The sequence below is a fragment of the Ammospiza caudacuta genome, chromosome 9 (genome assembly GCF_027887145.1).
Source record: "Ammospiza caudacuta isolate bAmmCau1 chromosome 9, bAmmCau1.pri, whole genome shotgun sequence".
Lineage (NCBI taxonomy): Eukaryota > Metazoa > Chordata > Aves > Passeriformes > Passerellidae > Ammospiza > Ammospiza caudacuta.
Window position 1 is genome coordinate 34,395,011 of NC_080601.1, and position 254,435 is coordinate 34,649,445.

Genomic DNA, 254,435 nt, shown 5'->3' on the forward strand with positions numbered 1-254,435 from the left:
CAGGGAAGGGGGAGCTTTCAGAGCCCTCCCCACGAGCCTTGCGTAAGGCAAACAGAAACAGGTCTTTCTACACACCTAAAAATCTTGCTTTTCAGACTTTCTGCTATTCTTTCTTGCCCTTGATTCATTTCACGCTCCAAGTGACGCTGGCAGGCAGAAATGTTAGTTTAGCTGTCATACCCTGCAGGAAAAAATAAAAAGAAAGAGGCAGAGTGGTTCGTTTTCTCTACTCAAGACGCAGAAAGCTCGCCACAGACAAAGCTTTAAAAATAAAGGAGTGGACAAAGCTTTATTCATGGATTCATATTTATTCACTGCCATTAACTGAATTCAGTGAGAAGCAGAGAAGTTCATTTTCTAGAGCAAACCCTTGAAAGCCTGGGCAAAATCTGACAGGACAAAACAATCTCAGATTTCAGTAGCTTTGTAAGGGACACTCATTGCATCTTCATTTGTTGATCCTACTCCTTTTGTGCACCTTCACACACACATTCTGTGCTCCTCCTTGGCTACTTGGCTTTAGAGGTTCTCGATCTACTGAAACCTCAAATAAAACAAACAGAATTTAGGTGTAGTCTAAGATAAGCATAAATCTCTCAGAGAAGGTGGGGTTTGCATGCTGAGAAACAAAACATGCTGTGTCTCATCCTTCTTGGCTCCCTTTAATAGGATGCTAATAAAATATAAAGAAATGGGAGACAGAGAATTGAAGGTATTTCTGGTGAGCCAGAGAGAGAGCAGAAGACATCTCTTACTGCATCTCAAACCTCATGATCATGACCATTCCTGGAAGAAGATTTGGCACTGCAGTTCCTTGTACTGCCTTCCCATGCCCTCATAAGGTTCATGAATCTTCCTTGATGAAAAACCATCATGAATTCACTTTATAATTGATACTAATATAGGTCCTGTGTAAAGATTTTCCTTTGATGTGTGTTTTTTTCTGGGTGACTGGTCTTTGTGAATAACTCTTGAGCAACGTTGCCCTCCAAATGCGGATTTTGGTTTTCAAGCTACAGTACATTGCAAATCAACCCAGTGGAATTCACAAGGGGCTTACAGGAGGTGTCAGAAGCAGAGCTATTGTATCTGGGCTGATTTATGACCATCTTTAAGGCTCCACCTTGGCTGCACTTAGCTCAGGGAAACCTGCTGTAGCAGGGAATCAGACAAAGATGGGAACAGAAACCAAAAAAACAAGAGTTGAGACCTAACCTTGTTTGATACATTTTACTCCCCACAAAATCAAATAACAAAATGTGCATATGTGGAGGATCCTTTTACTTGTAATTGCTTTGCAGGGTCAGCAGCACCATCTGGGACTGATAGTGAGTAAAAGCTTTTGAGGATAACAAATTTTGCACTAAGCAGACACTGCCAAAAGATACAAGAATTGGTATTTCAACCCCTCCAAGTGTTCAGTGGGATGGACAAATTATCTGTATGAAAATAGCACCTGAACCATAAGTCACTTTTTCCATCAATATCCACAAGACGTTTCCAAGAGAAATCAAAACAAGCATCCACCTGTGACCTGCATGAAGGACCACTTGGCAAAGCAGAGGGTGGAGGACTCAGTAAAGGGATCCTAATTCCCTGTGAAGGCCAACACCACCTCTCCCCTCCTATATTTAATTGAATCAGCTTTGTTTTCCATGAGAGGTTTCACACTGACTCCTCATGGAAGGCTCCATGTTCCTGAGCCCGCACTCCAGGGCATGGTAGAGCTGTGCCAGGAGAGAGCAACAGAGAGAGGGGGAGATGAATAATGCCTTCCTGGGACAAAGGCCAAGATTGATTCCTTACCGTGGCCAAAAGGCAGGAAGAAACCTCACTGGTACCCCAGTGGGCATGGGCACCCCTGGGGACGTGGCACTTCTGCCTCTGAGGGGACCAACCCAGGATGCCACAGTGTGCCACACAAATTCCAGCTCACTTGCTCAGGGATGCATGTAAGTGCTGGTCAATTCACAGAGTTTTCTCCTAAACAAAATACAGTAATGTTCATCTAAACCCTGATTTAATTTTCAAATCCAATCAATGTAGCGGGAGAACAAAGGGCACCTTCATGGTCCAAGTACTGGGCAAACTCTCCCAGAACAATGGTTCAAGGAAGAATTAATTCCCTTTCTCTATCTATAGCCCCACAGAAGACACCTATGGGAGCTCAAATTGGAGGGAAGTGTTGCATTATCTGTGTATTTTCAAGGGACATTTGTTTGCTGCCACGCTGCTCCTTTAAGGCACCATGGATGAAAGAAATACAAAGAAAGCTTTAGTCCAAATGGACTTTTGAGTTCACAGAATGTGTCATATGTACATTACTATTTTAAGGCTTATTTTTTTCCTTAAATAAATTGCCCTGTGGGAAAAGCTGGCTGCAAGTCAACACCACACAAACCTAATTTTAGCTCCAATGAATACAACTATTTACAAGGCCCCCTTTCTGCAAAGGAAAAGCCCTGCCACTGCTGGCAGTTTTGATGTGATATGAACACATATTTCTAAGACATTCAAATGGACTGGGCTTAACAAAATACAGTGTTTTTACTCATGCATCTTTAATGTTCAAACTGTTCTTGGCAGCTCCCTGTCAGAAGCACTGTCATTCAGAAGAAGAGAATGACAGACATTAATATGGAAACATTCAAGCTCTTAACTGAGCCGGAACAGTAATTATGCCATCCAATTTTATTTTTGAAGAGTATTGACCTTGGTCTGCATGAGCAGAAAAAGATCCAAAAGACAAAGATATAAAGAAGTGTTTAGAGGAAGAGAAATAGAGGTTTTCTGGGCCTTGCAGAGCATCAGAACCCTTGTTTGAAACTAAAAATATCATTTCAGGGGCTACCAGGGGATTCATGGCATGACACAACAGTGAATCAAGTCTTTACTACAAGAAACACCAAAGCTCTGCAAACACTGTGCTGACACATCAAGGAAACAGGCATCCAGAGGGGAATTCAGCACTGCACAACCTACACCAGGCTTCCCCTAAATATAAATAAATTATGGCAACATGTGCTGCCTACACTGCTCCCAGATGCTGGAAGTGCAGAGACCAAGAATGAGGAGCAAGGCTGGCAGGGAAAATCTGTTCTGAAATTCCACATTCAGTGAGTGTGAAAGGGGAACAGCTTTTAGTGAAACAGCTCACAGCACTCTGAGAGATGGGGAACAGCAACAGGGAATGCTGGAGCTGAAAATCCAAATTTTCACAGCCACAGGTAGAAGGAAGGGCCATAACCCCTTGCAGACAATGAAACTGTGCTTTATTACAGCTATAAAAGAGTGCAAGTCTTTTTTCTGAGACAATAAACAGATGGTCGTCTTATGCTCAGAGGCAAATGGGATCAGGTTCTTTAGTGCAGGCATTGGATGCTGATGATATGATAAATTATGATGCATTTGCAGGAGGGTTTGGCCAGCCAGGGCTGAATCCCAGTGAAGCAGAACCTTCTGCAGCATCAGTGTCCATCACACTCTCCTTAACAAGAGGAGGGGGGACAAGGGGCAGGGGCATCCAACATGCAGAAGTAGCAAGGAAAAAAAAAATCAAAAATCACCCAAAAGATTATTGAAATTAGACTTTGATCACCTTTATGATCTCCACTACACTTGCCTGTTCACAGTCCAGTGAACTGTCTCAGCTCACCCCTGCAACCCAGCTCTGAATGACAGCTGGTGGGGTTTTCAGCTAGTGCCAAGAGGGGAGAAAATGCTTTCCACTAGCCAGAATTGGGCATTTGCAAACATTCTGCTCTGTCTGTGGCCCTAGTGACTGACACTCACTTATAAGCCGTGAGGATAAACCCACAAGGTAAAACAAATGGAATTTTCCCTCTGTGGGTGCATCTGCTACTGCATATGTGTGTGTGCTCACAGTGATGCAGCAGAAATCTCCGTCAGGGTCTGAATTATGTTTCCAAGTTGCAGCACACATTAATTTGTCAGGATTTGGAAGCAGGCACTCTTCTTGTCTAGACTAGACTATCGTAACTCCCTGACAAATGGCATTTTTTCCAGCTGCTTAAACAGCCTCCACAAAAGTCCTGTCTCCTTGTGCTGAGAGAAACTTGAAAACACTTCTGTCTCTCCCCATTTTCTTCACCTTTAATCTTGCAGTTTACAGACAGCCACTTGAAATTGCGTATGTGTACAAGAGAATCACCAGGAGCCCTAAAACTGGATATCTTTGTGCCTGCAGCACAGAAACAGCAGCATTTCCCTGGAGGACACCATTCATGCATTTAACATGATTAAGGATTTCCAGGATTGCAGCCTGAAGATGCAACTTGTTCACAGACTTGTTTTTAAACCCACACACCTAAAAGAAACTCAGGAACTGTTGCTCAGAGAGACTGTTGTGGCACAGCAAGGCTAAGAATCATAAAATCAAAGAAGAGACAGAGTCAAAACTGAGGCTTACTGACCTAAAATTTTTGGGAGCCCCAGCCATAGCATGGTGCAAGTTATCACTTTTTGGATCTACTCAGCTATCTCTGCTCTTTGCCAGCTCCCTGGGGAGTTGGTGGCATCCTTCAGGCAAAGCATTTCCAAGGCATCCTGGGCAGGGTTTGGATGCAGGATGTGAGCAGAAGTCAATTTTCATGTCTGGAAGTCTCTCTGGAAAGGTTTCAAGTCACTGCCATTTTTTTTCTCCAGACTGTCCTATCTAGGCAACCTCCAGGGAGTTTGAATAATTTCCTCATCATTTACTAATTCAAATGCATTCTTCACCTTGATGTGCAGCCCCAGTGAAGGCTTCTCTGAATTCCTAACTTCCTTTGAAGACATATCTCTATAATCAGCCTAAAAAGTTTCCTGACTCCTCCATGAGATGACAAACTTTTTAAATCAGCATTTCTGTCTGAGATCTCCATTGCAGCAAAGCTGGAAGGGAAAAGTCTTTGCAAACAGCTTGGGAGCTTCCCATGCTATAGGAATGCAATCATCCTTTTTTTTCTTTAATAGAAAAACCATACCAGAAACAAACAAAACAGAGCTTCATGTTCTATTAGGTGTGCAAAACAAGTACAAAAGAAATACAGACAGAGAAGGGGGTGAAGAGGAAGAAACAACATAGAATTTTGAGAGTTTGAATTTTCAGGGTGGCGAGCATTTCTGCCTTTTGATGAAACAAAACAAGTTTATTTATTTGTCTGTAAGATTGTATTCAACAATGCTACAGCAGGTTTTCACAAAAGTTTTTTTCCCCCAAAAATCCCAGTTTTTAACATGGTTTTGATTTGCTTTGATCATCAAGTAATTCTTTATTGCTGGCAAAGAGCAGATTCTGCAGGAGCTGGAGGGAAGCAGTGTTTTTAGGGAATGGGCATCTAGCACCTTGCAAAAAGCACCACTAAAGTTGCAGTGCTGTGCAGAGCATCATAAAAATGTTTGTGTGGAAAGGACCTTAAACATTACCCATTTTTCTAGAGATGGAAGGGCACAAACTCTGTGTCAGAGACAGTGTATCTGCCTTTCCTGCTCCTGAAAAACACTGTGCTCCAGGACAGGAAAGATTCTGCAGACAGGTGCAGAGGAAAGGAAAGGGGAAAAAAAGGAGAAAAAAAGGGGGGAAAAAAAAGGGTGAAAAAAAGGGGAAAAAAAAAAGGGGGAAAAAAAGGGGGGGAAAAAAAGGGGGGAAAAAAAGGGGGGAAAAAAAGGGGGGAAAAAAAAAGGGGGGGAAAAAAAAGGGGGGGAAAAAAAAGGGGGGAAAAAAAAGGGGGGAAAAAAAAGGGGGGAAAAAAAAGGGGGGAAAAAAAAGGGGGGGGAAAAAAAAGGGGGGGAAAAAAAGGGGGGAAAAAAAAGGGGGGAAAAAAAGGGGGGAAAAAAAAGGGGGGAAAAAAAAGGGGGGAAAAAAAAGGGGGGAAAAAAAAGGGGGGAAAAAAAAGGGGGGAAAAAAAAGGGGGGAGAAAAAAGGGGGGAGAAAAAAGGGGGGGGAAAAAAGGGGGGGGAAAAAAGGGGGGGGAAAAAAGGGGGGGGAAAAAAGGGGGGGGAAAAAAGGGGGGGAAAAAAAGGGGGGGAAAAAAGGGGGGGAAAAAAAGGGGGGGAAAAAAGGGGGGGAAAAAAGGGGGGGAAAAAAGGGGAGGAAAAAAGGGGGGGAAAAAAGGGGGGGAAAAAAGGGGGGGAAAAAAGGGGGGGAAAAAAGGGGGGGAAAAAAGGGGGGGAAAAAAGGGGGGAAAAAGGGGAAAAAAAGGGGAAAAAAAGGGGAAAAAAGGGGGAAAAAGGGGGAAAAAGGGGGAAAAAGGGGGAAAAAGGGGGAAAAAGGGGGGAAAAAGGGGGGAAAAAGGGGGGAAAAAGGGGGGAAAAAGGGGGGAAAAGGGGGGAAAAAGGGGGGAAAATAGGGGGAAAAAAGGGAAAACCCAATGGAAAACAAAGTTAAAAAAAAGTAAAAAAATAGGAAAAAAAAGTAAAAAAGGAAACACAAGAAAAGGAAAAAAGGAAAAGGGGAAAAGAAGGAAAAGGGGAAAAAAAGGAAAGATTTTTAAGAAAGGAGCTTTAACATCTGCTTGTCTGTGCCAGTTTCCTTTTTCCCCGTCTCCCCTGGCCTGCATTTGGACACTTCCATTCTCCTCCCTTGGCACGCATCCCGAGACAGGCAGGATGGGGACGGTAATTGGGGATATCCCTCTTTTGATGTGCTGGCAATGAAACCCCCATGAATAGCGGAGAGAAGGAGGCACGGGTGTCCCTTGCAGGGGGCGCGGTGCCATTGCCATTGTGTGAAACGCAGAGGGCACAGCCCCAGCCCTTTGCGCGGCTCAGGAGTCCATGGCGGGAGGATGCACAACAGGTCATGAGGAAAACCTCAGTGTGCTGCTGCTGCTGCACATTGCAAATGCTGGGTCTGAGGGGACTCGGGACGGGGCTGCACCAGGGCAGAATGTCACAGCTGGCCACTGGACTCGGTGCAGGGAAGGCTCAGACCCTCAACATGAGTGTTCAGCAAGTTCCGTTTATTGAAGAGACCATCAGACACTTATACAGCAAGTAATAAACCCACTAATATTCTGTAATTTACACCGTCCATTGGCCACACTACAACATCAGCTCTTCCCCATTCCTTAGGGGTCACATCTCTCTTTTCTCATGTCTCTTTCACTATTTGTTATCATACTACAGCTAAGCCCAAAGACACGCCATCTTGCAGGTGCAAGACTTAGAATTAGCTGCAGCCTTGTACTTTTCCAATTCTTAGCTACTCTCCCAACAGGAGAAGCCCCAGCTGGAATTTGGGGCAGAACAGCTCTGCCTTGCCATCAGGGCTGATTAAACTGTTATTTCTATCCAGCAGCTCCCTGATTCCTTTGCACTCATTATTCAATCACCATTCTGACAGGTTTTGGCTTACTTTTAAAGCTGCAGTTAAGAACATACCCTGAAACAATGTGCTCAATTAACTGAAAGAACACGTTCGCTCTAAAATTCACTTTTTTTTTTACATCCAGTCTTATTAACACGTCCAAGAAGAAAACAAACTACCTGGGATTCTTCCCACCTTCAAAAGCTGTAATACAAAGGATTAGGGGAGTGTTAGCAAATCCTGATGCTTTCTTAAATACCACAGAGGTTTACAGAATTAAGGAAGATGTAAGGCCAACTTCCACATTAAAGGAATGGGAGGGAAATAGGGGAGAAATAGAGCAAGGAATATGGGTAGGGAAATGCAGAGGATTGTTAGCCAGTCTCCACAAGGTGGTCTCTAAGTGTCCATCAGAGCCCAGGGCTGCTCTCTGAACGTCCATCCAAACCCAGAGCTGCTCTTTGGGTGTTCATCAGAGCCCAGAGCTGCTCCAAGGGGACAGTCACAGCTGCCAAACCCCTGAGGTGGCTTTAAGTCAACACCAAGCAAAGCTGCTTGTATAGAAAGAGCCAATTCACTTAGCAAGGAAAAGGAAAAAAAAAAAAGTATTTGTTCAATTCTATAAGGATTGCAGCATTTGGGCCTTTAAAGGTACATTAGCACTCTTATAGGAACAAGTGTTTACTTTTGCTGTCCACTTCATTTTCTCCATTACTGAAGATCCCCAGAGTCTTATCTAGATCCCAGTGGGTTTATACATTAACTCTCAACATTCCATTTTAAGGCAGCGTTTTAAGAAGCCTCTCCACTCCTTATATACCAAACCCAGGGCCATGAAGGAATGTGTGAAAAAACTTTGCTTCACAAAGACAACATATTCCTGCTTCCTGACCTATGAATTTGAACAAAATCCCATGTTGCATTTTGCTACAGTAAATTCTTTAAACTGTTGGGAAAAGGACCACTTTCTTTGAAGCATTGCTTTTCCAATGCTACCCAGGTTTTTTAAGTCAAAAGCACAGTACCAAGTGCTACTTTCCAAAGCAAAATTTATGTTAGGACTGTCATTCAGGATCAGCACAACCTAAATTAAAATCAATGCAATCAGACTACTTGATTCATATGCTATTGCACACCCAGAAATGTAACATTCAATAATTTCATGTATGTACCATGACATTCAAATAAAGCACATTGTCCATGAGAACAGTGTCTAGAAAAATCACTGCAATTCCAGTATTTGGTAACCTATTATTCCCATTTCATATTTCCTTCCTTCCCTTAAATCATTTACAAGTAGTCCAATGGTCAACAAACAGGAAATTTACAGATTACAAAACCAACCTGCTATTCTGCATAACATGTTATCCATCAACCTGTTTAAAAACAGCAGGAAAATAATTCCTTATGACCTCATTTTCTATATCCAAAGTGACAGGCTTGTTGGCCTATGCCCTACAACCTACCTAAATTTTTCCTCTCAAGTATTGCCAAGGAGGCGTTCATACTTTTCCAAAAGTGAACATCTCAAGCCTCTGACTGCAAAGCTTCATGCTCTGGTTCAATAAAATTAGAAATCCAGCCTAAAAGAAATCAAACATGTCACAGACATCTAGACATGATATTCCATTACCGAAATTACTTGGAAATGCTGCAGTTTGATGCTGTGGTTTCCTTCATTTGATTTAAAATTACCTCAAGGATGTTAATCATCTCACGGCAGTAAATCCAAAGGGTTTTCAGAAAAGCTGGAACTCTTTGTCCACGCTGATTTGGAACTCCAGGGGATTAGGAGGAAAATAGGAAGGAAAATGAAGGAGAATCATTTAAACCAGTCTTTGAAGGTCACAATGCTTCAGAATCTGTCATTGACACCTCCAGTGGGAATCAGCAGTGAGGATTCCCCTGGGCATGGTTCAGGCTGCTTTACCTGGATACAGGTGTGGTATTTATTGACTCACAGCATCACCTGAGGGCTACAGCTGAGCCTGCCCCCCCAGAGGGGCTCACAAGCCTCAGGTGAAGCAGAGTGCCTGCCCTTGAGGGGGGTGAAGCATTTCCCATGGCTGAGTTGGCCACAGTGGTCACAGAGTGGGCAAAATCCTCAGGTGCTGCTCCTGGTCACACTGGATGGAGCAGGACATCCCTGTGGAATGATGGAACAGGAGATCCCCCTGGAATGATGGAGCAGGAGATCCCCCTGGACTGATGGAGCAGGACATCCCATGGGGCTGATGGAGCAGGAGATCTCTCTGGATTGATGGAGCAGGAGATCCCACTGGATTGATGGAGCAGGAGATCCCACTGGGTTGATGGAGCAGGACATCCCTGTGGATTCATGGAGCAAGACATCCTACAGCGCTGATGGAGGAGGACACCTCACAGAACTGATGGAGCAGGACATTCCTATAGATTGATGGAGCAGGAGATCTCTCTGGATTGATGGAAGAGGACATCCCACTGGATTGATGGAGCAGGACATCCCCCTGGAAAGATGGAGCAGGACATACCATAGTGCTGATGGAGGAAGACATCTCTGTGGACTGATGGAGCAGGACATCCCTCTGGAATGATGGAGCAGGAGATCTCTGTGGAATGATGGAGCAGGATATCACATGGGGCTGATGGAGCAGGACATCCCACAGGGCTGATGAAGCAGGAGATCCCTGTGGATTGATGGAGCAGGACATCCCTCTGGAATGATGGAGCAGGACATCCCTTTGGAATGATGGAGCAGGAGATCCCTGTGGATTGATGGAGCAGGACATCCCTCTGGAATGATGGAGCAGGACATCCCTCTGGAATGATGGAGCAGGACATCCCTGTGGATTGATGGAGCAGGACATCCCTCTGGACCCCAGTGCACCATAACCCCCTCCCCAGCAGCTGAGGTGCTGCAGCTCATTCCTCACACACTTCTATCCCACACCAAAGGCAAACAATAAGATTTGCTGAAACACCTCAGTGCAGACCAGGCTGGGATGAATTGCACCGTTCCAGCAGCAGAGGTGAGCTTGTTCCCAAATCCCTGCTGACCCAGGGGAATTGGATTGTGTGCTGGAGCCCTGGCTCCCTGTGAGCCAGCCTGCATGGTCTGTGAGTGTGGGACTTCCCTGTCACATCTGTCCCACATCTGGGGCATCACAGACACACAGGGATGGCAAAGGCTCCCACTATTGCATCTCCTGAAGAAAACAAGTTTGGACTCAGCCACGTGGACTCAGACTGCCAAGGAACTGGAGTTTCCTGAGTAAAAACACTTGTGCAAGCAGTGGGAGCAAGAACTGAGTCTGACTTCACGGCTCACCAGGAGAGAAATAAAGAGGAGAAAAGGAAAGTAAAATTTCTTTCTATCTCACAAGGGCAAAGGGAAAAGAAGTGGATGATGTGCTACTGCCAGGGTTAATGAGCTCTAGCTCATGGCATGAGGGGCAGGAGAGAAAAACCCAGAGTTAGAAGACACAGAGTGAGCTGTGGCTCCACAGGGAGTGGAGCTGCCCCATGGGAGAAAGGCCCACTGAGAAAACTGCCCAGCACAGCCAGCTCTCCAGGAGAGAATAAATAACTAAAAAAATTAAAAATAGTCACTTTCAATCCACTTCCAAGAATTGGATTGAAAGAAGTCCCTTTAAAATTCAGTTAAAGAAGTCCCTTTAAAACTCAGTTAAATCAAGTGCATCTCCTCCTTGGCTCATAAGTTCTGGGCAATGAAAACAGCGTTGTCATGTAAAATGGACTGTGTTTACATCTACATAACAGTGGTGTTTTACATACAAAATGTCAAGAAAAACACAAGAAGTGAGAAAAACATATTGTCCACACTCTACCAATAGCAGGTGGCCACCTGACATTTCTGGAAATACCTCTAATTGCACCTAATGCATTAAAAAGGCCTCGAGCTTGTTGTGTTTGTGGCTGGGCCTCCCCTAAGAGGCATAAACCTCCCCAGTTTGCAGCCATTCAGCAGAAAAGAGCCACAGCACAGCTAAACTGGCTTGTGCTCATTCCTGCCGACCTCACAGGGAGAATAAATACACTGAACATCAAGAGGAGTCCAGGTATTACTCCAAGCAGTCTCTATATAATTACTAAAAATAGATGCTATGGAAAATCCCTGTGCTTGAAGGCCCTGCAGCTTTGGGCCACATTCCAGAGGCTGTCACAGCTGACAATGTGCACGTTTGTTCAGCAGCACAGGCCACACCGAGCTGATTGGGGACATTGTAATGTATGTTTTACTAATGAATTTACTGCTGGCCCTGCCAAATCAGCGAGTTTATTTGGGCACATTCCTGCAGATTGCACATCCACTTGGAGCAGAAAGGGAATTCTTCACTTCTGCAGCGCTGTGGAATAAAGGGGATGTGTTCTCCCCATCAAGGAGCACGTTTGGCACGCTGAACAAGGCTCTTGAAGGCTTTGAGGAGGGCCCACTGCAGCATGATCAGAGGCTCTTGCATTTTGGAATGGACTCCTTGGGGGAGAAATTTTATACAACAGAATTTTTTCTGTTGTATATCCTAGATAATCTCTGGGGGGAATAATAGAAAAAATCTTTTTTGCTCACAAGAAAATGTGTTTGGAGCCCAGTGTTGTGTTGCGTCCATTAAGGAGGCAGGAAAGAGGGTTCTTCTCATGCTCCTGCCCATCACTGCCCTCCTCTTCCAGCTGTGGATAAAAGGTGATTGTGTCACTGAGGCTGCATTGGGAGCTTGAACTGGGGCTCTCCCACCTTCATCCCTTTCCAAACACCTCTCCATCTCCTCTGATGGCTGCAGCCTGGCATTGAACAAACCAGGGAAGCTCCCATTGCTCCTCTCATCTGTGCTACAGACAGGAAAATCCAGAAGTATCTGTGTGAGCAGGGATGAGCAGAGGAGGGATCTGCATTTACAGCTCTGCTGCATTCCCTCTCAGGGCTCCCAGAGCCCAGCCAAGAGAGAAAACACAAATATGATCAGGCTGGGAGAGAAGTCAGAATTTCCAAGTGAAAACTTGTCCTGTTTTGCAGGCACAGTGCAAGCAGGGGAGAAAATCTCATTTCATACAATTTATCACTCTCCTTTGATTAAGTCTTAAGTTTTCCACATTTTCCACCCTCTGTGCTTCTCCATCCCCATCTCCCCTTCCACAATCCCCAGATTGTGCTTTTAAACAACAATACCCCATCTGAAAGGCTATTATGCAGATCCATGAATACATAATTCAAAAATCCAGCTACCACAACAGCCTCCCTTAACTTTTTTAACCCCATTGTGGGCCGGGTGGCGACGCTCAGCTGCGGCAGCCCGACGGGGAAACGCGACACACGCAGGTTTTCCCACAGCCTTTCACCCCTTCCCCAGGCTAATCCCATTGAGAGCACAATCCAGCCCCAGCACAATGCAGGGATCCCCACTGAGGGCTGGGGACTGGCCACAGCTCAGCCAGCCCGTGCCAGGGGGATGCCCTGCCATGGTTTGGGGTTTGGGGGGGCAGGAAGAGACCCTGAGCAGGGATCCGAGTCTGGCTGAGGATGGCGGAGACTCTGAGTGAGTTTGGATGGAAGAAATGTTCACTTGTGACTGCAGAAATGTCTGCTGTGAAACGAAACACCAGAAAAAAAACCTACTGAGTAAATATCCCAGTGCTCACAGGGGTTTGTTTCTGCCTGTTGTCTTCCTTCTGCCTTTTTAGAGAACACTGAAAAGCAAGGGTTTATAATCAGCACCCTCACACCTCCAAACCAAAAGCAGTTCCCCATGCCAGGGGGATGCCCTGCCATGGTTTGGGGTTTTTGGGGGCAGGAAGAGACCCTGAGCAGGGATCCAAGTCTGGCTGAGGATGGCAGAGCCTCTGAGCGACTTGGGGTGAGAGAAATGTTCACTTGTGACTGCAGAAATGTCTGCTGTGAAATGAAACACCAGAAAAAAAACCTACTGAGTAAATATCCCAGTGCTCACAGTGGTTTGTTTCTGCCTGTTGTCTTCCTTCTGCCTTTTTAGAGAACACTGAAAAGCAAGGGTTTATAATCAGCACCCTCACACCTCCAAACCAAAAGCAGTTCCCCATGCCAGGGGGATGCCCCGATGTGGTTTGGGGTTTGGGGTTTGGGGTTTGGGGGGGCAGGAAGAGCCCCTGAGCAGGGATCCAAGTCTGGCTGAGGATGGCGGAGTTGCTGCATGAGTTTGGATGGGAGAAATGTTCATTTGTGACTGCAGAAATGTCTGCTGTGAAATGAAACACCAGAAAAAAAACCTACTGAGTAAATATCCCAGTGCTCACAGGGGTTTGTTTTTGCCCGTTGTCTTCCGTCTTTTTAGAGAATTCTGAAAAGCAAGGGTTTATAATCAGCATCCACATACCTTCAAACCAGAAGCAGTTCATGCAGGGTAGCTGAGTGTATTTTGTATTTTAGCTGAGTGTATTTTATATTTTGTCACTCAGGTAGACTGGCCCAGGGTGCCAATTGAGATCAGGTTCTGCACAAATCTGCCCCCCTGTTAACTCACCCAACAGCCCAAACACATCCTCAGTGTCTGTGGAACAGCCCCTCTCATTTAGCCCCTAAATGACAATTTCTGATGAATGCCAGCCCAGTTTAGTGTGCTCAGTACTTTGCAGGGGTTTCCCAGGCAGCTCCATTCTCTGGAGAGCAAACAGTCACCCCCAAGGTAATTCTGGCATTTAAATTAAACCACACAGTAGCTGTGAACCTTTTTTGCCCATTTCCAGACAACTGCAGTCAAAGCCAGCACAGCCACTCTGTGCCCTGTAAAGATCCCACACAAGAGAATGGGATAACCAACTCTTCAGCCAGTGGATTAACAGATTGTGAAAAGCCCGTCTCTAAAATTCACCACAAGCATTTCTAATGATCCATGGACTGATTTTTATTAAGTTTCCCACAAAGGTGAATTAGTGTCTTTCACTATGGCAACAGCAATAAAAGGATGTAGAATGAATCCCAAAAGTCCTGGCTGCTGGGGAAATTGGTTGACATTCTGCAAAGCTATTCAAGCAGGAAAGGGTTTCAGTGCCTGCTCTTCCCCCAGGTTGGTGGTTCCCATCACGTGCCAGCCGTGGGATGGGGCAGGATGAGTCCATCTTGGAATCTCAGAACTGCAGAATAATTGAGGTGGGAAGGGAAGACTTTCAGAGATGAGCAGGTCCAGCTCCCTGTTATCCAAACATTCCCACTCAACTGTGTTTTTCATTCATAAAAATTCTCTTGCAATTTCTCCTCAAGCTTCACCTTATCTGTCATTTTCTTGGTAGAGCAAAAAAAGCTTGGGCTTTACCCCACCCTGCAGCACCCACAGTAGTTCTTTGCACTTACAATGCCTTCATGGAATCACAGAATCACTAAGGCTGGAAAAGCTCTCTGAGATCATCAAGTCCACCCATCAACCCAGCACTGCCAACTCCACCAGTGTCTATGTCCCCAGGTGCTGCATCCACATGGTTTTTAAATCCCTCCAGGGATGGGGACTCCACCACCACCCTGGGCAGCTGTGCCAGGGCTGAACAGCCCTTTCTGTGAAGAGTTTTTTCCAAATATCCAATTGAAACCTCCCCAGCACAGCCTGAGGCCTCAGTTCCCTCAGTTCCCTCTGCTCCTGTCCCTGTTCTCCTCCTGGCAGGAGCTGTGCAGAGCCACAAGGGCCCCTGATCCCCCTTTTCCCCAGGCTGAGCCCCTGCCCAGCTCCTCAGGGATTCTCCAGCCCCTGCCCAGCTCCCTCAGGGATTTTCCAGCCCCTTCCCAGCTCCTCAGGGATTCTCCAGCCCCTTCCCAGCTCCTCAGGGATTCACCAGCTCCTTCCCAGCTCCCTCAGGGATTCTCCAGCTCCTGCCCAGCTCCTCAGGGATTCTCCATGCCCTTCCCAGCTCCCTCAGGGATTCTCCAGCCCCTTCCCAGCTCCTCAGGGATTCTCCAGCTCCTTCCCAGCTCCCTCAGGGATTCTCCATGCCCTTCCCAGCTCCCTCAGGGATTCTCCATGCCCTTCCCAGCTCCCTCAGGGATTCTCCATGCCCTTCCCAGCTCCTCAGGGATTCTCCAGCCCCTTCCCAGCTCCTCAGGGATTCTCCAGGCCCTTCCCAGCTCCCTCAGGGATTCTCCATGCCCTTCCCAGCTCCTCAGGGATTCTCCAGCCCCTTCCCAGCTCCTCAGGGATTCTCCAGGCCCTTCCCAGCTCCCTCAGGGATTCTCCAGGCCCTTCCCAGCTCCCTCAGGGATTCTCCATGCCCTTCCCAGCTCCCTCAGGGATTCTCCAGCCCCTTCCCAGCTCCTCAGGGATTCTCCAGCTCCTTCCCAGCTCCCTCAGGGATTCTCCATGCCCTTCCCAGCTCCCTCAGGGATTCTCCATGCCCTTCCCAGCTCCCTCAGGGATTCTCCAGGCCCTTCCCAGCTCCCTCAGGGATTCTCCAGGCCCTTCCCAGCTCCATTCCCTTCCCTGGACACCCTCCAGCCCCTCCATGTCCTTGCCTGAGGATGTCAGATTTCCTGGCGGGGCTGATTGAATATCATCCCCTGTTTTTCAGGAGGAGGAATGGTGCATCCAAGGGATGAAGTGGCTCAGCACATTCCTGGTGTCAGGCTTGGCCTGAACACAGCAAAATGGAGAATCACAGCAGCTCTGGGGAGCCCTCACTGGCAAAGGGGAACACAAGCTGCTCCATCAGAGCAAGCACCAGCAGTGGGGAGGGACCAAAGGGAGAAGGAACTGCAAGGAGTGCTGGAGGTCACAGCCTGAGAGCCCTAATCAATAAAAATAAATGGTAATCCTCCCCCAAGGAAATGTTCTGTACCTTTCAATCTTGTTTTGTCCGGAGTTGATCTAAGCAGAGGGGAAAGGCATTGATTCCTGTTATTTTATTTACTGAAATGCTCTGTGCACTGACTGTCTTAGCCCCAGCTTCATCTTACCTTCCTTGAAATTCCTCCAGTTTGATAAATGATTTGTGAAGTGAGCCGGCATCACTTCTTCCTTCTAGAGCACTACCAACAGAATTTGCTCTTAAAGCACAGATCCCCCCAACAGGGGGAAGGAAACCTTCCAGGATAGCAGCTGCACACTGCATATGTGCCGTGTTTATGGAAAGAGTAAACATGGAAAACAGACGCGTTTGGTTTTAATTCACTTTGACTGACCCAAGGAGTCCTCCCCAGAGATAATACTCAGGTCAGCACATAAATTTTCAAGTAAGTGTGCATGATTTTCGCTGCATGTTCAAAAAGCCAGGAAGATGTGTGGGAAAGGATTTCTGAGTACAGACACTGACACCCAAAACTGGTTTTATTTGTGGGCTAATTCACTGTCAGGACCCAGGACACCCTGCCAGGGGTCTCAGATACCCTGGCACAGAGCTCAGAATTGCCTGTGGTTTTGATTATGACCCATGGAGCAAGTTACCAACCTTACATGAAGATCTGCAAGCCATGACAAATTAAGTAGAATGATACTGAATTTATCACAAGGTGAAAAAGTAGATTTTGGGGTTTTTAGAATGGGGATTTAGGGAACAAGATGGAGGAATCTGGGCACATCCAGCCTTTCTCCTTCTTCTTCTTGGCCTCCATCTTCTGCTGTGATGTTGGCACTTTTAGATTGGTTTAGAGTAGAAGCTCACTGTCTAACATAGGTGATAGGTATTGGAAAGTTATTGTAAATATTGTACAGGTAGTTTTTAGTATAAAGACATAACACTGCCCTGGGGGCAGGCAGAGTGCCTGGAACTGTCCTGCTGAGTGGACCTCAGCTGGACAGGAGAAAAAATTTTATAGATAAGGAACCATAAACAACCTTGAGACTGAGAAATGAAGAGCTCTGACTCTTTTTTTCAAAGTGCCAGGCTGGGAAAAGAGACTTTCCAACTTTTCTCGGGGTCACTCTGACCAGCTGGAGATCCCAACAATTCACCAGCCATGGCAGCAGCTCTGGCCATGGCACAGCTCATGTGTGTGGAACCTGCTCCTGCAGGCAGAAGCACCTCGTGCCACCAGAGGCAAGAGCCAGGGGCTCAGACACAACACCTGGAATAATCTCCTGCCCTGCACAGAGCCCCAGTGCAGCCAAGAGATGAAATCACAGGCTCAGGTATCATTCAACGCCGCTATCGCAACCTGAGCCGCGATTGCAGCTTCTGGGAAAGCGCTCCCACTTCTCCCACCCAGCCAACTTCCAGGCACTTGGAGGCACTCTGTCACAGAAGAGAAAATTTTATATTATTTTTATTTTATATTAGTCCTTTGTAGAAACAAAAATCTGGAAGCAGGTGCCAGAACACAGTCCTTTTAATTATAACCAAATTGTTGAGATGTTTTACGTCCTCTGCTGCAAGGCTGGACCTCACTGTGGTGTCCTGGCTCTCCTGGAGTCCACCTCATCAAAACATTCCTTGTGGGCTTTGCCTTAAGCATCTGTTTATGTGTTCTGCTGAGCCCAAGCCCTGCAAGGCAACTGCTCCTTTTCTTGATGATGGTGGCAGTTTCAGTGCTTTTAAAAAGACACTTAAGTGGCCCCATAATTGTTTGAAATTTGAAAATCCCAAATTCACTTCTAACAGAGATGTAGCTGGAAGCACAGGAGGACAGCCCTGATGGCCACCAATTTATCTTAATTCTCCAAATTCAAGCCAACTGCTTTCAGGATTATTCCACTGAGGAGGTGATATTGATGAAACTCAGCCAAATATAAGGGCAAAATCCCTTTTTTCAATTAGATTTTTTTTAACATCTCCAAAGCAGAGTTCCACCATGTGACAGCATCTTGAATTAATTGAGCCATGGGCAATCCTGCCTCTTCTTTGTGTACTATGAAATGTAGGAAACACAGATGCTGCCTGTTTAAACTGTCAAACAAGTTTCCTGATGGTAGCTCTCGTGTCTGCTGCAGACTTGTTCCTTTAAGAAATGTTGTGGATGCAAAGTCGGAACATGTGTGCAAAATATTCCAAGCTACAAACATCAGAATCATCAGAAACTTGGTGAAGGTTTGTAACCCTAACAGCTTCAGATTTTACCATTTTCTGTTTCAAGCACAACCACACTTAACTGTGAAAAACCTCCTCACCCAAAACTTGCACAGAACTGCAGAGAGCTAAACAAATGGTTGGCACATAAAAAGCTCTCCATTTTTCTTAGCTCAATTCAACAAAAACAATACTGCAGGTAATTTATGGCCCTCCTTACCTCTACAATCCTTGAAAAACAGGAGGATTAACTCGGTGAGAGCGTTGTGAAATCTCAGGTAATGTATCTAAAGGCCAGATATCATCTCTCCACACACATTTCCATAGGTGGAATTGCTGAGCAGCGTGCCAAGCATGGATCCTGACACACCAAAGGGAGCAGGGCAGGTGTGCAGCAGGAAAAGGGACAAAGCCACAGGTGAAAACCCTCAGAAAAGGGTGAAATCATGAGAGATGTGGTTATTTTACCAAGCCTGTGATGTCAGAGGTAACACAATTAAGACAAACTTATATTGAGCTTATAAATTTATGTTCCACTCTATTTCAACTTTTTTTTGGAGGACAAGTGTTTACAGCTTGGCTATAGGATGTGGCTGTGTCTCGATCCAGAGGATTTTTATTTCCAGTAAAAACAAGATGTATAGACAATTATTAGCTGTATTTTTAGTACCACCAGAAGGTTCAGGAGATTGTAAACCTGATTTTACTTACTATAAAATACAATAATGAACATTGGTACAGAGAGGTTTGGGAAGAATCCCAGATGTTGGCTGGAAGAGGAACTGGGGAACCGCTTTCGTCTTATGTCAAACTTCTTATTAAATATCCAACTATTAATGTCAGAATTGAACTTTTTATTAAATATCCAGCTATTTCTACACATCACCAGTGACTGCAGGGCTTCCAATGAGGATGAACTGCTGGCTTTTAAAGCCACAATGTCACTTCTGCTTGATGCAGAGTAATAAAAAATGAACATGCTCAGTGGAGCCCATTCATGAGGAGCATGGTGAAGGCCAGATCTGGGTGAATTTGGCTTCCCTGACCTCACTTTTGGGAAAAGTGGAGTCACTTCTAAAGGCCTCAACAAATACAGAAGGGGAGGAAACCACTCCCACTCAGCAGCCTGGATTTTAATCTCTTACCTGGCACAGGGTGACACTCAGGGAGAGGGGCTCAGTGATGTTGGAAAGTTCAAAACACTTTGAAGAACCAGCAAATTACAAACCAAGGCACCCATGGGGAGAGCCATGACATTGAGAAGCTGCAGCTCCGAGGCATTTTTGGATCCATGTACAGAGCGCTGCTCGTGGGGCTCAATCAAACAATCACAGCCCTCCTGCTGCTTGCCCGTGTTTTGTCCCACAATCAATAGATTATCCCCTGTAAATGTCACCGTGCTCCTGCTCTGCCAGGTCACTCTGCAAGGCAAGGAGCAGCACACAGCACCGGGCTGAACGTGCTCCTGAGCTCCTGGCACTGAGCAGTGTCTGCCTTCCTAAGGGCTCTGAAGAACCGGGAGATGTGCACAAGAAAAACTGAGGGCACAACAGCAAAGAGGAAACACAAAGGGAGTGTGGATGGAGAAGCAGCTGCTTAAAAGCATCAGAATCTTCAGGCACACAAAGTGCATTCCTCTCTGCATCTGGGAGGTGTATTTTGACAACTCCTTTGGACTGATTTGGTTTTCTAAAGAGAGTTCTGTCTTTTCAGGAATGTCCATTTTTAATTTTAGCAAATCTCATCTTTCTATTTAATTGTTCTATTGTTCTAATTTTTCTATTTAATTGTTCTGCTTTTCCTCCACAGTGTAAACACTAACTATTTTTATTTTACAATACAAGGCAACCAAAGAAAAATATAGATTTAATGTATTAAAATCTGACCAAAAGAAGATGCAGAAGCCCCAATACTGCACTGGATTCCTGGAATATCTCCATCCCATTAAGCTGGATGAACACAGGATGAAAACTTCCTGGACACAGGAGGTTTGAGGGGATCACCTGGGCTGATTTGAGGTGAGGGGTCTCAGGAATGATCCAAGGCCAGGCTGGATTGAGCAGCCTGGTCTCATGGCAGATGTCCCTGCCCAGGAAAAGCAGTTTTACATTCCCTTTAGCACAGCCAGCTCAGGAAGGAGAATGCTCAGCACATCTGGGATTTTATGGACTGCAAAATTGTCAGGGATGAGGACAATCTCAATTTGAGGACACACAGAGCAGCTGCTGCAGCCAGGCCTCCTCCAGGTTTCTGGGTGCTACAATAATGTATTTGGATGAAAAATAATAATTAATTTAAAATTGGGAACCTTGCTTTTTCAGCTGATGTGTCTTTGCTTTCACCTTGAGCAACAGACAAATTTAGTCACAAAACAAATGGATTGCAGTGCCCTTCATGCAATCAGGTGTTGCAGTCTCCTGAGCTCTGATTTCACTATTAGAAACCTTATTTTGACATCATTGAACTCCCTGCAGAGGTGAGAAGGAAATCCTGCTATCAAAATAAGGTTAAGAATGAAAGAGGAACATGGATGGAGCACAAAAATAATGCACATTAGACATTGTGAGTGCTCCAGCTGCACGTGGTTTGGGTGGAACATGGAAATAAACAGCACCAAAAGCATTTGGGGACAGGTAAATCTGCAACTGACCCCTCTGTAATTGTCCTATGGATCTTGCTTTCAGTAATTTACTGGTAGTAGAACATATCTAACAAATTCAGCATTAAAAAATAGAGATTAGTTGTCTTGAAACAGATTTTAATCCCAATTTTTAATATTTTTATGCTTCATTTAACTAAAACAGCGCTGAACTTCATAAACCCCACCTGACAATTTTTTATTTTTTTCCTGATAGACCCCAATTAAAAGCAGAGTAAAAAACTGAACTCAGAGTGAGATGTTAATAGGAGAGACTCAGAAAATTTGGATACTCAGACAAGAAGTAACTTTCATGCTGCAATGACCTGCACAGGCTGGAAATGCCATCTGGTGGTTGCAGGTTCAGAGCAGCTAAGGAGAGAAAAATTCTGTTTGCTGGGACAGTGAGGGCTGTATCTCCACCATATTTTACTGAAGTGTGGTAAATAAACAGCAAAGAGGGATCTGTGTTAAACAGAAAAAATCAGTCAGAATAGTGATTGTAATTTTGAAAAACTTCAACATTTATTTGCCAATGTAAAACACTGAAGTAATTATTGTTTCAATTACTGGAGCAGCTGGCACTAGACAAAAAAGTGGATCAGTGGGACAATATTTAAGAAAGGTCAATAAATTATCTTGAAACCACAAATTTTGGAAAGGCAATTGGGATTTGTTAGCTTAGAGAAAACACAGCAGGGTGAGCTGGCACCGTCACCAGGAAGGTTTGGTGCTGCTGCAAAGAGGAACCTCAGGGGTGGCTCTGCAAGGACAGCACCAACCAGAGCAGGGTCACTGCAACCTAAGGATGAAAATTAGACAGAGGATGTTAAAACCTGCAATATTTCAGTATGTGCTGCACAGAATCAGTCCCAGGAGCTGTGTGAGAGATGAATGCTCACAGTGAGGGATCCTCTCGGGGTGGTGGATGTGTCCTTGCCGAGCTCCAGCCTGCAGCAGACAGGGGAGAAGCAACAAACATTTCCTGCAAGTCCCATCCACCCCCATTCCCTGCTCCTGTGCAGACATGGAATGAGAACTCCAACAAAATTCATGAGATTTCATCCCTTAACTCAAGCAACAAACACTTCTAAGCCCCATCCAGCCCCCATTCCTTGCTCCTCCATGTGCAGACATGGAGTGATAACGCAAAAAAAATTCATGTGATTTCATCCCTTAACTCAAGCAACAAACACTTCTTGAAAGCCCCATCCAGCCCCCATTCCCTGCTCCTGTGCAGACATGGAGTGAGAACTCCAACCAAATTCATGTGATTTCATCCCTTAACTCAAGCTTGCTGCCACAAATGCAGTGCATTTATTCATTTATTTTCCTGTTCCACAATGCACCATTGATTCTTCCTGGACAATGACAATCAGATGTCACAGACAAAGGGAAATGAATGAAATCTGACACATTTATTTAAGCCTGCAGCGGACTAAATTATAAATAAATCCTGCTTTTTCTGCAGCACAAAGGTTGCAGACTGACTGTCCCTGTGGACCCTGCTCTCTTCTCACTGCTTAACAGACTTTCCAACACTTTCTTTTGTCCTGATAGCAATCTCTCAGCAGGGCTTTTGGCAGACACATGTATTATGTGTCAAAAGTGAAGTGGAAATAACTGATGGGAAGTACAGAAATCTGATGGGAATAGTTCTAATAAGGAAATGAATAAACATCAAAACAGTAAAACATAACCAGAAAGAATCCAGCCAGAAAGCTTCTGAGCTGCTACTTGTCTGAGATCAGCAGCAAGGGCATTTTCAGAGTTCAGATTGTTCTGTATTAGTACAGAGAGCATTAATATATGCTGAACTCAGGCTTACATGTTAATTTAATTAATTTCCATTCTTATTTTAATGCTGTTAGAAAACAAAGCTCTCACTTTGAGATGAACTTTACCTGTACTACAAAATGTATATAGTAGATTAATTTCTAGAAGACTTTTAGAAATCCACTGACCACAATTAGCTACATTTAGGATGAGTTACTATTGTACATCTGCTCTTGCCATCCATCACTGTGACTAACTTAAAAAAACTGAAATAATTTGGAAAATGCAAAGGTAATTCAGCATTTTACACTCACTGTGACTGAAGGTGCAGCTCTATAAATATATTGGTAGAAGATGTGGCTACAAAATGCTTTGGGAAATGTTGGTGATTCCCTGAAAAGTGAAGATTTCTGCCCTGAAAATTGCCTCCATCCACCCTTCCATATGCAGAGAGACATTAAGGCTTGGGTGGAGAGTCTGATCAGGACAGCACAAAATCATGTCTGGGGGATTATCTGGGAGAACCAGGATGAGAAGGAACTCAAAAACATTGGCTGATCAGGCTGGAGCTTCAGAGTGATCCCCTGGCAAAGAAATCCACAGAATCTGGAAAAGATTGATGGATGTGGAGCCCACAGGAGCGACGGAACAGAAAAAGTCCCACCAACATTTCAAGCCAGGCTGGTGCTGGGCTGTGAGAAAAGCCTCCTTCAGGAATCCAGAATTAGCTGGAATTCTGCCTCATGCAGTCACAAATGATGCAATGTTTGTAATATTAATGTTAATGTTTAGTTATCTTTATGCACACAACCCAAATTTCTGTGTTGCTGGTTTGACTCCATAATTCAGGGACAGGTTTTTGTTCAACCAAGCTGAACTCAAATAAATAGCTGGTCCTCTCTAGCCTCCATTTGTGAAAAGTCTATTTTATTTTATTTTATTCTACTCAGAAAAGAAGCATCAATTATATTTCATGCAATCCCTTCATTAATCTGGCTGGCTGGAACTGAAACTTCATTCCAAAACAGGTCATGTGTTTTGGACATGATTTTAAACTTGCAAGTTCCCTCTTCTAAAGGCTGCAACCCTTTGATGGATTCTTTGATTTTGCTGTTCACTGGACACTTGGTCAATCTCCAGGATAATGAAATTCCTACAAACTAATGCAGAAATCACATTCAGAGCTATTATTTCTTATAATAATTCACAGAGACTGGAAATAACTTTATTTTCTACACTTGCAAGTCAAACAGGCCTGCTAAAAAGCAATTACAAACTCAACATGCAGGTTTTGAATTTACTGACAAGTGTTGATACTGGACATGTGTAAGCTTCCCATTTCTTTCCAACTAAAACAAAAAATGCCATTTTTTAGCACTGGTCACAATTCTGCATTTTCTTATCACCATTTTATGCTTGTTTATCAACAGATGACAGAACAAGGCAACCTTACATTGGAGATGGACTCTCACAAACCAGCTACAGACAAAAAAAAACTTTTATAAAATATTCTGTGCTAAGTTAAATATCTCTAAATTCAGTAATTGTCAATTACAATATATTAAATAATATTGTAATAGTGGTGAATTTTCAGCTCCACTGAAGTCACAGGCAAAATTTACAGAATTTCATCCTCAGCCTCTGTCTCCCTTCCAAAAACAGGGATAGAGGCATCAGTCCTCAAAAATACTGCCCCAGCTTCCTTCTAAAATAGCACTAAAGTGAGTCAGATCTCAGCAAACCACAGGAGATGAACTCAGTTTGGAGTTAATCTCGGCGCTGCCTGGTTTTGCTTTTTAATATAAATCCATATTTGAGTAGAGCAGGAGCCCAGTGTGCCGTGGGGCTGCAGTGCCAGGGGGGTCAGAAGGTGAAAGCACCATTTCAGACTCACAGGAAATGCTCATTTACCCCCAGTGCCCACACCAAGGACAACCTCAAGCTGTGCTCGGGTTTTAGGTTGATACTTCTCTCCCTTTCCTTTAACTCCAGTCCTTACAAGCTCCCCGAGAGAAACAGCATCAGATAAAAGTCTAATCCAAGGCATATCAGTGACAAATATGGGCACAAAGAGATGGAACCCTCAGTGGGGACACTAAGTCTGCTCCCTTGAAACTGAACAGAAACTTTAACTTCTCCAGGAGCCCATCATTAAATGGCTTTGATAACCTTTAAGATTTTGCAATTCATAGTGAAACTCCTCAGTGCCTGTTAACTGGTTTTGTATCACATAAAAAGGTTTCCTCATTTATTTTGGTTGCAAGCCATATGGGCATCACCGCTTTCCAGCACACTGTGTAGGCAGAAAGTGTTACACTGTTTAACAGAGTGGTAAAAGCATTTTCTCCACAGAAAGGAATTATTCATAATGATCTTCATGAGGATTATTCAGTGCTTCTCCCCATGGCAGGAGGCTGAGGTAAGGCATGGACAAAGCAGAAGAAACAGTGCAAAGAAACCTCTCAGTACCAGGCCACAGATAAACACACACCAGATTTGATGCTGACGTGAATGACCATTCTGGAAGCAGATCAATACTGCACAGCCCAATTAATAAAACAGAAAATGACTTTTTAAAGTTGCTATTGAAGCTGGACTATCAATAATATTGCAATATACACTAATTTCATATCAAACAGATATGAAAAACAAAGTTAAACCTGCATTGCACTTGATTCCCCAGTTCTTACATCTGCTCCACATAAAAATTAATGATTAATAATAGTGGCCAAGTGTTTAAAATTAAATCAATGAATCCATGAATGACAGGAGATGTAACCCTCACAGGGTAAAACTGAATTTGTTTCCTTTCTGGGAGAAAACCACCCATACATCCTTGAATAAGAATCTTTGTTCAAAGGCTAACAGGAAACTCCAAGTGGATTCAAGGTAAATACCAGCCCCTGTTATCCAAGAAGATAAGAAGCACAAATGCATTGGTAATGTTACAATGTTGTAATACATTACTGAATTATACAACAGTGTTATTTCCCCAAATTCCTCCAACTTATATGACTTAATGGGGACACAGACAACGCTCATATATGAGATAATAAAGTGCTTTCATAAAGGATCACAACTTCCTGTGTTTCCAACAGAAGTATTTACTAAAATGTTATTAAAAGTGTTAACCCATGAGCTGCTGCACCAGAAACAAAACAGTCAGTAAAAAAGCTGGAATATGGTATTTAATTCCTGTACAATTCTACAGAAAAAAAAAAGCACCTGCAACAAAACCCAGCAGTGGTACCTTATGTCTTGTTTTTGTTAGCATAGTTCTGAAATGTGCACTGAGAGCTGCAGGATAACCCTCCCAAGCTCTATTTCACATCAGCCACGTGCATTGAAATACCCACTCTTGTTAGACAAAGGATAAGGCTTATACCAAAAACCACTGTGCCACTTGGCTGCATATCTTTGGTATATTTATAGTGCAACTGTTCTGCTTCTTCTCTGAAGGGAAAAGTTTTCCAAAGCACTGCATCCCCTGCCACGAACTCCTACACTCACTGGGACCTCTGACACTGACTTACTGCTTTAAACAAATGAAGAATGTGCAGTGAAAATAATTCCTTCCTGTTTTTTAAACATACTGCTGAAATAAAATGGCATCATGCTGGGAAGTAATAGCACATTTCAGTCCTCTTGCAAGATTTTAGGAGCATACAAATGTGAGCACAAATTTCACAGCAATTTTTAACAACAGATACCCAAGGTGCTATTTGAAAACATCTGTAACTTAATGATTCTTGATCTAGATTTAGTCAACCTTCATCTCTACAAAAAAACAAAAAAAAGACACCTGTTTTTCATTTTGCTTAGATACTTAGAATTATTCATAATGCATAGAAAGGCTAGAACTACTTAATTAAAATATACTGCAAGCGTGTTTTTCTAAACTTCTATTGCTAAAGCCTTGCTGTAAGATTTACTGGAGCTGGCCTTTACACACAGCACCATGTATTGACACAAGCCTGGCTATATACCTGTGTTTCAGCCTGTCTGAGTGGGCACACCAGCACACGACTATGGTACACATCACCCAGGGGCAGTGCAATGAAATGTGGAGCCATTGAAATGCCATCTCGTGGGGCTTCAGCTCCTGAACAGCAGCATTCTCTCTGAGCAGGTCTGTCCCACCAGGCTGGCATATTGCTGGACACTGGCCTCATCACTGGGCCCCTTCCTCCTCTTCTTGTACACGCTGTAAGGCATCACGGTTCTCTTGTGCAGCACCCTCACCCTGCCCAGCTCCTTCAGGCGACCTTCATCGACTGCAGAGGCAACCAGAACACAAAAAATGTTATTTACAGCACCTTAATTTATGCCCCTAACTTCAATATGCCTAATGAGAGCTGCATGAAGGAAGAGAAGTCATCTGCAGATAGATGGAAGCTGAGCTGAGCTGCAGAGAGTTCTTGGATCGTGGCTGGCACCAGACCCAGCCTGCAAAGGAACTGTGGCTGCAGGGTGTGGAGAGGCAAATCCTGCATCACACATTTCTCATGGTGATGGATGGCACTTCTGAAAACACCTCTACTGCTGTATTTAAAAATTCACATTCATTTAGTGCTCCTGGAGCCAAAGTCAAACTCCATCTGGGAAAATCTCAAACAGAACTGACCAGGGGAGACTCGTCATTACAGAACGCCCTGCAAAACCCACCACACCAGCTGGGACAAAGGTACTGTAACCAGCAGGAAACCTCAGGCTGCTTCCTTGGGTAAGCATCAGGCAATAAACCACATTCCCAGGTGAAGCTCCCTGCCCTCCAGCCCCAGTCTGCTTTTCCCTCAGTTATACTGGTTGTGAGTTACATTTTAGGGGTTACATGTCCTCACCTAAGTCTGATCCCTGAGCTCTGTGGATCAACAGGGTAAGCAGTGCAAGAACTCCCTGGGTGGGTACAACACAATTCCTCTTCAAAGATACACACACCAAAGTTAAATATTTTTATTTCCTTCACATACAGACCCCTTGTGCCTTAATTTATGCAGAATCATACACATAAGAGTGTCACTGGACAAGTTAGGCTTCCTTATTTTCATGAATCCCATTGATACTCCTACTGCTGAACAATACTATATAGCTGCTGTGTGTCAGAAAATTTTGCACTACAGTGCTAGAAAACTCTTTAAAGAAACTCAGAGAACATGCCACACACCTAAAGGCCACTGCAGGATAAATTAGTAAAATTATTACAAAATAATAGGAAAAGAAATCTTGGACTTTTCTGAACTTTAGGTTCAAAAAGTCACCAAGAAGAGTCAACCTAGAATTAAAACATCAGTTTGAGAATCAGTTTAAGCATCTCCAGTAATAACAGAGATGCTTACTGGAATGTCAGTATTTTGCAACATGAACTATGCAAAGACTTCCTTTTGGACCTTCTTTCTGCTTTTATGTTTTAAAGGAGGCCATGAAACTCTTTTCTGTGCAAGACACTCTGAAGAACCTGCCCCTGTTCATCCACAGAAATGGTCTGTAAACTCTTTTCCTGCTGATTGCCTGAATTTAGTATGTGAAACTTAATGAAGGCTGCTTTACCAAGTTTGGAATGACTTCATTACTTTTATCTGTGTTTTGATTCCTGACATGAAAGCACAATGTGTTTCTTAAGACTTAACTGGGAAAACATGGTTTGAAGGAAGAAAATCTGAGTAGCACTTGCTAAGATTGTGCTCCCCACTAATTATTGTTGGCAATTGCTTTAGATAAACACCAAGTCAAAAACACTTTATGGCTTTCTCTCCCTCTTTGAAATCCATCAGGTTTTTGATGTGTGGCCAACACCTCCCTGATATCCCAATGGGTTGGCTGGTTTTACCACCAGCCCTTCTGCCTCTTCTGTTACATCCTCCTTGCTGAGAGTTCACCAAGGAAAAAATCTGCAAGTTTAGCTTCTGGAGGTGACACAAGTGTAAAGGTATTTTAACTTCTTCAATTGGAAAGTTTCTATTTACTGCAGCTCTAGACTGACTCCCAGTTTGTGCCCTGGGATGGACTGAGGCCAAGCTGAGCCCTCACAGCTCTGTGCCAAAAGCACTTTAGAGCTGGTCCATACTCACTGATACGCACTGATTTCAAACGCTCCCAAAGCCTGATACTGTGGGTGAGTTCATCTCCTGGCTTGCAGTGCTGCTGGCCCCACATCTGATTTCTTTGAGAGACTAAAGCTACTGTACCTTGGTTTCACTTCCTGCCTCAGCTAAACTCTGTTCTTGTTCAGCATTTGTGCCCTTCCTCCACTTTTACTCCTTGCAATGAAAAATAACATTCCAAATTTCTACAATGATTACCTGTTCTTCCACTGACTCCCCTCAAAATCAAAGCTTTAATAACAAAAATAACCTTCTGTAAAAGTACTTAATGTATGTAACTTAAACTCCATCTGTAAAAGAAACCTTTTACTGAGATGTTAAGTAAAATAATCTCAAGTACACAGTTAAGCTTTTAGAGATGGCAAATAGGAACTTGTGTCACCATTATAACAAATCTGAAAGTCAGAACTCAGCCACCTTTCAGTTGCTGCTGGTCTGGAGGCAACATCATGGGAATTCAGGAAACTATTCCCTTTAAACACAATTTAAATATAAGCAGAATAAATTTAAAGTAATTTAATGGAAAATAAAAGCAGATTGGGCTCTGGCACACTTTAACAAAGAAATTACTCTCCCAATAAGAAAAATTAAGTATCTGCTCCTGCTGAGTGGCACATGGTAAAATCTGCTTTCTATTCAAAATTATGCCAATTGAACTCAAGCAGGCCTTCCCTGTGTGGCTGATGCTGGGATACAGCAGCAATCACAATTCAAAATGAGACCAAATGCTTTATTGTAAAAAGCTCCTTGCTGAAAATAAGAAAAAAATCCCATCCCTTTAAACTTTAGTGAAGAAATTTTATTTAGTGACTTACATTTCCCTGACTGATCAGATAGTGGAACAGTATATTAGAGCAATTTTAGTCATTTCTGTAATTACTGAATACAGTACTGTTACCACTAAAAAGTTTTTTAAAAGTGCTTATTTTTCCTCCTCACACTTTCTCATTTTTCACTCTCTGAGCTGTTGATTTATTATAGTCTACGAAAGAGACACTGTCATTTGACACAAAAAATACACAAGGTTTCATCCCTTAATTCAGTTACATCTATCAGTATGGTCTGGATGCTAGATAAACAAAATACAGAGCAATCAATTATGCAGATTGAAAGTTCCTGTAAATTTAGGGAACTGGGCAACTGCAGCTGCCAACTGAAAATAGAAATATTATCCTGTAAGTCTCAGAGTTAAAAACACAGGTGAATTCTTAGTGAATAAATTACCTGTCACTTCTTTCTTTTCTCCTCTATACTCCTAAAGCAGCAAATTACTTATGCTGCAGTTGCCTGTTGAAATTTGAATATAGGAGAGATTTCACTTCTAATTCAACCTTGCCTCTGTGACCCCATAAAGACTGCAGAGAGGTGTTAAAATGTTCTGTTCCCAGCCCCAAACCACTGCTAAATGGAATCCACACAGGGAGGATTTCCTCTCTGAGGACACAAAGGGTATCTGTAAGTTTTCTCGGCTGTTTAGGTGGCCTGGAAAGGCCCAGGGATGGCCTTGAAGAGCCGACGCTTCAAAGGACGAGGAGAGACTTCTGATCTTGTCTCGGTCTTGGTGTTTATTAATTGTTTATCTAAAAGATTTTCTTTCAGCCCGACAGAGGTCTGCACAGCAAGTCAGCCATGGGCACACTCCCGAAGCCCCCGGGCAGTCACTTATCTTTATACCCGAAGTTACGTGTACAATATTTATCATTTTTCCCCAATACCTTCTACCCTTATTAACCGGTGCACTTTTAGTAATGACCAATCCCAAAGTGCCACCATCACCACAGAAGATGGAGGCCAAGAAGAAGAAGAAGAAGAGGGCACGCCCCAATTCCTCCATCTTACTTCTTTAGACCCCCCTGTACAAAAATCCTAAACCCTGTGTTTTACACTCTAATTAACTTATCCCTTCACCATTCACCCAGTGAATTCCTCCCAGTCCTCATACAGGCATCATCTCCTGTGTAGGATCAAAGTCCAGCCACCAGACACTTCTGGCAACATTCCAGGACTCCCGAGCCCCCCAAGGGTGGTCTCGGCCTCTCTGCACCTCCGTCCTGAGGTGCTGAGATCCCACAGGTATCAGGCACTAATGCCAGCAGAGAGCAAAGCAGGGAGCAGGAGTGACCCAGAGCCTCCCATGCCATGGGGTGTCTGGGCAGGCTCTGGGCTGAGCTCCTGACCCAGCTCGCACATCCACCCTCACCTAAAGGTAAAATGGTAAAAATTTGCTTTCTATTCAAGAAGGGAATTTGCTTTCTATTCTAAAGGGCAGCCTCAGCCTGCACTCACCCAAAAAGGCTCCCACACTCCAGGGATGAGGAGGAACATGAGCAGCAGGAAGCCAAACAAACTCCTGTACAGCCCAGTCCTTATTTCTCTGCACAACACAAATCAACTTACCCTTAAAACTACAAGCTCCCTCCCAAGCCAAAACACCATTTGCAAATGCTGATAAGCATTCCTGCTGAAACACCAGCATGAAATAAGGAGGAATGATTTCACCTTTTTTATTCACAGCAATAGAAAGCTGGACAGCAGTGTACTCTTTAAAGAAATCCAGAATTCCATGGTCTTTTCCTTACAGCTCAGGGGTGGATTAGCATTTTTCTAATGTTATTTGGGGAAGCCCACATCCAAATATTTTTATTCTTCACATGCATTAAGCTTTATTATCACTCCCTAATAGAAGCTGAAGTGAAAACCAGCTCCATCTGCTCAGAAATCTGGGTAAGCACGTGCAAAGCTGGACAAGGGAGACTCGGAGTGCAGAGTGAGCTCTGCAGGAGCCTGAGAGCCAACACCACGCTGAAATAAGGGTGATGGCTCAAAGTTTCTGCAGAAATTATTACTAAAACAGCTTTTTGGTGGTGGCTGAGCTGAGCCAAGCTGGTTTTGATCAACAGTGATGTGGAAGGGCAGCCTGAGCTGCAGCATCCTGTGCTGCTCCTCTTTAGAGCCTTCCTCCCCTTGGACAGACTCCTCACAAAAATGACATTGTTTAATTTCTCTGGGGTATCATCTAGAGATGGAAGCAATCTAACTTTCCCTTAAAGTGCTTTTTTTCCACTTACAAGAAACCAAATGAAGAAATAATTAAAAGTAAAGTGACAAATGTATTGACTTTCCCATTTTCTAAATAGGAGAAAGGACAACTGCCAATTTCCAAGCAACCCACATTAGTCAGAGGAAAATATTTCCTATATCTTCTGTACAGAATGGACTCAGAATTAGCAAGAAGCCTAACTGAAGACTGGTAACACAAGAAATGTGGTACTCCTGCTAAACTCTGAAATTATTCTAAGTTTAATTTTCTTTAAATGCTCCTTCAACTCCCTAGAATCATGAAAGTATTTGGCCATCATCATTTTGTAATTCTGCATCCATACTACACAGAGAACCTGGATTTTTTTTCCTCCACCACAGCAGGATAAAATAGTTAAAGACAGAAAGGAAAAGGCAAAAAACCAACCTAATTAAAAAATTAAAATATTTAAATCTGTGTCATTAACTGAAACCGGTGATTCACTTTAAAAGTAGACAATGAAGGCAACTCACACTGTAAATTAAATTTCCATTTTGCTTAAAAATGGAATCTCAAAAGAATTATTTTACCTCTAAGCATGAAATCCACAGAACAAAAAGTCTGAAGATGAACACTTGACGACTGCTGCATTTTCAGCCCATGGATGTGCTGGGGTTTTGATTTTGTTTCATGTTGCTTGTGGTTTTTAATTTTCAATTTTGAAGCACTTAGGATTTGCATAGCTTTTAAAGATGAACAGAATGTTCCCGTTTTTACAATCAAAGAAAAAAAATTAAATTTACAGGGAGATTAAAAGTTCCATGATACTCAAGCTTTCAAACTAGGTGTAAAAATGGCAAAAAGAAGCACCATCCCTTGCTGGTTACACTATGGTGATGTTAATTTATATGAGGAACACTAAAGCCTTGTTGAATTTTTTTTGAAAGAAAAGCTACATCTGGTTTACATGACCTTGTCACAGTTAATGATCAATGATTTTAAAACAAAGAAACTGCAAAAGGAAGAAACACATTAACTTTTCAAATTTTATGACTGAAACATAGGAGATATTAATTACTGGAAATCAAAAATTATTCTACCACAATCAGAAGCCAAATCTTTCTGACCTTTGAATTTAAGCTCATTTCAATTTAAAGCATAATTTCTTTTGTTCAACAGCAAAGTATAGGATGTCATCCTCAAAACCAAAAAGGCCAATCAGCAATACACATTAATAGTCATATTTATATAAAACAGTGAGCTGAAATGTGCTTTTTCTCATATTGCTTGTTTCAAGCTATACTCATACATTAAGGAATATTAAAGACCCCTATGCCTTGGGGTACAAAAATACTAACTCAAACCAAAATAAGAGTACAGTTAAAATGAAGCATAAACAACACACAAAAAAATCCACTGAAAAGAATTCTTAATTAAAACCAGAAAGCACAAGTCACAAAGGAAGTACAGTAAAATGCTCAGGATATTCTCAATCAGCCAAATCTTTGCAGTTATTCTAACAAAAAATAGGAACTTTTGAGAGCACTGATCAAAAAGAACATGTTTGTAAAGTGTGGCAGGCCCTGGCACAGGTGCCCAGAGCAGCTGTGGCTGCCCTGGATCCCTGGCAGTGCCCAAGGCCAGGCTGGACATTGGGGTTTGGAGCACCTGGGACAGTGGGAGGTGTCCCTGCCATGGCAGGGGTGGCACTGGGTGGGATTTAATGTCCCTTCCAACCCAGACCATTCCATGACACCATTCTTCTATGAAAAGCCAGTACAAAAGACAAAAGTTAGAGATAATGCTTTAAGGAGTTACAGCTCCAAAAGAATGGGAAGAAAACAGGGAAAAAATCTGAAGGAGCAAGAGACTTAAATACTATTTATTAAAAGATCTGAACTGCATAGAAGTGAACGTGGCAGAAAGCAGCCAGAGGATTTTTCAAAAAGAAGGGCGGAGTCCTCATTAAGACTGACATGTGAGGAGGAAAAAAACAGAGACAAGAGTCAAGCTGAGAATTACAAACGCAAACATTGCCATGAAATAGGAAAAATTGAAGCAATTGGCAGTAGCTTATCAGCTAAATAAATCAAATTACAGCAATCAATTTGCTGGCTAAATTAATTAAAACACAGAATCAATTAGGTTCCACGTGAGGAGCTGGGATGATGTCACCAGAGCAGGGAGTGAACGAGGATCCTTCCAGAAGGTCTGACCCTGGCACAGGTTTCCCTGTGGATGCTGGAGTGTGGCTCAGCACATGCCTGTGGTGTCCCTTCCATTGCTGCTCTGTGCCTGAGCCTAATTACAGCTGCTAACTTTTATCACATTTGGAAACCAGTCCCACACGCTCATTGTCCTCAGCACGAAATAAATCTGCACGACTGCTCTGCTCGTCCCACGTTATTGAACTTTTAATTTCTGCTCTTGTGCTCCTAACACCTTCTGCATATGGAAAATGATTCCTACAGGATTTGGCAGTCCTTGCCCTTCCCCGCATTCTCCTGAATCGTCACCAAAAAAAAAAAGTTAAAGCAGAATTATTCTGCTGGAAAATCAAATACCACAATGTTCAAAAGGTCTAAGAGTATCTTGAGCATAAATCCATCTAAGAATCATCTCTTCAACACAAAGAGAAGTTAAGTATGCCAAGATATCTTTATTTTTCAAGGAAAGCCCTCCAAAAAAAAAAAAAAAATCCAAAATACATCCATTTGTTTCACAATCTCTGTGATGGTCATCGTGGATTAACACATTTTTGAGAATTTCGCAGTCCAAGCCAAAGGTTTCATGCACCACACCAGAAGTCAGACAATTGTGCTGCTCAAAGGGCACTGGTTTAGTCTGTACATATATGTTAAAAGCAGATATATTCAAAATATCAATCAATCCAAACTTTTAAATCACAAATATTTATTAAAGTTTGCATTTTCTAACCCACACACCAATTCACGTCATGGCAGCTGCTTAGGACCCACAAATTAAGAGAATAACATTTCCTTTGTATTACAGAAGCACTGCATATGAGGCTAAAACCCCATGCCAGTCACTTCAATTTAATCCAAACACAGTAAAAAGTGAGGGGAAAATGTGTCTGGCTACACCTTATTGGCATTATCTTCATTCTTTAAACATCCAGTACACTCAAGGATCACACTGGATTTAGAAAGATGCATTCTGATGGCTCAAAGTGCTCATGAACTTAATTAGAAACAGAGAGAACCTTTTAGATGTCTGTTCTAGGGAAGCTGCTAGAAAGAACTGTCTTTTTTCCTGCAGAATGCAATTTCTTTTTCTTACAGAATTCAAATTTATTACCTATAGCTCTGATAATAGTGGAAAGTTACTTCTTTAGAAGACTTTAGTTCGTGATCCATCAGAGTTTATTTAAACTGTTTCCCAACTCTCTGAAGTACACAACACTATCTTAAAAAAATATAAATTATAAGCAGCAGTTGCTGAAGAGCAAAGCAGCAATTTCTCCCAAATCAGATGATTGCAGAGCTCTGAACAATTGGTTTAATGTTTTCCATCTGTGACAGTTTTTGCGACCACATTTTCATCATGTCGAGAAGTTCAGTGCATTTATCCTTGTAAACATTAATCTGCATCACACCACCCTTATAAACATTAACACATCCTGGCCTCTGCATTAATCCCTCTGCCTACATCCATCCTACAGAGATTCAGCCCTTTGCCAGGGGCCTGAACTCTGAGACGTGACCAAATGGCAACCACAGGACACAAATATGTGATCGTGGCTTTTCTGTTCAAAGCAGGAGGGGAACAACACCACTATCACACTAACATACTAGATTTTTAACATATATTGTCAAATTAAACAGTCTCTGTACTGGACGGGAAAAAAAAGTCAATAAAATACTTGTGTTCAATTACACAATAAGTATAAAACCTGTTTGAAATACTCTTTGGTCACAAAGTGCACTAAAAATTGTACAGTAAATGTTTTAAAAACACAACACTAGAAATTATAGTTATTGAAACACTTGTGACAAATTATTTTTCTAGTGGAAGCTTTATGCACAAAAACATACATTTAAAATAAACAGTTTTGTATAACGGCACATGCCTGTAGATTTCTGGTTTTATTTAAGTTTTATTTACTAGAACTAATAACACTCAGTTGCTTGAAAGAAGCACTAAAATACATAATGCAATCACTACTAAGAGGATCCAGAAGTTCTTAAGTACTGGGATTTTTATTTGCATTTTACTACTGTACTATTTTACTTTTTGCATTTTACTTCGCATTTCACTATTTTGCATTTTACTATAAGCAGGATAGATAAATATACATATAAAGATGTATTTCTAAAAAAACAGTTTTTTTCAGCTAAAAGCTTTAAAAATCTGGTACAAACATGTAATAAATGTTACAAGATTAATACAGAGAAAGACTGGAAATCTGAAGTAATTTTCTTAGTTCAATAACTCAGAAACAAATGATCTGCTATGAACTCAGGAGGTATTACATGGAATGGGCTTTTTACAGTGACCCTTGTGAGTGTGAAGTGAGGATTTTCTGACCTCTCCACAGCCTCGTGTGGTGTTCCAGGACGTAGTGTTGGCTTGGGTTTAAGTTTTGTTTTATTCTCATGGTTAAGGGTGGCATGTGGACACAAGGCAATTTCAAAGGCTTTTGGGATGTCAACATCTGTCCTTTGTGCAGCCCCAGCCTGAGCACTGGAAAGCACAGAACAGACAAATCCTCTCCTCTGGATCCCACTGCCCATCATTCCCTTTGGCTCACACCAGCTGGGCACAGCCTAAAGCCTGAGCTCTGCTAAGGATTTCCACTCTGCTGGAAGGAAAAACGTCCTCAGTGCTGTGAGGAGGTGGCAGATGCAAAGCCTGGTCTGCAGCAAGGAGTGGGAGGTGATTGCTGAATCTTTTGGCTTTGTAATCTCTTTAAACCTCTTTAGATGGTGTATCCAAATAACAGCCTCCCTTCACACCTCTACAAGTATCTAGTAACATGCTCAAGTTTGAACCCTACCGCCACTTATTTCCTGCTCTTGTCAAGCCCTTCTCACTGTTCTACCTGCATGAACCACTGCAAAATTCCTCCCATCCTCTATCCATGTCTCTGCCAGCTCCCACACCCTGATCAACACCAGAGATCCTAATTTTCAAAGCTTCCCCCACTCTGCTTCACTCCATCTTCATCCCCAGCACCTGCAGGCAGTAATCCGCCTGCAGTTCCACCTCTGACTACAGGATCCAATTCCAGACAAATTTATGTTTTCAAGGAAACTGCTATGTGTCTCTTAATTTCTTCTACTGCAAAAGATTTCTCCATAAACTCTCACACTGCAAAAGATTTCTCCATAAGCTCTGAAAGACAACAAAGACACTTCCTTAGATCCCTCTCTTAGAAACTTTCCTTCACTGTGATGTTCACAAAAATTCAGTTCAGTCTAATACTATTTAGTCTATTAATAGACTATAATTAAGTCTACTATATAACTGACCAGGAAACCCAGAAGTGCCTCTCTCTGCCTTTATCCCACCCTTCTGCATCCATCGTGGTTTGTGTTAACCATACCCTCTGCAGCAAAGAGTGTCTTGTCTCCAAGAACACACAAAGGCAGAGGAGCCTGTGTTATGCATTTGTTATGTGCAATGTTTTTTTTCTAATGTGCTGAAGAAAATACTTTCATTTTAATTAATGTATTCCATTCGGTGCCATTTTGATTTCACTCTATTATTAGACCTGCAGGAAGTTGAACAGATGTGTATTAGCTTAGCCAATTTATCAACTTCAGCAAACAAAATGGTTAAGACAGAACAAGCACTGAAGTCCTTTTGAAGTGCAGCTCTCAAAGCTCTGCTCACAGTGTTTCTGCAGACACAGGAAGGTGGGAAGCAGCTTCCACCACTGGGATTGCTGTGGGCCATGCCTAAAAATTTGGATAAAGTTTTTTCACCTGGGTAACAGCCCCATGTTCACCCTGGCTTCACCAAGTACACCCCACATTATGTGACACAGTCATGTCACTATGAAGGCTTCAAGACACCACTCTCAGAGTGAGATTGTATCTGCCCTCATCTGAAGTTGCTTTTTAAACATCTTGACAGTCCAGCACTGATGGGAAAAAAGATTTGAAGTTTCCCACTAATTTAATTACTATCCCAAAAGTAGATATTTTACTCCATGGAGATATTTTTTGCTCCCAGGAGCAACAAACTGAAAATCTCAACAGATATTAGAGAGAGAACATGACACTGAGTTAGTCTAGAAAATGGAAAGTGAAAGGACAAAAATATTGCCGGGATACCAAATAAATGATTTCTAGATCTTTCCACAGAGCTCTTATTTCAGCTGGTAGGGAAGACACCAATGAGGTAAAACCCTGAGGAGCAGTTTTGGGAGGAACTCAATGGGTGTGGCAGGCAGACCATGGCCAGGAATATTTCAGCAAATGCTATCATGTGAATGACTTCTGCTCATCAGTTTGATTTGTTATCAAAGTCACTGACAGCAGAGCAATCTTTTAATTAATTCTTCTTTCTTTAGCCTATCTCCATCTGCACTTTGGCCATTAAATGAAGTTCAGCACTATCTCAATTTCCAGATTGCATCAGTATCCAAACCCTCCATTAGTGCACCACCTTACCAACTACTCACTTAGTCCTAAATAAATGCCTGGCTACTGGTTATTAATATCAGAATCTTCATTAATCTCTCTCATTTATAAGATATTGCCAGGTCTTCTAAATTTTTCAAAGTGAATAGAACAAAAATGAAGAATCTGTTCCAAGGCATGAATTATACAAATTGATACTTTCTTATGCTTTAAAATAAAAAGCCACTTTTCATGAGTATCTTTTTATTTTTATTCCAGAAAAGTAAAAGTAGATCTTATTTAGGAAGGAGCTCTGCAATGTGTATGGATACTCAAAAATCCTTTTTATATTACAGAAGCTTGAAAGATCAAAACACGTAAGACACTCTACTGCATGTGCAATTGGTAAATTTATGATGTAAATTGTAATGATTTTTTTTAAAGGAGAGAAAACATATTCAAAAACTCATGAAAATGATTAACACATTAATTATGTCTCATACAAATTATTGTGAGACAATAGTTCCCAAATTTTCTGCCATTACAGACAGCAAGAGAAGATGGCCATTGCCAGTGACACCTTCACTGCCCCAGACAGCAATGAAAGTCACACCATTTCTCCCAGTTGTTTACTGGCTCTGGTTATTGCACTGGGTTTCAGGGCTGGAAGTCCCACTCCTGATAATTAACAAACACAATTACAGCCAGTGCCACAGAAAGCTGATTCAAGGGGAATAAAGCACACGACCATTTGTATTGCCCTTTCTAAAATTCACTGTAACTTCATTAAACTGGTATTAGTGACTGCTGGAGAGAGTAAAGAATGAGGATTTCACTGGTGAGAAATGGCTTCCTCTGAGCAGCAACCCAAACCCCCAAAGCCCACGAGCTCCCAGCAGGCCCAGAGCATCTCAACGTGCTGCTATGTTTTAATTTCCTTAAACCACAGGACACAAGTCCCAGCTCCAGCAGTGTCTGCAGTGAGATATTCTGGGCTGATAATGATGCAGAGCTTTGTTTCCTGTGGTTTCCAAACGCCTGCTATGCCACAGGGATTTCACACCATGCACAAGATGCTGCCCCTCTGCTAGCACAGGGTTATAAACACTTTCACAGGCACCAGTTCAGCACTCTCTCCTTTCTGAACACCAAAAGTGTCCCAAACACCACTGGCCTCCAAAATCATTCCCTTCTTCCTCCTAATTTTGTAATTTTTTTTTTCCAATTTCCCCTCACCAATCTAACAATGATGGATTTATTAGAACCCAGCTATTGCAGTTATTATCATTATTATTATTACTATTATTATTATTATTAATGTTTCCATTGAGCAACCAAGTAACAGGCAGAGGTTGAGGAAAAGCAAGGAACTCAACAGCAATTCCAGAACTTCACAGTCCTGCTTAAGCATTCATTTCAAATTCCTTTAATTTATCTACATTCTGTCTTTTGAGCAGTTAACTGCCATGGGAATCCTACTAAACTACAGTAAAAAGTAAAAGGATCACACTGTAAAAAGAGTAAAAACATGTAAAAAGAAAGAAGTAGCTGCTGAAGAATGCTGAGACTCAGGTAAATCTGTGTTTGGCGTCTAGAAACAAACCACAGTGCTTTTAACCTGAATAATGCCACACATCTCTGAAAAATATCACAGCCACACTCAATTGTTACTCATAGGAGAAAGAAAACTTCAAAAAGAGGACATTCAACAAGTTGCAATTAATAACAAAAGTTAAGTTATTCTCTTTCCCCCAAGCACCACAGCAAGCATGGTCTAACACAGCTCCCTTGGGGCCTGCCATTGGCCCAGAGATCAGTAACTAAAACAAATTAATGTATTTTTTTCATTCGATTGCCTTGTTTTCCAGTAGCATCACTGTACTGTGCTCTGGTCAGCAACAATTTCAACCAGTCAGGGCTGGTAAATAATTAAGTACCTGTTTTACACAATGTGTAAAAACTATATCACATTACATCATGATGTTTAAGGTACTTCTGCTGTTTATTGTGTTCTTCATATCCACATCAATTGAACTGAATGTTTAATTGATTGTGAAACTAAATCTGCCACTCTGTTTCTTTACAAAAGCACCTTTAAACCTCTCCAGTCTTTCTACTTCCCTGTATTGATCCCAATTTAATTCCTTTATGCATTCATGCAACAGGAATGCAAGTGAGGAACAATTATTTTATTGGTTTGTTCATGCCCAGAATAACAAATACAATTTGAAAATAATCTGAAAGGCAGCAATATGTGTTAATTTTGAACTACGTATAGCCTACAGGACAAAATATACTTAAAATGTGCATTGCTTAAAAGATAAATGTTTGCTGCAGGAGCTGTGAATTGCACACTTTTTATCCTTTACAGGTGAGATTCCCATGTTGTTTCAGCAGCACATGATTCTGACTTATGAGAAGCAGACAGAAAAATCAGAGTTATTTCATTTTTGCAGCCTCACCTGCTTTTCCATCCTGGTTGAAGCGGGAGTACTTGGAGCGCTCGAGCAGGGGCAGGCATTGCTCAATGGGTGTCCACACGTAGGTCTCAGGGCACAGCAGGTCAGAGGGCCTGTACTGACCCTGCCAAGGGGAGAAAATGGAAAAAAAGAAACCAAAAAGAGAGCAGTCATATCAGCTGCACGAGAACTTTGGCTACAACCCGATTTTCCAAAGAGCAAGAATAGTTTTTAATCTAATCTGCACCAAATGAGTGTTCAGTGAAATCGCAGGATTTAGTCATTTCAGCACCATCTCAGGAGCACAAACTCAACCTTGGCACGTGATGAAAATGTAAAATTAACAAAACACACTTCCATGATATCCAAGATGAACTAGGAAAGTTTTGGCTTTGCTTACTGGAACTCTGTGTTTAAGTTATTCTCTGGAGCTCTGCTGAGCTGGGGCCAGCACTAAAAAACTCAGCACCTCCAAAAGCAGCTCATCTCAAGTGTTGGTAATTCTAGCAAATAATGGAGACCAAAAAGAAAAAAAATCTAATAGAAAAACCCCACTGAAGAGTAAGCAGGACTCTGTTTTTATTACATTAGTGATGGAGCATTTATTTCATTGCTGATTAAACAGTAACACTTTAATTCACAGAGCTTTTCCTGGATTAGTTTACAGGTAATGATTAGTGAAATTTGACTATTTTTTAGTTGATTTATTAAGAAGATATTCTTTACAGACATTCCCAGAAACTAAACAGCCTTAATTATTTTCCCTCCAGCTACACAGAAAATCACCACCTCAGCAATAATAACCTCCCCTAATCAGATCTTCATTTGATTTAAAATAAGATTATTCAGTGGCCTATAACTTAAGTCAAAATTCTATCTTTGAGGCATTACTCATGCAATCCAAACACTCTCAACATTTACAGCCATATGGTGGCAACAGAAAATTAATTTTTCACTTGCAAACTCATTACACATCTCAGCTTGAAAAACAGCCATACAGTAAAGAGAATGAAAAGGTTTAAATATATACATTAAAAATTATAAGACTGGGCATTATCTGAAGTCATTCTGCAGTTGATGCTATTAAGAGTTCTTCATATCAATTACATTAAATGGATAATTAAGATTATAATCTTGAGATGATGTTGATTTAAAAGAAAGCCTTCCATGAAGCTGAGCAAGGTTTGGGAAGGGACAACACAAAGTTCCTGTGGCTGCAGCCTGCGGGTGAAGACATTGCTTTAGGGACACTCCTAGGCAGTAACACCCAATTCTGGGGAATCAGAACCACCAGAAATCCCCAGACCTTTTTATACTCTTACTGCTCAACTCTTCATGATACTTAAATAAAAATTAACTTTTTAAAAATATTTCCCACCAACAGTAAACCGTTAAGTAGGAAATACAAGAATTATCTGTGATAAAGTCTTGCCCTGTCTGTGCAAAAAAAGATAAAAATAACCAAGCTTCATGCAGAGCCTTATCAAATACCTGAGGTAGATTTCTGAAAAGGTCTGTCTGACTGATTATCTCATTTGCAAAACATCCAGGACTGACTTGTAACTACTACTGTTGGTTTTGTTGGGGTAATTTTTAATTAAAGGCAAATTTTTTATATTAAATTAAAACAATATTCCTCCAGTTCTATTCAGAAACTTAAACCTCAAGGCCCAGAAAATCCTCTAAAGCCAGAGAATGGAAGTGACATTTTTAAATAAACCACTTTGAAATGTTATGCTCTCTAAACAGAAATAGTTGAAAGCTGTGTGAAGGTAGTGCTTAAAGAACTTTTAATCATCATTACCCAGATGAAACAGTTTAAGGACTTGGGGAAAAAATATGCCTTTTCAGTCATATTTTTTAAAAATTAGAACATAATTACTTGTTGATTTAAAGACATTTTCTCAACTGGCCAAGAAGGCAGAAATAGCCAAGGAACTGTCTTTCAGAGCTGTTGCTTGAACACAGAAAACACAAGTGGCAAATTAATCTTTCCCAGTAGCATGAATTTAACTCACGGCTCTAAGAAAAGACAGCCCAGGCACTCAGTTTCCCTTGAAGATCCTGCTCCCACATCTTCAAATTTATCACATTTGTGAATCCCACACATGAAAGTCACTGTGCAGCCCTGTTCCAAATTTCCCACTTCCTTCTGTAGTATTACAGAATTCTAAAATTAACTGCATTGCAGCATTACTGGTTTGGTTATAATTTTAAAAAACCCTTCTTTAGCACTGAGCAGCACAGTAACAGGAAAAATTGATTATCCAACCTATCATTGTAGATTCAATATTTATTTTGGGCATCAAAACACCATAATTTGCAAAGGGAAAAATAGTTCCCAGGTGACTTCCTTTAGATGTTTTCTTACCCCAAAATTTAGGAGCTTGTTAATGACTTGCCTGGATGCACAGGAGGCTGTGGGGATGACACATCAGTGATCCAGGACACGTAGTGGAACCAGAGGCAAAAATGAAAGAAGCCCTTGGTTCTCTTTGATATCCTCCCTCCCCAGAAGTGTTTCCAAACACACCAGAAGAAGAGAGTTCTCCTGTAAAGGTGTTTTATTTCCTCTGCTGCTCAAACCCACATCCCATGAGTCACCCCCAGAGGAAGGAGAACCCTGGACATGCCCAGGTGAGTTCCCAATGAAGTGTTTGCTCTGTGTCTGTATTGAGGGAATTAAAAAGGGAACCCACAGGACTTCGTTACATCAAATAAAATTATTTCTAAGGGCTTTTGCCTCCCCCCACCCTTTCCATAAGGGCTTACTCTCAATTTACTCTTTTACTAGGAGTATAAGGACTTACTCTCAATTTACTTACTTTCTTCAGAATACTTAAAACCTTGTATTTACTTATATTTAAAACCAATATATTTATTTATTTGAAAATAAACCACTTCACACAAATCCACTTCCTACCTTTTCCTCTCTCCCTTTATTCCTGGACTGCAAAACCACCCAAACCTGAGAACCCCCACAGATTCTGCCTCATGTACATGAGCATCTGTACTTCAAGAAAAATGTTCCAATTTCATTACTCATTCTAAAATGATTACATCATCTAAATAAATTGCCTCTGAGCATACTATTCATATTCCTTCTTATTCTTAATATTGATTTGCAGCATACACCCAACATAAATCCAAAATAGAAAGGGGATCTCCTGAAAGGAAGTGCTGCAAAGGGATTTATCACACTAGAACTTAATCACATTTGCAAAACTGATTTTGAAAATCATTTCTCTTTGGCTTCAGATTAAATCAGCATCAATTTCAGAAGTGATTCTCTCTATGGTAAGAGTTCACAACTGAAAACATTTTGCTTTCTTTTATCTCATTACATACAAGCTCTTTCACAGCAGAACTGTTTAAGTTGTCCAGACCATCTTGGGAATATTTAACTACAAGACTTTCAACAAGAAGTATCCTCTTACAGACCATCCCCAAGCACTTGTCTCAGGTTTCAGTTTCTCCAACCCAACACTACCTGCAGATGAAATGAACTCTGTCAATACAAAACAACTGCACATATTTCTCTCTCTGCTTCTACATTTTGCCAAGAAATATCCAAGACACAAAATTTGCTTTTTTGAAATATTTTTGGAATTTAAAAACCCCTGGTCTAGAGGAAGGTGATGGGAGTGGATGATCTCCAAGGTCCTTTTCAATCCAAACCATTCTGGGCTATCTCCATCAGACTGAAGGGAATTAAATTCTTTACAGCACTATGAGGTGAGGTATTCCATACCTTTAACCATCCTTGTTAACCCGTCCTTTCCCCAATTTTGCTTTTTTTTTCCTTTGAAAAAGGGCAAAGAGCCACAGGGGAAAACCTTTTAAATTTAATTGCTCAAGGAGCATAACAACCCAATGTATAACAAAGGTATAAATTAGATTAAAGGTACAAATTAGATTAAAGCCACAAAAAGATTAGGTAAATATACAAAAAGATAAATATCTAACTAATGTATCAAATGGTTTGGCTAAAAAGCAATTCTGAAAATTAGTATGGCTAAGAAATTCCTGAGCACACAGTTCCTTCAAGTTAACTCATTCCACCATAAATGAGACTGGTTTTTAGTAAAAAATACCTGCAAGATGTTTTACTGTCACTAGTATTTGTCACTAGTATTTTTCTTCCAATATAATATAAAAGAGAGAACCTTCAAGGTGCTTTCCCTTATACAATTAGCCATGCTGCATTTTAATTGGAAGCTTCTGGAAATAAATTTTACAGAGAGACTGCCAAGCCTAAATTAATACTTCACACCATGATGGTTTTTGTTTTACAGTTTTCAAATTACAATCAGCCAGAACTTCTCTGAACTTTTGTTCCACAGGAAGGGCAAAGGTTTTAATGAGCCTTTAGTCTGGAGATTACTTCTTAAATATTTTGCAAAATCTGAGGGATTTGGTAAGCACTTGAGATGAAAAACACCAGCAGAGTTTGTTTTTGTAGTCTAAGTAAAACTTAAAATGTAAAACTACCAAGAAAGACAACAGTCTCAAAAATGAAGGTCAAGCACCAGTAGCACTGAGAAAACAAAACAGGAAGGTTAAACTCACATTTAATTCTTTTACCAGGTACAGTTTACAGCTGTATTCTATTTTTTCACAATAAAGCTATTGATCTTTTATTAAAAGTGAATTAAGACTCCATTTCCAGCCAGCTGCCTAAGAAGAACTGCTCTGGCTACACAAACAAAGCAACCCCAAATGATCAACAGCGACCCCTTAGTGCTGCCCACCATGGGTTATGGAATTCAGCTTTTCCCTGAAAACCAAACCCCATAGCAGAGTGCTGCACAGCCCCCTGCTCCCTGATTTCATTCCACAACCAGAAATGGAGTTTCTGGATGCCCAGGAGAGCCCTTGGCTGGTAACCTGACCTGCTGTGCTCTCCCAGCCTGGACAAAAGCTGCACATCCCAACCCCTCTGTGCTTCCAGCCTCTCTCACATGGCATCCAGCTGGGTGAGCCCTAAAAGACTTCAGAAAAACAACAAAATCCTCCCCCTTGCCCCAGAACTACCCCCACAAATTCACTCCTCATAATCACCGTTTTAAACATCTTTTTAAACAAACAAAAACCCCATAAGCAATAGGCACAGAATGAGGCAAGCAGCTCTGTTTATCCAGGAGAGATGGCTGGAGACTTCACCTTTATCATCAAAAAGTATTCAGCCTACAAGAAAATCTACCCCAAAAAGGAGTTACATCATTGGGTAACTGAATTAACAAGTTGGATCTCACCAGGCTGCCTGAAACTGCAGGGCCAGCATCAAACAAGCAGATTTTGTCCAAGCTGCAAACTTTGAAATAATTATGGACTGCACATTTTTAGGATCCCAGAGCTGCATTCCTGAGAGCTTAGCCACCTTTCTGTTTCATTAAAGAATAATGTGTTGTAATCCCTAAAAGATGTTACGAATAATAGCCAGAATTTATTTTGCAGCTCACAGAACTCAAGTGCCAGTCCTTGCTCTTCAGAAAGATGTGTTCGTTCTCATTTAGTTACATCATCACAAAATCTGTGTAATGGGAATTTTACAGGCAGCCAGGGAGCTGTAAGGTGCTTCCCAAAGCACCTCAAACATGGAAACTCCATGTTTGAGCAAACACCCAACCTTCTCATATATTCTTTGGAATATAAAATTCCAATGTAAACCTCCAAATTCCTGTAAGTGAGATGCAAATAAAATTTGATGTTGTATTTCCAAAAGAAATATGGAATCACAGAATGGTTTGGGCTGGAAAGGACCTTTAAAGCCATCTACTTCAAATATTTATCTAGATCCATTAATTACATCATTATTACTTTTAATTGTCTTTCTAAATGTTCCTTAGTGATGTTTAAACTGTCCAAAGCAAATTTGTAAATAATTTGCCAACTTGCACCTCTTTTTTATTTATTTCCCAAGTCCATGTAATGCATTAAGAGTAATAACTGATGATAAACCCAAAGTGAAAATAGTTCTGACATTTGTTTCTACATGTCAAACAAAATAACTTCCTACAGATATTGACTATATATTCATACTTGGCTGTACTTCACTAAACATTTAAAAAATCAGCTTTTCAGAAGGTTTTCATAGTGTCCCCCAGGTAAACAGAATATTTCAGGTAAGTGTAAAACAGATTAAGATAATGAGTGAAAGTCAAAAAGGCAGGAAGCCAAGTTTCACATTCAGTATCCTACAATTACCATGTAATTATTTGGCTATTAACTACTTACATGTTCTTAACCCACCACAAAAGTGGAATTAAATTAGCTTTATCTTAAATTTCATTGAGATTGAAGGTAAATCTCAGCACTCTATTTGCCTAAGGTGCTCTGCAAAGAAGTACTTTTAAAGAAATGCTCCCCTTTCCCTCAAAACACCTTCAGAAACTTTGTTTCTTTCTTTTCCCAACACATGTTACTCCTGAGTTGTTTGGATTTTGCTATCTTCACAGCTTAGTGTACACTCCAAATAGCTGCTTTCTCCTTGTCCTTTCCTAGAAATTATCTGAAATATTGAACATTTAAAGCTTGTTTTTTATAGTGGGAAACAGCCAACAGGTGTCTGAAAAGGCTCATGGGCTGCCAGAGAAAAAACTGCTTTCCGCTGAGGCAAAAAGGGAACACTTGGGACAGATTTTGATGTTTTTTTTCCTTTTCCCCTTTAGTCTCCAAGTCTGTGAAGCTCTTCTTCCTCCTTTTTTATGCCACTATTATCTTTCCCTGTGCTCACTGAGGAGAACAGGTCAAGGGAGCTCCCAGCTACAACTGCAGCACACCAATATTCAAACACTCCATCCACAGCATCCAAGGAGCCAACAAAGTGCTGCCTGAGATGAACCACAGCCATGCCCACACTCCAGCAGCTCTCCTCTCTAACACCAGTGAATTAATCAATGAGATCATTCTGGTTTCAAGCTGTAAAGTGAGCAGTAATTAGCGTGGTTGAGAGCTTTAGAGAGGGCTGCTGCATCATCTCTGCCTTATCAGCTGGGATGCAACTGGCCAGAGCTGGAGATAAGACACAGCTCTGGGCATCCTCTCACAGCCACTTTCCAGCCCTGCTCTCTCCTCCAAGACTTCTTGCTAAGAGTTTGTCCTTTGTCATTGATAAAGAGCAGTAAAGTGAGAGTTTTGTCTTTGTTCTAAGCAACTAAAGCCACTCTCTTAAAAGTCACAGCATCAAAGCCACTGGGTCTGGAATAAATCTAGTGATAAGGCTTGCACAAAAGAGGAAAAAAAAATCTTTATGTTCAGGAATTACAACATAAAAATGTGATGACTGTATATATTTACATGAATACTTATGAAAATTTAATTTAAAGACTTGTAGTTGTCAATCTTTTATATTCCTGTTCTTTGCACTTAGGGATTTACTCAAACCTGTGGGTGTCCAGAGACAGTGACATTCCTTAACTCAGACACAGGACATTAAATATCTGTGCCTCCTCCCACTCCATTGCTCTTGCTCTCAGTAAGAAAGATGGATAGACATATTCACACAAATTTTACATTTGTGATTCTTAAGACTTCACTAGCAGTCACAATTCAGATTAAACCCATCAGGCTGAATTTGCTCTGGAGATGGTGTTTCACGCTGCAGAGCCAACAGTACAAACATCACAAAATGGTCCCTTCAAGACCAATAAAGTGCATTATTTACCAAGGGTTCCTGACCTTTGATGGCAGCAACAGCAAATTTGTGGATTCTGGGTTGCCCTAGGATTACTGTTTATGCAAAGCTGAAATAATAATACCCAAATCACAGATAAGTTTGAAGACAACTCTTGAAAATGAGAAACAAAGATAAATACTACAAGTATGGAGCTTACATAAAGTTAGGGCCACTTTAAAAGCATATTTTCTAAATTATTGTACATCACCAAACTATGATAAGTCTATTTTGCACTATTTACATTTCCCAAAGATCCTTTCTTTTTTCCCCGTTTTTATCTCCTAATCTGTGCTGTACACAATGCAATGGCATTTTATTAAAACAGACTACTGAAACAAAGTTGAGTTTTCAATGTTGTTGCATAAGCTTTTCTTTTTTGTGTACATCAAACACAAAAAAAGTTGCATACTTCTGGTACTTAATTAGAAAAATTCTACTGGATGGAATTCCAGAGACTGCCACCAGAATATTAAGAACATTAGAATATTAAGAATATTACTAAGAATGTGAAAATTTTCCATAGCTTTAAATATTGCCATGTTATCTCTCTCATGCATTAATATTTAGTACCAGTGACACTAAACTGGCAGAACAGTAACATCCACATGAGACTGAGATTCCAAGGAATGTTTCTAATTCAAGGTGGATTTGTGCACATTTAGAGATTGAGATTCCCTACGAACTCCAAAGGTTCAAAACATTTTACAGGAAAAAATGTGTGCTCAAAACATTTTACAGGAAAAATGACTTTGTGACTGTAAATAAAAGTCATAAATAAAATATATAAAAGCAGTTAACATTTACTGGAAATTGCAATCTAAGATTCACTTGGGAATAAGATAATTAACGACAGTACCACACAGATTGTTCTGGAGCTGGAAGTCAGAATCTGTCTTATCTGTAGAGAGGCTACTCAAGAATGCTAAAAAAAGCAGCACAGTTTGAGAAACTTCAGTGGAAAACAGTAATAAAGAAGAATTAAGCTTGTACATTTGAAGGCTATTAGCTTCCTTGAATTTTAGCCAACTTTTTCAACAACTTGATATTCTTAAAGTATATTACAGAAAAAAAATGTAATATTAATTGCCTTTTTACTACAAAAAAAAAATCAAAGTGTTTGAGGGAATAAAAATCCTATGATTACTGAAATGGACCTTGTTTACTTTGAATCTGTAGCAGACATTCTTAAGGAGACCCTAGCATTAAACTTGGAAAGGGAGATTAAAAAGAACTATGACAAAAAGATAAAATCCAAGTGGGGGCCTCAAGAAGAATGCTTCATTAGAGACACACCAACTCTGTTGACTCAGGTCTACCTCAAAAGGAGTTTATTTTGGCAGCTGGAAGAAGCAAAAGAATAAAAACACCCCAAAAAAAACCAGAAAAAGCAAAGAGTGCTTCAATCATGTGGATCCCATATCCTTCTCTTGAAGGGCTGCCATAAACTGACAATATTCCTTGAGTTCATTAAATTAAATGTATGAAATTAAGTGTTAAAGTTTGTTTTCTTATATTTAATATAAGGTGAAATAACCACAGGAAAAATATGCACAACCTAATGTGTCATACCCATGCTTTACCCTTAGAGGCACAGAATTGTCACACTGATATCAAATAGCTTTAAACATTCATTAATTCATTAAACATTCATCATTAATACCTCACTAGCTGGAGTCACATCTGCAAGAACAGCTTTCATCTGTAGTTTATGGACATTTGCCACAGGAAAACTAAATTAATTCCCTGTCAAAGTGGCTTCTGCTATGTAGTTATCAAAGTAAAAACAACACACACCACATTTACTTAATACAAAACATAAACAAAATTAAATTTAGATAATTTAAATGAAAGTGAGCATGTTTTAATTTTTTTTTCTGTACAACTATGCAGCAGGAAGCAGAAAATGAAAATTCAACAGAATTAGAATACCAGCATGATAGAAATGGGTGTGAGGGGTGCACAATCTTTTATTTTTGTTTGTAGAAACACTGGCTATGGTTATGAGGTGCCAAACAGCGAACCAAGGTAAATTAGTTTCTTATTCTTCTTCGAAAATGACAAGAAATTATTTTGTGATATAAAACTCACTTCAACCCCAACCTGACTTTCCTCACCCTTTTAAGCAACAATTCTAAAGGACAATACAAGAGGAAAGCAGGTATATTCTATCTATTATAGAATATAGCTATATTATATCTGTTGTTATTATTATCAGCTCTATTATATCTACAACATCTATCTATTATTTTTCAGGTATCTATGAAGTCTCCATTTACTCAATTTACTCATGCACAACTCCTGCATTGCTTCTGCAATTTCATTCCCAGCTCCTGGATAAAACTGTCCAGGACTATGCACCAACAGGGCACATGGAAACCTGCTCTTCCTACCCAGTTTCTCTGCATTTTTGACCTTTTTGACTCTTCTCTGCCTTCATGTCTGCCTCCAGAGATGTTGTGTTCTGTGCTTACTTCCCAGCTCTTTTTCCCCAGTGTCCATCAGTGTGTCCAAGCTTTCCCCATCTTCCCCAGCGTCTCTCCAATGACTCTGCAGGGAGTTTTGCCTGGAGCCCCAAACCTTCCAAAACTCAACCCTTTATCCCCCTCAGAGCCCCTTTTCCAGCTCAGCCCTAGGGATCAGCTCTCCCACACCACCGGGACACCACTCCCGTCCTGGACTTCCCCAAAGTCCTGCTTCAGCCTCCAACAGGGGTTTAAAAGAACCCAGCCAAAAGAGAACTTGCCAAAAATCCATCCAGACTCTGAGGGCAAGCAAATAAGACCTTCCCAAGGAAGTCTGGGTGAGGGTAGCTTTATACTGGATAAATAATTTCATGCTTCTCAAATGCCCAGCTACCGGCTCAGCCTGTGGGATATTTCAAGACATAATAAATAACAGACTAATTGACAGCTTTGCAAATTGTGAAACACTGATATTCACAAGTTGAAATATACTCCTAATTAAGAATTCAGATGCATGATGTTGGCTTTAGATTAAGATTTGCTATGTGGGGTTTTAAAACTTTACACAATTAGATCATGTTGAAAAACAAGGTCACTTTAAAATTTGTCAGTCCAGTTTTTTTCATTTCTAGCTGTTTTCATACATCTAAGAACAAAAAAATAATATTCTGAAGCCAGTAATTCAGAACAGTATGAGATTTTTAACTTCAAGGTTTTCTACCAATACATGGTACACTAGACAAGTCTTTTTAAGCCCAGCAATGAAAAATTGAGTAAAAGCCAAGTAATTTATCTTTAGTCATTCAACACTGAAATGCACACAGCCTGTCTCTGAAGAAACAACCTCAAAATCAGTGGCATATACAGGCAAATACATACTAACAGTAACTTTAGGATAGGAGAAAAAGAGCAAAATTGTAGGACAAAGGGAGACAACAGCACAGAAAAGTTCATTAGTGAACTTTTAATTTCTGCAGGATCCTGACTAAATAATATTGTGAAATTCATGGTAATATATCCCCAATGCACATACAAACATGTTATTCAGACTAAAAAGCTGAAGGAGGAAAATGGGCAATGATAAATCTCAGTCTTTCAGTGTCTACAATTTGTATTACAAGGATAGAGTAATGCATCTCTGCCAAAAAATCTAAACCCACTTGTCTCCCTTACATCTGCAGATTAAAAACTGAATAAATAAATACAGAGGCTCACTTTACCAGTGTTCCAAGCATGTGTTAGAACTTAAACCTTAACAGCAACCAAAGCAACAGCTATCTGCACAAAAGATCAATGAGTATCTGCAGAAAAATTCCAGACCATCAAAACACGTGTGTTTTAAAAGAAGTTTCTCCTATTGTCCCTAAAAATGTTTATTTTCATAGTAGGTTTTCATTCATGAAACAAGCACTCTAATTTTAGGTCCGTGTTGTTTGTGGAGGGTTTGTTAAACAAGCCTGCTTTGTTTGCTGGGAGAGGGGAATTTGTAACCAGAGCCTCTGTGTTCTCCCAGAGCCCCTCCTCAGCAGGAGAGCATCCCACCACCTTGGGACCATCCTGGCACGTGCAGCTCCAGCCACAGGGCTCAGCTGAAGCCATCCCTGCACCAGGTCAGAGCAAAACCCTGGGGTGCCACACCATGACAGTTCTGGCACCCCAGAAGGGATGGCTGGTGGTGTCCCAGCCTGGAAAATAGGGAGTGAAGTGGGGCCACATCCACCTCGAGCCCAAGCAGTTGTGAGAGGCAACAGCCTCCAAAATCCACACTGCCACCACAGCCCCTACCAGCTGCCATCATCCTGCAGTCACAGAGCCAAGGAATGGCCTGGCTTGGAAGGGACCTCAGAGCTCAGCTCATGCCATCCCACTGCCATGGGCAGGAACACCTTCCACTATCCCAAAACCTTGTCCAACCTGGCCTGGAACACCCAGGGATGGGGCAGCCACAGCTTCTCTGGGCAATCCCACAGTAAAGAATTTCTTCCCAATATCCCATCTCTCCCTGCCATCTGTCAGTGGGAAGCCTTTCCCCCTGGTGCTGTCACTCCAGCATCCCTGTCCCAAGTCCCACTTCAGCTCTCCTGGAGCCCCTTCAGGCACTGGAAGAGGCTCTGAGGTGTCCCCAGAGCCCTGGACATATTTGCCTCTCCTCTTCTCCTTCTCCTTCTCCTTCTCCTCCTTCTCCTTCTCCTTCTCCTTCTCCTTCTCCTTCTCTTCTCTCTTCTTCTCTTCTCTTCTCTTCTCTCCTCCAAACTGAAAACCAGGCTGTAGCTACATTAATTGTCAGAAAAAATACTGAACTGAGAGAGCTCCAGGGCTTCAATGCATTCATTCCCTCTGAGATCATGCTAGATATAAGAAACTGATGAAAGAATCCAAGAATAGGGACACTAAACAAATGGAGGGATAAGACACAAAACATGGCTAGATGGAGATGTACTGAATTTTTGTTAAGCTGTTTTGCAGGAAGTAAAAACTGCCTGAGGACATAATACAGTAAAAATAATTGTATCCTTTCAACATGTTCTTTTTGACATGGACTTGTTTTCAAACCCCTCCTTTTGTTATTAAACTCTGTCTCCATAATTATAAACAAAACATAAAACTTGTAATCCTAGAATTCTTGTCAAGTAAGTTCATTTTTATCACACAAGCTGAACAAAATGAAATTATATGGGAGGTTTTGCAGCAGTCACTCCTTGTGCAGCTTTGCATCCATTAAGGTTGTGGCCCTGTAAAAGTGCCCAACACTTCTCTCAGCTGGGCAGAACACGTTCCCCATTATGCCTCCATCTGAATTATTGCCATTTAAGGTACACAAATGTCTCCTTGCATGTTTAGGAAAACAGACTGTTTAACATTATGTATCCCCCAAAGTCTTTGAGCTGAAACATCAACACTTCAGTTTTCTCTTAATGCCAGATGTTTGAAACCTTTGCTTTATAAACACCTGAAAACTTTGCTTTATAAACACCTTCACGTTAAAAAAAAAAGTTTGGAGGCAAATGGGCTGGAATTAGCAACTATAGTATAGGCTGTGTAAGTCCTGATCATTCCAAAACTTGGTAATTCAAGGGTGTATTGAACATCCACCAATACAGGATTAGGGGAGTATTAAGTTAGAACTGTACTTACAGAGGTCAAGCACTTTTTTGCCATTCTACAGTTTACAATCCCTGCTTTTCAGAGTTAAAAATAACTCAAAATTGCCCAGGCAATCACCCTGCTTTATTTTAAAATCAATAAGCTGCACCCTGTACTCACGTGCATGCATATCTGGAAAGAAGAAAGCAGCTTCATGCACTTCCCTGCACTTTTAACACACTTCTAAAATAGACAGCAAAGTGGTATAAACACTTGTATGCTTAGCATACACTAGGCCAATATTTGTTGGCATAATATAAGTTTAAATGATTAAAACTTTAATCAATTTGAGTCAAGTAAGTTGAATGGAGATCTGCACATCTAAAGGACAGCAGCCAAAAATGGTCCTAAATATTTCTGCCTCAAAACATACTGTAACATCTCTCCACCTTCCTCCCTTTTCCCTGAATGGAAGATAATTAAAAGCAATGAACAAGCCACACAATGCCAACTGGTAAAGACTAAAATGGAAAGAACATAAGAAAAAAATCAGTGAATAAATCATGGATACACCGCCCATACTATCACTAAGCACCCCTTGAGAACACTAGCCCTAATAACTTAAATAAATAAATAAATAAAATCAATAACCAGGGGAACAAAAAGCTCATCTCGTCTTCTGTCCATTCACAGAACAACAGTGCATTTGTGTTGGGACAAAGATGGATTTTGGGTGCTATGTACTTTTGCTCCACAGACCCATTCTTCTTCAATTAATGAACAATGGAGTCATTTTCACAGCCTTTTTTGTCATCCCATCTCAGTGTTATTTGTGAAAACGCTTTCATTCTGAACAAGGCAAGGGGAGGAAGCAAACAGTATCTGTTAAAAAGGATGATCTACTCCCCTGAAACCTTTCTAGTAAGAATCCCCAAATTATCCAACACATCTAACACAGCAAATAACTGCTCTGAACAGCTTCAGCCATTCCTTTCAGAACAGTTCCACTCTTCAGTTGAGAATAACTAGTAATAAATAAAGATTTTGGCAGTGGTTAATTCCCATAGGACAAGCAGAAACCTCGGGGCAGTGTCTGAAAACACCAAGGAGGACTTTGAGGTTGTTGATTTTTGTTTATTTGTTGGGTTTCTTTTTAATTTGCACTGGAAAAGGCAACAACTCATCAAGCTCCCAGGTCTCCACAATAAGGCAACCTTTGAAAGCCTCTGGGAACTGATTTTATTAGAATGAGAAAAAACTTTAAAGAAGCTGTAACAAAAATATTTCACTTCTCCACTGACCCTCCTGCTTGGGCCCTGCTCTGTGCAGCCTCTTGGAGCCCTCACGGAACTTTGGGAAACTCAGAACCACCCAAGAGCCTGCTAAACCAACTCCACAAACTTCACAAACTTCAACTACTGTCTCTAATATCAATTAAAGAAAATACAAGTTTGTTTTTAAATTATTTGCATCTAAGTAACAGTGGTGGCTACCACAGGATGACATGAAATAATCTGCTCCCCTACCAGGGATATGCTGGTGGTGTGAAAACACAATTAATTACCATCATCTGCAACCCAGTACTATCATAGCCTTTCTCTAGGTTTTAGTCTTCATTTTTTACTTTGAGCTGTCACTTCAGGTATTTACTGTAATACTATAAATAATAATTTACTACTATAAGGGAGATACAATTCATCCAACAGATCTCCATAAGCAGTGGAAGGAAAAACCATAAAACCCTATATGCCCTGTCAACTCATTTAGTGCAATATTCTCTCCTGAAAGAAACAGTCAAGTTTTAACACAGACTTAGCTAAAGCACAATGGACAGCAGAGAAATTAACAGCACAAACAGATTTTCTTTCACAGTCACGCAGTCACGAACCCTGACACTAAAAATAACTCAGCCCATATCCCAATTTAGTCCATTCTGAAAACTTTGTATTTGCACAATTCCCTTTTCTTCTCCTCCTTTCCACCCTTTCTCCTTGCCTCCAGAGGTTGCTATCATCTTCAGCACAATGAAGGCAGTAACTCATATTATATAAACAAATGCTACAAGCTGACCTCAACAGCTGAGGGACTAATTTTAGCCACCATTCTCTAGGACAAAATCTTGATGAAAATCTTCTAGGCTGCGTAAAAAAATTACAAACAGCTTAAAAAATGAGAGCTGGAGAAGAAATTGAGGGGTATTTTTGATGGAGGGTTGATTGGGATTTTTAGAGAAGACCAGGAAGAGACATGTTCGTAGCCATCAGGTTTAAAAGTAAGGGTGTTGCAAAAAACTCTATAAAATTAACTACAACAACAACAAATAAATAATAATCTTGTTCTTTAGGAAAAAAAGCTTAGGTGAGACATTAAGAAAAAGAATTTCAGTGTGATAACCACTAAAGAACAAGAATAGATTAGAACATGTTATATGTTATATATTATTATGTATGTTTTACATATTATATATGTTATATATTGTTATATACTCACAGCAAGGCAGAGATGTGCAGGAGTGTATCAAGGGAAGCCCTTGGCTCACATCCTACAGGTTTTAAAAGTTAACACAAATATAACTGAACCTGTATTGCAGTAAGGGATGGACTACACAATCCATGATTCCACTTTTCCCTCCTGGCTCCACATCATTCACCTCTATAGAATTCTGGGACTTAAATTCCCATCCAAGTCCTGATGTTGTGCTTTTTACAAACTAGGCTGTGTTTAACATCAGGGTTGAGGATAAATAATAGAACCTCATTGATATACCCTGTTCATTAATTATACTCTTACTTGTAGACTCCATGCAGTCAGCAGCTAAACAAACTCAGAGAAAGAAAATAATCATTCATAATAATGAATTGTCATCTAGATTACATGCAACACTTCAGAGGAGTGTACTGTGATACCTCTGTAAAATTAATAAGGTCTTAGTTAAACCAGGCCTCATTAAAGTATCTCCCATTAAACCTTTCCTGGAAAATTGGAGAGAAAGCATCTCTTGTGTAGATTAACTGGCTTGTCAGCCAGCTCCTACTGTAAAGGCCACAAGTGAAATATGGCAGAGCCAGGAAAAGCAGGAGCTCCAGGCTTTCAAACCAAATAAATTCCACTTGACAATATTGCCTAATTAGAGCTAAGATAATCAGCAAAACAGCAAAAATCAGAGCAGCTGGATTTGGAGTTAAATGAGAGATCCAACACTCTGAGTGCTGCCATCTTCAATAAATGTGGTGCACAGATAAAATGAACCAGTTTCAAGGACTCATACTTTGGTGACAGATTGACTTTTCTGTAGGGCACAAGAACTTAAATATTTTGTCCAACATCTGAGCTGGCCTGGCTGTGAACAGCTTTACACAGGGACTGTGTCAGGAAAGTGAAGAGAATTATCTCCATAAATATGTTTTCACCTTTTTCATCACAGCACTGCACAGTGTCCATCACTGAATATTGAAATTACCTCGCTTTTGGGAATTCTCACAAAGAGACAAATTACAAAGACAAAATTCAGAATACAGGGTGTTAAATAGTGTTTGAGGACCATCCAAAATTATTAAGTCAACAAAACTGAAGCTGATGAAGCAGCACTACATCAATTCATTTGCTTGATAGAAACCTTAAAAATACTCTTAATTCCATGCATTCTTACAGTTACTAGCAAGGACTAATGGGTTTGTAGAATTATAATTGGCAAATTCTGAAATGGGAATGTTGACCTCATTTCTCACATGAAGGAAAAAACTGAAGACATATAAATTGTAAAATACATTATTCTCCCTTAAAAAAATAAAGACCAAAAAACAGAAAACCAAAAGCACAAGAAAGCCACCCAAACAAAGTCCCCAGCTCTTTTGTCTCAGCCTTTCACAATTTACAGTTCTCACTTTAACTGCCAGTGGTTGCTATGGAGTCCCCAAATGAGCCTTCAACTAAGATTTAGTGTAAGTCAGAAATGAGCAGGGAATTTATGACTGTGCTGAGTCATGAATTAGACATGATGAATTTCCACCAGCTACCATCATTCAGAGGATGGTTTGTCTCAGGTTTATTAACATGATCCTGAATAAATCTTCTTAGCAGCTCCCTTTGACAGAGACAGGGAAGTTACCACTAGTAAATCTGAAAACATCCACAAGCACAGAACTGACCAACAATTTAGCTGTGCCTCTTACTCCTGGGTTTTTAAGGCAGGATTTTAGCTCACTTAAATTTTACACAAATCAGCAAAATCACATTTACTAAGAAAAAAATTATAGTGAAGTTGTCCCAAATGAACAAAATTCCTGTAACAAGTAAAAGGTGTAGAGCACATCCCTGCTGTGCAAATGCAGGTAGTTAATGCCACATTAATCACATTTCTATGTTTATTCTTCACAACATTTGAACTGGGAATCCTGAACATACAGAATACGGTTGGGTTTTTTATGGACCACATGAAAATAACTTGATCCAAACCAAGTTTATTTTCTCAAGGTGCAATAACGAGAAAGAGACTTGTTGATGTCAGAGGTCAGCTGAGACCTACAGAACAACCATCATCTGCCCTGATAAAGCCTAGAAATAATAGTAAAACATAAATATCCATATTCCTTTCACTTCATGTCTGCTACAAACTTCATCGTAAGCTCCAGAAACAAATAAAAAGAAACATGGATTTCTAACACAAGGAATATAAACATTTCTAAGATTAGAAAAATAAATCCCCAGGGACATGGTCAATTCTCTCCCAAGGGAGTTCAGACTGACAAAAAAAGTAAAGAAATAAAGTTAAGACAAAAGACAAGCTGGGGTCTGTGTCTGTTTCTAGAAGAAAAATGGAATTGCAGAAAAATGCCATGTAAAATTCAGCACAGCCTCAACACCTGGACTGAGGAACAACTGTAATAATTTACCAATTATACACAGTAAAAAACAACAGCTTAGGAGAAAAAATAAAGAAGCAATTGAGTAATTGCATTCATTATCTTTACCTGCTATGAAAACATGGAAATATACACAGAGACTGATATTCTGCTTTACATAATTACATTTTCAGTAGAAATCCCCTGTCAGCATTCACTTATGGCTGTTGCTATCCAGAATGGAGAATCTCTTTATTCCTGCTTGCTGATGCTAATAATAATGTGGTTTTCACAACCTCTCTACAAGTGTCTTGAAGAAGAAAACAAACCTCAAACACTTTGTAAGAAGCTGTTAAAAGTAAAGGAGAAAAGATTTTAAATATTCATCACTAGCATGACATCAATAACTAAAGAACTAATAATTTTTCACCCATGGTGTTTTTATTCTGTCCCACATTCTCACAGTTGTTTCTTTCAACATGTTAAGTTCCATTTATTTGGTGCAGGCTTTCAGATAAGGAAAGGTGAAAGGAAAATGCTTTTATGGAAGGAAGAAATAAAAAGAAAAAAGATTTTAAGGGACTCTGCAATCCTGAAAAGAGCACCTGCTTTCTGACATCCAAAAACCAGACATTCCTCCTAATCAAACATATGTGATAAAATACAAGTAGAGAGATAAGGACTTTTTGCAGCAGATAAACCTTGAATGAACATTAAAGCAGCTTGATTTTCACATTTAACACATGAACATCAAGTCAATCATGCAAAATCCTTCTGGAAGTTCTGGTCACTCTAAAAGACTTTTCTCAAAATCCCTTTGGGTTTTAACGCCCAAACTGCAGCAGAATTCAGGAGTCTCTCTTCAGGCACTGACCCAGCCCCTCAGAAGGAGCAGCTGGGTAAGGCCAGAGCTCTGAAGAAATCAATGTTCAATTTTAGCTGCTGATGCAGAGGAGGATCCCAGGCAAGTCCAGGGAGAAAACAGAAGGAAGGCAGGAGGAGGATAAAAATGATGTTAATAAGACACAAAAGCAGGAATTACCTCCTCACTTGTGCAGCTTATCATTCTCAGCACTTTACTACTGTATCTTTTTGTCTTTATTATTTGCTGTTTGTTTTTAATGATCCTGCCAAAAAAAGCCCAAAACCACTGTGTTGCCAAAACTTTTATTGCTTTCTTAAATAATGGTTTTACAATGCAGGTACTTCACTTCTTTATTATCAAATGGTGCTGCAAGCAACAACCTGGCACTCTATAACAAGCACTGACTCTTCAGGATATTTAGTTGACTCTTTATGACCTGTTTACATAAAAAGTTGTTTTGTGCTAATTGCAATGTAGATTTATTCCTACAAACTTACAAAATAAATCCTGGAAAAGTCACTAGTTTCAGGGCAACTCCAGTCCTCCAAACTACTCCAAGCTAATAATATTTTTCCTATTTTAAAGTAAATAGTAAGACCAATGAGAAAAGATATTCTTTTTATATCTAAAAAGAATAAAATAATAAAGAATAAAAAAGAACAATAAAGATGATAATAAGAATAAAAAGATGACACATGAAGGTATGAAAGGACCAACTCTTTTTATGTGGAACTAATGACACATTTAGCAAAGCTTTTTGCTGGTCAGTGGCAGAACCATAACAAGCATGTGCTTACACCCCCCAAAATCCCAGAGGATCACATTAAATCTCCTTCCCTCACAATTTCACTTCACACAGCAAATCTGAGCTTACTGAAAACATTAACTAAATTCCACAGTGGGACATGGTGAAAGAGTCTGGGCAGGGGAAGATGAGCCAGGCTCCTGTGGATCTCGTGGATGTGGACATGCAGGACACCCCTGGATGCATTTCACTGCTGCACGAGGAGTGATGCTGAAATTCCTGAAAGCAGCCAAAGAAATTGGCTCTCAAGTGCCATAAAATTCCAGGGGCACCACTCACAACCACAATCAGTCTGAGGTATTTAGTTTAAGAATGATTAATCACAGTTGAATCAGCCTTTTGTTTCTTTTCTGACATTTCAGAGCCCTTTCTAGTATTCCATCTATCTGAAGTCTGGCCATGACTTGATACCAAAGGAGACTGTTTGAAATAATTCCATTTACTTTGGCCTCCATACAAGTCTGGATAAAGGTTTCAGTCAAAACACCTCTTCACATCATAGAATGGCCTTAAAATGGCACACAGAAATAAGAGAGCACAAAGACATTAAATCTGCTGTGCACTTCCAAGTGCTCTGAGAGTTATTTACCAGCACCAGTGGGGTGGCCTCCAGGGGAAGCACATCCTTGACCCAAACAAGGCATGATCCATGCTCCAACTTTCTATCTTTATATTTTTCCACATTATTAACAGATAGAAATGGTCAGGTGTAAGTGTTCAGCAAATTGCTATCAATGTTCACTACTCTGAAATTGTATCATCCAAAAGTAATGATATCTTTAAAGAGAAAAGGCACTACATTCACAAGATCTATGCATATCCCAACACGGAGAAAGCCTCACAAAACCCAGAACTAAGGAAACTCACATAGAAAAATGCCACCAAATCCTTCCCAGCACAAGAACTTAGAGGAGAAAGGGATTTAAGGTCAACTGAGGCCAAATGGCTAATGCAAGGCAGCAAACACACTGATTATTTATACCAGAAACCTCAAAATCTATCCAATGTCACTCACCATGAGACTCAAAATCAGTGCGAAAGGACTGCAATGGAAAGAACAGAAAGGACCTTAAAGAGTTCAGAAGTGATTGGAAAATGTGAATTTAGTAACATAGAGCCACAGAGTGGCATTTTTTACTTGAAGGATGCAGCATAAAACAGACAGAATATTAATCCAGGAAGAAAAATCCCAGGTCCTCTCAAGCATTTCTCTGACATGGCTGTTTGCTAAAGGTGCTTCTTTTATTTGTGTAATTCCATAAATATGCTTGCAAATTATTGCATTTAACTGAAAACATTAACAACCACACAGACAGGACTTAAACACATGAGAAGCAACCCTGAGACCAACCTCATTTTCAAGTAAAATACTTTATGCTTAAAACTTCATCACACACTCCAAAATGCATTAGGAAAAAGACTTTGCATCTTATGACTCTTGGAAAATTTTCCAGGAGCCTATTTTCCAATGTGAGAACCACCACATCTAACAGAGCCTGAGAAGGTTTCCCACAAGGTTGTGAATTTCTTCAGAGAACCATTTAAATCTTGTATTACCCTAACCTACACAGAAAAAATGGAACAAAGCCATTGCTTAAGGTTTTTCACTGGATTTTTCCATATTAACATAATAGGACTACAGGAATCTTTTTGTCTCAATTTAATGTAGATTTTATTTTACTAGTTTGTAAATATTAACCTATACATGGGAACAAATCAGAGAGGGGCTGGGAACTAAAAGATATTCTAATTTTGCAATGGAATCCCTTCCCCTATCTTAAAAGAAATTTCACAGGGAATCCACTGTTCCAAAATCACATTGCAATCAATGTTGGCTGCTGGGGAACAAAAGGAATGGGAACAGTGAGTCAAAAGGGAGCTTTATTTTAAAACCCTCTGTAATTATGTCTGATCCATGGGTTAGCTGATACTCTAACCATTCATCTTCCTGCCTGAGAATCCAGAATTCTCCAACTCTGTCTCTGTGCCAGAGGAACCCCAGCTCTGGGATCTGCTTCCAGGACTTTCAGGCCTCATATCTTCCACTGGATTACCCCATATTCATACACCAAATTGTACCAGTTGTGGGAAGAGAACCCTGCAGAGGAAATGGTCACACACTGACCCCAATAATATCCCCCAAATCTTTGCCTTCACTGTAAGTAAATTCTGTGTTCACATAAGACACTTCTCATACAGAGAATTGTTCCTGTGGTCAGCCTCCCTTTCTGAAGGTCCCAAAACAAAGAATTTGCAAATAAAATTACAAGAAAAAGGCTAGAAACCCAGTGGATGGCTTTCCAGCTCCTTCTCTTTCTTTACCTGACACCAGTTTCACATCAGTCACCCACAGCCTGTCACTCCTCTACAGCAGCATCATTAAGGGAAGGGAGCCTCTAACTTCTCTATTAAACTGCAATAAAGCCAAGTCTTTAATGTTAAATGCCTCCAAGTCAGCCAAGCACTACTGAAATTACTTAATCTGCAAAGTCAGAACTTCCCCACCCTACCTCACCACTCCCAATCACTTACAGGAGCAGCAGCATTATCCAGATGCATTTCAGAGCTTAGCCTGATAATTTGGTTCTGGTGTTCTGTTTCAGTGAGGGAAAAGTGGAACTACAGAATTAATGTCAACCTGATTTTCAATTTCATTCCTTTTGTCTACTTCTCAAACAAATGCATCCAGGAAAGGAAATATAAACTAGAACAAAGGCCCTTGCAATTCATTTATTGGATTACTGCTGTCCCAGCAGAGAGCATTTTGCGAGTTCTAATCACACAGGTACAGGCTTTTCTTCTTATCCTCCCCAGTCCCTGCTCCAGCTTTAATTACCCAACACATTGACTTGTCTAGGTTTCTGGAAGACTAAAATGTATATTCTACCAAATCACAGTCATATCAAATAGTCATTAATTCTAAGCAAGGGAAGAAAAGGAGCTTTTGTGAAGGAAACAAAAAGTAAAATACTCCCACTACAATTTAATCAATTTCCATTATTTAAGAATGAAATCTAGAAGCATTGTGGGAGTGTTGTATTCTTGATGCAATCATTTTCAAATTGCAGCACAGGCTCAACAAAACATTGCAATAAATAATACAAATGTAGAGTGGTTCCTTTAATGCAGTGCCTGATGTATGAGCTTCATTTAATCCACATACACAAAGTTCATTTTTTTAGCACAGCACTATAAGCAGCTGAACCCAAAAGTTTCTTAACCATGATATCTTTCAGAAATGGGATTTTTGGGGTTTTTTTTGCTATTATTGCCACATTTGTTTTTTAAGTGCCCTGGTAAATAACATCCACTCATTTTACAAGTCTTGTACCATGCAGGTTGTAAAAGAGACAAGGGATGTTAAATTGCAGTCTCAACATAAACAAATCACCCCAAACTTCTAAATATCCCCAAAGAGCAGATAAAGTAATCAAAACCTTTGTTTCAAGCTGTGTGACAGCCTTTAAGATTATTCAGATGAGAGAGGGCAGATTTTTCCAACTCACCCATCTTCTTCCATCAAACTTAATATTCTTTTTGTTTGGCCAGCAGATGGACATAAAAATTCAAATTGGCCAAGGGGACACACACACACACACAAACACATAATCTACCAAAACCAGAGGGATTTCTTATTTTCAGAAAACAATTCTCAAGGTCACCAGTAGTGCAGGCCATAATCAAGCTGAAATTCCTTCAAAACCATCACTTTAATGAGCCTCATAGTTTTTGGCCATTTGAAAACGCTGCAGATTTTTAGCACATTTTGAGAGGGGAAAAAAAGGAAATGAAAACACTTTGCCTCTTTTTCTAGATTTTGTGAATTTTTTATCTTTCCAGATTATTAACAGATAAAAATGGTTATGTATAAGTGTTCAGCAATTGCTATCAATGTTCATTACTCTGAAATTAATATCCAAAAGCAATGATGCATTTAAAGAGAAAAGCTACCACATTCACAAGATCTAAAACCACAAAAGAGACATTCTTAGGCACTGAGGTCTGAACAAAGGTGAAGCCACCAGGGGTTACAAGGCATCCAGAGTGGTTTCTGTAAATGTTCTTGGGTTTTCCTGATCCCCTCCTCAAAATCTGCTCTGCCTCAGAATCTCTGCTCACCAAACTTCTCACTGGTTTCATGGGGAGAGCCTCTAACAAAAAATAAAAAGCAAAACCCAGCCAAGCCCAAGAAAACATCTTATCACTGCCTGGAGTCACTAAGCAACAGGTACAAATATGCCAGCCTCAAAAAGGGAGAATTTTAGTGTATGAAGGAGACACTGTAAACATGAGATAGCCAGGTAACCAAATGACAAACATTATCTGACAGCCTTGAAAACCTCTCTTAAGCCAAGATGTAATAAACAGCACATGCAACTAAATTGGGAAAAAAAATCCCTAAGCCAAGTTAAATAATAACCAGCATTCAAATTTAACCATATAAAGTCTACATTAAAATGCAAAGTGACAATTACAAAATATTATATTACTATGAACACTGTCGAAAGCTTTGAATAACAGCACACAAAGGAAATAAGTGAAAACACACTTTACCTTGTATCTCATTTTGGGGCATGAATGAATGTAGAAACCCATATAATAAAAACAGAGATCAGGAGCTTTTACACAAAGCTGTCTGGTAAAAGCAATTTCCCTGGGAGGGGAAAGAAAAGACTAATTACATTTGAATACAATTCTTAAAGGCATTTTACCTCTTCATATTGAAATATTTTACAGCTGTCTCTTAATCTAGGACTTATAAAAGTACTAGACTTCTATAAAATTAGCAGCATAAACTCCAAACTAATGTTTTTAAAAATCCCAAACATAATAAACTGAAAATTATTACTTGAAAACCTAACAAACAAATCATCAAAATGCACCACACCATGTCAGGCTTAAAAATACTTTCATTTTTGTGTTTTAGTCTGCCAACTGTCTGATTTGATATCTAAATAGAAATTACTATTAAGACCCTCTGTTTAATGTTTCTTATCAATATTTGTGTACATTGGAATTCTACAGAAACCTACTGGTATTCTGGAATTCTACTGGTTAACAAGGCTCAGGAAAACATCAGGGTATTTTTGAAAAATAAGCTTCAATAAGTCTCTTGTTTGTTCTATCATTTATGCTCCAGCAATTTGCATGTAAAAACATCCATCTTTATGCAAAAAGGTATTTTTACCCATCCCATGTTTGTTAGTATGATTTTCTCATTTATCCTGAGAGAAAAATATCAATTTATTCCAAAAAAAGTTTGCTTTTTATTTTACTGGCACAAGGAAAGCACTGTTACCACAAAGACTCAGCCAGTGCTTCCTCTATAAATGATCATTTTTGCAGCATTTCTATCTGTGTAGATCACTCCTGTAACAAACTGGATAAAAAAAGGATGCTGGTTTTACTTTGTGTCAAAGGGATAAGAAGATGTCCCTGCTCACTGCAGGGGAGGTGGAATAGATGATCTTTAAAAGCTCTCTTCCAACACAAACTATTCTCTGATCCAAGACATGAGTACATTCATGTAGGAAGCATCTACAAACACTGGAGGCAATTTATCCCTTAAAATTAAATTACTGTTACTCAGTATTTCGTGATTTTTTTTCCTGTGGCAAGACTGGCATTTCCAAGCAGTTTCTTCTCCCCTTGCTCTCTACTTACATGCCTACATATTTCCAATGATGCTCAAATCCCATCCTTTCTACAACTCAGCAGCAACAATTCTCAGAGTGCCACGAAGTGGAAGTGACAGCAATGCAGTCCAACCTCCTTGGAGTAAAATTGGCAACAGCTTTGAAGGTATCAGATTCCTTTGCAGCTTCCTAAGTCCTCCCTAACTCAACATTTTTCTTCCCCTTTTTGAAAGAAGAACGAGGTTGGCTCCCTCCAAGACTGTTGGGAACTCATTTTTATTGCCTTAAATGCTGCAGAATTTACAAGCTGCTTTTTCACAAGCTGAGCCATGCACTCATGGTGCAGCTACAAACCTTTAAATTTATGATGTAAAAAATTTAAAATCATTTAAAGAATTCATAAGCATGGATTATGTCAGTTTATTATTACATAAAGTAATGTGATATTACAAATACTAGAAAATAATTCTTAGGAGGACTTAGTATTTTATATGTTCATCTTGCAAGGAAAATATTATTCTAATTTCAAGTATCTGATATTTGTAATGGAATAGTTCTAAAAATCTAAACCATTAAGAGAAAAAAAGATCAATTCTAAGTTATAGGAGTTCCAATGTTTTTCCACATTTGTTAATTCTGATTAATTCTATAAAATTATCAGATCCTAATCCAAATCTAATCAAATTCAGATTAGACCTTTGAGATATTAAATTGCATGTGGTTTATTAATTATAGAAAAGGTTTATGAACTAATTGTGGTAAGAAGTTTCCTAAAAGTGCTGTTTGTGCTTCACGCAGCTCAAGGTATGCAATTTACCCACCCTGGAGAGTGACCCTGAGCAAGAGAGAGAAGGAGCCCTTGGAGAAAGGGGAAAGCTGGATCTCCCAATTCCAGGGCTCCTTTTGCACCTGACATTGTGCAGTGCAAATCCCCACAGGTGAAAAGATTCATGTACAGCTTCTCACACTCAGACTTGTACACAGACGTGTCTGGCACGAGGCTCAAACCCAGCTGCTCATGAGAACACCACATTTGTCTGTGGCCAACTTCTTTCATATAAACACAGAAGCAAAAAAGGTAAGGAAAAAATAGAGTTACACAAGTATTTCCACTAATTTAGGGTGGATATTTTTCACTTATAGTAACAATGGAATCATAAAATTGCCCGTGGAAGAAAAGCGGTAACTTGCAATTTCACATACAAGTTTTGTTCACAGTGAAAAGCAATACCCACAATTCCTACTGTTTTACAAGACCATGCTGGATAGTTAATTTAAAGCTTTAAAATTCATAGGATTACTCTCTCCATCAGGCTTTCTGAAGAGAAAGATAATGAGATTAACATACCTGAAAAATATACATAGTGCTAGTACAGCAGGAGAGCACTAATTCAGTAGACAATACTTTTTGGGTACTCTGTTATTTATGATCTCAATGTGCATAAAACTATAAAAGTGATTAATTTCATTTGGTAACTGGGCTTAGAAAAAGGTCAAAGGAAAAATTATTTCTGTTCAGACAAAAAAAAAAAAAAAAGGGCTTTTCCTGCTGAAACCAAGCAATATTAAATTATTTTCAGTGGCAATAAAAACGAGGCATTTCGTTTCTGTGTGTTTTCTTAACCTGTAAAAGTATTTAGCTAACTAGAAGGATACATCCCTAGTCAAGGATGACAATTAAAAATTTACCTGGAAGGCAACCAACCCCACAACTATTTTGCTAAAACTAGTGTTACTAGTATATATTCATACTAAAAATAAAACTCCAAGTTTAGAAACAAGTATTAATTCCATCCAGATAAGGAAAACGTTCTCTTACCGTAACGCAGAGTAGACTCCCAAAGATAAGAAAGAGAAGTCTGGGTCGTAGTACAGATAGACTGAGGACACACAGTAGGGCAGGATATCAATGACACCAACAGCAATGATCTTCCCATCCAGCCAGTACTGCTGGTGGAAGGAGCCATAGCCACACTCTGGTCCGTTTGGGGCATGCTCTGCCTAAGAACAAGAGAGGAATTAACTTAGTATGAAAACAATCCTAAAGAGAATTTCAACACCTAAGTAAATACTGTAAAAACTTTTGCTGGCCACCTGTATTTAGAAAAAAAAGGAAAAAAGGCATTTGAAAAGCAGGGAAAACAATGTTATTACTGGAACTTTTGTGCCCTTTGCTGTTGTCACAGTGGGTATAACCCATATATAACACATCCCAACGTGAATCTGAAATAGCCTCTGCCATCCTGCACTTATAGTACTGACAGGACAAACCAACATGATTTTTCAAGTGATTAATGAATGATTACATGCAAACCTGGTGCTTCCAACAGTCCCTGTCACAGCAAGGACCTCCAGGTTCTCTCCTCCACGTCCCCAAGCACTGGAAACACTTTCAGCATAGAAATTTATTTCCTCAGAGTGGCAATTGAATTTATTTCAGATGACCATTTATAAAAAAAACTGAGCAGCCCACTCTTTATGAGATGTTTACTCTCTATAACAAAACACCTTTTATCCAAGAACCTGAAACTGTGTGGCAACAAAATCTGTGGAACCTCTTCTTTGTCAGCCCACATGAGCACAAATCCTGCAGGAGCACCAAGGGATTGCTATTGTTGTGTGCTGTGGTTTTGGATGTGCACTGAAGTTTGACTCTGGATGGGGTAAAGCACCTCGAGCCAGAAACTGATGCTTGAAGTTAAGAAGAAAATGATCTCCCTAATTTAAACTGTATTACACAAGCAACTCTGGCATGCCATTTTCTCCCACGTCAAGTTTACTTTAATCCTGAATTCCACTGTGCTCAACTTAATTATCCATCTAGTCATGTTTTTCACTGCATTGCCAGGTCTTCAGAAAGCTGCTTCTCACTCAATAAATCTGACAATATTGCCTGCTATTTCCAACTGTTTTGCATTACATCAGCAGAAGGTGGGTTTAATCAAGTATTTTGATACAGTAGCCCTGATTGAAGAGATGATAGGCAGGAGAAGTTACTCTAATTGGTACCACATGTGTCAAAAGAAATCAATCACGTGAGCAAAAATCATTTCAACTGTTTTACCCAACCAGCAAGCCCCAAAATAAAGGTCATATAACAGTATGTTTGAATTTTTATATAGTTATATACCATCAAACTAAGTGTGGAGCTACAACTACTCTAAAAGTGAAATGATGAAAACATTTGAGAGCTCCATCTGCAGTGTGTGAGAACATTAAATCCAGATATAGCACATTAAACTCAGCTTTTCTTGTTCAGGTAAAGCCCACTTATCCAGCAGTTATGGTTTCATTCAGTAGCATCAGCTTTTCAGCAGAGCCAAAGGAAATCACATGGTCAGTGGTAACATTTTCAGGCAAAAGATGTTCTCTAAGGGTTTCTCAGCACAGGTTAAGTTCCCTTCTCAGAGCGCAGTCAGTGACAGAAAAATGAAACATCTCAAAGCCACAGGGAGATGTAGCTGGTAATAGAACACAGACTTGCTTAAGTAAGCTTCAGTTAAAACAGATTTTCTTTCTTAGTCAAAAATTCATCATATAGGATTTAATGAATGCTAAAGAAGATAGTCTAAGCCACCATGGAAAAGATTTTCACTAAAGCAAGCTCTTCTGAACTTAAATAAATGTCTGTGTATGACCCCAAAGCTCCAAAGAGCAGCACATGGATTTGGTCACTGGACCTCTGCAAACTGAGCATTAACATCAGTTAAAACTTTTGCTAAAGCACAATCTGCAGTTATTTCACTAATGCAATTACAGTGAAATGTCAGGAACATAAGAGAGTCTATGTTCTGGAACAAACATAATGAGCACAGCACTGATTTCAGGCAAAACAGACAGGGATCTCTGTTACATTAAGCAAATAACATTTTTAAAAGAGTAAGGTTTCCCTCCACCTTCAAAAATTCTCATACAATGTAATCCTTTGTAATGCTTGTCGGTATTCCATTTGCTCCCATTCCTCAATGAATACTTGGCTCCTTTAACTCGATTTCCTGTGCACTATCCAGGCAATTTGACCTGAACCAGGTCTAGAATAGGAAACATTTTCCTGCAGCAGGCTTCAGGATTTCACACCACTGACATCTCCACTGGGACTGTGTCTGTCGAGGGTGATGGAAAATACACCAGTGACATCAGGGGAGCATGCCCCACCAGAAAGGGCTTATCTTATCTACCCAAAATTATACACTAGCCCTGGAATCAATCCAGAAGGACCAAAGTATTTAAAATTAACAGTTTATAGTCCTACTTCAATATAATGAATTATTAGAATCTGATGATATTGAAAAAATCCAGGACAAAATGGAAGCCACAATTTTCTCTCCAATGTTCACACTGTCATGCAGAAAAAAATACAACTTATTCCATGTTCATTCTACCTGTCTTCATATCCTGCTAGCTAATGATCCCATGAACACATTTCATTGCTCACATTTTATAACCCATTATTAAAATTTAAATATTTAACAGAACTGTCATTATATATTGCCCAATTAGTACTTCAGTGTAGTAACTGCTCATAATTGAACTTCAATGATGGTGAGAGCACTAGAATTTCCTCAAAGCACATTGGTAATTCTTTTACTTTAATATTAACTGGTATTTTGCTTATTATAATAATTACAAAAATTTCTATATTATAATTACCAAAAATGTGTCCTGCCTGTACAATGCATGATTATTTTTCTCTGGGAGGTTCATGAAATTTCTCAAGAAACTAATGAAATTTCTTGTTTTCTACTTTTCCATTTTACCTTCTGCTGTGGGAAGAGGAAGATATTAAATTTATGCTATCAAAGAAAAAAAAAAAAAAAAAGCCAGGAAACCCTTGAGTTCTCTGCTCCAGTGGAAATTATTTGCCAAATAAGCAAAGTGATTAATTCCAGCAGTTCCTTTCCCAATGGCACACACAGAAACCTGCCTGGATTTCTATGTCTTGGTTAGCAACACATTTCTTTTCCAGAGCTCTGTCCTACTCCCATTAGGGATTGGTAGGACACTCCTTACAGAGCCACATTCTGCGCCTGACTAGAAAAGTCTAGAATTTGAGCTACACTGCATCAAATTTGAGTCAAAAATCATTTTATAACAAGATGATCCTGGGAATTACAGGCTTGTAATGCTCCCACTTATTAGTTCTCCTGAAAATTAAAACATATCAATAAACAAAACAATGCAAATCAGAGGCTGATGTGCTTTTTGAAGAGGAAAGACTGAGATTCACAAACATCTTTCAGTTCTTCAGAATCCAAAAGCATCTCAGCATGGTTAATGAGAACAAATGATCATTTGCATAACAGAAACCAGATCACTTTCCATCCTGCTGGATCTATCACATTCTCCAGTGAGGACTGAATGATGCTGCAGCAAACCAAGATGAGGATTTTGAAGTATTCAGGAGGGTTAAGAAAGAACTGAATGTAAATAGCTCCAGAAAGATCCTGTAATACTGAGTGATCAAAAAGGCAGAGGAGATACCAAATGTTCATAAACCCATCCATATGCTGGAAAACATATTGCTATAGGCACACCCAAAACAATGGGCATAAATCAGCAGCTCTCTCAAAGAGAAGATTTTGACAACAGTTTTAGAAAATTGTCAGTTTAATGCTTAACATCAGTAAAGATGAAAACTAAAAAATCCAAGCAGCAATTAGAGAATAAAACAAAATTATCCCTGAACTGCCTAACACCATGGTCCATCCAAGGGCTGAGGCTCCTTCCAGCTGCTATTTCAGGACAAGATGGAGCAATTGGGCAGGACAAACACTGAGATGACACAACTGGTCCCTGACATCCCCCTCGCTCACTGAGCACCAAAACCAAGGTGAATCACCCTGAACAGTCTGGATTTCCCCTGGAACTTTCTCCAGGAATCCCCCACCTTGGCAATAGCAGAGTCCCAGCCCACAGAGTCCTGCAGGCTGCTCCCCTGTGCTGAACCATGACCACCATTCCACATCTGCCTGTGGGAACTGCTAAAATGCAGTTAAAATGGTTAAATGCAGCCTCTAAAATCAAAGGATAAAGTAAAAAACACCTCAAACAATTCACTTTACATTATGCTGTTTACTGCTAGAAAACTGCCTCGTTTTCTGCTACTTCATACTGTATCTTTTCTTTAAAGCATTCATTTTTTCTGCCAGAGCCCGTAGCCAAAACAGAAACTAAACTGGATAATAAAATGAGGAAATAAAAAAGACAGGAAGAGTTTGGGTGTTCATACTATTTGCAGCTAACGATAACATTAAAAACTCCAAAAATTACAAATTGAAAACATGTAAGGTTTAAATTTTATTTTAAATTATTTTTGTTGAAAAGAGTAAACAGACTACACACTGCTAGATTTGCTTGTGGCAACTGTTTCAGAATAAAGAATTTCAAGAATCCCTTGGCCTCTGATACATAACCCCTTTTATTTAACTTCATCTAATTGAAGACATCTGTAGTGGTGCCACACAAAATTTAATTCAAGCTTGGAAATGTCAATAAAAAGTGTCTGTAAGAAACAATACGGGTATAAAGCTGGCAGGGTAGTGTGCATCAACATGTACGTAGCCATACAAAATTAAGAATATAATGGCAGTCTGGTGCACGAGTTGATGAGGTGATAAAAGCCCTTTTCCTATAAAGTCTAATGAGCTCTATTACTCTTCAGCTTTCAGGAATGCAAAGGCCAGTGGGCTCAGCAGAGAAAAGCAACAAACTCTGCACACATGGATTCACTCAAAGTGCGACAGATCAAATTACCAGTGTAATTACTAGAACCTGACAATTTCATTGCAGGCACGCTGTCCTGAGCTCTTTGAGACTAACAAGAGAGACACTGCAAGGATTCCATGGCAGTTTGCTCACTTGAAATGAAGGAACAGCATCTCTCCTCAACTTCTACCTCAGATTATAGTCAAATACAAGTTTAGCAAGTTATTTAGTAATTCATTCTTTTCTTCTATAGAAATAAATCAAAAACCATGAAAGACACGGCCTTTTGTGCTTCAATTTTTAAATGCAGTGCTGTGAAATTCAGAGGGAGCTTTTTACCCAGCAAAGGAGTCTTCAGGCTCCTTCGGAAACACAGCAGAACCTTCCTTACCAGACAGGAATTCTGTGCCAGCCACCTCCACCACCTCTAACCATGGCAGGCTGTCTACAGACAACATAGAGGACACTAATACATTCATTAATCAAAATAAATGAAATACATTCATTTCCAAACTCCCATCCTGAGTGAACACATACCTCCAGAGGGGAATCACAGAGGAATCGTGTGAACTGCACCCAGGTGGGTTCAGCAGTGCCCAAGAACATGCAAAGCACAGAAAGAAAGAAAACCATCAGCAATGCATTAGGATACATTAATATTTAAATATACTCTTTCAAATACATATATTTGAAAAGCATCATCAGACTTTGTTTATGGAAATTTCATTAAAACCCTTCAACTCTCACATTCTGTTTAGAAGTACAAATAGACATAATAATTAACTATGCAAAGTACTTTATTTTCTATAAAACAGGAGATGGTTTTTTAAAATGTGATGTGAGAGAATTGTCCCCCAGTAATACAGGTCTGTTTCTGTGTCCTTTATTTTAAATTACACATTAATCTCCTCTGGGACTCATTGCAACAGGGAGTCTTTTCCCACTGTTCCACTGATACCTCCCCTATCACCAAAGCATGGGGCCCTCATACCTCTCAACAAAAATTGATTAATTTACATTCAAAATTAAAAGCAAGCTCATTTTAATTTTAAAGAAGAGGAAGGGCAAAGAAAAGAAAGAAAATCAACCTCCTGAAAGTGCAAGCATTTCAAACCTGGATTTTTGCCTCAATACAAAATGATGTGCTGCTGATAATTACCCAAAAAGGCAATGTTTTAATGATTTGGAGCTTGTCCAAGATTCTTAGAGAAATAAAATACAATAGTTATTCACTTACTATCATTTACTTATTTGATACAAACACTTCCTTATTGGTGGAGTCCACATTAAAGAGGTTACAGAGTTCTGGTATGTGTTTAACTCCAAACATTCCCTTGTTAAATAACTGCTTTAAGATACAGTTTAATCCCCCCTCTTGTAATGGCTGGGTCATTTAATAAATCAGCAGTTCCCACACTGCAAATAATAGTAAATAGGAATTTTTAATTAAAATTTAGATAAAAAGAATACATATGGACACCTTCAAAAACCTGACTGTTGTCAAGATTTTGTTGTCAAGAATTCCATTAAGTTCTGAGATTATTGCTGCCTCATCTTGCTGATCTATGGATTGATGGGAAACCTCTGGACACAAAAATTATGGAAGAACGCTGAATTTCCATATTGTGATGGTGAAGGCAGGGGATTGTACATTTCCTATTTCAGATCTAGTCACTATCACTCTAAATTACTCACAGTTTGGAAGAACAAATTACTGTGGTATCTTAATTAAATTGTAGAATTATTTTGGTTTGGTGGATAAGGGGAAAAAACACCAATAATATTTAAAGAAAAAAAATATAATTAAATTTTTGAATAATTGAGTTATTTTCCTGAAGTAAAAATACAATTACAAATTCCTACACTATGAGTGTATCCATCCCTACAGCCAGTGGTTTTAGAAAGTGCAGGTTTCAAAAAAAATAAACCATGTGTAATTAATTTTCATGTCAGAAGACCCCCAATAGTTCTGAATCTGTAACTTTAGCTGTACAGTGCAAACTAAACCCTGTGGTGGGAAATCTGAGCCCACAACACTTTTCAAATGGTTTTATCAATTCTCCAGGCCCTGCTGCCCAGTCCCTTGGCTCTGAGGGTGAAGGGGAACTTTTGAAGTTTAATGACTTCTGCTGTTACAGCTGCTGGAAAAAAACCTCTGAACTGCACCTGAATTTGTATCACAACGTTAAGGGAAAAAAAACCCCAAGTCTTGTTATAAATTATTTCACCTGATGATACCTGGTGAAGTTCAGAGGTTAGATAATTTTAATTTTCTTAAACTAATCTATACATCTATGTAAAAAAGAAAGTATTAGATTCAGCTTCTAAATTAACAAACTCATCTAACACTGCAAGATTACTATGAACACAATTAAAATTTATTCAATAAAGCATGAAGGAAATACAGCCAAAAGCTGATGTTGTATGTAAAATAACTCAATGTGTCACACAAACACAATTCAAATTCCTTTCACAAAGCCACCCTTTTCTAATTTTAATTTCCAACTGATTTACATAACTTTTAAAAGCTTTGTAATATATAAGAAGTCCACATCATTTTTACTTTGGTGCAAGCTAATTACAGCTGCCAGAAGGAATCAACTCAACAACAGGGAGTAAGTTTCAACATAATTATTAAAACTAAGAAGAAACACATCAGTGAGAATGAAATCAAAGGGAGGAAAAAAAGGCAGAAAAATAAAAAGCAGGTTGGGTTCAGCCCAAAGTTTCTTGCTGGAGTAGAGCAGGAGCTTTAAAAAGAGGCAATAAAGCAGAGTGTTAACACCTGCTCCCTTTGCACAGGGGGAAGAGATTCAGGAGCTAAACCGGAATGGGTTTCACCTGGCAGCTCAGGATTTCTGCAGGGAAATGCTCCTGATGTCACAGGAGGACACCACGTCCTCCTCAGGAACCTTCCAGGTGCCAGCAGCAGGAGCTGCACAATTATCTGAGATATTCCACAAAAAGCATTCATTTATCATCCCCCCTTTGACAGTATTAAGGGTTTGCTCATATCTGCAATTCATTGCCAAGGAAAGTTGAGTACTTGCCCTTTTTTTGGGATACAGAAGGATAAGCAATGAATACGGGATGTGGGCCTTCCTTCTTTATGTTTTTAAAATCCAATTTCTGAATAGGATTAAAATAAACCAATTTTATTTTTTGGTCACTTTTTTTTTTGCTTTGTTTTTCACAGAGGTCCAAGGCTCATAAGAAACTAAAAAAATAAAGATGGCAAGTCATAAAACCTGCAAATCCAGTGCATCTTCTTCTTGCTTCTGTGCTGCCATATTTTAATTGAAATAATCTTCCTTACCCAAAACAGATCAGAATCAGTCTTAACCATAAAGTTGCACAGTAAAAAAGTAAAAATAAATCAGTGTTTCAGTAAGGCAAGGAGCAGCTGCTAACAACCCTCTCCCACAGAAAAGAAAACAACAAACCAAACAATAAAAACAAAGTCACTAGGAAAATACAATGAAATTGAGATGAAAAATGAAGTAAATTCTTTAACTTTCTGTAGAAATCAGGAAAATAGGACAAAATGTAGCATTTTTACTGGAAAAGATGATGCAAACCACCTTGGAACCAGACAATAAATTAGAGTTCAGCAGAGGAATCAAAGACTTATCCCAGGGCTGGCTCTATTTAGCATTTACAGCAACTGCTTACAAAAATACAGACATGCAGAAACAACCGAGTTTCAGAGATGTTCACAGACCTAAAGGTGAAGAAAGAGCCTTCAAAAGTAGCAAGAAGGATTTAAAGTTTACAATGGAATGAGGGATTTAAAATTTAAATGCATGTCTCAAAAGTAGCTTTCAATGCAAGGATGGGACTAATGAAATATTGTACATTTATTTCAGTTCCAATTCCTTTATGGAGTGATAAAAGTCACTATGGCTTTCTTGCTCAGAAAAAAATCTCCTCTCATATACTGAAGGTTTATCAGAATTATAGTAAATATTATTTAATTATATATGGATTTACTGAGAAAACTCATTGGCAAAATGAAGAATATAAACTGAGATGCAGAAAGAATCTGAACTGAAACGATATGACTGTGGACAAGTTATTTAATTGTCTGGATGTCTGAATCATTTTGCTTTTATAGATATTTCATGACAAAATCCATGAATCCACAGCACTGCAGTCACAAGGGCCACACAAATAAAAAGAAGAAATTGGGCTGATATAGAAATACTCATTCAAAGTCCTGAAGTCAGAGCTACCAGGATGTGAAATCCAAGTTCACTGCAGTGAGGTGTTCTGCCATGGCTTCCAGGAGCTGAATAAAAATGTACAGAAAGCTAAAAATAACCACAAAGGCTATTGATTTTTCAGCATTCTCTCACTGGAATATAAGAGAGGAAAGTAGGTTAGGGAGACCTAAAAGTTTCCAACTGGCTGCTGATACCAGGTTGGAGCTGATCAGAACGTGCTCCTTGGCATTTCTCAGTTTTTTCTATTGGTTCAAGTGGATTCCTGGGAAGCAATTTAGAAAAAAAAAATAAAGGGGGAGGGTGAAAGAAAAACCCCACTCCACGTATTTCAGTAATTTTTTGCACCTTTTCAAACAGTGTATCTTTTGTGTGTTCTGAAATTCTTTTCTTCCAAGACAAATATTTAGCTAAGCACAAAGCAAAGAGAGAGTCCAGCTACTTTCACAGAGGGAACAGACAGATACTGTTTTTCTACAAGTTTGTCATTATGAAACCCTTGTGAAAAGTTAAATAAAACGTTTCCTTCAGGAGCAATAGCAATAAACTGTTCACTCCTGCTCTCTCTGGAAACTACTGTAGAATTTTTATGATCTTTTATGGAAATGTTTTCTAGCTTGTGTAGCTGCCACATAAGCTTGTTTCAGTTACACTTCAGCTGGGTTTCCTAAAGACAAAGACTCTAAAAAGACTTGAGGTCAGAAATGTGATGCCTCTGATGAGATGATACTTCATTAAGAATTGCTAAAGACACCTCTGTTCTATCCAAATTAGCCATTGATTATTGCATTGGGATCAAAAATTTCCTCCTTGGCATGAAAAGACTAAAAAATGTTTTGGCTGTATTTGTTTCATGTAAAATCTTTGATCCAGATCTCCACAGTTCCACACCTATAATTTCATTTATCACATCTCTTCATTTAAAACACAAGAGATTCAGGTGGCAAAATGTTCTGAAATATCTATCTGAAATGATCTAAATGTTCTGAAATACCAATCTGAAATGATCTAAATGTTCTGAAATATCTATCTGAAATGATCTAAATGTTCTGAAATACCTATCTCCGGGTATTTTATAAATCATCCTGAAGCTGGATCACAGCATCTTCCAGGTGATTTGTATTCTGCACAGCCCTCCCTGCATTTCTTACCCAGAAACAGGATTTTTGGTGCTGAGCAAAGTTACAACATTTGCAGGTAAGGACTGCTCTTAGCAAAGCACAGACAAGCCATTACACAGCTTCCATAAATCCAGTGGAATTGGATCACCCAAAGAGCCAAATCTTGGGATTATACAAGACACAAGTCCATTTTTCTTATTCTCAGATCATCCTTCCATATATTAATCTACACATTTTCTCACAGAAATATAACCAAAGGCTATTAAAAGTTTCTCAATTTTAAAAACAGACCCTAAATCCATATTTACCTATTTCTCTGTGCATGAATTATTACAACAAAGTTGTATTAGCATTTACTATTTTTCTTATGAAAAATGAAAAAAAAAAGGTGGACAAACCCTCACCCACATAATTTTCCTCCATAATTATTTTACTCTTGATATGCTGATCAGCTCTATAATTTATGCTCCAGCTTATCTTTCACTGATGCCACAGGGTCCCAAGGTTATTTCAATATAAGGATGCTCAGCCTACTCTCATCTCTCTGCTCATTAGAGGTCTCCATTTCTCAGTTTTTCTAAGTTTTCATGATTTTAATTTCTTTTCCTTACAGCTTGACCCATTTCACAAAATAAATATAACCAGCCAGGAAATAACCCAAACAAATAAATCCTTGCAATTGATTACATCTGTGGGGGGTTTGTATGTTACAGACACAGCTCCTCATGCTAAGCATGATTATATCTTCCACTGCTTTAAAAACAACCCAACAAACAAGAAAACAACAAAACAAAACAAAATAAAACAAAACAACAACAAAACAAAGCCATTGAAAATAAAAAAGAAAAAGACAGCTCTGTTATACTGGGAATGGGACCATCATTTTGAACCCGAGATAAAGAGCCACATCAAACATTTTCATAAAGGGACAGAAGAAATGCAAAGAATGGGGCAAACACTAATCCAGATTGTTTCAACAGCTTCCAAAAATGAGCAGCTCAGAAACTGGCTAATTCAAGAGCAGCCTTAGATAAAGTTCTCCAATAGGCAGGGATTCCTAATTTCCATTTTTTTATCTGAACTCCTTCATTGCTATTTATACTTTAACTTCACAATCTGTTCAGGCTCCCCCTAATTCATCTCATTTTCTCCAACAACTATAATAAAAATACATATATTCCTCAAACAGTGGATGCTCATGCATTTACACAGTAGCTGAATAAAGTTTTGTGCTCCCACAGAGGAAAAGTGAAAAATCAATTTTTCCTCAGGCCTTTTTAAGAGCAAGGACTATAAAGAAACCTCCAGTATGAAAATTGCCTGCTATGTTTTTCCTCAGGACACCAATTCCATACAATACAAACATGCTGACAGAAACATTCTTCAGTGCCAACAAGTTTGTGTAACATCAGGAATTGACTCCACTCCAAAGCACAGACACAGCCAGGTCAGTTTTGAAGCTGAATTCCTGCAGCAAGTGATCAAAAGTTCTTGAGAGGGGTGAGAGGATTTCCAGGGTAAATTCAACTTGTACCAGACCAACTAAGAAGAAAATGCCATAATGAATATTTTAAAAGACTATGCAGAAAATAGTTGTGGCTTCTATGCCAAGATAAAAACCAATTTGATTTTTTTTTTCTCTTGCAAGCTAAATTGGTTTTAATTCCAGGAGCAAGGGAATACTTTAAACTGCTCCTAGAATATTAACCTACTTGGCAGAGAGACACTCTATTTCTACCTTACCCAATCCTCTCCTTGCCAGAGAAAGAGGAACAGATTTTGGTGATGCTTCCATGAAAGCAAAGTTTCATCACAAGTCTGGAACTTGGGAAAAGTTGATTTCACAACTTTCCACCTTGCTTTTTATTAGAACAAACAGAAGTCACTGCCTCACTCAGGAATCAGTACTGCATCACCACAGTGTGCTGCAGGATTCTCCCCAGCAAAATCCCCATATTTTAATGAACACACTGTAATTAGTGCTGTGCAGTCTTCAGCAGGGAAGCAGAAGAAGGAAAGGAGGAAAAGGCAAAATGTAAAGAGATTCAGCATCATGAAGGGCACCAAAACACCAATTATCACTGGCTCAAACTGGCATTAACCAGAGTGCCCACAAGTTCAATTCCACAATTCCCTGCCCTGACAATCCTCTACTCTCCCTTCTGACTTAAACTCCTGATGGAAAGCTGAATTTACATTACTGAGGTACAAAAAGGCCTTCTCCACACTCACTGTGCAATAACCACCTTCCCTGTTCAAATATTTTTTGTTACTATTTGTGAACATTTTTACAGTTTTTCCCATTAGTGTTATTCTCAAATAACCACCAAAACTCTAAATTGCTTCTCAGAATTGCTTTGTAATATAATAAGGTTAATATTAAACTAGCCTAGCAACAGATAGTGTATTGTAATGCCAACAATCTAAGAATATATTCCCAAAAGAAGTTGTTAATAGTCCCATAACAATCTTTGTATGATTCTGCATTTAAATATAGGCAGGTTTCTAAATATGAAGTGTTAATATAAAACTAAAGACTCTTTCTAAACTAGAAACTTTCCAAATACAAAAGTGTGCAGCACTCTCCCTAACAAAAAACCCCAACAACCTCACAGAGTATTTTGCACAAATTAAAAGTGAAAAAATCCTGGATATTTGCCAGTTTAAAGCACAAAGCAGACTTCTTACTATCCTGATAAAAGGTCCTGTGTATAGGAGAGAATTTTATTCCCTTTGCTTAAAAAACTCCTTGGTCCCATAATGTCTGTAGGATATATTAAAAAGTCTGAAAAAGAGGAAGCAGAAAAAGTTTTGAGGTCTTACAAGTAGCATTTTCTACCCTTCCTCTCAGTAATCTGGATCAGTTTTACCCTACTTGGTACCTTAGAAGTGACTCAGATAACTCTTCCCACACAAATTTAATATTAAAAAAGGATTCTAAACTACATGAAAACACATTTTTGTGTAAAACATTCTTCAGTTTACTTCCTGCAGAGATCAAATACAAAATGTTGACTGAAGGGAGAGTGTTAATTCCTAACTGTGAATAAAAAAACCTTCTTGGCCAGGCAGTCTCATGGACACAAAATATGATTTACCAAGGCTGAAAAAGAACCTAAATTCAAACCCATCAGCATCAGACCAAGTTTTTACATTCAGTAGATGCTTCAGAGAAGGTTTTTATGTTTCCCTTGAAATTTTCTAAGCCTGCACAAACATGAGGCCAAAGAGAGGAGATTAAAGCAAAGCAGGGAAACCCCTATGGCAAGTAATAAGGAAAAAGAGGATAAAAATCTGTTAAACTATTAGCAGTGAACAGAAATCCATCTCCTTCCAACAGCAATTCCCAGGACAGCCTTTACACCTTCAGGAGGTGGAAACCTGACAGTCCCTAACACATCTTTCCATGCTGAAATGCTTCCACCATAGCAGAACATTCAAGTCTCTAATCTGCCCAGGTAATGCTGGGTACAAATCCAGTAAATAGCTCTGTCTCTCTTGGCATGCCTCCAACTTTTACATTTTTATAATTAAACCCACTTAGGCCAGCAATTATAAAAAGGGTAGAGACTACTACTTACTGTTATGAGAGCTATTATTTTACTAAACAAAGTGAAATGGATTTTATGGCTTTTCAGAGCAGCATTACAGACATCTCACAAAAAAATAAAACCCAGCTCTCCTTACACTCTTGAACTAAAGCCAAAAATTGTGATGTGGTTTTACAATTCTACCTGGAAAGCAGCCCCAGTTTACAAGGTTTCACTTCTGCAGATAGTTCACTCTCAGGAACAGAAAATCCTGACTAGCTGACCAATAATAAAGCTGCACATCTGCAGTAGATAGAAGAGAGAGATCTGAGGTAGCATTTTCATTAATTCTGCCAATGAGGAGGTTGTGCCACCTGGCAGAGAAATGGAGAACTGCTGCTTGTTCAGAACCCCACGAGTATTTTTAATTATTTTTCAATTATTAGATTAGGATTATCCTCTGTAAACACCCTTTTAGGAGCAGGGCTTATCCATATGCAACATATTCTCATCAAACCTCAAATGATCAACTGGTGAGACATTTCTGCACTATTCCTACTGTAAAGGTGAGTTCCAGCTGAGCAGTGTGCTTAGCAATGGAATGGGAATAAAACTGAGATTTTTAAAACCTTCACTTGCTAAATTAAGCGAGAACACAAAAAAATTAGGAAGAAACATAAAAAAGGTACCAAAGAACTTTAAAGCAGGAGATGATTTTGCCATCAAAAAACCCTCAGGAATGGCAATTTCAATGATTTCATATTTAGACCAGCATTTCCCAGCATCTAGGTGTGCATCTGAAGAAGCTGTTGGCAGAAAGGTGCATGCAGTGAACTGTACCTCGTTCTCCCCACAGTCAGAAGGTGTGTCCTTGTGTACAGACATCTGATACTTGGCAAATAAAGTGGCAGATTGGTTGAAGGATGATTTGAACTGGGGGTCCTCAAAGGAGACAGGTACTAACCTCACCTTCAGAGCAAGGGAAATAGAAGCATTCTGTTTTGAGTGCATGGCATCACATAATCTGCTTCTGAAGGTCAGGCTAGTGAAAGATCTCCTCCTATGCACTTCAAAGCCTCTGAAGTCAGTTTTCTACCTTAAAAATAATAAGACAACTCCCTTATTTTTACTGATATCTAACAATCAACGACAAATTTTCATTTTATTGTACAGTCTCAAGGACTTCTTAAAATGTTTTGTTTTTAATGGCACATCACTCATTGATTGCCCTGGTTCAACAATTACTTGTTCTTGCTACTCAGACTGTTTCTCCAAACTCATGATATATTTTTTTTTCCTTCTAGAATAGAGATGTAACACATCTGACAGTTCACTTTTATACTCCACCTGTTCATTGCAGGAAGCAGCAACAAATTATAAATTCAGATGGAGTGCACAGGTTACTTTTTAAAGGCTTAAACTGAAACTGAGGAGAATTATTTCATTCTGGTGAACCTTAAACCAACAATCTGTGTGTGTGACAAACTTTTGCTCACATGTTGGCCCTGATCATTGTATCCTTTTTATGGAAACACTCAAACCAAAGCCAAGGAGAGCAGTTACCAGGCTGAGTGTCCAGCTGGATTTAGTTCTTATGGGATTTGTATTTTTAAGGCCCATCTCTATCTCCAAGAGCCTCACCCTCTCCATTTCTTACCCAACAGCATCCAGAACTTCTCTGCCTGCAACTAAAACCAAATATCTGTGGCACTCACAGAGAGGTATCAAGAGTTTGCACTTTCAGGATGTTGATTTTATTGGATACAGTATTTTACAAGCTCCTGGAATATACAATGGATATAAAATCCACATTTGTTTCTCCTAGAAACAGGACACCTGAAATGGAGGGGAAGCTTTGCATAGAATTAAATTTGGTCTCCTGACCTGATTTATGGATGGTTTATCAGGTGGGTCCTTGTGAATGACCATCTGGTAACGTTTATAGACCTGGTAAGACTCCTGAAATGTGGCTTTGAACTGTGAACTTGGTGGAGATGATCTCACCACCCTCACCTTCAGAAGTTAAACACATTTATTATTAAAATATCATGCAATGACTGTACATTTATACATAACATAAACATCACAACAGAGAGAAATTTCACCCTCCTGCACAAGGGCCATCATAAATTAATTACTATTAGCCAAGAGTCTTCTAATTCTCCAGCTCAATTTATGCTACTGAAGGTTTTTAAATTGACATTGAATAACACAGGTTTTCAAACTGCAAATTAACTAAAATGCCTAGAGAAGAACTACACAATTTTCAGGAAATAATACCAACAAGTGGTATGCAGATCATCATTTTAAAGAGATTTTCTGTGCTACTTAAAATATTCTCTCATAGTCTCACACTACACTGAAAAATACCTGAAAGGCTTGGAAGACTCAAATCTCTGCTCTTCACCCAAAATCCATGTTTTTATGGCAATAATCCCAAGGGGATTTCCAGGTACTTTTGAAATTGAAAAAGGAAGATGAAGTAGTGTTTCCATGTTCAATTATGAGTTAACCACAACAAGGAGTTACCAATCCTCATACCATCACCATTAAACACGCAAAAATAATTTTAAAAAATAATCTATAAATTAAACATTCTTCTTAGTAAAAATGATTGCTCCCTAAGCAAAATAATGCTACAACAGGGGCAGCAGTGCATGCCTTTTCAAAAATATTTAAGGTCATATTAATTTCCAAAACTATGTAGTTTTCAGAATGGTTCTATTTTCACAAAGAGCAAATGTCTTTTAATACTTCATCTTCTAAAAAGATGCTCAGACAAAGCCATCATGCTTCTGTTAAAGACCTCCTCAGGAAATGTGGAGTTAGGGAGACAAATCAATTTTGTGGCTTCTAGTCAGCAAATATTTTCATCTCCATTAGCATCATTGAAAATGATCAAGAAAACATTCAGTCAGCTTTCCAGCTTATGGAAAAAATAGCAGGAAAAATGGTTTTATGATTAACAAATGTTATAAAGTCCAAAAGTCTTCCAGATTACTGTCTCATAGATGTAGTGGCAACCAGTGCATTAAGCAAACTTTTTTATTCTCATTTTTGCAGCTTTCAAAGACATCAGCACACACCAATGACGTGTGTAAAGAGCAACTACCTTGTTATCTGATTAATTTAATGAAGTTACTGCTTCTTTGTCAAATTTCATTAGCTTAGGTAGTTTAAGTATTTATATATTGCAGACCTAAATAGTGAATTTCTCTCATTATTTAACACTTGGTTAATACAAAGTTTTTCATTTTCAAGTCACTCCGTATGAAATCAATTTGCAAGTTATTTTAGTAACTGAACTGCTAGAACATGGTAGTACAAGAGTACCCTCCTGTGGTTAAAAAGAGTGCAGCTGCACCATGAGTGTGTAATTTATATAAATACATATATATACATACATATATATATATATATATATACACACTCCTATGATGCATATCTATCTATATATATATGTATCTATGTATAGTTATATATATATCTATCTGTACCTACATCTATATATATCTATATATATATAAATAAATATACATCATTCAGTACCACATATATTTCAAGACTTAAGCCACAACTACTTCATAAAGCCATAAATACACACTTAAGCTTTTCAAAAACTCCTTAACTGGACCTTTCCTTCATCTGCCTCCAACAACAGTGAACAAGAGATTACCTCTAATTTGTGTCGTGCATCATCAGGTAGAGGGACAAAAACAAAGTCTTCAATGTTTTTAGGCTGGTTTGTTTTAGGTTTAGAGTTTTGCAAGAGGAAAGTTTGATCTCCTTGAAGTTGAGAGCCTTCTGCTGTGCCCATCTGGTTCTGCAGGAGCTTCTGGAGTTTTCTCTCTTTCCTGATGTCCTTTGCTTTCCGACACGGGGGCTTGCTCAGATCAGCCCCTTTCCCTATGAGGGCACAGGCAGAGTTAAACACCACACCTGATAACAAACAGCTCTCACCTCATCATTGGAAGGAAATGGTTAAAATCACCATTTACTGCAGCCTGGGCTCTGAACTCAGCACGGCCTTTCACATTTACAACCACCAACACCTGATGCAACACTAATGCAGTGATTCTCCCACAGCTTCTTACTGCAGCACTAATCTGGAGTCACCTTGACCACTTCACCCCAAAGCCAAGGGTGTGCTTAAAAACTTGAAATACAACCACAAAATCACAGAGAATTGGTCTTCTGCATTCAAAGCCCGTGTGATTGTGTGTGTGTGGCTACAGCACAGACTCCTGTGAAGACACACACCCCAAAATAAAACCCGGAATCCATAGGCAGGGTGTAGAAATGCTGCCAATGCTATTATGGTCATGTAATGGAAAAGGCCACAAATTTGCATATTTGCTTAAAACTATCTTCAGATTGTCTGTTTTAATCAATAAATTCACTTTTTGCAGTTTAACAGATGAGTCATTTATAGAATTCTATCTGTGAAGTGGTATTTGCTGAAAGGAGAAGTCAAACCCACGCACTGTTTCCCACCTTGATCCATTTGTTCCTTACTAATACAAGAACTGTGAGTTGTAAAGCAACACAGATCCAAAGGCATGAGGGAATTGCAGACACTGTGTGACCTGTCCTCAGGCAAACAAGTCAGAGGAAGAGTTTATTTAAAACTCCCATGATGTATTTGAAGAATGAGTACTTCATCTGTATCAGGATCTGTTTCATGTCTTGGATCTTCTGTAAGCTGTAACTTAGCAAGAAAAACTTCCTCAAGCAGTGACCGTGCCTACAGAGATATAAGCAAACCTTCTTTTCTATCTGAAACTGTGCAGAAACAGACCATTATTCCTAGAGGACAATGACCTGTTTTGTTTATAAAGGAATAAAAATGCAATTAAACAATCTTATTACAGACTAAGTCTACATTTTCCAAGATGAAAACTAAACATTTTTGAATCTGGAAAATTTTAAACTAAATTTGACCTGTGACACCAGCTAGCATTAAAAAAAAAAAATTAAATAAGCTTCTGATGCACTTATTGTTCACTTGTATCTTTAAAAAAACACCAGAAAGAAGCACACTCATGAATATTTCTGCTCTGTAAAATTAAACCTTTTTTTCCTGAAATGCACTTCAATGTTATTTATCTGCATTTATTTTTTAAAGTTTGATTCAAAGCTCTTCTTAACCTAAGTGAAGACCTTACCTCACCTTTTCCAAAGCACTGGCAGGTTTTTACACTCCTATTCCTTACCCAAGTCTGCCATCTGCTGTCAACAACCACTTCATTTCTTTCCAATACTAAGTTTACATGGGCCAAAGTTTTTAATTTATTATTTAAAACAAGAGAGCTTTGAAAATTTGCACAATAAATTGATATGAACAATAAACTATATAAGGGTTGTAAAGGTTTGTATAAGATCAAAATACTAAATACGGTTTTAAAATTTCTGTAGTATTTCTATGCAACTCTGCTGATTCTCTGAGCAAGTATTTCTGAAAATTTTCCTTTTATTCAGATGCAAAAATTGTTTATTAAGCTGGTGAAAATCAGATACAATAGGGATGAGCGGTTATTAAGGAAAAAACATTATTTCACTTCAAATCAGCAATGCTACAGAAAAAGACAGAAGTACTTTGTTCTCCTACATACTGCACAACATGCAAGAGGTGAGTGAAATCAGGAATTATTAGGATGTCCCAACACAGGCACAAACTCTAAAGCCACAAGTTTCCAGTAGGATTTTCCCTACCATATACACCACAATGAAGGAAATTCCCTTTATTTGCTAAAACAGGGTACACAAAATGAGAAACAAGATCTGTAAGACAAGGCTGCCTCACCTGTAGCCTCTGGGCCACAAAGTGTCTGTCAGCAATTCTACCTTAAATAAATTATTCTGGTTTAAATAAATTATCCACCCACCCCTTACCATCTTTCTGCCAGAAATCACCCATGTCCCAAGAGAAGGCAGAATCATAGAATGGTTTGGGCTGAAAGAGACTTTTAAAAGGACACTTTCCACTGTCCCAGGCTGCTCCAAACCCCATCCAACATGGGGATGGGACAGCCCCAGCTGCTCTGGGCACCCCCAGCCTCATCATAAAAAGTTTCTAATCTAAATCTCCCCTCTTTAGCTTCAGATCTTAAAGATTCACTCTTACTTAAGGTGAGGAAAAGAAGATAAATATAACTTTTTCATGTAACAAAATATAAATTACAGTATTACAAGTAAAATCCAGCACCTCTCAATTTTCATGCTGTAATTCCATAAACTGGGAGGAACGCAGGGAATAAAACAAAACAATAAAATAAAACAATTATTAACTTACTAAGCAAGATAAAAAGAAGGGAGTTCAAGAAGATGTGAAATGATGAGAGGATACTCCAATGACTAGCAGAAATTACCTGGCTTGGGTGGTGCATGAACAGCTTTAGCTGAATGTGATGGTTCTGCAGGGACTGGGGTGTCCTTGTCTGCACGGATCTGAACAGAATCTGATTCCACCTTCTGCACATTGCCCTCTTCTTTTGTTTCTCCTGAGTCCTCATCTTCATTCTCCACCCTCTCAGCCTGATCCACAGCCAAGGGAGTCAGGTCAGACTGACTGACCTGAGACTCACTTTTGTATGCAAAATCACACGTGGCCACATCCTCTATATGGGAATCCATCGGCTCTTCTGTCAAGAATTAAAACCTGCATGAGTGACTTTCTCTCTGTACAACCACAGCTCACATTTTCCACAGCTAAAATTAGTACCAAACTAACTAGTTTCCAATTTTACAAGTGTTTTCCCACAGTATTGCAACAGTCTGAACACAGAGTTTCCTTTATGATCCTGAACTATGAACATCAATTCATTTATTAGAACAGTTTTATTTCCTCCCCTAAAACGGAACAGTCAAATATCTCAAACAAATAACAATCAAATAAATAATAAACTATTTCAAACAAATAACAAACAAATCTAGCATACCACACATACAAAAGAGGCAGATTATAATGATTCAGAACCAATACAAGTTTCACCAGCACAAAGAATTGCTGGATTTGGTGCTGTATAAATGGAAGGTAACTGGAAAATCCCTCTCTGTTTGCTCTTCCTTTTTTGTGCCACCAGTTAGTCCTCTCCAGATTATCAGTTTCATGATAAAAGTAAAAAGAGCATCTAATTCTCTGCAGCACCCAGCTAGAAAGTGAGGACATGCCCAGGAAAATGAGCTGGTCAATAGAAAAAGTAAGGAAATATTTTCTTCAATAACCCCAGCCCCCTGAACAATTTGGTTTCTGGGCTACTGAAGTGCTCAAGACCCAGCCCAGCCAGGGGTGTACAAACAGAATTCAAAGCCCATTTGCCATCTGACCACTGAAGCAGGTACTGAAATCCTCCTTCCACACGTCAGCATTGGTTTTCAAACACTCACTGTTTCTTACCTTCACTCGCTACCTTTGACACATCTCCTTTGGACATAAATTTCAACATTTTCTTCAGAACTTTCTTGTGGGACTTGGAGGCCTGAAAATGCAAAGCCCGGCACCTAAAAAAGACCAAAAAGAACATTTCTTTTGTGAAAGACTGTTTAAGGAAAAAAAAAAAAAAGGTTAAGGAACCACTTACAAAAATTACACTGTAATCTCTACTTATTTCTTAAGTTTCTCTATATTGAGTGGTCAAATGTTTTATCAACACTTTTGAGATAATGAAATTTCATTGCCTTCTACTGAATAATATCAGTCCTTAGGGCATGTTTTTTATGTGTATCTCTAGAATTACTAAAATACAAATGTAAGCCTCTCTTATTTGGGCTGCTAAAGCAGTGTTTGTGGGTTACAGACAAGGTTATTTCCTCATAGGAAAATATCCCAGAGCTGCTGAAGTCCCTATGCACAAACCCAAAAGCATACTTTTACTGTTCAAAATATCATTAAAATTAGATTAACTCCTCAAGTATGACGTATTTCAAGCAGCAAACACATATGGTGGAACATATTTGAAGTGGTCAAATCCCTTACAAAAGTGAACTTTGAGTTTCTTACCTTATTGTGTATTGAGGACAACATGTTTGATTCATGATAGGTTTGTAGACATATTTTCCACTTCTGAAAAGAGTAATAAATATGCATTCATTTTTTTGTTGCTGTTTATACTACAAAATAAATGAAGAAGCTTTTTTATAAAAATCACATCAAAGCATGTCATGCTGAAATATCAAAGAGCAAGTTCTTCAGTTCTTTGCTGACTGCATTGTCCTTCTAAAATCACAGAATATTTCCCTGTTTGAAAGTCATGTTACAAAAGGTAACAGAGCACTGGACAAATAGTTCAATTACTCATGGATATGTAAGTGTATCTATAGATCTAAATTTAAATGTGGATTCTAAATTTAAATGTGGATTCTAACTGTTATATCAACTGACAACATGGCTTTGTATTTTCTTTTTCAATGTACCTTCGCCATCCTCTGTCTATGAGATCCTGGTAATCTTGAACTGTCATCGAATGTGCCCACATACCTGAAATAAACAACACAGCAGCACACTTGACTGACCGTGGTTTGTCTGTAAAATACAACAAACTCTGCAGAACTGCCTGGAGCTCCTCTGCTCTGGGACAGGCTGGAGAGCTGGGGGTGCTCCCCTGGAGAGGAGAAGGCTCCAGGGAGAGCTCAGAGCCCTTCCAGGGCCTGAAGGGGCTCCAGGAGAGCTCAGAGCCCTGCCAGGGCCTAAAGGAGCTCCAGAGAGGGACTGGGGACAAGGGATGGAGGGGCAGGACACAGGGAATGGCTTCTCACTGCCAGAGGGCAGGGTTAGATGGGATAATAGGAGGAAATTCCTGGCTGTGAGGGAGGAAACGCCCTGGCACAGGTGCCCAGAGCAGCTGTGGCTGCCCCTGGATCCCTGGCAGTGCCCAAGGCCAGGTTGAACACTGCGGCTTGGAGCAGCCTGGGACAGTGGGAGGTGTCCCTGCCCATCGCAGGGGTGGCACTGGGTGGCTTTAAGGTCCCTTCCAATCCAAACAATTCTGTGATTCTGCGGTTATTGCAAATCTGAGTAGCTAATGGCCACTTATGCACAGGAATCTGACATATTCTTAAATATGGTAATTACTGATTTCAATAACCACATTAAATGTAAAAACCCTAAGCCCAACACAAATCCGGGATGCAATTAACCATTTCTCTGACCGCACCAGCGCTAAGTTCCCCTGTGCACCTCCCACTCCCCAGAAATATACAAAGAAAACAACACAGAACCGCCGCTCAGTTCTGTCACACTCATTGGGGAGCACCGGGCCGTAGGAGCCGTTCCGATCTCCCGGCTGGATTGCCGGGAGCTGCTGCCGAGCCGCCGCCTGTCCCGGCCGCCCTCCCCGGCCCCGCAGCCGCCGCTTCCCGGCCAGCCCGGGGCGGCCTCGCTGCCAGCCCGCCCCGCCCGCACCGTGCGAGATGTTGCCGGTGTCGCTCCTGCAGTAGCCGCAGCGGTAGCCATCCTCCCCGCCGAAGAACTCGACGATGCTCGGGGAGCCGCCGCCCGCCGCCATCCCCGCCCGCCTCAGGTCAGAGCCCCGGGCCGTCCGGAAGCGGCGCCCGCCGCCATCTTTGCCGCGGGCGGCGCGCGGGCGGCGCGCACAGGAAGCGGCGCGGCCGCCATGACTCGGGCGGGCAGCGCGGCGGGGCCGGAGGAGCCCCGAGCCCGGCCCGGCCGCCATCCCCAGACCCGCTCACCCGCGGACACCTTGCCCCGCGCCGCGCCGCAGTAGCCGCAGCCGTAGCCCTCCTTCCATCCCTTGTACTCCACCACGGCGGCGGGCATGGCGCCGTCGGCCCCGCAGCCCCACAGCGCCCCTGCTCGGCCGCAGCCGCCGCGCCCGGCCCGGCCCAGCCTCCCCCGCGGGCGCATCGCAGAGCGAAGAGCGCTGAGGCTCTGGCGCTCCTCAGCCGTGTCCCCCCTCACCCTCACGGCCTGAGCAGCTCCTCACCCCAAAAACACGCTCCAACAGCCCTTCCGTGGGGATGGAGCCCTGTGTACCCTCTACAGCAGGATAAAAGGGTGGGAGAGATCCTGAGCTCTTCCACAGAGCGGTTTCTGAGAGGGAACAAGACTTCCATACAAGTACTTTTAATAAAATAATGTTCTGGCCCTATAGAGCTGGCCTGCCCAATGCCCAAAGTACCAAACAAATACAGGAGGAGTTTGGAATGAAGGAAGGGGGAACTGCTATCTGTAACTGAGACCGGATTTCCAAACTCAAACCTTTATTTCCAGAGTAGCAAGAACAGCAGGGCAGTACCCATTCTCCTGCAGCACCCAAAATCATACAGGATAGCAAGATTATCCCAGCAGGGATGTTTAACCATATGAATTGCACTTGCTGCTGCTGGGGTGGGACAAGAGAGGGAAGAAGGGACAGTGTTTGCTTTTTACCTTTTTCATGAGTGACAGTAAACTTCATATGAAGTAGCAAACTGAGCCATAATACATCAATAACTCTGTCACAAGTCTAGACTTCCTCAGGTTGCCCAGAGGAGCTGTGGCTGCCCCTGGGTCCCTCAAAGTGTCCAAGGCCAGGCTGGACAGGGCTTGGAGCAGCCTGGGACAGTGGAAGGTGTCCCTGCCATGGCTGGGGTGACACTAAGTGGGATTTAAGGTCCCTTCTGACCCAACCCATTCCATGGTTTAAAACAAAGCAGCTCACATAAACCATTGAGATGTTCCAGAAAAAATATATTTAATTTTACAACATATACATATAAAACAGTTGTTGGAAGAAATGTCCTGAAGTATTTTCTTTAAGGCACCTAAGGGGAAAGAAAAACAAAAAAGAGCAGGCAGTAAGATAATACGCATTAGGATCTGGAATTGACCAAAGAACTGTGACAGGACTTCAGTCCAATCACTGGAAGAATTTTATGGAAGCAGAAGGGAAAGACAGCCTGGTTCCCTCTAAGTCCTTCTTCACACTACTTTATTAACATCATCAGCTGTCAGGAAGTTAAGAATCCAAACAGAAAAACTAAGCTATGATTCTTTCCAACACTGCATTCTGAGTATAAAGTTCCAAAAAATAACTCATCACTTAACTGACCATCAAACTCAAAAATAAAGGGGTTTTTTTTCCAGTTAATCATTGCATACATGGCTAGATGACATTTTGTTTCATGAAGAGGGCAAGAACACAGCAATTCCATGTGTTACAATCACCCTGCTTACAGTTCTTTTGCATTTGTCACACACAGATTCCCTGAAGTTCTCCCCCGTGCATAAGGAGCTTACTGAGTTGTGCTAAAAGAACTTACTTGAACAGTTACTCTGTCTCCATTTCTTCTTCAGTGCTCTGATAAAGAGGGGTAATCATAGCTTCTGTTATCTGAAATGTTTCTATGATCTCCTGGTTAGAGATGACAGCAGTGTGTCAGTCAGCAGAGATTAACTATTTCAATTTAATTACCACCAAGCAAGGAATAAAGTTTCTGATACTAAAGCACTATTTCAAATTACTACATTTCTGCTGCACATTCTGAGTGAGGGACAAAGGAGAAGTATGTGTGCTCAAAACTACTTTTTGTCTAAGATTTATTACAAACAGTGAGGCAATTGCATGGATAACTTTGCCTCCAGTGACAAAGTACTGTACATCAGGGAAGAAACAGATCCCATATTTACCCAGGCCTTGTATAAAACAGTGAAGCCAGTGCACAGCTTCAAAGCACTTAAACTGACCAGGCTTCAGGAATCAAAGGTGGAATCACAACCCAAGTTCTCAATTTTCTTGCAGCTACAAAAATCCCTTAGATCTGAGATTGTTCTGGCATGCATAAGGTGAAGTGCAGTGTTTCTGCACACAGAACAGCTGCCCTCCCCAGCACAGCTCTCAGAGGCTTAAATAAAAAAGAACTGATCCCAAGGATGAAGTGCTGTCCATGGTACCTTCCATTCTCTCTGGTCCAGACTTATGACCACCTGGTTCTGTGCTGCAGCTCTGCTGTCCTCCTCCCCTCCCTCGCTGGGTTTGACAGGCTCTGATCCAAACACAGCATTTTCAGGATTTACACTTGTCAAGTCAGTTTCCACACAAAAGCTTCACAAAAATCGATCAATCCTACACATTCCACCCAGTTAGTCTCTATCAGCAACCTGTACCATGTACTGCTTGAGATACTTCCTTAAGTCTCAGATCTTAAAAACTTAGGACTGACTTTTTTCAGGAGGACCTAAATATTTCATTCCTTACAATATCCCACCAAAGTCTTAACCCCACTGATATCCTGTGGGAATGAAAGCCAATCTTGTATGAAGAATGGAGAATGAACTCCTCATTCAACCTAGAATGAAGGATTTCCCTTCCAACTGTTTTGAAGCTGCAGCACTTCCCAACTCTGAGACAAGAGAGTTCTTACACCCAAAGATGTCTTTGTTCAGCCAAGTGTAATAATGTTCATTAACTTATTAGCAAAAATATAACTTGAAAGGTAATAACCTTTGATTTCTATTAATGGAATTAATTTGTATGATCTTTTAAATATATTAATATTTGAAAAGATTCAATCCTTTCAGCTGCCCATAGATCTCTTCATACCTTCAATTACATCCACTGCATATCCCCAGTTAAAAATATACCTAAAAACTTTGTGAACATGTAACATGTAATGTTGTTACAATTAGAACATTTTAAAACTGTATTTTACCTATTATTGGCAATGCATCTTCATCCAGCTTTATTTTTGCAAGACCATCCTAAACAACAGTGGGATTTAAAGGTTTAGAACTTAAGAGTTTTCCAGTTAGGAGAATGTACTGAAAATTCGTATTTTTACTTACTACATAATCATGAACAGGTACATATACTGATAAAGAATACCACATAAGAAAAAACTAGTTTAATACAGCAATTATGCATAAATAATGCAGTCCATATAGCAACAATGTGTAACTGCTGGATTATAAAAGTTATGCTTTATTAAAATAATTGTTATTCTCTAAATATACTTGAGCTAACCCTTTATAATAATGTATCTATTCAACATGAAACCTGAATTAGTCAAAATATCCTTGGTAGTTTTCATTTTTTCCATAATTAATTTTATTTATTAGTCAAACTAAGCACAGTTTTGAAGTGTAAATCCCTGGATTCAAAAAGAATATAAAACCTTGCACTAACATAGTTTTCTACAGCCTCAGTAACTCTTCCATACTCTGTGAGAATTTTTCTACATGTGCAGAAAATGCAAGCCAGAATCTTTTTTGATAAACATATTGACTGCAAAAATATCACTGCTGTTTTGTTGGTAAACTGACTGCAGTGCAAAGAAATAAAGTCAACTCTGTTTCCTTTTTAATTTGATTACCAAAGTAATCAAAGATTACAAATTTGATTACCAGTTCGCTTGCAGAAAATAAATTCATATTCCTACTATTTAAATCCTAATTCTTCAATATCAAAGCCAGGAAAAAACCCAGGTCAGTACTTCTAGGTAATTCTAGTATCTAAAGGGATATTTTAAAAAGACATCATGCCTTACCCTGGCAAGGAAGGACACATGAAACACATTTTCCACAGTCCGTGCAAACGAGTTCGGATCAATCACAAAATCAAAGTAGGAAATGGGTGTATTAGCTGGGGATGCAAAAACACCTTTGTTCAAACAACCAAATAAACAAACAGGTGGTATACACAGAGCTGACACATGTAAATACAAACTTAAGAGAGCCAGTGCACCTTTCAAAAGCTAAAGGGATGTTTTTCAATTTAGTTATAATCCAGAATTCCCAGCTGCCTGCAGTAACAGATGTTCTAGAGTAGATTATGTAGTGTATTATTTTCTTCCATCATTTCCCCCACACAAATCCATATATTTGACTATTTAACTACCATCTAAAAGTGGCAGAATTTAATCAGGAGAGAGGATTTACATTTACTTTGCAGTCAAACAACAGCTGATTAGTGTTCATAAAAAATACATAGTTGGTATATGTGCTTCACCAAAGATATCTACTTGCAGACTTCATCTCATTTTGTCTCTGTAGTTTTACCACTCCAAATTGTAGAAGACAGAGAACATTAATTTTCCCTAGTTAATGCTTAATTTCATCATACTTACGATCATTTTCAAAATGAGTTTGCAGTATTCTCAAGATCCTCTCTACTTCTTTTTCTGTAGCTTCTTGATGAGACTGCTCCATTTCTTTTAACTGGGAAAAAGAAACAGAGATTCACCTCAAATAACTGTTGTAGAACTACCAGAACATGCAAAGGGCTTCTTTTGAACATGTAACATTAACTTGAATTTTTCTCTGTACATGCAAACATAACAAACACACTTATGCAAACATGAGACAACTGTGAAGAGCTTTAGGTTTAATTCCCATCTGACAATGCCAGTCTGAAAGGCCATGGCTTGCATGTTTTGAGCCTGTGTACAGGTGTATCCTTACTTTTCAATAGCTCTGAGGAGCTGGGTCACACAGTGCTACAGTCTGCCAGTTTAATGAAGATAAGCATTTAGAAGCAACCCACAAAGTCTCCAGCTCCTCTTGTTCCCAGTACAAACTGTAACAAATCCTTTCTAGCACTATTTGGATTGAGCAGGCTGCCTTTTAAAAGGCAGCAATCAACCATTTGCCTCTATATCTTGGCATTATCACAGCCAAGGCTTCCCTGTAACAACATGGATTATATTTGCAGTTTCAGATGTGAGCCTCTTGCAGTATTCCCAGACTTTTGCTTTTCTGCTAGTGAATGACACAAAGAATAAGGAAATATAAAAAAGTGGTTATGTGAGCTAATTAGCTTGCTGCTATTAACCACATTTTAGTGCAAATGCCACACCCTGTTAGACACTTCTTAAAGAAAAATGGACACCACACTAATGTAAAGAAGTTTCTTTTTTGTTTCCTTCAAAGCAACAGGCAACAGAACAAGTAAGCTCATAACTTGAAAATCAGTTGGTAAACCCTACTTCTGAACATGAAATTGGTCTGTAAATCTTGCTTTACTTCCTTCCACTCAGTGAAATACTGCAGTCCACACAAAACAAATCAGGATGCCTAATAATGGATTAGTAGAAGCTCAGAAGGAAAGGGGCTGGTGTGTGTGTTTCCAACTCCAGCTGGATGGCTGTGGACCCAATGAAGGACTGTTGGCAGTAACAGCCAAGGAGTGCTGGTAATCACACACTGTGAGAAACAACAGGATATAGCTGGAGAAGGAGCCATATGAAGGTAGGGCAGCACTTTTCTGGGATGAACGTCCTTGTTCAGGCTCCTGGAGATAAGCACAGCACAGCACAAGCACTGAGGATCTTGGATGCCCCCCTCCCCTTAAGGGTGGGATGTCACAAATACTACACAGTTTATAATTACAAAACCCAAAACAAACCAAGATTTTAAAGTGATTTTTAATAAAGATAACACTTAACAAACCTGAGCAGGCATTGCCCGTTCTGCTTTCCCTCTGCTAGCTTTCTTCTGCCTCTCAATCCGCTGCTTTCGTACAGGAGGCTCAGACTTGAAGGATCCCATCCTAACCAAAACACAAAGAACACATGAAGCGCTCCAGCTGGAGAAATACTGTCCCTCTGGGCCGTCCCGGCGAGCTATCCAGCCAGCACCGCTAGCAGTAGGTGGGCGCTATCCCGATCTCCGCGGCTCGGGACAGCGCCTAAGGCGAACGCCCTGTGCCGTGACAGCAGCGCTACCTTGTGGTGGGACGTGCCTGGGCTTATGGCTACAGGCAGCAGAAAGAGAAGAGCGCGCTCTCCCGCTGAGGCGAAGGCAGGTTTATGGATCCCAGGGGAAACCGACAGCCAAGAGAAAGAGCGGGAAGTTACAACAGCTTATAAGGAGGGAGGGAAACAAGGGAGGAGTCAGTCCTTGGATGAATAAGGTTTCAGAGGGGAGTGGGATACAAAGATTGACTTAGGGAGAACACTAATGGGGATAACTTGAGGGCGAGGGTGGAGCCCTGGCCCCTGAGCCAATCACTCGATGCTCCAGTTGAAGTTTCTAGAGAGTTCTAGAGAAAAGGGTGGGAGCGCTGAGTGATGGACAGGACACTGAGGAGGGATTTGAGAAAGAATACATTAATCTCCAAGGCAACTGGGGAGGAGTTGGGATAACTGGAAGCACAAAGGAGGGAAGGGAGAACCCTTCCCTACAGACACAACACAACAAACGCAGACATGCAAATCTGGTTTATGCTGCATGCTTAGGAATCTTTATAGCGAGCAGTGGATCTCCTCAACAAAGCGCAAAGTGATGACTGATACCTAAAGCTTCATTGCATTTAGAGATTTCTGCAAAGAACCAGCCCCAAAAGTTGTTCCAGTATGTTGACAGCCTCATACCTTGTCAACACTCTGCTGTGACTTCAGTTTAACTCATTTCAAGCCAGGGCATCAAAGACAAGAATCAGCCAAGGCCATTACCTTGAGCTGCAGTACACACTACTTCCTTGAAGAAACTTACATGTAGTGAAAAGTGGGTGCTCTCCTGAAGTACTTGGGTGCTTCTTCCCCCATTTTCTGCCAGGCATGACTGGGTAAAAAATCACCTGGAACGTCCTCAGAGTCATCAGCTTCTTCCACTTCTGTGCGATTTATACCCATGAAGGTCAGCTGCAAAAGAAAAAAGCTGCATTAAGAAATTACTTCGAGGTAAAGCAGTAGATACATTCATGGTGACACAATTGTTGTGTTTTCCTGATAAATTAGCATTTGATACCACTGCCTAGGAACTTTGACTTTCCTGAGGACACCATGAAAACAGATAAACACTCAAATTCACCCTTGTGTTCAGCAGCCAATGAAAGCCATAGGTAAACAAAACTGCTTAGATTGCAACACATTTTCAGTGATGTATGAAGTAGCAGAACATTACTCATATTGCATTTCAGAGCTCAGATGTCTCACAGTTTTTAAACACCACACACTCACAGGAAGCCCAGCCCCTCAAATATCACAGACCTTATCTGGCCTATCCCTGCATCCACCACTACACACTAACCCAGGAAAAAATTTTAATTGAACTTTATGTTTTTTATAGACTTAAGCAAACACTCATGATTCCTTGTTGAGCTGCTGTAACATAAGGAAGCATTTTCAAGGAGCAAAGAAGCCAACAGCCTGGTTAAAAGCTGTTCTGGTCCAACTCTTCCCCCCAGTACAAAGAGACAAACAGTCTGAAAGCATTCAAGTCTCCCAAAGTCCCATTTCATGTCAGTGACACAGGGCCTCAAGAACTCTATCCAAAAACATAGAAACCAGTGGACATGATAAAGAAACAACTTAGCTACTGAGAATGACTGAAAAAAGAGCAGAAGACTTTAAGAGCACAAACTGACAGAACCATAAAGGAGCAGCAGTGTAATAATGGGGGAGGTGTTTGCATTTAAAGTCAGATTTTCCCCTACTGCAAGTGCTTAATAGGTAGTTTAAGACAATTAACAACAGTCACCAGAAAGTTTATCAAAGAAATTGACAGGAAGAGCATTAAATTCCACCAGAACTGCCAAGTACTGCCTGACAATCTGAGGCTTTATAGTTCTGTAACAAACAGGACAAACCTCCAGCAGAAATGTTGGCCAATTCAGAGCCTGGAACTTACCAAGTCTTCTGCAAATGCTGTTGAATCAAATGCTGACATCTCTGAGTGTAACTCGTTGGCCTTCTCCTTTCCTATATTGGATGCTATGACAAGGAACTGGGCATCCAGTGCAGCCTCTCGTGCCCGGCAAACTGGCACAGAAAGGATTTTATGGTGATTAATATGAAATTATCACAAATAGAATTATCAGATTCAGCACAGGACTATCACAGGACTATCCTGGCTTTAGTGCTTTGGAAATCCTTTTATTGCAATGACCTCTAACACACATAATCCTCATAACAATATTTATATTTATATTTATATTTTAAAAGGGGAAAGAATGACAAACCATGGAAAAGTAACAGATGATCTTGGACAACAAATCCATTTTTATTGACATGTCTTCCACCATTGCAAGTGAAAGAACCCCTCTACACTGCTATCTTGTATGTGTATTACTGATATACACTGTTCCAGTGAATCAAAATAAAGCAAGGAGTTATTTCTAAGAGCAAATAAACTGTAATGACATTTATTTTCTCACATCAACTTACTCAACCAATCTTCAACTTAACATTTCTATTTTATAAAAATTCTGATTAAGTACTGGGACCTCACTCTTGCCCTCTTTCGTTTGTAAGCCATTATTGCCTCGCACTTGGCCAAACACATCAATGAAAGATCACAGAATTTGTTTTACCTCCATCAAAAAGTCTATTGGCTTCTTCCAAAGCTTCTGTCAGCCTATTGCTTTTTGAATTTAGCATGGATTCTCGATTTTCTGTGGGAAAAGACACAAAGGAAATCCTGAATTACTTAAACACAGAAGCACTGAGAAACACTGCACTTGTTTGATGCTGACTGGAGGCCAGGTGCCCACCAAAGCTTCATCACTCCTCAACTGGGCCAAGGAGAGAAAAGAGAACAAAAAGCTCATGGGTCTAGATAAGGGAAAGATCACTCAACAGTTACCTCACTGGCAAAACAGGCTTGACTTGGGGAAATTAGTGGAATTTCCAAGAAAAAAACTAACCAGTCCCTAAAACTGTATGCTTGGTCACTTCTATAAACAGGCTGATCACCCAAAAACTGCACTGCAGCCTCTTGTAAAACAACTGAACAAATTTATCAGGTATTTACTAAACAACTAATCCCACATGTTGCTGAACTTGGCAGTGCTACTGACACAACCACGGCCACATTTTTGTAAAGAAAAAAGCACAACTCACTCAAATGCACATAGGAGAAGGACTCACATACCTGTCTGGAGAAATGTTAAAAACTACAGAGCATTTTTTGGAAGTCCCAAGAATATCTTTCTGATCCAGGCACATAATGATACCTGCAGTTTCAAACTAAAGCTCAGACATCACGAAAGTGAAATTAAAGGATTTCGCCGCATCTCTAAAGTTCTACTGCACCAGCGCAGGCACCGCATGTGTGTTAATGCAGTGAACCCCTCGTAACCTCGCTATCCCAGGGGATGCAGGAGAGGGACTTTGCACAGGACAGGGGAGAACGGCCTCACGCTGGAAAACGTTTAGATACAGGGTGTATCCACAGAGTGCCCAGAGCAGGTGTAGCTGCCCCAGGATCCTTGGAAGTGTCCAAGGCTAGGCTGGACAGGGCTTGGAGCAGCCTGGGACAGCGGAAGGCGTCCCTGCCACTGCTGGAACGAGAATACCGGTAAGGTCCCTTCCAGGCAATCCATGATTTGCGATTCCCTGCTTCCTTGAGAGTCAAATTTCGATCTAAGTCCAAACCCAGAGCGTCGTTAGCCCGAGGAAGCGGAGTTGCCAGGAACGCTCCCTCGCCCAGGCGTTTCCCCTCACGCCGAGGAGCGGCCGCCAGCCCCGCAGGTCCCCCCGGCCGCCAGCCCGGACCGCCCAGCCGCAGCCCCGGCGCTGCCCCCGCCGCCTCCTTACGCTGCACGGTGGAGATGAGCTCCCGATACTGGCTGCGGATCATCCTGTTGTGCTCCCTGTCGTCGCCCTCGCCGATGTTGAGCTGCCGGAGCCTCTCGCCTGCCGCCTCCGCCGTGTCCTCCTGCGCGTGCGGCCGGCGCGAGCGGCGGCGGCGCAAGTCCGGCGAGGAGTCGCCGCTGCTGCCGGTGTGCGACATGGCGGCCGCGGAGCTGTCACCGCGAACCGCGGGATGCCGCCGGGGTGACGCCGGCCCGCGTGTCTGCCGGGCTTCACGCACCGACTCGAGCCTGCGCAATTCGCTTCAGAGGGTCTTGGTGGAGGGGTCTGCGGGCGCCGCCGGTGGTCGCTGAGCCCCTGCGCTCTGATCGCGATCTTCCATCTTGGCGCTGTTTGTCGCCCCGGTTCTGCGCTGCCTGTCCCCCGGCAAACAGGGTTGGGCCTTTCTGACTCGCCGTAGGGGCGGTTACCGATGCCTCAGCGTTCCTTTGCCATTTACTTCCTTCCCCGGAGTTCCGGTCGCTGCCCGGGGCCGGACGCCGTGAGCGGCGGCGGGCGGTGCATGAAGCCGGGCGTGGGCGGGGCCGCCGAGGCCGCTCCGCTGCGGGCGCGGCTCCAGCGGCGCCTCGGGAGGGCGCTGCGGGCGCGGAGAACCGCGGGCCATGAGGAGGGAGGCGGGGACAGCCAGCTCTGAGGGGAGCGGGTGAAAGCGAGAGGGAAAGGAGCCGACATCTGAGGGGAGCGGGGGAAAGCGAGAGAGAAAGGAAGCAACTTCTGAGGGGAGAGGGGGAAAGGAGCGCTACGATTGTCCCAGCGCCTCTAATACAGGGATGGGTCCATGGAAACGCCTGCGTTAGTCGCCGAGCAGGGATCTGTGCTCTGGCAAATGAAATAAATTATAGGGTCATAGAATGGTTTGGGTCGGAAGGGACTTTAAGGACCATTGATTAAAATCATGGAATTATCAGGGTTGGAAGTGACCTTCAAGATTATCCAGTCCAGCTGCCTACCCGGCACTGTCACTGTAACCCTTAAAGCACATCACCCAGCTCCTCCCGAACACCTGCGGGGATGGCGACTCCACCACCTCCCTGGGAACCTATTCCTAATGCCTGAGCACCTAGACAGTGAAAACAAATTTTTAATATCTAATCAGAATATCCCTGTCTCAGTTTAAAGCCATTTCCTCTGGTTGTCTCACTGCAGGCCCAGCAGAGACTGGTCCCACCTCGCTGCACCCTCCTGCAGGTCAGCGATGAGGACAGCGATGAAGGCCCCCGAGCATCCTTTTATTGAGCCTGAAAACTCCCAGCTCCCTCATCCATTCCTCAGAAGAACTCTCTGGAAATTCTCCAGCACCTCCATGTCCTTTCTATAGGGAAGGCCCCAACACTGAATGTACCTCTTGAGGTATAATGCTGAGAACAGAGGGATCATCACTTTCCTGCAAACGGTCCCTGCAAAATGGAAATCATAACACTTAGCCCTTCATTGTTGATTAATACTATTATGTTGTTCTAATTATTGTGGTGGGGGTTTTAAGGTATTTTTGGGAGTATTTTTTTAAACATCTTCATAGATCAGCTTGACTCAGTATATAGACGTGGATCTACTTCAGTTTGCCCAAACCAGTACTTCAGCTGGACTACAGACTGCAACTATGCACAAGCTACCTTTCAAAATATGTTTAAAATATGTAATACTTCAGATTAATATTAATAAATTATATTTGAGCTCTTGAACCATTTTCTATTCTTTGTGTGACTTGTAGAATGCTTTCAAATTTGCATTGCAAATTCAATATTAGTAATTTGCTTTCAGATGCTGACACAGAAAGGCTCAAGAGAGGATCCAAACAAGACCAGGGCCCACTGTACACTGCAGTACATAAACACATGGTAAAAATATTCAGGATGCAAATACAGGCTTAGCAAATGTGAATTACAATTTTTTACTGTCTTCTCACTATGCTTAATAAGAACTCAACATTCCCAATACTGCAGTACATTGCATTGTGTTTTTGTTTTGAGTTCTGCTTGTCCAGATGAGCAGATGTGTGCTTTCCTAGCTATTACTGTGTATCTATGTCAATTGTTGCTGTCAGCAGTGAAAATAGTAAGTGAAAAAAGTGTCCTACATGCAGCTGACTGCAAGATTTTCCAGTTGCCTTTACACACAACACTATTTTTTGTCTGATGTTCATTCAGTTCTCATTCATGCACATACATAAAACCTTGTTCTCATTGAAGTCAGAAGAGACACGTAGAGGAATCCTAAAATAAACATTTCAGATGTAGCAGGAGAGTTTCATTGTGTGCAGTTTTCATCATTCCCTCTTTTGGTCCTCTCAGGGAGCAGAAATGAATGTAGAGTTTCTGGCATTTAGCAGCAGATCTCCAACCGAATTTCATGTAAAATTGTATAATTTTTATATACCATGATCATACAGATAGTGTATTTCAGCAAGCAAAGGTCAGTTTCCATTGTCACCAAATAGAGAGCAATAATGTGGTATTTTTATGGTGCTGAGCAGTGAATTACAAGAGGGATTCACAGTGCACCTCAGCTTGGGAACTACCCAGCACAATGGTGCTCTTATCTAGAGCCCCTAAAATGTGGATCCACCACTGTTTCATTTACTATCAAATCTATTTACTTGTGCAGTTCTGGAAATTGCCCTCCTGATCTGAGTATCCCTGATTTGCTAGCAGATGTTCCCAGCCATTAATGGAAAAAGATTTGTCTTTAAATGAGACCTTTTAGTCACCCCCAGAGTGTTGCTTATGATTTTAAAGCATAAACCTTTTTGCATTTCCCTTGAATACCCGAAAATAAATGCTCCTGTTCAGGATGAAGAGATAAAGCAAGAAATTAGTTGTCTAAAAACATGGCAGCACAGGATTGAAAACATCAGAAATAAAACATCTGAGATATTTGGCATTCAACTGCCAGCTCTGCAAGCAAACACAGATGAGGGAAAACTTTTAATGAGTGTAGGTAATTTTAAAAAATTGTTTTAGTAATGCAGAAGTGTGACTTAGTATACTTGGTTCTTGCAGCAGCTTTTATTTCTGTATTTACAGATAATCCTGTGGGAGGTGAAAATCTGGCACCAGATATTCCCTCAGCAGTGTGGATTAGGTTACAGCCTATCACATCACCATATACATTGTGCCAGTCTAAGGAGGTATTTTCAGAGACACATGAAAGAACAATTATTAATAGAACTATGAAAAAATATAGTCCCAGTTTGGTGAGATGTCAAGGAAAAAAACCCTGTTAGGATCAAACCCTCATTGGCACCAGGAGCCCTTTCTTTTTATGGACTTGGAAGGTTTCATTAAGTGAAAGACTGACACCAGGTCACTACTACAACATGTGGAAATCATGGTGCTGGAGACCAAAATGCTGAAAACCTTCCACTTTTTCCCCACAATCAAACAGCAATGTAGAAAAATAAAATAAAATAAAATAAAATAAAATAAAATAAAATAAAATAAAATAAAATAAAATAAAATAAAATAAAATAAAATAAAATAAAATAAAATAAAATCTTTGCAAGAAGGAGTAGGAAATATATGCATACATCAGTGGTGCCTCAGAGTGGAGAATAGCCAGACTGCTGCAGCCTTGGTGGTCCATCCAGAACATCTTGAATGGGGGAATAAACAAATTAAAAGCAAATGTGGAACAATGTCAGATTTTTGCAAAAGCAGAAAGCCAATAAGTGTTATAAAGATTTGTGCACATATTTTGCATAACTGCACGGCAATTTTTTGGACATAAACATTTTAATGTGCTAATCATTTCTGTATTCACAGAAAATTCATAAATTCATTATTTCTTATAGTAATCTGTAGAAATTATCACCTCTTGGACCTTGCCAATACCATGCAGACAACTGACTTAAGCCTAAGCACTTCTGGGATAGGTTTAATCCTATCCCATCATATCTTGTACTGGTGTGGATATATATATATTTATGACTTTAAAGGCCTGTAATTCACACCCTATTAGGAAAGCAATGGGTTTTTCTTTCCTTTCTGGAGCAGTGTATTCCAAGGGAGGATTTATAAAAGTGCCATGTAAGTGAAAACATGCTCTGCCTAAAGGACATTGCTGTGATTGGTGTGGGTTTCCCATTGCAGTGCCATTGCTTTGGGGTGTATGCTTGAGGCAGCTCTGTGCTGAGGCGGCAGGGGCTGGTTCCCTGAAAGGCTCTCACATCTCACACTCCATCTCCAACCACCCTGTGCAAAGCAGTGCTGAGAGCTCCATCTCATCCCACGAGGGAAAGGACAAAGCTGCATTCCCTCTCTCCTGCCCACGTGGGCAAGGGAAAACTGCACACAGGCCAAGGATGAAGGATGCAACGGGGGCAGAAGACTTCTTTTTCCTTCTCTCCATCCTGCCAGCTAATCTGCTAGCATTGCTAGGCTTGCAGTGTTTATCCTGAGCTCCACAAGGATTCCAAGGAAATAGGCAGAGCAGTGCTGCCTTGCCGTGGTTTCCTTAAGGCAGCTGTCACTTTCAGCAGTGCTGTTGTTATTTACATTTGTCACATGCCAGATTGATGAATTTTCCCAACCTTTGCTTGTGAGGTCAGGTGAAAGGGACAGCCTGATACTTGGAGTAAAAAGCCAGAGAGTAGAATCCCAGTTACATTGGTTTAACACGGAACTTGTCTCCCTGCATTAAAAAATCCATATCCCAACAACAACAACACAGTGCCAATGTGCTGCACCCGGTGCACAGGACCTGTCCCTTGTCATTCCCATCCAGCAACTGAGAATTCCTGTGCAGAACTGATGTGTCAGAGCCCCACAGCTCCCTGGGTCGGATTCCTTACACTTCATAGCTCTCCAGCATAGTGTTCTCAAACATCAGCCAATTCACATTAATAGAACACTTTCATGTGATCCAGGGAGAAAGGGGATCCACACACCAGCCAGGAGGGAAGGAGTGCAGAAGGTTATAAAAATCAGGGACAGAGTGGTGCATTTTCATTTTTAGTCTAGAGGAAAATTGGGTAAGTAATTTTTCATTAGTTCTTTAAATTTAAAAATGTCTAGACTCAAAACAGTTTACTAATTATGTTTTAGACATTACAAAAAGGCAAAGGGAGTGTCTGATGAGTAAAAGAATTTTTTTTTTCTCTCTACCAGAAAAAAAGAGTGTCTCCTTTGAGGTTCTATAGTTTCATGATCTCTTGTATAACTTGTTTTACAATCCCATACCCTATATAGTGTGTCTACAGGATGATGTCTTGTTTAGTCAGTATCTCTCTAAGACCAAGAGACTGATCATTAAATGTGCGTGTCCTAAAACAGCTGTTTTAAAAACAAGTTACAACATTACAGACTGTCATAACTATTTGCAAATGCTGGAGCTGTTAAATGTGGCTCCCTTCCACTTGTTCTTCTTTTTTTGCAGAAACAGTTCTGAGGGTTTGTGTCAGAAAGGATTGCTTGTTGTTTTGAAGTTGCCATGTAACAGCAAGAATGTGTGTTTCTCATGCAGAATTTCAGGGCTGAAATGAGCTGGCTGCTCACTAGACAGATTATGCAGATGTTTGATGATGTTCTGAAGTGGGAACTGTCTATGATGTTTTGTCTTTCATGCATAGCAAAGTTTGTTTCAGGCTGTAAAACACAACACTGAGCAGTTGTAGGTGCAATATTGGCTCTGGTGACCCAAAACTTATGGATCTTCAGGTAGCTGAAGTCTGTTCCAGTCTTACCCATTAAGGAGAACCAATTAAATCAAAATAAGATGAGCAAAAATTTAATTGTTACTGTTTTTAACGTTGATGACATGACATTGAAATCTGTTGTCAGTGTCTAAGTCCATGGCCACTTCAGTTATTTCAGGATTTTATTACTGAACAGCAATAAATTACATTATCATAATGTTTTGGAAAATGTTTTTCAAGCTTAACAAAATGGGGTTATCTTCAGGCAAAACTAACAATCTTATTGGCAGGCAAAGGATGGCAATGGCAGGCATGCTTCTATCTGTATTATAAAGCAGATATTTCCCACAAAATCTCTCAAAATAGAGTGCTTATAGCTTGAATTTTGTCTTCATTATCCAACTATTTAAGATCAAGCTGCTAACAACTTAGGAGCAGACTATTTTCCCTTTACAAACCCAAAAGATGAATTAGAAGCCTGCAATATACATATAGGAGTTAAAAAAAAATCTGTCCCTTCATGCCAAAATGTTTTTCCTATAGATTCAAGTTTTAATTCAATGCTAATACTTAGAACCTATACATCTTATTTTGTAAGGATTTTGGACAGGAAAAATGCTGGAAGTTGACGAGAAAAGGCAGATGGGCCTATGGATGGATGACCTTAGGCTTAGTTTTAAGTAGCCTGACATCTCCATCTGCATCTGCATCACATCCAGTCATTTTCCCATCTCTAAGGCAGAGTCCTGTGACAATGACAGGCCTGGCTGTCCTGGCCTAAGGAGATCAGAGGGCACTTTGCACATGCATGAATTTCCTATGGAGTGTTTTCATCCAGCAATGTAACACTCTGTGGGAGGCAACCCAGTCTGGGCAAAAGCCAGTCTGAGCTGACCTGAGTTACATTGTAGTTGGGTTTTATCTGTAAAGTTGGGGTTTTATCAGTAAAGTCCATTACAAGTGTGAAAAGAGTAACATTTTACCCTACTTCTATGGCCTAGGCTTAATGCTAAATGAATGGCTTAAGTGCAGTTAATTGATTCCACATTTAATTGCAGAAACTAATGGTTTGAAGAGCTGCACTGCTGACAGCCAGGATAAGAGTTGAGCCATCAGAGATTACAGTTTTAATTTTTCTTGACATAATCCTTTTCTAAGTACCAAAAATCACACAGTGAAACAAAGTTTGATTGAAGTTTTGTATGTTTTCATTAAAAGTTCTTTAATGCAGGATCCTATGAAAATACAGTAGTTGGTCAAGATCCATATAGAGAATGTACAAGCCTCAGCAAGCTTGACAAAATACTGAACTATATCGTCTTGCCAAATTAAATTTGTCATTAAATGCTAGTTAGGACTTGACAGACTCATTTACTTCCCTGCTTTCCCAGCAAGCATAAGATCCAGCCAGCCCTCTTTATTCTTGGTCAAACCCAAGCTTCAGCCAGCTCTGAGTCCCTGCAAATGGATTCAGATATTTATATTTATTTGCTTCATGTGTAAACAGTAGTGTGCTGCAGGGAGCTTTGTAGGACTTTATTGGGTCTGTGCATAAATAAAAGGTAAGAATGATTTATTTTATTACCTAGATGAAATCTGCTTTTCTGAGTATAAGTAATCAGAAAAGATTTGCAGGTTCATGGCAACCTGACTGGGTGAAAATAGTTTTTTTCTGCTACCAAAACATACTGTGGTTAATATAGTGCTAATGTTTTTGTTTTTATATGAACAGCTGTCATATTTTCTACAGGAATATTTTAGAAGGGAACATGAGCAGTAGAATTGTGAGTAAGAACGCAGGATGATGAGATAATCTCCCTAGAAACAATGAAATAAACCAGAAAACTTTATCAGTGAACCAACACTATAGATGTTTCTGCAGAGCAGATCTGAGGAATTGACAAACTGAGACAAAGGAATTCTTTGGTAAATATTATTTCAGAACATTTTGTCCCATCCCAAAATGTGTTTGTTTCCTCCAACAGACTTGTAAAAAAATACCTCTTTGGGGGAGATGCAAAAATAGGGAAGGATTTGTTCCTCAGCTCTGTTTTCTGTGATTCTGTGAAGTGTCAGCAGCACCATTTCTGTGCACGGAGGGCACTGTCAGATTTTCACAAGTCCTCCAAAAAAGGCAGAGAGGATCCTCCTAGATCTTCTGAAGCACCAACAATTTTTGATGTTGACAAACTGACATCGTGAGCAACTCCTGGTTGAAGGCAGAAACACAACTGCTGCCGTAAGGGAAGGGGGGGAAAAGTACAAAGAAGCTGTTCATGAGTATCAAAATCCCAGTTTTCACAGCACAGCTTCATAAACCTGCAGGTTTTGACCTCATCTGCCCATATTTTAATGTGTGTTTTTATTCTCCAGCACTTCAGGGGGATGTGTGTGCTCCATTATGCAAAGCTGTCAGTTCTAACAGCAGTAGGATCTGTTGCCTGTGCTTCTGTGTCTGTGTGTTATATCTACAGCATATTGACACTATTGAAAATACAGTCATTATTAGAATCTGTTGTGCTCAGTGGCATGCTTTTTACTTTTTATTTTTGCTGTTACTCACAGTTTCCATGCAACTTTCAACTGTAAACTGAAAATTACACTTAACCACTTTCTTGATGAGAAAGACCTGATTTTAGCCACACTTTTGGAGCATGGCACATTTTTATTGAACCCATATGAAAATCTCTGCATGATGCAAGGGGCAGGAGGTTTAAATTCATGGCCTAAAGTGGGTTTTTTTTCAGTTTCTCTGATAGACTCTTAAATCACACAATGCTCGCACCAAGGGTGAAATGTGTCAGGAGCACAGATCATGGAAATATTCTTGAATTCTAATAAACAAGCCTTAACATTTCTTAATTGTCCTATATGCAATATTTAGTTCCTGCATGAAGACTCACCAGCCCAAAACAAATATTTCAGTCATGGCACTATTAAACCATTTCTACTGGTAAAAAGATTTCAAGAGTTTCAGGAATTATGCTTGAGCCTTTTGCACTAATATATTGCACTCTCATATTGCGTATTACATTATTACATTATAATATTTTACTCTTATATTACATATTATCATTTTGTGGCAAGTTCTATTCTTACATATGAAGTATGAAGAGTTTTGAAGAGTCAATCTATGGGCTATCACACTTTTCAGAGAAGAATATTACTTCTTTCTAGATGCACAGGAGTTTACCAAGTAATCTTTAAGAGTTTTCTCAAACAAGGGCAAAATACTCACATTTGGGTACCTATGTGAGAAGAAACCTAAATCTTTATTCGTATGAACTTTAAACTGGACAAACAATTGTAGGCCTTATTTTGTGCTCATTCCACTGGCTTGAAATATGCTTAATATCCATGTTTAGGTATTGGTGACTGGTACTGGGTTGCCTGCATGCTGTCATGGTTTCCTATTTAAAGTGGAATTTTTATATATTCAAGGTTATAATCCCTGCTTAGAAGTGCCAGTGTAGTGCATAATTATGTATAACAACGATTTTGTGAGCCTGGTCTCCAGGGAGGCCTCCCCAAACCAAAGCTGAGATTAAGGTACTGTAAAGCCTGCAACTGGCATATTCCTTAGTGATGATGAAATGCCAATGAAAAAATATACCTGTAAATTAAGAGTGAACTTCTGAAACTGGATATTGTGGAAAACGAGTGGAAAATGAGAGCATGAATATAAATAGTGGAGACTCAGCTGGGAAAGGCAATAAGTTATAAGAGTTTAGATCTGTCATTAGGTGAAGCTGATTAGGTTTAGGTCTGTCAGGAGGATGAAGAGTTGTGCCATCTGTAACAACAGTGAGCAGCTTAGGTAACTTTATCTCCACCAACCATCAGGGATCACCAGGACCCCTTCCCACCAGCACAGCATTAGATCATCTTCTAAAAAAGCCACTGCCACAAAGGCAAACATCAAACCTGGTCTGGAGGGGGATAATGCAGTTCAGGCACCAGGGCATCATAAATACATGGAAGACTGGCTGTAATTGACTCCTCTCAATCTTGTTTTGCAATTCTGCTTAGTTGAATCAAAGGAATCAGGGGGAAAATAGGTTTATAATTTATGGGTTTATAGGAAAATAGGTTTATAATTTATAATTTATATATAATTATGTTTATAGCATAAACATTCATTCCTTACATTAGTTTTAACCTGTTAACAGGTATGAAACTATGGTAATGTCTGGAATGAAACATTCTTATTAGTATGTAATTATTATCCTTTGGGAAAAGCACATAAATTTATTTTAACCTTACTGTTGGGTTGTTGTTTAGTTTGGTTTTTTTTTAATTTATGGATGATGTTACTTTGCACAAAACTGTTCTTGGCTGACATTACAAATAAACCTAGGAAACATTTTGGTCCTGATTAGCCTTGAAATGTGATGGAGTCCTTTTGTGCAGGGTTAGATCATACTTAGAGAAGTCCATAACCCAGAGAATATTCCATGTAAAATAGAAAATCTTCTTTTAGAACAGTCATGCCAAATCAAACCAGTAATCATCTTCATTCTGTATCATGATTCTGAGGGCTGAACACCAGCTGTACTTTCCTGCTTAGTCCAGGATTACATATTAACAGCCTGATCACTCAACTCCCCTGTGCCTCAATTTCTGCTTTTCTCAAATGTCAGCAGCTTTCTCCTGCTTTGTGAATTGGTGAGGAACTTGCACAGTAATCCAGCTAAATGCTCAGAGTGCACCTAAGTGTTGTGTTTACTAAATCTGACTTTTTCAAGGTGCAGAAGACTGAAGAAACTCAACAAATTTAGTTTCAAAGTAAACATTTTTCATTCAAACTCGGGAATCTTTGTAAACAACTTATGAGCACTATCTTGACTGCAATTTCAGAGGTCAGTGACTCAGTTCCCAGAGTTAGTCCTGCAAAAACCTAATACACTTGCTTGGACCAGAATATGAAATCCAACCCCTGTCTGGCCATTAACAAGTTGTCTTGGTGTGCAGCTCTCCTGAGAGGTTTATTTTCACAGCCTGCTCTCAGTACTGACAAAACACAGCATTTCTGCAGTAAGAGTATCGACAACTGCAAAATATTCAATAGCTGGGTTTTTATCTAATTTATTCTCACTGAATGATCTAACAGCTATCATGAAATTATTAAAAACAGCCTCAGGCTACATGGCCTCTAACTGAGGATGAAGGATATAATCTGCATAAGATATCTGCATTTTTATATACGGAATATTTCATGTGTATAAATGTGTGACTGTGTGGTAGGTGGCTGTGTACCTGTGTTGTGTCAGCAGAAATAAAACCAATAAACATCCTGAGGAGAGTCCCTGAGTGCTGGAGGCTTTCCAGGAGCCCGAGGAGAGTTCTCCTCTCCTGGGATATTTGTGTGGGCACGGAGGGTGTGTGAGCACAAAGCCCAGAGAGCAGCTGCAACCTGCCAAGCCTGACATGTCAACACACACACACCTCAGGCCAGGAAAGGGGAGATTAAATACTGCTGCCATCCACAGCTAGGAGAGACAGTGCTGGCAGCTGGTTCAGACCCCAGAGCTGAAGCAGAACAAGCAGGAGGGAGCCCCTTCCCCCTGATCTGCCCATCAGCTCTCAGAAAAACCAGTGCCTGTGGCAACTCTGCTCTGCCTTGTATTCCCACTGAGTCTCGTGGAGAAAGGGAGGAGAAAAAAGGGAGTGCATGAACAGAAAGAACAGGTAAACTCAGAAGGGAAAGCAAGAAAAATAATTTGAAGGAGGAAGGACCTGAAAAGAGGCAAGAAGGGGCTGGGAACACAAACCCTGAGAGGAGCCCCTGAGGGAGCTGGGGCTGCTCAGCCTGGAGAAAAGGAGACTCAGGGCTGCCCCCGTCACTCTGCAGCTCCTGAAAGGTGCCTGTGCTCAGCTGGGGCTGGGCTCTGTCTGCAGCAGCACTGACACAACCAGAGCACACAGCCTCAAGGGAAATACAGGTTGGATATCAGGGATAAGTTTTCACAGCAAGGGTGATAAAGTTCTGGAATGGCTGCCCGGGGAGGTGGTGCAGTCCCCATCCCTGGGTGTGTTTAACAAAGCCTGGATGTGGCACTGGGGGCCAGGGTTGAGTTGAGGGGTTGGGGCTGGGTTGGACTCAATGATCTTGAAGGTCTCTTCCAACCCAGAAATTCTGTGAATTCTGTGAAAGAAATAATTCATCCTGTGATGCATTCTTCCTACATGTGCCTCTAGACATGTTAAACCAACTGATCCCCACCTTGTTTCTTCCTCTGCCTCACATAATGTGGATTTGTCTCTCTGAGTCGTGTCCCACCATTCCCAGTGTTGAGACTGACACCAGAGCAGGCAGACCAGTTTGAGGAGCAGAGACCAGGTTCTAAAAATCCTCCCCTCACATTAGACCTACCACTGCTACTTCCAGAATTTTGCCCCAAATCACAGGACATGTTCTTCCAGCCTCAGCTGGGAGATTTAGGAACAGAAATTCCTCACTTTGACTGAATGACTGTTTGCATTTAGAGTGTGAAAACACATGTAAAGTTTACATTTATACAGTCATATATGTCTCAAAATACAAGTGTTGAGGAGATACTGTTTAAAAATCATAATAAGCTGTTTATAAAAGGCCAGCAGTAATAATAAGGAAATATCTTGCAGTCCTGCACAATGATAGGCACAGATTGACCGGGTCAGCCATGCAGATCAGCCTCCCCTATAGCTCCCAAGCCCCATCAGCTGGTGCTGGTGTTCAGAACTTCAACAGGAATCAGTGTCCAGCTCTCCATAGCTGGAATGTGCATGTGGGCATGGAGAGAGAGTGCACAGAGCTGTGTTTTGTCTGCATCCACAGCCTCCCCACTGACTGAAGTGCTGCATATGGAATCTGCTGAAATACTGCTGGTATAAATGTGGTTTGGAAAGAGAAACGTTCCAATGCTTGGATATTCTTATTTGGATCATATATATTTTATGAAAAACTTTTGTCATCACTTTAAGGACTAAGCCCTATGCAGTTCTTTTGACATCTGCAACCAGAGCAGCAGAAGGGAATGTACGTGACCTGAAAACATTTAATGCTCAATGCAGAAGAGAAAGATTTTTGAGATCCACAGATGTAGGCACTTAACACCATTTTAGGCACCCTGAGGTAGCCATGGCATCCTCATGGGACTAGCAGATAAAACACAAAATTATCTGAAACCCATGTCTTCCAGAGAGGCAGCTAGGGGATAAGTAGAATACAACAGAATCACACTTAAGGTTCCCATAATCACTTTTATTTATTATTGTTTGAAACTATACAGTATTAGGAAAGTTCTGTTAAGAGCTGAAATGATAGATTTTCTTTTTTCAGCTGGGTAAATATTACTAGATGGAAAGTAAACCAAAATTATTTGGCACCCCCATGTTTCCTTAGGAAAGGCACCTCCTGATGGAGGTTCCAGTAACATTAACTCAAATTCCAGCAGGCTCTGGTAACTGGGGAGCCAGTGCTGACATCCTAGTTCTGCCACTTGGCCAGCTTTTTAACCTTGGGCAAGTCCATTAATCTCCAAAGAAATATGTGTCATCTTCTGCACTTCTGTGCCATCAAACATAAACATCTGAAGGATGCAGGAGTGCCCTGAAGTGCCACATGGGGCTGATTGGAAGCAATGGAAGTATGTCACCAATTGGATTTTTCCAGGCCAGGCTGAATCAGATTTCAATCATCCTGACTGAAAATAAGCCAGAAATGGGAAGAATAATTTTTAACTTTCATAACCTGTTTTGGTACTGAGTGGCAGGAACTCAGCATCCCTGCTTCTTTTCTTTCACACTTGTACATGAGTGGGGCACATCAGCCAAGGCTGGGCTGCATCCTCTGCTGTCCTCTGAATCTCAGTCCTGCATGGGCTCAGTGATGTGATCTCCATAGGCAGAGATCTGGTTTTCTTGGGGGAAGGGCACGAAAACACAATTTCACAACTCTCCCAAAAATCCAGTTCAGCTTTCCAAGCGTTGCCAAGTGACCTCACGGCTTTACAGCAGCTCCAGCTGCTGATGTTACCAAGCAACCTCCTCCCCATCAAGTTGTGCACTTGAAATCATTACTTGTTCATTAATTCTCATGGTGGGCTATGGTTTCTGCCCCAGATCTTGGTATTTCTCTTCTAGAATTTGTGAGAAAGCAAAAGACAAAGGACTGTCGTAGGTCAGTCGTTCTTGCAGATCTCTGAGATATTGTTGGAATATGCAGAAATTGGGAATGGTTTTGCACTATGACATCAAGATTGGAGAAGAGTAAAATTCTGATCACCTTCCCTTTCTTCTCTTGCCTATGGGAACAGCTGGTGTGTAATGCTCAGTGCTTCAGCAGAACTTTGCAATGTTTCATATGTAGCATCAATCATGTGAAAGTAAGGAACATAAAACATTTTGTCTTAAATTGGCAGCATTTGTACCATAAAGTAAAATGACCTCAAACCAAATGGTCTTCTAAAACTACCTAAGGTAGCATGTCTTCAATATGCAAGAAACTGACATACTGTGTAGTATGGTTGGTAAGTGTACCCAATACTGTATATACTGGGATTAAATTTGATCATTCATGACAAATTATTTGGATATTACTGAAATACCAACTTATTAACCCACTACAAAGCTTACCTTTAAGTCTGAGCTGTATTCTCTCCTAGTTTAAGTCTTCCAGTCCTCCTCGGTTAAATCCTGTTTTGATCAAGAAAAGACAATCTCTCCCTGGATGAGCATGAAGAGTGGATGAGGAACCACAGGGGAAATTCCAGCCAACAACAGTAAAGCAGCTCAATGTGAGTATTCCTCCCCCACCAGTTCCATCATAAAATCAAAGAGAATAAACAGAGACATGAGAGCATGGGGAATTCTCTCAGAGCTGGTGGTTTACACTTCAGCCTCTGCCGAGGTGGGAACAGCTTGCAGTGAAGAAGGGACAGCTGGGGTAGAAGTGAATTAGTGAATCCTAATTTAGACATGGGAGTGGGTCAGGAGACTGACCCAAAGCTACAGTGGCAGTGCTGTCAGTTGTTACAGGCTCACAGGTCAGAGCACAGGGTGGCTGTGTTGGTGTCACTGCCCTCATTCCCAGGGCTCACAGTTCTGTCCCCAGTGCAGGAGCTGCCTGTGTGGCTTTGCAAACCTCACACAACTCAGCCAAACAGAGGGATTATGCTTTGCATGCATGTTGATAAAAGCACACAATCAGAAATCATCATCTACAGATTACTGAAGGTTGTTTTCCCCCAAAGTTTCTGCCAGACAATTGTTTTGGAAGGCAGCTTCTTCACTTTCACTTTGTGGCATTTTCTGGCTTTAGCTTAGACATGGAATGGCCCCAAATGTGAGTTCAGTTTGTTTTGATGAGGAAATAATGCAGCTAGCAGAAGTGAGGATGTATTACCAGGCTTGTGTTTTCCTGAGCTCCCACAGGATCCCTGCTCTTAAATTCATGGCAGAGAGCCTAAACAAAAAACATTGCATAATTTGTTGTCTATAAGACAATCAATTGTGCAATGCCCCCTTCTTTGGTTTTAAGGAAGAACACACTAAAATTTTGAATTTATGAACTTCAGATTTACTGGATTCTGATCTGGGCTGGGGAGACCAGAGAATGCTGGATCACCAACTTCAAAAAAAAAAAAAAGGAAAGATTTAAAAGGCAGGGCTATTCATTCAGCCCTTGATCTTGCAACTGTGCATTCCAGCTCATAACAGGCTCTATGTTTCCAAGTCAGGAGTTTATAGATTTTATGACACCAATATTTTGTGGAACAAAAGTCAGCAGACAACACATTTGCTGCCCTAAGAAATCCTGCCCTTTAGCCATGCCAGGTATGACTTCTCCATGCTGCATTCAGCAATGCTTCCTCACACTCTTGGAGGTGCAATAAACCCACAGTGCCCCATTCCTTTGGTTTGTGGCCCCAAAAAGCACCACTGGTATTTACAGAAACTCATGAATCCCTTGGAGTTGCCACTAATGAGAAGTACTCTGTGTTTGGTTACCAGCTGTGTTTCTGAGCACCCTTTGTGGAAGCATTTCTTGTTTTGTGGAAGCAGTGCTGGAATGGACAATCAGGGTTAATAATAACAATTAGCTCGCCCATAAACCAGTACTTCTTGCAACATCACATTTCAAAGGGTTTTTGTCACGTCTCCACCCTTCAGGATGATTAAATGGGAAATGATTTCACCATAACCTGAACAGGCACATCAACATTTGCTAGCAGGTATTTCTGACAGCTTTCAAGGGTAATATGAGAAAATGAAGGATGAGCTTAAACACATAAACAAACCTGGACACAAAATTCAGAATAAATTATTTTTCTTTTCCCCAATTACTAATTTTCCCTTGAAAACAACACATAACTCCAGTGTGTTATTGACACAGTTCCACTGAACCATTTTCTGCAAGAAGCACCGCTGATACCACATGCCAAGAAACGGTAGAAGTGAAATATGTTTGACCCAAAATTGATGTTCTCTGGGGCTGCTTTTGTGGAAAAGTGGATTTCTGGCAGGCGGGGAGGCTCAGCAGCCTGGCAAGCAGGGGGAGGCCGGGCTCAGGAGGTGTAACTTGTTTTCCCTCTCGCCTGGGGTGGAGGCAGCTTGGTTGTTGAGCAGGTTATGAAGGTGGGTCCCGGAGAGAAAGCCTGCATTTCATGAGTCTGAGGAGAAGCAGGAGGAAAATCAGGGCAAAACTGGTGAGGTGAAGATGGAAGGAATGGTTTGAAGACAGGCTCTAAGAGCGTCAGTGAAGCCAAAGGTGCCAGATGAATCCTGGAATGTAAGTGCAACGTTCAACATCCTCTTGTTTGCTCCCTCTTGTTCAGCTCAAAAAGCCATGTCAGAAAATGACTTTGGAGTTGTTCTGCTCAAAAGTCTCTGCAGGCTGAACAGAACAATTTGAGCTGTTTCTGAGATATGTAGTGTTCAAATAATTTCAATAATGACATGTAAATTGTGAAAGATACTGCAGAAAGATGATGAATATTATCTTTTGGTTACGCTATGTTTATTTAATGGATGGATTTTTAGCATGTTTGTAATGTTTATTTGAAAGTCTATACATATGATAAAGCACTTTTAGTTTGCAACCTAAGTAATGCTTGTGCATTGAATGATTTAGAAATAATGTATGTAAAAAGGATTACAGTAACACTGTAATCTAAAAAATGATCTTAGCACTCTGCAATGTAATTCACACTTTAATATTGTTATTGCTTGTTTCATTATTGGAAAGTCTATAATGTCTTTATTTCCTATTTACGACATTTATCTTCATTATTAAGCAGATGGTAATGTGAGAATTGTGTGAAAATTGTGAAATTTCATGCTCTAGGGAAAGAAAAGAGTGGGTAGACAATATGATATGATGTGTTAGAGGAGATTTTTGACAGCTGGCACTTCTGCTGTGCTCTTGTCATTTTCTACTTTGATTCCTGTGCATTTTAATTTAAAAACTGTAAAAAAAGTATTGTTATCTTTCAGCTCAATATTAGAACTTTGGCCTCTATTAGCAGCTGCTGTCCTTAACAGTCAGTATGGCTGAGCTGGTGCAGAAATATTGACAGTACATTATGCACTGGAGTGAATTTACTCTAAAATAAATAGGACAACATTATGACATACATTGGCTAATCTATTGAAGAACTTGAAGAGCAAAATCTGCATTTTGCACAATTGATGTATAAGACCCCACTCCAACTAACTAAAGAATTCCATGGGAATTTGGGAGATTTCATTAATTCCCCAGTTTATGTTATTACTACAAGTGCTTGTGAGGGCACAATCTGAATTTTCAGGTGTTTTCACGTGATGTCTGTAGGGACAGAAAAAGATCTGGGAAGAGAAAAGCTCAGCAGGTCAGGGGAACAGAAATGCCACAATATTCACTCTTGAAGGATTGTGCTGGCTGTGGAGGGAAGCACATGGCTATAGTGGAGTTATTCTTTCCCTCCTGTGCATTAAACCTTAGTCAGTGTGAGAATGCTTTATTTTATCAATACACACTTAAAATATTACAATCTTAATGTGTTGTCTTGGAACATTTCACTGGGCTGAGCTGGGAAGATTTGTGTGTGTACATTACTCCGTGATGGAGTACTTCATACTTGGGGAACAGTGATTTTGAAAATGTTATATCCAGCCTTCAGCATAGCTCAGAACTGTTTCAAAACAGTTCTAAAACTGTTTAAAACAGGAGAGGATTTGGCAGCAGTCTCAGCAGATAAAACCTCACGCTGCTAATTAATCACTGGAAGTGCAATCCTGGCCCCAGTGATTCCAGCAGGAGCAAGTTCAAGCACTGCTGTATCCCCTGAAGACAATCAAGTTCAAACAGAACACAGCTTAAAACACAGCACCAAACTTCCCTCTCCACAAGCCTCCTGTGGAGAAAAATAATATTTCAAGCTTTAAAAAATGCATTGTAGTAATAAGTAACAACATTCCTTAAAAGCTTGTATGGTTTCCTTGGGGTTCAAAGTGCAATTTCCCTTTTACAGCCTAACTTTAATGGAGTTTTTCTTGACACACACTGCAGAGCAATCCCAAATTCTTTGGGGAAAAAAAACTGAAGGGACTGTAATAATGTGTAATTTTCACCTATTCAGTAATACAATAAATACAATGAATTTCAATGCGTGAACTGAACTAGTATAAAACCAATAGTAATTACGGTAGGCAGATCCTCTTAAGTCTAAAGGATGTGTTTAGAACACAACATTGTAACAGAACAATGCCTAAGAAAAGCAGGGAACAATGCCAGTGATCAGGAGAAAAAAATCTATTTACTCTTTCTCTGAGTGCTTTGATTGAAAATTCTTTGTTACAGTGATATTCAGGTTTTACACCATGGTTCTGACAATGTGAGCTGGCAGCTTGGTCAGGAATTTAAAAAAATAAAAATGGTTTGAATACAATTAAACCAGTAAGGTTTTCCTATGGGCTGTCCATTCAAAGTGACTTTGGCAAGGAAATGTCTTTCTTTGGCATGTTCAAGTGTCATGGGATAATCCAGAGTAACAAAATTGAATTTCAAGGATTGTCTTTCCAGAAGACAGCAGAGAGACATGAGGAAATAAAAGCACTAAGAGTTCTTTTCCCCCAGTTTATGACTTAGAATCATTGTAAGGCTGAATGTCAGAAAGGGCAGCTGGCTGGGTGGCTGAGCCCTTCAAAATTTCCAGGGTTTTTGTTGTTTTATTTTGGTTTGGGTTTTTTTTTTTTTTTTTACAGCACATTAAGAGCTTTTTCTTTTCTTCCAGTGATCTTTCTTTAATTGCTGTGTGATCCTGGACATCAGAGTTGAGATGGGCAACGAGAACAGCAGTGCAGAGAATGAGGTGAGCGTGACTGGGCAATTGTTCCTCCTCCCTCCTAGCCTGGAGCAAACCCTTCAGAAACTGCTTCCACGGGCCACCTACCCCATATTTGTCTTCTGCTCCCCATTACACTCATATTTAAGTGTCATTAATGGTAATTGAAAGCAGCTTGGTGTGGTTTTTTCCTTTGGCAATGACAGTGCTCCAAAGCATCAGGGCACGGTTTGGGCAGTGGAGTTGTTACTGACATTTAGGAGTTACTACTGGGAAAATAATCACAGCAAATATTTCCTTATATTGCCTCCCCACTCTGTGACGGTGTTCACAGGGGTCCCAGGATGAAGGAAGAGATGAGGATCTGACTCCATGTTTCAGAAGGCTGATTTATTATTTTATGATATATATTACATTAAAACTATACTAAAAGAATAGAAGAAAGGATTTCATCAGAAGGCTGGCTAAGAATAGAAAAAGAAAGAAGAATAACAAAAGCTTGTGGCTCTGACAGAGTCTGAGGCAGCTGGGCTGTGATTGGCCATTAATGAGAAACAACCACATGAGACCAATCCCAGATGCACCGGTTGCATTCCACAGCAGCACATAATCAATGTTTGCATTTTGTTCCTGAGGCCTCCCAGCTTCTCAGGAGGAAAAATCCTAAGGGCAGGATTTTTCAGAAAAGATGTCTGCGACACCACTTCACATTTAGGGAAGCTTTTACTCTCAAAAATCAACACAAAATTCAGGACTGGGATTCACAACTGGAATCATGAACCCACAAATGACCACTGCATCTCTTCTCTGTTTCTGTGATCTGATTGCCACCTGACTATCAGCAAATTGAATAGTGTAGGGTTTTTATGGGATGTAGGCGGTACTAAAGGAACACTAATTCTGTTATCAGGGCTGGCTCATCCCAGCACCCCATCCTGGGGCACCCCAGCATCAGGCACATCCCTGAGCACAGGGAAGGGCCCAGGGTGGCAGCCAGGCTCAGCACCAGTGTGCCCCGTGGCATCACAGGGGATGGCAGCCCCGGGCAGGCTGAAATGGGGTGCTGGGCCATGGGCAGGCCCTGGGGCTGGGCAGTGCCCGTGGTGCCCTCAGAGCCCTGGCACACAGCAGCTGCTCCTGGCTCAGAAAGGACCTTGCACTGCCTGTGTCCCCATCCAGGGCTTTGCACCCATGATCCCAGGGTGTGCTGCTAATGCATGGTGGTGTTTGGGGGTTTATTTTTAGATTTTCAGAAGGCAGGCAGTGAAATGCTCTGGCTACTGGTGTACAATTACATTAGAAATTTCCATGCTGATACAAGTTGGAATAAAAGTTGCAATTCATTAATTTCGACAATTAAAACACTGGTATAAATTTTATCCTCTCCTCCTCCTTATGTCGTGGTAGCTGCTAAAATGCATTAGGATTGATTTTGCTTCCACTTCAGGTATCAGCAGATCTGCTGCACCTTCTGCATTGCAAAGTGGAGCCTCTCAAGGCAATCACTATTACAACTATTACAAATCTTTTAATAAATCATTTTTAGAAGAAAAATCTTCCATAGTTCATGGTTATCCTTACCAAGTTTTATTGTTAGCCCAAGATTTGGTCCCAGCCTTCCTCAAGGTTTGGGAAGAGGAGAATATCTTAATTTCTATAACTAAGTAATGAGAATTTCTTCTCCATAGTGTACAGCTTGTACTCAGGAAGCTTTTGGAAGTCAAATATATCTGTTCAGGAGTCATCCTGAGGCTGAGAAGACTTTATTTAAAAATGACTGAATTTTTCAAGAAATGTAGTAAAAAACCTCTTCTAAAAGGAAAGGAAGCTTCTGGTCTCCTTTTCAGACTGTAAAAACCAAAACAAAAGACAACCCAACCATCCAAAGCAAAACAAAATATGCTAAGAATCCAAATTATTTTAAAAACCACTATTAACAGTGAGATAACAAAAAGTAGCAACAAAACTTAAATATTTGGATTCTGAGTCAGAAATTCCCCAATGTCAATAAAGCCATCCCTATACCACCAAGCCAAGGAGCACAGCAGGCAGTGGATGATGAACCTGGTTTGCATGGTTTGCATTCAAAATGTTAGCACCATCACCATTTGAAATGGTTTCCATTCAAAATGTTGGCTGCTCCTTTTCTTCTGCATCTGCTTCTGGCTTTTGTGACACTGGCTGCACATTTGCAAGGCAGATACATTTGAGTTTTCAGCAAGTTGTAAAAAAAAAAAAATCTGGTTTCTTTTAACCTTTTTTTCTTTAGTAGCAATCAATGCTTTGGAGAAGCAGCCACTGAAATAGCTCAGCTGGGCTTGTTCTTATGCTGAGAACCAGTTGGTCTGAGTTGTTTTTTATTTGTGTGTTTATCAGAGAACACCCCTGCACGGCTCATGCTCTCAGTGAGTCATTTGGAAGCCTCACACATGGTTTGCATTAAAGCTGGGAGAGCCTGTGCTAAGTTTAGAACATTTAATGAGTGGGAAGATCTGTGGAATAAATGTGCTACTAGGAAGACTGTAGCAGACACTTGGAGAAAAAGTAAATACCCAATCTAGCTTGTAGAGACCAGCCTCTGAGGTGAATATCAGCTAAATTTAATGGCACTGAACAAAGAAAATGCTTGGATAAAACAAGGCTGGGGCCAGCAGTATGTTTAACAGAGTGATTTCACATATACTGACACTAACCATGCTCTGTAAAGCACACCAAGCCCAAACTGCTGAGAGATTTTAGGATTGTGCCCTGCCCTATTGCAGTGGCACAGTTATTAGGCTTATGCTGAATTAAATATAAGCTATTTTTATGATGCATTTTCCTTGAATAGTGAAACCCCACCTGAAGAGAAAGGTCTTTAAATTGATAAAGAAACATTCTGGAAGAACAGATACTTTGACCCAGTTTGATGCTTGGGATCCAGCCTTTAGCAAGCAAAATGCAGGTGAAGTAATGGAGGTGTTCTTTAATGGGAAGTGCTGCAGTTTAGGGAACTGTAGGAGGTCTCAGCTGTTGTGCTGCCCATCAAAAAGATCTTTCTTAACCCACCCAAAAAAACTGGGTGTCATGGAGGAATGACACTGTCTTCTTTTCCTTGACTTTTCTGGACAGCCAAATGTCCAAAAATCATCCACATGGCCTTAATAAAAGGAAAACACTTTGACAGAGGCTGATGTAACTGCACTTCCTCAGCCCTGCACTTCTGGGCTCAGGTGCCAGCTCATAAAGCCACACTTAGAAATGAGACCAAGCTGAGCAGGACCCACAAATCTGCTCCCTAAAATGTCAGACACAGGCAGGGACATGGTCTGTGGGATGCAGAGTGACCCCAGATGTGTCCCAGCCTCATCCATGCTGCTCCAGAGCTGTGCAGAGAGCTCAGGGACAGCTCCCAAAGTGACTGCACGTTACAGGATTATCATTGACTTCCCTGACTTTATTTGATCTTTATTTTTACTACAATGATGCCATTACCAAGGCAATTTTCCTCTTACTTTAAAGAGGTGGGTGGAGGATGTTAAAAACAAAAAGAGTTCTTTATAACTGGAGACATGAGCATAAAATTTTGTAAAACTTGAATAGGCTGGATTTTCTAATATGGAATACTTTTAACTCAGGGTTTTAATTCTTGCCACTCAGAGTTCTGAAGAGGAGAACTGTCATATTCCACAGCCTTTCTCACGACTACAGAAAAGTAAAAGTCACCAAGTAATTTTAATGCTCTTTGAAGGTGAAAACTGCTGCTGAATTGAAGTTCCAGTAATGCATCTTCTGCCCCAGAGTTGAAGAGGGAATTTCAAAGTCAGTTAGACATAAGTTATTTCTACATATTTTGCTTTATCCTTTCTTCCTCTTGGTTTTCTGAAATAAGCAAAAAAGCAAACAAAGCTGGTTATTCCACATCTCTATTACTGTTCATTTCTCTTTAAACATAGATCTTAATGTGTGGTTATCTTTTTGTTCCTGTTTTCTGCTGTGAAATGTGGAAGACAGGCAACACTTGCCAGAGGGGCCACAACTTCTCAGGAGTCTGGAGTTGTCCTGCTGTGATCCTGCTCAGATTTCTTCACTTATTTCCTAGGAACAAATCTGACTGCTGAGCATCCTGCAGCTCATATTCTGCATTATTACTTTTCCCATCTTTCAGCTGATTTCAGTCCCTCTGAACTGGTGGCTTGGGATGGTGTTCACAGGGGTCTTAGGATGAGGGAAGAGATGAGGATCTGACTCCATGTTTCAGAAGGCTGATTTATTATTTTATGACATATAATATATTAAAACTATACTAAAAGAAGAAAGGATTTCGTCAGAAGGCTGGCTAAGAATAGCAAAAGAAAGAATGATAACAAAGGTTTGTGGCTCGGACAGAGAGTCTGAGCCAGCTGGCTGTGATTGGCCATTAATTAGAAACAACCACATGAGACCAATCCCAGATGCACCTGTTGCATTCCACAGCAGCACATAATCAATGTTTGCATTTTGTTTCTGAGGCTTTTAAGCTTCTCAGGAGAAAAAATCTTAAGGAAAGGATTTTTGATAAAACGTGTCTGTGACAGTGGCTCTGGGTAATTGCTGTGATGATGAATCTCCCTTCAGACCCTGGTGCTGCAGGGATCAGCAGGGGATGCTCTGTCCCAGCATCAGCCTCCAATGCCACAGATGGGAACTGGGCAAAGCCCTCTGAGCTCTGGGGCTCAAACTGGGTGTTTACACACCTTTTGAACAGTGCAGTAACATCTGTATACATCCCATTGTTCATGGTCAGCTGGGAACAAAAACTCATCCCCAATTTTCTGCACAGAAATTTTGCCTGGAGCATTTTAATGTGATTCTCTGTTACCCTACACAGGCTCTTCTCTGGGTTTGTTGTGTCCACTGGGATTCACAATTTTTACTCCCTGAATTATGATTCTCTTTCATTTTTCCTTCCATTTCACCCAGTGCATATCAGGATGTTTCTGTCAGTTGGCTGCAGTCTGTTCCTGATGCTTACATAGTCCTGACAGACCTCCAGCCACCACTTTAATTAATTAATTCTTACTTCCAGTGGTAATTACTGCTGGTCCAATATTCCATGGCGAATAATGTCAAGTATTTCTTTGAGTTTACTCAAAAAGAACATGTTTTTCCCAGAGAATTATATGTCCTTTCATGCAAATGCAGCAAATTCTGGGACACCTCTCACTGCAATGAATAATTATTATTCACATTATTATTTACATCTTTCCTGTGAGTGAGGGAGAGAGGATGAAAGAAGAAGATTCAAAGTTGTGGCAGAGTTCTTAATTTGAAAGTACAGTGAAAAGGAGGTTGGGAGACTGGTCCTTCTCTTCTGAATTAATGGTTAAAGTTTCCTTCACAAAGCCATCATCATTTCTCATGGGACATGAATTTATGGGTAGAGATGAAAAGGAAAAATACATTATATTTATAAAGTTCCTCTGTAATTATTTACTACATTTCTCCATTTAAAAAATAGTGTGAAAATGTTGGACCTGCATTTTCCACAGCTCTGAAATGACTAGGCAGGCAAACACTGTTGGCTGGGAAGCACAACAGAGTTTGGGACTCAACCTGGAGATTATTTTCCTATAGTGCTTTATTAAATCCAACAGCACCTTCTCAAGTCATTCATTGCCAGGCTGCTGAGGACCACTCAGCAGAAAGCTGAATTAGCTAAAACTATACTGACAGAAAATTGCAAGTTAGGGGATGAAGATTTTCTTCCCAAATTCATCACCTTCATTCTCTCTCTCCCCTGCTGTATCTCATGCACCTGCCATCCTTAAGAAAATAATCCAGGCACTCCCCAAACACCAGGAAAGGGACAAAGGAAAACAACTGTGAAGATCCAAAGCTAACTCTGAATTTTCCTTTGCTTGCTGACCACAGATCCCATCAGGCAGGTGGGAAGGTGAAATTAAGGAGAGCCACGGAGGAGTTCCACAGCCATGCATCATTAACTCCCTGCATGTTCCTCCAACACAGCCAGGAGTCTCAGGGGGTTGAGAAGACACCCATGTTGACATTACAGGAATCTAAAGAAAACAATTTGGTGCCCTCAGTGGACTGGAAGAGTCATAAACACAAGCACTGAAGCCGGAAGGTTTGAATTGTTCCTGCTGTGGCTGAGAGGAGGTTGTGTGTTCTGGGGAAAAAGCTAAATCAAGGATAAGGTGGTGACTATGAATATATAAGCATACACACCCACCCCTACACACAGCAGTGTTTATTTTTGTGTTCTCAGCCAGAGTCATTTCAGTAGATGTTTCTCAGCAGGAAAAACAGCCCTTTATCTCTAAGAGAAGGTCATGGGTGCTTGCAATCAAAAGCTGTAAGAATTTTTTAAATACCATTGTTACCATATCACAACTTACTTTGCTTCTTGTGTTTGTGAGAAGCAAATTGAATTAAATGAGAAGCCAATGCCAATTTTTGCATTCCTGCCCCTTTGAGGGTTTTAATTAGAATAGGTATGAACTTAAAATTCTCCTCCCGTGAGAGACAAATAAACCACGCCAGAAGCAACAGCAAATTACACCATTACTGATTAAAGAAAAAATCTACTGTAATTGCAGAATCCTATACAGAGACTCCCTCAAGGATGGAGTCTGCTCTTCCTATCTGATCATGTCATAATTACACCCAACTGATGGAGCAGTCACAGTGCTTGGGGAGAAAAGCAAGAAGAGGTCAGGGCAGGCATCCCCTGCAAGCTGCTCTCACAAAGGGGCAGCAATGCACCAAGCTGTTTGCTAAAATCACATTTAGCTCGCTTGCAAGGTGATAAAACTGAGTTTTAGTGTAATTCTTGGCTCAATGTGTTAGGTAGTAATTTGTTACTCTTCTGTGATGGCTCACTGGTTTTGCTGACCAGCGTTCACTGGTTTTAATGCAAAGTTCCAGCTGTTAGAGCAATATCCACTCACTGTCTACTTATTTGTTTTGGTACCACTTCTCCAAACAAGGGGGAGACAATGACTCTCCAAAGAGATGAAGTTTTAAAAAACTCTTAACTTACAGCTTGGCTACTGTTCCTGCAGAACAACAAAAGCCAGAAGACTGAAAATGTGGTTTCAACAGATCCTTTTCTGTCTTCAAAAGTTTCAAGAACCATTTTAAAACTCTGATTTCCCAACCATGTGAACAACCTCTAGCAGCAGACTTTTTGTAAAAAAAACCTGTTCAAACACCTCCCTCCCCCAACTTGTAATGGAAGACATGGAGGACAAGGAAAGGCAATTTCTGGTTTATTGACTGAGATTTGTAAAGGCTTGCTCCAGCTTCCTCTCCATGAAACCAGAGGGAGTTGGAGGAATGGAAATTCAATGTAAGCCCTCAAAGATCACTCTGAGCTCCTCAGAGCTCTGGCAGGTTCCAGCAGTGCTGGAAAAGGAAGCAATAAAGGCATTTCTTTCTGCTGTGATAACTCCAGTGCAGCAGTGCACATAATCCTTTTGGCTGCAGCGTTAATGGAGTTTTCTTCCTTTTTTTATTTTTTATTTTTTTTTCATTTTTGCATCCTGTTCAAAGTCATTGGGAAAATAAAGTGGTCCTGTAGATTTACTTTGTGTTCTTGCAGACTCCAATGTTTCTGGAAGGATTTAATGGAAATTACATTGCATATTTCGGGAGAATCACTTGTATTCATTTAAATATTGTGCTGCCAAAAAGGGGGAAAAAAGTATGAGCTGTTTAGTTTTCCTCCTGTTGTTTGTATGTTCTCTGTGACAAAGCTGGTTGGTTTGTTGTTGGGTTTTTTTAATTAGCCTAGACTTAAAAATGCTGAGAACTTCTGTGTTCTGGTTTTTATTATAATTATTTAAGTCTTCCAGTTAAGTAACTCTTTATAATGAGAATCCTTTTACACTTGAAACAAATATAGAACAAATTTAGCTGCAAGCTTCTGTAGTCAATCACTTCAGAGGATGCATGGATTGAAACTCAAAAGTAATTTATTTAACTGCAGCTGTCTGATGGTACTTGTGAACAAAACACAGTCTTTATAATTGTTTTCACACATGTTAATTAAAAAATTAAAAAGCTTTCTTTGCAAAGCTTGTTGAGCACCTGATTTGCATAACTAGTTTAAATTTTAAAAATTTAATCAAAAAATCGAATTATGTTTTTCTGCTGTCTGGCTTAGATTCACAAAGCCTATTCTTTTGTATGATTACATGAGTACATTAAATGCAGAAAAGCAATCTGTAAAGATTTTCTATATCTTGTCATATTAGTAGTTCATTTTGCATGTAAATATCTCCATTAAGATTTATTTTAGATTATGGCTAAAATACTCTTTTGAATTTCTTTTGAACATATGTGTGTGCTTTTACCTTACTAGGTATTAGAGCAGCTTTTTGATCACTCAAACATCCAACAGAAAGAAATGAAGTGTCCACAGTTCAGACTCCTCTGCTCCAACAGGGCCTGTGCTGCTAAAATTGTTTTAATACATGTTAAATTTGGTAATGAACTGCAAGAACAAGAATCAGATTTTTCTGTGGCCAAAGTCAGTCACTTAGGGGATCATTTGGAGATGAACCACAACTTCTTAAACATTAGTTCCCTGAAAGCACAAAGTTATTTAAAAAAAAAAAGTCAAAACTAATCAACCCAACAACAACAACAAAAAAAAAAACACCAGTCACCTGACCTCAAACAATCTATGGAAAATGTTAAATGTTAAATTTAGAGAAGGAGACAAGGAGACAAAACATGCAGCTCTTCATGTCAGGAGAGACGTGAGGTGTTCCTCCTGCCTGGCACCCAAAGCAGCTGAGAAAATCTGAGGTGGCAGCAGTAGAAAGGAAGAAAAAATGAATAATTAGTTCTCACCGCTCTTGCCAACTGCTGGAGGCATCTGGACAATTTAATAAATTGGACTAATTTCTTGGGGTTCTCTGTGTGGTTCTCCTGACCCTGCCTGCCCTGCTGGGAAAGCAAAGGAGGTCACTTCTGTCTGCAAGGGGCCTGAAAATGATTTTTTCAATTTTTAAATTTGGCTGCTGCTGTGAGGCATTTGTTTGTGGCCCAGCTCTGCATCTGGCCCACCTGTACCTCCCAAGGTGAGACATGATACAGGACTGAGCAGGGGCATGGCACTGCGGCTGCCTCACCTGGCTGGGTGGGAATTTACCCAACCACTGATTGGGGCTTTTTCCTGGTAATTCATTTAATAACACATTTTTTTTCATTGCTCTTTCTCTCTGCACACTGAAATAAACTCTCCAAGCAGATTTCTCATGCAAACGAAATCAAGGCTGCCCAAAACTCTGCGCCAAAATCAGAACAGAGCCCTGTAGGCTCACTCAGCTCTATTTTTTTTCTACCCTGGCTGAAGGAAACAAATTTCCTCATATAATTCTTGATGTTCTAGTATTTTTTTGCCATATACTCTGGGTTTGCAGCCAACATACATACTTATATAAATATTCTGAATGCCAGATGTCAGCACATGCTGGGTAAGTGCTTCATGACCATGAAACCAAGAGCCCTTGGTCTCTCCCAGAGGAACACGGAGAGATAAAGGAGAACAAAGCTGTGGTGAAGGGGCTCCTCCAGGGAGAGGCAGGGGATATGAGAGTTAATCAAATTTCTCTTAAGTATAAAGGCAGTATTTTTGTGTTTTCAGCGTGCCCTGACCTTCTCAGTTGCTCCTTACACTGTGCTTGTCCACTGGGTGTCTCATTGCTGGCTCTGAGCCCCGGCAGCTCTTGGCTGAGTGGGAGCACACCGTGTTCACAGAGAGCAGGGTAATCCTCTCAACAGCAGCTCTCTGCAATTTACTGACTGCTGCTAGGACAAAACAAACATTAAAATGAGTGAAGAAAACCCCAAGAGATGAGATAGAATTGTGTACTGTGCTTTCAGACTCTGGTGTTGCCCTGCAGTGGCTCTGCCATCAGTAAATACACTTATGTGGCTTTAGGTTAAGTGTGCCTTAGGCTTCTCACAGCTAGAATTGAGAATTAAAAACACAGGTTTTTTTTTTTTTTTAATTTAAGAATTAAAACCACAGCGACTTTATGTTAAGGGTGATGTGGTGAAGCAGCTTTCCTTCTTTTTAACTCTTGCTTGATGTGCCAGAGGATTTCATAAAGGCCTTCATTCAGACTTTCTTGCTTTTCACTTGTTTCTCTCCATTGCTCCAGTTCTTTTGCTATGCTCAAAGAGCATCCTCAGCTACTGTTCAGGACAGCTTTTTCCAGTTCTTCATGTTCTAAAGATACTTCTTCCAAAAAAAATTCAGTAGGAAGGTGCCACTCACTAACTGATGTAACCCCGTGCTTGCCCAGGACTCTCTTCCTCTCTGCAGCAAAACCAATAATTTGCAATAAAAACAAACCAAAAAATCCACTCATGTAAGGCATTTCTCCATGGATAGAGATGCCTGGTAATTATTTCCCTGTGACAAGAGGTGATGCAGCATAGCCATAGTTGTGGAATAGCATTTCTAGCTGTCACTAGAGAAACTGCAGCATTTCCTGGCACTGTTATCAGAGAAGGGCAGCCTGGTGAAGAATCAAACCCTCTGTTTCAATTCAGAGGCATTCTGAGCTTTTGTTGAAGTGGGAGGGAAGGAATCTGGACTTGGATTCAAGTGCTATTGGCTTCATCTCTAACTTAACTCCAAATATGTTGCTGATATTATGAGTGCCCAAGTTTATAGCCTTTCTTGTTTCCATCCTTTCTCATTTTAAACCAGCTCAGCAAGGAAGCATTTGCCAGGCTTGGAGGAAGAGAAGATGATACCCTCCTTGGGTCAGTAAAGGCCCTGGCTGCTTCAGAACAATTGCTGCATTCTTCTCTCCCTCTTCTTTTCCTAGTAATTATTTTTGGCCCAACCATTTCCTTCTGTTTTTCTGCTGTTAAGAAAAAAAAGTCTTTAGAACCTGCAAGTTCCATCAAAGTAGGGAAATCCACCACAGATGTTGTCTGTCTGTGGGCATAACAACACTCCTTTGGTTTATGTATTCGCCAAAACAGCAGCAGCTGTTTAATTTGTTCTCTCTTTTCATTCTAGAACACTCCACAAGACTCAGAACTGGGCCAACCTCCTGGTAATGGCCACAATTTCAAAAGGAGCCCTGAGAAGAAGAGCACAGCAAAGCCTGGAGGTCGGGACCCCTCAGATGCTCTCGCTGCTGCTGTGTCACTGCCCGAGGAGAGCTCATCCCCATCCACTGCAGCACCTGCAAGGTAAGACATGAAATTTCCTCCTGGGAAAAGCATTGGAGCCTGATGCTGTTGATAGCTGGAGGGGAGATCTGTCATCCTGATGGATGATGGTGATGATGATGATGATGATGATGATGCACTCCTCAAAATAACCTCACATCACCAGACTGCTCACTGAGCACCAAACTGATTTTCTTGCCTTACTGCAGAGCTGTAAACCAGGCTCCAGCTGTTGTAGTAACCCTTGACCCAACCTTTCCATGCTTTTTGCTTGCACTAATAAACTCCCATCTGAGACAGAGCAACACTGAAGAGTCTTTGTTTTAACCCTTGGTCAGCCCTGAAGGGCTCAGGCAGTTGGGTCATAGTGGGTCCCTTCCAATATTCTATTCCATTCTATTCTATTCTATTCTATTCTATTCTATTCTATTCTATTCTATTCTATTCTATTCTATTCTATTCCATTCCATTCCATTCCATTCCATTCCATTCTATTCTATTCTATTCTATTCTATTCCAGTCTGTTTTAAAATTATTGATATTTGCAACAGTTTCTGGCAGCTGAAGCCCTAATTTAGGTATTAAATAAGATCATCACTGACCACACTGGGGACATTTCAGGGAAATTCAGACACATGACATAATCTAAAAGGATTTATGGAAAAAAGAGCAGCTTGTTTTCTGGAAGGGACAGTTTGGCTGTGCTGTGGAGCTCTTACACAGGAGGATTTTTGCTATTAATTCTATTTCTTTTGACTGCCACTAGCACATCTTAATTATCTACTGAAAATAATGGAGTCTGAGCAAGACTTAAGACTGCTAAGTCAATTTACAGTGATAAAGGTATTTAGGCATGAATTTAGAGTGATGAGAGATTGTACTTCTTTCCTAGAGATGCATGGCTTAATCACTACTGTTGAGCACCAGGTCTACACATTAAACACCTTTTTTTTGGATAAATTTCTCTTGTCTTTGAGTGCCTCTAATGAGAGAAGCCATAGATGTCATTCCCAGTATCTAGGAAAAAATAAAATTTTGGAATAATGATGTAAAATTGGACAGGGTGAGATTTTTAATGTGCATTTTGTTTGTTTGTTATTTCAGTTAACAAATACCACATGTATCCTCTAGTTTTAGCTCCTCTTGATGGTATTGTGCATAATCACTGTATTGTTTGTGAGTAACCATGCTGTCCTGCTGAAGAAAACATAATTATTTGATAAATTAGGAAGCTATCTAAAAAAATTATGCATTCTGATTTGTGACAGCAAAACAGTAATTTTCTGCCCTTCTGATCAGTATGCAGGTTATGGAAAAGGGGAAAAAGAGAGGAAATGATGAGTGCTGCTAAGTGCTGATATTTACAGTAGATTTATCATAACTAACATTGCTGCATAGTGGAGTTTGTGGAGCTTCACAATATCAGACAGCATTTGTACCAGAATCCACATGGATCTGTAAGAGTGGAGACTCTTACCTTGGGCTTGGAATATTTGTGGCTTGCCTGCAGCAAGTGCAGTCTTGCTTTTTATTATTGCTTTTTAACATTATTATAGCAACTTTATCCTATTCTGCAGCTAATTTGCATTTTAAAAAATGTATTGTTCAAAAATGGCAGAAGGGCAGTTCTGTAGGGGCTCCTTCCCAAAATGTGAGTACCTAGAACACTTAGATTGATATTCAAGCTGGCTGGAGGAGCTTTGCACTGCAGCATGCAAAATTCTGACTCGTGGGAGATGAATGTTACATGGATGAGTCAGCTTGAAAGGATTCACAGGATTCTTTTTTCAGGAAATTTACTGGATGGGCGGGAGCTCAGGCAATTACTTGTCCTTTAGCCTTACTCCTGAGAGCGCTGGCACATGCCTGCTCTGGGTGTCTTTTAAGTTACATCCTTGCCAAAACAGAAACAAAGACAATGAACGGAAAGTCTTTGAAGTTCCACATTCCAGCTGTTTATTTTTAACCCGCTCCCCTGTGCTGCTTTGAGCGCATCTTTTCCACCCCGGAGCGAACCCTGAGAGCCTGCAGGGCGTGTGAGCATCTCTGCGTGGAAAATTACCACGTTTCCCTTTCCTCTGGGTGCCTTCCTCCTGCCCTCCACAAATCCTCACAAGCTGCTTTTAAATGCTTGTCCTTTGGAGCTCAAAATGTCTCTGGCTCGAACTTTGTAATTGTTTCAGCCCCATTTTTTTCTTACCTGTTACTCGCTGGTGCTGCGTGCTGAAAATAAGATCAGTAATTAATACACAGAATCAGTAATTACTACACAATTAATCTGTGAACTTTGCACATGGAATAAAAACGGTGGAGAGCCAGGACAGTTAGGAAGGGTCAGGCTTTGCAGTGGTGTCCACGAGAGGTGTAACCATGCCCTTCTCCTGGCGCACAGCCTGGAGGATCCCCAGCTGGCACTTCTCTCAGCAGGTCCAGGAAGAAGCAGATGCATCAATTTAAAAGATAACTCCTCAATTCAAAAGGTAACTCATCAGTTCAAGAGATAACTCATCAATTTAAAATATAACTCATCAATTTAAAAGACAACACACCCAGAAACAGTTCAGGGGGTGCAGCACTCTTTGTGGATGACCCTGGCTGCTCTCCCAGCCGGAGTGCAGGACACAGATCCTGTGGGACCCACAGAGCCTCTGTGGGGTGACAAAGCTGCCACACACCCTGTGGGACACTCTGTCAGTGCCCTGCTTCCTGCTGGAACTCCAGATATCTCCGATGGAGACCAGGAGCCACTCCTGGAATGGAATGGGAGGCCTAGCCCTGCTTGCTTACCTCTTTCATGTTAGAATAATTTCGTTTGGTCATACATAAAATACTGCAGGGCCTGCCTTTTATTCTGTGTATGGAACAAGGAGGTGAAAAGTGACTGGGGGTGGGGGAGAAGGGGAGGATGGCTCCCCAGAGGACTGTACAGATCATTATTCCTGCTTCCTACTTTTTCCTGAAAGCTTAGATGCACAGGGAGGGCGGGGGAGCCTGGCTGCTGTTAGCAGCCCTTCAGCGGTGATGGATTTCTCATGTGCTTGTTTACACTGAAAAGTTCAAAAAGTGAATTGTCCTGTCTCTAGAACTGTCACTTGCCTTGTTTTGTTTTGTTTTTGAACGGGAATATGGCAATGAATTCCATGTTCCTCACTGAATTTCAGTACCTCTTAGGGACAGATTAAAATGCAGGATTCCTTAACTCAAGCGCTCCAGCACACTGTGTCCAAATGTAAACTCAAAATGTAGGCACTGATCTCTCATGTGTCGGTGGAAAGAGAACAGAAACATTTGGGAGGCAGCTCTCCGTGTGCTGTGGTTGCAGAGCTGGCTGTTCATTTGTTCCCCTGGGTGCTTTCTGAATTCCTGCTCAGATTTCAGCTCCTGGCAGTGCAGTCACCCAGCTCACAGTGACACCAGCGTGGATGGCAGCCCTGTGTGACCTCTGGGACCCAGAGCCTTGGGCACTTGATGCTTTTCCCTCACAAGTGGGGCTGGGTTGGGAGCTGCCTGTCCTTTCAATAACCACTGCATGTTTTAGAATGGGAGAAGAGGAATTAGAAATGGAATTTTTGAATTATCTACAATTTTCTGGTATCTTCATTTCTTGATATCTTCATTTCTTGTTGTTTATCCAGTATATTTATCATATCTGGGCATCTGTAAACCCCCTTTCCACACACACTCTACAATTTTCTGGTGTCTTCATTTCTTGATATCTTCATTTCTTCATTTCTTGTTGTTTATCCAGTACATTTATCATATCTGGGCATCTGTAAACCCCCTTTCCACACACACTCCCACTCAGATAGTAAATGCTAAATGCCAGAGATTTTGTCTGGCTGCTGCTGGTTTTATCTCCTGGCCCTTTGTCTTTTCTGTGGATGGAGTTGTGACTTCAAGGGTTAATGGTTGATAGACTGGGCATGGCTCTTAATCTGGAATTATTTATGGGGTGTGCACCAAAAGTCATGGATTTCTTATTGTCCTTTATAGCTTCACACCCTAAACACAGAGCAGGCAATGTAGTAACTAGGCTTAGTAACTGGGCAGGACTCCTAATTTTTTCCAGGAAAATTCAGACTTGCCACAATATCTTCTGAGGGTGGAAGAGGTATACTGCAGCTATAAAAAATTAATTGCTAAGTTGGCAATGTGCTTCCAAACAAGCGAATTGTCAATAATTGTTTATGCAAAACAAATGTTTGAGGCATGTAAAGATTTAACTTGTTGTTATTTGATGCTGTAACTGGAAGGAAAATATTCATATGCTCAGTATGTTAGGGCCTTGAAATTGCAAATTCTTAACTTCTAAGCTGAGGGAAAAGTTCCCTTTGGTAACTCTTGAGTGCAGTGGGACACCCATATTTCAAGTTTCAGATGCACCTATGTCTTTGAATGACTGCATTTTCTCTTTTTTCCACATCATCCATCACATGCAGCAATTATTCACAGCAAAATGACTTTTTCTGCCCTAAACTCTACATGAACTATGAGGAACTCAAAGTTTCTTCCACACTTTGTCATTTGCATGTTTTTTTAAATAGGAATTAATTTTCTCCTTAATAATATTGAGCTAGATCAGATTACCCACAGAAGAGACCATACTTTATTTTCCTGTGTTTAAAAATACCAACTTTTAGGGCCATAGCTTTATGTTGATTGTATTAAATGGGTTGTCTAAAAATACATATTCCCTGAAAGTAATTGTTGAATTAATGTAGATTGGGCTTTACTCAGGGGAATTATCCTCAGCATGTGGTGTAATTTCCCAGTAGTGTTATTCCCTTTAAAAAGAGTGGGAGATAATGGGACTAGGTGTGACCTTAAGGGGTCATCCAGTCCATCCTTCTGCCCCAAAGCAGGATCAGCTGTGCTTAAGGCATTCCCAACAGATGTTTGTCTAACCCCAGCACGCCTCGCAGACAGAAAAGCAAGATTGCAAATAATGAAAAGGAAGATGTAGGATATGTTCCCTGAATAGTTTTCCTTGTTAGCTCCATCAGAGGGAGAAATATAAACAGAGATGTCCCAGACAGGTCAGCCTGGGCCAATCCTGCTGAATGAAAACTCAGATTTTCAGTTCTGTTGCGTTCTGAATAAAACATTGAGCGAGCTGCAGCCGCAGGATGATGAATCTGTGCTGCTCCACTCTAACAGTGACAGCTCAACTCACTGTCACAGCCTGTGCCAGCACTCTCATTTTAATTCTCTTCAGCATACATTAATTACAAACTTGCCCCAATTCCTTCATCTGCTCCTCAGCAAAATGAACAACTTTTCAGCATTTTGGAATACCAGAAAAATTGTTTTGATTGATTCATAATGCTGAACTTAGTTGGTAGGATTGCCATCTCCCTTGAACCTGCTAAGTCACAAGTTTATTACTATAACTCTTGACAAGGTTGACACCAGTATGGCAGTTCATGGGTTTGGATATTGTCATCAAGAATATTTAACCACTCCAGACGTGTCTGGAACTGTTTCATATTTAATAGCTGCAAACAGAAGTCTAATGTAACAAAGAAGTCGTGTGTAAAAGTCTTAAGAGAAAATTGAGTCAGATGAAATCTGAAAAAAGCAAATATATGATGATGAATGCTCTATATAGTGAACGTTACCAACATTTCCATCCCAGATTTATTACTGTGCATTTACCAGCTCTGTTGACAGATGGGATTAATGATAAGGAAACAATCAGAGATTAAAGATAAATGATAAGGAGCAATTATAACTGTGGATGGTGTTTTCTGCTTCTTCCAGTGTTCAGTTTCACAGAGGGTAGAGTGGCTTTCCCCCCTCAACCCCCACCCAGTTTTATTTTCCTCCTGATCACCAGATCTCTGACAGGAGCTGGCTTCCAGGGTGAAGAACCCTGGGCACAAAACAGCTAATGAGCAATTTAGTCAGTAAGAAGATAGACCTGCAACACAGCAAAAATCCTGAATAACAATTGACCCCCACTTCTCCACCCCCTCCCCAGTTCAGTGTTGTGGTTTCTGTCCCCCCTCTTCTAATTAAGCTTCCCTGAGTGCAAAATTAATGTCAATAATAAAGTGTATTCCTTTCTTGGGGAAAACCTCCTGGCATCTCCCTGCTGTTTGCTCATGCCCTGTCATGCCCCAGCAGACACCAAATATTCTGTTGCCATCTCTGGTATTCCCATAAATTTCATATGGATAAGTGTTTTCAGTGTGCTAGGGAAAGAAATATCCCTCTGAGCAAAACCATTTTTTGAACATTTAAATAAAATGTATTGGTGCTATGAATTAAATGTTCAAATCCATGCCAAGCACTGCTGAAACTTGTTTTAACTATATATGGATTTTAAGTTGTATTTTACCTTAGATTTGAGGCTTAGCCTTAATACAGGTAAATTTCAATGGCTCTTTAAAGACCACTTTGTTTTCCACTGCAATGACTCTGAAGAAGGCTTTTAGGACCTTAGACAGACTCATATTCAGCTTTAGGTCAGCTGTCCCTAAAGAAATGGTTTGTTGGGCAGTTCTCAGAATAAGGAGGGGGCTTGGCCCCAGCTGGAAGTGAATTTTGTGCATGGCAGCACAGCCCAAGGTTCTGTGATTGCATAAACACCAACCTAATCTCTGGTCCCTACCCCAGAGCTGGTCACTGACTCACTTCTCCATCAAAGTATTTTGTGTGTAAAACTTGGGCAGAGAAGCAGAGAGAGGCTTCTCAGATTTCTGGAGATTACTGAAAATCCAGTCTATGCTTGGCTGTACAGGAGGTGTTTTAAGCATCTTTTCTAGCTCCAGCCTAAAGAGGACTGGGAATTTCTGAAATGTAACCTGTCACTGCTAAGCTGTGGCAAAGCTCGGAGCCCTGGCACACACCTGGCAGTGTGTTTTCTGTGTCCTGCTTTGCTTGGGATTCATTATTTCATGTCAAGTAAACTCTGCCCCTTGCTCCTCTGTACAATCCCACATCCAGTCTGAAATAGATGTTTCTGTCCACATTCCCATGCCCAGGCATGGAAGGTGAGTGAGAGAACAAGGTTAACCTATTTCATCACCTACAAACCTCAGTGCGGAAAAAACTGAGGTCCACACAGTGAAAAATACTTAAAATAACTTTTTCCTTCTTGCAGTTGGTCATCTCTGGTTCTGTTTTTTTCTACAATACCTTTAATGGGTGGAGAAAGAGATCACACCAAGGGTTATAGCTAGGATGCACTGAAATCAAACACTGCAATGAAATGAGCTCATCGTTTGGGTGTGGATGGTGGCACGGCAGCATCCCACACTGGGCAGGGTGAGCCTCTGACCTTTTGGTGAGAATCAACTGTGCTGATTAGTTGGAGAAAACATCCAGCAGATGGGCTCTTCTTAATCTTCTGCCACACACTCGAGCACAGCCAGATAACAGCACTTACTGTGTAGCTCTGCCAAAGCAGTCTCTTGGAAGCAGAAACAAAAAGCCTTTCTTTGAGGTGCTGTGGGTTTTCCCAGTGTTACTTTTTTTTCCTGTTTTTCCCCTGTTGCTCCTTTAGTCTGTCAGATGTGTGTCCCCTCTCCCCACACTTACCTGAGATTCTGGAGTGGTTAAAATGCATGACATGAGCACGGTGGCTCTCAGGTAACACTGGGAACACACTTCACTGAGTAATGAGCATTTAAATCACTGTTCATCTGCTGGTTTAACTGCTGAAAGCAGATTATCAGCTTCCCAGTGCATGCACTGCATGGCTTTGAACATCTGCGCCACAAAACGGTTTTCATTCTTTGCTTCTTATTTTTTTGCTTCTTTATTGACATGAAACAAATAAACGTTTCCATTGTTGGCAGCATCAGTAGCCACAGTGCTGAAGAGCTCTCCAGCCCAAATTCCAGCCCAAATTCCAGCCTGGGGTCTCCAGAGGGGACGGGACAGAGCACTGCCTTGCAAGAGCAAGGAGGACAAACAGACTCTGATTTCTTAAAGCACTCTGCCGCAGCAAGGGAGAGCATCCTGCCTGCCACAGACTGTGCCAAAGGACCTGTCACAGGCAGCAGTGACAAACCACACGCCTCATCAGGCTGCCACAGAGCACAGCCACCACCAGGCCCAGGGGAGGACAAAGAAGAGGGATCAGCACATGTGGACAATATTGCTGCCTCCTGCACCAAAACCAGCCAGAACGAGCCCAGAACGCCCCAGGAGCCCAGCCCTGCACTCACAGCAGTGGGTTTGGGTGAATCAGGATCACCCCAGCAGGATGAGCAGCTGGGTGGCAGGAGGGAGCTACATGGCAGCACGTTTCCCTGGGGTGAAGCAGCAGGAGATTATTTTACTGCTCAGGAGCAGCAGCAGAGGGGAGTTTGGGAAGTAGGTCAGCTGCAGGCAGCAATGCAGCAAGGTAGACAGAACACAGATGGTGGAGAGGGTCTGCTAATGGAAAAGGAAACCTTAATCCCAAATTATCCAGCAACAGGAGGCCCAGACGGTGAAAAATTTGGAGCAATTGTGAACGCCCAGGGCTTCAGTGAGATCTGTAATCTACAGATGGGGGCTGAAACAACAGCTAGAGGGAATGAGGCAAATCCAGCTCTATCTGGGAGCAAAAGGGAGCAATCAGAACCCTGTGCTTTAATGTCAGAGTGTCCTTGTAGCCCTCCAAATCTCTTCCTGGCACCAAAGCCTGAAGAGCCTTCGAGGGAATATGTGCCTGGAAATGGCTCTCAAGATCCAGTGAGGAGTGAAGCAGTGAAAACAGCCTCTGAGAAAAACAAACCCCTTTTTCAAAGAGAGCTTCAAAAGGAGGATGAGCTTGTTAGTGCTGAGCAGTTCAGTGTGCCTTTATCATTTGAGAGACAGGAAGAAGAAAAATCAGCTGTCACAACTGAAAGCCCAAAAGAAGCCAATAGCAATGAAATTATAAAAGCTGATGATGTGTCTAGAGAAAGCACCACACTTTCTGAAACAGAAAGCATTATCAGTCCCACCAAGGAAAATTCAGTGGTAGATAAAAGATTATTACTGGAAGAATATGCATTAAGTACTTCTTTGAGCAGATCCACAGAGCTGTATCAAAAAGAAACGGGGGTGGATGTAACAGGAAGAAAAAATGGAATCAGAACAGAGGATGCACAAGTGTCGGAAATCAGTGAATTACCTGAGGGCTCAAGTGGGGCAGGAAAACAACTATTGAGCTCTGTTAGTAGCCACCACCAGGACATGGAAAATACCCACTTGGAACACAATCCTGAAAAATTCAATCTTTGTAAAAACCCTTCAACAGGTGACCTGGGGGAAGAAGGTGGGGGAAAGCCTCTGAATTTGGACAATAACTTTAAATTGCCCAAAGAGGATTCCCAGCCTCGTGAACCTGAACAACAAATGAGCAAGGAGAAAACAGCTGCCCCAGATGGCCTGGAGGACAAACTCATGGCTTCCCCACAGCTGGCAAGGGAGGAATGCCCAGGGAGTTTTGATTGCCTTAACACTGAGGCAGAAGGCAAACCCTGGGAGCAGTCAGGCTGTGACAGGACTGAAAAGGTTTGTTTAGATGGTGCACACAGTTCACTGCTCCTACACCCTGGGAACAATCATATCAAGCAGAGTAAGCAGGATGAGTCCTGGGAAAAGGCTTTTGCTAGAGAAGCTGTGCTGGAATCTGAGCACAAAGCTGAGAGTCAAGAACAGCCTGAGAGCTCCAGCAAGTCAGGAGAAAGTGCAAAAATGCCTGAATTAAAACTCAATCTCCAGGCCTTAAATGAGTTGGCAGAGACCATGGGACAAACCAAGGAGGCCTCACAGGAAACCAAAGAACAGAACAGTCCCATCACCACGGCACCTCACAGAGATCCAGAGCAGGAACCTGCAGCTGCACACAGCAGTGATGGGGATGGAAACCAGAATGAGGGTGTTCAACAAGGGAAGCACCAAACTGCAGGGACAAGTTCTGTGGAGGATGAAGATTTGGCTCAGAAAAGTAAATGTAAATCGGATGTGCAAGCTCAGCTGGCTGCAGAAAGTCACAGAAATACACAGATGGCTGGTTCGGAACCCCCCAAAACTGCAGTCAGCACTTCAGGACTTACTGATCACCACGTTCACATGGAGGAAAGGCGTGACAGCCATGTCACTGCAAACAGCTGCCCCTCTGAGAGGGACACGAGCAGCTGTTCAGAGGTGCTGGAGAGCAGTGTCCCAGAGGGGCAGGAAATTGAAGGTGTTCCAGCAACTCCTCCCCAAGCAGAGCACGCAGAGCAGTCACTGTCTGCTGCTGGTGACAGAGGCTGGAGCTCAAACACAGAACTGGAGCAGCAGGAGCAGCAGGGCAGGGTGAGAGCTGCCAGCAGAGCAGGTGATCAGCAGCACAAGGTGTTGAAGTGAGGGGGAGAACGACCATCCTATAATGCATCGAACTCCAACTTTATTGATCGATCCGTCACTTTAAATAACAGTGTTAATTAACTTCATGCATATTCCAAAATCCAGGTTTACGATAGGCTAACAGAGAAAACTCTAACCACTCCTTTTGTTTTACAATACCGTTGATTGTTTACATCAAACAAAATCAGTGTTCTCACTGTGATACGAACGGTTCTCAAAACTTCCATAACTGTTCCCAGGGTGCCATCTTTTCCCAGAGAGGATGTTACCTTTGTTATGGGAAGACTGCCTGAGAACCTTATTGTTTATACAATGATGCCTGAGAGAGACTAATTGTTTATAGAAGTCAGGCTGGAAACTGCTTTGAAACTGCTTCACAGCTACCTGTTACTTTTCTCTCAGCTGCATGGCTTCGTGGCCTTTTTCCTCAAGCCATGCCTGAACTAAACTCCCGACATTTCCCCCGTCTTTTTCTTTAAAAGAAAGGAGGTTAGTTTGCCACATTTTCTCTATCATCCTACTAACCATTTTTTGGATACAGCCACAGAAACAAGGTAATATAAGTAAAAGCAATAAGAGTACCCCTAATATCCCTATAGCATATTTTACAAGGTTTCTTAGCCATGGTCCCAATCCTAAGCTTTTAAGGCACTCATCAATACCCAATCCTTCTTCTTCCTTAAGGCTGTTAAGCCCTAGCGGTAGCTCTTTCAACTTAGCATGAATAGATACAGAATGATTAGACAGGTTCATGCAACACATTCCTTTAAACTCTTCACACCCATGGCCTTGAGCTAATAACAAGAAATCTATAGCAGCTCTATTTTGTAAATCAGTGTGGTTAACACTTTGTACATCTGAAGATAACATATCTAATATCTGTGAAGTTCTATTTAGTTCACCCTTAGCCCAACACCCTATTTGTTTTGCTAGAGTCAATGCTTTGCTTGCAGCACTCCATGGTAGGAAAGCTGAAACCATCACTTGTTTAAATTTACTCCAGAACCACGGATCTCCTATTTGACTACAGTCCAAGTCATGTAAGCTACGCTTTTGCCTGCTTACCTGATGACTTAATTGCATCAGCACAGATATATTAGGGTGAAATAGTGATAACTTGCCTAAATAACAAGTTCCACCCTGAGGTTGAGCAGGTATACCATTCCAGGCTCTATCTCCACAAATTAGAAATATTCCTGTAGGTAATTTCTTAGGTGTCATGATGCTAGAGCCTTTACAATGGCTGTAGAGTTGTTTAGACACTATGTTTGGCTTTAGAGCTGAATCCAGAGTAGCCCATGTTTGTTTATATGGATTCATCTTTTGAAGATTAGAGTAATCAAAGCTAAACCATCCACCGTTGGAAGTGCTGGTCATGCTAGCATTTGCACTTCCAAAAAGCTCTAACTCCTCAGGTGGAGAATGCAAAGGAGTATTAAGTGATTGAATTAACAGACATTGTTGGTAGCCATCACTCTGACTGGCAGTATACCCTTTCTGTGCAGGCAATTTAATATTTACCATATTGTGCATACATAAAGCACGATTATTAATAAGACTGCAGAATTCTTGAGGAGACCATACTGGGAGTCCTACCAAACAGGTTCGAAAGGGGTTGGTAACTCCTCCAATGCTGAGACAAAGCGAAGTCTGATTAATCTGCCTAGCAAGTGTTAGACATACATTATTTCTAGGTTGACTAAAATGTGTTAACTTAAATTCTTCAGCTACCACTACACTAAATAATATAATAAAAGGAAACCTCATTTTTCTGGTTTTACTTTGACCTTCTTCTTCTTGTCAGTTTTTAACCTTACTGTTCCCGAGACCTGAAGACCACACCTTTGTAACTTTTTAATGCAGTTGTCTAATGCCTGATTGGGATCTCCTTTTATAGGCCCTACAATGGAATGTTGTGTTAAAGGCACCAGTTTTCTACACCTTACAGAGGCTATATATGATGCACTTTGAGCTTTAACCCTTTTTAAAATACACTGTACCTCCCACCGATAATAAGCCAAGATTTTCTGCTCATGTGACTCATAAAGACCTAAAGCTGAGGCAGTGTTGAGTCCTGTTGCATTCCGTAGAGCCTACTCCCAATTATATTCCCAGTTATGTCTATGATTACAGGTATCACACCATAAACGAAAAAGTGACAACTGATCCACCCAAAAGGTCCTGTCACAACCCCCACAACACAGTGCCACCCAAGCAGCACAATTTGGGCTGTGACATTCAAGACAGTTCTCTTTTGCCGGTCCTTTTATATGGAAAGATGATAATGATTCAATAATGTCAATCAGTTCCCCGGTCGTCCGGCAACAGCGTTTTATCCCAAAGGGTTAAAACCACCCTCAGCTGAGCCACAATGTCCGGCCTTATCAGGCATTGCACGGTAGGTGGTAATTGGACTAAGAAAAGAAAGCTGTTAGCTGTTTTCATTTATGTGAACCTGGAGAGGAGGTGAATGGTAAGTCTGAAAACGATCCTTTCTGTCCTTGAGATTTTCACATCCACCTCTTCCCTGGGTTTCTCAAAAATGTTCAAAATCAGTTTTATAGTCTGTAATCCTTTAGTCATTTGGCTGAAATGGCATCAGCTGGGCGATTCTCAGTCCTTTGTTGATTTGGAGTGGTGAGAAAGTAGTATGCACTTGAAGCACTTAAAATACTTAACTTAGCAGACTTATTTTCAAATTAATAGAACTTAACTGGCTTCAAAATTCTATGGGCTAACTGTGCTACACTCTTTGCAACATAAGAATAGGCAATTCTAATAACTAAATAGTATTTTCAGCTAGCAAGGTTTCTCTGATGTTCACAACAACACTTTGAACACAAGTCATAAAACAAACACCTATTGTAAAAGCATAAATCTATCTAACATCACTTAAACTTAATAGCACTTATACTTAAAATACTTAACTTAAAATATTTAAACTTAATAGAACTTAACATTACTTAAACTTATCTTTACTTAAACTTAATAGAATTTTAAATCAACAGAACTTACATGTAAAATCTCTTAATTCTAACAAAACTATAACAAAATTTAACTGATTTTAGACTTATTTGTAAATAATGTAAGATCAAACTTAACAGAATCTAACTTATCTTAAACCTAATATGATTTAACCTTAACAGACCACCTAATATGATTTAACCTTAACAGACCTCGAACTTAACAGAAAATAAACTTAACAAACTTAACCTTAATAGTATTTAGCATTTAATTTAACTTAAACTACTTAATAACAGATAAAACTTACTATAGACAAAAAATATAGCATTTACTATAACTTACTTACAGGCCCGATTCTAAAATATTAAGCTAAAATAACTTTGTTCACGTGTTTGCTATAGCATTTCTATATCAAAAAACACACTCACAACATCTCACTCATACAATCAGTCTAACATATCTTAACATTTTTAAACTTTTCAAAATATAATTCTAGAGTCTGATGTTCCACTGACTGAGCCATCCGGGCTTCTGATGTTAAAGTCTCTGCCAATACAGGTGATTTCAAGACAGCATACCAATGCCGAGCCAAACCGGCCGAAATTTGACCCATGCATACAGTACGCTGATTCCTGTTTCAGTCTCTGCCAGGAAGAACTAAAGTGCTTTTAACTTTCCTTGTTTACCATCACTTGTTTCTTAATTTCAACAGGGATCTTTTCCTTTTGTTGACAAAAGTTACATCCATTAGGCTGTTAGGTCTTAAACTGAAGCTTTTGCCGGCTGTGGGGGGAGGGAGAAACGCTCCCGCTGCAAAAAGCGCTCCAGTCCCGCGGTGCGTGTGTCGGAGCGGACGAAAACCCCCCCCCCTGCACTGGATTCTTTGTTTACTTGCCGGCAGGCTGACTCCGCTGCAGGCACCGCTGCACCCGTGGCTCTCCCCGCGGCGGCTTCGCTCTCCCCCCGCGGCGGCTTCGCTCTCTCCCGGGGCGGCTTCGCTCTCCCCCCGCAGCGGCTTCGCTCTCGCCGCTATAGCGCAGCATTTTAAGCGGTCGCTCACCGCGGCTGCTCGCCATGGCGGAGCGCCCGTGCCGAGTTCGGAGTAGCACAGACTCGGAAGCGCCACGAGCTGCTGCCGCTGTCTTGCACTCAGAGAGATAGTAAAATAGTGCATCAGACATCACTCGCCATGGCCTGCTTAGCTTCTTGGCAGTTTTACCACTCTCTAAAGCAGCCTCTGACAATAAATCACCGAATTCACGCAATTCCGTTAACTCGTAAACTGTGTGGGGATTCACAAAGATTCCCCGTTCCAGACCATAAGCCAAAAGACCTTGCAATTCCTTCCGTAAGTCTATTCCCTTAATTTGCCTTTTTTGCAAAAACATAATAAAAAGTTCATATGCGGCTTGTCTTTCCATACCTCTTTTTAAGTGCGCACTTTCACCTAGCAGCGTTTTCCCATACTTATGCCGCACAAATCTCAGCTGGTCCCATCTATATGGTCGCCAGGGCACGGCGCGTATCGGCGGTTTTCTTTTTTCCTCCGCTTTAATTTCGCGCTTATTGCCGCTCCCGCTGCTTCGGAGCCTGAACCATTCCTCACTTATCCTTTGGTGTTCGCAATCCCCGTGATGGCCGCGATCGTCGTGGTGTCCGCTATCACGTCCGGGTGTCACCAATTTGTTGAAGTGAGGGGGAGAACGACCATCCTATAATGCATCGAACTCCAACTTTATTGATCGATCCGTCACTTTAAATAACAGTGTTAATTAACTTCATGCATATTCCAAAATCCAGGTTTACGATAGGCTAACAGAGAAAACTCTAACCACTCCTTTTGTTTTACAATACCGTTGATTGTTTACATCAAACAAAATCAGTGTTCTCACTGTGATACGAACGGTTCTCAAAACTTCCATAACTGTTCCCAGGGTGCCATCTTTTCCCAGAGAGGATGTTACCTTTGTTATGGGAAGACTGCCTGAGAACCTTATTGTTTATACAATGATGCCTGAGAGAGACTAATTGTTTATAGAAGTCAGGCTGGAAACTGCTTTGAAACTGCTTCACAGCTACCTGTTACTTTTCTCTCAGCTGCATGGCTTCGTGGCCTTTTTCCTCAAGCCATGCCTGAACTAAACTCCCGACAACAAGGGAAGGACACCACAACCCGAGCAGCCGGACCCAGACAATCACAGCAACACACCACAAATACCTCCGGACATTTCAAACAGCCCTGAGAAACCATCTCCTGTGCCAGGCCCAGCACTGCCCCAGAGTGGCTCTGACAGCCCAAAAGAGCAGGACAAGGATGACAGCAGAGCTGAGGACGTGAGCAAACACGGGCACGACGCTGCTGGTGTGACCGCGCGTAATTTGCGAGATTGCGCGGAGCAAAACAAAACCCATCTGCAGGCAGGAGAGAAGTGCTGCAGTAAGCACAACTCCAGCAAGCCCGAGCAGGGTGATAATTCTTTGATCTCAGCGAGGCAGCATGAAACAGCATGTCAGAGAGACACGTTTTGTGAAGGACTTGAAAAGAATGAGCAGCCAGGCAGCGTGTGCAGGAGAGAGGATAATGCTGCTGAAAACTCTGCTGCTGTAAACTCTCTTGCAGGGACACAGGATTCAGCAAGTGCCACTAACACATCACAGGCTTTGCCAAGAGATACGGAAATAGCACATACTTCTGATAATTCTGAGAAAAATGATCCCCAAATGTCTCGTCCAGAAATGCAAAGGAAAATGCCATTAATGGCAAAAAACTCAGAAAATATTCTGACTGCTGATGGGGAAATCATCCAGAAAGATGGAAACATGGGGATGAGTTGTGAGGACAGTGCTTCTGTCCCAGAAACAAGCAATATAAAGCCTGATGCAAGTCCAGGGGCACAAGGATCTCCTTCACCATTACAGGCACACAGGGAGGACAGTCCCACTGATAACTCACATAAATCCAGCTGCATTCAAAATGCAGCAGAGCAGCCTGGTTACTGTCAAGCAGACTTTACAATTTCTGCACTCAGCCATCCCAGCCAGCAACCTGGAAATAACAAGGACAAGGATACTGGGGTGAGATCACTAAATAATGAGCTGGAAGTTGCAGCATCCCAAAACACCTCAGGAGGTAACTCTAATTTGCAGGGTCCCCCAGGTCCTCAGGTGTCAGCACCCTTAGGTCCCTCACCCAGGGTAAGCGCAGGTAAAGCAGCAAACTCAGAAAACAGCTCTGCAGGGAATATGTGTGTAAGTGAAAAAGAGTGTCCAGACCAAAGTTTTCAGGGTGATGGAGACAAAACATTTGCCCTGTCAGAGACTTTGAATGTAGGGCAGAGAACTGGAAACTTATCACACTTCAATTCTGAGAAGCTGAAGAGAGAGATCTCTGCAATTAAATCCAAAACAACAAAAAGTGAGCTAAACTTCAAAGAACAGCAAAGTGACAGTTCAATAAAGTCTCTGTTAGCACTCCCTACTACAGAGGGGAAGATGCTGAGCCTTTCATCATTACGAGGAGGCTGTAATGAGGAAATTGCAACCAATATCTGCGTGGATGACAAGTACGGCAAGATCTTAGAGAAACCTGGGAATTCAGAAAAAATGGAAGAGCTTTCAAAAGAGAATAATAACATAACCAGGGCAGACATAAGTGTTTCTGAGCAGTCTGCAGAGAACTCTGGAACGGAGCATGAGGCTCTGACTTCCAGCTCTCTGAACATTGGCTCCAGCATCCCAGACTTCAGGGAGCACATCAGCCAGATTTTTAAGAAAACTGTCCACAGCACACTGAGTGCTGAATTACCCCAGCTTTTGACTGAAAACCATGCAGGCTTCAAGCAGAGCCCAGTGGCCAAGGACACAGCAGAACTCTGTGGTGCTGAGAACTTTTCAGAACCAAACAAGGCGGGCGAAGGAGCTCCCGAGGGCACCTCAGAAGCAGAGGGGCAAGAGTTGCCTTTACCTACTGAGATTTCCTGCAAAGCTGCCCAGGGCAAATCTCTGCAACAAGAAAACACAGGGGCAGAGCTGCCACCAGCAAGTCTCCAGGACCCTGAGGAAAGCAGGCAGCCCTCTGGCTGTTCAGAAGTGGTCCCTGGCTTGGATGGCGCTCCATCTGCCGAACGAGCCGCGGAAAATCTGCGGAAGCCAGGCAAACCCACTGAGAGCAGTGAGATGGAAAGAGAGGAGGGCGTGTGTGCTGGTGGCGTTGATCCTGAATCACTAATAAGCTTAGAGATAAAGAAGCAAGGACCAGCTTCATTTGATGGGGCAGCAGCAGCAGCAGCTGAGAACTTCCCTGCGTGTTCCGAGAGCCAGCAGCAACCCAGCGGCGCTGTTATCTCTGCCGGCGATGGGCAGGGCAGGGACGTAGAAGATGCTGCTGCTACAGAGGGAAATAACTTAATTACAGAGTGCAATGCACAACCAGCTCCCTCTGAAGAGGATGTAAGTCTTCCTGCTGCACAGTGCCAGGATCCTGAGCCAAATGAACAGGGGGAAAGTGAGTACGGTGATGCAGAGGTTGCCAAGAGCAGCTCTGACATGGCAGCTCCAACGCTCGTCCCGGGAGGATCTTACAGCCATGAAGAATTGCCAGACAGTTTCAGGGTGTCACCTGAGGAAAATCAGGAGGCAAACATTCACAGCAGTTCTGTGCATGACATTAGGTCTCAGAGTGACATGCAGTTGATACAGGATGAAGCAGTAAATAGGAAATGCTTGGAAACATCGGGGAATTCTCAAGATGCGCAGCAAGAAAAGAACGTGACCATGCACGGGTTAATAGATTACTTAAAAACTGAAGTAAGCCAGGATGATTGCTTGCAATCTGACTGTAAACTTAAGTCTGGCAGCATGACTGAGGGAGAGGTGAAAGATAGCAGTGACACAGTGTTAAGCTCAGCAAGGACAGGTAATGAAAAAAGTGGAGACATCCCTGAAACTGGTACTGCAAGGATGTTAGTCACTGCTGAGGGAAACCTAGCTATAAACACCAGCACTGAGGAGCAGGAGGCACACCTGTACAGAAATCACTCTCCAGCCCTCCCTGTGATGGAGCAGGGCGAGCATTCTGCATGTGCAGGTGATGTTGTTGCTGAAAATCAGCCAAGCAAGATGAATTCCGAGCACGAAATCTCCCTCGAGGATGCCAAAGGAAAGCTATCACCACTGGCATTAACTGAGCCTAAGAGCCTTGACCTCAGTGAACCTCAAGATATGGCTGTGGCAGGATTACCCACTGAAAGGTATTTACTTTGAATTACTACGTGAAATGCTTGGCAGGAGCCCAGGGCTGGAGAGGGCTGCAATTTTCCAGGCAGGTGCCCGTTGTCTGGGCACTTTGGGAGGGCATGTCACTCACTCTGTTCTTTACTTTATCTTAAATATATGTTGCTTCTAAATGTGGATTATGGGGGGGGAGGGGGGGGGAAATACCTATTTGTAAGGACAGAGAGGTCCTGAAAGCTGAGGAGCAGAGATCTGAGCTGTTCCATCTGCTGGGCCACATTCCTGTCCTTACCTGTGTGGGTTTGCTTCCCAGTGTTCTCACCTCATCACCTGAAGTTAGGCATACAAATTGCACTTCCTAGCCTTAAGTTAGGAGAGTTTTGCCTCAGTTTTGGTGACCCAGTTAAATGAGACCTGCAGCATTCACATGGTGTAGTGCAGTGTTTAAAAACAAGCCTAAGGAGTAACCCAATTACTCACAGTTAGTTGTCTGGGCCTCCCTCTTATCCTCCTGTACAGAGTAATTGCACTGACAGTGCCTTTGATCACCGTGTTATTCAGTGTTTCTAATGACATGGAGTTGTTTCAGATGTGAATTCTTCTGAGCTGGGACTTGTTGAGCCTTGCTTTTTTGGTTTTATTTATTTTTATTTTTATTTTAAACCTACCAGTAACTGCTTTATTAAAATTAAGACTTTTTTTTTTCTTTTTTTAACGAGCTTTTACTTTGCTGTTTGAATTCCTAGTTTGATGTGCAGTTAATTTAGGATAATTAGGATTTTAGAACAGGTGATTTCCCTTTATCTAGTCATGTCACTGCTTCCTCTGTAACCTCAGAACTTCCTTACACACTGTCCCTCTCTTTTCTGTATCTGAGGAAGCAGGGATGGCTGAGACAGCAGCAGAGCACAGGGAAAAGCTAAACTATATCAGACAATGCCAATGGATGGTCTGCAGAGGTGGAAACTTTCTAAGTAATCCCGAAAACATAGATGGCACTAACTGACCAATGAGGGAAAATGTCCCAGTGCCACATTCCTTCAAGGCTGAGGTGATAAAACCATATTGTAAGTGAAAATTCCTGAAGAGGTTCAGTTGTGGTGAGAATGTGGGGGAGTTCTGCCTACTGGGATGGAGGCTGGATTTATCTAATTGTGTGAGCAGAATGTCTATTAGAAAAATATTACAAGTGTTGGAAACCAGGACAGCTACATGACTTTCTCTTGAAGGATCTGTCTATAAAATGACAAGGAAATTAGACCCTGCTCTTTCTCCCGAGGTCCTTCCTTTTCTGTTTGCTTCCCTTCACAGGGGGTAGCTTTGAAATTCCCAAACAAATTGCAGGCAGGGGCTGGTTCAGGAGCCATAAGGGACTCAGGGCAGTGCATAAGTCTGTGCATGTGTTTCATATCAGGGTGGGTACCATGCTTTAAATAAATACCTGTGGCAGGCAGGGCAGGGCTCTTGAAACAGCTGCTGACAGTTCATGGAGTAGTTGCTTAATGCTTGCATATGCTTCAGGAATTCATTATCACCTGTTTTTCCAGCGTGAGGGTTTGCATCAACAGGCAGCTGCTCATTCTGGCCTGTGGCTGTCCAAAAGGCTGAAACACTGGGGACTCTCAGGGGGCCAGAGGAGCCTCTGCTCTGCTCAGGATCTTGTTTAGAGCAATATGCATTCATATCACAAAAAAAAAAAAAAAAAAAAAAAAAAAAAAGAAAAAAGAAGCAGACAGCATTAGCTGAGCTGGCAGGTCTGTCTTCACCAGGTCCAACACACTGACCAATCCAGTTTTCCTCTGAGATTAAAACTGGCTTTGTTTGTATCATGAAATTTCAAGGTGTATTCCATATGCTGTGTATGTCAGCCACAAAGCCTTGAGTGCTTTGCAGTGGTTTATTGCCCTGTCATCCTCACAGAGGATGAACTACTACAGCCATGCAAAATGAGGTGCACCTTCCTAAAGGCTGGCTGTGAGGATAAGGACTTGGTATAAAGAACTCCAGGGAGAAAGATTCCTCCCCAGCTCTCAAAATAAATATCAGTAATATATATATTATAATATTATTATTTATAATAAATACAATACTTATTATTATTTATATAATAATAATAAATATAAATAATATATTTATTGCAGTGGTTTATTGCCCTAATAAACCACTGCAAAATGAATATTATTAATTATTTATTACAAAATTATTTATTGCAACATAAACATCAATAAGATATCTATATAATAAATAATAAGATTATTATTTATAATTACAAATAAATAATAATATTATTTATATAATAATAAATAATAAATACCAATAAGATATTTATTGCAGTGGTTTATTGCCCTGTTCATCCTCAGAGGATAAACTACTACAGCCATGCAAAATGAGGTGCACCTTTCTAAGAGCTGACTGTGGGGATAAGGACCTGATATAAAGAACTCCAGGAAGAAAGATTCCTCCCCAGCTCTCAAAATAAATATCAGTAAGAAGTAAATTCTGTTTAGGAGCAGGAAATGGTTCTGAGAACCATTTAGAACCTTCTTAATGAGAAAGAGAAGGTACAGCTATGTCAGCAGCAGAAGCAGGGAAGAGTTGGATTTTGGCAAACCTGTCTATCAGCACAGAAAAAGACTAAAAAAACCCAAACCTAACTTGTTTTGTTGTTTTTAACTCTCTTTACCAAGTCTATAACAGAAAACCTGTATTCCTAATGGCCACAATTTGGCATCAAAATGCCACTATTCCTACTTATTGGGCATCCATTTGCTTCACTTTTCTGAGGTTTACTTGGAAAAGAAGATCAAGATTTGGGTTGTTTTTTTGTTTTGGATTAGTTTGGTTTGGTTGGTTGGTTGGTTTTTGTTGTTGTTTTTTTCTCCTTTTGCAATTGATACTACATATGTGTAATGTAACCTACATTTGTGTAATGTAACCCACACATCTTTCTCTTATGGAGGGAGTCCTTAAGTCCCTGAAATGCTCCTGTTTGCACCATGGGCTGTGACAGACGTTGGGCAGAGCACGGAATAAAATGGGAAATTATGGCAAAATTGTAGGGGTGTTTAGAGGTGGGATGGATTTTTGATAAGCTGTTGTAATTGAAGTGGCTGGCACAGGCAGGCTGCCACTGTCTGTTGGAAAAATCAGAGGGAGATTTTAGAGGGGAGGCTGTGAATCCATTCCCAGATGTGCAGGTGCAGAGAGCACATTGCATGTGGGGGCTGATGTGCTGGTTTGGCAGAACTCTGGGTTTGTTCACAAGCCCCTGGGTGCTCCAGGCTCCAGAGATGCTCAGGGGCTCAGCTGGGCTGGGAGTGCAGTCAGGAAGGAGCACAGGGAGCTGTGAGCACACTGCAAGCAGTGGCACCCATGCTCTGAGAGAATGCAGAGTTCTGCTGCACTGACTCCCATCAATTACCAATCAAAACAATATTTTTGTATGGGAAGGACATGGCAGTTGGAGTCAGCAAAAACATTCCTTACGTCCTCTGCATAGGTCAGACAAGATCTCTAAAGTTGGTCCAGAAATACTTTTGGATTTGCTTCATTCTTTGTTCTTGCCATCAAAAATTGGCAGGTTCAGTAACTCCAAAAAGAATGTTCGCTCCTTAGTAAATATGACTTGGTCTTTTTTTTTGTCTGCATGACAAATACAGTATTAAATATTTTAACAGTCGTGCTGGATGAGGTGGGGAATGTAGAACTGCTTTTCAGATCAGGCAAGTGGGTTTTGAGCACTAAGGCTTTGCTTTGTTAGCCTCTGAAAACAAGAGTTTGGAGTTAAAAGGAATCTTGTCAAAACACTGATTGTGCAGCTCTTTATTTCCTTATTTTTTAACTTCAAAATCAATTCAGGTGTGTAGCATCTCAGACTCACAAACAAAGGAAAAAGTAGCTGGAGGGGATTGTGTAAATGAAATGCACAAAATTAACCAGGTTATTTATCTCTCCTTCTTCCTTTGTATCTAAATTCTTTCTTTTTATTTTCCTCCCTTCTTACTGTCATTGTCATCCTTAGCAGGTGCAGCTGTCAGTACAGTTGTGCCTTTGGAGATGCCTGCAGTCCTGAACTGAATTAACAGGATGGGCAGTTCTGTGGGAATTTCATCTGTGTGAAGTCTGAGACATTTAAGTTTGGTATTTTTCTATTCACAGAAGAGTAAAAATTAAGATAACTTTGCTCCTACCCAACAGACATCTCCCATTGCTTTCTAGGAAGTGAAAAATTACTTTGATTACTTTTTTCCCTCCTAATTAGATTTCCCCAGATGTATTTTTCAACCTTGCTTCTTCCAAGTAATCTGCCTATTTTCTCAAAATCATTTCTGCATCTTACAGATCCCCTGTTCTCTCTGTTCCAACACAATATCTTCTGGCTTCTTGGGAAATTGGATATACCATGGGGCTTCTTCCATGGTCCCTGTGTCTAATAGAATATGCAAAATAGGATTAGACCGAGCTTTGAACCCCATGGAGGACATCTCTGAAAACAGAATTACAGACACAGGGATGAAGAGCTAGAACTCCATAGTTTTTGCATTAGCCTTTTCTTTCTATTTTTCCCCTCCTGTCTTTTATGTTGAGTCTTTGGTGCCTATCTTATACTGGTCCAGGTGTGTGGAAATCCACAGATGCATTGCTAAAAACAAGAGGGGATTTTTTAGTTGTTGCAATTCCTTAACATCTGGGTACCTTGGAAAAATTGCAGAAATAACTGCAGAAATGTTAACTGCTGCATTCAAAGCGGGGTTGCTCTGGATCCTAAGGCCCCTGTGAAATGCTGATTGCCACCATCCTGCGCTGTGGTGAAGGACCTGCCCCAAAATGTGAGGGCAACCTCCTTGTCCTCCTGGCTGAAATGTGCTGGCACCTCCCCTTTGTTCAACTCTTCCCTTCCCCTGTTTGGTATCCACCATCCTCAGTGAAATAACCAGCTGTCCAAAAGTGCCCCAGGACTGCACAGGGTTGTTTCCAATTTAATTTCACTAATTGACTTGCTTTCCCTCCTGGTACATTCCTTTCCAGACAGCTGTGGGAGAGGCTGCAGCCTGCCCTTCAAGGGGGTAAATGCTGGCCCAAAATCTCTGCTCCACTGGAGTGATCCCAGCACAGGACTTGGCCCTGAGCCTCTGGCAGCTCAACCAGGGACAATTCTGCCCTTATATTTATATATATATATAAAATTCTGCCATATATTTATATAAATATGTGGTTGTGTGTGTATATAGTGCTTGTATATAATATACATAATATACAATATACAATATACATAATATACTATATACAATATATAATATATAATATATAACATATAACATATAATATACAATGTACAATATAATATATAAAATATAAAATATAAAATATATATTGTATATTGTATATTGTATATTGTATATTATATATTATATATTATATATTATATATTATATATTATATATTATATATTATATATTATATATTATATATTATATATTATATATTATATATAAATATATACATAAATATACAACCACAGTTGTCCTGCTCTGCTTGAACAAGAGGGGTGTCTAGTTGTTTCCAACAGATAAAAAAACCCAATTAGGAAGACAGGCTGTGTGTAGGCAAGTAGGATTTAAGTGATTCATTGGCCTGGTGTTTCCCAGCCTCCAGCTTGTCCCTCTTGGCTTCTCTTTGTCCATGGTGCTCTGAAAAACACAGAGCATGTGCTCCATGAAACTCATCAAAATGCCTTTTAATAATTCTTCTCCAGACTGTTTTCTCTAGCTGCTTTGGCTATTGAAACACAAACAGTGTAATCAATAAAGCCTTTTTACTTTTTTTAAGGCACTCAAGAGCTTATGTAAAATCTTTGGAATTTGTAACCATGATAACATTGTTATGCTCTCCTAGCTGATAGAAATATCAAAGCCAGCTAAGAATAACTCTGCAGCAGACAGAGAAGATTGGATTTGTTTCCTGGAATGGAAGCAAAAGCATGAATACATTGCTCAGTTACTAACAACTATGGAAAAAAATAAATAGACACTTAAAAATTCCATTTCCCCTTCCTAACAATGTCATTAAACACTCAAAAGATAGTTTTGCTGTATATTTAAAAGTCTCCACAATTTTCCACATCTTCCTTTTTTTTTTTTTTTTTTTTGAATGTTGAGATGGTACATGAAACTTATATTACATCTACCATTTTCCAAATCTTCTGGTAGAAACTCAAAAAAACTTGATTTCCTAGAGAAATTATCATGGGAATTTGTGAGGTTTTGAGTCTAGCCCAGGATTTTCTAAAAACCAGCCTTACTTAATTGGAAATTTGCAGAATGGCAGTTTCCCATCACTTTCATCCTCCAAGATGAAATGGATTAATACTGAACTTTCCTTTAGATTAAGGTTAAAATCTGGGAACTTAAAGAGACAGCCATCCTAAAGCCTCTCTAGTACAAATTGCTGGGAAATGCACAACCTAATTTTCAGCCACCACAAATGATGGTTGTGGGCAATTTGTGTGTGGAAAGAAGTGGGAATATAAAGTTCAGGTGTTTGTTACAGACCTGGCTTGGTGTCTCTCAGTTAATTGGGTGTGGTTTTGCAGACTGTGAACCTCTGGTCAGGAATTGCAAACAAGAAACTCCAGAATAGTTCAGAATAAAACTTCAGTTCTATTCTAAAACTGAAGCACATTTATATGGATTTGTTGCAGAAGAGTCTCAAAACAGGCACCAAGTTTTCACAAAGAGCAATTTAAAATCACACATACATTTTTTGCAAGGCTATGTAGTGATAGGCCAAGGGAGAATGGCTTTAAAATCAAAGAGGGCAAGGCTAGATTGGCTATAGGGAAGAAATTCTTCCCTGAAAGGGTGGTGAGACCCTGGAACAGATTTTCCAGAGCAGCTGGGGCTGCCTCTGGATCCCTGGCAGTGCCCAAGGCCAGGCTGGACAGGGTTTGGAGCACCTGGGACAGTGGAAGGTGTCCCTGCCATGGCAGAGGGGTGGCTCAAATAAATGTCCCTTCCAGCCAAACCCACTCTGTGATATCACAGTTTACATTTGTTAAGTGTCCCCCCTGGTATGACCCATCCTGATGCTTTCTGGACTTTTCCTTGTGGTTCCCTGTGAGCCAGGGAAGGGTTTAGACTTTGGCACAGCTGGGATGTCTCCTGCTCCCAGTCCCTCTCATCTGGTGTAGCTCTGGCCTCCAGAGAAACCTTTGCAAGGCTTTCCTTGGCAGCTCTTTGGTCTGCCCCAGCCACCCTCGCTCTGTCCTTGTCTGCTGGGAGCTTTTATCTCTTATTTCCTTGTGATTTTCAGCTGGTTCCCTCTGTACTCCCCAGGTTCAGGTAGCCCAGACACACCTGGGCATGCTGTTCTGGAGTTTCAGCCTTTCAGGCTCCCACCTTTAAATACCAGAGGGCACTGGGAGACAATTGCAAATGTTTCTGTGACAAAAGTGCCTTGAAATTGCATCACTGTAGGTCAAAGGGTTTTGGCACGACAAAAGGCTAAGGAATAAACAGGTAGAGGTATGCTGTTTGAGAAAAATGACCATTTATTCCAAAAAGGCTGCGTTTGGTTCTGTTAGCAGGAACATGGCTTGTCTGTGGCTTTGTGCCACACTGTTGCTTGCAGAGAAAATAAAAATTTATTTTAATGAATCATCCTCTTTTCAGGCTTTCCCTCCCCCCACCAAGGGCAGTTATACCTGCAGCAGCTATTTGTGAAATGGCTTCCAGATGGCAAAAAAAAGGTTAATTTCCCCCAAAATGAGAGAGGGCCTGAATCCTTGTACCTGTATCAAAAATCACTGTAAATTTTTCCATGGCTGGTTTCCTACTGCTTGGGAAGCAGGATATGATAGAGATGCTCTCCCCAGAAAGTTTTAACTCGGAGGCTCAATTCTTGCTGTCAGAGTGGGTAATGCTGGCTCCAATTCCTGCAGCCAAATGAGCTCTCCCCACACCATGGGGAGTTTTCATGGGTGTCTGTCCCATGAAAAGCCATGTCCTGCAGCCCAGACGGTGCTGGCTCTCTACATGTCCTTCAGCATTTTAACCCATTACAGGGCCTGATTTGGTGTCTGGGGATCATCTGGTATTGTCTTCTTTTTCCTGTTCAGGTATCTGAATTGTTAAAAGCAGCAATGAGCACGTGGAGGGGAAATCCCTGTCTTCTGCTTTCAGACTAAATGGAAAGTTCTCCTCTAACACAAAATTGACCTGAACAAAAATCTGATGCCTCTTTTTGCTTATAAAAGATCAGACAAGGGCTAGAAATAGAAACAGTTGAACTCTTTAACAAAAGAGTTAAAAATTAAAAATGGAATAATACATTTTCCCCCCTGCAGCCCAGCTCTGAATGATGCTTTGAGAAGTCCACGAGGACTTATCATTACTGTGCCTTAACATTAAAAAGAGATGCACAGTCCTGCTAGGGGCTGGACAGAGCTCTGAGAAGGAAGTATTAGTTTTGTCATCCAAGATGTGGCTGGCAACACAGCTGAGGAGTTTGGAGACATGGAGCCAGCTAGGAAACTAACTCAGCTGAACTGACTCTCTGTAACCCCAGATTTTATCCAGTATATCTCTATTGCTTACCAAATACCCAGTATACCAACTCTCTTGCTGTGGGAGAGATATCATAAAGCTTATGTGTTATAAACATGATAATAATCTCTCTGGGGAGAGACAATTAATTCCTTGGGTGCTGGCAGCTCGTATATGCAATTTGGTGTATCCCCATGTAGACTTAATTACCTGTAAAACCCTTCTTATGTGTTGTAATAAACCCATAGGAAAACCAAGAAATTAATAAGGGCAGGTAAATAATTAAAACTGCTCAGTTTTCTTCTGGGTAAAGAAAGCTGTAAGAAAATAGGTAAAAACTATGGAAAGAAAGAGAAATTTATAAGAAAGCAGGTAAAGGAAGTTATAAGAAGGCAGGTAAAGAAATCCATGAGAAAGAAGATACAGAAAAAGGAGATTAACCTATAAAGAAGGCAGGTAAAAAAAACTAGGAGAAAACCTGGGTGACTTTAGGAGCTGGAATCTAACCCAACAATTAAGTCAGGATTAAAAATTGTTTGGTTTAGATTTTTTAAAAATGTTACTTGTTCAGCTATAAACATATAATGCTTCAGTGAAAGTTGTTAAAAGTTCTACGTCTGCATCCTGAAAACATTTTTAAAAGTTATATTAAAGTTGGGCAAAACAACTGAAAATTAAAAAAAAAAATAAAATGCTGAACACCATCAATCAAACCAGGCTCTTCTTAAGCGACTTTTAAAGCCTTGGGAGAGAATCTAACCCAACAATTAAACCAGGATTAAAAATGGTTTGGTTTGGATTTTTAAAAATGTTACTTGCTTAGCTATAAACACACAATGCTTCAGTGAAAGTTGTTAAGAACTTTACATCTTCATCCTGAAAACATTTTTGAAAGTTCTAAAGTTGGGCAAAACTGAAACTTAAAAAAAAAAAAAAAAAATTGCCAAACACCATGAATTAAACCAGGCTCTTCTTAAGCGACTTTTAAAGCCTTAAAGCGAGCTGTGTGTGTGTGCGCTTTAAGCGTTACACACACCGTAATTTAATCTCCCCACATCCCCTCCCCTCCAGCGGATGGAAACTCCGAAATTCCACCGTAAAACCAAGGAGAGGGGGGGAAAAACCCCTCAATAAAAAAAGAAGATAGCGCAGGTGTGAGGTGTTTAGCCGGGCTAGTCGGTGTTTTTGGCAGCTTTGTGGCGGAGCTCCGCGGGCCCGGCAGCGGGGGAGGATCCGGGACCCGGGCGCGGCCGCTCCGGCCTTTCCTCGGGGAGCCTCATGGGAGGAGCCTGCCAGCAGCTCCAGCGGCAGCTCCGGGCTCGCAGTGCTCGGCCTGTGTGGGCTCCGGGAGCAGCGCAGGCAGCGGGGCTCGGCGGTGCCTGGCCGCGATGAGGGCAGCGCGGGGCGGTGGTGGCCGTGTGAGGGGCTGCGCCGGGGGGCTGCGCTCACGGCGAGGATGACCGCGGGCAGGAGCGCTGCTGCTTATTTCCTGGCGTTGGTAAGTACACACTTGTGAGTGGGAAAGTTACTCTTCCCTCCTTTTTTTTTTTTTTTTTTTTTTTTTTTTTTTTTTTTTTTTGAGGGCTTTTTTGAGTTTTTTTTGCACGCTGTTTCTCCCGCGCCCACAGCGCTGCCTCCAGCTCTGGGTCAGGATTAACTCTCCTTCCCCTTCCACAAAAAAAGCAAACCTCCGTGGCTTTGTGGCTCCTGCCCTGGTTTATGGCCGGGTTTGGGCTTTCTGCTGGAGTGAGGAGGAGACTCTGTGTGTGTTGTTTGAACTGAGGAACTTCTGCTTCAGGTTTGCTGGCTGGGAACCTTGGGGATTTGGGAGCTCTGATCCACTGACATCAGGATGTGACCGAGAGCCCTTCCCGAGCCCTTCCGAGCTCTAAAAGCTGCTCGTGGTGACGTGATGGGCTTTTTTTAATGGTTGACAGTTATTACAGCAAATATGCTTATTCATCCTGTGCAGGCGTGATTTATACTTCTGACACTTTTATGTGGCTTTCTGCTGTCCCTCTCTTACTTTGCAAAGGAAGTAGTGCTGTAGCACATGTTTCAGTGCCTTTAAGTATTTGGATCTAATGTAGTTGTGTTTGTTTAATGTAGTAACTCACCCTGAGTTTTAGTGCGACTATAGTAGTGTAGAACACTAAAAAAAAAAAAATTTGTTTTGTTGTTATAGCTAATCAAATCAGTGATCAATCTGGGTGCACATGTTACAGAAATTAGGGTGTTTCTAAGCAAGGAGGGCTGGGTGAGGGAGGAAGTGCAGACCCCCAGGTAATGTGTGACTAAACCCCATCCCCTGCCAAGATAACTCCTGTATCTTGTCAGGGTTTCCACAAGGAGTGCCAGAAGAATGCACTTTTTGGCAATGTCTGTGCAGGGTCCCTGACAGCTCCAGCAGAGCACTGGAGTTACCTGCAGGCACTGCCAGCTGCTGCACAGCTGGGCTGCTTTCATTCCACAGGTGGGGATTGCCTTCAGCAAGCCTTGGGAAAAATCATTTCTCCAGAACCAGCTCCTGTTTGCTTTTCTGGTGCTGTTGGGGTGGGATTGTGCTGGAAGGGAAGGGACGGGACTCTCCCGTTGCTGTGTGCGGAGCTGGGCAGCCGCGTGTCCTGTGTCCCCAGCCGGGGTGGTGGCACGTCCCTCCCTTGGGGACAGGTGTGACTCGGGGGCTGCCCCACCCTCCCTGCGTGCCCCAGGCACCGGCACCCAGACCTGTTCTGTGGATTCCTCGAGTCCTGCTCAGAGGGACACCATGGAAATGTGGAATCATTCCCCCAGGAGCCAGCTCTGGTCTCTCAGTGACAGTGTCTTTTTTCCCAAGTGTAGTTCTGCTGCCATGCACTGGGCATCAAACTCGTGTTCCCCCCCCGTGTAACAGGGGTTTTATTTGCTTTTAATTAACACATGCCAGTTCATTTCTTGGATACCTTCATTACTGTGTTTGCACAGCTCCAGCTCAGCAGGCTCAGCCTGGCCCAGGCTGAGCCTAAATACAAAGTGCTGGTGTGAGTCTCTTAAGGCATAGTTTCTACTTCAGAGTATGGAATTTGAGAGATTTTTCCAAAATCTCATACTTAAATGCGTAAGTAGGTCTTTTGTTGGGTTTACAAAAGGCAGTGTATTGCCCAAAACTTGAACTTATGACTGTGTGTTTTTAGCTGGCAAAAGTAAAACCTTGGCTAAATCTATACACAGTGACCAGCAAAAGTGACCCCCAGTCTGAGCTTTTAAGCTGCTGCTGGTGCATGGACTCATTCTGTGAGGATGGATGTTCCCTTAGTTCCTTGGGAAATAAAGCCACACTTTCCATTTTAATCTTACAGTCTCATATTTTCCCTGAAATGCTGTTGATATTTAAATGGGTTTTAAATAAGTTCATAAGTAGTAGTGCAGGAGGGGAAAAAAGAGGGATTTGTTTGTTTTTAATGCTTTGTTTGTATCTTATGCAGCAGGTCTGAGCTGTCCTAAACAAGTTTAGTTTTACTTAGTGATATCTGTAATGTTGTTTTCTTACATGAGAGATAACTTCTTACCTCCTTCTCTGCTGAATCATTGAAAGGAATCCCAGTAATCATGGAAATACTTTTAAACAACAGAAACACCAAAGGGACAGAGTCACTGTAACAGGTTATTGTTGGATTTTCTAGACACCAGGGCAATTTCAGTGAATATGGTTAATGTAAGAGATAAGCTGCAAACTGAACTGTAAGAAGGTTAATATTATGAAGGAATTGATTAAATGGATCAAGTTTTGTGTTTTAATAAATTAATTTGAAACTGATGTAGGTGCTGCTAGATCTTTTTCCTTTCCAAAGAATTGCAGTATAAGAACTGAACAGAAATAGCAAGTTCTCTCAGTATTTTTCTGGGATTGATTAATACTTTTTCTTATGTATGGGTAAACTGAGGCTTAAAAATTTGACTCTTTGGCCCAAAGTATTAGAAAGCCAAGTATGAAATATGAAGGATTTTGTTTGTCAGCCTTGCTGTACCCAGTGAGAACATCTTGTGTCCTGAAGAAAACAAAACATTGGGTGATGAGAGCGCTGAGAGCTCAGTCCTGCCTCGTGGTTGTTGGTGCCATTTTCCAGAGATGTCTGGAGTAAGAGCAGGATCCACAAATCTTGCTCTTATCTCATTAAAAGCAGCCAAATGTTTGGGGCTGGGAGATAGCAGAGTTTGAAATGCTGATTGGCTTCCCTTGGAGTAAACTTGGAGCTATTGTTGAGTGTTCAAAGGGAGCCTCATCCAGCTCTCCTGATTGGAAAAACATGGACTGGGAGTAAATGCCAAGGCCTGGAGCTGCCTTCTGTCTCCAGCACCAGTATCAGCGTGTTTTATAACTATGAAATTAGGGGTTTAAGGCTTGCATCTCAGGGGTGTCAGGAGGAGAGCAGCAAACAGACCCAGCAGAGCACCCAGCACTCACTGTCTCTGTGTCCACATGTGCCAAATTGTGTCCCTGTGGGTATCTTAAATTTCTGCCTTGGTCTGAAGCCTTCTCACATAGAGTCAGACCTGCTGTGTTTAAGAAGAAATTAGACAGGTTTATGAAGTTATTTCTCATTCATTCATTGATATGTAATGAATACTGTGGGTCCAGCTTTGCCTGAAACTTGTTATTTGCATACCTGCCTTCTAACAGTGACTTGGAAAATCTCTTTTCAAGGCTAAGTAGAGGCCTTAAAAGTGAAATTGTGAAACTCAAGAGCCTGAGGACACTTGATGGGCAGTGTCTTTCTCTTGTGACACACTAATAACAGACTGAGCCCCGTGGTCTTGGGGCTGAATTTAGTGTGCTTGCTGCAGCTGTTGGTGAGCAACTGCTTGTTAAACTCTGAGGTATTTTCCTCTGCAAACTATTTCAGTCATGCCTGTCATAAGCAGAATTTGGAAGCAGTTTTATGTCAATCCTTTTCCAGGCTGGATCCAGAACTGAGGCAGCAGAATGGAAAACGCTCATGGCCTTTTTATGGAGCTCAGTTCTTGCAGCAAGCTGGCCTTAGAGGCTGGTGGCTGCAGAGGGCTGGTGGCAGCCCCTGGAGAGCCAAGGGCAGTTGAGATTCCCGGGAATGTCACTTGTGGAACTCGTCTGAGCAGCTCGTGGATGGCTCCATTGTTTGGGCGCGCAGAGCAGGGTGGCTTGGCAAGGAGCAGCTTCTCCATCACCTCCCCAGGCCTGAGTTTCAGGTTACTTTGTCCATGCACTATGAAAATCCCTGTCCAGGAGTTGGTTGTGCAGGAAACGTGAGTGGTGAGGAGCAAACACTTCTCACCAGGCTGGGGCACAGCAGTTCCAGCTGCAGTTTGGGTTTGTGCTGTGTTTTTTAGGTGTTTACAGGAACAGCCTTAGAGCTCTGTGACAGCAAGAAGAAAACCTGCCCATCTCCTCACTTCACTCATTATGTACATAAGAATAAATTGTGAGGTGCTGTTGTCAAAATTGACTTTTTGAACATTCATTTTAAGGCAAAACAGAGGGAGCATCCCAGCTGCAGCTCAGCAATGAATGAAAACCTGTCCCTTTATGATAATAAGCCAGAGGACTTTAGAACCTGGAAACACCTTGGCTCAAAGGTCCCTAGAACAGGCAGAGCCCTCAGGTGTGGTTCAACCAGAGAACCTGTGGGCAGTCAATTGCTCAGAGTTGTAATTGTTTTTCCCACATAAACACGGTACAGAATCCTTCAGATAAAATATGGGAAGTGTGAGTACATTCAGGTGTACCTTCAGTCATTACCAGAATAGCACTGACATTGTTACAGTAAAATTAACTGTTTATGTTTTTTGGATTCAAAATTAAATTGTAGTAGGAAATCATCCAGGATATCTGGATTTGAAGTTAGGTAAGGAAGTAATCACTTAGAGTCAAAGCTGAGTTCTCTGATTTAGAGCTTTTTATTTATGAGCTGGAATTGCAAATGCTGAGTGACAGTTTTGAGTTTATGCCCCTCAAATCCATCTGTGTATGGGGTACCATCCCTGTGTGTTCAGTGCTGTATTCACTAGGTACTACAGGAAACAGCATGGGCAGAAGGGATCCGGGGCAGTGTGAAATTCCATCAGCAGTTTAAGGTCACACTTTATGGTTTACAAATAGCTTGAGAATTTTGGTGAATTTCAGGGAAAACTGATGTTTCAAGGGTTCTGATCTCTGGGTGGTCACATGGCAAAGTCAGGTTGAAGTAGCAGCAAAAACATTGTTTTCAGGGGGTTCCCATGGTTTGGTGTCTTGTAAAAATAAACAAAGTCTCTTTTCAGCACAGCTCCTTTCCTATTGCTTCAGCAGTGTTTCCAAATGGGTTTGTTCCGTCCTGAGCTGCTGGTTCCCAGTGGCACTCTGCTTTTCCCAGGAATGGGACAAGGCTGGATGTCTCCCTGTGGGTGTTCCCCACAGCACCTGGACACCTTTGACTCTGTGCCCCCACCAATGAGCCCCCCTGGCTCAGGTGGAAACCAGCATTGAGCTCCTTGTATTTTATGTGGTTTCTGAGAGAGGGAATCTTGTCATTTCTCTTGTTCAAGCTGCAGCTCCATTACTCATTTGCTGTTCATAATCAGGAGCACAATGGGGTTCATTTGCTGTTGGGCTGTACTGTCTCATTGCTCCTGCAGTTGTAAGTCAGACAAAAACCCAGAAACTTCAGTCCTGTGGGAACAAAAGCAACTCAGATTAAAAATGCCAACTTCCTCTGTGTTCCCTAACACACAAGTTAGCTCATTCATGCTTAAGTCCAGGGATTCAGAGGGATAAGCAGAGTAATTCTGCAATAACTCAGACATTAAATGTGCCTTTCTCTCTGTCTTTTCTCTCCACAGCCCTGCTGGGCCAGGTGATGATAATCAGTTGGCTTCTCCCCTGGATCCCTGTGAGCATCCCTCAGCTGTGTGTGCAGCCTCTGGCAATGCTGTCCCCGTGGGAGCTGCTGAGCTGACTGCAGCCAGGTACTGTCAGGGCTGGGCCTGGGCCAGGCAGGGGCTGCTCAGTTGATAACCACATTTCTGAGGATGCACCTTTGCCTGTGGCCCCTGGTGATGGTGTAGAGCTCCCTGCTGCAGGGGACTGGAGCACCAGGAGCTCAGCACTGGCTGAGGAGCTGCTGCCACCCTCCTTGCATGGATAAAGGTCTGCTGGAGCCACTGCTGATGGGTTTGCTGGGTCTGCCTCTATCTATCAGCAGAGATCTGTACCAGAGTTTAAATCCCCTCTTGTCTAAGCCTTCCAATGAAAATTCTGTTTACCCTTCCCTGAGATTCTGTCACTTCAGCACATGGTGTCTGAAGGTGCAATATATTTCCTATATTATTTTAGGTGCTTATACTTTTTATTATTATCATTAGTACAGGGTAAATAATCCTTGGAGCATTTTCTTTGAGAAGTTCTTAAACAGCACAACATTGATTATAAAGCATTCAGATATCTCTCTTGGACTCTGGCCTTTTGGTGTGCCTTTGCTTGCACTGAGAAGGGAAATTGTTCCTTTCTTTGTGCTGCTGGTGGTGGGGTTGTCAGGATCTTGGGGCATATAAATTTATCTGAACAATAGAGGAAGCCTTGTAGGGTGTGTGTACCCTTCAATCACCAGGAGCTCAGTGGAGTGTAAACACACACAGGATATTTAAGCTAGCATTACATTTGTTAGCTGAAGTCACAATAACACACCATCAAAGGCTGGAGGGACCTTGTGTGGTTTGCTCAATCCACCTTAAAAGCTGGGTGACTTTGCTGTTTAGCCCATCCTGCTCTGCCACCAGTCCCCAAGCTGGTTAGTCACCAGTGCTGGCTGGGAGAGACTGTGAGAAACAAACTTTTTCCTACAGTCAGAGTAAGATGATCTAGAGAAGCTGTCAGTGGGAAGCTAATGATGTGGATTTCTTTCAGTTCTTGTAAGTTTTTACTCAAAAAGTTGTGTTTCTTCTGTTTTTAACAAATGTAATTGGGTTACTGGTGGGTTTTTTTTTTGTGGATTCTGCTTTTCTTGCTAATGGATTGTTGGCTGTAGTAGTGAGGTACTTAGAAAAGAGTGAGCATTAATTGAGGTGGAGCTGTGAACTACTTTCTGAATGTGGAAGCATGAAAAAGGCACCAAGAGTGCCAGAAAGATTTGTATATGGTCTTTGGACTACAGTCTGGAACAGAAGATTGTGTGCCCTTGGGGTGATAATTTGCTGTTTGCAGGGAAAAAGGCACACAAGCTGTCTATGATTAAACATTTAGGGAGAGCAGTCTCAGAGTGCTTTAATTCACTGTTTCTTGTAAACCTCGTGAATTCCCTCTGTTTGCATTCTCACACCAATCTGGAATTTCGCGTTAATCGTATTATACCTTTCCTTTTGATCTCCTCCACAACTTGTGCCTTTAAATGTGCTATTGTCAGTGTCTGAGGGTGTCTCCTTGCTCCAGCCCAGTGCTCAGGCCGTGCTGGTGCTGGGCTGTGGTTGCCCCATCCAGGGGGCTGAGCCCAGTAGGGGTGAGGGCACAGGGACTGTGCAGCAACCACAGCATCTGCTGGTTTCCAAATCCTGGCCCTGAGGGAGCTGCAAGGGTTTTTGCAAGGGTTCAGCACTAAAAAGTGGCAAACCAGGGGTATTTCACGTTGGATGTAGGTAGTTTTCCAATTCCTGCAACAGAGGAAACTGACAGAGAAATACACGTTGGAGTGAAGCTGGCAGTGAGTGCTTCTTCTGTTTGTTGCTTTTAACTCTTTGTTTGTTTTCTAAGCGCTGCACAAGTTAACTCTTGTCAGTGTCGTTTGTTTTCCTTGCTCCCTTATTTTGCATCCGTGTGCAGCTTTAGATATAAAAGCCTGTCCATTCTCCTTCACCTGCCTTTCCTGTCCAGGCTGTTGCCACTTGCCAGTTTCTCTGTGAGCCTTGCAGAGGGGTTCTCTGCTGTCCCAGCAGTAGAAAACCCAGAGGCTGCCACTGTGCCCACCCCCAGGTGGCAGCAGGTTGGCAGAGGAGGGGTTAAATCAGTGCAGCTGCAGCCCTGCTTTAATGAACTCCTGTGTGCTCAGTCCTGGTGCAGCTCCTCCTGCAGCAGCAGCTCTGCTGGCTTCCCTGGGCTCTGCCAACAATATAAAGTTGGTAGCAAATGAAAGTGTCAAAACACTGGGATTATGCTCACATAGCAGGACTGGGCTTCTCTCACCCAAGGGAGGAGCCTCAGTGATGTTTGTTCTTCCATGCCTTATCTGTCATCAGCAATTCACCTTCATGGAGCAGATTATTGCTGATATAAGTAAAATAATCTTATTAAAGTCTCTGCTTTTATGGCATTTTATGTAGAAGCACTGCACCAGTGCATTTCAGTGTGAGTGGATACAATGCACAATGTGATGTCTCTGTGCTGCCTGCTGGGTACCTCTGTAAAATGGAAATGTTACAGGGGCTCTGAATGCCATGGTGTTATTCCAGTCTGTCTGCAGTAAGGTGCAATCATATAGTGTGTGTTTTTCCCCAAAATATTTAGTAATTTACTAAATTTGCTTTTGTTTCTGTGTATTTCCCCATCAGGAATGGGGAGTGTCACATAATGCAGATGGTGGGCACTTTGAAGGGAAAAATCATGGTGCATGGATGGTGGGGGTCAGTTTGTGCTAAATGGCTTCCAGATGGCAGGGCAGAGTCAGAGATCAGGTTGTCCCTCCATCTGTCCAGTCAGAAACTCTATCTTTGTTTGGCTTCTTGGGGGAGACTGACTGATACCATATTGATCAGGACAACATGCTAGCATCTGCTCATTAAGATTTTATTTCTCTACAGAGAAGTGCCCTGGAAAGAATTAGGTAAAAAGTTCACTGGTGGTTCTGCCAAGCATTTTTGTTCAGCAATGAAAGGCCAAGTTCACTCTGATTTGCCAGTACACGTTGCTCTAGGAGAAGTTTTGGCCAGGCACAGGTTTCTCTTTGCTCTGCAGGTGCAGAGCTCTGCAACAGGACTGGTGTGTTGTAGGAGGAATGTTTGCCTTGGAAAGGTAGAGAAGGCAAATAAAGCCCTGTCTGTACAAGGCCACAGCTTAGCTGGGCTCCAGGTTAGGGGTGTGAAACACTTCTGAGCAGTGTCTGTCTGTTCCCTGAAACTTCCTTCCTGGCTTGTGGGCAAAAAACCCCAAACCTGCAAATGCCCAGGAAAAAATGACAGCTTAGAAGGCACTTGCTGCATGTATTTATGGTGTACTTCTCAGTGTTGGCAGCACAAACAGGGAGTACCCACGCTTGTCTGTGTACACAGATAGTCAGAAAATTATTTTTGAGGTTTTCTTATAAGAGATAGTGCTTGAAAATTGTTGTTTTCTAAGCAGCTCACCTCCGTAGGATAAATACTGGTCAATGTATATAGTGCACTGAGAAGGCTTGGGCCTTTTGGTAGTATTCTTCTTGCAAGCATTAAAATATCACCAGTTGAGAAAAAAGTTTAATGGAAAATCTTGATTTAATAAGAGCTGTGGAGAGGTTTTGATGTAGCCATTTCACGTCTGAGGTGATGAAAGTCCCAGATGGACCCCAGTTGATGCAGGGTGAGGCTGGAGAGCTCAGAGTGGACAGAAAGTCTTTGTTTTGGACAGGGTTTCTGTTCTGTGCTCCCTGCCTCAATTTTGCAGTGTGTCAGAACAGGAGCAGGAGTGGACACAGGGCTTTGGGAAGGATGGGAAGCAGAGCTTTTCCAGAAATGCTGGTGTGTTGATGGCAAGCTTTGCTTTACTGTTGGGAATGACACTCATTAGTCAGAATATCTCTGAAAATGGTTTCATTTGGTGTGGAAAGGCTTGGAGGGGAAGCTGAAGGGCTGCAGATGATCTTTAGGACCTGTGTGAAGAGTGTGGATAACACAGGTGCTTCTGTAAGACTGGGGCAGCTTTGTGTGTCCATAACACCAGGGCCATAATTTGTGTGCCTTTGGTGCTCGTTTGGCTGGGCCCTCTTGTGAATTGTTTGGGTTTTGCAGCTCTTTGTTTGCTCTCCAAACAGATGTTCAGCATTCACTTATTTTTAGCAGTTCACTTCTTTCTGCTTTAAAAATCTTACTTTCACTGCTCTCCCTGTGCCCCTATATAGTCACAGCCTTGCTATAGAGAGGATGCTGTTACTATATTAGTACAGAGACATTTTTAGCCAAGGACAAAGGCCTTTGCATGAAAAAGGAAACAGCCTGCTTCTTAATCATTATTTATTTATTTGTATTCGCTTGATGGGGCTGAAAATTTCGAGTGTCTGTCAGCATCAGGGCAGTTTGGGAAAACAGAAGGAAGGAAAGGAGGGAAGGAGTGAGGAAAGCAGAGATAATTTCTTGGAAGAGATAGCTGGGTAGTTGCCCCATATGGCACAAAGCAGCTTTGTGGATATAAGCTAATCAAGGTAAACTACACTCACAAAGAGCTTTGGAGATCTCAGTGCCTGAGTGGACAAGCACTTGGGGAGGTGGCTGCTCTCGTGCTCCTGTGTGTTGTGACTGAAGTCAGGGATGTGGTTTAGGCTTGTGCTCTGTTTGTGCACCAGAGAAGGGAACAGCCTGTCCCTGGACCTCACTAACTCTCCATCAGTAACACAATTCCATCTGCTGCCTGCAATCCCAGTGTAATTACTGGGGGAAGAGGAGAGAAAAATTGGAAAGGAATGACTAAGATAGCTGTTCATATTTAATTCAGGAAACCTGTAAGAACCTTCTCAGTCACATCCTGTTTCCATCAACATTTCCATCAGCGTTGGTGTCTGTATCTCTGGCAGCAGCAGCAGGAGAGGCTGTTGTGTGTGGCTGCTACCCCAGGATATTTGTGTCCCTCTGTCCTGGAAGGGCCAGTGTGGCATGACAAGACCTTGAACTGCTCCTGCTTTTGAGACATGAAGTCATTGGTTCTTATTTCCTTTTCTGTTAATGAGTGTGGCTGAGAGCAGGGGGAGTTTGTGGTCACTGCCCTGCTCCTGAGCACGGGGCTTTGCTGAGCAGGGGGACCTCACATCCATGGGATCAGTTCTGGGATTACTCTGTTCAGCTTTGCAGCCTGGGGAGAGCTTTTAAAGTAGGAGATTGTTTTAGTCCCAGATTTTAGGGTTTTTTGCAAAAACACAAATTGCTTAATCAAATGTTTATATTGTACAGTGAGGAGAAAGGGCTGTGTGGGAACAGCAAAGCAGTCATTAGTGATTTATTTATTTATTATACTGATTTCATATACAGTTAAAGTCTAGCACTTAATGTTATGGTCTATAGAGGCTGATGATGTGGTCAGCCCAGAAGTGAAGTGAAATAATGTTTGGAGGAAGAAGTAATTTTTGGGAAGTGGGAGAGAGGGAATTTGGGAGGGCATGATGTGCTCCTTACAGCTCCTTGTAGATCCAGCCAAAGATCATCCTGTAAAGAGACTATTAAAGCTTCATGGGCATTTCTGAAATGTGTCAGCATATTTTTAATACCTATTTTGCAGCACTTCCAATCCTGATAGCTGCAAGGGAGTTGATAACCACGTTTCTGAGGATGCACCTTTGGCTGTGGCCCCTGGTGATGGTGTAGAGCTGCCTGCTGAAGAAACCAAAGGTTTCACAAGGGAAAAGAAAAGGTATTGTGTGATTTCAGTTGTTACAAGACTTTGCCATGTCTTTACATCTTTTGCTTAAGAAATGTTTCTAGTGTGAAAGAGGCTGACTAAGTTTGACAGGTGTTTTGTCTGAGTTATATGAACATTTTGCTGCTGGATTTTGAATCCAAATGTTAGATTTATCAATACCTGGCTAATCCAGTGTATCTACTCCAAAATACCAGAAGAGGGAGCTTAGGCTACACTGGTTATTACTATGCTGATCTTTCCTTCTGTTTTTAAACTATTATTTTTTTATGTTTTTTCCCCCAATATTTTCCTTTATTGAATTAAATTTTGCTGTTTTTTTTTTTTTTTTAATTTGTTTCTGGGTGTGAAACTGTGCAAGATCAGGTCCTGTTTAAGAGGACTGTTCTGCTCATTCCCCTTGAGATGCTGCCAGCAACTTCCCCACCCCACACCTGATTTGCATTGCCACTGTCAGTAGTGAAGGAAGAAATTTTTCAGCTGGTTTCACTCTTGCTGAATAAATATTACCTTGATTTCAAAGTTAAATGTTTCACTCCCTCAGATTTACACTGACTGTTGCCATAGTGTTTCACAGGTGCTCCAGCACGTTTTTGCTTTGAAAACCCCTAAATTGAGTTGGACTCACAGAATTATTTAGGTTGGAAGGAACCATAAAGATCATGTCCCAACCATCCCATCTCAAATATAGACAAGACATGTGCTTGGATATTCCTGTCTGTGGTGATTAACCAGTCTGCTCTTGGGGCTCAGCAATCAAGGCCTGCCCTTATTGTGACATCTATTAATGGAAAAGGTCACAGCACAGCTGAGAAGATGAAATGGGCACTCCCTGGAGAGCAGCATTCTCCACCCCACCAATACCCACGGCAGCTTGTGACAAGTGGGATGCACGACAGGAGACACCACAGGAAATGCAGTTATGCCACTAAAGCTCTGCTCAGAAATGCCAAAAGATGCTGCTGTCAGCAGGAGGGTACTCTGAATTATGAATTAAAATGTGCACAATAGACGTGTTCTGCTGTGAACAGTGCACAAAGAGCTATTAGCAAATGCTGGTGAAAAACTATTGACTTTAATATCTAGGAAATGTTGATTAATTATTTCTTCTTAACTCCTGATTGTTTTGATCAGAAAAATGGTGTCTTCACCTTTAGTGTGTGTGCTGCTGAGGCACAGTTAGGCCAGGTCTTTGTAGTTTTCTTCCATGACACTGCAGTGCACAAACCTGTGTATCATTGATGGAGAACAAGTGTTTTGCAGCAGTATGCAACTTCTGTCATCTGGAGAGGATTGAAGTTGGAGAAAAATGGGCATATGAGATTTTAAGCTGGAAAATGCTCACCCCAAGATGTTGGCTCTTTCCAGAGAATCATCCAGAATTGTTTGAGCTTCACAGATAGCCTGGATTTCACATTCTGGGAGTGCTGTAGTGCAGTCACAAATTACTGTTGTTTACAAATCCAAATTGTAACCACTAAAACATGGGGATTTTCTTTTCCTTTTCACTAGAATTCAGCTTCAACAACAGAAGTAACTTCAGAACTCTGCAGGCAAGCACAGCTGCTGTGCTTACATATTTAGATTGGCTTGTGCCTCTGAAGTTTGTTTTGTTTTGATATTGATGTATGTTTAATAGTGTAAATGTCTGTGTGTGCATAAGAAACTCTTGGCCTTGGACACTTCCAGAGGTGGGAAGTCCACAGCCTCTTTGGGCAACATGTTGTTGCCAAAAGAGGCAAAATGTTCAGGCAAAATGTAAAAAAATGTTGTGTTAGTAGAACTTCTTAATGCAGAATCCAAATCCAGCCCAGGATGTCAGCAGCCCAAACGTGCACTCCCAGCACCCTCATTATCTGTTTGGAGCCTGCTTTTACAGCTATCTAGAAATCTTTTTACTTCTCACATCACTATGCCTTGAGAGTAGTGATCCTGTCACCCACAGCTTCTTTCTCTGCAGCTGAACTGGTGCGTTTGTATCTTGATGGACTTTAGATGCGCATAGAGGTGAGAATTAGAGTTGTTCGTTGGACAAAAGATCACTCTTGCACCCTCTTGAAAATAAAAAATATTTCTGTCCAAATAGCTGTCTGCTGTTGTAATCAGCCCCTTATGTGAATGCTTCTGAGATTACATTGTATTTTTATGTGGTTCCTGTGTATTGAGTCAAATCAACCATGGAAAATAATAGCCTGCAAATTGGGTTCCGTTTCACTTTGTCACATTGATGAGAAATGTCTGGCAAGGTGCTGAACTTGCGCAGCTGCTGGACCACTCTCTGATTTTCTGTAAAATGGATCCTTGAGGCATTGCAGTCTCCTCTATGATTATGATGATCACATTATGAACCGTGTCACAGACACTTCATAATTGGAGAGAAGTGCTGAAATATTGCTAGAGAATAGCTGATTCTTTATGGAAGCCTATGGACAGAGCTGGAAAGTCTCTGGGGAGCTGCTCCATCTCTTTGTGCTGTGAGGAGCAGAGATGGACATGATTTGTTCTGGAGAACAAAAACCAAGTCCTGATTTTGAGCTTGTCCTCTGCTGCAGTCTCACTTAAAAATTGCACCTGTGATGTTCTGTGTGGCTGATGGGAATGCAGAGCTGGGCCCTCCCTGTTGTCAGATACCAGGTCAGTTTTCTTCCAAAAGCTACAGCAGACTGGAGTCTGAACATTTTGAGAGACTTTGGATGGACAGGGAATGTCTGTTGATCTCTAAAATCAAATACACATTTCTGTCTTACCTAATTTTCCTGAAATGATCCTGGAACCAATTGGGAGCACGGCAACAAATCTCTCTGAAAGCAGAAAGTCACAACAGCGTTTACACAAAGCTCTACTTTCTGTGCTGTTGGTTTCCAAAATGTTTCATAATGCTTCCCTGGGAGGAAGCAAAGCTGAAGAATTGGTGTCAGGCAGAAAAACAGGATAAGCTTTATGACTTCTGGGTTTTATTTGCTTGATTGTGTGTTGAAAGCAAGTTTTCTCCTTTTGCCCACCTTCAGAGAGGCTTGGTTTGAAACTGAGGAAATAAAATTCAATGTATTGCCTTCATTTTGGACCAACACTGATAATCCTAGACTGAGTTGATTTTAATGATATATTCAAAACCAAGAAGGAATTAAATGGGTTTCAGAAACCAGTTTTTTTCTCTTGACTGAATTTAACCCTTTTGAAAGGAATGTGTTACAACATTTAAGTTTACAAGTGCATTGAGCAAGGAAGAGATGAGAATTGAGGGATACAAATGCCTCTTTCCTTCCAAAATGTGGGAATTTGCAGGGTTTTTTTTGGGTTTGGAGTTTTCTGGGGCAGAAGGAATGTGTAGTTTTTGTGGGTTTTATGTTTCTCATGTGAACTGGATAGTAGGTGTTTGTCTGGACTGTCTGGTGCACAAGTGAAGTGATGCCTTTTTGAGGATAGCAACAGATAGAAGGCATTGAAATAAAGTTGTTTAATTCTTATAAACTAAACCCAAGGATTTTTGTTGAGGCTTTGTGGCTGACACCATGAAAAACAGCGCAAAAATAGATCCCTTACACATAACTAGCCAGCCTGTAAAAAATGGACAGGAATGAGCCACAGTGCTGCTCTTCATCCCTTTCCATCATTCCAGGTTTTTACAGGAGATTGTCTCCTGAGTCCTGTGTTTAGAACTGCTCAGCCCCAGGCAGGAGGATGCTTTGTGTAGACATTTTCAATTTATTACTAACAACATCAAACTCTGGGGTGTCTGTTGTGTTTCAAGCCCAAAGTGTTGTGGATTTTCTTGTAGCTGGGTGTGGGACTGGCGTGGTGGGGTTATCTGGGTGAACCCAGGATGTGGGGGACAGTCAACAAATAGCTGCCAGCAGCTCCATTTTTAAAAGGCAAAGCATTAATGGGTGCTTGACACAAGTGGGAAATGTCACCTGTTTTCTAAGCACTTGCTGGTTGGGAATTTGGGCTCGCTGGGGTGCTCTGCCTGCAGGTTTGCTCAAAGAGAGCAATTGTTTGTGTGTCTGGTAAAGCTGCTCTCAGTCTGAGGGCATGGACAAAAGGGTGATGGTAGCCCTCTGTCTGCCTGTTACTCCTGTGTATTTTACAGGTTCCCTCAGGCAATTTATGGTAATTTCCTTGCTGCTAGAACAGGTTCAGCAGCATGAAAATGAAAATGTCGTTACGCTAATTAATCCATCCACAAGGAGTCTGAGAACAGCACTGATCATTCTGCATCCCACAAAAACCATGGCAGTAAATATTCAGAAATTAGACTCTAGGCTTGGGATGCTGTTCCTTGGCACTGTGGCACACACAGGGACAGCTCCTGACACTGCCAGGAGGGTGGAGGATTTGTATGGGATCACCTCTTGTCCTAGAGCAGGTAATAAATAAGCTAAAACTGTTGTCAGGTGTGTTTTGTATTTCTCAGTACAAAATATTTTATGCTAAAATATGGCATGGGCTTTTGGGGTGCTCTAATGCTAAATCTTCTGAAAGCAAAAGCTTAAAGAAGCCATTGAAACACACCAGACATACTTCAGACCAATTTTGTGTTAACGCTCATGAAATCAAATTGAAGCTGCACGCTGACTTCTTTAAGGCAGTCATTTGACCACCCATCCTTAGCAGCCAGAGCAGAGCATCGCACCAGGGGGGATGCTGTTCTTGTCTGCTTTCTTCATCCTGCATTTTCATCATCTAATTCTTTACTTGGGCCCTGAGGCCAGCAGGCCTTTGGATTCTGCTTGCTGTAATCTCCTGCAACAAGGTGCTCCCAGAGAGCATTTTCAGCACTGATCTTGTCAGCTCAGGGCAGGTGCATAAAATCCTTAAAAATGTCAGTCCCCTCCTGGCATGAGGCAGCTCCTTCCCTCACAAGCCTGGCTCCAGCTGCCCTAGGGATCTTACACCTCAGGATGTTCAGAGACTTAAAAAGAAGCATGGAAGCAGGATGATCTCCTGTCGTCTGTGATGGTGTTTTTGCAACTCTGTTGTTTGGAAATGCCAACAGAATTTGGGTATTTGGCTCGTGGACATGGTCTGCAGAGGCATGTTCGGCAGGAAAACAACATCCCTCCTTTGTTGTGGTGATGCTTGTGGTCCCAGTCTGAAGGCCAGGACAGAAATTTGGTAAATAGGAGTTTAAAGTTTTGTTTGTGATCCGAGGAATTCAGGCCTGGCTCTTACAGCAGTAGCATGATAGAGCCCAAAATCCAAAACAGAAATGTCTGTGCCTTGGCAGGAGGGAAAGCAAAGCAGCAAACAGCAGAGCAGAGGCTGCAGAGTGAGGTGTGGGGGTTTGGCTGCCCTGACCCCAAACTCTGCCCCCTCTGAGGCTCTGTGTGGGGCAGAGCCCCGCTCCTGCCGGGCAGCACCCACAGCCAGGGCTGAGCTCAGCTCCTGGGAACCTCCTGTCCCTCTTGGTGTGGCTCCTCAGTTCCAGGGGAGGCTTTGGAACGTGGAATCCTGCGGGGTGCGCGGTTCTCACGTCGCTGACGGTGATTCACTGCCGGCCCCTGAGAGCCTGGAGCCCCCCAGCAGCACCGAGCAGGGCCCCTTTTGTTGTCCTCCCCTGCCTTTCCCGTGCTGGACATTTCAATAACTAAGCAGGCATCTTGGTTATTCATAACTCTTAATGCCATTAATCTCACTTGCAATTTAGATTAAGCAGTGACCTTAGCAACCAAGCTGGGATCAGTGGGGAGGGGTGCAATTATTTATGTTTTGTCTTGGTTTTATTTTTATTTGAAACACACATTAATGTTTGTTTCTTGTCAGCTTCAGTGTCCATCCTGGCTGCATCGTCACAGGTCTCTCCTGTTTTCTTGGAATTAGCAGATGTCAGTGGGCTCAGGCTTAAAACTCTGGGACATTGTGTGTTTTCATGAGGAGTGTATCAATGCAAATAAAGCACTCACTCTATGTTAATCTAGATAAGTGGTGGAGCAGACAATGTGTCTATTTAAGTATTTGATCTGTAAGAACAAGTTAAGTCTGTTAAGCTTTACACCCAGCATCTCCTGGTGTTGTTTGGCGGTGGATCATTTTGTACCACGGTGACATGGATAAGGCTGAGTTGTGCCAGGTGATGCACAGAGGCAATTGAACAAATTGCTTCTGTTTTCCTTGAAAACTGTATTGAAAAATATCCCACTGATTTAACACTCTGCAATTATTTTACTGCTCAGATTTCATTTACACTCTCCAGTGGTGAATCAGTGCCCCACTCTTAGACCATTAAAAGATAAATGCTGAGCAAAAACTAATCCAAAACCTACAGCTAGCAAAAAAAAAACCACCAAACCAACGAACCCATGGTTTCAATCTGAAGGTCTGTCACTCTGTGTAGGAATTTCTGATTTATCTATACTGGAATGAAATTAAGCTAAGGATAACTGGATTTTAGAAGGATGGCAATAAATGCATCTTTAAATGGCTAATTATAGACTATAATAATAAGTATACCATGGCCATGAACTGCAGTACCTATCTGTTTATTAGGCACTGCTAAAGCACAGATGTTCCAATTTGTGTTAACCTTTCACTGGTTTTTGCCAGTATACCAAAATGGGATACATTTGTCACATGTTTCAGCTAACTTTTGTATTTGTTCTTTTATTTGTAGTACAAAGGTGCTCATAAAAGTAAGGGAGAGAAAGAAATTTGCTTTTTTTTTTCATTGCTCTCATTATCTGATAGCAGCAAGAGGTCATAGCTTGGCCCTCCAGGGTTGGTTTGGGTTATCATCTTTCAAAATAATAAAGATTTTTAATTTTAAACTGTGGTTTGCTCACATGCAGTTCTGTGCTATCCTGGTTTTGGCTGGAATATAGTTAATTTTCTTCTATTCCCTGGAACAAAAAAAAAAAAAAAATTAATCACATGGTTTGGTTGGGTTTCTGTGCTTAGCTGTGACTTTCTGAAGGAGGTTTCTGTGACAGCAGCAGTGCTAAATGTTGTTCCTGTCCCACAGCAGTGCAGGTGGTGAGCTGGAGCATGGAGGGACCTGGCTGGAATAAAAAATTTTAATCTTTTTATTAAAGGAATTTTAAATTACTGTCCTCTAGGGAGGTGGAAATTATAAGATACTTCCTCTGATATTGTGGACAGCCTTGCCATGAACCCTTTGATTCCAGGCAGCCTACAAGTAAGAGAGGCTTTGGGGTGAAAGCTTCTTCCCAATCTGCCTTCAAGGCTTTGGGGCCCAAAACCAGTATCATTTAAATAAATAAAAAATTGAATATTTATATACATATATATATTGAAATATATATATATATATATACTATATATTTAAATAAAAATATATACATATATATACATAAAAATTATTGAGGGTTAGAATTATGTTTAAACAATAATCTGTTTTGTAAAACATTTCCCCACCCTTTGTTTGATTGGATTTTTTTATTTTTTATAGGAAGTACTGTTCCTTAGAGTTCTGGCAGCAGCATTCAGATACCAGAGAAACCCCTTTTTGCTTGGGATGTTTGGTTTTGCTCTGTCTTTGCATTTTCTTTCATGTGGTGCTTGTTTGTGCACAGTACCTCAATAATGCATTGCAGCTAGGAGGTACAGCTCAATATTCAGCCCTGCTTCCCTGGGGAACAGATGTGTGAGGAAGGCTTTTCTTTCAGCAGGCTCTTTGATGTTCTCTGTGTGCGTGTGTGTATGTGTGGTCGTGTTTATAACTTGTGTAAATGCCTGGCACGATGGACACTGAAGCCAAGAGCAAAGAAACAGAACATAAATTTCAGTATCTCAAACCTTATCATGTCCTGCTCAGTATTGTTTTTTGATGGAAGCCAAAATTTTCAAATTGGGTGCAAGTGACCAAAGTTTGAATTGATATATAAACACAAAATGGAATAAGACCAAATATTTAGGAGTCTGTAGAGTGTTTTAAGCAACTAATCAGTGGACATCCAGTTTCAATAAAACATTAATTTAGTAGAGGCCAAAATATGGCTCTTGCTTAAATGGGTGAAAGAGGCAGAAAGAGAAAATGATTAATTTTCAAGGATGGTACTGAATACTTAAATAGGATTTTCAGCAGTGGGATCACAATAAGTTGTTACATGGCTTTTAAACCCTAGGCTGAAGTGCCTGGGGCATTTTAAAATCCTTTGAAGCTACAATGAGATTTTTTTCTTTCTGAGCTACATCTGTGTGTTTTTAAGGTTCCAGAGAAGTTCTTACCAAATGTACTCAGAGTGTCAACACGGTTCTTGTATTTTTAAAAGCCCACACTAAATTTAGTGCTAAGTTGATGCTTCTTGGCAGGCCCGAAGGGTGAGCTGGGGCCAGGCAGGAGAGGTGGAGCTCCTCTCATCTGAGGTATTTCTTACCAGTCAGGATGGGCTGCAGCTTTGTAGTGTAGCAGATTTCATGGCCAAATCAGGAGTAAATCTGCATTTTGGCTTCTTGCACGTGTTGGCCAGAAACATCAGTTTAGTGTTTGTTATTGCATCCCATAGGCAACCAAGTCCCTCCAGTCCAAGGCTCAGTTACAGCACAGCTTTTTGTGAAAGACCATGGCCAGCAGGAGTTCACAGTGCTGCAGCTGAGCTGCTTGGGTGGTTAATTTCTCACAGGGAAGAGAGAAATCCTGTGCTCCTCATGAGCAGGAGAAGCTCAGAGGCGCTGAGCCGTCCTCTGGTGAATCTCTGAGCTGTGCACAGGAACTGGGGTGGGATGGAGGGGAGAAGGAGGCACTGCCTTGCCTGTGACACCCCTCACCATAACCCTGAGCCCCCTCTAACCCAGACAGAGTGAGCAGGGCCACAGCTGGGCTCCAAAGGCTGAATGAAGCCCTTCCTCCTGTCCTGCAGGTTTGCCAAGACCTGCAGTTCTATTTCAGTTTGAATGTTTGTTGCATAGAAACGTTGGAGAATGGGAAAAAAGCAAACCTGCACTGTACAGCTCCTGAAAGGACCACGCTGACTCAGAGTAGGATTCAATCCCAGCTTTCTTTTATTAGGTTTTTGTTTATTTAATAAATGTACAAGTGAAACTTGAAGGAGTTGACACAGGCATTTTAAGTGTACTCTTTGCACTTGTTAGGAGTATCCCTGTTTCCCTCAGTGCCAGGACAAACAGTGCCTGTGTTCTCCCTCTTGGCTTCCAGGTACCTGGTAGGGCTTTACTTAATTTGGTGTTTGCCTTTCTAGGGATTTTTCTTCTTTCTGTAGAAATGAAATCCAGCAGGGAGCTATTATGATATTCAAAGACCAGGTAGAGCTACCACACACCAACTTGAGGGACTCTGGATACAGAGATGGAATTTTAGTGTGTTGGCCAATACCATTGATTTCCCATACTGGATGGGAATCCTGGAGTTATTAACCATTTCAAATCTGCTGCCAGAGAGTATATAGGACATTTTCATACACTTTATGCACTTTCTGTGTGTTCAGTGCTGCAGGGTTTGGGGGTCACTTGTGGCTCAGGCACCAGCCCTGCTCCAGAAGTTCTGGAGCTCAGTCCCTGAGAGAGACACTGCTGCTGCTTCTCTGATGGACTTGGGATGAGTCTTGAGCAATGAGATGCTAGAAATGAGGGTTTGGCTTTTGTCAGAAACTAAACAACCCCAAAATTATAACTTGCTTGGAAGCTTGTGGCAGAACAAAGTGCTGGCTCACAGGCTTTTCCCTATAGTTTAAAAAAAGTAAGGAAAAGAAGAATATCATTTATCTTCATACTGTTCATAAAACAGAATTAAATTTTAGGCAGCCTCTGGAAATGAAAATTTCTTAATCTTCTCTAAACATTCTTGTTTCCTCTTATCTCACTAACAATTTATTGTGAGTGCACCCAGAGAACCAGAACATTACACATGTATTCAGTAGTCATTCTTCTGTCAAGCAAGAAAACCCAACTGGATTTATGCAAGCAGAGAAAAAAATCCCAAAACTGTTGAAAGCATGAGCCTAATGAGGCCTCCACTAGAGCATAAAAGCTGTGCACTGATAGGGGCATGGAAGTCAGCACGTTTTAATATTTTTGTTAAATTTATCTGATCCTTTTGACCCCTCCGCCCTGTGATGTATCCAGAATTGTTACATAGCTTCAAGCCATTTGTATCCCTAGAGTTTCATCCCTGATACAGGCAGCAGTGCAGCTGATTTTTTTTTTTTTTTTTTTTTTTTGCTCCTTTAATGATGTGAAACACGTCTTGTATGTGAATCATCTGTTACTTGCCAACGACAGGGATGTGGAGAGCGATGGTGCCCATCCTTTTCAGCATCTCAGAATTCCCAGTGCCCTGGTACCTCCTCGATGGCAAAAGGACGAGCTGATTTGCAGGATTTGGAAATCTGTGGTCCTAAAAATCCTCCCCACCTTTATTAAGCATCCCTGTCCAGCAAGGGGGTCTGTGCAGGCAGGAGCAGAATGGTTAAAGCGCCCCAGTGTCGGATGGAGCTGCTCCCACTTTGGCTTGTTTACCTTGGCTGCTCATGATATTCTCGCTACGTTCCTCACGGAAGATTCCATTTTTTCCCCCGCAAGAGGGATGAGCTGGTGTGTGAAAGGAGCAGAAATCAGCCGTTCTGCTCGTTACTGCTCCGTGCCCGGGTCCCGATGAGCGCGGCTGCTCGGGCTGGGGGGAGATGTGTGCGCGGCGCCCGGCGCACACGGGCATTTGCATTTCAAATCGGCTGAGTCAACACAATGTAATGGTCCTGCCTGCAGGTCCTTAGAGAGCCACAGTAGCTGACAATGTGTGCTTAAAGGGAGGGTCTGCTTTTCTTCGTCTTCTTTTTTTTTTTTAATTTTTTTATTTTTTTTAAGCCGGTTTCCATAGCCAATAGTACCGTTCCAGGCGCCTGCACCGGAGCTGTTTAGCAGATGATTACCCCGTCACGGCGGCCGCGATTTTGTTTTATTTTATAAACACCGTTCATCTGGGCAGGAAAAAAAAAACCAAAAAACCAAAACAAGCCCTAAAACCGAACAACAACCCACCGCCAAAACTGGCAACGCTTCAGAGAGGAGAAGCTGCCGAAGTGTTCGTGCCTGTGCTGCCACTGATGCGAGCAGCTGTTCCCATCTGCAGTGCAGCACCGCAGCCTCCACAGAGCCGGAGCTGCCGGGGCTGCTCGCCGGGGGGATTCCGCAGGAAGCCGGCCTTGCTGTCGCCTAGCCCCGAGCCCAGGGCACGCTGAGGATGGGAGGCTCGCAGTCCCTGCAGCAGGCACAGACAGGTGGCCTGGTCCGGGAGCCGTCTGAGGCCATGTAAGTGCGGGTGCCGTGCGGCGCCCGGGCTGGGCGCTGCCGTGGGGGTGTCTGAGGCCTTTGTTCGGCGGGGTGTGGGAGAGCTCCGTGCCGCTGCCGGGGCACCCCGCTCCGTGTGTGCCTGCCGCTGTGCGTTCTGTCTGTCCGTGTTTCGGGTGCCTGGTCCGTCAAACACAACGAGCATGGCCAGCGAAGAAAACCCCGGCCCCTTCCCCGTTCCCGAGCCCACCGCCGCCTCGGTGTTGTCGGTTTAAAACGCCCAGCGTGGGGCTCCGTTTCACTGGGCTTTTTTCAGGGCTTCTCTCTGCACGGATGCTGTGTTTTCAGCATCAGCCTTGTCACATCCATCCCTGCCATGCTGTTAGATCCTCTGTGGAGCATAAGCAAGGTGTCCTTAGGTCTCTCCTCGCTGAAGGCCGGCTTGGAAAGATTTGCTGCGGGAGGAAGGAAAAAGGAGGCAATTTGTGCTTGTTCAGAGCGAGTTAGCACTGTTCTGGGTGGCTATATCACATATAAAAGTGCAGAAATGTGCATGTAGGAGTAGCAGCATCGTTTCCCATTTGTAAATAGGATTTTGTAGTTTATTGGTAGAGGATTTGGCAGTTTACTTAGCCAACAGTCTTTTCTCCTTAACCCTGCACCCCGGGCTGGTAAGCTGGAATGCTAGAGCATGGACCTTACCATGGGTTTTAGAATGGACTGCCTTGTCTCCTTTTGTCATTACAGTTGTATAAATCACATTTATCTTAACATGCCTGACTACTGTGTTCATTACTGAATATGTATTTTGGTAAGTTTTAGGTATTTATCCATTAGGGCTAGTCTACAAACGAGCCTCATATAGGTCTCTTTAAATTTTTTTTTCAATTTAATGTGTGCTTGTTAAGGTAGCTCTGATTATGGTTGAAACATCATTTGTGTGTTTGAGATAAGTGCCTCAGAGCCATTGGGGAATGATAGAGCAGTAACTGATAGTTTTGCCTCTGTAATAGGCCTTACAAGTGGGTATCTGCTCCCTATTGTCATATTCCAGGATATCAGCAGATAGCTTTGCTTGACAGTGTCTTGTTATATTTGTAAGATACAGGCCTAACAGCATTTCTGCATCCTTTGTTCTTTTGATGCGTAGCTTCAGCAATTAATATTTTTTCCCTATAGTTCCATCTGACATTCCTATAAAAAGCATCTATTTTAATAATATGGTGGAATAAAAGGATGCCTCATTGTCTTTAAAGCACCATAAATGACATTTTCATCTGCACACACTGCTGTTGATTATTAACAGCGGTCCAAGGACTGGGCAATAAAAGACATGTTGCTAAAACAGTGTTCAGGCTTTTTGTCTTCAATTTTCACAGCCTTTTAAGAATGCATTCTGTTGGATGAACAAGACCAAGGTGTGTGTATATATATTTATATATATATTGATGAAGGTGTATATATATATATATACACACACACATTTGAGGGGCACTTGAGTAGGTTATATTGTCATCTCTCTCAATGATTCCTTTTATATACAAACCTACTCATGTTTTGCATTAAGTCATTCCTGTGGGGCTTCAAGATGATCTTTTAAGGTCTGACATAATCAACAGATGCACTTTTAGCACAGCCATCATTCAGCAACTGTTGATGTCATTGGAAAGAGTTTGTGGAAGGTATTACTAATCTTGTATTAAATAAATCACCAAGAGATTGTGCTGCTTTCTACAACTAAACACTATTCAAAATGAGATAAGAATGGAGGTGTTTCTCTATCATGGGCCTGTTTCATGAAACAAGAACACCCTTGTAGCATGTCATGGTCATCACTTCTGGTGTGAGGTTTTAACTTTCTACCCTTATCACTGTAACTTTTACCAGTGCTTTTTAAATGAGGTTGCATTTGGCTTGATGTGCACACATAAGCAAATTCCTTAATGGCAGTGATGGCTCAGAGGCAGAAACATCTGGCCATGTCCCAGGCAAGTTGGGCAGCTGCCCACGCAGTTCCAGCATCCCTGAAGCCATCACTGCTGCCATCAGCATTGACCTGAGGAGAGCTGCTCCACAAAGGGACAGCAGGGTTGGCTTTGCCTGCCCTGAGTTCATTAGAGTAGGAGGGTGTCAGTCAGGAATCATTACTGGAGTAGAACAGCATCAAAAAAACTTCAGAGGCAAATTCCTTACATAGCTGCTGCTTTAGGAGTTCCTCCAAAGTATCCAACGTCCATCCTATGATGGACTTCTTGATGAAATATTAGGGAAAGTTGTAGAAATAAATTGGTGTTAGAATCCATGCTGAAAAGGGGTCTAGGTTAAGATTTTATCTGTGATTAAATATGCTCTTTTTGCATGCATATGCCAAATTCCCAATTTTAATGTAAATTTGTTTCAGGCAGGATAAAAGTATTTGCAATAAACTCGCTATTGCTACTGACAGCCCGGGGTGTTCTGTCGCTCATTGTGGATTGTTAGCACTCGCTGGCAGCAGACAATTGCCCTTTTATTTAAAGAAAAAAGAAAAGTCAATTTGGAATGATAAAAAAGGGAGAGCCCAAGGGAAGCCCCTGACAATAAAAGTTAACTGCAGATGAAAGTGGGGTGGCTCAGGCCTCGCTGCTGACGTGATGAGCTCTGTCGTGTGCTTTGCAAATCGCAGCAGGCACCCTGGTGGTCACACACCGAGCTCAATCGGGGGCGCGTTTCCATCAGATAACAGGAGTGAGCTCTGCTGAAACCAGAGCCAGTGACAGTGAGATGATGCTCAGTGTGCACGGATCTGTTGGGTGCACACCCAGCTGGAGATGGCATCCTTGTGTGCTCTGTCTGACATGGCACTGCTGCCCTGCTCAGGGTGTGAGCACAGATCAGCTTGCCAAGCGCTGCCACCTTCATCTTCAGTGCTTTGATTTGTGAAAGCACTATATTTCCCACCTTCATCTTCAGTGCTTTGATTTGTAAGAGCAGTATATTTCTATCTCCTGGCAACGTTTTTTAAGTATTAGCAAACTGGAAACGTTGCTAGGGTTTTAAAAGCTGGGAGCTCTTAGGCATTTGTCATCCCTGAATCATTTGGGGTTTTTTTAAGGGGAAAGGGTTTCTTTCTCCTGAGCACGAACCGCACCTTGCTTTTCTGGTTGCATTATGGTTGCTGTCCTTGCAGCAACTGGCAGGATTTACGTTCAGTGCCCATTCCTTGATCAGCCAAAGGGGTGCTGATGTGTTATTTCCTCCCATCAGGAGCTTTACGTGCTGCGTCTCTAACGTTTGCATCCCTTGCCAATCCAAGAGGAAAATGACTGAAGCCTGAGCCAGCTCCCACTGAAGTTGGTAGTGAAATGCCCACTGACTTCAGTGGGAGCTGGAGCAGGCTCCAAGAAAGAAATGGAATGTCACTGATCATTGGTAGCAGGCCAGGCTGCTGGTGTCCCAGTGAGTTGTTTTTCAATATTTCTTCTGCTGTGTGGTCTTTTCTTTTGTTTGTTGGTTACCGGAGAGACTCAGAAAAATATAAACTGGATAGTCTCAGCCTTCTGCACAGGAGATGTGAGCAGTTTTCTTTGTGTAAGGGTCTGTAAACACATGCATTTATAAAAGTTGTGGCTCCATATGTGTAAAAAACCAGCCCTAGGTTGTCTGTCTTTCAAACCTGGAAGAATCGATTGTGTGGTTCTTAAAAGTTTGAAAGAAAATCAGTCTGGTGAAATATTTGCACAGTATTATATGCTCATACATAGGAAAATGAGGAAAATGGTCCAAAAGAGTGGGGTATATATATATATATATATATATATATATATATAAAATTTAAACATATTGAAAGAATTTGAGTCTTGGGAGGAGGGGAAGCTGATGTTACTGAATTGATATTTAGTCTGAGTTAATCCCTTGACAGACAGTTCTGCCTATTGTCAGCTTATTATGTAGAAACATAAATTTGTTTTCTTCTTCCTCTTACTGACAGCTTTCAGTGAGCATCCCCCATCAGTAATTAGAGGATGCTCTATCTGCTGGGCTTGTCTGCTAAACAGGGTGAATTGCTGGAAGCCATGGGGATGTTTTACTTAAGATGTACCAGGAGTAACGAGGAGATTCTTCTGTCAGGCTTCCCTGTCTTTCATTCCAGCCTCCCTTATTTGAGCCCAAAGGATCTCATCTCTGAAGTCAATGACAGCGCTCCCTTTGATAGGAGAGGTGGTTACATCAACCACTTCTTCTGTCACTGGAAGTAGGCAGGTCACGTTTAGCCTTGAAAATAAAATGAAAAGACCCCAGCCCTGTGTTAACAAGGCACAGCACACGTCTGGCAAAGCCATGTGTGCTCTAAAGCTCTCCATACGGAGCGGGGTGCCCTATGCCACCTGGAATGGAGCTGCTGTCATCTATTATGGATTATGACATGCAGGCAAATTGGAAAATAAAAACTGATGTGAGGTGGTAGAAACATGAATGAAAAGGCATTTCCTGCACATGCATTGTGGCTGTCATTTACCAGCAGAGCTGCTTCCCTGGCTGCGTTTGCTTTTTTGCTTTTTGCTTGCCTTGACCCAGCAGTCAGAGGAACTGATTGTTAGATTTAAGTCAAAGATGATCTTCAGCGCTCTGTGTTTCAAGAGATAATAGTCTGGGTGCTTTGAATGTTTCTCTAACATGATTACAGCACACAGAAAAGCAGTTCTGTCTCTTACAAGCACATTTCCTTTGTTTTAAGACCATGCACTCATCATTTTTATATTTGCTTATGTCTTATGGACACAGTATCCTTATCCACCTCTGATGCTTTGTAAGGATTTAGCTGTGTACCAAGCTTCTTATGTAGTCCAGGTAAACAGGCTTTTGAGTGGCAAGAGGCAGAGTTGTAATTACACTAGAAATTCAATGCAGTTTGCATTCTCTTGGAGAAAGTGGGCGGGTTTGCTGTTAGTAGCAAACAAGCAAATGTGTTTTTATTTTGGAAAAAGCAAAGAAAGGAAAAGTGTAATTTCTCTTCAGATCCTTAAATGCTCTTAAGGAACCATCTGAATTTAGTAGCAGGCTATGGATATCATGTTTTGTATTCCCATTAGAAGCAGCTTAATGGGGAAAAAATTGAATTAGTTTCGTATTTCCGCTACAGTCTTAAATTTTTTTGTAAGGCAGGTGTTGGCCTGAGAGCCTTCATTGATGGTGACACTGGATAAGATAGTGAGATCCTTCCCTGGCTCTGGAAACCAAATTGGAGTTTGCACATGAACTGAATTTTGGTTGAAGCCACTGTGGATGTGTCTGAGACAGACCCTGGGACAGCTGTAGAGCTCTGTTTCTTGTTTGCCCTGCAGTATTGTTTGCTACAGCTCCTCTCCCTCTGCTGCAGGGAGTGATTCAGGGGATGAATGGATGCTTGGGAAACCTCTGAGAGGAAGAACTGGGGCTGTTGGTTCTGTTGGGGCAAATATGTAAACTTTGAGACAATCTGTGTCTTTCCATTTTAGGCTTATTTGAGTTTGATTAATCAGAATCCTCAGAGTTATGTCCAAATTTACATGGTACGTTTTTCCTAAACAAAAGCAGCTTTTTCTGTAGAGCTTAATGTAAACCAGGTTGTATCTGACACAGGGTACAATTACAGTCACATAAGCTCCTGCTCCTTTAGAGCTTTGATTTCCTTCAGCATAAAAACCTGCACTTATTGCTCTTGTTAATAACAGCCCATTGCTCTCCTTAGAAATGAGTCCAGCATTGTGCTGGGAAAAGGGTTTGGTGATAAAGGAGAGGAAAGATGGGCAAGGAATTCAGATCCCTTTGTTTATGTTCCCAAGTGCAGGACCAAAGTGGGAGCTTGGGAAGGGAAGGTTCAGGCTGCTCCTCACCTGGCTGAGCTGGGGAAATAAATGCCACTGGAAATCAAGGATTTGCTCTTTCCATCACTCTGTGGTGCTGAGTTGGTGCTTCCTGAGCCAGGGAAGGGAAGGGAAGGGAAGGGAAGGGAAGGGAAGGGAAGGGAAGGGAAGGGAAGGGAAGGGAAGGGAAGGGAAGGGAAGGGAAGGGAAGGGAAGGGAAGGGAAGGGAAGGGAAGGGAAGGGAAGGGAAGGGAAGGGAAGGGAAAGGAAGGGAAGGGAAGGGAAGGGAAGGGAAGGGAAGGGAAGGGAAGGGAAGGGAAGGGAAGGTTTCCCTGAGAGTTGCAGCAGCACCGTGTGCCCATGGAAGAGGTGAATGAAGGCAGTGGGAAACCCTGCATAGCTGCACCGAGCTGGAGCAGCAGCTGGATCTCACCCACCCGAGGCAGGAGATGGAATGAGTACAGCCCAAGCAGAGATTTTGTTGTTGTTGTTATTAAGAGGTCAAGATAGATATTTTTTGTTCTTTTTTCCTACTGCTTGCTGGCCACATGTCTGTGCATGCATCTGCTTTAGGTGTTGAAATAGAGGAGTAAGGGTTAGAGAGGATCTTGCAAAGTCCTGCAGGGAGGCTGTGCAGGGGCCCAAAAGGCAGAATATGGGGCAGGTTGGAGGCAGAGGGTCTCTCCTCTTCTGTTTCCTTCTCAGTGAAGGTTCTCCCCGCCTCTCTTCTCCACCCCTGTGTAATCCTTGTCTCCTTTCTGGAAGGAAGGGCCATGCACAGGCACTGCAGGAGCAAAACCCCTTCCACATTCCGGTACTTTCAGCATCTCTGTGCTCCCAGGATTGGCCAGTGCCCAGGAATGGTGGGTGTCACACATCCCCCCGCGCTGCTCTGTCCCCAGTCCTGCTTTGGAGCTGCGTGGCAGAGCTGAGAGGAGGCTCTGCAAAGGCACATTGTTGCATTTAAAGGGTGGCTGCAGTAAACAAAGCAATTCCCAACCTGTGGCTCTGCTCCTGATGAATTATTGATCCGTTCCCCATTGGTGATGCTGTGTAGCTGGAGCACAGGGTGATTCTTCATGGGGCACAGTTCACACAGTGATGATTCCTGGATTAAAATTTGAGACCTTGGGACTAAAAGAAGAGGAAAGATACCTACCAGGGGTATTAAATATTTCAACATCAACCACTGATTCAAACCCCAACCCCTAACCCACTAGGGTGAGCAAAATGCATCACTGCCTGTGATTATTGTGTATTAACTGGTTATATTTGTTTTAGGCATTTCCCACCTTTGATATTGGGGTAGTCTGCATCTTTCTTAAAAAATTTCTGTGGTTGAATATTCAGCAGCCTCTGGTGATTTAGGGACACATTAGTATATTTGCAGTTGTGATGTCTGAAGAAGAGTGCCTTTAATTAAATTGCTTTTTCCTGTTGTACCTCAGGGAATAAAGCATCTCCCTGAGAAGAGCGTAGGGATTTAAAAAACAATTTCAATTCTGAGTCCTGTTTCTGTGGCATAGATATTTTCATTATTCAGGCTGAAGCCAGTAAAAGAGAAAGCAGGCTGGCCAGAAAGGATGGAGGATTGTTTTATTATTCATTTATATCAGTGATGTTGAAAAACATAGCCTGCCAGATCTCAGGAAAAGCAATAAAAAGGAAAAATGTAACATGATTTAAAGCAATATGGGGAACTTCTTGCTAATCAGTTAAAAAAATGATTTAAGTAGATTGAAGTGCTGCTGTAAGTGTGCCATGTTATATCCCGCAGTCTTTTTTCCTTCAGATGTGGTTTCCCACAGCTTGAGACATTTCTCTAGCATTGCTGTGTGAAAGCAGGAAATGGCTTTTGTTGGGGGAGTGGGAATTTGGCTTCTGCACAAAATGTGCTCAAAATTGCTGAATAAACAAGGAGAAAAAGCAGGAAAAAATAATTCCTTCTTCCCATTTCAGTTATGGTAGGAAGACTGCTTATAAGACAATAGGCTAAAACCCAAAATTCAACATTATTTTAAGATGATTATGCCCTTTTAGTTCTCCTCCACTGCAGTTCTAATCCTGTTCTCTAAATATAACCATCCTGTGAGGAAAAACGAGCCTTTTTATAGCAAGTGATTAATGTTTAAGGTATTCATAGTTTTCTTTTTGCAATCTATTATAGCAGACACATTTCCAAACCCATCTCTGTGGCTTGGATAACACACAAGGTCTTACTTTCCCTTGCTGAAGTCCCACATAATGATCTGAAAGGGGAAGCCATAGCATTTTATTTCTGTTATCTCACCTGTGTTAAAAGAGAAAATGCAGATTCTCATGTCTGAACTCAGACACTGAGTTATCCCAGCACTTCAGCTTGGAACCCCCATTGCTGGAAGAGCTGGGAAGTGACTCAGTGCCATCAGAGCAGCAGTGTGTGACCATGTTCACCCATTCACAGCAAATCCACCCCGGTGTCCATCAGTGACACCTCAGCTGAGGTGCTCTGGGGCAGCTTCAGAGGGTTTGACACCCGTTGGGCTGAGGGTGAGGGGAGGCACAGAGCTGCTCAGGGCAGGGGATGGCTCTGGCTGCAGGGTCACCCTCCTCCTTGTGCTCCAAAATTCAGCCCTGTGCCTCACATGGCTGCAGGGTCGCCTTTCTCCTTGTGTCCCAAAATTCAGCCCTGTGCCTCACCTGGCTGCAGGGTTACCCTCCTCCTTGTGTCCCAGAATTCAGCCGTGTGCCTCACCTGGCTGCAGGGTCACCCTCCTCCTTGTGTCCCAGAATTCAGCCCTGTGCCTCACCTGGCTGCAGGGTCACCCTCCTCCTTGTGCTTCAAAATTCAGCCCTGTGCCTCACCTGGCTGCAGGGTCACCCTCTTCCTTGTGTCCCAAAATTCAGCCCTGTGCCTCACATGGCTGCAGGGTCACCCTCTTCCTTGTGTCCCAAAATTCAGCCCTGTGCCTCACCTGGCTGCAGGGTCACCCTCTTCCTTGTGTCCCAAAATTCAGCCCTGTGCCTCACCTGGCTGCAGGGTCACCCTCCTCCTTGTGCCCCAAAATTCAGCCCTGTGCCTCACCTGGCTGCAGGGTCACCTTTCTCCTTGTGCCCCAAAATTCAGCCCTGTGCCTCACCTGGCTGCAGGGTCACCCTCCTCCTTGTGTCCCAGAATTCAGCCGTGTGCCTCACCTGGCTGCAGGGTCACCCTCCTCTTTGTGCCCCAAAATTCAGCCTTGCATCTCTCACCTGGCTCTGGCTGCAGGACCCTCCTCCCTGTGTCCCAAAATTCAGGCTTGTGCCTCTCACCTGCCTCTATTTGCAGGATCACCCTCCTCCTTGTGTCTGAGAATTCAGCCTTGCATCTCTCACCTGCCTCTGGCTGCAGGATCCTCCTTGTGTCCCAAAATTCAGCCTCGCCCCTCTCACCTGGCTGCAGGATCACCCTTCTCCTTGTGCCCCAAAATTCAGCTTTATGCCTCTCACCACACATCCTTGTGGGCTGGCAAGGGCCATCTTTGTTGTAATAGTGGTTATTTTACTGGGGAGCTGTGTTTTCTGTAGGAATGTTTAAGCTGAAATAATATTAAAATCTTCCTCTGGAGAGGAGCGGCTGCCCTGCTTTCTGCACACATCCCTGTCAATATGAGCTCTTGTGCAATTGTGGTTTCGGTGGAATGGGATTTATTTGACATTTTAAGTGAGAATTGGATTCTCATTTTAAGGGAGAATTGCAAAGGATGCTTCTCTCTGCTCCATAGCTCAGGCCATAAAATGAACACGTGATGTTATCCTGCTCTCGGGTTGAGCAGAAAGGCTCTGCTGAGAAAGAAACTGCAGAGGATTTTGTGGAATATTACTCTGAATGCAAAACATGATTTCTGTTTAAACCTTCCAGCTTTGATTGTGTTCTTTTACAAACATTTTTTTTTAAAAAATGGCCTTCATTCTGTCTGTCCTCCAGTATTGTTTTTAATTATTGCTTTAATGCATCAGAAAAACAGCAGAATAAATAATGAAGATACCAAAGAAATTAACCTCATCCCAGTTCATAGATTTCTTCTATAAAATTATTTGAAATTGCTGTGGTAAAAGGAGCTGGAGTTGTACTTTTCATTGAGCCATATCCAGTTTTAAAGTAAAAATAAAAGAGATATGGTAACTCAGTGGTGGTGACTGTTATAAAATGAAAATGAAAAATTTAACATGATTTAAAGCAATATGGGGAACTTCTTGCTATAAAGTAGGACTTAAATATAGGATCTATGTAAAGTAGGACTAGACTTATTTTCTAGCATTATTGTTTACGCTGAAATAATCCTGTGATGAAATTGTGGCTTTGTTTTGATGGTCAGACTTTGCAAGGCAGGAGGGAACCTGTAGAATGTGGCAGGAGTGTTGCAGGCGAGTAGCCCAAAGTGTGATTGCCTTTTCTGTGCACACATTATATATATGATATGTAGGATATATATTCTCTGTGTGTGCCCCACACACCAGCCAGCAGACTGAGGCATTCCCCTGTAAGGTGATGCACTTTTCAGTGCAGACTCAGCACTAGAAATCTGAATTCCCACTGGCTTCTGGTCAGAGGTCTGGGGCATTGTGCACATGACTGGAGCAGACCTCAGAGACCAGTACCCTGTGGTTTTCCTGTGTCCACCTTGCAGGTACCAAACATCATTTTATTACATTCTCCAGGCTTTATTCTCATCCTGTGTGTGCACATCAGTAATAATGCTCCTCTGGGATGATGGTGTCATGCCTGTGGGAGCTGAAGGAAAGCTTGGTGATCTGTTTCCTTCCCAACATCATTTGTGGTTGGTTTCCTCACAGTATGGGTTTGTTGTGAATTTATTCAATCCTAGGATGGGTGATCTTGTCACTTTTCCCTAGAGTAGTGTGAGAGAGGCCCATTAATAGTTAATGGCCAGAAATGTGTCCCTGAAGGAGCTGTCTTGTAAATGGAGTGTGGTGACACCAAGTGACTTGTTGGTACCTCCCCCAGCTCCTGATTTAATTTAAGCATCAGATCCAGCACTGAGAGCATTCCCAGGGGGCAGAGGCAGCAGGACAGATGGCTTTCCATGGTCCCTGAAGTGTCACCCATCTTTCAGCTCCAGCAGGCTGGGCTGAGGTTACAGGCTGTGCGCTGCTCTGGGCTAAAGGTTTCCACAGAATCAGAGGGGTTGGAGTTGGAATGGACCTCTGGAGATCATCTGCTCCAACCCCCAGAGGGCCCTGAATTCTTTTGAGACACCCTATAATTCCAAAGGTATGTTTTATTAGAGAAAGGGAAAATGGTTTGTGAGGTTTATGCCGCTCACACATATATTTGCATTGTTTTCTAAAACCATGTATTCAGCAGATCTGTGGGTGCTGGGTTTGATAGGGAGACTAATTCCAATTTGGTAGATGCCAAAAATTAATACCTAAAATAACCAGGTAACTCCACCATTCCATCTCTGTTTTCTGTAGGTTGCTGTACAAATTTAAATCAAAATTAAAAATCAGTAGGGATATTTCATATTCAAAGCATGTAATAGCTAACATGATGTAAAAAGAAGCTAATTATTGGGGAATGTCATGTTAGCTGGAAGTCACTGGGTAGGCAAATATTATGTAAAAATCACAGCATAGAAAGTTGGCCCATCTCTGATATTATCCTAACCTAGTGCTGGGGTTAAGAAAATGACCTTTTCTTGTAGCTGTAGAACATTCTTGGTCCTCTTGAGTAGGCCCTTGGGTCAGCTAATGGCTGCTGACCTGAAGTGGTAACTCGATCTCCAGGAAAGGCATTACCATTTGGGCTCTCCTGATGTTCTTGAATTGTGATGCAGAGCTGTGTTTGTAAGAGTCTGAAGAAAAAAAAGAGTAAAGACTGTATATGTCTCTGTATTAGATTTGTGTAACTGAACCACAAGTGATGCCACAAGATGAATTATGAGAGATTGTCAGTTATTTAATTTTATATAAACAAAAGGGAAAAGCCCTCAAATGTAAAATGTCATGAGCAGTCATTTGCCCCCTCTGGACTCTGCATACATTTACTACAAGAAGCTGTCCTTGCTGTTTAAAGGTCCCAGCCTGGGTGGGTAAGGCAAATTTGAACTGAACTCACCAAGAGCACTGAACATGATGAATTTCAAAGGTCCCTTCCAATCCAAACTTGTTTTATGATTCTGTGTATGTGCAGCAGTTCAGAGGCAGAGCTGAGAGCAGGATTGATCTTCATCTGGAGAGATGTATTGCTGGAACATCGTGCCTCTGTTCTTTTTGTGTTGTAGCTTACTTGGGTTTGGGGGATTTTTAGGAGAAGATCATTTTAACCACTGAAAATGACACCTGGAAATCTGAAAGGGTTTTATCAGATTTTTACAGAGAATGAGCTTTGACTGAAATCAATGCATCTCTCTGAGTGCCTTGTCTCTCTGGCTTTAGAAACTCTGGAGTTACTGAGTGTCTTTCCAGATCTGTCAGCCTGTGTGGGCCTTGCCACTGCAGTGAAGGTGCCTGATTAAGTAACACACAGCCAGATTGACCTCAGAAGGATGCAGCCACTCCTGTTATCTTGGATCTGGGCTCATCAGTAAACCACACCTGAATTATTCATGCTGGCTTTATGAGGATCATCTCTGAAAATGATCGATGGAGGTGAAACTACAGAACTCATTCCTCCTTTTTATTTCCAGCTCATCTCCCAGTGGGAGATACCCAGAATGAAAGCCAAAATTAATCTTCAATACTAAATTGAACAATCTAAAAAGTTGGTTGGGTTTCTTTTTTCTCCTTTTCTCTCTGATTGAGTTTCCTCTCATGGTGCATGATAAATTGTTCAGTAAATACTCATGTGAAATTTATACCTTAAATTTATGATATAACAGCTGCAAATGCTTTGCAGGGCCAGGCCTGATGGAATCTGTTTCCTTTAGCTCTTGCCACAGATGGTGCTTTTGCATTAGCACTGCAGTGTTTGCTCATCTGGGTCCTTCATGCCATGGCCTTGGACTCTATTTGCCTCAGGTCCCTGCAGTACCTGGTGCAGGAGCTGAGGTGATCCCACGGTGCCAAATTCCTTGTTTGAGTCCTGAGGCTCAGGGACAGGTCTGCAGAGAGCTTTAATGAGGGTTTACATTTCCTGGAGGGATGGATGTACTTGGACAGACATTTTCCCCTTGAGCTGCAGCTCTAGCCAGTTGTAAAGAACATGGGGATCTAAAGATGAGATGGAGAAAAAAAAAGACAAAATGTCCATTTCTATCTCCTCTCCCTCAGGGGGTCCAGCTGTACCTCAGGAAAAGACTGGAGGGGTTATTGCCAGTTAAAACTGGTCAGGGAGGGATTGCTCATCTTCAGAGTCTCAGTCTCTCTGTACACCTCCAAATGTCACTCACACTACAATGAGAGGGCAATCTGCAAACATCCACATAAACCTTTGCAGTCCTTGCTTTCATTGCATCTCCCTCCGAGCACTCCTGGGTGGCAGTGAAGCACAGTTTGGTTTTGTTGTTGTGTGTGTGTTGTAAGATTGCCTGGTTTATTTCCTCCCAATGTGTCCTATTTCTAAATACACCATGAGAATGAAATTGTCATGTCAATAAAATATAGGGGAAAAACAATTGGTGAACAGAGTTTTTTGGGTAACAGGGAGAAGGTTGAGTTTATGGAGTGCTGGCAGGGCTTCAGTGATGTTGCTGACCGGTAGGAGAGACCTCAATTAGTCCAGGACACGTTCTGCTAATTAGGGAGATGAACCATACATTTTCCTAATTGCAAAGTTTGGAAGAAAATGTACAAATTGAAATAGAATCTGTTCACCTTTGTTTCTGTGGTGCAGATCCCCCTGAAGCCAGTCTTGTTGTTAGCTGTGAATCCACAACCCTGGCTGATGGAGAGCAGCTCCTTTGGCTCCATCTCTCTCTCCTCACTCCTAGCACAGGCAGCACTTCTCAGTAATGCAGCTCCAGCTCCTGGCTTCAAAAATTCATAATATCAGCCCCTATTTCCTCTTCAGATTGTTCATATTGCACATCAGTAGATCAGTACTCCATAAAGCAGTCAGGCTTGTTTGTTTGTCTTGTTTCCTGAAGCAGGCTATGCACTAAAGAGAAATTCTATATAGATTTAGCATTAAATGAAGTAACCCTACAAAAGCCCATGGAGCTCCCTTGGCACATCCCACTTCCAGTTTTGCTCCCTTGAGCACCTCCATGGGAGGTGGTGCTGCTGAGCTCAGTCCTCCTGTCAAAGTCCTGCTTTTAATTTTATTTTAAATTCTCTTTCCCTGCTATGGAATGAGAGCAGGGAGCAGGGTGGCACTGGCTGTGCTGCTGCAGTGTCAATATTGGAGGAACCCAAGGCAGATGGCAGCATTCCCACCACAGCCCAAGGCCACACCTCTGTTGAAAGCCACTTTTTAATGAATTGAGTTTTCTGGTGGCAACTGGGGTGACCTCACTCCAGAGCTGTGTCTGCCTGGCAAGGGCAGGCAGGGAGGAGAGGCAGGGGAATGAAGAAATCTCATTCTTGCTTTCCAGCTACACTGACAAAAAGGCAAATTTTCCTTCTGAAATCGGGGAGGATTTAAATTGTAAGAACCTGTGGTTTATAAAAAAAGGTACTGTAACTTATGAGGCTGGGTTTCCACATGGCCAGAGGTGAGGAAGAGAGGTCAGCCCTGGTTCTGCCTTCAGTATTTCCTCCAGGGATTTATGTAACAGGCTGGGCAAGAGCTCAGACTTCCCAGGTGAGAGTGGGAGTGCTCAGGCTCCACACGTTGATGTGGAGTTGCCAGATTTGGTTGGTCTGGTCTGATTCTTGGATTTCCCTGTTCTCCCCTACTGTGGGACCCCATCTGTACGTGCTAGATTTACTGTTCACTGGTGTCTTTCAAGAAGGGACATGAAAGAGACAGACTGAAAGAATGTTTTGATACTTCTGTGATCTGTATTTTTTCACCTGTTTTGTACATAATCCAAAGGATACAGGTGGAGTGATATGTATGACATGTTCTGAAGGTAAGCTCCCACTAATTTCCGGGCTCCTTCCTGTAGTTCCCACTTCATCACTGCCCCACAAACAAGTCCTGCAGGCTCAAACTCTGCTGCATCCTTGGCTGGAGCTTCAGAATCATATTCTAGAAGGTACAAGACTCTTCCTTTGCTGAGAGCCTGCCCACAGCTGGACCTGTGGTGGCTGCTCCTTGTGCAGCTTTGAGTTGGTGCCAACTCTCAGGGTATGTCACAATTTGGCAATCTTGCTTTGCACCAAGAACTGTACAGCAGCAGCATTATTTCTTTCTGTTCCATGTATTCCCTGAGTTTCTCAGAGAAAAGGCATTGTGAATTGAACTGGCTGAAATACATAATTTCCTTTTCACAGAAAATCCTGTTGTTCTGGGAAAATCTTTTCTTACCATTTGAACGTAGGACTGTGGTCTTGAAAAAATACCTCATGTAAGACAGATCATCTGTATTTTCACTAAGGAAAACTGAACACAATATTTAATATTTCCAGGATGCATGTTGACTTTGGAGCACAGTACTGGAATGTGCTTCCAGGCTTTATGCCCTTGCCCAGATCCCAGGCCATGATAAAGAAGGTTTTTCTGGTATTAAGCTTCCCTTCATGTTTCTTTGTTAAATAGAATTTTCTTTGTGAACACAACTGCTTCTCATAACAAGGATTTGAGTTATGGTTAGGACAGTTCTTAACTTGATTGTACTAGCTGAAAATCAGGAGTATTGCATCAGAATCTTTTGGGAATTATTAAATATTGGCAAAACAAAGCCATTTTCTGGAGCTCAGGCACCTCAACTGTCTGTCCACAGACTCAAGAGGTTTTCCAGAGTGGAAACTCAAGCAGGGAACAAAAAAAAGAGCAAATATTTCTATTTACTTCAAATGGTTATGCCCAGTTCATCCAAGGAAGAGACCAAGTAAACAAAGGGACCTCCTTTAAAAGGTAGATAAACAGGCACCAATTCTTTACATAATTTAAGTAAGGAGGACACAGAACTCCTCCCTCAAGGCAGTTTAACAAATCCTCCTTTGAGTAGGATATGAAAATAGAGGTTTTTCCATTCCAGTTTCTGTATATGTTACAAGGCTGTACAGACAGTTTGGGAAAAAGGAGTCTAACATTATTGTTTGAGTGTTACAGAGCTAGACTTGGAGTTCAAATTGTAAAGGGTGAAACATTAATTAAATGCAGCACAATGAAAACTACGTGAAAGCCTGAGAGATATGAATTACTTCTCGTTTTGTTGGTTTAGATGACAACTTCCTGGGTTTATTTTTATGACACTGGGAAAATATCACACAACTCTGTTTCTCTTTGATTCTTCAACTTTAAGGTTTCCTGAACCAGCTCCATGGAGGGAGGAGAAAGCTTATTTGTTGTTGTTGTTGAATACCTATTGTGAAGCTTTATTTATAGAAGCCCTTTGTTTGCAGCTGTTCTTTAGGCTTGAAATATGTAGAACATAAAACATGGTGCATCTTTGGGGGTGATGCAGTGTGCCTGTTCCAGTTTGACTCTTCTGTGGCCTGAGGAATGAGGATGGTTAAAGAAGTGGCACAAAGGGATTTTGAGGAGCAGATATAATGGAAAGCGACACACAGTGGTTTTGAGCTGTGTAAGTTTGGGGAGGAAATAAAGAAATCTCCAAACACCCAAAGTTATAACCTAGTAGAGCTCTTTTTGTTTCAGGAGTAGGGGTGATGAGCCAGGATTTGGTTGGTGCAGGGTCATGATGTGCATCCTGATGGGATGGGAGCTCTCTCTGGGATTCTGCAGAGAAGAGAGAGAGGGAAAATTGGGACCACTGTGCTCCTTGAGGTGTCAGGAGTGACACTGGGGTCTCTTCTTCCCCAACTCTCCTAAGGCTTTATACTGTGATAGAATTAGGCAAATGAATGTAAATCCTGTATTTGTACTTCTGACGTGGAGCTGCTTAAAATAATCATGGGTCTAGGAAACCAAACAGAGTCTGGCAGCTCTGAGTTACCTTCTAACTCAAGCAAAATGAGAGGAGTCCTTAATTTGGGCTGGGTTGTGGAGTGCTCCTGGGGGATGAAATGGCTTCTCATTTTATGGCAACACAGAACTACTGGGAAGAGGCAAATCTGTCCTGTCCTTCAGCAAACTGCTGTGTTCAATTTACTTCATTACAGATCAACAGTCCAAAACTGCATCTGACTAACAGAAGTGCTTATTGAATGTATACTGAGCATATGTTCAGTGCATATTGAACATGACACCGTTGTTACTGCATTCCTTGCTCCCAAACAAAGGATGAAATGTTTATCATTTGGGCTCAGTTTAAGTATGATCTATAGTTTCCAGACCTAGGACACTTTCTTATGGCTGTATACCTCCAAGAGCATGTGATGTGTCCTTGAATGGTTTAGATCTTCACTTAATCTTTATGTTACTCATCATTTTGTAGAGTTGCTCCCTTTCAAGCTTGTGTTTCACCTGAATGACTCCATTTGGGGTGCTGCTGACACATTTCCTGAGCTGGCACCAACCCATGGTGGTCTCTGTGTTTTTGTGTCCCTGTGAGCACATGGTGCCACAAAAGGATTATTGGTAATACCAGGATTCCATGCATTTTACAGGCTGTCTTCCCTTGTGTCACAAGGTCTGTTTGAAAAGGGCTCTGATAAAATTCTGCTGGAAATAGGATGCAGTATTTCCATGGGAGGAGGATGCACAGGAGTTGGCTGCACCTCAGATACCTTCATGTCTGCTCTCTCACCCTTGAGGGCACACAAAGAAACTTGCTGCTGTTTTATATGTTTGGAAATTCTCATCATAATAGTCTTTTTATTTGTATTTTTTAGTTTATTTAGGTGTGCTTGTGGAAAGGAGTAGCACAGGGATGTGCACAGAGAGGGCTGAGCCTCCCTCACCCAGTGAAGCAGGATTTCCAGGATGGATTCATTTCCAAGTGTGTGTTCACTTCTGTAACACAAATGACATAAATCCTTGTCTAGGGAGAAAACCACAGCCATGACATCCTGCTCTGGAAGCCATCCTGGAATGTCAGCTCTCCTTTGGGAAACACAGGGGTAGCCTGAGAGCTGAGGTCTGTGCCACCAGCTCAGCAATCCCAGTGCTGCCAAGCCTGACCTGCAAACACGAGCCCTCCCTGTGCTCACCAGTCTCTGCTTTGATTTTCCCCAGGAGCTCTGACTCTGAAGAAGCATTTGAGACCCCAGAGTCCACTACACCTGTCAAGGCACCACCTTCACCTCCACAGCCTCCCCCTGAAGCAGCAGCAGCAGAAGTTGTTGCAGACGTAGCAGAGCAAGAAATAAAACCTCAGCTGCCCGTGGAAGATCCAGGTAAAGAGTGGTACATGTCACTGGGGGAGGTGAATATGCAGGGAGCTGTTTCTCTGAGCACTGACAAGGAATTATGCTAATAAATTGGCTTCTGGAATATTAATTAATTACCCATGCAGAGAGGAAAAAACCCTGTTGCCTCCTGGAATAAAGTAATGGAGAATCTCCATTAAATAAAGTATGGAGAATGTCCATAACATTTCAAAAATATTAAAGAAAAGAGGAGCTCTCTAGAAAAAACTTTCTTCCTTTTGTACCAAGCTTCTTTTTCTAGGATCTTTACAGAGTCAGTTGAGTAGAAAAAAGAGATGTGGGTTGCAGATGCAGGTACCTGTGTGAGCACTATTAGCTATGACAAGTAACAAAATGCCATTTTCAAATGTGTTACTGGAACAGGAGGTAGTCAGAAAACAGAATTACTGATTTTATAGGAGAGGAACGTGGAGCTGCATATGAATGTATGTATGGTATACATATGTGAAAATTGGTACATACTGGGAAACTAAAATCTTTGAAAAGGTAGAAATGTCTTTAAAACCCAAAGAAATTCTTTCCCCCAAAAAGTGTTCTTTGTTCTCCAGATTGAGTAATGGAATATGAGGGAGTAGAAAGCATGCTATTAGCCCAAAATAGCTTTGTTTGGGCTGTCAGATGACAGCTCAACAGCTTGAGACTGAATTCCCCATTATGCTGTCTTTTTACCATCTGAAAGTCAAGTCATCTTGATCACCTGGCTAAATTGTATGCAGATAATATTTCTCCCAGCAGTCTAAAGCTGCTAAACACTTGTGTTTGGGAAGAGTTGTAGCATCCCACCAAAGGGAGTTACTCATTAAGCAATGCTGTTTAGGATCTTGATTTATGATAGGTTTTTAAGAACCTTCAAAGATTTTCTACAAACTGATTCCACAAAATAAAAACTAAATACTGAGGCACCCTGATGATTTTTCCTTTCTGCTGTTAGAGTTCCCTCTTCATTGTAGCAAAAGTTACTCATTTTGCATCTTTTTTTCTTTTTTTAAATCTTTAGCAGTCCAACGATTACAAAATAAGTGCTCAGAGAACAAAAGGAACACACATGCTGAACAGGGTTGGAGTGTGCTTTTAATTACTGCAGTAGATTATCTTCAAGCCCCTGGTTACACATGTGCTTCCCTGGCACATGTGATTCTTGTCTTCTTCCATCCCAGTTCTCCCCCTCCTTTTTTTTCAGATCTTTCTGAAGAAAATTGGGAAACTGAATTTAGCTATTCACAGCCAGTGTGAACTTTATTGGAGGCCATTGGATGGCAGAGGGAAACCAGTTCATTTGCAAATCAGATTGTCCATGGGAGGCAAGTTACAGCAAAATGACAGAGATCTGTTCAGTGATCCAAAATGACACAAAACACAGTTATACAACAGGGGAATTTATTGGAGGGGAAGAAGATGCGTAATGCAGAAAAAATCCAAATGTAGGAGGGCAGCACAAAGCATTAATTTGTTTTGGAAATCTTTAGAAGAAATAAATAATACTAAGACTATAGTTTAGGTGTTTAGAAATGAGAAAAGTTAAACATTTTGTACTGTATAAACCACTTGAGTGTCTCATAGTTTATTTATTTCATAAGTTATGCATGTGGCTGCTCACAAAGAGAATTGTAGTCCCTTCCTCAGGGGCATTGAAGCAGAGTTCCTGGATGGCACCATACAGCTAAAAACCAGGATTCACTGGAGGAGGAGTGAGGAATATGGGCAGCTGGAGAGCCTGGCACAGGCACAGGGAGAGGAGCAGTGTCCTGCTGGGCTCCTGGTTCAGCAGCCACATGGCTTTGTCTGCACAAGGGATGGGTGGCAGAGCGTGTTTGGGTGGAAGGAGGGAGCACAGTAAGTGTTTAAAGGGTTCTTTCATCTCTAGCTGACAATAATTTCTTATGCAGAGGGCTGCAGTTGTGTTGCATGATATCATTAGCACAGCAGCTGGACCCCACTGCTGGAAAGGCAAGAGGAGAGGTTTTAATTAGGTTGACTTCAGTGGTCCTTTAGTGAATATGATGAAAGTGAGCGAAGCTGGACTGGTGCTGGGTTTGTGCCAGCTCCTGGTGGGGTGAAACCTGCTGCATGGCTCTGGTCCATCAGAGCAGAGCAGAGGAGGGAGTCAGTCTGAGGGCAAGTCTGGAGGGGAAGAGGAGCAGCAGAGCAAGTATGGAAACTCCCCCTGAGCCCCAGGAATTGCCTCCAGTGAGCCCTTCCATTCCTCCCTGAATAATTCTGGGAAACACGGTTATAATCTCATATTGGAGTGTTTGAAGTTGCAATTATTATTGTCATTGTTTTAAATTATTGTTACTTGTCTCCTCAGCTCCCCATAGCAGTGTCCTCTTGTCCCTTGTTTCATCCATCTGAGCACCAGAATGTCCCCCAAGCCCATTCTCCCAAATACTCTGGTCTTGGCCAGGAATTCCTGCTTAGCAACTTTCTGTCACTTCCAATTCCTTCCCCAGATGATTACTGAATTCAGATTGTATTCACAGGGGGAAAAGTGAGAGCTGGAGTCCCCTGTGTGCATTACAGCCCAACAATCAGGATATGGGGCAGATCCTATTTTTGAGTCCTTCTGGTGCCAGGGAAATTTGATGTCAGGCTTTCCAATAGAGACATTATGGTCCAGACAAAAACAAATTAAATTTTTGGTATGGGCAGCATTCTTCTTCAGAGTTTTTCCTCTTGAAGCCTGATATGGAAAATTTGAAAAGAAACTTTTATATAAAATGTTAGAATACATCTTAGAATAAATGACAAAAGTATTTTTACAGAACTTCAAACAAGTGGTACTAATTGATTTTCTCACATCAAAGGGTTTCCATAACAAGAAGGGACTTGAAATAAACCGTATTTCAAAATTTCTGGTGTAAGGCAATTCCAGTTCCTCTATGCTTTTGGCATTTTTTCCTCATAACATAGTAACTGGGTGCGTGTTGTATGTATTTTCCAGAGGTTTGCCTTTGTTTGCTTTTTCTCTAGAAAACAGAACTGATATTCAATTTCTTCTATATTTGCTTATTACATCTGTTAAAATGTTATTTCTAAGCCTGTCAGAAGAGTGTTTCATTTTGTTTCCAGCTCAGCAGTCTTGAGGCCTATTTCCAGTTTATTTCTGCTTTAGAGATACTTCAGCAAAGTAGCCCCTTGCCTTGGCTACTTCTGTAAAAAAGCAGCAGAAATTTGTTTTGTTTATTAATACACACAGTGTTACAATATTTTATTCATGTTCTCAGGCACAGGGTGGGATTCTTGGGTTTGTCCTTTGCAGGGCCAGGAGCTGGACTTCAGTGATCTTTGTGGGTTCCTTCCAACTCAGGATATTCTGTGATTCTGTGACTTTCCATCAGCTGCTGGTTCTTCCCTAGTAGGTGCCAGGTGAAAATGCCAAGTGTTAAATATGCCAGGTAACTCTGATATTTAGGTCTCATCACCTGGATACAAGAAGTCTGAGGTTTATGTTGTTGAGTTTGGGTTTGGGAATTTTTTATAGTTGATCCAGTGAAAACGTGGTTGGAATCAGAGGAATTTCCCAGTGGAAGGAGCAGAACTTGGACCTTCTTTTTTAATTAATGAAATTGGGGGTTTGAGGAGCTTGCCTGGCTTTTTTATTGCAGTGTAAGTTCCCCAGCTATCCTCCACGTTCTTGGAGAGCTTTATAAAATTTAATATCTTCTTGTGGGCAGCTCTTACCAGTATAAATTGTGGGTGACTCAAGTACCAATAGAAGGCATAAACCTGATTTAAAATGTTGTGCTGGTCTCTCTCTAGGGCAGGTAAATCCTGCCTTAAATCCCAAAGGAGCATCCTGTAGTATGTTCCTTTGTGCTCAAACTGCATTTTAATCAACTACTGTAGTGATACTGATTGGCTTGATTTTGTGTTGTAAAAGGACAAATGTCCCTGCTCTCTGAACAGGCTGTTAATGTCAGGAAAGTGTGGTCTTCATGGCTTTGTGGTAATAAAGCCTTGAGTACCATTTATGCCTCCTGCCCCAGCAATTCTGCTGCTGCCAGGAGCGAGCCAGGCCTGTTGTAAAGCCAGAAGAGGCTGACAGCAGCATTTCTCTTCTGCCAAGAGCTGTTTGCTGGGACAGTTTCACATCTTGTTTCATAAAGAAACAATGAAAATATCGAGCAGCGCTCTGCAGAAATCCGTACTCTTGAGTAAAAGGGATTTGATGAGGAGGAAGTCATGAAATAAGCAGTTAAAGAAGATTAAAGCCTTGCACTGTGTGGAGCACACAGAATTGAAATGCTGCTTTGTTGGGAGTAGCTACAAAGCCTTGGACGTTCCCTTTGCATGATGCATCCCAAACCTCAGCCTCCTATTTACAGTCCAAGTCCTGCAAGGCAATGGTTTATTTTATTATATTTTACTTTGTTTTAATGCATGTTTATAACTACTTGGAACGAGGGCCTCGATGCTGTTGAGGGTTTTGACGTAGGCAGGAATGAAAACAGGGCATAACTGCAGATGACTCCTCGTTCAGATCCCACTTTGATTTCTTGCTGACCTACATTTGTACTCCACTGGCACCCCAATGTTTATTGTGATGTATTCCCCTGAAGTGCCTCCCAGTCTCCTCTCAGGGTGAAAGGGACAGATGAGGCTGAAGCTGGAGGTCTGTGTCACTCTCTGAGTGCCCTTTACAGGAGTCCCATCAGTGTCACCAAGTGATGTGTCTGTGAAGTGAGCACCAGCCTAATTAATGACCCCTCAGCCAGGCTGAAACCAACCCAAACCAGTGGGGATTAGGGGAAAATAAACTGTTCTGAAGTACTGCTACACCATTAGCATTCATTTAGCTGAAAAAACACATTAGAATATTATTTTAATTGATGTATCCTAGTGAACTTCCACAGTCTTAAAAGAAAAGCTGCGTGGCTGTCATCCCTTTGACCGTCTCTGGAAGTACATGGTGCCACTTTGGGAAATGTGTCCAATTCCCTTAAATCCTTTCCTGTGCTCTACACCCATAAATAATAATCCTTGCAGACACACAATTTCTTCTGAAACTAAGGAAATATTTTTTTCCATTTTATTAATCCATTCATAGCTTCTCACTAACATAATAATTGATTGTCTGTATTGCTTTTATGAACAGTGTTAATGAATGTAGCAGGGCCAAATGAGAGTTATTCTGCAAAACATGTCAGGATTGCAATGAAAAGGATGAGCAGAAATGTCTCTGAAATCGTTTAGGGTTGAGCAAAACACTCTTTTTGTTTGACTGTTTTTCTTTATAATTGCATAATTAAAAAAAGATGACAATGTGAAGAAGGCTGTGTTGCTTCAACAGGAGCCATGGGGGATTTTGCTCCTCTGTGAGAGCTGAGAGCAGCTGGCTGAGCCCAGCCTGAGCTGGGAGCTGGAGAGAGCTGTCCCAGGCCTGGGGGACACACAGGGACACAGAGGGACAGAGGTGGCCCTGGGTCATTCAGGTCAGAGTAGTGCAGACACAGCAGGAGCAAAACATATGCAGGATTTGTAAAACATTTGCATAATCAACTTAATGAGCTACAAGGCAGCAAGGACCATCACCTTCATGCTTTTCTACCTCTCTGTTCTCTAATTTTTTTGTTAAGCACTGTTTCCCTACTTTGTCCAACAGTTGTTTTATCCCAAGTGAAGAGACTTCAATAAATCATTTTAGGATTCTATTCAATAAGAGAACCTTTAATTGCAGTGGAAAGCTGCTTGGATTAAGAGTCTTGACATAAATCTCTCTACAAAATTTTCTTTTCATCAACAAGTTAGAACTGCACTTGGAAAAACATGGTTTAAATAACCAGTAGGGGCTTCCAGCTTTTTAAAGGAAGAATTTTCAACTGAAAATATTTGTGGAGTTCTCTAAATGACCTTTTTTTCTTTTACCTTTACCATAATTTATTTCATATCAAGTTCACAATTATTCATGTCTTATTATAAACTTGTAATTATTGACTGCTTGGGGCAGACAGAGGAGCAGCATTGATGGGTTGTGGAGAGGAAGCCATTTTCCTCTGGGTAAATTGGTAAAAATAGCACATGGAGAACAAAACTTAAGGTCAACATGTAGTTACTGAAGCACCAGTCAATTTACAGGAGATTTACTTCATAAGAGCTCTGACACAATTGTGTGACCTCTTTATAGTAGTAGAAAATGGGAGTAAAAAAGTGCTTTATGTGCAGTTTTTCTGGTATTGGCAATATTTAGTATATTATGATAATATCCATCTCTACAAGTGGTAGTTTAGAGGGGATGCTTTAGAGGCTATTGCAAATACATATTTTGGTTTTTTGTGAAACTTGCCTTGAATCCTGTTCCGGGGAGAACAGATCTATTTTTTCCCCAATCTGGTTCATATATTGGAAAATCACTTTTGTTTGCTAATTTGTATGATTTTAATGCCTTTTGCTTGTAGTAATATTAGATTGCAATGAAACCTCCTAAGCCCCAGTTGTGACGAGGTGTTTGAAGTGCCCTGATTTTTCTGTTTGCCCCCGCAGGGCTGTGTGCAGAAGCTGAGCCCGTAACCGATGTGTCACACAGCGAGCCAGTTCAGGAGAGCCCCTTCCGTCCCCCCTGCCACTCCTTCTCCACTGTCTTCGACGAGGACAAGCCCATAGCCAGCAGCGGAACCTACAACTTGGATTTTGATAACATTGAGCTGGTTGATTCTCTCCATGCCTTAGGACCGAGCTCTGCAGAGCCCAAGAATCGTGACCCCAAAGCAAATGTCCGGAGAAAATCCACGGATTCGGTCCCAGTGTCCAAATCCACGTTGTCTCGGTCCCTCAGCCTGCAGGCCAGTGATTTTGATGGAGCATCTTACCTTGGCAACAGTGAGACATTAGCACCCTCAGCAGATGCCTACGGTACTGGTTCCAGCAGCGCTTCCAGTACCCTCAAGAGAACAAAAAAACCCAGACCAGCTTCCTTAAAAAAGAAGCAGTCAGCCAAAAAACCTCTGGATGCTCCACTGGTGAAGGAAACCCCACAAGAACCGCCCGAGCTTGGCCAAGCAGCTTGTGAGGACAAAGCACCTGAGGTGAAGGCTGACTCAGCAAAGCCTGAATGTACTGAACCTTCCAAAATCTCTGCTGAGAAAGAGGAGGCCCCGTCTGTGCCTGAAGGGTCCGAGCCCTCGGATCTGGACCATTTGGAAGGGATCGGTGCATTCGGCTCCGGAGGCAGCAAGGTGCAGAACTCACCCCCTGGCAGCAGGAAAACGCTGCCTCTAACCACGGCCCCCGAGGCTGTGGAGGTGACTCCACCAGACACCGGGGGACAGGAGGACCCTCCCATCAAAGCAGTGAGGCTGGAGTTTGACTACTCCGAGGAGAAAGGGGGGAGTGAAGAGCAGCAGGAGAGCGCTCCTCCTCCCAAAAGAGCAGGGAAAAAGCCTGGTGCTAAAATGCCGCTCCGAAGGCCAAAGACTAAAAAGGCGGTGGAGAAGCTTGACAATGCTCCGACCACCCCGACCAAGTCGCCCACTGATCCAAACGAAATCCCCATCACTAAAGGCTCTTACACTTTTGATATCGACAAGTGGGACGATCCCAATTTTAACCCCTTCTCGTCCAGTTCAAAAATGCAGGAGTCTCCCAAACTGCCTCAACAAACGTACAGCTTCGAGCCGGACATGTGTGAGGACTCCATTGATCCTTTCAAGACTTCTTCTAAGATTGCCAGCTCGCCTTCCAAATCTCCAGCTTCCTTTGAGATACCAGCCAGTGCCAACGAAACAAATGGGACAGAAGGAGACAGCCTGAACAAACCTGCCAAGAAGAAGAAGACGCCATTAAAAACGTAAGTTAAAGGGCAAAGATGTTTCTAGAATAGAAGCAGCACATCCCTTAGCAAAGTTACACAGGATTTATAGCTGAATAGAGAGAGGGAGGTCACTTTGGGTGTTGGTGGCCACAACTGGAGCCATGCTGAGCTGTTCTTGCTCTCAGCCTGTTTCCTCAATAATTTGGTATTTCCAGAACTACCAAGCCACATTAGGCAACTGCATTTTTCAAGTCTTTGGGCTCAGCATAGTTCTGAACCTGGTTAAATTTTATCAGTTATATACCCAATTTTATTGGTTATGTACCCAATTTTATCAGTTATATACCCAATTTTATTGGTTATGTACCCAGTTTTATCAGTTATGTACCCAATTTTCTGTGACCTTGTTCTGGGAAGTTGATGCCTTTTAAGATGATCAAAGTAATCACACCAGCACAACTATTTTATGAATCATTGTTTTTGAGCGTGGGATGTGAAATAGTGACAGTGAAAGGCAGTGTCAATCTCGTACTGCAAACAGCGGGAAGATGGTTTCATCCAGTGACTTATGGTATTTAAAAGAAAATTGCATGGAGCAGAAGAGTGGAGTATGGAAATAAATACATTTTTTAAAAATATATACACTACTAAGAGATGTGAAAAAATTCCTTTTTATGAAAAAGCTTACAATTGTGCAGAGTTTAAAATATCCAAAACTACTATATGTTAGGGAAATATCCAGCTTTTAGACATGGGTGACAAATTCCAGGATAAATATTCTATGTTGCTGTTAGATATTTGGTTAAAAACCCCTATGGCTGGTTGCTGATTTGCATGTTGCTTTATCTACACAGATATGGTTATTTTGAGTTGGTGACCACTGAGTTTAAGTGCCCCATATATCTGAAATTTATCTCCTGTGTATATCTGTAAGAAAGTATCTCAGTTCGTGTTCCTTTATGGTTTAAATGTCTCAGCTGACTAACAAACATGGGAGCAAATTTTTTAAATGCCAGTTTAAGATAAGAAGATAACGTGGTTAATGTAAAGCAGTACAAAAGCTGATCTCCTGTACAGGGTGAGATGGAGATTATTCAGATTTTTCTGAATAGCCTCCTGCCTTCTAAGCTTGTAACTCAAGTCCCTTGTCAGATTTGAGGAAGCTTGTGCCTTTATTTTATTTTGTTTCTAGGGGTGTTTCTGACTTATTGATAGTTTAGTTTTGTAGTTGAGTTGTTTTCTTTGGGAGAGGAGCTTGGTTTTTCTGATGTTGCTACATTTTGAGGTTTACCTGAAATTTAGTGGTAAATGCCATTTCTCCATGCCTGCAGTCCAAACTGATTTGGTCCAAACCAAGAAGATTTAAAAGTCTGACGGCAAGGGAGGAACAATTTGAATGTTACTGGGGAAGTGCAGAGGGAAATTTTAATATCACCAGATCTTTAAGATTTTGCAGCCAGCCAGAGTGTCCTTGTGTCTTCCAGTAGCTGGAGCTGACAGACCCCCAGAGTGGCCTCTTGGGTTCTCCCATCTGCTTTGAATACTGGAAAGAATTCCAAAGTTGAGTTTACAGAGAGTTTACTAAGCCATTTTTGTCCTTGAGAAAATCCATCACGGGAGCATTCTGTCTTGGAATCACAAAGTTCAGTGCTGGTGTTTATCAGGGTGGGGAGGTGAAGCTCCCCCAGCTCAGGGCTCACAAGTTCTTGGGTCAGAAGGGCTGCAGGAATTCCCAGCCCGTGCTTGGCTCTGCTTTCACTGGTTGTGTTGTGTATTTCTCACTGCAGCCCTGTAACCTACTTTTGCAAATGATTTTTTTTTTTTTTTTTACAAAGATGAGGCTGAATATTAATAACCCATTGCAGCCTGCAGCTGTGGTACTTCCTAGAAAAAAATTACCTTCAGGGTTGAGAGGGTATGCCAGGGTAGGCAGTGGCAGGAGGTTTTATTAGCCCTGTTGAGGGGTGCAGAAAAATCAAACCCTGTTTGGAAGCAAGTTCCTCATGTGGAAAGGCAGTGAGGTCTAGATTAGAGTGAAGAAGCCAGGCATGAGTTCAAGCCTTTGCTGAGCTTATACTGCCTTGAATCTGAGCCGTGTGCTCTGTCTAACATGTGCTAAATCAGTAAAAATAATCAATTTTTGTTCTTGAATGAAACTGCAAGATTTAAGCACTGACCTCCCTATGAAAAATGAGGATTTTACAAGAGATGTGAGCTCGACACAAACTGCTCTCATCTCCCCGAGTGCTGAGCTGCTTGGAGACAATCTCACTGCTCAGGTGATGCTGAGCACGAGCAGCTGATGCCTCCCCAGAGCCAGCTCACAGTGATGAGTAAAAATAAGTGGTTTGTAGAGATATTGCTTGTGCAGGCATGGCTCTGGCAGCCCTTGGATGGCTGGAGGCTGTTTGGAAATGGAAGGTGCCAGCTGTCATGAGCATTGCACGTGAGGAGAGATGAGCAGAAGCTGCCAAGCTTATAAGTAAATGAAAACTTCTCTTAGTTTAAGATGTTTGGCAAGGTTTGGTTCTGCTTTGGGGGTAACTAATTTGCTGTGTTAGAACACCAGGTTAGGTTTTGGAGAGAACCAAACCAGCTGAGATTTAAAGAAATGTCATTTTCTATCCTGACCTGGGTAGATGGCTTGAAATGGTCAAGTGGCTTTTTCTGTGCTGTCACAACACATCAGCCAACATGACAAAACCTGGGATAACTGTGCCCTCTCCTTAGGCTTAGCTGCCATTCAACAACAGTTTTGCATCTCATATAATAACAAATACTGTGCTCTGAAAAGCAAGCAGGGGACCTCCATCAGGGCAGGCAAGGACAGTTAGTGTGTTGAGAGGAATTAACTTCAGGTGTCAGCTTTGAAAAATGTGTTTTGTGAGATGAAAACGTTTTAAAAGTATAACATTGAACTAGAAAACATTGAAGGACTTGATGAATATTTTTATTTTCTCCTTGTGTGTTTCAAAATAAAAAGTAGGGGTTAATATTATACAGGTAGAAAATCTGCATGATCAGATTGCCTTAACACATTAACAGTATTTGTAGGTTAATCTTTTTTGTCAGTTCCTTCTGTCTGTCTCTCTTTTCTTTGTCTTCTTTGTCTTAGGATGGTAGAAGATGTGATGTCTGTATGTTCTCTGTTGTAAGTAATTCTAAGCTAACAATTCAAATTTCCTCTTTGATTTATGGGCTTTTTAATTTTACTTATTTATTTTGCAGCATGATCAGTTATTATTCAGCATGCAGCTTTTATGTTAATGATTTCACTTCACTTGCACATATGAAAGCTATTTTAAGTAAGATGCCTGACTGTGATTGAGTTTGCCTCATTATCTGTTGCCTATCAAAGAAGATCCTCATTTAAAACCTATAGAAATTTTGTATCCTTGAGCTAAAATGTGGAAGTTTTATTTCTACCACTGAACAACATTGTGCAATCAATTCCTTGTAAATACTACATAAAATGCTTATCTTTCTTGAAGGAAAAAGTTATCCTAATTAATTCTGTCATCATAACTGGATAATTAATGGCATTGAACACACCAATATTCAGCTGCCCAATTTATTTTCCTCTCTAGATGTGGTATTGATTTACCCTCTGCCCATGGAAAGCCACCATAGAATTTCTGGTGTCAGCCTTGCCGTCATTGATCAGGGATGAGCTGGTGGGCTCAGTAATTTTTGCCACTGCATCTCAGTTCAAACATAAAGTCTTTATCAGTGAGTTTGCTAGAGTATTTTTCTCCCTTTTGTAGCTAGTAACATCAATAGTTTTGAATAACTCCAGCAATGTGCATCAAGAAAATAGACAAATAATTAGTTTATTCTTGGTTAGAAAATATTTTTAGCCAATTATGAGTAAAGGCAACATTAATAATTATATACCATCATGACATAATTTATATTCTTCATTCATTTTGCTTGACTGAAACCTGTGGGGTTTTGGAGGGCTACAATGTCTGTGCTTCTTCTGCACTGTGAGGTGTCAGGGGAACTGGAAGCAGAATTGCCATATTTCTTGGTTTATTTGTTTTTAAAAAGGTCTGTTCTGCCCATTTGTAATGACACAGCTCATTCTTGCATCTGGGAGCAGCATCTGCCTCAGATGGTTTTATATAGTTCATCTAAAGCACACCAGGTTTTTTCTTCCTGGTTTTTGGGGTCATTGGAGCCCAAGTTTATCCCAGTTTGAATTCTCAGGTGAAGGTGTGGGTTAGACCTAATTTTGGGATGTGAAACTGAAGCAGACAGAAGCTGAATCATTTCCACAGGGCCCTGGAGGGAGCCTGTGGTGGAGCAGGGATTTGAATTGCAGCTGAATTTGAAATGCAGTCTGCTCTGTGAATGTGTCAGGAGTTAGCATGAAAAATATGGCAATCCTGCTGCTCTCAGCTTTGGAGGGATGGAGGCCTGTTCCAAATGCATGACAAAATATGTACCCATGGCATGGTTCTCTGTGGTGCTGCTTCCAAATGGATGGGATTTTAATGCAGAAGGGTTACAGAGGTTGCATTGTCTGTGGATGTCTCTTGCTAAGTGTGAAATGACCTGATTCTTGCTGCTGTTACCATATTAACAGTTTGAACTTTATTTTCAGTGATACATTTAGGGTGAAAAAATCACCAAAAAGATCTCCACTATCTGATCCTCCTTCTCAGGTAAATTGCTGCCTTATTTTGATGCATGTAATTTGTGTCCTTGAAGGGATTAAAAGAAGGAAATTTTATTAATTTAATTAGAATTGTATGTTTAATAACAGAAGATATTTTTGTTGTAGACCTGCAGTTTCAGTAATAGAGGAGAATTTTGTAAAAAATGTGCATAAGTCCCAAGTATAGGACATTAGGCTATTACCATAAAGGCTATTACCATTTGTCCTCTAAATACAATATATAGTAGATCTAGTATTTTCTCTGGGAATTCCAGCTAGAGTATTAGCTAATGTACTTTGGGAAGTCCTCTGTTAAGATGGAGCAAGGATATGAGTAAATATCTTCAGTCAGTTGTCTGAAAAACAAGACCATCGCTATCCACCGTGGAATTTTTAGATTAGGAAGTAAGAAACTAAATGCATCAAATTGGTGGGTTGGAAGGGAAATAGAAATAAACCAAGTGGGCTGATCTCCCAGGAGCATGTGCTTGGATAGCTTGATTCCATGTTGTAAAATGCTGGCAGGTGGTTTTCTTGGAAGAGAAGTTGACAAAAGCTGCTCTTCCACAGAGGCCTGAGTGCTTTGATGTGGCACAGCTCCTTCCATGCTGCTGCTCCTCTTCCTGCTCTCCATCCTGCCCTTTTGTTTGTGCTGCTTGGCAGTGTAGAAGTGAAGAGAGGGGAAAGGGTTCGTGACCTCGTGGCCCCACAAGGGTTTGCTCCTATGAAGGAAGCCTGAAAAGTCAGTTTTGATAGTCAGGGATTTCAGTGGTGGGTGATGTGTGCCACTTGTGTCAAGTGCATAACAGATTTTAACAGCTCTGGATCTTCTTTCTTCCCTGTTATCAAAGCAGCTTTGCAATGCAAGTGTTTATCATCAAAGAGCTGAGTTATACTGGGAAAACTTGCTGCTGGTAGAGTCAGTATTTTCCATTAAGTATTTTATACAGCACTGCAGCAGAGATTATGGAATTAAAGAGATGGCTCTGGTGGTGCAGGGGAATTCAGAGATGGAGCTGTTCCACGTGTTAGTGAAAGATAATGGAATTAACTGGCTCTTGTTTGCTGCAGGATCCCACTCCACTGCCAACTCCAGAAACACCTCCTGTCATCTCCACGGTGGTTCACGCCACGGATGAGGAGAAGCTGGCGTCCTCTGTGACGGGGCAGAAATGGACCTGCATGACTGTGGACCTGAACACGGACAAGCAGGACTACCCTCAGCCCTCTGACCTGTCCACCTTTGTCAATGAGACCAAGTTCAGCTCTCCCACAGAGGGTACTGCTCCAGCCAGGGGGGTTTGCTGAGAGACAGGGCTTGCTTTGGCCAGGGGTATTCTCTGCTGAATGCAGACTCTTACTAGGGAACCCTAAAAATGGTGCTGTGCTCTCTGGGCCATTCTGGGGAGCATGGCAATTATGGGGAGCTGAATGTAAAACCCCAACAGTCCAGCCTTGAGTTTTCAGGAAAGAAAAGATACTTAAAGGGAAATGAGAGGGCCTTCAGAGAAAGGTTTTGTTTCCTTTGTGTGATTGATTGTTCTTCTCTGTGAGCAGTGTGTTCTCTCTACTGGAGAATAGGGAGTGATACTGCTCCAGAGTCACTGAACTACTGATTCTGCCCGAGCCTGTTCCTTAACCTGCATGGGGAAAGGTCCCATGTTAAAATTCTGCTCAAATTTTCTGTATTGCAGTAATACCCATACCATGCTATCTCTCTTCCAGCTTCCTGGGCTCCAAGTATCTTCATGCATAAAAGTGTCCAGGATATCCCCTCTATAAGATAGTTGCCATTCATATTTCCAGATAAAATTCCCTACTAGGTCAACTATAAAAGTTTTTCCTTCCATACTTTCCTATAAGCAGCTGGGAGCTAAAGCTGGAAGTTTCTGTTTAGAGAACTGTCATTCCAGGTCTGTGAAATTTGGAAGGGACAGAATTAAGAAAATTTGTGTGTGGCCTTCCTTGGGGCTACCAGAGGGAATTCTGCTTTGCAACATCTGCTCCAAAGGCAGATGTTCAGCTTTGTGGGTGGGAAACATGTTTGAGTTTAACTTGGCTTAAACTTTTTCTTCTTGATTAGGATTCATTTTTTCCCCCCAGCCTTTCAGTCCCTGTCCCAATCTACTATTAAATCTACTTTCTGCCATTTTAGGCTGGGTCTAAATTTGTGCCTGATTAAAAACTTTTAGGTCAAGGTGTTTGACATCAAAAACAGTCTCAACAGACAGTTGACAACAACAGTCACAGTGCTTTTGTTGATATGCACATGCTTGCATGCCCTGGGCTTTTCTGAAATCTGTTGAGTATTCTAAACAGATCAGTATTTCAGTCTGGATGAATTCATTTGCCTTTATTGTCAAATCATAAATTTTTGACATTGACTTCCCTGTATTTGAATTTTAAAAAATAACTTAAAAAACACTTTTTAGAAAATAAGCACCCCTAAATCTGGGAAGATGGGAACTATATGAAAGAAAATGGAACAAAAGAATAGTGAAAGACACTCTGAAACAATCATTTTAGCTTTCAAAGTGGGTAGAAGAAAGTGAGCAAAGCTCCTAATTAAATGGTAATTGTCTTGTCTCATGTGTGCTGCATGGTACAGTCAGGGTTTCAGATTACACACTCATTATAATCAACAATGCTTCTGCTTTTCATCTCTCTTAAAAATAATAATTTTTTCTCTTTGACAGTCTTGCTCCTGCAGCTTTGAGAAATTTCTGAGTAATTTGAGGGCTGTTTCTCAGTGTAGATATTTTTACCTCTCCCAGACACCTGTGTGTTACCCTGTAACCTAACACTGCTTCTGTACAGATACAGCCCAGCTCCTGAGCCAGCCAGTGCATCCAGCCCTTATCTGTGTCAGGCACTGCCTGTAGCTGCTGCCTTGTTCCTGTTGCACAGACCTGAAATAAGCTCTAATTATTAGCAGAAAATTCTGATGTAATCTTGCAGCTATTTGTAGGAGGAGTTGGAGGACATCACTTAGTAAGTCTGTTGTACGTGTTTATAAAAGATAATTATCTTGCTTAGTGGGATATCCTGGGCTTGTCTGATTTTGAATGTACAGAGATAACTAGAGCCTAAGATTTTGGAGGGGAGATGATGTCTGAGAGGAGAGAGAGAGAGGAATTGTGCTGGAGACTCCTGAGAGCAGTGAGACGAAACAAACTGCGTTTAGCCAGCCGCGTTATTCCTTTTGTTTCTACTTGGGCTGTTTCCATCTGTGTCCTGCCTGGTTTTTGGGTTTTGTTTTTTTGTCAGCAGTGAAGTTAAGTGTGTGTTGTCCCAGCAGCCAGTTTGGACTGGGATTGCAGGGCTGCTGGCAGTGCTGCAGGCAGGTGGAGGATCCCTGTGGCTGTGCCAGCAGAGGACAGTGCCGGAACGTCTGCTGCCCCTGAGGCTGCCTGGACACTCAGGGCTGCTCTCTGGAGCATAAAGCTGCTCCATAAATGCTCCTGATGCACCTCAGTGGGCTGTCTGTGCATAAATGAGGTACAGAGAGGCAGTTTCTAAACACTTGCTGCTCTTACCTGGGATTTCAGGCTTTCTCCTGCAGTTCAGCTCCTCGCAGAGGGTTTGAATTCATCCTTCCAGTTTGGGTTTTGCTTTCACTGGGAAAAGAAGTGAATGAGAAAGGCTGTTGCTGGTATCTGACACCAGGAGGTTGTCCATCTTGCCTGGCTCCTTATTACCATTAAAAACATGTGGTGCTAGGAATTTCAACGTGAGGAGCCTGCTATTACAGCTTTTCTCTTCACTTACAGATTTTACTGTGAACATTCCCAACCAGTACTGAGGGCTTGTGGCTCCTCCTCTTCAGTGGTCGTTTGACAAAATAGTGTAGTGTAGTTTGTGGAATTAAAGTCCTTGTGCAGTGTTTTTTATTACTAAAAAAGCAAATCAAGCATTGTAACATGACATTGAACCCTCTAAAACTTTCTTTATCAACAAATCAGGCTAGAGATTCTCTTCAGGATTGTTTGTTTTTAAACATCAAACATTTTAATGGTGGTTATCATCTTCTTAATGCAAGCTCTATTTTTCGAAAGCTGCCCAAATCTAGAAGGATTTTAGCACATGATTTTATGATAATGCAAATGCTAGTGTGCATTTCCTTAGGATTTATTTGGAGTGGGAATCAAATTATGCAAGTGGTTTATTGGATTAAATCATGGAAACAGAACAAAGTACAGCATTTGGACAAATTAATTATGCATTTAATTTTAAATTAAGTTGTCATTGTAGGAAGTTTGCTTTTATTTGAGTGCAGGAGGATATGATCTCTTTTCCTGTGTTAGATTTGTCTGCTTCTATATCAACTACTGCGTGACCACAGACTGGGGAGAAATGCTGGTTATCCCCCCCAGTGTAACTGGGAGATTAGAAGCAGAGAAGCAGTAAAGATTTGCATTTTTATTAAATTTTAGACTTAGGGTTCTTTGTAAATCTTCCTGCCTTAGACTCTTTCTCTGAAAACAAAATGTGAGAACAGCCCCATAAGCTGGGCTGGTGGCTCACTCCTGGTTCATAAGCACTCAGCTATTTTAGGTTCCTTTTTCTTCAGTGATAGCCCAGTAGTTGTTCTGAATTAAGAGCGTGATAAACATGAAAAAATAGAAATTATTTTTTCTCAACAGCTGTTAAAATATGTTTAAAAGAAATTGGCATCAGCATTGCCATTTATTGAAAAAAATGTGTTTTCTGTGATAAGATAATATGATAGGGGAAAGTTGCCTGTACTCAGAAATTACTCTGAAACCTTCTCAATATTCTGGTCCCTGGGGCAAATTAAAAAGCTGATTTTTTTTTTCTGGCAAACTGATTTGCCTGAAATGTGTCAGGTTCATTGTTGAAAATGAGTGAATATTAACACCTTTTACTTTCTCTCTGTATAATCTATTTTTAATATGTCATTGGAAAGTATTGAGCAGAGTGGAAGTGGCCCCTGTCAATGAGAAGATCTCTCATTTACTTCTGAAAAAAAATCATGTCATGGCATGTATTAACACCTCTTTTTTTGTTTCTGTTGCAGAATTGGAATATGGCAACTCATATGAAATAGAATATATGGAGAAAATAGGCTCCTCTGTGCCTGTAAGTTCTCACCTCTATTTCCATTCATTTGCATTCCCCTGTCAGAATATACTACCCTGGTAATGCCCTCAGCCTCACCACCCTTTAAATTAATCATAATGTGCCTGCAGCAGATTTGCAAAGCCAGTTCCTTGAAATTGGCATAACTGGGGTAAATTGCCTGTGCTTTGTTGTCCTGTGTCCTGTAAAGCTTGTTCCATTTCATGTTTTTATTTCTAAGCTAGCATCATAGTAGTTTTCTCTGGAGATTCAAAGCCAATCAGTATTTCCAGCAGTTCAGAGTGCAGAGCTGTCTACACCAACTGCTGAACTCTTTAAGAAATTTGGAGTAAAAGTTTGAAGAAGGTGGAGGGAATCAGGAGAGAAACAGAATTAGTGTGAGGTCTGGAATGCTGCACTGTACATTATCCCTTTTTTCACCTTTTTAATAATGGATTTCATAACCTGACTGGATCCAATGAGGGGATATCCACTGGGGACATTAGGAAAATCACTCAGGTGGTGCTTAAAGCAATGAGAATATTCAGTGGATGTTTTAGTAACACCCTCAGCCAAGGGGTGCCTCCTGCCTGACAGAACCAGAAATCTGATTAACCCCAAACTGGGAGAAGAGCCACTACAAAGAGTGAACAGTTTAGGTTTTGTCCTTTAATGGTTTCTTCCTGGGAGCATCCATCTCAGTATCAGCATTACAACCCTGTATTATTAGTTTTCTGTCAACTCATTTGCTCACTAAAGGCTTCAGTGACCTGAATTATCTTTAATGGAGAATGGTTGAATTGCTTAATGAGTTTCTCTTTCCCTGTGGCAAGCAGGATGACAGCACCCAGAAGAAGCAGTCCTTGTACCTAATGTTTGATGCCCAGCAGGAGAGCCCAGTGAAATCACCTCCCATCAGATTGTCTGACTCCACAACTCCCTGCTCAGGGTAGGTCACAGTGAGCAGTGCAGAGCTGTCAGGGGACTGGGTTCCCCTCAGAGCACACACGCAGGAACTTCTTCCTCTCTCTGCCTCTGTGCTGCCAAGTTATTTGTTTAAAAATAGATCCCCATCTGTGTGCACATATGATAGAGAACAGAGGGCAAAGAGACACAAGTTTCATGGTGGAATAAGGGCATGGATTTCTCCTTCACATTCTGACTAAATAATCACAGTGGCAACTGTTTTACTGAGTGGTGGCCTCCTACTTAAAGCTTTTTCCTCAGATACTGAGGTAATTTCCACATTAATCTAGAAATCTGTTAATTGTAGTTTTTCACTTGGTTTTCCCTGGGTACATTTTCTGAACAAGGGCTCTTGTTCATAAGACCAGGATGTGGGAATTGTGTTTACTTCCAATAATTTTGCTTGTCATGGACATCTGTTCTTGTGAGTAAGAGTTGTGTTTTGGGACAGAGGTAGGTCACAGTGAGAAAGGGGTAAAAAGGCAAGTGAGAAATACTGAAGAAATGTGACCTTTCTGATAGAACTGGTTTTATTTTCATGTCTCCAGTGCATTGTTTTGAAAGGATATTTCAAAGTGTTACGAGATATAATGATGTAAATTTGAGCTGAAACAATGTGTGTATAAATATATTTTTATATATGCACATACACATGAAAGTGATGAAGAGGACTTGCCCAGCTGCTACCAGAAGCAGAATTGTGAAGCTGAAAACATGTGCACAATCTTTTTCCAGGTCGAGTTTTGAAGAGCCCGAAGCCCAGCAGTCCTCGGCCATGAAAATCCCACACCCAGCGTCCCGAGTCCTCGCTGCCAGCCAGGAGGCACATCTACAGTCCCCTGACAAGGCCAAGCAGAAGGACCTGGAGCCCATGACTCTGGGAACAGCTCCAGAGGCCATTGAAATCGTGAGTCCTGTATGATAATGGTTTGGGAATCTCTTCCTCCAGAAATTCTGCGTTTTGCTTTTGGCCCGAACAACTCGGGCAAAGTCTCTGTTGCTTATTCAGCCTCCTCTTTACCTTTAAGGCTTCTCCTGAAGACTCCTTTGTCTCTGCTGATGCTCTTCTCAATAGGATATCTAAGAAAGCCTCAATATGTGATCAGCCTGAATACCTAGATCCTGACCTAGCAGAAAAGAACCCCCCAGTATTTGCTCAGAAACTTCAGGTTTGTAGCAGAAATATAAATGTCCTTTTGTTTCTCATTGTCCATACACAGGCAAAGGAATGCTTTGCCTCATCTAAAAGGGGTCGAGGGAGGTTTGGAGGGCATGTGGAAAAGAATTAAAATAATTATTTAATTCTTTCCAAACTAACTCTCCCCTTTCAAAGACTTGAGGAACAAAGATATTTTCATTTAACTCATGTAATTCATATAACACATAACCTTAAATTTCATCAACACCTATCCTATGTACCTCTAATGTATGTATTTTCCAGAAGTCTTTTCAAAGCAAATTATTTTAAGCTTGAGCACAGGACTTGATGTGTGGAGAGTTGTCTTGTCACCTGGCCTTAGTAAGTCTGTATGTATAGATTCATTTTTTGAGATTCAGGACCTAATTCTGCTGAAATGAAAATGAGGCTTTGTTTTTCTTGTAATTTTTCTAATGCAGAATTTGGCATGGTTTCTTCTAGGAAAAGCAAATGGATCTGCAGAGCAGTTCTGTATGTCAGGACATATTTTCTGGAATATTTACAGTGAAATTTTTAAAAAAGCAAAGGTTGAACTAAGATTGACATGTGGCATAAATTCACATAAAATGGAAATGAAAGGGAGAGGAGTCTGTGATAAAACATCTTTAACTTCAAAAAACATATCTTTTACATGAAGTATTGTTCATACTGATTACATAACACAAATTATTTTTCTGCACAGCTACCTCAAAACTAACCAAGCCCTGGAGTTTTGCATCACAGTCCTCACCATGAGAGGAATTTGGGGTGTTTGTCACCCAGGAATTGTCTGAGTTACACATTAAAATTTAACAACCCATTTTTGAGTGTGTCAGACTTTTCTTACCATGTTCTCACCGCATTTTTTTCCCTGTGGGGGACTCCCCCACCAAACCCTGTGACAGGAGGAGCTAGAGTTTGCTGCCATGAGGATAGAAGCTCTGAAGTTAGCCAGGCAGATTGCCCTGTCCTCCCTGCGCTCCAAGGTACCTGCTTTGTGCCTGCCCTGTGTGTGTGAGTGTGCACAGCCCGAGTGCTGCTTGTCCTGGGGGGACACCAGGAGCATGCTGGCAGCAGAGCTGACACAGAAGTGCTGTCACCCCACTCACACCCCAATTAACAACAGGCAAGAAGCAGCAGCGTTTCTGCAGCAGGAGATGGATTCTGCAGCCACTGCAGGTAGTGGTTGTCATTTCTCTGAAGCAAGATTTGTCCTGAATTGTTTGATGGTGAAGAGTACTAGGCCTGCTTTGGCCATAAGGACATTCTGTCTTCTGATAGTATTTTCAGCTTGAAGTCAGACACCTTTGACCCTCAATGTTTGGAAGGGAAGAAATCAGTCAACCTTGCCCTCAGGCATCTGAAGAAAGGGACTGCAGCAGGGTTGGAAGGGCTACAGAGCTCCCAAGGAAAAAAAGCCTTACATCACAATGTGTCTTTATTCATAAAGATCTAAATCTTATTTTTTTTCATTGCTACTTGCAGGTCCTGCTGGTTAATTGTGCCTCACAGTGATGCTTTGCTCTTCTGTAGGGATGCATGTGGAGCTCACTGTGTTTGGAGAGCCAAAAAAGTCATTCCATAAATGTTGGTGGCTGTCTTGGGAAAGGGTATCAGCTGAATGGGATGGCAGTGTCCTGCTGCAGTGAGACATCTCATTCCAAATGAGGAGAGTGTGCTTCTGGCATGCCCTTCTCCAGTAACCTTCCTCTTGTACTGTCCATTAATAGGTCAGCCCAAAGTCTTTGCCCAATCCTAAATTGTCTGGAGTTCATTGCATCACAACAGCATTTGGGCTGCTTTCAGGGTAGAATTTCTTTGTGCTTTAAAGATCAGCTACATCATAAAAGTAAAGGGTTTTTTAAGGCTACCTGTACTCCTCTGGAAAAACAATAATCATATTTGATTTATCTCACACACCTTAAAGCCCATAAGTCACCTTGTTTCTCCTGTGCACATATATTTACTAAGGTAAACACATTCCTCATGGATTTAAGAGTATTTTAGAGTATGTGGTTATAATCTTTTATTTAATTAAGAAAAACATGGCGTTGTCTTCATTAGAAGGACTAACCAAGCTGAAACCTGTAATGAGGAACATAAAGAGCAAAGGAGGAAAAACAAAAATAATTTTCCTTTGTGTGACTGTGTCCCCTTGCTCTGCTGCCCTGAGTTTTAGGTGTTGGAAGAGAATATGGTGAGATGCTCTCTACCTCCTTATTCTCTCTCAAATTCCTTGTCCTCCCAACACTTTGCTGTAACATGAAGGATTCAGGACCTCCAGCATCAGGAAACACCTGAGATGAAACACATAATATTACATAGATGTTGTTCTGTTTAAAATCTGCATTTTTGCAACCAGCCAGCTGTTCCGAAACTCACAAGTTGCACTCTTTTAGACTGAAGAGAATGCATTTGTGTGTTTGTGAGTACTTGTGAGTTACCTATGGGAGACTGAGAGCTGCAGAATTTTTACAGAATGTGGGGTTACATTTTAAAGATGTTGTTCAGCATCATCACAGCACCTTGTTTTGTTGGAACAAGTTTTGAACTACTTAAAAATATGGAACGGATTTCACGTGACTTTTTAGAAAATGTCACTAATATGTGTAATAAAGATAACAAAATGATAAGCAGAGGTGAGGAGAGAAAAACAGGCAGAACTCCCCCCTCTGACAGAGAACTGGCAGCAGTTATTGATGGTGACAGTGCCCCATGTTGGTCCAAGCACAGCAATGCTTGAAGGCCAGCACCATGGGTGTCATGTTAGGCTGGGAAGGACTTTTGTCCTTGCATGGCTTTGCTATTTCAGTGTTAAATTAGCCTGTGATGACACCCCTTGTGACCTACAGTGACTGATGGCCTGGATTAAGTAGAACAGAAACCAGCAGATGACTGCAGTGACTTAAATTTGGATGCTGCTGGCAGAATTCCCTTCTGGATGGCTGGCCTCTGTTATTTTCTGAATGCTATATAATTACATTTAACATTTGCTAAATGATGACTGAGTGGGTAACAAGAATAGGATGATAAATAAAGACAGAAGCACTTGTTATGATTAGATCACCTAAAATGAAGATTAAATATAAGCACTTTGTGCTAGCACTAGGAGTGAGAATAAGGATGTGCAGTTTGTTGTTCTCAGGCAGAGAGGAGTTATTTGACCACTCCCAAATTTCTTGTCACAGACTTAAACAACAGCAGGCCCAGTCACCTACTTTTACATTGCCAAGTATTTCTGTCTTCCAGTGTTGAGATGAATGAACTATTTTCTGTTGAACAGTCTCCATTTGGATGTTGTGAGCTAATTTTTTGTGTCCAGCACCTGTGGGTGCTGAGATAGGATCCAAGGAAAATAAAAACTGGAAGAAAAGGCATGGGCAAAAATGAGATTTGTGCATTACAGCTCTGTGGGCCTCTCATGGCAGGAGGAGAATTATTTCCTACAAACAGCAATGCCATTAATTTTAGCAAAACTTTACAGGCAGAAAACTTCTGCTTGGGTTTTCCTTGCCTTTCCATGTATTTGCAAGCACAAGTAGGTCTCACTTTGCCTGCATTGACCTGTCTGCTCACATATCTGTCAGAAGAATCCATCATTCCATGCACACCCAGGCAGCATTTCAGGGGTTTGGAAAGGGCAGCCTCATTTCCAGCAGGGCTAAACACACATTCCTCTAACTGCTGGGATAAAAACTACTTTTCATTTTCCTTCCATTTCTCTATTTTCTCCCTCTCTGACCTCCTGGAAGTGAGATAGCTGCAGCTGGTTAATAGATGTGCATTTGTTTCCCTTCTGGTCAGATACCTGGTTTCTGTGAAAGGTGCTGGGAAGAGAAGCATGTTGGGCTCTCACATATTTACAGTAAGATTGCAGTGACCTACATTTTGCAGTAATTCCCCTGAAGACTCTAATCTTTCTGTGCGAGGTTTAGTGACTTACAAATCCCTGTGATGATTATTACCCCAATTAACTGCTTACCTTCTTAGCAATTAAGTGTTAAAGCATTATTATTGGGTTATTTTGGGTAACACCATCATCCTGTTCGTCAGGTGCTGTTATTTTCTCAGGGCAGGAATATTTTGCAGGCAGCAAATAACAGTTACTGAGTCATATGCATCAGTTAGGAGCTGTGTAAAATTGGCTTTTGAAGTAAAACCATGATGACTTTTACTGGTTACTCCTGCCAGAGAGCCCAGCTGTGACTTGTGCAGGGTGTTTGCAGAGTTAGGGCAACACTGCTTGGACCACTGCTACAAGCATTTCTGCTCAGTGGTTAAATTCCAAGAGTTTTTATGGTCATTTTTTTGAAATTTCAAGCTGTTCTGCATGTCATTATTGCTGTTGTTTTGTACAATTTCCTCAAATGCAAAGAGAGCTAGAGAAAACATAACTGTATTAATGATCTGTTCTGCACTATATAAAAATACCTCTAAGTACATATTAAATGCTCTAAACATCTTTTTCTTTAAAAATTGTCATCCTCCCAGCAGTTACTTTGACTTGTTTTTATATGAGCTTGAAAAACGTTTGTGTTTCTTCTTGGCACAATGAATATTTTCCAGCAATCTCTTTATGAGATCCAGCAAATTAAGCTGCAGGAGGCTTTTGAAATGTGGCAGATGCAGTTCAACAGATCGATCTGAGGGGTGGCCTTTCTTTGGAGGACAGCTTTTATGATCTAATGGCTTTCTTTTATCTCTCAGTTATTTCTACTTTGTGATTAAGGAGGGAGTAAAGAACCTTTTTTTTTTTTAATTTATGCATTTACAGAGGTGTCTGAGCTTGTGTCCCAGGTGGATTTTTTTCCTATGTAGTTATTTAAATAGGGAGATACTTTTAAGAGCACAGGCTATGCAGTTTTGACAGATCTTGGAATGGTTTTTCTTCTGCTAGGAAAATCCACCAAGTTTGAGCTTGCACCTCCTAATTCTGCTGGAATTGATCATTATTTTAGGTGTTCATGTTAAAGGTAGCAAAAACAGAGAAGGGATAGCCTGCTCCATAAATCCTAGGAGAGTCAATTGACTCCTAGGTGTAAAAACAAAAAATACCAATAAATTAGTGAGAGTCTCCTGTAAATGAAGATGCAGTGAGGTGTTCTGTAAGTACTGTTTAGGTTATTCTTGTTCTAATTCAGTTTTCTTGCCTAGTCTTTTAATGTTGTTAGTGTTTCTTTGTGTTCTTTACAGATGTGATATCCAGAACATCTGGTCCTGGGTGCATTGTGTACAGTTTTAAATACAGCTTCTTCACTCAGGTGTGATACAAGAACTCACAAGGGATTACAACAAAATTAGCAGTGGGTTTGGATGCTTTATGTGATGCTGGGCAGTGTGAGAAGAACTGTGAGGAGGTGAATGTTTTATGGAATAGCATCTGGCAAAGTTTCCTTTACCAGTGCTGAGACAAGAACATGTGATGTTGAAATTAATGAGGACTGAACCTTGATCCCGACATTATCTACTCCTTTCACATCCCTGTGCTTCAGTCACTAGAGCGTGATTCTGCTATTTTCTTTTAAAAAATACAAACAAAACAACTAAAACAAAACCACACCACCCTCTTTTACAAGAAAATACAAGAAAATAATTGTTTTCTCTTTTATGTAAAAAAATATTTGAAATACTCTTGATTACTACTCTTAATTATTGCAGATAAAGCCTAAAGACTTAGGAACAGCATTAGTGAACCTGAATGAACAGAATACGTTGTTTTAATGTACAAAGTTAACAGGTAAACTGGGAAAATACATTATCCCCTTTTCAGCAGCAAGGAAAACAGGATCTGACTATCTATTTCCATCAGTGGATGGAAAAAGGCATTGATCAGTCTGACTTTCCTCCCCACTCATGGTCCAGCCATTGTGGTGGGGGCTTGGCAGTGCCCAGAGCAGCTGTGGCTGCCCCTGGATCCCTGGCAGTGCCCAAGGCCAGGCTGGACAGGGCTGGGAGCACCTGGGACAGTGGGAGGTGTCCCTGCTGTGGCAGGGTGGCACTGGATGGGATTTAAGGTCTCTTCCATCCCAAACCATTCTATGGACTATCCTTTGGAATCTCCTCAGTTTTCATGTGCTGTAGCTTGGGTTGTTTGCATCAAGAGTTGTTTGTGAGACATCTCCTGCCTCTCAGTGTCACATTCCTGCTCTTTGCTCTCCTCATTTCACATGCTGCTCTCCCTTATTTAATCTGGGCTGCTGACATGAGCAGAATTGACAGCTGCAAAAAAAGCCTCATTTAACTGACTAATCGCATGCTGGACACCAGTGGGGCAGCAGTGCCACCTGCATAGTCACACTTTTTCTGTTATTCTTTATGATAGATGCCATGTATTGACAGGCCAGACCTAAGAAAGTGAGCTGTCCTCTTGCTTCTGGTTTCTTGATTTATTTTTATGGAAGCAGAATTCCCCTTAACAAGCTTTCTGCCTTCAAATCTGATTCTTCCTGCTGATGTGCATTTCTTGTGGATGTTGTGGTGAAAAACAGTATATTTTCTAAAATAAGACTTTAAAATATTGATAGCAAAGTGCTGTCTTTGTTTTCTCTCTGTAAAGGTAATTATGACTCATGGTGCTTCTTATGGATCTTCAATGTATATTTTATGATTGCTGAATTCAGAGCTCCTTGTTTGTGTTGTAATTTAGACTAGAAGTCCTAGCACCACACCCAGAAAACCCATGAGCTAAACACCTATTTAATGGTTTATTTCTTTGTATTTAAAAAAACAAACCCACAGAGAGAACCTGCTGTCCCAGCAGATGTTTCCATCTCCAAAAGTGCTCTGTACTCCCGCATCGGCGCCTCAGATGCAGAAAGCACCACGGCTCTGCTCTACCCCCAGCAGGACCTGGACTCTGCACTACGGCTGGCCAGGGCAGAGGTAACTGTCTGCACAACTTGGGAAAGGAAAAACCTGCCCCTTGTTATTCCTTTCTTGCCTGTTTTCTGCCAAAAGTGATCACTTGTTCTGTTCTTGGAGCCGTCCTCAGCCACACTAAAGCAAAAGGTGCCACACTGCAAGTTTTACTTGTTTTACAGATGTGAAAAGCAGATATGATGTAAACACAAATCTTTATGGTTTTAAACCTCAGGTGTGCACTGTGCATCTTGACATTGCGATATAATTATATAAAAATATATGCTGCTTGAAATAGGAATAAAATGATGTATTTTACAAAGCTATGTATCATATTAGTGTGGCTAGCAATAGCAATGAAAAAATGGATATAATCCAGGGGGGTTTATTCCCTTTGTTTTCTGTTTCAGATTGTGGCCAAGGACAGGGAAGTATCTGAGTGGAAAGAGAAATATGAAGAAAGCAGAAGGGAAGTGATGGAAATGAGGTGGGTTATTAACTTGATCAGTCTGTCAGAGATGAGGCTTCATCTCAGCCTGACAACAGAGTACCAGGCTCATACAGTTGTTTTGCTTAGCTGAATTTGCTTCATTATTTTTAATTTAAGGCTTTGCACTGATCCTGAACTGATACTTTGTCTTTTTACTTTGTATGGTGTGCACCACTGTTCACGGTAATCGCTGAAAACTTCTGTGTTGGTGATCTCATTCACACCCTCAGAATACTGAGATAAGGAAGGTTTTACTCCAGGTTAATGCCAGGGAAGGAGTTCCTCTGATTTGTGTGTGAATTCTCACTAGGATTGCATGGTGAGGTTCCTGTTGCAGACTGGATGAGTTGCTGCAGAGCTGGCAGGAGGGTGCACATTAAATGCACATTAAATTCACTTCTAGTTCTACTTGGAAAAAAGAAGGAATGTAGGGAAGAACATGCAGGTTTGCAGTAGTACAGGCTGCCTCCAGGACATCATTGTAAAGTTGTTCAACAATAGAAATCAAACCAGTGTCAGTAGAAAAGCATTTCCTGTACAGGAACCATTCTGAACTATCAATGTTGGCTTTTAGGGAGATTCTACACCCTTTTCTTTGAACTAAGATGATTTTTTAATTGCTGCACACACTAAGGTTGATTTTAGTAAAGCAATAGTTCTCTTGGCTTTTGCTCTCTTGTTCCCTTTGAGAGCTGACAGAAGGACCTGGAGCTTTTCAGTTTGTTCTGGTTGTATCTGTTCTATTTCTGTGCCAGCCTGCCTCTGTTACATTAAATATCTGTACACTGGGACATGGTTTGATCCTCCTCTCTAGCCCAGGTCCTACCACTTGCAAGGATGACAGCAAAATCCCTGTAGTGGATGATGTGAGCAGTGCTGCTCAAAGAAACTGATGCCTTCCATTCAGTCAGTTAAAAACCTTTCAAGCTTTCAGCTTTTTTTTTTTTTCAGTTGGTAGGACCATAAGGAGGACAAAACAATGAGCTTGGCTTGCTCATTGATCTGAATCTGAGAAAGCCATCAATTGCAGAAGAGAGTGTATAAAATACTTCATGGAGGCTTTAAAGCTTATTATTTTCTACCTTCCAAAACCAGAAAAAATGGTCCCCCCTCTTAAGTAACAAAAAAAAAAGACACTTTCACATTATTTTAGCATCCCTCCTTTAAATAATAATTTATACAAATCACTTCTGAGACTGTATTTTCTTCAAAATCCCTTCTGTACTAGCACCAGCTTCTTCCAAAAATGCAGAGTTTCAGTGATTTAAAGCTAAACTCTGTATCTAGTGATGACCTACATAATCAATCACTTATATCCAGGAAAACTGTGCTTAGGGAGGGAGAGTAGAAGGGAGCTGCAGTGCAGAGCTCCACAAACGCTTGCATGGATGCCAGGAATTGCACATGGCAGATTGGAATAGCAGCAGCACGGGGCTCTGAGCCAAGGCATCTTAACAGAAGCATCTGCAAAAGGCAAGGGCAGCCTCTTTATTTCTTTTTTGCCACCTCCCAGTGCCCAGCTGAGTTCTCTCACCTCCCTTGTGCTCTGCTGGGATGGGGAACAAAGCCCTGGCATAGCCCTGAAATGCTTAATGAGGAGCAACAGAACGGAGTGGCTGTGAGCAGTCAGACCCAGGGAGCCAAACAAGGAGGGAGCAGAAGGAGGGATTGTGAGGAATGTCTCAGTGTGCAGCTCACACTCGAGTGTGGGGCTTGGTCTGCTCTGTGTCGGGGTGCACGTGGCTGCTGGCTGCCAGTGGGCACTGCCAGCCTTTTCCCTCATGGAAGCAGAGCCAGGGGTGACACAGAGCAGCTGCACCTTCATCTTCCACACAGTAATTTGCTTGTGTGTGTCTCCACCCTCAATGAAGTCTGATTTGAAAAAAAAAAAAAAAGCCCACAATAACCAAGCCAGATTTCCCACAGGCACATGCCTGGAACGTGTGGATGAAAGGAAAAAAAATCTGGCTAATATTGTCACAAAATGATAAATACACATATGTGCACCAAGATAAGATTTCTCTTGGAAGTTGAAATGTTCAAGCAGTCCATGTGTGGTAAATTAGAGATGCAGCAATGAGATATGACATAATGATAAGCAGGGAGTGAAGGGATTATTTAGAGCTGCAGGCACAAAAGCATCACCTCCCAGAGAAGGAGAAGCAATGCTCCTGTACCCATGTACTGCATAGTGTAGCTGGAACATCCTGAATTCATCTAAATTACCAGGAAAAGATCACTTGGAGGAAATTCCACTCCAGAGAACAGAAGGCAGAATGAGAGGTTTAATAATGCAGTAGCTATCAAAGAGCTGAACCACAGTGGCTGTACCATAATCCAGGAGTCTAACCAGAGGCAGGCAAGAAATACTTAATTATGGTTATTTGGAGGTCTGATTGATCATGACTCTGTAAGGGGAGTCAGGCAGATGACCTCTGAGGCCCTTTGTAGCCTTAGATTCTGGTGGTTTTATGCCTTACAAATGTGCAGTCAGTGAATGGACTGAGTTCTCAAACAGCAACATTTAGGCCTGTGTAATGTGTCAGCCTGCGGTTAAGATGTGCCCTCCCAAAGAGGGATGATGTGGCAGCATCCTTTGGTTCCCCAGCTCTAATGACCATTATTTAGGCTGTTGGACTGAAAGAGGCCTTTGACATGAATCTGGAGCAAATCCTTCCCTGGGAAGTGCTGCAGTGTTGTAATGTTGTGTTCCTTACCCTGAGTACCCTGAGTCCTTGGCTTCCCCTTCTTGGATGATAAAACTTCCCAAAGGTGCCTTGTGTCACAAGGACATGACAGAGCTTTAAAATCCTCCTTGCTTACAGCAGGCTTTTGAGGTAATCTGCTTTGGACATGAAACCAAACCCTTCCTTTTAGGGCAAAATCCTTGCTGTTATCTTTGCTCTCCAAAGCGTCATTTATGGTTGAAAGGAAAAATCCCAGTGCTGGGGTTAGAGCCCTGCTCTCTGAGCGCTCTGCAGGACCAGGACAGGGGAGATGCTGCTGACTTTAGGGCCAGGTGACCTTCTCAGGCCTCTGGGCTCTGTCTGTGATGCAGATTTGAGGCACTTCTGGAGTTGCTGTTGTTGATTTTTGGGAGCTCTGCAAGTTTCTCCTTTCCCTACTGACTTTTATTCCCATATCCTTTCTGTAATCTTACCAACTGCAGCAGAGCTTTGAAAATGGAGCAAGTGAAAGTGAGTTTCAAAAGAGGTGTATTCCAACTCCAGTGAGCTGTTTGGAATATCCACTTCTGATGAAGTGTGGGATAATTTTGTTTTTTGTAGACGGTCCTGCGTGGCTCATGAATCAAAGCACAGATCAAGCTAGTCTCATTTCATTAGCTTTATTTGGCTCTGGGAAGGGATGGATCATCTTTCTAAATCACATTTAATCTGCTTATTTTGGCTAACCTCTTTTCAAGAAGGAAATTCAAAGCCTACTGTGAGTATATGAAATAAAATGGTCTTAAAAGTAAAATTTTGCCACCTCTGCTTCAAAAACAGATTTGGGAAATGGGACATGATGGATTTTGTGCTACATAGTTGAGTATTTTGATCTTGTTCTTTTAAGTGGTAGTGAATCATTTAATCATGAGAAGATTAATTTAGAAGATGAGATACAATTTGGATGATAGCCAACACTACTGTTAGGTTTACTTGCTGCCAATTATAAGTTTACTTGAAGTTTATATTAAAAAGAAACCAACACAAATTTGGAGAAGAGGGGAGAAAGTAATGGAAACATCAGGCTTTTTGTAATACTTGAGTTGGGGCAGTGTTTATAATCATGATGGGTGATGTTTCAAAAAGCAGAATCTGTTTCAAAGCAATCTCTTCTTGCTCCCCTCACCTTTATGGATTCCTATGGAGAGTTAAAAATCAGGTGCAGTGTTAAAATTCTGTTTTATTTGTTATTTGGGCAATAAAGAACATATAAAAGTGTGACGGGATTCTGTATCTCTTTAAAGCACCACAGTTCAGTTTCTGATAGTGTCATTTGCTAAGTAAGCATTAGTAATGATGTTGTTTGCCAAAAGTTTTTTTTTTGTTTTCCCCTCTTACAGAAAAATAGTTTCGGAATATGAGAAGACGATTGCTCAGATGATAGGTAGGTGTTCCTGCTGTGAAAGGTGCTCCCTGGTTGAAGTCTGTGGGCTTCATTTTGATGCTGGCTGCATCTGCTGATGCTGCAGGGAATTGTGAATGCATCTGAGGACACCAGGAAAGGAAAAGTCAGGGCCTCGTCTCACAGCCAGCAGCCCCCGGGCAGTTCAGGTAACACAGAGAGCTCAGGGCTTTCCCTAGGAAACAGGTTCAAATTCATGGGTTTCTCCAGGAGAGACTTTCAGTGACCTAAAAACCCCTTAGGCATCAGCTCACAGCTGTTTAAAGGCAGATACCAAAGTTAGCTCTTCACAGCAACTGGGATTATCTGTGCTAAGTGCATTGATCAGACCAAAACCAAGATTAACTCCAATCCCAGCTGGGACTTTACAAGTGCCCAGTCCACCCCCCCAGTTAACTTACTGACATAGGGGTCTCCTTTCAAGTCTAAATTGTGACAAGCTTTGCCTCTCAGTAATTAAAAAACCTTTGCTAACAGCATGTCTCACAGATAAAACCCTCTACCCTCAGTAGCACTCCAAACCCAAAGGTTGCAGGGCTCGTGTGGTTCCTGAGCACGTGAGGTCTGGCCCCTGGGATGTGATTTTAAAGCCTCCTCTAAGATTTCTAAAGCTCTTTTTATTAGTCTGGCTATAGCAGGCACAAGCACCAGTGGCTTGTGCTGCCTTGTACTGCTTCAGCTCCAGCTGTTTCCCAGAAAGGCAAATGGTTGAGGGGAATTTTGGGGTCTCCAAGGCCAGAGGTGCTTAGAAGAGCACCAGTGCCTGGTGCTTTTGCTGCCTTCCTGGATTTCTTGGCCATTGGGAGGCATCCCAGTCTCATTTCAAGTGAAGGGTAAAATGCACCTGCAAAGTTTTATGGTAATGACAACTATAACTAATAAATTAATGAAATACATATAATAATGATAATAATATGCCAGGCTTCATTCTCTCTGATATTATGCCTACATTGCCTTTTGTATGCGCAGCTGAGCCAATGTTCTGCCTTCTGACATGGTGTGTGTCATTGTCATCATGCAAATGTTCAATCAGGAGTGACCAGAGTGTGCAAAGAACTTATTTCATTTTGGTTTGCATACCCTGGTGTGGCTTCCACCGTGAACCTGACCAGTACTACAGACACACAAAAGACTTGTCCTTTTTTCCCCAAGCTATGCGTGCAGTTAACAAGAGATAAATTAGAATTCTATTTTTGAGAAACAGATTTTTAAAAAAATTTAGATTTTGAGACTGCAGTGCAACAGTAAGATACAGAATAGGAATCCTGAGGCAGAGGCCTTGGTGTACATGGTGCATTCCACCATTGCCACTTCCTCTTGTTGCAAAGAAATGAAGGTTCAGTAAGTATTGGGCCACTGACCGTAATATAGTAGTTCTTTAAACTTCAGATTCAGAGTATCAGGGCCTCTCAGATGCTCTGTGGTGAGTATTTAAGGGCTGTGGCTATAAGTAATTTAATTTGCTGTCTGTTTGCAAAGGAACTGAACCAACAACAGCTACACAGATAACATCTTTTCTGTGTTAATTAGAGCAGTATGCAAATCCTACAGCATGGTAAAACATTAAATGTGAGGCTTCTCCCTGCATTTAATGTAAATTTTTGATCTAATTGTCCCACTTTGTCATGCCATTTCTTGTAAATTGCTGTCCCTTCCGATAAAGGAATTCGCTCATCCGAATGCCACATGTGGAGGAAAATGTGTGTTTGTTATTTGCATGTACTTCAGTGACCTGTTAGTGATGCCTCAGTGCTGAAGCAGAATATGCATCTTAACAAAAGAAATGCCTGTGCTGTTTCTGTTCATCATTTAACCCTTCTGAACTATTTATACAGCCCTGTTAGAAGGGCACTGCACATAAACCAATTTCACCAATCCCTTTGATGAATATTCAGTAAGGTTGATAGGTCCTGCTGAGCTTTTTGCAGGCTGGTGTGTGCATAATGAATACTGAAAATGTCCCATATTAACAATATATGACTGCCTATGTTTGCTTCTAAAGGCACTGAAAAATGTGCATTGCAAACAATTGCCTTTGATTCCAAGGGCTGTGGAAGGTTCAGTATTTGCTGTCTCACATATATGGAACCCAAAATTACCCAGCTTAGCTGCTGTGATTACTTCATGCCACACTGTGCAGGCTGCCAGTGTGTAGATCCCTGTTTAGTGTCACTTGGTGTATTTTTTTTTACTTGTGCTTTTATCCTTTTTTCCCTTTTTTTTCTTACACTTGCCTCTAACACATTTTAGTTTACTCTGAGGAGTGGGGAGAGGACAGACCAGGCTTTCGGGCTGTGCTGCTGCTTTGTGCTTGGTGCTGTTTGCTCTGACAGCCAGGGAGCAGAGCCTGGGTGACCCCAGTGTTCCTGCACCCTCCACACACCTGGCTCACAGCCAAAATCCCCACCCCCAATTCCTTTTCACTGACAAGTTTCTAATATTGGTTTGTTGGTCTTTTTTTCCCTGTTAAAAATGTATCCTTTTTTTTACATTTGAATACATGATGAGATTTATGAGATTTTACATTATGAGATTTACATTATGAGGACTTTTTTATTACTTTACATTTGAATAGATGATGAGATTCTCCTTGTGAAAAACAAACAGATGTTATGCTTTGTGCATTACAGGTTGTTGCATTACTTATTTGCTGCTTTCCTAACAATTCCCGATTTTTCTATTTTGCTTCCGTTTTCGTTGCTTCTTGCTATTTGCTTGCAAAAACAAAACAGGCAAGCCTGGTAAGTAAAGCTTTTCACCAACTTTCACACCAGCATTTTGCATCTTTAGTTTCTTTTGCTTTTGTTCTCTGTTTGCTGCATTCCCATGAAGTCGTGTGAGTAGTAGTGAGCTGAGCCTGAAAGCGGATCTGCCGTGGTGCTGCTCTGATTCTGTCAATTGGGATAGTGCTAGTCCTGAGCATACTGCTGTGATTGTTGGTGAGCCCTGGGCAGGCTGTGTTGCAGATGTGGAAGTCATTTAATTCAAATATTTTGATCACATAACCTCATAAACATATTTAGAATTAAGGATGTGTGGCTGCTTATCTAAGATTTGACTTAGCACATTTTATCGAAACTAAATCATAGTCTTAGAAAATAGAAGGTCCTTTCCAACCCAAACCATTCTGCGATTTTATGAAAGTATCACATAAAACTCTAGTTTCCCTCCAGCCAAGTTTCTGCCTTTTGTTGTATTTAACCGCTTTGGTTTGGGAGCATCACTTGGATGGGCTTGGATCAGCCTAGTGCAGTGGGAAGTGTCTCCCTGCCCATGGCAGGGGGGTGGAATTAAATGAGCTTTAAAGGATCTTCCAACCCAAACCATTCTGGGATTCTGTAGCATTTGCCCATTTCCCATGAGTTTAAATGGTTTAAATGTTGCTTGGCGTTGAGTGTTGGAGGAGCTGATCCAGCTGAGCAGAGAGGAGGGCCCACAATGTGCTGGGAGGAAGAGGAGGAGCTCAGTAGTTGTGAGGGAGTGTGACATGAATTTTATTAACTTCCTGATCGCCCTGAAAACAAGTAAGGAAGTGGCTAAAATACCTCAGACAGCAGTCTCACAAAAAGTAGGGATGTGATATTAAATACATTAAAATATTTTGGATGAGGATGCACATGGATCTCTTGCCCATGGAGTTGCAGTGACAGAAGTGTTGCCAGAGAGCAGGATCCTGCCAGGAAAGGGTTTGGAATTATCTAGGCAGGGTGCAATCTCCAGCATGATTAAACAGATTTAGTGCTGGAACACCAGGAGACAGCCTCTGAGCTTTAGAAAAATAAACAAAAGATAACAAATTTTTTTTTTGTTTTAATTGAGAACACAATAATTTTGACATTAGAGAGGAATACAGGGTGTCTCTGAGAAAGCAAAATAGAAAAGAATGTTTCTTTTTAATAAAGTGTTAAATATATCCAAGTTATGTTGTTGGGTTTCTCTGCCACGTCAAAGGTGTTTGTTCACCAGTAAAATAAAGGTGTTACAAGCAGGTCCTGAGAACTTCTCTGGTTCTTTTCATCTTCTGTATCACACAGAGCAAAATAAGGTCAGGCTCTGCCCCAGCCAGGTGCTGTCAGGGGTGAGCAGAGGAGCCCAGGAGCTGATCCATAGTGTGGCATCATCTCTGCTCTAGCCTTGGTCAGGCCAACAAAAATTGCATTTTTTGGATGGAATATGCAAAAGGAAGAAATGAATCTCGGGGATTGACAGTATCAGCTTTGGCATTTTGGAGCTGACCGGCACTGTAAATAATTCAGATGAAATCTTCTATTCAAATAAAATCAACAAATTTATTGAGTTCTTTATGTTTCCAGATATAAAGGCCCAAATGAAAAGTGGTACACTTTGAAATGCCCCATGCTTTTTCCACAGGAGAACTTTTAACCTTATTTTAGTTTCTATCATAAACCAAGGAAAATGGTAATATAAAACTGTTGTGTTTTGTGGGTGGGTTTTCCTTTCAGTATCATGCAAAGTACCCCTTAAAACATGGGCACAAGAATCATAGTTTAGGATGTGAAGGAAAAAATGCAGCATTTTGGAAGACAATGCCAGACCTTTTCTTCCAGTGTTATGTGAATATTCCAACTTATTATGAGGTCAAGTCCCTTGAAAATTCCTCCTCCATATGGATTTGTATTCCTGTTATGCTCTTCCCACCACCCCTGGCTCAAATTTAGCTATAAACAGGAGGAGCTTGGCAGATGTTTTTTGCAGTGTTTTTACACTTAGGAAGTGTGTCTGATGTTAGATTTCCTTTCTGCCACTTGCTCCAGCAATCCTGAGAGCTGGTAAAACGTTGCTTTTCCAAGGGAAGAATTGAATTGCACTGAACAAAGTGCCTTGTTTGTGCAGGACTAGAAGGTGCCAGGAGATGACAGGCATTTATCAACAGAGGCAAATAACTTGTGGCCAGTGCTAGGAATGTGCATAAATGTCCTTTCTTTAAGTTAATGCATCTTCAGGGGAAATCCAGCACCTGCCTTCTCGAGTTCAGAGTGAAGAAATAATCAGTACAGAGATACATTCACATTTTCCCCCAACATCAAAATATTTAAATATCACTGTATTTAGCAACTGTTTTCCAAACCAGGCTTGTGTCTTTATATAAATCTGACTTTTCTGGATCCTGTAAGCTTACTAATACACAAATAGGGCAGAGCATAGTAGAAACTGTAGATGATAGTGAACTCAGTGGACTTGCTCCTGTTACCCTTCTGAAAACCTCTCTTTTCTCTACTCCTCTCTTCTTTCAGAGGATGAACAGAGAGAGAAATCTGTCTCCCACCACACTGTTCAGCAGCTCATAGTGGAGAAGGAGCAAGCTCTGGCCGATCTGAACTCAGTGGAGAAATCCCTGGCAGATCTTTTCAGGAGATACGAGAAGATGAAGGAAGTCCTGGAGGGGTTTCGGAAGGTGAGTCACCTTAACATCTCCTTTAAAGAGCAGAGCTGAGCAGATTCTGTGGACCAGAATGTGCTGTGCTGCTGGACAGAAGGCAGGACTTTTGTTTCCAGCTGATTCTGATGTTCTGCATGCCAAACCATAATCTTCAGGTGAAGGATTGCAGCCAGCTATCAAATGCAAACAGAAAAATTGTAAAACTCTTTGCATTGTGAAATATTCTCTTTCAGGGGGTGTCAGTGTTGGACTGCAGCCCTTCAAACAACTGTGTATGTGACTCCCTGTCCTGCATTTTAACCTCTTGGTTTAAATTTGATGTCATCTTCTCTTTTAAGAATGAAGAAGTGTTGAAGAAATGTGCGCAGGAATACTTGTCACGAGTGAAGAAGGAGGAGCAGAGGTACCAGGCACTCAAAATTCATGCTGAGGAAAAACTGGACAGGTAATTGAGTCATGGATTCACAGAATGGTTTGGGTTGGAAGAGATCCTAAAATCATCTTGTTCCACCCCCTGCCATGGGCAGGGACACCTTCCACTGGTCCAGGTTGCTCCGAGCCCTGTCCAAACTGGCCTTGGACACTTCCAGGGCTGGTGCATGGACTGTACACATTTTTTCAGGAGTTCATGCTGCAGAAGGATTCCCATGGCTGGACCTCACATCCCAAACTGATCCTGCAATATGCAAAGCACAGGCTGCTCTGGGATAGAGGTGGAAAGAAATGTAATAATGAGAATTTCTGCAATGTACTGGTGTTTCTTCCAGCTCCTGACCATACAGAACACATTAAATTTCTATATTTAGCTAATGTCTTTACATTTGTTAATGTATTATCATGGGAGGATCAAGAAAGAAGCCATTAGCCAGTTCCTTTTTTCTAGATCTCCACATAATGACCACTTAAGCCTTTCTAGGGATCATGTTCAGGGCTCATAGTACAGTGCCCTGAGCTGGAGAGCAGGTTTGGAAACTGCCATAAACTTCTACCTGAGTCATATTTGTGAACCCAGCAGAGATATCTGAGAGAAGCACAAAGGGAGCAACACAGACAGTAAGAAAAGGCTCTGCAGCCCCTGCTGAGCAAGAGAGGGAGTTGTGCAAAGTGCTCAGGGACAAGTCTCACAACATACCCAGGATGTGCAGAAGGCAGCCCTGCCCTCTCCCCCCATTTGTTAAGGTGCTGTCCACCCTTGGGCACCCTCTGCCCTTTCCTGTGGAGACCCTGATGTGACCAAGCCCTGTGTTTTTTGCAGAGCCAATGCTGAAATTGCACAAGTGAGAGGCAAGGCCCAGCAGGAGCAGGCAGCGTACCAGGCCAGCCTTCGCAAGGAGCAGCTCAAAGTGGATGCCTTGGAGAGAACACTGGAACAAAAGGTAAATAAACCAGGAGCCAAGCCCTGCCTGAGGATTGTCCTGCAGCTTTGGGGACAGCAGCACTCCCCAAATTTTAAGGCAAAACCCCTGTGTGCACCAGCTGGAGCCAGGTTTGATGTGAGCCCAAGTGTTTGGGGCTGGCTCAGCCTTGGGCAGAGCTCAGGGTGCAGCCCAGGCCTTGGCTTGCTTCAGTTCTCAGGTTTTTCTCTCAGGTTCTGTTTCCCTTTTTAGTGCTAGCTGTAATTCCAATGCTAATTCCAAAGTGTCTGTAGGAAATGCCTATTTATATCTCTAGCTCAGCCAAGGGAGCTTGCTTTGGCATAGAACAGCTCGTCCTTGCTTGCAGCTCTGCAAGGCAGGGTGAAAATAATGAAAAAAAAATAGAAAAGTGCAGCCTAGAAACAAATTTCCACTCTGTATTATTGTGGAGTGCTAGGAATGAGTGCTGTGAGGCTGTCTGCTTTGGTGCTAAATTTGATTTATTAAAACTGGAGGAGCTGAATTTGGAAAAAAAGGAAGCATTTGTTTGAATGCATGTAGCTGTACTATGAATATGAACACTTAGTTGTACTATATCTGCACATATATCTGTATGTATAAATCTCCTGATCTCAGCATTGGAGAAAAGTTAATTTTCCCACACCTTTCCCACTGGTTAGATAACATTAAAATTAGAAAAACTCCTCATCTTAATGCAACAATCCTTTTCATAATACTTCATATTTTATTTTCCAGAATAAAGAGATAGAAGAATTAACAAAGATTTGTGATGAACTGATTGCCAAAATGGGGAAAAGCTAACTTTTAACCAAATTTCTGGACTTCGATACTGAGTGCAATATGACCATTGGCACACTGATGTCCATACATTTATGTGGACAGGTTATATTTTCACTTTTTCGTATGCACTACTGTATTTTCTTTCTAAATAAAGTTGATTTAATTGTATGCAGTACTAAGATGACTATCAGAATTTCTTGCTATTGTTTGCATTTTCATAGTATAATTCATAGCAAGTTGATCTCAAAGTTCCTGTATCAGGGAGATTGTCAAGTTCTCTAAGAAAATACAAATTGCTGATCCTAGCCTTCCCTTTGTACATGAGTTCCCATGTTGGATGTCTTTTGGATTTAATATAAACATGTATTACTTGCATGGGGACTCTTGCCTTAAGGAATGTAAACTTTATCTGCATTTGTTGATTTGTAAAATAAAATCAAAAAAAAAAAAAAAGAAGGAAAATGCATGTCACAAATGAAATTCTCTATTGTAAATAAATTTTTTCGTTGAAAGTTGAAGATAAGTATGTCTCTCTTTTGTGTCCTTCACTTGCCTATTTCAGCACCAGATGCTCTTGGGAATTAATTCCTCCACAGAAAGCACTTCATGGGTCACTGCTTGGACACTTTGTGGGTCACAAGAGTCTGCTGCTTATGTGCACATATCTAGGTCTATATCTTAATGTCTCTCTAAATATATATATATATATGTGTCTATGTGTTGGATTTGGACCACTCAAGTCTCAAGCATAGGCTTAATCCTCCAAAATATTTAATGCTCTGACCCTGATCCAGCAAATCCCATGGGCAAATGTAATGAGGCTGTTGGAGGAGTCAGAGGCTGTGCCATGTGGTGACAGGATGGTTTTTAAGCATGTCTGGCACTGAAAGGTGAATAATTTCCTGCTCCTGGCAGAATTTGCCTGCAGGGCTGGTGGAGCTGGGGTTGGTGTGATCAGAGGTGCAGCCAGAATAAGCTCCATAAGTAGCACTCTTGAACACCTCTTTATCCTGTAAGTTATCCTCTGCGCAGGATTAGGGATGGAGGAGAAGCATTAAGGCTCTAATAGCAAACAAACTGCTTTCTTTGCCTAATGGTGCATCTCTTGGATCTCCATGATGTGGACAGTCTTCAGCCTGGTTCTTGTCAGCTCCCTTTTTGTCCTCAAAAGTAAGTCAGCTCCTTTTTCTTTCCTTTTTTTACTTCATTTGCATTCCCTGCCTCAGGCATGGCTGAGCCTCTTTGCTGTTCTGGGCTCCTCTCCTGGGCTGGGTGCTTTCAGGTTATTTTGTGTGTGTGGTTGGCAGCACAGAACTGCACCTCTGTAAAGATAAATGTGTGTGCTAACAGATCCAAATGTCCCCACTGATAGCAGGGGTGGGATTTCTGCTCTGCAAGCTTCAAATGTGATGTTTGAAATCTTCATAACTCATGCTTGCCTTCCTTTGAAAATGCCATGTAGTTTGAGGCAAGGAAAAGAAAGAGGATTGAGGTGTTGTTGTGGTGTTTAAACAAGAGCAAAACTCAAGATACATTGCTGTGCTTTCCAGCTGAATTGGTACTGCAGGAGAAGAGGAAAATTGGATCATTGTAAGATTTTATGTGTATACAATGTGCTTTCTCATGGTACTGTGGACCAAAGATCATGATGGGGAGGGAAAAAACCAATTTGTGGGCTCTGCTCTGAAAACATTACAAGAAGATACGGATGCAATTACAGAATATCAAATGCTTCTTGTGTTACTTTAAATGCAGATTATAACAACTAAGTAGTCTGTGGTTGATGTTTTTTATTATTATCTTTTTATCAATATTTGACCCATTTCTAAAAAAAATAAACATTGATAAGGTTAACAGACTCTTTGGATTTTCCAAAGCTTTTTTTGCATTTTTTTAATGTGTGCATGAAACCTTATTAGAAAGATTGATACTTTTAAATACTTCTTGTAAATTCTAAATGGTCTCTTCTCCCTCCACCCAGGCGAAGCACTGCAGTGTTACACCTGTGTAGGTTCTAGTGATGATGACTGCAACAGACAAGGAAGTCAGCAGTGCCCAGGCCATGCAGATGCCTGTGCAGTCATTAGAGGACAAGCAAGTAAGTGTCACAAATGTGTCAGACCTGTTACATTTGTCACAAAAGAAATAAATAATCAGTGTTGGAAAGAGAAGACTGCATAGTAAGTTAAGGGACAAACCAAAATTAAATGTCTCCTCTTAAAATAAACCCCATTAAGGAATCTCTGTCCTGGTTTTGTTGTCACAAAATCCCACTGGGAATGATTTGTCGGTGCGCCACAATGAGCTGCACCCACTCTGTGGGAAAGCTGGGGAGAAGCATTTTAAGTATTGCCCACTTTTTGCTTAAGTGACTTAGCTGGAAATTAGGATGGAAGAGAAGCTAATGAGCACTTGGGCACATCCAAAGGTATTTAAGCTGCACCAGTTGCCTCTAAGATAAATTCAGAGTTATTTAAGGGGGAGCTGTTGGTGCGCTGCCTTGTTGTGGCCGTGTTCATTTTCCTGAGGAGCAGCCCAACCCGAGGCTGCTGCCCAGTGCTGGGTGCTCAGGCTGGTGCTGGGGTGCAGGAGGCCATTTGCAGCCCCGTGGGCTCACTGTGGCTCTGTTGCAGGTGGCATCATGAAGTCCTGCTCGTTCAGGTCCTTCTGCGAGCGGGCGAGGCGCGACGGATCGAGGGCGCCCGGGGTGAGCGTCCACTGCTGCTACTCCAACAACTGCAACGCCAGGAGCCTGGCTCCCAGGGTCACCAGCTCCTGCAGCCTCCCCCTCCTCATCCTCACTCTGCTCTGGCTCCCCTTGCTGAAGCTGACATGAGGGGGGAAAGGAAAAAAAGAGTATCCAGAAGCAACAACTCTGCCTTCTTAGCAAGGGGTGATAATATTTGCTAATCACGTTGCTCCATGTACCATTTTATCTCACTAGGCAAAAAGCTGTAGGAAGACCTGACAGATGTTTAGATAAAAAAATTGTTTCATCTGCTAAATAGGTCTTGATCTCTGTGTAAGGAATGCTGCCCTGCTGCTTATTTTCCTGCAATTTGGATAAGGAGAAATCTTGGCTGCAGGTAACGTGGTAGTAAGGTCAAGGGCAAATGGCTGCCAAATGCTTTTTGCTGTTGGCAGATATTCAAAAGCAAGCTAAAATTTTCAAGCACAAAGTGACTGAAAATTCTAGCAAGCAAGTTAATCTTCCAGAGCATATTGGCGTGCTGGACAAAAGGAAACTTGAAATACAGATGATTTAGTATTAATACAAACTGGTAAGAGAAGGTCATTAAGAGAATAATGCATGGAGTTATATTCTGTTGTATATGATATGTTCCTGGCAGGGAGGCTGGATGATCTTTAAGATCCTTTCCAACCCAAACCATTCAATGGTTCTATGCTTGTGTCTGTATTTCCCTGGAAGAAAACACCTTCCAGTCTTCTCTTTTCTGATCCCTTGAGAATTTTACCACAGCATCAGAAGAGGAAGTAAAAAGAAGAGTTTGGAAGTTGTTTTTGAACTGGTACTCCATCCAAAGATTGGCTCAACCTCTCTCTTGCTGGTTTTAAAAACAAGTGATTAATCCCTTTCTTGTAGGCAAATGATAACTTGAGTTTATAATTCTTGAGGTTTCAGTTATGTAAATAATTCTCCACTGCCCTAAACTGCAGTCTTTGGGAGTAAAAGTGTATATATCTATACAGGCCTCCCCCTTCAGTGATGTGATGGAGTTGAGGTGGTTTATGATCTTTTCATTTTGCAAAGTGAATGAAATTACTTGGAGGGCTTTAGAGGCATAAAGAGGGACTAAATCAATATTTTTAATAAACCCATTCATGGCAGTTTTACCAAGTAAATGATCCAGAAGGGGTCACTCAGTAGAAGGCATTGTGCATCACTACCTCCTTTGATCCAAAACTCGGAGCTCCAGGCAAGCAGATGAGTGAAATTTGTAGATTTTAATGTCCAGCTGTGATGATCTGCTCCAACCCCTGGCACACAACATGCACAGGACTGGCTGAAAGTCCAGCTGGTGTCGCTGAGGTAGAGGTGGTTTTTCCAGTTCTAGTTTTAGTTGCCTAGTGGGAAAAAGGTTAGGTCATCAAATTTATGGAACTCACAAAATAAGTGGCAAAGTAGTTTTTCCTCTAGCTTTGTGTTGTGACTTTTTTTCAGTACAATTCTTTGAAAAATCAGTTCTGGGCAGTGTGTAGTAGAATTCTTCACATTGACCAAAATTTTATTCAGGTTGCAAACTCTAGAGCTGCTGCAAGGTCAATGAGTGAGCCCTTCCTGCAGAGTGTAACCCTGCCTGCCTTGTAGCTGTCACAGGGGCTGAGCTGTCTCCTTGTTCTGCTGTGCCCTTTCCCCAGCATGGATCCTTCCATCATCTCATGTGGGCTGTGGCTTCAGACTGCCTGGATTCTCCTGGGTTTGTTCAGGTGGGCTCAGACAAGGCAGTTTGGTCTGTTTTTAGTCTCTAGGCACCACTCTGATAAAGCTGTTAAATATAAAGATTGCAACAATGCAGCAGATCTTGGCTGAGAATGTTGATTTGGATTCAAGTGTCTCATCTGTATAAAAAATCATTTAAATTGGTGTAAGTATTTTTCATTTCATTCTCAGCTTGAAGCAGTTCCTTCAATCTCTTCTGCTACAGGAAGCAGGTATTGATTGTATCTTTATCTTCCTATGGTTCTGTAATGATAAATCTGTATTGAATGTAATCTCTGTATGTGCTCAGTGCATTTCCTTAATGAGAAAATAAATTACATGCAATGGCAGACATTGTCTCTTGGTAAACACAACTGCTTCTTTTAATTGGAATTTCCAGCTGCATCTGGTGCTCTGTTTTCCTGCAGGAATCCTGTTGGTCTTTGTTGTTTTGTTTTGGTTTTTTCTTTTAATGCGGGATATATTTCTTAAATCTGTTGGATAAAATAGTGGATGTTGGTAGTGTTCTTGCTGCTGTATTTCCATGGTGAAATAAGAAGGTAAATCTCTATCCTCTTGACAAACACCATCTGTCATTCCTGACGGCAGCCAGGGCTGGGATCTTCAGGCAGCTCCCACCGCCTCCATCCACTCCTGCCTCCCAGCTCCTCACAGGCCCTGCTTTGCTTTTTACAGCAAAAAAATACATTTTCCCTGCCCAAGTATGACCCTGAAGTGTGCCTGCATGTGGATATCTAGGAAGGGTGAACCACGTTTGTGGATTGGTGTTTTCAGAGCGGTTTCGTGATGGTTTTTGGCATAAGCGTTGACAGGAAGACAAGCACAAAGAAACAAAAACAAAATAGGATGAATATTTTTTAAACTCCATTAAATTGCAAAAAACATTTTAATGGTTTTGTTGCCATGTCTGTGCAGAGCTATTCCCAGTCACAGGTGCAATAGAAAGTTGGTTGTTCTGAGGTGAATTCCTGCTGCAGCCACAGGCTCCTTCTCCCTTCCTTAATGTCAGCAGCAGAGAATCTGATGCTGAAATGCTTTCTGCTGCAATTTAGAATGACAGGACTTCTTTTTCATCTCTTGTATCAGCTGGATTTATGTAATGGCTCAGCTGGGTAAGTGTATTTGAGTGTAACTCTGCTCTCTCACCTCCAGGAAGGATGTCCAAAAAGATTCATTTCTAAGTGAGAGAAAATCTCAGTTGTACCTACAGCCCCAAATCATAACTTCCACTATTTCTTTCTATCCTCTTGTTTTTGGCTCTACAAACAGCATTCCTTTATTTTCCTGGTCTTGTCAAAGGCAGCCAGAGCCTCTTGGTCTTCTCAGGAGGGCACAGCTGAGCAGAGAGCCTAGAGCTCTCTGTAAACAGAGTGAGAATTTGCCATTTAATTTGTGTCAGTGTTCCTCCACACCTGGCTTTTCCACAGTGAGCACAAGGTACCAAGTTGTCCCTTGTTCTTGGTGAGGAATAAGCAATTCTTGTGGTCTTGAATATCTAGATAAGCTCAATACTGGCTGTGCAATTTAATGGAAGTTTCAAGTACATCTTGCTGTCACAAGCCACAGTTTATTTTTTAACCTTTTTTTCCTCATGTGAAATTTCAGTCATGCAGTAGGGATTAAACAAAAACCATCCTTGCAGCCTGTGTTACCATGTCTTTGTGTGCAAAGAAAGCCCAGCTGTGGCAGATTTCATTGTGAGCATCACTCCAAAGGGTCTCAACCTTTCTGGACGTGCAGATGTTGAGGACACTGCTGGCTGTGGTTGGTAACATGCCCTTGGGGAGGATTTCATGCCTCTGAAATCAGAATTCCTGAGTGCAGTCCTGGAGCCCAGGATACTCACACACTCCCTCTTATCACCCACAGCCAGCAGTGCAGGGGGTGTTTTTAATTGGAAAATTTGTGATGTACTCAGAGGTGGCATATTTACTCACAACAGAGTGGGGAAAATGATAACAATGTTAATCCCCTAAAACGTGTAGCAAGAAATTCACAGTGTTGGTGGTGTAGGTGCCGGTGAACTTTCTTAGCATCTGATAAAAATACCCCACAAGTGAAAAGCCAGTGTGGGATTGAGTTTGGAAAAAGCACAGAAGCAGTTCGTGCTTGGCAGGGTGGCTCCATGGAAAGTAGGTATTGTCAAAAACATCTCATGTGGGGTTAGGGCTTTTTGCTGATAAAGGCAAATACATGGGGTTTTTTGCAACACATTTCATATAAAATCACAGTTGTGATACACAGACTGAGAGTTCAAGAGCCAGGGGAGTGAAAGACTGCAGAAAACAAGTTCTCAGTGGAAAATCTCCCAAGTGGTGTCTTGAGAGAGGCGAGCTCCCGTCAGCTCCCGGCAGCCTCAGGACGGTGCCATGACAAGTGTGACAGAGAAGGGGCTGCCAAAGCTGTGCCATGCCTGCATGGAGACATTCCTGCATGTTGCCATAGGGATGGGTTTCCAAGGGAGACGGGTGATGATGCACTTTTCTGGAGCACAACTAAAGAGAGGAATGAGGGTGGGAGGATGGGGCTGAGCATTTTAGCGCAGAATCACAGAAGGGTTTGGGCAGGAAGGGACCTGAAATCCCTCCCAGTGCCACCCCAGCCGTGGCAGGGACACCTCCCACTGTCCCAGGTGCTCCAAGACCAATGTCCAGCCTGGCCTTGGGCACTGCCAGGGATCCAGGGGCAGCCACAGCCTCTCCCAGGGAGGAATTCCTTCCCAAATTCCCACCTAACCCTGCCCTCCTTTTCAGCCACCCAACCCTCCTTTCTTTCATGTTTAGCACTAGTAATCCCTTAAGGAGTGCACTTTTCCTTAAATTCCTTACAACTTGTATAGCAGCCTGACTTAGCTCCACAGGCCCTCCTAAAACCCTTTTAGCTGCAAGCCCAAAAGATTTGCAAGTGTGAGGTAATGCTTGACAGGTGAAGAGGAATTTCTCTCTTGAAGCTATTTCCCTTCTCTGAGAACTTCCTGCCTTTCATCCTCACCAAAATTGTTTTAATTTTTTCCTTTAAACACTCAAGGGGAGAAGGTATTGGAACACTGGCAGAGACTCAGCCAAAAAAATAAGACTGGTGTCCAAATCACTGATTGCTGCTGCCTTCACTGGAGACATTCAATGTCATGTTTTAATGTCAGTCATTCTCAATTTCTAATTTTCAGTGAAAAAAACCCAGTGTCAGTTGATCTGGAGCTCAGAGGGACTGGCTGCTCTCTCTTCAGGTCAGAGCCTGATTTTCCCTAAAGAAACTTTTGATTTGAGGATTTGCTTGTGTGCTCTCTCAACCTAAAGAGAACTTTTGCAACATATCCTTGAGGATGTTCATCTCCTTTTAGCAACTTTTCTTTAACCCTTTTACAATGTTTTGAGGGCTTTCCAATGCAAGCAAAATCTCCATAAGTGTGCAGTTATTAAATTCAAATTCTCATCCTTATGTGTCACTGGAATGACATTTCTAATAGGAGGATAACCTCTGAATTTCCTCCTCACTCTCTGCTCATTACCAGCCTTAATCAGCAAGGTAAGTTGTGCTCTAATTTTGCTTTATGTGAGCATTTGAATTCCCAATGGTCAGGACACACCTGTGGAGAAATCTGCAGCCACAGAAGGGAAATGAGCACCCTGCAGTGTCCAGTGGTGTTTGGAGCCTCCCTTGTGATGCACTGCATCCCTGAGAGCTGGGTCTGTGTAGCCATGATATTTTCTGAAAAAATCCTTTCCTTAGGATTTTTCCTCCTGAGAAGCTGGGAGGCCTCAGGAACAAAATGTAAGCAATGGTTATCTGCTGCTGTGGAATGCAACAGGTGCATCTGGGATTGGTCTCATGTGGTTGTTTCTAATTAGTGGCCAATCACAGCCAGCTGGCTCAGACTCTGTCCAAGCCACAAGCCTTTGTTATTCATTCTTTCCTATTGTATTATTAGCCAGCTTTCTGATGAAATCCTTTCTTCTATTCTTTTAGCATAGTTTTAATACAATATATATCATAAAATAATGAATCAGCCTTCTGAAACACGGAGTCAGATCCTCATCTCTTCCCTCATCCTGAGACTCTTGCAAACACCACCACAGGTGTGTGAGGAGCAGCAAGGAACAAGCTCTGCCCTCCTCTCCTTTGGTCCTTAAGGGTTAAGTTTCACTTTTTGGAGCTGTCTGTTTGCACTGTACCATGATCAGTGCTCATGAGCACTTGGCAGTCTCCATTTCTTGTTTCCACATTCTCCCAGCCAGCTCTGACTCCTCATGTTGGATAAACACGTCTGGTTTTGTTAAATATTCTGTTGCAGTGATTGGGGCTCTGCAAAGAGCAGATCAGCAGCTGAGATGAAGCAAATCCAGGAGTGGGGGCAGGAAAAAATGTTCCTTGGGAAATCATCCGAGCTGGGCTGTGCCTGGGGGCACTGGCAGAGGTTTATCAGCATTCCTGGGATCAGGGCTGTGAGCAGGACAGATCCACCAGGCTCCTCTGCAGTGCTTTGTGCAGCAGCTGAAAAGGAGAGGTTTGTCCCTGGGTTGCTTTGGTTCACTCACCCCAAAGCTTAGGACAGGAGGAGCTTCTCCTAAAGCACCTTCCCACCCATTTTTTCCCTGATTTAGGAGATTTTTCTCCTGAATGGCAGCATAGGGACGTCTGGTGCTCTTTAAATGAGGAGGAGCTTGCAGAGTTTCATCAGTTGCTGGCAATTTCATAAATAAATAATAAAATAGGGATAAATTAGGGATAAATGAGGAACTGTGCCAGCCAGGAAGTTTTCCAGAGCTGGCCTCGATGGGACTCTTCTGAGGATGATGATAAGCAGGGGGGAAAAAGCCCTGCATTGATTTGACAGCTCCTGTTACCATCAGACAGAAGCAGTCCCTGGAAAACCCATCTCCTCAAAGTCAGGCTCCCTTGTGGAAACTGAGAACAATACTTTGCTCATGAATGATCAGGAGTGGAGTGATCTCATCTGACCTTTGCTTTAATGTGGCTTATCCAAAGCTTTTTATGCTTATCCAAGCCTTGGCTTCGGGCTGCGCTGTGAGCCCAGGCTATTCGGGGCAAATCCTGCTGACCCCTCCTTCAGCTGCTTCCTCAGGAGGATGAAGAGGGGATTACTGCCCATGGATGGGCATCCTGAGCCAGCAAATAAACACTGCTGCCTGTCCTGGGGCTGATTTCTGCGCCCTGGGGTGCTCAGTGTGTGTGCCCAGTCTCACAGAGCAGCTCTCCAACAGGAGACAGATGGCCTGTGGGCTGCACTGGTCCCAAGAAATTCAGTCACTCAATGCCTTAAAATAGCTCTCTTTTTATATTTATTTTTCTTGTCTCAACCACTTTTGCTCTAGATTTGCCCAGCTCCTACAGAAGCTTTTTCATTGCTGTTGTTTCCATACCTGAGATTGAGGGGGCCACGAGCCCCAGTCAGGCAGAGGAGCTGGGGTTGGACCCAGTGGCTGCAAGTGGGACAATATTCCGTGATGCTGGTGGCGTGGCCCTGGAAGGTGCCCTGGCTGGGGTGAGGTGTCTGCAGACAGACAGACACACACACAGACAGACAGACACTGACCCTCAGGTGTCCCAGCCTGTCCCAGCTCCAGGTCCCCTCTCAGGGCTGCCTGTCTGGATGTCAGCTCTGTCCCACTCCCCTGCTGTTGCTGCTGGGAATTTTTGGATGCATTTAAAATCAGATTAGGCTCCCCTGGTTCTGCATGAAAAGCCTGAAGAGGCTGCAGAGCCAAATCAGGGCTCATTTGAGGTGTTTTCATTGAGCATCAGTGCTCTTGTTCTTTATTGCTTCTGCAGAGAAATCACCTTCCTCTCTTTGCTGGTGATTTCACCTCCCACTATCCCAGGCTGCTCCAAGCCCCATCCAGCCTGGCCTTGGGCACTGCCAGGGATCCAGGGGCAGCCACAGCTGCTCTGGGCACCCTGTGCCAGGGCCTGCCACCCTCACAGGGAACAATTCCCAGTTCCCAATCTCCCATCCATCCCTGCCCTCTGGCAGTGGGAGCCATTCCCTGTGTCCTGTCCCTCCATCCTTGTCCCCAGTCCCTCTCCAGCTCTCCTGGAGCCCCTTCAGGCCCTGGCAGGGCTCTGAGCTCTCCCTGGAGCTGCTCCTGTCCAGGTGAGCCCCCCAGGAAGGAGGGAGTGATTCAGGACCTGCAGCTCTCACAGAACACGCTCAGGGCTTCCAGACAGGACAAAATGAATTCAGCTTTCAGCCACAATGGCTCTGGTGAATCCAGGGAGTTCTCAGAAGAAGCTGTTTGTTTTGTGGCTTTTTTTAACTGCAAAATACAGTTCAAACACACCCACTTGAACTGGAATTGCCTCTCTCAGAGGAACCAAAGCAGGCACAGGCAGCTGGGGGTGACCACCTTGGTCAGCAGTGCTGGGCAATTCTCAGCTTTGTCACTGCCTCCAGGGCCAGCAGCCAGCACAAAGCCAGGGTTAACCCTGGGAAGGTCAGATCACCTGCTCGGGTGGCCAGGAGCAGCACACACACACCCAGAGCTGCACAGAGGGACACTGATGGCAGCAATGAGGATTTTCACTTTCCCTGCACCGTGCTGGGGCTGGCAGGCAGCAGGGGCTGTGCAGGCCATTCTGTGCTGCTCAGCAGCCCTGAAACGCCCCTGGCTGGAGCAGCTCCTCAGCAGTGCCTGAGTGCTGCACCCCAGGCTGTTCCCTGCACACAGAGAGCAGAAAATTCCAAATACACCATGGTAGAGTCCAGCTCTGCTCTGTGGGGTTTCAGCTATCCCAGGAACAAGAGCAGTGACAGAACTGCATCAAGGCAGGAAGAGAAACCCCTGCCACAGTGTCTGCTCCTCTCAGCACATCATTTCCTGAATTGTGGGGATGAAATATCTTGTTTCTGAGAGCTGGGGACCTTCTGAATTAAAAAAAACCAAACCAAAACAAACAAAAAAACCCCAACTGTCGCAGACATCTTTTCATTAAAAATCCTTTCCTTAGGACTTTTCCTCCTGAGAAGCTGGGAGGCCTCAGGAACAAAATGCAAACATTGATTATCTGCTGCTGTGGAATGCAACAGGTGCATCTGGGATTGGTCTCATGTGGTTGTTTCTCATTAATGGCCAATCACAGTCAGCTGGCTCGGACAGAGAGTCTGGGACAGCTGCCTTTGTTATCATTATTTCCTTTCTATTCTTAGCTTAGCTGGCCTTCTGAGATGAAACCTTTTCTTCTATTCTTTTAGTATAGTTTTAATGTAACATATATCATAAAATAATAAATCAGCCTTCTGAAGCATGGAGTCAGATCCTCATCTCTTCCCTCAACCTGAGACTCCTGTGAACACCATCACAAACCACCAAAACCCAAGTAATTACAACTGAAAATTGATAATAAGTGGCAGCACTAGAGGAAGAATCTGCCTCTTGTCAGTAATTTGATTTAAGATAATTATGTCAAGCACAGGGCAGGGGATGAGCTGATCTGCAGTGTGCAGGTATCAGTGGAAACTGCTCCTGTGCACTCTGAATCCAGAGAGCAGGTTCAGATAAAGCTTTAGACTCTCAGCTTATCTTAGTGCCTGAATTAGTTTGAGACTGAGCCTATTTTTGCATAGCTTATCACGGGAGCATCTGCAGAACCCCTTGCTGGGCTGAGGAGCAGCAGGGCCATGGAGGAAGGATCTGGCACAGGAGTGAGGAGGTGCTTTTCATCATTACCACATAAATCAGAGTGAGTGTCATCAGCATTTATCTGACTTTTGAGTTGTCACAGCCCCTCCAACTGAAATACAGCCAGGAGGCTGCAAACTGGTCACCATCACACTCATGACCCTCTGTATCCTTTTAATTTTTCATTTTTCCTTTTTCCTTTCCTTTCCTTTCCTTTCCTTTCCTTTCCTTTCCTTTCCTTTCCTTTCCTTTCCTTTCCTTTCCTTTCCTTTCCTTTCCTTTCCTTTCCCTTTCCTTTCCTTTCCTTTCCTTTCCTTTCCTTTCCTTTCCTTTCCTTTCCTTTCCTTTCCTTTCCTTTCCTTTCCTTCCCTTCCCTTCCCTTCCCTTCCCTTCCCTTCCCTTCCCTTCCCTTCCCTTCCCTTCCCTTCCCTTCCCTTCCCTTCCCTTCCCTTCCCTTCCCTTCCCTTCCCTTCCCTTCCCTTCCCTTCCCTTCCCTTCCCTTCCCTTCCCTTCCCTTCCCTTCCCTTCCCTTCCCCAACAGCATCTCCAGAGTGAGAACAGCAAAAAACTATTATCTTGCTGCAAATATTAAAAATAAATAATATAAAAGTATAAATATATTATATATATATTATATAAATAATATTAAATTCCTCTTGGTTGGCAATTTAAACTGAAGCAATGCAGAAATATTTAAACTTTTTAGTTTTTCTTGAATTCTCTGGGCACAGAAACCTCTTGACATGCAGCAACCAAACTTCTCTTACAGACAGGAATACACACCTATGTTTGTGTACAATTTATTCATCTTTTGTGTTTAAAAAACTTGGTTTTGCACATCCAAAGTAATGACAGTGATTGACAGGAATGCTGAAAATGAAGATTCAAAGCCACTACAATTTCATCTGCAGCCCCTTCTGTTAATATTTAAGTGTCCTTAAATCGCATTTAATTTGTGCCTGTGATTTGTTCCTGTGATGGAGCAAGATCTCAAGCAGCAATGGAGAACTGACTGATCAGGGGGATCAGAGTCACTTTTTTGGCTCAATAATTTCCTCCACAGCTGCCTGATGTTCTCCAAGCTGATTCCACCCAACAGGCCTGGAGTGTGCTGATAAAAATGAAATTGAGGGAATCACTACTGATGATACCAAAATCAATTTGTTTTTTAGAGACAAGGTTGTACAAAACTGAAAATCCTTTTCCTCTGAGGGTGTGGAATCCATCCAGAGTCTCTCCCAGCTCAGAGCTCCTGTTTTCCTAGGACTGTGGAGGGCAGGAGCAGCTGTCCTGCCCTGGAGCTCTGCAGCCCTTCCCTCCTCTCCCCAGCTCCTCCTTGCTATCCCTGCTCACTCTGCTCTCCCCACAACCACTAAAACATATTTCCCCCCCGTTTTTACCCCCTCCATATACTAAAATAATCACTTATTCATGTTTCCTCACCCCAACTCTACTTCAAGCTCCTTCTGAGAACTCCTTTTTCCTTGGGAATTTTTTTCTTTCTCCCGACTGGCAGCAGTTCCTGGGCGCTTCTGCACTGTTCCCCAGCTGCTGCCGTGCTTGGCTCCCACGCAGGGCACCGAGATTCCCAGGCCGTTCTTACAATAATAGGAAACTTAACACCCATTCTGGGGACTGCTAATGTGAAAAGACCTTTTGAGCTTTCCTCAAAGAAAATGCCAGAGAGTGTTCTCTGTTGGCAAACAGCTGTTAGCAACCACAGTCCTCCCCGCACTCCAGCTTAACCTCTAAAATGGCCTTTTAGACTCACTTCCTTTGACTTTTGGTCACAAAATCGAGATATTTCTTTCTATGTGCTTAAAAATATTATATTTATAAATGTAATTTTTTTTTTCTCTGCATCACAGGTTTCAACAAATCTGGAGTTTGCCAAGCTGCATCTGTAGCTGCTGGCCAGACGTGGGACATTCCCTGGGGTAGGAGGTCTCAAAGTGACTGAGCTGATCTGGTTCAGGAACTTCCAAACTGCTGGGGGACACCCCAGAGCTCTGGGGAAAAACATCTGCAGGCACTGAGCTGAGTAAAGCATCTCTGTACATGGCTTTTATTGTGTTAGGTGATAAAAACTGGGCTTGGAATCGGTGAAATCTGGCACCTACACGAAATTGAGATGCTGATTAATTTGCCCATTCATTGAGGTCAATTTATGAGCTCATAGAATGGTTTGGGCTGGAAGGGACCTGACACTCATCTCATTCTAGCCCCAGGGACGCCTCCCACTGTCCCAGGCTGCTCCAAGCCCTCTGCAAACCTGGCCTTGGGCACTGCCAGGGATCCAGGGGCAGCCACAGCTGCTCTGGGCACCTGTGCCAGGGCCTGCCACCCTCACAGGGAACAATTCCTTCCCAAAATCCCATCTAACTTTGTCCTCTGACACTTTAAAGCCTTTCTTCTTGTCCTGTCACTCCATGCCCTTGCAAAAAGTCCTCCAGCTCTCTTGTAGAAGTTTTCAGACAATAAATTTACTCTCTGTGGGGTTTGAATTGTATGGCATGAATGATGTGCTGAACCCAGCCTGTTTGTTAATCCTAACCAGGATTCTGTTTGCTAAACTCCCACTGGCAGTGGGCAATGCCCTGAGTGAGACCGGGGTGATGTTCCCAGCCCTGCTCCATCTCAGAGGCTCTGAGGATGCTCCTGGACCCAAACACTTCCCCAGCCACAGACGATGCTCCCATCCTTGTCCCTGTTCCTTCCTAGTCCCTGCTCCATCCCTGTCCCTGTCCCTTTTCCCATCCCTCTGCTTGTTCCATCCCTGTCCCTGTTCCATCCCTGTCCCTGCTCCATCTCTTCCCCTGCTCCATCCCTGTCCCCACTCCATCCTTGTCCCTGCCCCATCCCTGTCGCCTCTCCATCCCTGTCCCTGTCCCCTCTCCATCCCTGTCCCTGTCCCTGTCCCTGTCCCTGTCCCTGTCCCTGTCCCCGCTCCATCCCGCACTGCTCCCGCTGGCCAGCAGATGGTAGCCGGCATTTAGGAACAGCTCCGCTCTGCGCTCCAGCAGCAAACAGCCCCTTCCAAAGGCGGCTCCATCCCACCCGTGTCCCTCAGAACCCCCCGTGCCCAGGTGGGACAGGATGGCAGGTCCCTTTCTTTGGCTGTGACATTATTTTGCCGTCCTCCCAAAAGCGCTTCCCTCTGCATCCATCAGCTCCGTCCCTGGAGTGCTGCAGAAGGAGTTGGGGATGAG

The 254,435-nt window shown here is 41.8% G+C and overlaps 5 protein-coding genes across 16 annotated transcripts; 3 read left to right on the plus strand and 2 right to left on the minus strand.

The window, feature by feature from the left end:
- Positions 1–23,873: 23,873 nt before the first annotated feature.
- Positions 23,874–91,585, minus strand: ATE1 (arginyltransferase 1). 6 transcript variants are annotated; one of them, XM_058810486.1, is made up of 12 exons: positions 91,474–91,585; positions 90,199–90,262; positions 89,786–89,848; positions 89,183–89,286; positions 88,155–88,427; positions 85,463–85,692; positions 82,627–82,755; positions 73,453–73,485; positions 68,030–68,211; positions 65,129–65,228; positions 40,843–40,963; positions 23,874–26,947 (listed from the first exon to the last, which is right to left on the minus strand). In XM_058810486.1, exons 1-12 carry the CDS (start codon positions 91,559–91,561, stop codon positions 26,769–26,771), a joined length of 1,566 nt encoding a protein of 521 aa, XP_058666469.1. In that variant the 5' UTR covers positions 91,562–91,585; the 3' UTR covers positions 23,874–26,768. The 6 variants fall into 6 exon arrangements, with proteins under 6 accessions (XP_058666469.1, XP_058666466.1, XP_058666464.1 ...); XM_058810483.1 differs by lacking the exon at positions 82,627–82,755 and adding an exon at positions 83,671–83,799; XM_058810481.1 differs by lacking the exon at positions 91,474–91,585 and adding an exon at positions 91,187–91,327.
- Positions 91,586–92,455: 870 nt separating this feature from the next.
- Positions 92,456–101,742, minus strand: NSMCE4A (NSE4 homolog A, SMC5-SMC6 complex component). Its single transcript, XM_058810581.1, has 11 exons — positions 101,257–101,742; positions 100,032–100,112; positions 99,350–99,480; positions 98,213–98,361; positions 97,169–97,268; positions 95,848–95,938; positions 95,269–95,363; positions 94,435–94,483; positions 93,677–93,768; positions 93,046–93,137; positions 92,456–92,547 (listed from the first exon to the last, which is right to left on the minus strand). The coding sequence occupies exons 1-10, from the start codon at positions 101,450–101,452 to the stop codon at positions 93,054–93,056; spliced, it is 1,068 nt and encodes a 355-aa protein (XP_058666564.1). The 5' UTR covers positions 101,453–101,742; the 3' UTR covers positions 92,456–92,547; positions 93,046–93,053.
- Positions 101,743–115,589: 13,847 nt separating this feature from the next.
- Positions 115,590–145,387, plus strand: LOC131561624 (uncharacterized). The gene is made up of 5 exons (XM_058810986.1): positions 115,590–115,722; positions 120,199–120,276; positions 131,276–131,451; positions 139,233–141,655; positions 145,368–145,387. Exons 2-5 carry the CDS (start codon positions 120,244–120,246, stop codon positions 145,385–145,387), a joined length of 2,652 nt encoding a protein of 883 aa, XP_058666969.1. The 5' UTR covers positions 115,590–115,722; positions 120,199–120,243.
- A 3,792-nt stretch (positions 145,388–149,179) lies between these two features.
- Positions 149,180–239,607, plus strand: TACC2 (transforming acidic coiled-coil containing protein 2). 7 transcript variants are annotated; one of them, XM_058810179.1, is made up of 19 exons: positions 149,180–149,975; positions 165,336–165,461; positions 170,941–171,072; positions 200,272–200,432; positions 206,946–208,248; positions 212,819–212,879; positions 213,944–214,151; positions 217,911–217,972; positions 218,785–218,900; positions 219,653–219,833; positions 219,946–220,086; positions 221,000–221,080; positions 226,833–226,976; positions 227,363–227,439; positions 231,509–231,552; positions 236,826–236,986; positions 237,310–237,416; positions 238,227–238,347; positions 239,083–239,607. In XM_058810179.1, the coding sequence occupies exons 1-19, from the start codon at positions 149,272–149,274 to the stop codon at positions 239,146–239,148; spliced, it is 3,996 nt and encodes a 1,331-aa protein (XP_058666162.1). In that variant the 5' UTR covers positions 149,180–149,271; the 3' UTR covers positions 239,149–239,607. The 7 variants fall into 7 exon arrangements, with proteins under 7 accessions (XP_058666162.1, XP_058666164.1, XP_058666163.1 ...); XM_058810181.1 differs by having other exon boundaries at positions 219,653–219,824; XM_058810180.1 differs by having other exon boundaries at positions 218,788–218,900.
- Positions 239,608–240,242: 635 nt separating this feature from the next.
- Positions 240,243–242,845, plus strand: LOC131561554 (CD59 glycoprotein-like). Its single transcript, XM_058810886.1, has 3 exons — positions 240,243–240,297; positions 241,109–241,225; positions 241,761–242,845. The coding sequence occupies exons 1-3, from the start codon at positions 240,243–240,245 to the stop codon at positions 241,961–241,963; spliced, it is 375 nt and encodes a 124-aa protein (XP_058666869.1). The 3' UTR covers positions 241,964–242,845.
- Positions 242,846–254,435: the final 11,590 nt, after the last annotated feature.

Coding starts and splice junctions, on each gene's coding strand:
- TACC2 (XM_058810179.1), top strand. CDS start 149,272: ATGGCAGCTCCAACGCTCGTCCCGGGAGGATCTTACAGCCATGAAGAA. Junction 165,462..170,940: donor GCTGAGCTGACTGCAGCCAG/GTACTGTCAGGG, acceptor CCTATTTTGCAG/CACTTCCAATCCTGATAGCT. Junction 237,417..238,226: donor GCTGAGGAAAAACTGGACAG/GTAATTGAGTCA, acceptor TGTTTTTTGCAG/AGCCAATGCTGAAATTGCAC.
- LOC131561624 (XM_058810986.1), top strand. CDS start 120,244: ATGGGCAACGAGAACAGCAGTGCAGAGAATGAG. Junction 120,277..131,275: donor ACAGCAGTGCAGAGAATGAG/GTGAGCGTGACT, acceptor TTTTCATTCTAG/AACACTCCACAAGACTCAGA. Junction 141,656..145,367: donor GCAGTCACTGTCTGCTGCTG/GTGACAGAGGCT, acceptor TTCCTGTTTCAG/TCTCTGCCAGGAAGAACTAA.
- LOC131561554 (XM_058810886.1), top strand. CDS start 240,243: ATGATGTGGACAGTCTTCAGCCTGGTTCTTGTCAGCTCCCTTTTTGTC. Junction 240,298..241,108: donor CTCCCTTTTTGTCCTCAAAA/GTAAGTCAGCTC, acceptor CCCTCCACCCAG/GCGAAGCACTGCAGTGTTAC. Junction 241,226..241,760: donor AGTCATTAGAGGACAAGCAA/GTAAGTGTCACA, acceptor GCTCTGTTGCAG/GTGGCATCATGAAGTCCTGC.
- NSMCE4A (XM_058810581.1), bottom strand. CDS start 101,452: ATGTCGCACACCGGCAGCAGCGGCGACTCCTCGCCGGACTTGCGCCGC. Junction 100,113..101,256: donor GCTCATCTCCACCGTGCAGC/GTAAGGAGGCGG, acceptor CTTTTCCCACAG/AAAATCGAGAATCCATGCTA. Junction 98,362..99,349: donor CAGCATTTGCAGAAGACTTG/GTAAGTTCCAGG, acceptor TTTCTTTTGCAG/CTGACCTTCATGGGTATAAA.
- ATE1 (XM_058810481.1), bottom strand. CDS start 91,289: ATGGCGGCGGGCGGCGGCTCCCCGAGCATCGTCGAGTTCTTCGGCGGG. Junction 88,428..89,182: donor GTCAAAGGTAGCGAGTGAAG/GTAAGAAACAGT, acceptor AATTCTTGACAG/AAGAGCCGATGGATTCCCAT. Junction 68,212..73,452: donor TCTGTGATTCCCCTCTGGAG/GTATGTGTTCAC, acceptor TCTTGTTCTTAG/GCAGAGCATGCCCCAAACGG.